The 221,820-nt window shown below is 39.5% G+C and overlaps 3 protein-coding genes and 1 pseudogene across 6 annotated transcripts; 2 read left to right on the top strand and 2 right to left on the bottom strand.

Annotated features, from left to right (window-relative positions):
• Positions 1-19,136: 19,136 nt before the first annotated feature.
• TTC37 (tetratricopeptide repeat domain 37) lies at positions 19,137-195,460 on the bottom strand. Of its 4 annotated transcripts, none has more exons than XM_027545580.1 (42): positions 195,378-195,460; positions 166,955-167,060; positions 113,904-113,994; positions 109,100-109,243; positions 107,950-108,041; positions 107,480-107,555; positions 106,819-106,959; positions 103,283-103,381; positions 103,066-103,174; positions 94,451-94,591; positions 93,535-93,636; positions 92,404-92,543; positions 90,369-90,455; positions 90,182-90,285; positions 89,298-89,424; positions 88,485-88,664; positions 87,967-88,091; positions 86,811-87,064; positions 85,371-85,473; positions 83,019-83,195; positions 82,786-82,930; positions 82,538-82,616; positions 82,396-82,457; positions 82,231-82,287; positions 80,018-80,086; positions 75,394-75,468; positions 74,646-74,787; positions 72,866-72,959; positions 68,616-68,693; positions 66,309-66,433; positions 65,056-65,179; positions 61,140-61,358; positions 58,669-58,741; positions 55,779-55,832; positions 55,487-55,598; positions 52,429-52,557; positions 46,537-46,658; positions 44,300-44,458; positions 34,975-35,127; positions 23,996-24,126; positions 21,825-21,948; positions 19,137-20,170 (listed from the first exon to the last, which is right to left on the bottom strand). In XM_027545580.1, the coding sequence occupies exons 2-42, from the start codon at positions 167,053-167,055 to the stop codon at positions 20,096-20,098; spliced, it is 4,794 nt and encodes a 1,597-aa protein (XP_027401381.1). In that variant the 5' UTR covers positions 167,056-167,060; positions 195,378-195,460; the 3' UTR covers positions 19,137-20,095. The 4 variants fall into 4 exon arrangements, with proteins under 4 accessions (XP_027401381.1, XP_027401383.1, XP_027401382.1 ...); XM_027545582.1 differs by lacking the exons at positions 166,955-167,060; positions 195,378-195,460 and adding exons at positions 119,089-119,159; positions 125,699-125,796 and having other exon boundaries at positions 113,904-114,011; XM_027545581.1 differs by lacking the exons at positions 166,955-167,060; positions 195,378-195,460 and adding exons at positions 119,089-119,159; positions 125,699-125,796.
• On the top strand, positions 125,964-180,801 carry ARSK (arylsulfatase family member K). Its single transcript, XM_027545585.1, has 8 exons — positions 125,964-126,144; positions 134,142-134,271; positions 137,623-137,782; positions 158,779-159,061; positions 164,740-164,911; positions 168,396-168,620; positions 178,154-178,378; positions 180,502-180,801. The coding sequence occupies exons 1-8, from the start codon at positions 126,007-126,009 to the stop codon at positions 180,789-180,791; spliced, it is 1,623 nt and encodes a 540-aa protein (XP_027401386.1). The 5' UTR covers positions 125,964-126,006; the 3' UTR covers positions 180,792-180,801.
• On the bottom strand, positions 160,618-163,955 carry LOC113896510 (annotated as a pseudogene).
• GPR150 (G protein-coupled receptor 150) lies at positions 193,336-196,646 on the top strand. Its single transcript, XM_027545586.1, has one exon. The coding sequence runs from the start codon at positions 195,233-195,235 to the stop codon at positions 196,550-196,552; it is 1,320 nt and encodes a 439-aa protein (XP_027401387.1). The 5' UTR covers positions 193,336-195,232; the 3' UTR covers positions 196,553-196,646.
• The last annotated feature ends 25,174 nt before the right edge of the window (positions 196,647-221,820 follow it).

Genomic DNA, 221,820 nt, shown 5'->3' with positions numbered 1-221,820 from the left:
TATAACAGTTGCCATGAAAAACATCCAACATAATTTTATCCTGGTGCTAAATTTAAAAGCACTGCAAAAATATGAATTAGTTTCCCATAAAATTAAACTATCTCTAACTTTTGTAGATATAAATGTTAAATAGAGAACCTGATATTGGGCAGGAAAATCAGGAAAAATAAAAACAAACTATTCATGTTTTGTACTATGTACAGAACTGCATACTCTTACATTATTGGGGAGTCTACAAATTGGTACAATAATTTAAAGGGTAATTTGGAAACATCTATTAACATTTTAAAGTGTATATAGCCTTTGATCCTGGAATTCTACTGCTGCTGCTACTGCTAAGTCACTTCAGTCGTGTCTGACTCTGTGCGACCCCATAGATGGCAGCCCACAAGGCTCCCCAGTCCCTGGGATTCTCCAGGCAAGAACACTGGAGTGGGTTGCCATTTCCTTCTCCAATGCATGAAAGTGAAAAGTGAAAGTGAAGTCACTCAGTCATGTCAGACCCTTAGCGACCCCATGGACTGCAGCCTACCAGGCTCCTCCGCCCATGGGATTTTTCCAGGCAAGAGTACTGGAGTGGGGTGCCATTGCCTTCTCCAATTCTGCTGCTAGATACTCATATTACAGGAGGAAAAAAACTTCCAAAATATGGAATGATATATGAATAAGGATGCTCATTATAGCACTGTTTCTTATAGAAAAAATGAAAACTACCCAATCAAAAGGAACTGATTGACTAAATTAATATCACCACCAACAAAAAAAGTGCTATCTAGCCCTTAAAAAGAACACAGAAAGAAATCCAAGATACTTTGTTAGGTAAATAAAGCAAATTGCAAAGCTATATGAATGTGTCAAAAAAGTCTTAAAATAAGTTAATATACACATACAGTACACAAAAAAAGTAAGAATTTACAGCAGTCTAGCAGAATTATGAAAAATTTTGTCTTTTACACTGTGGTTATTAATGCTTTTACGTATTACAATAGCTGTTACCAGTAAAAATGTTTTTAAAAAATAACCACAACAACAAACACACGAGGAGGCTCACAGAGTCACTCTTTGTAATGAACCAAATAAGTGGTTGTAGGAAAAGTTAAGTTAGAACTTCACGCAGATTAAGAGCCAAGCCAGATCCACATTTGACTTTACACATTTAGCAGCAAAAACAATGACGACATACAGCAAATAGAAAAAAAAAAAAAGTTGACACATTTTTTTCCTTGTAAGCAAAAATGCTCTAACTTGTAATTCAAATAACAGGGCAAGATCAAGCCAAAAGCTTTCCTAGCATGTGTCTTCTGTATTGGCGTTGACAGGGTAGAACCACATAGAACAGAAGGTAATGCAATCAAGTAGGGATTCAAAGGATCCTCTGCTAGGATTCTTCACTGGGCACCCCAAGTTGGGGTGTTCAGAGATTTGCAGACACTAGATGGCCTGAAAACTATGCCTTATGAGAAGGTGAATCACATTTAGTAGGGCCCTGATACTGGGAAAGATTGAAGGCAGGAGGAGAAGGGGACGACAGAGAACGAGATGGTTGGATGGCATCATCAACTTGATGGACATGAGTTTGAGCAAGCTCTGGGAGTTGGTGATGAACACAGAAGCCTGGCGTGCTGCAGTCCATGGGGTTACAAAGAGTTGGACACGACTGAGCGACTGAACTGAACTGAAAGCCTATACAGCTTTAATTTGTTGTTGATGCCCTGTCCTGATGAGTAGGCTCAGTATTGGAGGAATATTCCTGAAAGCCATTGCTACCTCGGGATAGGAGCAACTTAACTCCAAACAGAAGTGACTGTGAACAACATACACATCACCCTCTGACCCCAACATATCCCCCCGTTCAGCTCTGTTCAGTTCAGTCACTCAGTTGTGTCTGACTCTTTGTGACCCCATGGACTGCAGCACACCAGGCCTCCCTGTCCATCACCAACTCCCAGAGCTTGCTCAAACTCATGTCCATGGAGTCAGTAATGCCATCCAACCATCTCATCCTCTGTTGTCCCCTTCTCCTCCCACCTTCAATCTTTCCCAGCATCAGGGTCTTTTCCAATGAGTCAGTTCTTCACGTCAGGTGACCAAAGTATTGGAGTTTCCGCTTCAGCATCAGTCCTTCCAGTGAATATTCAGGACTGGTTCCTTTAGGATGTACTGGTTGGATCTCCTTGCAGTCCAAGGGACTTTCAAGAGTCTTCTCCAACCCCACACTTCAAAAGCATCCATTCTTCAGTGCTCAGCTTTCTTTATAGTTGAACTCTCACATCCATACATGACTACTGGAAAAACCATAGCTTTGACTAGATGGACCTTTGTTGGCAAAGTCATGTCTCTGCTTTTTAATATGCTGTCTAGGTTGATCACAACTTTTCTTCCAAGGAGCAAGTGCCTTTTAATTTCATGGCTGCAGTCACCATCTGCAGTGATTTTGGAGCCCCCAAAAATAGTCTCTCACTGTTTCCATTGTTTCCCCATCTATTTGCCATGAACTAATGGGACCAGATGCCATGATCTTAGTTTTCTGAATGTTGAGTTTTAATATATCCCCCACTCAACTTTATTTTAGCTGGTTCCGAAGATGTCCATGGCCACTCCAGGGGCATGTGGCATCAGCAGAAGTGGGAGTGGAAAGAGTGGTCTGAATCAATGGACTTATTGTAGTTAAAATGTGAATTTTACAAGAACGTAGTAAACACATTGGTAAAGCTCAGGTAAATGAGGGGCCCTGGAGCTCAAGAGTCAGCATTTCACAGTAGCTTCAACTCTGCTCTGGGAGCCAATGGAGCCCCGAGTTTCCCTCCTTCTACATTATTTTGCCACAGGCCCCAAAAGATAATAAAAATGAATAATCCCCTTAAGAAGCACAATATAGGGCACTTTATTCTTTACCAAACACCAACTCTTAATCCTCTGGAAAATGTCAGACTTCTCTCCACAAATACAGGAGAATGTCTGAGTATGTTCAAAGCATTTTGCTTCCCTATAGAAAATGAAGGACAAATCCCGCACCTTATGTTATTCAAGTAACTTCCTTCTCAGCCCCACTATAAGGTGGATATACTCACACCTGAGTGCCAGGACAACAGTAAAGCTCAAGGTCAAAGAAACAGCATCCCCAGAGTGCTGTGGACACCATCAACTCTCTCCTCTTCTGCAGAAACTTACCAAACATCAGCTCACTTCCATGGTGTCACCAATAATACCAGCAAGAAGCATCCAAAACTAAGAAGGAGAACCTTGATCCATAATATATACGTGTTTACCTTATAAATGGAATCTCCAAACTTTTGTGAGGGAGTACTTGTGTGCTAGTCACTGGGGATACAACACAGAACAAAATAAAAATGGACTCTGCCCTTAGGGAACTTAGAGTCTAGTGGAAAAGACCAACAGTCAAACCTGCAAATACTCGAGCAAAGAAGGGGTATGGTGGAAGCACATGGGAGAGGCATTGAGCATAAACATAGGGAACCAGACACAGGGGCCTACCAGAAGAAGGGAGATCTAAACGGAGACTCTAAAGTATAAACAGATGTTAGCCAAGGAAAACGGGCTTCATTGGTAGAGGTGGGGGTAAGGCAGAGTGACAGCGAAAGTCGCTCAGGCGTGTCCAACTCTTTGCAAGCCCATTGACTATACAGTCCATAGAATTCTCCAGGCCAGAATACTGGAGTGGGTAACCATTCCCTTCTCCAGGGGATCTTCCCAACCCAGGGATCGAACCCAGGTCTCCCGCATTGCAGGAGGATTCTTTAGCGGTTAAGCCACCAGGGAAGCGCAAGAATACTGGAGTGGGTAGCCTATCCCTTCTCCAGGGGATCTTCCTGACCCAGGAATCAAACTGGGGTCTCCTGCATTGCAGATGATTCTTTACCAGCTGGGCTACCAGGGAAGACTTAGGCAGAAGGTGCAGCCTAAGCAAAGGCCTGGAGGCCAAAAAATGCAACCCAGGCCAGGAACTGAAGAAGTTCAACACAGTCAGAACCTAAAGTGTGGGTGGAGGTGGGGGAGGGCTGGGGAAGGCGAGCAGGAAAGAGAAAGTTGGAGAAGTTAGGGGAGTCGGGTGTCTGATCACAAAGGGCCATATAACTCATGTTGAGGAACTTGGGCCTTATCTTTCAAAAAAAGTCCTTTGAAGGATTGTGCATAGCAGAGTGACATGATAAGATTTGCATTTTAGTGAAACCCTTCTGGCTGTAGAGTACAGACTATAGACATAGTGGGAGAAACAAATTTGGGTAAAAAGTAGGGAGATAGGGCAGCAGAGTGACGATGCTGAGCTCAGCTTTAAATTGACTGATTTCTTGAAGATATGATGAGCTGCCCCAAGGGCTTCCCTGATAGCTCAGTTGGTAAAGAATCTACCTGCAAAGCAGGAGACCCCAGTTCAATTCCTGGGTCGGGAAGATCTGCTGGAGAAGGGATAGGCTACCCACTCCAGTATTCTTGGGCTTCCCTTGTGGCTCAACTGGTAAGGCATCCACCTGCAATGCAGAAGACCTGAGTTTGATCCTTGGGTTGGGAAGATCCCCTGAAGACAGGAAAACCTACCCACTCCAGGATTCTGGCCTGGAGAATTCCGTGGACTGTACAGTCCATGGGGTCACAAAGAGTCGGACATGACTTTCACTTTCACTTGAGATATCCCAAAGGAGATGTCCAGTGGTCAGTGAAATGTAAGGACCTGGAGCTTGAGACAAAGAGCAGAACTGAGGAATTAGGACAGAAATGGTTAGTGAAGATATGAGTGAGGAAGGAAGAGATTGCTTAGTCTTGGGAGGGCGGGGTGGGCGTGGGAGACATGAAGATTATGTGAGAAATACAGACCAGGGAAGAACCCGAGAGCACCTAACATTTAAGGAAGAGGCAGAAGAGGAAGCTTGGTGAGTGTAGGGAGCCAGCAGTGAGGTAGGAGAGGAAGCATAATGGTCTGAGGGTTTCAATCTTCCCTGGGAGTTCCTGCTAGCAGATGGCGCCAACCATCAACTTGGGAGTTCTACCAGCAATGCTTCAGATCAGATCTCTCCTTGTCAATGACGTCCCTGTCCTTCGATGTAAATAGAAAGTTGGATGTATCACACAACTCAGTAGAGAAAGGTTATAAATGCTTTCCCGACTGCCCTTCCATATAAAATAAACGTGCTGCATCTTATCAGATGCAGGGTAGGGGGGTGGGGGGGGGTGAACCCTCCCAGATAGAGGAAGGATTATCGTCAGGAAAAAAACAAGAGGTTGTTTCGGGCCCTACGCAGCTCGGCATTTCCCTCTTCAGGAGAGTCACACACATTTGTGGTAAAGTTCTGCTGTTTAAGATCTTCCCTTTAGCATACAGTCGTGAAATTTTCTAACTCCATAGACTAAATTTCCGTAACCCCAGGTTCCTCGGTAGAGCTTTCTTACCTCGTCTTCAGATGGTATTTATGAGATGTGAGGAAAAAATGATTGGTGTGCTCAGCAGGATGTCATAAACCAGGCCCTCCTTTACAATCCCCAGAGATGGAAACAGAAAACAAAACAAAATTCCAAACTCCTAATGCTGGGAAGTCTTGAGGGATCCTGGGCTCTGACACACCTGAGTTTAAAAGCAGGGCCACACGCACTGTATGTGCAACTTTGGCTATGTTCTCTAACCTGGAGTCAGTTCACCCATCTTAACATGGGAACAATGCCACTAAGACTAAAAACAAGAAACTGAGCCGTTACCAGGTATCAGAGACGGTTCCAAGCACTTTACCTGGATGGACTCATTTAATCCTCCAAACAGATATGTGTTACTGAGGCACAGAGAGGTAAAGCAATTTACGTTAAGTATGAAGTGCTAAGTATCAAGTGCTGCCAGTATGAAGTCGAGCCAGAATTTGAACTCATCAGTGCAGAGAATTTGCTCTTAAACATTCTGCTATATTGTTTCTCTAAATATGTGTCTGATCCATTGTAGATATTACACCTGATAAAGGTACTGATTAATAATAATAAACAGAGTTTTAGATCTTTATGGAAAAAAACAAGTTCCATAGTACTCTTTTATGCAACTCGGAATCGAACCGGTGTTGTTCAAAAAGGTCCCTGTACTGTGTATATTGCTTGTGTTCCGTCACATGTCAGACTCTTCTGTGGCCCCATGGGCAGTGGCCTGCCTGGCTCCTCTGTCCATGGGGTTTCCCAGGCAGGAATACTGGGGTGGGTTGCCATGCCCTCCTCCAGGAGATCTTCCTGACCCAGGGGTCAAACTCGCATCTCCTGCATCACCGGTGGATTCTTTACCACTGAGCCACTGGTGAAACCCAGAGCCATACTCTTTGTATATTGGTTTGCAATAAACCAAGCAGTGGGCCAAAGCAGTAATAAGTGCAAACTAGAGATTTCTCCTGGAACAAAACTATACTGAGAAAGTTCCTCTACTTTAAAAGCACTTCTTGTTTCTGGGGACAGAGGCTAACAGCTACAGAAACATTTCGGACTCTGACTAGAGGCGGGTAAGGTGCTGGTACCAGTGAGCTGTGAAGCATATTTCCTCCAGAAGTTCTGGCCATCAAAAGCAAATCCAAGAGCTATAAATGCCAGGTCAAGTCATTAGTATCCAACTAACAGATGCTTCTCCAAAAAATGCTATGTACTGCATTCACAAGAGGGACGTTCAGGGTTGGGCTTCAAGTGCACAAGGCCTACAAGGAAGCATGGGAATGACCTACTGCTTCAGTCCAAAACCACGGAACCTACCTAGTCTTTATTCTTAAGTTCCATTGCTTAGCACTTAAAGGCTTTTACATATTCACAACAGCACAGTCTTCACAACATAAAAGTCCTCAAAAAGAACAAACACACACCCATGAGCCTTCATGGATACTTCTCTGTAAGGACTGGTTAACTAAGTCCTAAGGAGATCAAGGCTTTTCAAAGCCAAGGAGGTGCTAGGCACCTAAGACATAGGAGGGTCAAAAGAAAGTTGATGGGAGAGAGGTTAGAAAAGCCAAAGGGAAAGCCAAGGGCTGGCACCTGGGATGTTATCAAAGATAAACTGAAATAATTAGCTGACCATTGGCCTCAGTTTCTATCAAGTTCAAAATCTGGCAAGAGTGGAGTATCCCTTATCATTGCATAAGTTTGTTTGCCTGTGAAGCTTGAGAGAAAATAAATTTGCCAAGTTAGTCCTTTGGAAGAGGTCCCCTTCATCCTAAGGTTCTTCCTAGAATTCAGACAGTGGTAGCAGGTAAATGATAGCATCAAAATAGACTCTGGAAGGATAACTCAGTCAGTCACAAAGACACACACCTCCGCTTATTTACATATCTTTGTGATGACAGCAAATTATTTTTAAAATGTGATGATAATATTGGAAATGATCTTGGAAGCCAGATTCTGTTTGCTTAAGATTACAGACAACTTCAGAAGAGTGAATCACTTGTGCCCTCTCTGTAAAACAAGGTTAACATTTACTGTAAAAAAATTATGTGAGAATAAAATGAGGTGACTGTATAAAGTGCTTGGTACATAGTAGGCATTCTTTCCACCCCTGAAAGTAAGTCCCTGACAGCTTAGGCCCTTGCGGTAGAGACTACTACCCCATCGACATAAGAAGTTCCTCTGCTGAAGTCAATGGTACAGGACCAGGTCCTCTGCAGAGCTAGATCTTACTTGGGCTTTCTTAGACGCTACTTGACATGTATAAAACCTTATTGCTGCCGACATGTTTCTCAGTGTTCATAGCTATCCACCACTCCTGAATTCGGGTTAAGTGAGTTAATAGGTTATTCTGAATAATAGTTCTTTGACAGAAAAGCCATCCAACCACATGCAGAGCACTAGCTCTGAGGCAATATAGGGCTGACCTCAGGCAGTTTTGAAATATATGTGTTTCCACCTTATTAAAGCTGCTTTATGACAATATGCATTTGATTTCTCAGCAGTGATTTTCTCTTTAATCTTCTTTCTACACAAACTTCTGCTCCATCTGGCTTTTCTCATATGCCTAGAGACCCTTGTGTGTCAAACATAAGGGAAATCAACACTGCCAGGAAAGTACAAAAGCAAAAAAAAAAAAAAGAAATCCCACATAACTCACTCTGCCAACATATAACCTGCAATTGCCTTTTTTCCATACCACCTGACTTCTTTACAGGCTTATTTCCAAACTTTTTTTTTTTTCAGTGTTACAGCTCCATTTTATTTAGAAGATAGCAGGAGAAGCCAAGACTCCGAGAGAGAGAGAGAGAGCGCGTGCGTGCACACGCGGGATAATTTCCAAACTTCTAAGAGCAGGAAATATTTTTAAAACTATTTAGGGCCTCCCTAGTGGTCTAGTGGTTAAGAGTCCACCTGCCAATGCAGGCTGCATGGGTTTGCCCCCTGGTGGGGAAGACCCCACGTGCTGCAGAGAAAACAAGCCCAGGTGCCACAACTACTGAGCCCACACGCAGCAACTACTGACGTCCTCACGCCTAGAGCCTCTGCTCCACAAGAGAAGACGCCACAAGGAGAAGGCCATGCACAGCAGCAAAGAGGAGCTGCCACTCCCACAAATGCAGGAGCAAAGGCCCAGCACAGCCAAGTACAGATCAATAAAGAAAAAATAAACTATTTGTACACTATTTCCCCTTTCTTTTGAGCTATTAAATTGGACAAGACAATTAAGATTAAAACTTTTAAACCAGGTGTGGTGGTTTTCCAAAATAACTTCCGCTCTCCTGATACTAAACTCTGCGGTATTTTTTTTCCCCACAGAGATTAAGCAATGACCATATTTTATATGATCAAAGGGAAGGAAAGAGCATTAAACAGGCACAGTTGTAGGCACTCAAGTTATTTAAGCCATCTGGGAGTCAGATGGACAACATGCATATTCTACTTAATGGGGGTCCACTGGAGTACAGAATGAAGCAGGGAAAAGGCTAACAGAGTTTTGCCAAGAGAACACACTGGCCATAGCAAATACCCCATTCCAACAACAAAAGAGACAACTCTACACATGGACATCACGAGATGGTCAATACCAAAATAAGACTGATTATATTTTTTGCAGCCAAAGATGGAGAAGCTCTATACGGTCAGCAAAAACAGCATCAGGAGCTGACTGTGGTTCAGATCATGACCGTCTTATTGCAAAATTGAGACTTCAATTGAAGAAAGTAGGGAAAACCACTAGACCATTCAGGTATGGCCTAAATCAAATCCCTTATGATTATACAGTGGAAGTGACAAATAGATTCAAGGGATTAGATTTGATAGACAGAGTGCCTGAAGAACTAAGGATGGGGGTTCATGACATTGTACAGGAGGCAGTGGTCAAGACCATCCTCAAGAAAAAAAAATGCAAAAAGGCAAAATGGCTGTCTGAGGAGGCCTTACAAATAGCTGAGAAAAAGAGAGAAGCAAAAGGCAAAGGGGAAAAGGAAAGATAATCCATCTGAATGCAGAGTTGCAAAGAACAGCAAGGAGAGATAGGAAAGCCTTCCTCAGTGATCAATGCAAAAAATAGAGGAAAACAATAGAATGGGAAAGACTAGGGATCTCCAAGAAAATTACAGATAGCAAGTGAACATTTCATGCAAAGATGGGCACAATAAAGGACAGAAATGGTATGGACTTAATAGAAGCAGAAGATGTTAAGAACAGGTGGCAAGAATACACAGAACTATACAAAAAAAGATCTTAATGACCCAGATAACTTGATGGCTTAAAACTCAACATTCAAGAAACAAAGATCATGGCATCTGGTCCCATTACTTCATGGCAAATAGCTGGGGAAACAATGGAAACAGTGACAGACTTCATTTTCTTGGGCTCCAAATTCACTGCACATAGTAACTGTGGCCATGAAATTAAAAGAAGCTTGCTCCTTGGAAGAAAAGCTATGACCAACCTATATAGCATATTAAAAAGCAGAGATATTTCTTTGCTGACAAAGGTCTTTCTAGTCAAAGCTATGGTTTTTCCAGTAGTCATGTATGGATGTGAGAGCTGAGCACCAAAAAAATTGATGCTTTTGAACTGTGGTGTTGGAGAAGACTCTTGAGAGTCCCTTGGACTGCAAGGAGATCCAACCAGTCCATTTCCTAAAGGAAATCAGTCCTGAATATTCATTGGAAGGACTGATGCTGAAGCTGAAACTCCAATATTTTGGCCACCTGATGCGAAGAACTGACTCATTGGAAAAGACTCTGATGCTGGGAAGGATTGAAGGCAGGAAGAGAAAGGGACGAGAGAGGATGAGATGGTTGGATGGCATCACCGACTTGATGGACATGAGTTTGAGCAAGCTCTGGGGGTTGGTGATGGACAGGGAAGCCTGGTGTGCTGCAGTCCATGGGGTCACTAACAGTTGGACATAACTGACTGAGCGACTTAACTGAACTGAACCACGATGGTGTGATCACTCACCTAGAGCCAGACATCCTAGAATGTGAAGTCAAGTGGGCCTTAGGAAGCATTACTGTGAACAAAGCTAGTGGAGGTGATGGAATTCCAGCTGAGTTACTCCAAATCCTCAAAGATGATGCTGTTGATGTGCTGCACTCAATATGACAGCAAATTTGGAAAACTCAGCAGTGGCTACAGGACTAGAAAAGGTCAGTTTTCATTCCAATCCCTAAGAAAGGCAATGCCAAAGAATGTTCAAACTACTGCACAATTGCACTCATTTCACATGCTAGTAAAGTAATGCTGAAAATTCTCCAAGAGAGGCTTTGACAGTATGTGAACCATGAACTTCCAGATGGTCAAGCTGGATTTAGAAAACGCAGAGGAAACAGAGATCAAATTGCCAACATCCATTGGATCACAGAAAAAACAAGAGTTACAGAAAAATATCCACTTCTGCTTTGTTGACTACACTAAAGCCTTTGACAGTGTGGATCACAACAAACTGTGGAAAATTCTTCAACAGATGGGAATACCAGATTACCTTACTTGCCTCCTGAGAAATCTTTATGCAGGTCAAGAAGCAACATTAGAACCAAATATGGAACAATGGACTGGTTCCAAATTGGGAAAGGAATACATCAAGGCTGTATATTGTCACCCTACTTATTTAACTTATATGTAGAGTACATCATGTGAAATGCCAGGCTGGATGAAGCACAACCTGGAATCAAGATTGTGGGGAGAAATATCAATAACCTCAGATATGCAGATGACACCACCCTTATGGCCAAAAGCAAAGAGGAACTAAAGAGCCTCTTGATGAAAGTGAGAGAGTGAAAAAGCTGGCTTAAAACTCAACATTCAAAAAATGAAGATCATGGCATCTGGTCTCATCAATTCATGGCAAATAGATGGGGAGACAATGGAAACAGTGATAGACTATTTTCTTGGGCTCCAAAACCACTGCAGATGGTGACTACAGCCATGAAATCAAAAGATGCTTGCTCCTTCAAAGAAAAGTTATGACCAACCTAGAAGGCATATTAAAAAGCAGAGACATTACTTTGTCAATAAAGGTCCATCTAGTCAAGGCTACGGTTTTTCCAATAGTCATGTATGGATGTGAGAGCTGGACTATAAAGAAAGCTGAGCACCGAAGGATTGATGCTTTTGAACTGTGGTGTTGGAGAAGACTCTTGAGAGTCCCTTGGACTGCAAGGATATCCAACCAGTCCATCCTAAAGGAAATCAGTCCTGAATTTTCATTGGAAGGACTGATTCTGAAACTCCAATACTCTGGCCACCTGACATGAAGAACCGACCCATTAGAAAAGACCCTGATGCTGGGGAAGACTGAAGGCAGGAAGAGAACAGGATGACAGAGCACGAGATGGTTGGATGGCATCGACTCAATGGACATGAGTTTGAGCAAGCTCCAGGAGTTGGTGATAAGACAGGGAAACCTGGCCCATGGGGTGGCAGAGTTGGACATGACTGAGGGACTGAACAACAGAGAGGAATAAAGTATAGCCTTTTTCGCCTGCACACACAATTCCATTCAAGTATTTATAGAGACTGGCTTCTATTAAGTCACTTTCAAAGTAAAGGTCTACTCGTGTACCTAGAACTGATGACCCACGTTCCTACAGTGAGGATCTTTGAAAAGGGCTTCTACCCTAAGAAGGTTTGTAAGCACTGGTGAAGAGGGTTGGGGGGAGGGGCAGCAGGGCTGCTCGCTGAAAACCAGAGTTGCTGCTTTGCTTGTGCTGCATTAGTCAGTTTACATCAGTGTTTTGCTTTAGGTCACTTTGGACTTGGAAAACTTGGGTAGCCTTAGAATAATGGAATGCTTCCATTAGAAATCTAGCTCAAGGCCCTGATTTCACACATTCACATTAAAAATTACAAGGTCAGGGACTTCCTTGGTGGTCCAGTGGTTAAGGCTCCACAGTTCCAGTGCAGGGGGTGTGGGGTCGATCCTTGGATCAGGGAACTAAGATCCCACATGCCAAATGATGTGGCCAAAAATAGAAATAAAATATCACTTATTGCTTAAAAAAAAAAAAAAACCTAAAAGGTACAACTCAAGTTTTTACAACACATGATCAGCCAAAAGTATTTCACTCCTCAAGGTCTGAAAGTAGAATATATAAAGCATTGTCTCAGACTTTCACCTTAAAAATAACAACAAAAACTATCACATGAAATGAATAAGACTGGGTTAGGAAGTTCTGTAGATCTTTTTGGTGCTGAACTATGACATAAGCCTTATAGGTTGTAAAACAGTTGGAACTAATGTACAGAACACCACAGTTCAAAAGCATCAATTCTTCGGCGCTCAGCCTTCTTCACAGTCCAACTCTCACATCCATACATGACCACAGGAAAAACCATAGCCTTGACTAGACGGACCTTTGTTGGCAGTGATGTCTCTGCTTTTGAATATGCTTGAGAGTCCCTTGGACTGCAAGGAGATCCAACCAGTCCATTCTGAAGATCAGTCCTGGGATTTCTTTGGAAGGAACGATGCTAAAGCTGAAACTCCAGTACTTTGGCCACCTCATGCGAAGAGTTGACTCATTGGAAAAGACTCTGATGCTGGGAGGGATTGGGGGCAGGAGGAGAAGGGGACAACAGAGGATGAGATGGCTGGATGGCATCACTGACTCGATGGACGTGAGTCTGAGTGAACTCCGGGAATTAGTGATGGACAGGGAGGCCTGGCGTGCTGCGATTCATGGGGTCTCAAAGAGTCGGACACGACTGAGCGACTGAACTGAACTGAATGTACAGAACTATTTTTTTTATACTTTATTTGCTGCTGAATTCTGTGAAGTTTCAATTATCGAAAATAAACACACAAATATGAGATGTAATGATTCAGATTGCAAGGTAATATGTAATGTAGTGTTTGTAAAATACTCATATCAACTGGTGGTGTTTTGATTTACATAATTTGTTAAAATGACTTCATTTTAACCACCACTGATATAGATTAATAATCTAGTTTCAGATTTAAAGACTGATGGGAAAACGGCACATGCATACTTTTGCAGGTTTTAGGAGTTTGCTGTTTTAAAAAGAGTAACTTAACTTTCGGGGTTTTTAGGAAATGGGTTTTCTCATAGTCCATTGCTGGCAATTGGCAGTTCTAGTAACACCACACAGAGCATTAACTGCACACCTTAGTAACAGTGAGATGAGTAACTCTGGATAAGGTTTTAGAGAAATTAAAAAAAGATATACTTATCCAGGCACATAAGAAATTGAGTGAAAATACACAAAATACATCATTATGCTCTGGAACTGTAAGACATTTTCCTCATGCTATTGTGCAGATAGCAATAGTAAAAACAGCAGCCCAAAGGTAAGGATTCTAATTACCATTATTTAGTATATAGTCCATGAGGTCGCTAAGAGTCGGACAGGACTGAGCGACTTCAGTTTGACTTTTCACTTTCATGCATTGGAGAAGGCAATGGCAACCCACTGCAGTGTTCTTGCCTGGAGAATCCCAGGGACGGGGAGCCTGGTGGGCTGCTGTCTATGGGGTCGCACAGAGTCGACACGACTGAAGCGACCTAGCAGCAGCAGCAGGCACATCCCCATTCAACACTGAAACTGAGTTTGAAATATATCACTTAGGTTTTGTGAGTATAATCCAGTGCAGTTTCTTTTAAAGAGAATTGAGAAGTATAATATGTAATCAGCTAAGTCGGTGATACTGTGTTGTAAGTAGACTGTTGAGAATAGTCCAGACATTTATTACAGAAATAAACAGCCACATATTCCTAAGAGCCAGGTACTTTTCACAGTAACCATTTTTAATAACTCATTATCTTGTATCTGATGACCACCCCCCCTCCCCCACCCTTTTTGGCAACAATTTAGAGGATGATCCTCAACTGTAGTGATCTGGTGAAATTCAGATTCAAAGGTACGAGTATTCATTTTAACAGCTATCACAGTGAGCAATGTACTGATTTTCTATTGCTGCCCTAACAAACTACCACAAACTTGGCGGCTGAAAAATATAAATTTATTATCTTACAGTTCTGTAAGTCAGAAGTCCATCATGGGTCTCACCAGGCTACGATCAAAGTATTAGCCGGGCCGCATCCCTTTCGGGAACTCGGCAGGAGAGCGTGTCCTGCCTTCTCCAGTTCCTGGAGGCTGCCCTTATAGGGGCCCCTTCTTCCATCTTCACAGCCGCCAACACTGAATGTCTCTGACCTCCCGCTGGCACGTCCCTCTGACAGGCTCTCTACTTTTAAGAACTCTTATGAGTAAACTGGATTCACCCAGATAATCTAGGATACTCCCCCCATCTCAAGGTCCAAAACCTTAAGTCACATCTGCAACGTATTCACAAATTTCAGGGGTTGGGACACAGACATCTTAGGGGGCCATTATTCTGCTACCACAAACAGAAATAAGATAAGCATTTTTTTCATTACCTCTCTTCTCTCCAGAATAAATATAACTTAAGTATTTTTGTCATAGAGATTATATATAAGGAAAGTATGTGGTAAATCATGAAGCCCAAATGAACCTGTGTACTGATTCAAACTCATGCAAGATCATGACATACAAATTATTTCAACAGTCCGGTGATACTGTATGTAATCCAACACCTTTTTTTCAGTGGACACTCCAGTTTCAATGATCCCTCTCCTGGCAATATTTCCCTTCACTAAAATAAATAGGTATTTCAATTCTAAGCTTAAAATACAAGAAAAAATTTTTAACTATTTCATAACACTGTTAAGAGATTCTAAATTTCTTCACAACACTGTGAAATTTAAAAATAGCATTTATAAAAAAAAAAACTAAGAGTTGTATAAGGGTATTTGTTCAGGTAATCAGAATTTTAAATAAATACTGTTATTCAAAAAGTTCCTAATCCTCCAAAGAGAGGAAAAACCCATTATTATATAGTATGTGGACAGCTAGACACTGTAAGTGGTCTTTAGGTCCAACAGACCTAAGTGATTACATTTTCTAAACCAGAAGTTCTGTGTATAGCATAAATAAAGGTATTTTCTGATTTTTTACTTTCGTTGCTGTTGTCCAGTCACTCAGTTGTGTCCGACTCTTTGCGACCCCATGGACTGCAGCACACCAGGCCTCCCTGTCCTTCACCATCTCCCAGTTAGCTCAAACTCATGTCCACCGAGTCAGTGATGCCATCCAACTGTCTCATCTGTCATCCCCTTCTCCTCCTGCCTTCAATCTTTCCCAGCATCAGGGTCTTTTCTAATGAAACAGCTCTTTACACCAGGTGGCTAAGATACTGGAGCTTCAGCTTCAGCATCAGTCCTTCCAACAAATATTTAGGACTGATTTCCTTTAGGATAGACTGGTTGGAGTCTTCAACACAACAGTTTGGAAGCATCAATTCTTTGGTGCTCAGCCTTCCTTATGGACTTTCTAGTTTATCTGTATAAAAAGTACCAGGTGGCTTGGTAGTAAAGAACCCACTTGCCAATGCAGGGGACACAGGAGACACGGGTTTGATCCCTGGGTCGGGAAGATCCAGTCGAGAAGAGAATGGCTATCCACTTAGTATTCTTGCCTGGAAAACTCCATAGACAGAGGAGCCTGGCAGGCTACAGTCCGTGGGGTCACCAAGAGTTGGACACGACTGAGCAGACTGAGCACACATGCAAAATAAACACATATCACTTAAACATGAAATGACCACTCTACCTGTATCTGATACATTATCTTTCTAAAGTAAAAAAAAAAACAAAAAACAAAGGCAAAACAAAAAACCTCTCCTGCAAATTGAAGGTCAGTTTATAATCAGCGGCTGAATGCTATGTCTTATAACAAACAGTTTGGGAGTCTGAGAAGTTTTCTATCCAATAAAACTAAAGTGGGAAAAAGGAAGACCTGTCCAGAGACAAGGGTCAACTTTGTCAAAACAAAGTTTCCACATTTTTTAATGCACAAAAATTAAAATGAATCTGCAAGACACACTGATTCATAAATAAAATATGCTTCATTTTTGTGTTCCTATAAAATTTCCCTGAAGCAGGTAACTAATTTTCTGTGGAGAAATCAAATATGTGTTATCTTTTCATATTTGTATATGACTTAATACTAAATATTTATTTACCTAACTTAAAGTTTCATACCAGTTTAAATAACCACATTAATTCCTGTAATATACAACATGAGTATTTTTGACCAATCCTGATTTGTGTAGAGTGTCAGGTTAAATGAAGCTTGTCAACTCATTTTGTAAAGTGAAAAAGGAGCAGAGTAATTTAAAACTAAGGTTGTTTTTTTAATCAACTAAGGTTGTGTGTTTTTAACACAAGGGGCACTTTAAGAACTATGACAAGTGATTCCAAACAGACTGTGCTCCAAAAGTTTACTCATAAGCTAAAGTGACTTTCCAACCAGAAATGACTATTAGATGCCAAGCTAGCCTATGTGCATCTAATCATTAATTAATTATTAATCAAGTTGACTAACAATTGTTAATAATAGCAAATGGTAGTAAGAATTCACAGAAAATGCATTCTACTTCTCAGAGATAAAAATAATGAAACACTTAATATGAAGGCTAAATATTGATATGTCAGGAAATAATTTTAATGTACTCTAATTAAACTTACATATAAACTCTGAAAATTCAGCCACTTCTTAGAATCAGGTAACACTGATTCAACTCATAGTTTCTCTGCTTTAAGTATGCTGTTTAGTATCACTCTTCTTTACCAACTTGGATTAAATAATTATGTTTAAAACACTTCACACAGGTCTGGCATAAAGTCAGTTCTATAAATTATATGGTTAGGAATGATTTGAGGCTCACAGTAACTGAGGAGCAATTTGAAGAGAAGGCAACAAATAGGATGAATATACAGCTATGCAAAGAGAGAGAGAGAATTACCTGAGATAGTATTAACTAGAGTACTTTCTTATTTTCTAAAAAATCTGAGCTTGAAGTTCCTGGAGGCCAGAACTAGGTAATGGAGTCAAAAGGTTACTCCCTGATTACAGGCTTGGAACAAAAGTCAGCCAAGTCCACAGTGTCGGTGAAAGTGACCTTGTGAAGCAGTACCAGCCCAGAAATCAAGTGGAGAACAAGAACTGACTCGTAAACAGTGTTGCGATGAACACTGGGGTACATGTGTCTCTTTCAATTCTGGTTTCCTCAGTGTGTATGCCCAGCAGTGGGATTGCTGAGTTGTATGGCAGTTCTATTTCAAGCTTTTTAAGGAATCTCCACACTGTTCTCCATAGTGGCTGTACTAGTTTGCATTCCCACCAACAGTGTAAGAGGGTTCCCTTTTCTCTGTACCCTCTCCAGCATTTATTGTTTGTAGATTTTTTAATAGCAGCCATTCTGACCGGCATGAGATGGTACCTCATTGTGGTTTTGATTTGCATTTCTCTGATAATGAGTAATGTTGAGCATCTTTTCATGTGTTAGCCATCCGCATGTATGTATGTCTGTATGTCACACTGTTTACAATAGCCAGGACATGGAAGCCACCTAGATGTCCATCAGCAGACAAATGGATAAGAAAGCTGTGATACATATACACAATGGAATATTACTCAGCTATTCAAAGAACGCATTTGAATCAGTTCTAATGAGGTGGATGAAACTGGAGCCTATTTTACAGAGTGAAGTAAGTCAGAGAAAAAAAAAAAAAAAAACCAATACAGTATATTAACGCATATATATGGAATTTAGAAAGATGGTAACAATGACCCTATATGCAAGACAGCACAAGAGACAAAGATTTAAAGAACAGACTTTTGGACTCTGTGGGAGAAGACAAGGGTGGAATGATTTGGGAGAATAGCATTGAATCATGTATATTATCATATGTGAAACAGATTGCCAGTCTAGGTTCGATGCATGAGACAAGGTGCTCAGGGCTGGTGCACTGGGATGACTCTGAGGGATGGGATGGGGAGGGAGATGGGAGGGGAGTTTGGGATGAGGGACACATGTACACCCATGGCTGACTCATGTCAACGTATGGCAAAAACCACTACAATACTGTAAAATAATTAGCCTCCAAATAAAAAAAAAAAAAAAAGAACTGACTCATAAACGTGTAAGCAGATGGATGAGTCCACTGTGGGGGTGAAGGCTAGCATGCCCTCGAGGAAGCAGGAGGGTGTGGGCATGGGGCTGTGTGGGCAGCCTCTTTAGCACAGCCTTGCCAGGTCTAAGGACCAGGCTGTTAAAAGCACAAATCGGTTTGACAGCTGTGAGGACAGGAAGACATGGGCAGAGAATGGCAAGTGCTTGGTCTTATGAAAGAAAGAAGTAAAGGGTAGGGTCATCATTTCATTAATCCAGTGGTTCACGAGGGTCAATGGCCCAAGATTAGAATTTCTTAGGCATGCCTTTAAAATGCAGAGTCCTAGCCCCCATCGTTAAAGATTCAGATTGAATAGGTCTCAATGATGATAATATTCAGCCAAATATAGGCATTCAAAAGATTAACCTGTGGAGTAAAATTTAATTACAGGATATTATCAATTTGTACTATCTCACAAAGTAACACTGTGAAGCTGATGGTTCAGAAAAGCTACATATATAAATTATACCACCCATTTTCACACAATAATTTATGTAAATAGATCAAACACTTTAAAACCAAAGATCCAAAGCAAATGACATACAGCTTCTTCAAACTAATATAAATGGCTTTTTGAAAAAACAAAATAGGAAACTATACTTTCAAATCTTCAAATTTGAAATTCTGAAATTATATCTAAATTGATACTATAAAGAAAACAAGACACCATTTTTGTTTTTATTTAAGAAAAGTTCATCTTTTTAGCATAAATGAAGGAATTGCATGATCAGTTAAATATTGTCAGCATTATTTTTGAAAAATGTTCACGCACTTTTTCAATGCAGCCTTACATTTGAGTGTTTTGAATTCTATAAACATATCCAGTAGTAGTCTGTGTTGTGCTTGGTGGCTCAGTCATGTCCGACTTTGCAGCCCCATGGAGGGCAGCCCACCAGGCTCCTCTGTCTATGGGGATTCTCCAGGCAAGAATACTGGAGTGGGCTGCCATGCCCTCCTCTAGGGGATCTTGCCAACCCAGGGATCAAACCCAGGTCTCCCACATTGCAGGCGGATTCTTTACTGTCTGAACAACCAAGGAAGCCCAATTAGCAGTCTAGGACTCACCTAACATTTACATTATACTTCTTCAACAGAACCCAAGATGAACCACTAATAAAACAGATTATAAGATTATTTGGATATTGGATGAATTGGTCTGCTGAACTCTAAAATTCACAGAAGGAATTTAAACTTTTAATTTGTTTTTTAACAAATAAAATTCTGCACTGTGCTAATCTCATTTTGCATATAATTTAGCAAATGGCTATTAAGGCTTTATTGTAAGGGATTAGAAAAAAAAAGCCCTATTGTGCACCATGCAAGATACAGAAAATAATGATTCGCAAATAACTAACGAACAACTAAGGGAATCATGGTTTTTCCTTTCATTATAGACTTCTCAAAATCAAAAAATGTTTTCAAACTAAAGTTATATTAAGAGTTTATGGAAAATCACATCCCTAGCTTAAGAACTTAAAGGTCTTTCCATTTTAAAAAGGAATGGATGATTATAACTATAGCTTTTTAAAATGTTGCTTTGGGGAAAAGTCTTGATTCTTTGTTTCATTCTTTCTAATAGCTTTTTCTTTGCCTGCTTACTATAAAATAAAGCACTGTTATTCTGAGGACAACTTCTGATTCAGTTCCAATGCTCTTGTATCTCCATGAGTTTTGGCATTATTTACCAGCACCTGTGGGAAATCACAGACAGGAACATCAGTATTCTCTTTATTAACAATACCTATATCTAGATTCTTAGAAATGAAGTAAGCCATAGGGCAGTTGGCAACATCAAACTACACAACAAGAACTGACTCTGTGCAACCTTTCAGTCATTTTGCTGAAATGAATTTCAAAGCTAACATCACATAAGCACCATTTATTCAAATACTCAATAGTAGAGATGTCAACATTCTGATTGTTACCACTGACAGTGGCGCATGAAGTTAAAGGTTTTGATTGGAGGCTTTTTTTACAACACTGTCACCTCTAAACCCATACCCCAAAGACCATTTTATGCACAGGGCTGTCCAAATGACACTGCTCTCCTTTAAAACCACAGCTTAAGATCAAGCCTTGAGGTTCTAAGTTCCATTAAGAACCTTTCCATAATTTTCACCAATTCCACAAACTAGAAGCTTTGATTTCTGTTGCTCATTCGATTACTAACACATTTTTTGGTTGTTCATTTTCAAACACTGAGAAGGTCTCTGAGCTGTTGCTCTATTAGCAAGCTAACAAGTTAGCCTGCCACAGTTTCACAAATATTGCCAGAAGATACGGGACATGTGGGTCAGAGGCAAATATCTTCATCATTCAGGGTGCAGCAAACAACATGAGTATCATTATATCTGCATCCATTCCCCTCACCCTCTAAGTCTCACAGGGTGATGTAGATGGGTGTACATGGCTTCCCCACACACAGTGAGTTGCATGACAAGAAGGGAACCTTGAGCCTAGGAGACTTGACTCTTTTATAATTGGCAGTAAACATGCCTACTCTGTGCTCTAGGGAGACATTTATCTCTTCTCCCAAGGCTGTGGGTGTTAAAAAAAAAAGCTTCTCATTAGTTTTCATTGTTTTTAAAACTGTTGGCTGAAGTTGTAAGAATTTAGACCCAATACATGTCTTACATACTCTTTTTAAAAAGAATCCACACACACCTTAAACAGCTGCCCCTTAAACAGCATGTGGATTGGGGATGAAGACCCTCTATATGCTCAAAAATTCACATACAACTTATAGTCAGCCACCTGTGTAGGCCCTTGGTATCCGTAAATTCAACTAATCAAGGATCATGGAGCACTGTAGTAATTACTACTGAAAAAAATTTGAGTGTAAGGGAACCACACCGTTTAAATATGCATTCAAGAGTCAACTGTATACGTTTACATATTTAGAAACCAGAGCCATCCCATGACACCCGGAGCAGAAACTGTCATGTGCATTTTATAGCAAGGACAACAAGAAGCAAACTGTTCCAAAGATAATATGAACATCCCATTAACTTCTGCTACTTCCAAACCTCTCTATTGCCTCCTCTGCACTGGTTATAAGAAATACTACAACCAGAACCCAGAACCTTCGTCTATCTTTTCTTATGCTACATGTTAAATCAGGGGTTCTCAACTAGCGGTGATGACACCTGAGGTATTATTTGGCAATGTCTAGGACATTTTCAGCTGCTGTAAGCTGGGTGGAGGACACTGCTACCGGCATCCAGTGGTCAGGGATGCTGGTTAGGCAGCCTAACCACTGGATGCAAAGCCCAGGACAAAGCAACACTCAGCCCTCATACAACAAAGGTCCACGGTGAAATACTTTTAATAAAATCAGGGTCTTACATCAATGAGCTCGTAGTCATTTTTGGCATGTAAGTGTCTCAGAAGGTACCAACGTGCTGTTGAAACAATAGATTTGGGATATCCAGGCTGATACACAACTCTCTCCAAAAGTCGTCGTGTCTCTCTAGGAAAAAGATACTCACTTTTAGTCCAAAGCATATAAACTAAGATGCGTCATCTACTAGTCTCACACACACATATTATCTTTCTCATTCTTCTGCAGATGATGTGCTGATTACTTCATAAATTTTTTATACATGTAACAAAAAGGGTAATAATAATGGCTAACATTTATGAAGTATTTATTATGTGCTATGCAGTAGTATGCCAAATGTTTTACACATATGGTCACACTTAACATTTACAACCTTGTAAGGTTGGTTGCTGCTATTACTCTCATTTTGCAGACAAATAAGGCCCTTTCCAAAAAAATTGGGAAAATGACTCGTTTTATGAGCACTTCTGACTGCTCTATTTCTAATCCTTCTTGAAAGCAGGCAGAAAATAAATGATACAAAGATAATATACACTGGAACAATTAGAAATATTTAACATCTACAATAGAGGCTAAGTGTAGAATATCAGACTTTTAGCATATGCTTTTATGTATTAAACCTGTATAGTATGTGAACTTATGTAGTAACAGGCTGATTTAGAGTTGTGTTCTAATTTCTTCTTCCAATTTTACTAATATTTATGACTCCAAAGACTTCTATATGAGTAGAAATAACACAAATTGTGTTAACTTCAGAACTGCTGAATAAGAAGATTTTGTAAGTAGCAACTGGTTAGAAGGAGGAGCTAAAGAACTTGTTTTTAAGATGTGTTTACATAGGAATCAATAGTAAAGCAGTATGTTTATTTGAGCTGAATTTGGCTGCTGCTCACAGAGATTACAGGGGGTTGGGGGTTAAGGCTCTCTAAGTCAGGAGATCCAACCAGTCCATCCTAAAGGAAATCAGTCCTGAATATTCATTTGTAGGACTGATGCTGAAGCTGAAATTCCAATACTCTGGCCACCTGTGTGAACAACTGACTCATTTGAAAAGACCCTGATTCTGGGAAAGATTGAAGGCAGAAGAAGGGGATGACAGAGGACAAGATGGTTGGGTGGCATCACCAATTCAATGGACGTGAGTCTGAGTGAACTCCAGGAGATGGCGATGGACAGGGAGGCCTGGCGTGCTACAGTCCATGGAGTCACAAAGAGTTGGACGTGACTAAGCGACTGAACTGAACTGAACTGAAGTGATGTGTACTGAGCTTCAGGAGAAAGAGTTCATTAGGAACTTCAAATTATAGCCTAAAACATTTCTTGGTAAAATCAGTCATATAAAAAAATGGCAAAATAAATATATAACAGAAATGAAGATGGGACTGCTAATCAGTCATAGGTCTTTAACTCTTCCTTCACTCCTATTTCGTGGTGTTGATGTGACCTTTGCCACATATTTGTGTGTTAAGCTCTATGTCTACAATACCTAATTCTGTTCCAGTAATATATGCTCCTAAACTACTGTTTTACTTATGCTTTGTATTATGTATGATATCCATTAGACTAGATATTATTCTCAGAATTTCAAAATATTCTTGCCTGTTTTTTCATCCATATAACACTTAAGTGATGTTCTTCAAATTTATTTCTGACCTCATCCCCCCCTTCCAAAGATAAGATTTTGGAAGCTAAAATTTCTACATTTAATTCTGTGAAGCTTCTGGATTTTCTAGGTATTAAAAACCACAGTGTTTATAATGTCTCTGCCTTTTCAATATTTATTACTTTTTTCATAGCTTATTGTGCTCTGCAAGAACTTATGTCAATCTAGCTGTGAACTTGAGCCTTTTGGATTTTGCCTGTTACTAGAATCCACATTTATACTGTTATCTCATCCTAAAACACTTAAGACCAAAAATACCAAGGCCTTCTTCACTTGAAAGGCTATCATGCAAATCTCTCATATTCTATATCTGTGTACCAAACTACTTTTTAAAAAAAATTGTTAAGACTTTATTTTCTTCCTTATTGGGTTACTAGAATCAGCCTTTCCAACGTAGAAATATATATATGAATAACATCAAAGTTTGTTAAATTCACTCTAAACTTTTGTTTCCCAGAAGGAATAAAAGTGAAGAAACATTTTAAGACAAAAATGAACAAAGACTCTTTATACCTTGCTCCCATTTTGCGTTTGAATTGTAACAAAGCTTGTAACAGGACAGCCAGTGGACAAAAGCAAAGTTTCAGGGCCTCAGCCGTAGCCTCTTGAACCAAGGATGGCCAGTGAGCATGGGAAACATTAGCCTGTAAAAGTAAACACAAATGGTAAATCATTGCGCTCATTTAACATGCTGGGAAGGGAATGCTCCAAATCCTTCAAGCTAGGCTTCAGCAGTACATCCAGAACTTCCAGATGTAAAAGCTTGGTTTAGAAAAGGCCAGCGATCAAACAGCCACCATCCGCTGGATCACAGAGAAAGCAAGGGAATTCCAGAAAAACATCAACTTCTGCTTCACTGACTACAGTTTTTGACTGGGTGGATCACAACAAACTATGGGAAATTCTTAAAGAGATGGGAATACTAGACCACCTTACCTGCCTCCTGAGAAACCTGTATGCAGGTCAAGAAGCATCAGTTACAACTGGACATGCAGCAATGGACTGGTTCAAAATTGGGAAAGGAGTACATCAAGGCTTGTATATTGTCACCCTGCTTATTAACTTATATGCAGAATACATTATGCGAAATCCCAGGCTGGATGAGTCACAAACTAGAATCAAAATTGACAGGAGAAATATCAATAACCTCAGATATGCAGATGACACGACCCTTATGGCAGAAAGCAAAGAGGAACTAAACAGCCTCTTTATGAAGGTGAAAGAGGAGAGTGAAAAAGCTGGCTTAAAACTCAACATTCAAAAAACTAAGATCATAGCATCCAGTCCCATCATCTCAAGGCAAACAGATGGGGTAAAAGTGGATACAGGGACAGATTTTATTTTCTCGGGCTCCAAAATCCCTGTGGATGGTGACTGCAGTTATGACATTCAAAGACACTTGCTCCTTGAAAAGAAAGCTATCACAAACCTAGACAGCATATTAAAAAGCAGAGACATTACTTTGCCAACAAAGGTCCGTATAGTCACAATTATAGTTTTCCCGGTAGTCATGTATGGATGTGAGGGCCAGACCATAAAGAAGGCTAAGTTCCAAAGAATGGATGCTTTCAAATTGTGGGGCTGGAGAAGACTCTTGAGAGACCCTTGGACAGCAAGGAGATCAAATCAGTCAATCCTAAAGGAAATCAACCCTGGATAGTCATTGGAAGGCCTGATGCTGAAGCTCCAATATTTTGGCCACCTGATGCGAAGAGCTGACTTACTGGAAAAGACCCTGATGCTGGGAAAGACTGAGGACAGGAGAAGAATGGGGCAACAGAGGATGATAAGGTTGGATGGCATCACCAACTCAATGGACATGAGTTTGAGCAAACTCCGGGAGGTAACGAAGGACAGGGATGCATGGCGTCTCAAAGAGTTACACGTGACTTAGAGACTAAACATTAAATCATTAGACATTTGACATGTTTACTTTAAAAATACAATCAGCTCTTACTTGTTGAGTGTCCAAGTTGCCATTTAATGCTATAGGGGGTGAAATTCTACAAAATTACTAAGAACTGATTCCTGACCTTAGGGAACTACAAAACAAGGCTGACAGGGATTAAGGAAAGATTCAAAAAGGAGATACCATTTTTAAAACACTAAAATACTTGCTAAAAGAAAAAACACTATTCTATGGGTGAATGAAATCTATCCATTACTAAGCTCCTGGTCTACCAAATACATACAACTTAATTCTTTACCTGGTAATGATAAAGTTCCACATTTCAAAAATTATCTAAGGAGAGAAGAAAGCCAAAAGTGAAATACGTTAACAAAATCCCAATATAGGAAAAAAGTGCAAAGCCAGTTAGAGATAAATAAGTCTGAAAGAGATGGGAATACCAGACCACCTGACCTGCCTCTTGAGAAACCTGTATGCAGGTCAGGAAGCAACGGTTAGAACTGGACATGGAACAACAGACTGGTTCTAAATAGGAAAAAGAGTACGTCAAGGCTATATATTGTCACCCTGCATATAACTTATATACAGAGTACATCATGAGAAATGCTGGGCTGGTGGAAGCATAAGCTGGAATCAAGATTGCCAGGAGAAATATCAATAACCTCAGATATGCAGATGATACCACCCTTATGGCAGAAAGTGAAGAAGAACTAAAGAGCCTCTTGATGAAAGTGAAAGAGGAGAGTGAAAAAGTTGGCTTAAAGCTCAACATTCAGAAAACTAAGATCATGGCATCTGGTCCCATCACTTTATGGCAAATAGATGGGGAAACAGTGGAAACAGTGGCTGACTTTATTTTTCTGGGCTCCAAAATCACTGCAGATGGTGATTTCAGCCATGAAATTAAAAGATGCTTACTCCTTGGAAGGAAAATTATGACCAATCTAGACAGCATATTAAAAAGCAGAGAATGGGGAACACGTGTACACCCGTGGTGGATTCATGTTATCTATGGCAAAACCAATACAATATTGTAAAGTAATTAACCTCCAATTAAAATAAATAAATTTATATTTAAAAATAAATAAATAAAAATAAAATAAAATAAAAAGCAGAGACATCACTTTGCCAACAAAGGTCCATCTAGTCAAGGCTATGGTTTTTCCAGTGGTCATGTATGGATGTGAGAGTTGGACTATAAAGAAAACTGAGCACCGAAGAATTGATGCTTTTGAAGTATGGTGTTGGAGAAGACTCTTGAGAGTCCCTTGGACTGCAAGGAGATCCAACCAGTCTATCCTAAAGGAGATCAGTCCTGGGTGTTCATCGGTAAGACTGATGTTGAAGCTGAAACTCCAATACTTTGGCCACCTGATGCGAAGAACTGACTCATTTGAAAAGACCTTGATGCTGGGAAAGATTGAGGGTGGGAGGAGAAGGGGACGACAGAGGATGAGATGGTTGGATGGCATCACCGACTCAATGGACATGGGTTTGGGTGGACTCTGGGAGTTGGTGATGGACAGGGAGGCCTGGCGTGCTGCGGTTCATGGGGTAGCAAAGAGTCGGACATGACTGAGTGATTGAACTGAACTGAACTGAAATCAAAGTCAACAATTTTGAAAATTTTATTCAGAATTTCATTATATGGGGAAAAATGTAAGATTACTCAGTTGCAAAGTTTAGTTTCTTATAGTATGTACTGAGTACAAAAATAACATAGATTAAGTATTTCCTAAGAAACAGTAACTAAAAATAAAATGGTGAACACTCTACTGAATTATACAAGAAGAAAAATATGCATTTAAAATCTTTTGTTAAAAACCTCAAATTGTAACCAAGATTTCCTAATAACAGGTGTCTAGAATACACATTTTAATAAAGTCAATATAATAAGTGAATATATTGTTGTAGTTCAGTTGCCCAATCGTATCTGACTTTTTGCAACCCCATGCTCTGTAGTTCCTTTCAAATAATAAAATTATTCTTTTCAAATGTTAGAGCAATGAACTCTGAGTTCAGTACAGCCAACAGTAATTTGTATAATCAAGGAAGAGGAAGTCATAGGGATAATGAATTTGAAAACAGAGACCAGAGGTTGTGAGACATCTTCCATAAAGATGGGAGCAATGAGAACTTGCTCCCACCTGGCAAAGAATGTAAGGCAAAGCCCATACTAATAAAATTATTCCTAGTACATTTTTAAAAAAGCCAATAGTACAAAACTCTCACTGGGTGCTTTTACAATGCACTGTCTAAATTCCAAGAATTCATATAAAGTATTTTGTAAAGTTAGTGCACGTACGGGTTGGCCAAAAAATTCGTTTGAGTTTTTTTATGTTATGAAAAAATCCAAATGAACTTTTGGGTCAACCCAATATTATTATATAATATTTTCTATATGTGCATACTGTGCATGCTTAGTTGCTCAGTTGTGTCCGACTCTTTTTGAGACCCTACAGATTGTAGCCCACCAGGCTCCTCTGTCCGTGGGTTTTCCCAGCAAGGATACTGGAGTGGGTTGCCATTTCCTTCTCCAGGGGATCTTCCTGACTCAGGGATCAAGCCTACATCTCCTGCACTGGCATGCAGATTCTTTACTGCTAAATAACTAGGGAAGCCCTTCTATATGTAACCAGTATATTAAACAATGTGATTGGAATAAACTTAAAAATATATATACATAAATTTATTTCCCTGCACCAGGTCTTAATTGCCGCATGCAGGATCTCCGACCTTGAGTTCTGGCATGTGAACTCTTAGTTGCAGTGTGTGGGATCTAGTTCTCTGACCAGAGATGCAACCCAGATCCCCTGCTGTGGGGGCATGAAACGTTTGCCACCGGACCACCAGGGAAGTCCCTAGGATGCAATTACTTATGTTTCCCCTTATGGTTTTAAACTTACTGTATGAGGGAGACTTTTCCTTATACAATAAGGATGTAAATTACAGTAGGTCCCATGACTCTGAAGAACTATACACAGAAAAGTGAAAGTGAGCGTGAAGTCACTCAATTGTGTCCAACTCTTTTTGACCCCATGGACTGGCTCCTCTGTCCGTGAGGTACATAGAAGAACTATACAAAAAAGGTCTTAATGACCCAGATAACCACGATGGTTTGATCATTCACCTAGAGCCAGACATTGTGGAGTGTGAAGTCAAGTGGGCCTTAGGAAGCATCACAAGGAACAAAGCTAGTGGAGTTGATGGAATTCCAGCTGAGCTATTCCAAATCCTCAAAGATGATGCTGTGAAAGTGCTACATGCAATATGTCAGCAAATTTGGAAAATCAGCAGTGGCTACAGGACTGGAAATGGTCAGTTTTCATTCCAATCCCAAAGATAGGCAATGCCAAAGAATGTTCAAATTACCACACAACTGTACTTGTTTCACACGCTAACAAAGTAATGTTGAAAATTCTCCAGAGAGGCTTCAACAGTATGTGAACCAAGAACTTCCAGATGTTCAAGCTGGATTTAGAAAAGGGAGAGGAACCAGAGATCAAATTGCCAACATCCACTGGGTCATATAAAAAGCAAGAGAATTACAGAAAAATATCTACTCTTGCTTCATTGACTACACTAAAGCCTTTGACTATGTGGATCACAACAAACTGTGGAAAATTCTTAAAGAGATGAGAATATCAGATCACCCTACCTGTCTCCTGAGAAATCTGTATGCAGGTTGAGAAGCAACCAGACATGGAACAATGGACTGGGGTTCCAATTTGGGAAAAAGTACATCAAGGCTGTATATTGTCACCCTGATTATTTAACTTATATGCAGAGCACATCATGAGAAATGCCAGACTGGATGAAGTGCAAGCTAGAATCAAGATTTCAGGGAGAAATATCAATAACTTCAGATATGCAGACACCACCACCCTTATGGCAGAAAGCAAAGAGGAACTAAAGAGCCTCTTGATGAAAGTGAAAGAGCAAAGTGAAAAAGCTGGCTTAAAACTCAACTTTCAAAAAATGAAGATCATGGCACCCAGTCCCATCACTTCATGGCAAATAGATGGGGAAACAATGGAAACAGTGACAGACTTCACTGACTTGGGCTCCAAAATCACTGCAGATGGTGACTTCAGCTATGAAATTAAAAGACACTTGCTCCTTGGAAGAAATGCTATGACAAACCTAGACAGTACGTTAAAAAGCAGAGACATTACTTTGCCAACAAAAGTCTGTCTGGTCAAAGCTATGGTTTTTCCAGGAGTCATTTTCAACTCCATATAGAGTTGGACCATAAAGAAGGCTGGGCACCGAAGAATTGATGCTTTTGAACTGTGGTGTTGGAGAAGACTCTTGAGAGTCCCTTGGACTGCAAGGAGATCCAACCAGTCCATCCTAAAGGAAATCAGTCCTGAATATTCATTGGAAGGACTGATACTGAAACTGAAGCTCTAATACTGTGGCTACCTGATGTGAAGAACTGACTCATTGGAAAAGACCCTGATGCTGCGAACAGCTGAAGGCAGAAGAAGGGGACCACAGAAGACGAGATGGTTGGATGGCAACACCAACTTGATGGACATGAGTTTAAGCAAGCTCCGGGAGATGGTACAGGACAGGGATGCCTGGCATGCTGCAGTTCATGTTGTCGCAAAGAGTTGGACACGACTGAGTGACTGAACAAGAAACATGACTCTGACATCCATTCAGAGTCTTAATTAGAAAGTTCTCTTCTTTTCAAAACTTCAACCTTCATACACAGATAATATTTACACCCTACTCCCATCTCCTCAGCTCCTAGCTAGGGTGTGCTTACAGGCAGCAGCACATGGCTTTTTCCTCTGCCCGGTACTCCCACCTTTTCTTGCTAATTGTAGTTTCCGGCCTCAACTGAAACATTAGAAGTTTGGTGGGTGTCATTGTAAGGTGATGGCTTCCCTGGTGGCTCAGATGGTGAAGAATCTGCCTGCAATGCAGGAGAGCAGGGTTCAATCCCTGGGTTGGGAAGATCCCTTGGAGAAGCAAACAGCAACCCACTCCAGTATTCTTGCCTGGAGAATTCCATGGACAGAGTAGACTGGAAGGCTAAAATGCATGGGATCACAAGAGTTGACACGACTGAGCAACTTTAAGAGTTCCTTCTCAATTGTAAGGTGATGTCTGATTCCTTAGGCCTGATAGAGACTTAAAGATCTTTGTCTCTTCATGTGGATTTTCTTGGTTTTATCAGAGACTCCCAGCTTTGTGGGTAGTCTCTTACTGAAGAATCGGCTTTGAAATCTGTGGGGCTCAATGCAAAATATAAAACATGCAGGGCCCTTTGTTAAAAAATGATTAAACATGTCAACACGGTGACTACAGAGCACTAAACCCAGTGGGAGGCCTGTGCACAGGGCAGGACGCACAATTGCACTAAGCTGGGTGGATGGACTCTGTTCCACTTCCTCTCTTCACATGCTCTGGCAATCTGGAGACCTCCAGCTTCCTTTCTGCTGAGATTCCATCATTCCTCTAGGTGGCTCCGCATGTCAGGACCTAAGATAATGCCAATGCCAGTCCACCAGCTCAGGTGGCATCATCCATTCCTGGATCGAATGAACTCCAGGCGTGCTGGAGCAACTCACACTGCAGCAACTCTTTAGTAAGATGGAGGGCATCTTGTAGCCAAACGTGCATTCCTAACTATCTGGGATTCACCCACTGGGTGAATGACCACTCTCCCAGAAGCAGGCAGTCACTTTCCAAACCATGACCAACTCTCTTCCCAGCAGGTGGAGAGCTGCAGTTTTCAAGGCACGCATCAGACACCTGTCCATATGCTTCTGGACACGCGCCTGCAGGACCTCTGAGGCCACACGTCACAGCCTCCCTCTCTCTGGCGGCACTGCCTTTCTTGCCTGGGGGGCACCTGTGTGTGTGGAAATGTGCCAGGGAGATGATGAGGAGGCAACAGCTTTCTCCAGAAAGATTTCTTCACAGTCCTCCAACTCTACTCTCCTAATCTTTGTATAGCTTCCTTATGGGTTAAGTCTTCCAGCTGCTTCAGAAATCTGTATCTTGATTTGCTATCTCTCTTTGGAATCTAAGATATTTAATATCTTAGCAGAACCTTTCAGTTTAACAATCTATTCATATATTATCACATATAAAACACCCTAATTTTCATATACACGTCCTCCATACACTGCCAGCTATTTACCAGAGAAATACGACATCTCCTTACAAAAACCGCTGGGTATCAAATCTTATAACAAGCAAATCAAATGTGAACAGTGCTTTGAAGTTTACAAATGCATTTGTGTTACTTCATTTGACATTCCTAACAACCCTAGGCAAAGTAGTTATTACCATCTCCACTATTATCAAAAAAGTTAGGAGGGGAGTTCTAGACAGCTTAATTGGCTGAAGTTTTCATAGGCAGAACCAAAGCTCCTAGAGAAAACACTTTTTGTGGTGACAGCAGTGGTGGGGGGATGGAGGCAGGTATACACGGGTACACAGAAGCAGAAGATACTAAGAAGAGATGGCAAGAATACACAGAAGAACTGTACAAAAAAGATCTTCATGATCCAGATAATCATGATGGTGTGATCACTGACCTAGAGCCAGACATCCTGGAATGTGAAGTCAAGTGGGCCTTAGAAAGCATCACTATGAACACGGCTAGTGGAGGTGATGGAATTCCAGTTGAGCTATTCCAAATCCTGAAAGATGATGCTGTGAAAGTGCTGCACTCAATATGCCAGCAAATTTGGAAAACTCAGCAGTGGCCACAGGATTGGAAAAGGTCAGTTTTCATTCCAATCCCAAAGGAAGGCAATGCCAAAGAACGCTCAAACTACTGCACAATTGCACTCATCTCACATGCTAGTAAAGTAATGCTCAAAATTCTCCAAGCCAGGCTTCAGCAATATGTGAACCGTGAACTTTCTGATGTTCAAGCTGGTTTTAGAAAAGGCAGAGGAACCAGACATCAAATTGCCAACATCCGCTGGATCATAGAAAAAGCAAGAGAGTTCCAGAAAAACATCTATTTCTGCTTTATTGATTATGCCAAAGCCTTTGACTGTGTGGATCACAATAAACTGTGGAAAATTCTGAAAGAGATGGGAATACCAGACCACCTGATCTGCCTCTTGAGAAATTTGTATGCAGGTCAAGAAGCAACAGTTAGAACTGGACATGGAACAATAGACCGGTTCCAAATAGGAAAAGGAGTACGTCAAGGCTGTATATTGTCACCCTGCTTATTTAACTTATATGCAGAGTACATCATGAGAAATGCTGGACTGGAAGAAACACAAGCTGGAATCAAGATTGCCAGGAGAAATATAAATAACCTCAGATATCAGATGACACCACCCTTATGGCAGAAAGTGAAGAGGAACTCAAAAGCCTCTTGATGAAAGTGAAAGTGGAGAGTGAAAAAGTTGGCTTAAAGCTCAACATTCAGAAAACGAAGATCATGGCATCCGGTCCCACCACTTCATGGGAAATAGATGGGGAAACAGTGGAAACAGTGTCAGACTTTAGTTTTCTGGGCTCCAAAATCACTGCAGATGGTGACTGCAGCCATGAAATTAAAAGACGCTTACTCCTTGGAAGGAAAGTTATGACCAACCTAGATAGCATATTCAAAAGCAGAGACATTACTTTGCCAACAAAGGTCCATCTAGTCAAGGCTATGGTTTTTCCTGTGGTCATGTATGGATGTGAGAGTTGGACTGTGAAGAAGGCTGAGTACCGAAGAATTGATGCTTTTGAACTGTGGTGTTGGAGAAGACTCTTGAGAGTCCCTTGGACTGCAAGGAGATCCAACCAGTCCATTCTGAAGGAGATCAGCCCTGGGACTTCTTTGGAAGGAATGATGCTAAAGCTGAAACTCCAGTACTTTGGCCACCTCATGCGAAGAGTTGACTCATTGGAAAAGACTCTGATGCTGGGAGGGACTGGGGGCAAGAGGAGAAGGGGACGACAGAGGATGAGATGGCTGGATGGCATCACTGACTCGATGGACGTGAGTCTGAGTGAACTCCAGGAGTTGGTGTTGGACAGGGAGGCCTGGCATGCTGCGATTCATGGGGTTGCAAAGAGTCGGACATGACTGAGCAACTGATCTGATCTGATCTGAATCCAATCTCGTCATCTGAAAAATAGGATTCTTATGAATATTAATAAAGTTAATACATATAAAGCACTAGAACAGAACCTAGCACAGGCTAAATGTTCTGTATGTTTGCTATTATTATTGCTGTTTTTATTTTATTCCAGGTCAGATTTAATTTCCCAGCATGAAGAACAAACAAACAAAAAACACATCACAAAATAATTCTTATTAACGAACATATTAATAAATTAGACTAAAAGGGCTAAATAATAAGTTAGACTAAAAGGCCTAAAAAAGAGTAAAAGGGCTAAAACAAAAATTAAGTTAGACTTCTCCACACATTCAGGAACAGTTATAGATGCCACATGTTGCTTCCACAGCCCACCAGCTACCAGCATCACAGAGACTTTTGTTAAACATAAATATGGGACAAACAAAATAACATCTTCAGTGGCCCACAGTTACCATTAACCACCATTTCTTTCCCGCCAAATTATCTCAAATTTGACTACCACTATTACCCGCCCATTCATTCAAAACTACTGGCGGAGGAGCCCTTAGGTCTTAGGCAGAGCGTAAAGCAAAACACAACCAAGAGCAAAACACGGCCCCAACCTAAGGAGCTCTGAAATGTGCCCCAGAGTAAAGCACCAAAGCTAAACACACTTCCTAAATCTTGTATTTGTTTGCTAAAATGCCCAGTGAAAGCAAGTAAATAAAGTCGGCAATGGACTACCATGGCATAAGCAACAGTTCATTCAGTCCTGTCTAGGAAAATTTTTAAAAAATTACATTTTATCTTTTAATTACAGAAGTAATTTGTTTATGATAAAAAATTAAAACACTAGCCAAGGATAGAAAATGAAAAGTTCTCCTCCACCATTCCTTAAAGACCCCTAATACCATTCTCCAAAGTAACTGCCATTGTTTCTTTTGTGTCTTTCCGTATCTTCTGTGTGTCTTTTAACATGCACATGTACACAGTGTCTTTACAGATAAACCTTCTCGAAACTACATACTACACATAATACACTCAAACACGCTCTTCTGGGGTTTCCTCCTCCAGACACCCACTTAAATATTTATCTAGAAGAGTTTATAACACCTCTAGATTAACACACCTAACTTGGTATCAGAAAATATATCAAGTCAGAAATTACTAGGAATCCCTCTTACAGAACATCAAATTGAACTGAGAAATGACGAAATGCATCTTTGTCACTAACAGGTAGCTGGGTTAATTCTAACAAGTCACCAAGAAACAAAAATATATATTCTGTCATAATTCAACTTTTTAAGTTGTGATCTTTGTTTTTTCCTCCTAAATGATGGCAATGTCCTGCTAGAGATTATGAGTTTATGTTATGTTACTTTATTCCCATCAACGTCTACGAGGAGCCCCAGTAGAAGGTGATGAAACGATACGAACTGAATGGAATATCACTATGTAAAAAGCTTTTATCTTAAAGAAAAATAAAAGAAGCAGTTTCCCACATCATAACTATAACGAGGTCTTACCATGCAGACTTCCAGTGCAAGCAGTGCTAGCCTCAGCAGGCTTGAGAGCTTCCCACTCCAGCTGCCCTGTTGGGATGCTACTTGCAGGCTCTTCCTATAACACATCTCTGCAGCACCCATCATTCCTTGGGACTGATATATGTGTGCCAGCCACTGAGGAGTAGAAAGAGAAAAGGACCCAAACGATTTTAGTTTACTGCACAGTCTACTTCCAACAAATTCAATAAACTTTGGAGTTAAAAATTTTAATTTAATTATTGATGAATTTTGTGCCCCCAAAACAAAAATCACAGGTTAAGAAAGGGGACAGCCCCATATAACCCAGCAATCCTACTACTGGGCATATACCCTGAGAAAACTGTCATTCAAAACAACACATGTACTCCAATGTTCACTGCAGCACAATTTACAGTACCCAGGACATGGAAGCAACCTAGATGTCTATCAGCAGGTGAATGGATAAAGAAGTTGTGGTACATACATACAATGGAATATTACTCAGCCATAAAAGGGAAGGAATTTGAGTCAGTTCTAGTGAGATGGATGAACCTATAGTCTGTTAGATTAAAATAAGTCAGAAAGAGAAAAATAAATACTGTGGAATTGAGAAAAATGGTACTGTTGCACCAATTTTCAGGGCAGGAATAGAGAAGAGACTTATGAACATGGTGGGCAGAGGGAGGGAGAGAGTGGGATGAACCGAGAAAGCAGCACTGCAGCACATATATTACCATATGTAAGCCAGACAGCTAGTGCGCAGTTGCTGTGTAACACAGGAAGCTCAGCCCGGTGCTCTGTGACAGCCTAGAAGGCTGGGATGACTTGGGAAGCGGGAGGGAGGTTAAGAGAGAGAGGACATATGTACCGCCATCTTGCGCATTCCATTAGCAACAGCATACTGGCCACATCTAGTCTGAAGTCTTAAAAAGTCTCTCAAGATAGCAAGTCAGGAACAAAATCAAAACACACAATGATTGTTCATATGTGACAGATATATCATGTAAACACTAACCAAAAGTTAGCATAACTGTATTAATTCCCAACAAAGTAGACTTCAAGACAACAGATGTTAAGAGAGAAACTGGGCTGTTTCATAATGATGAAAGAGTCAGTCAAAGGAAGATATAACATTTCTACATTTTTATATCCCAATCACATAGAATTTATGAAGCAAAAATAGAAATTTAAGAAGAAATAGACAAATCCAGAATCTGAATTGGAGATTTCAACACACCTATCACAGCAATGATAACAGAAACAGACAAATAAATAAATAAGGATATAGAAGATTTAAACATAATTAACCAGCTTGACTTAAACGACATGTTTAAGAAATTGAGATACTCTGTACAAATTTCTTGCAACTCACAAATGCTAAGGAAACAAGAAATCTTAAAAGTCCTATATGTATTAAAGAAATTTAACACAGAATTTAAAAAGATACAAACTTTCCCATAAAGGAAATTCTTGGTCTGAATAGCTTCAATAGTGAATTCTTCCAAACATTAAGGAAATAAATGTCCTTACATTTATTTTTATAATTATACATAATTTCTATAATAATTTATATGTAATAATAAATATATTACTGTATAATAATTATTTATTACATTTATTTATTATTATAACACAAACTCTTTCAGAAAAATGGAATAATAACAGAGATAGCAAAACCTACTAATGACCTTATGAGACTGAAAAATTACAGGCCAATCTCTCTCATGAATATAGGTATTCACATTGTAAACAAACATTTAACAAGCTGACTCTAACAACATATAAAAGGAACAATACATATGACCAAGCAGGGCTTCTTCTAAGAACGAAAGGTTGGTTTAATATTTGAAAATCCATGCAATCTACCATATTAACAGAATAAAGAAAAAGAACCATTCTCACAGATGGCCCCCCAAAATCTACTCATTCATGATAAAAAACAAATCTCTCTTGACAAACTCAGAAAAGCATTTCCTTAATGTGAAAGATAAACTGGACAGCCATTTTAGAATCTGCTGCATGCATGAATGCTGAGTTGCTTCTGTGGTGTCCAACTCTTTGCAATCCTATGGACTGTAGCCTACCAGGCTCCTCTGTGCACGGGATTCTCCAGGCAAGAACACTGGAGTGGGTTGCCATGCCCCTCTCCAGGGGATCTTTCCAACCCCAGGATCGAACCTGCACCTCTTAGAACTTGTGCATTGGCAAGCAGGTTCTTTACTGCTAGCACCACCTGGGAAGCCCTTAGAATCTGTTAAATGCCTATAAAAACCTAAAGCAAATATTGTAGCTGAAATGATAAATGCTTTCTATCTGAGGCAGAGAATAAGACCAGTATGTTCCCTTATCACCACTTCTGTTTAACACTGTATTTGAGACTCTAAATAGTGCAATGAGTCAAGAAAAATTTTAACTTAAAATTATTAGAAAGAAAAAGTAAAAATTATTCACAAAGGAAATATTGGTGTATACAGAAAACCCAAAACTATTTCAAAAGAGTAAGTTAGTAAGGCTGCTAGAAGGTTAAAATATAAAAATCAACTGTATTTCTATGATCTTTTTAAAATTTTAAAACACTGCTGAGACAAATTTAGAACTTAAATAATAAGGACTATAACAGCTCAGTTGGTAAAGAATCCACCTGCAATACAGGAGACCTGGCTTCGATCCCTGGGTTGGGAAGATCCCCTGGAGAAGGAAATGGCAACCCACTCCAGTATTCTTGCCTGGAGAATCCCAGGGACAGAAGAGCCTGGCAGGCTACACGAATTAGCGACTAAACCACCACCCCCATAACACATTTATGAATAGAGAAACTCAACAGTAATACTTTGTTAATTTTCCCAAATTAAACTATAGATTAATTTAAACTAAAAATTTATTATTTATTTAAACTATAGATTGTAATTCCGATCTAGACCTCAGTTGGACTTTTGTTTGGCGGGGAGAGTAAGGGTAACTGACAATTCACAGGTAAATGCAAAAGACCTAAAATGGTTGAGATAAACTTGAAGGAAAACAAAAATGGAGGTCTTAATATTTGGAGGTCCTAATATTTCCTCCACACATCAAAACAAACTATAAAGCTATAAGCAATAATAAACAAATAGATCAATGAAAAAGGAGAAAAAGAATAAAGAGCCCTAAAAACCACACATACCCAGTCACCTGATTTATAACAAAAGCATCATGACAATTCAGTGGAGGACATAATGGTCTTTTCGAAGGATGGTATTAGAACAATTAACATCCATACGGGAAAAAAATGAACCTTGACCCTACAACACTCACAAAAATTAATCCAGGATGGATCATAGACCTGTATATGAAAGACAGAACAACAGTTTCTAAAGAAAAACAGAAAAAAATCTTCATGAACTAAAGTAGAACACCCTGGTAAAACATTAACCATTAAAAAATAATAAATTGGACTTCACTGAGATTAAGAACTACTCATCAAAAAATAACATTACGAAAATATTTGCAATAGAGATATCCAAAAATGTGCTTGTAGCCAGAAAATATAATGAATTTCAACAATTCAGCAAGATAACAGCCCATTAAAAACTACAGTAAAGAAACGCTACTTTAAAAATAAGATATTCAAGATCCAATAAACATATGAAAAGCGGCTCAACAGCATTTTTCATTAGGTAAATTCCACTTAGCTGCCAGGGCTTCCCTGGTAACTCAGCTGGGAAGAATCCACTTGCAATGCAGGAGACCCTGGTTCAATTTCTGGGTCAGGAAGAACCACTGGAGAAGGGATAGGCTACCCACTCCAGTATTCTTGGGCTTCCCTAGTGGCTCAGATGGTAAAGAATCCACCTGGAATGCAGGAGATCTGGATTTGATCCCTGGGTTTGGAAGATGCCCTGGAGGAGGGCATGGCAACCCACTCCAGGATTCTTGCCTGGAGAATCCCCATGGACAGAGGAGCCTGGCAGACTACCATCCCCAGGGTTACAAAGAGTCGGACACAACCGAGCAACTAACCACACAAATTCCACTTAGAACCACTATATGATACTATCCAATCCCAAAGAAAGGCAATGCCAAAGAATGCTCAAACTACCACACAATTGCACTCATCTCACATGCTAGTAAAGTAATGCTCAAAATTCTCCAAGCCAGGCTTCAGCAATATGTGAACCGTGAACTTCCTGATGTTCAAGCTGGTTTTAGAAAAGGCAGAGGAACCAGAGATCAAATTGCCAACATCTGCTGGATCACAGAAAAAGCAAGAGAGTTCCAGAAAAACATCTATTTCTGCTTTATTGACTATGCCAAAGCCTTTGACTGTGTGGATCACAATAAACTATGGAAAATTCTGAAAGAGATGGGAATACCAGACCACCTGATCTGCCTCTTGAGAAATTTGTATGCAGGTCAGGAAGCAACAGTTAGAACTGGACATGGAACAACAGACTGGTTCCAAATAGGAAAAGGAGTACGTCAGGCTGTATATTGTTACCCTGTTTATTTAACTTATATGCAGAGTACATTGTGAGAAACGCTGGACTGGAAGAAACACAAGCTGGAATCAAGATTGCCGGGAGAAATATCAATAACCTCAGATATGCAGATGACACCACCCTTATGGCAGAAAGTGAAGAGGAACTCAAAAGCCTCTTGATGAAAGTGAAAGTGGAGAGTGAAAAAGTTGGCTTAAAGCTCAACATTCAGAAAATGAAGATCATGGCATCTGGTCCCACCACTTTATGGGAAATAGATGGGGAAAGTGTCAGACTTTATTTTTCTGGGCTCCAAAATCACTACAGATGGTGACTGCAGCCATGAAATTAAAAGATGCTTACTCCTTGGAAGGAGGGTTATGACCAATCTAACATTACTTTGCCAACAAAGGTTCGTCTAGTCAAGGCTATGGTTTTTCCTGTGGTCATGTATGGATGTGAGAGTTGGACTGTGAAGAAGGCTGAGTGCCGAAGAATTGATGCTTTTGAACTGTGTTGTTGGAGAAGACTCTTGAGAGTCCCTTGGACTGCAAGGAGATCCAATCAGTCCATTCTGAAGGAGATCAGCCCTGGGTGTTCTTTGGAAGGAATGATGCTAAAGCTGAAACTCCAGTCCTTTGGCCACCTCATGCGAAGAGTTGATTCATTGGAAAAGACCCTGATGCTGGGAGGGATTGGGGGCAGGAGGAGAAAGGGACGACAGAGGATGAGATGGCTGAATGGCATCACTGACTCGATGGAAGTGAGTCTGAGTGAACTCCGGGAGTTGGTGATGGACAGGGAGGCCTGGCATGCTGCGATTCATGGGGTTGCAAAGAGTCGGACACGACTGAGTGACTGATCTGATCTGATCTGATTACCTACATATCCACTGAAAAGAGAAAATAATAACCACCATCTAGCAATATCAGCAATTGGAAGGCTTATAATTTGCAGGTGGAAACATAAATTGACAACCCATTTTAAAGAAACACTGGACAGGATCTACTAAAGTGAATACATTTTCACTACGAAAAGAAAAAGCAGAAGTGCTAGCAGCTCAGTCGTCTGACTCTCTGCAGTCCCGTGGACTATAGCCTGCCAGGCTTCTCTGTTCACGAAATTATCACCCAACAAAGGGCGTATCCCAGCAGTGTTATAACAGCCAAAACCTGGAAACCCAGTTGACCTTTGAACAACATGGATGTAACTTACAGTCAGCCTCTGTACTCATGGTTGCAAGGACTGAACCAACCACGGACTACTGAAAAATAGCCATGTATAACTGGACTCATGCAGTTCAGACCCATGCTGTTCAAGGGTCAACTGTAATCCAAATGTCTATCAACAGTAAAAGGGATATCTTACAGTATATTATTCATAAAAATACGTGAAAAAAAAAACTATGGCTACATGAAACAACTAAATGAACTTCATGGACATGATGTTGAATGAAAGTAACCACATACAAAAAGATATTCCATATATATCAAGTTTAAAAACAGGCAAAATTAGACAGAAGTGATATAAGGCATAATAGTGGTTCTGCTGCCTCCTTTTTTTGACACAGGGGGAGTCACAAAGGGAGAGGCATGGGGGAAGCCGCTAGGTTGCAGGAAGTCACAGAAATTATGATGCCCGAAGATGACAGAGGGCCAAACAGGATAGCAGGTCAGATCTTAAATGGTTTGCAGTTATGGAGAAGTGGTAGCTAGGAGACCATGAACTGGAACTACTTCAATATGGAACAGAAACCTCATCTGAGGTTTCAGTTCTGTTTGGATCTAGCACAGGAGATAGTGGAGGACAGATAAGCCTGGCGTGCTACAGTCCATGGGGTTGCAAGGAGTCGGACACAACTTAGTGACTGAACAACAAAGCACAGATTCTGAAGGCAGCAGTTCATGAGCCATTAGATGTAATAGTTATAGGGAGAGTTTGGCCATGGCATGTGGCATATTCTGTAAAGCAGACACAGAAGTCTAATAGTGTGGAGGTGAACAGTATGTAACGTAAGGACTGTACTTAAAACCAATTAGTGATCTTCAGCATGATCTTATTTCAACAATGTACCACTGCTTATATGGTACTTCCATTAAACTGCTGAACAGTGAATATTTACTGATAATTTTTAAAAGACTTCTACAGTAATTATATTATCTAAAATTCCTCTCTCATGTTTCAGATGAAGACTCTGGAGCTGAAGTGGGTGTACCTGGACTAAAATCACATAACCAGTTAGTAGTATATTCAAGTTGAAAACTTTTTGTTAGCAATTTGTGTTAATACCAGCAACCACATCCAATCTTTCGGCAGTAGAATACACTTAAATGAAGATTCTGCAGATGCAGTTACACACCTGGCCTTCATGCAAGGTACACCAATTCCAAAATGGTAGTATGACTGAGGTGCCTATTCAGTAGGGATGTGGGCAGAATTTTTTTTCTAGAATCCTATTAATTCTTATTGCCTTTTATGGTTTCCTGCAGGGGCTTTATATGTACAGGATTTAATGGCCAGTTAGAAATACCCAACCTTAATTCCAAGGTGTCTTCAGTCCTGTACTGCTAGAGAAAAAGGCTAACACCACATTTATCAAAGTGAAAGTGAAGTCACTCAGTCCTGTCCGACTCTTTGTGACCCCATGGACTGTAGCCTACCAGGCTCCTCTGTCCATGGGATTTTTCCAGGCAAGAGTACTGGAGTAGGGTGCCATTTCCCTCTCCAGGGTACTTTCCCGACCCAGGGATTGAACCTGGGTCTCCCGCATTGTAGGCAGATGCTTTACCGTCTGAGCCACCAGGGATATGTTTATCACATCTTGCAATATTCCTTTTTTCCCTAAAATCATACACAATTGTGAAACTAACACATTTCAGTGCCAGATTAATTCAGAAACCAAGACAATTTGCCTTCAATTGTCAACAGAAGAAAACATCAGAGCATCTTAAGATATAACCTGACACTTGCTTAATATTCCACTATATCTAAAGCTAAGTTATTTCAAACCTTGGTGAGGTAAAATATTTTAAAAGTATAAAGGTAAGGTATAAAGTAGTGGCAGTGAATTCTAACAATTAATCATATGGTTCTCTGTCCTTATCTTTAGTTTATCCTGACAATCATTCTTTCTAGCATTAATTTATTTGGGCTTCCCTGGTGGCTCAGCAGTAAAGAAGCTACATGCCAGTGCAGGAGATGTTGGTTTGATCCCTGGGTAGGGAAGATCCCACGGAGAAGGAAATGGCAACCTACTGCAGTATTCTTGCCTGGGAAATCCCACGTACAGAGGAGACTGGCAGGATACAGTTCATGGGGTCACAAAAAGGTTGGGTACGCTTAGCAACTAAACAACGGAGGAGGAGGCCACTAGGCTGCAGGAACTGCTCTATACCTTGACGTGTGTGTTCAGTCGCTAAGCCGTGTCAACTCTTTGTGACCCTACTGACCGTAGCCTGCCTGGCTCCTCTGTCCATGGGATTTCCCAGGCAAGAATACTACACTGAGTTGTCATTTCCTTCTCCAGGGATATTCCCAACCCAGGAATCAAACCTGAGTCTCCTGTGTCTCCTGCACTGGCAGATTCTTTAGCACTGAGCCACCTGGGAAATCCCTACATCTTGATGTAAGTAATGGTTAAAATTACTTACATATATAGTAAGATTTTTACATTCTATTCTTTGTGAATTATATCATGGTATAAAAGAAAACACATATGCTATCTCTTAAGACTTTATTTACTGCATAATTTATCCTTTAATTTTTCCCTTTTAGTTTGACAAAGTGCTTTTCCCCTTGATAAAGAACATGAGATCATCAATATCCAGTTGACCTTAGAATTAAAGTATGTTAAGTCTCATATGGCAAATTTACTCTGAGAGGGGGAGAAAAGCACCATCCTTCTTCAAGGATTAGAGTAAAAAGGAAGCTTAATGTGCATAATCCAACTATTTTACACCATTAGATAATCTTTTTAAGCAGGACATCAAAACATTCATAGAACAAAAGATCAAATGAAGAACTGTAGTAAAACAAACTTCTGTAAAACCTGTGTCAAAAATTCCCTTTGATACTGTCTCAGGGCATGAAAGAACTGTAACAAGTTGAGCAATATATATGCTTTTTGTATTTTAGTAACAATAAGAATAAAGTAGGTAGTGATCATTATGTACTTGTCATTGTGGTAAGCAGAGCCAGCTAAAAGGGCTGACAGCTTAGGGATTCTGGCATCAATCCTGAAAATAACTATTTCTGAAGGCACTGAAAACCCATTAGAATCTTAGATACAGGTTACCTGTAAAGAAGCTAAGGAAAAGCTACACACATCGCCTCTAAAGGGAGAGTTAAGCACCACTATGGCAAGCTTATTATGTTTGTAACACTTAGCTCTCTTACATCAACTCCTTATAAAAGACATTATTTTCAATACTGTTTTAAATGGAAAGGTTTATAACCAGCGATTTTAAATGCTTTAAAGCCATGCAGCAGCAGATCCTTAATGAATAATCAACTTCTTTAGTTTCTCTAACTATTGTGGTTAATGAGAGATATTAACCACATATTAACTACTATGTGAAAACGAGAGACACAGTGGGTTTAAAGGCAAGACAAAAGTGGGGCATACCCTTGACCTCACTGAACATCACAGAGCATTTTTTTTTATAATAGTTTAAAAAAATTTTTTAATTATTATTATTATTTTTTTTACTTTACAATATTGTATTGGTTTTGCCATACATCAACATGAATCCACCACGGGTGTACACGTGTTCCCAATCCTGAACCACCCCCCCCCACCTCCCTCCCCATAGCATCCCTCTGGGTCATCCCAGTGCACCAGCCCCAGGACTCACATAACAAAAGAGAAAATTTACCTGCCAAGCGGGAACAGAGGTTGAGTTGGACATGACTGTTTTTTGCAGCTCTTCAAGTACAGTGTCTGGGAGAGGTTTTCGTGACTCCAGGAGTGGTTTACATTGAACTTGTCTCAAGAGTAAGATAATAGCTGGTTGATCAGGGTTACTTTTTAAATTCTAAAAATCAAACCCCAAACAGAAATTCGTGAAACAGGTTCTGAAATGTTAAATGTAAAAGGCAATTAAGCTATTCTCCATACTGAAAAAAAAAAACAAACCTGAATTTAACCTTTTCTTATTAAAAAATAACAGCAAAAGTAAAAAAAGAACACTGATCATCTTGGGAATATCAAACTCTATACTTAAATAAACTCTAAAATCAGTAATACTACTACTGTAGTTTATAAATTGTCACTCTTAGATTTAGTACGTTCCTTTGATGGTTTATTCTTAGGTGATAGCCTGAAAAATTTAGAGTCTGCATATAAATAGCTGAACTAAGAAAATATAAAATTAACAGTGAAGGCTAGTATTATCCCTTATTTAGAAGAAACTGTGTTATGTAAGAGGGGCTTCCCTGGTGACTCAGAAGTAGAGTCCGCCTGCAATGCCAGAGATTCAGGAGACACGTGTTTGATCCCTGGGTCAGAAAGGTCCCCTGGAGGAGGGCATGGCAACCTACTCCAGTATTCTTGCCTGGAGAATCCCATGGACAGAGAAGCCTGGAGGGCGATAGTCCATAGGGTTGCAAAGAGTTGGACATGACTGAAGCAACTGGGCATATGCATACTATGTAAGAAGGAAAGAGCTATAATTTTTTCCCTTTCTCAACATCTTAATAAAGATACACATTGTCCTTCCTCCAGGCACAGACTTCTTATACATATTTCCCTAAGCCATTTATTTATACCTTAAAACACATACATAGACATAAAAGTATTGTATGTATGTGTGTGTGTGTGTGTGTGTGTATATATATATATATATTTATAAATGTATATGTTGTTTATATGTATATATGTATTATAATTATATATACAATATGTATATGTATATGTAATATATGTAATATATATCCGCAATATACACATACAAGAAGTTAAGGCTAGTTCTCCAAGCAAATCCTTCCACTATTGTTTTAGACATATCTTTCTTTATTGTCTGTCTCTCAATAACCTAATTCTTTATCTTCTATTAGGTCATAGTTCTAAATGTCCTTATTTCTGAAAGGTATGTGATTGCTTTCTTCTAAGTAAGAGATTAGAACCTTAAAATGATGAGGAAAGGTTCATAAAAGTATCCCTTACTCTGTCAGAGAGAGTAAGAAGCAACTGCCAATTTACGCTCACTAAACAGTCACTGTATTATACTGAACTGTCCTGAACCTAGATGGAATTTCTTAAATAAAAGAGATAATGTATGATTCTGCTTTTCAGAGAATTCAAGGACCAAAGGGATCTTCAAAGATCCATTCCTCTCTCTCTGTAAAATTCATAGTGATCTTTCAAAAACATTTCTAGAAAAACAACACAATCTCCCGGGTAAGTATTTATGGGGAAAAAAAAAGGTGTTTTCAGGAAAAGTGATGTCTAAATCTCTCCTTATTCATTAAGTTATTTCTGAGTAGGTTTATAAAACTGATTTGTTCATTCAATAAATATTTATTGAGCCTCTACTATGGGTCAGGCAAAGTCTAAGAATTTACTCACAGAGACTACAATCCAGGTAGGTAAAAACTGATTACTCAGTAATTTCAGTCACCCACTTAATAGTCCCCACGGTCATTCTATATGGTTCAGAACTTTGGGAAAATGCAGGGATGCTGGAAAACATAGCATTCTAAAGAGAGTAATTAGAAATCAAAGGAAAATACTACTTCCATAAGAAACACCCCAAATAAATTCAACTTTGAGTCTCAAGAGTCAGACACATGTGACCTTAAACAGCAAGTCTGTCAATTTCTACCTGTGAACTCTTATACAAATTAGTTACACTCTTTAAGCCTTAGTTTTCTCTTTTGTATAAATGGGGATAATAATAAATACCTAAATCACAGGATTGTTGTGAAGGTCAAATACAAACTGCTAAATGTATTAACTAGCCTATAGTAAGTACTCAGTTAATACTGGGTATTATCTTCATTATCATCACCACCACCATCACAACCAAATGCTCTCTAAATAATGTGCACTCTATTTTTGAAGTTATTTTCCAAGTAGGATAAGAATTCACGAGTCTCAATTCCATAAAAATACCTTTGTGCAGAGGGCTTCAGCTTTGGATATTCTTCCTGTGTCTATTAGACCAGTGACAGCTTGAGAGAGAGACCACCTTTCAAGAGACTGGTTGTAATTTTCAAAGAATTCTCTGTCTTTAACTACAATAAAACAAGTTAATGTTAAAACTTTTTTCTGCAGTTATAATGTGTTCTCTGAGAAGTAATTAGTTATTAAGTATGACAATTAAACTTACCACGCAATACAACTTTTACACATACCACTGGAATATCACAGACTATCTCAACATGAGACAGATTTCTGAAAAGTTTCATAGTAGGAATATTTGTGGCTGAATAACTTAAGACTTTTTATATTTGTGACTTTCATTAAAAAAAAAAATCAGTCTCCAGTAAAACTGAAAATAATTCAATGAAAAAAGTAAAGATTTATTGCAATATAATTGACATATGATAAACTGTACATATTCAAACTATAAATCTGATAACTTTTGACATAAGCATCTATCTATGAACTATCATGACTATCAAGATAATAAATGCATCCACCATCATGAATAGCTTGTTCTTACTCCTTGGTAATCCTTCCTGTCCCCAACCCTCCTCTCCTCTTTCCCTCTGTCCCCAGACACTCACTCATTATTTTCTCTCACAATAGATCAGTTTGTATTACTTGAATTTCATATAAATGAAACCATAAAGGATAAACTCTTTGGCATGTTTTATAGCATTTAATATGGTAAATTTTACATTCATTTTCAAATATTAAAGCAACCTTGCATTCCTAGAATAAATCCCACTTGATCATGATGTAGTACTATCTTTTTTGTGTGTTACTGGATTTGAATTGTGAAAGTTTTGTTATAAATGTCCGCACCTGTAGTTTTCGTAGTTTGCTTGTAATGCCTTTCTCTAGTTTCGGTATTTATGTAATGGTGACCTCAGAGCAGAAGTTAGGAAATGTCACTACCTTTTCAATTTCCTGGAAGAGTTGTATAGAGCTGGTATTATTTTTTACTTCAGTGTTTGGTAGAATTCTATCTGGCCCTGGAGGTTTCTATATAAGATTTTTAACTATAAATTCAGTCTCTTTAATAGATACAAAGCTATTCAGTTTATTTCTTCTTAAGTAAGCTCTCTGTCTTTTAAGGAATTTATCCATTTCATCAGCATTACCAAATTTAGGGGCATAAAACTGTTCTTAAGATTCTCTTATGAGCCTTTTTGGGCTTCCCTTGTGGCTCAGTTGGTAAAAGAATCCACCTGCAATGTGGGAGACCTGGGTTCAATCCCTGGGTTGGTAAGAACCCCTGGAGAAGGGAAAGGCTATCCACTCCAGTATTCTGGCCTGGAGAATTCCATGGACTACAGTCCATGGGGTTGCAAAGAGTCAGACACAACTGAGCCACTTTCACTTTCACTATGAGCCTTTTAATAGCTATAGAGATGTATCCTCTCTCATTCCTGACAATTTTTTCCTGATGCCTAGCTAGAGATTTATCAATTTCATTGATCTCAAAGAACTAGGTTTTGCTTTTGTTGATTTTCTGTTTTCTATTTCACAGATCTCTACTCTATTTTCTTTTATTCTGCTTACTTTGGTTTAATTTCCCTCTCTATTTTCTACTTTCTCAAGGGAGAAGTTGAGATCATCAATTTGAAGCCCTTCTTATTTCCTGATGTAGACATTTAGTGCTAAAATTTTCTTATAAGCAGTACTTGAGTAGCATCACAGGATTTTATATATTGATTTTTCACTTTCATTCAGTTCAAAATACTTTCTAATTTCCCTCCTGCTTCATTCTTTGACCTGGATTATTTGAAAGTCTATTAAATTTTTGAATATTTGAGAATTTTCCAGATTTATTGTTATTGATTCTTAAATTCAACTGTATTAAGATAACATACTCTGTATGATTTTAAAATTTATTTAGATTTGCTTAATGGCTCATAATACGATGTAGTGGTGAAAGTTGCTCAGTCATGTCTGACTCTTTGCAAACCCATGGACTGCTATACAGTCCCTGGAATTCTCCAGGCCAGAATACTGGAGTGGGTAACCACTGCCTTCTCCAGGGGATCTTCCCAACCCAGGGATCGAACCTAGGTCTCCAGCATTGCAGACGGATTCTTTACTGGCTGAGCCACCAAGGAAGCCTCCATAATATGATACTGCTACTGCTAAGTCACTTCAGTCGTGTCCGACTCTGTGTGACCCCATAGACGGCAGCCCACCAGGCTTCCCCATCCCTGGGATTCTCCAGGCAAGAACACTAGAGTGGGTTGCCATTTCCTTCTCCAATGCATGAAAGTCAAAAGTGAAAGTGAAGTCGCTCAGTCGTGTCCAGCTCTGCGACCCCATGAATTGCACCACTCCAGGCCTCCCTGTCCATCACCAACTCCCAGAGTTCACCCAAACTCACGTCCATCGAGTCAGTGATGCCATCCAGCCATCTCATGCTCTGTCGTCCCCTTCTCCTCCTGCCCCGAATCCCTCCCAGCATCAGAGACTTTTCCAATGAGTCAACTCTTCACATGAGGTGGCCAAAGTATTGGAGTTTCAGCCTCAGCATCAGTCCTTCCAATGAACACCTAGGACTGGTCTCCTTTAGGATGGACTGGTTGGATCTCCTTGCAGTCCAAAGGACTTGCAAGAGTCTTTTACCATTCTCTAATTTGTTAGATCATTTTTGTCTTTTTTAAAATCTTTTTTTAAATAGATATATAGCTGATTTACAATGTTTCAGGTATACAAAGAAGTGATTCAGTTATACATATCTACATATGTGTGTGTATATACACACACACACGTATATATATATAAAACATATATATTCTTTTTCAGATTCTTTTCCATTATAGGTTATTACAAGTTATTAAAGGGCTTCCCTGGTGGCTCAGTGGTAAAGAATCTGCCTGCGATGCAGAAGATGCAGGAGACCCACGTTCAATCCCTGGGTGGGAAAGATCCCCCAGAGGAGGGCATGGCAACCTACTTCAGTATTCTTGCCTGGAGAATCCCATGGACAGAGGAGCTTGGTGAGCTACAGTCCATAGGGTCGCAAAAGGTCAGACACGACTGAAGTGACTAAGCACACATGCCCAAGACATAAATATAGCTCACCTGTGTTATAAGGCAGGTCCTTTTTTACCTATTTTATATATGGCAGGTGCTTGTTGCTTATCTATTTTATAGATAGCATGAGATTACTTTTGTCTTAAAATATAGGTCAATATTTTGCTATGTTTCCTTTAAGCAGTAAAAGCTCTTGCTTTTTTATCCAACCTGTCAATCTGCCTTTTAACTGGGGTACTTAGAGCATTTATACTTAACTTGATTATTGATTTGGTTGGGTTTAAATAGAGAAAAACAACAGAATGGAAAGACTAGAGATCTCTTCAAGAAAATTAGAGATACCAAGGGAACATTTCATGCAAAGATGGGCTCGATAAAGGACAGAAATGGTATGGACCTAACAGAAGCAGAAGATATTAAGAAGAGGTGGCAAGAATGCACAGAAGAACTGTACAAAAAAGATCTTCACGACCCAGATAATCACGATGGTGTGATCACTGACCTAGAGCCAGACATCCTGGAATGTGAAGTCAAGTGGGCCTTAGAAAACATCACTACGAACAAAGCTAGTGGAGGTGACGGAATTCCAGTTGAGCTATTCCAAATCCTGAAAGATGATGCTGTGAAAGTGCTGCACTCAATATGCCAGCAAATTTGGAAAACTCAGCAGTGGCCACAGGACTGGAAAAGGTCAGTTTTCATTCCAATCCCAAAGAAAGGCAATGCCGAAGAATGCTCAAACTACCACACAATTGCACTCATCTCACATGCTAGTAAAGTAATGCTTAAAATTCTCCAAGCCAGGCTTCAGCAATACGTGAACCATGAACTTCCTGATGTTCAAGCTGGTTTTAGAAAAGGCAGAGGAACCAGAGATCAAATTGCCAACATCCGCTGGATCATAGAAAAAGCAAGAGAGTTCCAGAAAAACATCTATTTCTGCTTTATTGACTATGCCAAAGCCTTTGACTGTGTGGATCACAATAAACTGTGGACAATTCTGAAAGAGATGGGAATTCCAGACCATCTGACATGCCTCTTGAGAAATCTGTATGCAGGTCAGGAAGCAACAGTTAGAACTGGACATGGAACAACAGACGGTTCCAAATAGGAAAAGGAGTACGTCAAGGCTGTACATTGTCACCCTGCTTATTTAACTTATATGCAGAGTACATCATGAGAAACGCTGGGCTGGAGGGAGCACAAGCTGGGATCAAGATTGCCGGGAGAAATATCAATAACCTCAGATATGCAGATGACACCACCCTTATGGCAGAAAGTGAAGAGGAACTAAAAAACCTCTTGATGAAAGTGAAAGTGGAGAGTGAAAAACTTGGCTTAAAGCTCAACATTCAGAAAATGAAGATCATGGCATCCGGTCCTATCACTTCATGGGAAATAGATGGGGAAACAGTGTAAACAGTGTCAGACTTTATTTTTGGGGGCTCCAAAATCACTACAGATGGTGACTGCAGCCATGAAATTAAAAGACGCTTACTCCTTGGAAGGAAAGTTACGACCAACCTAGATAGCATATTGAAAAGCAGAGACATTACTTTGCCAACAAAGGTTCGTCTAGTCAAGGCTATGGTTTTTCCTGTGGTCATGTATGGATGTGAGAGTTGGACTGTGAAGAAGGCTGAGCACTGAAGAATTGATGCTTTTGAGCTGTGGTGTTGGAGAAGACTCTTGAGAGTCCCTTGGACTGCAAGGAGATCCAACCAGTCCATTCTGAAGGAGATAAGCCCTGGGATTTCTTTGGAAGGAATGATGCTAAAGCTGAAACTCCAGTACTTTGGCCACCTCATGCGAAGAGTTGACTCATTGGAAAAGACTCTGATGCTGGGAGGGATTGGGGGCAGAAGGAGAAGGGGACGACAGAGGATGAGATGGCTGGATGGCATCACTGACTCGATGGACGTGAGTCTGAGTAAACTCCGGGAGCTGGTGATGGACAGGGAGGCGTGGCGTGCTGCGATTCATGGGGTCGCAGAGAGTCGAACATGACTGAGCGACTGAACTGAACTAGACTCTATTGTGCTGTTGTTCTCTCTTTATTCAATGTTCTCTTTTCTTCCTTTCTTGGATTATTTTTTATACCCCATTTTTTTCTACTTCAGTGGCTTATTGCAAACTTATAACTATTTGTTTTTAGTATCTACTTTAAAGTTTAGCGTATTTATCATCAACCTGTCACCATCTAACTTTAAGTACACTTGGCCCTCTGTATCTGTAGATATGGAACCCACGGACAAGCAGAGTCAACTATTATACATCATTTTATATAAGAGTTGTGCATCAGTGGATTTTGATATCTGAGGGAGGTCATAGAACAAATCCCCCTGAATACTTACAGATGACTGTAATATTTTACCACTTATAGTATAAAACCTTTACAAAAAATACTTCCATTTTCTCCTCCTGGCCTCTGTGCTATTGTCGTATGTGCTTTAAACAGCTAATTACATGTTAAAGAGATTTCTACCTTATGTCTTTTGTCGATCTGTTTCTATTGATTGATTTTCCTCCTCATCATGGGTGGTATTTTTCCACTTGTTTGCATGCTTATCAAGTCTTATCTGGATACCAGACATTGTGAATTTTACCTTGCTGAATGCTGGATAGTTCTGTTCCTATAATGTTCTTAAGGTTTGTTCTGAATGCAGATGAACTCCTTAAAAATGATTTGACCATTTTGTCTTGTTCTTAAGCTTTGTTAGATGAGAATATAATAGCCTTTCATGCACGGCTAATTCTGCCTATTAGCTTTTGGCAATATCCTTCTGAATACTTTATCTTGAATATATCATGTATTAAATGCTTTTTCAAACTTACTTGAAGCAGAAACAGCAGACAACAGTGCCAAGTATAAATCCATCCTCTTTGGCTGAGTGCTGCTCACTAGAGCCAGTATATCATCAGCATGACAAGCTGCCATCAGCCCAGCCCAGACAGCAGGATCACCTAGACATAAGAAATACAATTAGGAGGCTTGTCGATATCAACATGCTGCTGAAAAACTACCAAAACTGAAAGTAAGAGTTTATAAACACCAAAAAATAAAATAAAAAAATGTTATCTACAGAAAAGTTCTATTTTCTTAAAGAAAAACTAACTCATAAGACACAATACTATATCCATCCTTCAAGATTTGCCGTTTTTTCCAAACACATCAGAGGATAAGAAATATCCTATTAAACTCTTCTTCCACTGCTGGTTACATGAGTGGTGCCTAGAGTACTATGCTGTTGTGGAAGGTTAATTACAGTCACATTCACTGAATTCCAAGGACAAGTCTCAGTTGTGTTCATCACTCTGTCCCTATACTAAAGGCTCAGTCACAGGAAAAGCGAGGTAACACAATTTCTCAGTTCTTAAAAAAAGTTTGAAGCAAAGGAAAACCTCAAGACAACTCCATTTTACCTATGTTCTAACAGCCAAACATGAAAGTCACTTTATCATTCCAAGTGAAGCAATTTTGATTATATATCCCTTCATTTATTTGATCTTTTTTTCCTTCCTTCACACCTTGATAGTGGTGAGTTGAGAGGTAATAAAAGAGATTATGAGTACAGACTCTTTTCAAGAGTTAATTGTGAAAACAGAAAGCTGCACTCGGATTTGGAATTTAGGTTTTTTTATTTGCTTGGTCTTGTATTTCACAAATCATATTTTACAGGTTAATATTTTCAGTCCGTTTACCCTTAAAGAAAAAATGGATAATTTTAAAATCCTACAAGAGGTTCCAGTTAACAATACAGTCATTTAAACATACTCCTTAGCTCTAGATTTTAATTTTTTCTTATCTAACTGCCCCATCCAACATATACTGTCTATCAAATGTCTGAAGTAGATCTATTTCATTTACAGATTATACAGGAATCATTAGAAATGTTATGCAGACCAAAAATTTTTACAAAAAATTAAGTAGTTACCTTGATATTACAAAATAGTTTCTGCCCAGATAATGACTACTACTACTAAGTCACTTCAGTCGTGTCCGACTCTGTGCGACCCCATAGATGGCAGCCCATCAGGCTCCCCACCCATGGGATTCTCCAGGCAAGAACACTGGAGTGGGTTGCCATTTCCTTCCCCAATGCATGAAAGTGAAGATAATGACTAGCTTATTTTAAATATCATAGAACATCAAATCCAGAATAAGAGAATGGGGACCATTTCCAAGAATTTATGATGCGATCTGAACACTATATAATGAAAGGCACATGACTGAGTCTTAGGCCTGGGGTTTTAGGTCTAACAATGCCACTAATGAACTGTGCAGCCACCTTCCCTTTGGAACACACACTTTTATAAAACAAGGCATCTAAATTAAATGACAGTTCAGGTGCCCTGAGGTGTAATATTCTGTAATTTCAAATGAAGTGGACTCAATTTCTATATTTCTAAGATTAAATGAACAACTCATTTAAGGCTCTTAGGGTACTGTATAGTTTAGATTTTGGGGGGAGGGATAGACATTAGCTGGAAGCAACTTCTCTTGCCATAAATAGTTCAGAAGAATTGTTGTTTTCTCTTCTAGAAATAACCAGCAACTCAAATTCCTTATGAAACAAAGTGATAATTAGTATACATATATACAAATATGTATACATATACACACATATATACATATATTATACTAGAAATCTAATGTTTTTCATATACTTGGCTTAACATATCTTTTAATATCACAGAATCATTAATCTAACAGACATTGGATTTCTTTCTATTCAACTCTAAATTCTTGGGATTACATTTAAATTTCTGAAAAGATTCCTTGGAGTACCATCTATCAAAACTTTGTTTAACTAAAGATCAATAAAGCCTAGGTATACAGCCACTACACATAACTACAATTACATTCACTTTCCTGGGCAATCTTACCTTTCTTAAGTGTATCTCACTTACATAATCAAAGACTTACATCAATCATTCTAGATCCACAGTAAGAATTCTTGAGAGCAATTCTATACCTAATAACTTGCTTGAGAACACTTTTAAAAATCAGACACTTACCTAACATGTAACACAGACAAAACCAAATATTTACGTTCCTTTTTATTCTATTTCAAAAATGAAAGAAAAAATAAACAAGGACAGGTCTGTCTACTTGTTTTATAAAATAATCTCTGAAGTTTAGTTACAAGCTCTATAATTTATTGTGAGGATGACATCAAATCTGTTCTTTGTACAATGTTTCCCCACAGTCCCTGGCCAAAAGCAATAGCATTCTGATCAAACAAATGTTTGAAGTGCTCTGGTGGAATATATTGTTTAAAGCTTATGTTTTATATTAAAAACAATATTTTGTAAAAATATACCCCATAACCCTACTTTGCCAGACTTTCCAGTTCTCTAAAGCATTTTTCCAGTAGTAGTAATGGAAGAAAGCTGATGCCATTTATAGCAATTCCTCGGGCCTTTGGTGATCAATGGTACACATAATTCTGGTTAGAACTGAGAAGAGGTTAGTTCAGGTGAGGTCAGCACCCTGTCAGTTCTAACAGTTACAACAGAATACATATATCCACTCTTCAAGAAACTAACTATACATAAAAGTAACTAAATATGTTTATTAAATAATTTAGTAGCTATAGATAAACCTCATTAAACCTGACTGATAGGAAAACAGACATAAAACTACTTCTTGAAAGTATATAATTCAGATTTTCAATAATGGTTAATGACCTATCTTTAAAGAGATATTCCTCTGAGCCTAGTCCAGTAACTAATTATCTCTCAAGTATCAGTAGCTGAATGCAGATAATCAAATAATATGCAAGATCTTAAAATATTTTAAAATTCTCTCATTTCATAAAAGTACAAACTTTGCTTCACAAATGTAAGATGAACAGAATCCTATGTATGAAATGGATTATATTATATTCACCTGGAGAAAGGAGAGCTGCCTTCTGAATGGTCTTTAGTGCAGTATTTTTCTCATCTTCTGCTGAATTGCTTCCCATAGCCAACTGATTTACTGCAGTGTACAGTAATGCCTTCTACATAAGAGAAAAGAGAGTGTTAACCAATTCTCTTTACAGCTCCTTGACTTTCAAAGTGATGAAAAATAGTACTATACTGAATATGATGTGACTCCTGAGCTTAAGAAAAAAAATTACTCATTCATCAATAATATTATTTAACAAGTAAAACATTGCCCTGAAGTGGGGCAAACTAACCTTTCCATGATTTGAGTCCAGAATATGAGCCACGTTTCCTGCCACTGCACCTCCCTATAATAGTAAACAAATGATTACTTAGATAAATGCATGAACTTCCATGAAAAAGTAAAAATTAAGACTGATAGAATCTTTACATTAAATCATTTGAAAGGTTCAGTTTTATCACATTTATATTAACTTTTAAACTTCCTGAGAAAGTGAAAGTGTTAGTCACTCAGTCATATCCAACTCTTTGTGACCCCATGGACTGTAGCCCGCCAGGCTCCTCTGTTCATGGGATTCTCCAGTCAAGAATACTGGAGTGGGTTGCCATTTCCTTTTCTAGAGGATCTTTCTGACCCAGGGATCGAACCCAGGTCTCCCTCATTGCAGGCAGACTCTTTTACCCACTGAGCCACCAGGGAAGCCTTTAAGCTCTCTAAGCACCAACTTAATACCACTGTTTCAAAAAACTAGTTTAATATTTTTATAAAAGAAAATCTTTTCTACTATGAGAATTTCAACTCTGCTCTTTTACAATTTTCATTAAAGGTCCAAGAATTACATGATTTCACAGTGGTAACAAACAAACATACAATTTTCTAACAATATACAAGATTGTGAAACAAAGACTCAGTGGAGATTCCACAAAATTTATTTTAAGATAAACTAATATAACTTCACTCCAAGAAAACACAGTATTTTTAAAACATCTATAGACCCTAGCAAAATAGGTAAAGTTCAGAGCATCGTGAAACTCATCACTGCCTCAATAATCTACTCAATACTAAAAATAAGGAAAATCTATGCAGCATCCTAGGTTTCATAAAGTTGGCTTGAAATTCTTAATTTTTAAAAATTCAATTAGATGTTTCACCTGATAAAGTAAGTTGTAAGAATGATCTCATTTTAAATTAGAAGTATACTTCTAATGTATACTTCATTTTACATCATTAAGTGTATCACAAATATTTTTTTAAATATTTAAAAGTTTATTTTTAAACTTAATAAATTTACACTTAATTTAAATTTAAACTTAAAAATTTTACACTTATTTAAAATAAGTGTATCACAGATATTTTAAAAAACATGTCAATATAAAACAAATAGAAGATGAATTTAAAAAAAGAAGGTTCACGAGTAAAGTCTGAAATGATTCATCACCACAACTACTAACTGTGATTTTGCTCAAGTTATTGAATCTTTATGTCTCAAGGACCCTCCTCTACAAAATGAACTTAATTCCAGCTACTTCATAATGCTTTTGAGATTAAATGACAAGACAGATAAAAATGCCAAGCACAGTAGTTGGCATATAAATGCTTCATTCCAGAGTCTAATAATGATGGTCTTTCAGGTTCTTGGAACAAAACATTCACTGAAAATAACAAACTGTAGGATAAAACTTTGCTACTCAAAGTGTGACCTGTATACCACCGGCAGAACTGACATTGTCTGGGAGGCTGTCAGAAATGCAGAATATCAGGCCCCACCCCGCATCTACTGAATTAGGTTTAAACAAAATTATGGGGTAATTTCATTCCATATTAAAGTTTAATAAGCACTGGGATAAAATATAAGAAGCATGTATTCTTAAAAGCACTGGCTAGCTGACAAGATATTTAGGACTTTTCAAGCCAAAACTAAAAGGGAAAACTGAAATCCACAGAGGTATAAGTGAAGGAAGTCAGTTTGCAGTTCCTAAACAATTTTAATTTTCAGTTTGAAGGACTTATAGGTGAGAAATTAGAGCCTAGGATTCACACAAGGAGCAAGTATATAGGAAACCTGCATCAAAATAAGCTGAGATTCCCCCACTCCTGGCCAAGGGGCTATGCACTCAGATTTAAGGTGAATCAGAACTAGACCAGGATTCAAATGACTCTGAAAACCCAGGCACACAGTAGCCTGTATGGTCCAGAAAGCTCAAGCTATAAACCTTCTTTAAGGTGGTTCCAGATTGGTGCAGCTCCGAAGTACTGGCATTAAAAAGTACAACTTCTTTCTACAGAAGCGTACCTTAATACTAGGTAGGCCTTAAATTATTTCCACAAATAATCTTCAAGTTTACACAGTCAATCAACAAACAAGGCCAGTATGAAACCAACAGAAATAACAAACAAAAACAGATGTACTAGACTTCAGATATTGGCATTACTAGATGTAGTAAGTGTTCAAAACATAGTAGTTACTAGTATTATGTTTACTAACTAGTGTAAAGTATAAAAGGCCATATTAACTATAGAAATTAACAAAATACTTTACTGACTCCTGAAAATACCTTGCTCTTAAGAACTAACAACAGTGAAAATCCATTTTATGGAACATCAATGACTTCATATTTAGCCTTATATTTTTAGACATAAGCACTGTTCTAGTTGTTATTTTCTTATCTTTAAGAAACTTAAATAAAATTATTTGGGGGTATTCTGAAACACAATAGCAATGCTTCTGAACTATGAGCTGTGCTTAGTCGATAAGTTGTGTCCAATGCTTCAAGACACCATGGACTGTAGCCCACCAGGCTCCTCAGTCCATTGGGATTCTCCAGGCAAGAATACTGGAGTGGGTTGCCATGCCCTCCTCCAGGGGATCTTCTCAACCTAGGTCTCCTGCATTACAGGCGGATTCTTTACTGTCTGAACCACCAGGAAAGCCCAACTTAATCTATGTATGTTCAAAAAAGCCCACCTCCTTCTTTGTATATTCCATAACACCCCAGCAGCACAACAGTACATGGAAGAAACTCAGTGTACTACTTGCTGAATAACTAATAAACAACTTCATTAAATAACAGAACTCCCTCGCTATATTAATTATTTTCCAGAATGATAACAGCAATACTTTAAAATTACATATTACAAACTAAGCTACTTTACCTTTGGTCAGAAGTTAGAACGTTACTCACCTTTGCATTTCGTTGAGTATACTGGGCAACCACTCGGGACAACAGGGACCAAAGAGCAGGATCAGCTGGGTTACTGCAACAATCATCAAAAGCAGAGGGCTTAGAGATGGGAGTTACTTTAACCACAAAAAGTACACACACACAAAAAAATCAACAATTTATTTAGTACCTAAGTTAAAAATCTTTTTTTTAATTTATTTTAATTAGAGGCTAATTAGTTTACAATATTGTATTGGTTTTGCCATACATCAACATGAATCTGCCACGGGTGTACACGTGTTCCCAATCCTGAACTCCCCTCCCACCTCCTTCCCCATACCATCCCTCTGGGTCATCCCAGTGCACCAGCCCCAAGCATCCTGTATCCTGCATCAAACCTGGACTGGCGATTCGTTTCTTATATGATATTATACATGTTTCAATGCCATTCTCCCAAATCATCCCCCACCCAACAGAGTCCAAAAGACTGTTCTATACATCTGTGTCTCTTTTGCTGTCTCACATACAGGGCTATCATTACCATCTTTCTAAATTCCATATATATGTGTTAGCATACTGTATTGGTGTTTTTCTTTCTGGCTTACTTCACTGTGTATAATTGGCTTCAGTTTCATCCACCCCATTAGAACTGATTTAAATGTATTCTTTTTAATGGCTGATTAATACTCCATTGTGTATATGTACCACAGCTTTCTTATCCATTCATCTGATGGACATCTAGGTTGCTTCCATATCCTGGCTATTATAAACAGTGCTGCGATGAACATTGGGGTACACATGTCTCTTTCAATTCTGGTTTCCTCAGTGTGTATGCCCAGCAGTGGGATTGCTGGGTCGTATGGCAGTTCTATTTCCAGTTTTTTAAGGAATCTCCACACTGTTCTCCATAGTGGCTGTACTAGCTTGCATTTCCACCAACAGTGTAAGAGCGTTCCCTTTTCTCCACATCTTCTCCAGCATTTATTGCTTGTAGACTTTTGGATCGCAGCCATTCTGACTGGCGTGAAATGGTACCTCATTGTGGTTTTGATTTGCATTTCTCTGATAATGAGTGATTTTGAGCATCTTTTCATGTGTTTGTTAGCCATCTGTATGTCTTCTTTGGAAAAATGTCTATTTAGTTCTTTGGCCCATTTTTTGATTGGATCGTTTATTACAAAATAGAAAGTCCAGAGATAAACCCATGCACCTGTGGACACCTTATCTTTGACAAAGGAGGCAAGAATATACAATGGAGAAAAGAGAATCTCTTTAACAAGTGGTGCTGGGAAAACTGGTCAGCCACTTGTAAAAGAATGAAACTGGAACACTTTCTAACACCATACAGAAAAATAAACTCATGGATTAAAGATCTAAACATAAGACCAGAAACTATAAAACTCTTAGAGGAGAACACAGGCAAAACACTCTCCAACATAAATCACAGCAGGATCCTCTATGACGCACCTCCCAGAATATTGGAAATAAAAGCAAAAATAAAAAATGGGATCTAATTAAAACCAAAAGCTTCTGCACAACAAAAGAAACTATAAGCAAGGTGAAAAGACAGCCTTCAGAATGGGAGAAAATAATAGCAAATGAAACAACTGACAAACAACTAATCTCAAAAATATACAAGCAACTCCTGCAGCTCAATTCCAGAAAAATAAATATCTTTTAAACATCTAAAACAAGTTCAAATTAATTGTCCACATGTGGTTGGAAGTGTGTGAATTTTTAGAAAGAATATTTTACCTCTTTATTAAAATAAGAAAGAAAAATCAGCAATGTGATGAATACAGAGCCATGAGATCTAATCAGGAAAGGTTAAAGAAATTTAATATGTCACATTCAAAGAAAACAGAGATCAGAATTATGGAAGGAAAATAAACTACAGATATAACACTTTTCTGTTGAAAATAAAACAAATAACCACTATGACTAATGATAAAAGCTTTCTATTTTCCAAATTTTCAATATATTAATGAATGCTGAGTGGCCAAAAAATTCCTAAAACCATTAAACTGAACAGTATCAAATAACAAACGGACAATATCACCAACTTGAGAGTTTGTAAGGATTTTCATACAAAAAAAGATTTGGGCCTTAATCTGAATAAAGGAAAATTTTCTGTTCTTTATCAACCGAATTTTGTATTTAAATCACTAGACATGAAAAAACTGTCAATTACCTGGTCCAATATACAGTTTCATAAAACCACAACCTGGTTTCCAAATATACTCAATTACCTTGTTGTATAATCTTAATTGGGAAGATCCCCCAGAGGAGGGCATGGCAACCCACTCCAGTATTCTTGCCCAGAGAATCCCATGGACAGAGGAGCCTGGTGGGCTACAGTCCATGGGATCGCAAAGAGTCAGACACGACTGAAGTGACTTAGCACGCACGCAAATAATCTTAGTAAGGTCTAAACAGCAAAGACAATCTCATCAAGGACAACGGGACAGCAAGTTCACAAGTGCAGACTTTACCTGTGAACAGCTTTGGACGCTTGTCTCTGCACTGCCACGCTGCGGCCTTGCAGGGCACAGATGGCTGACGTAAGAAGGCTCCTCTGATAGTCACTGTTCGGTTTGCTGTGCTTCAGTAACTCATTAAGGGCAGCCTTTGACAGTGTAGCATCCTGCATTGCCAATCCGAGAGCACACAGGGCTTGAAGGCTTTCCGTTGTTGGTTCCTTTAAGATAGAGCTGTAAATATATTTTTAATTGCCTATTAGCCATGAGTACAATACTATGTAGCTATTAGAACACACTGAACAGCTGAAAAAAACAGTGTACTTATAGATTCACCAAACTACGGTCCAGCTCTATGATAAATATAAAACTAAGTTCCATGGTTTCTAGGAACCATAACTTCCCTGAATTTCTAAAGCAGTTAGAAGGTACCAAGGGCCTTTATAGAGCATCAGTAGCCAAATTTCTTTTCTGGTCATTTTATTTACATTTAGAAACAAATACACAGCACAGTCTCTTTGGGTCTCACAGTTCTAGGTAAATAATTAAAATAATTTGCTAAAATCTTTTGATTTTAGTAAAATCCTAAAAGGTATGAATAATAAAGAAAAATCCTTAATCTAAGATCTGATTTTTATCATTTGCAAAAACAGTCTGTCTTGCTGCTCTGTGGTATTTGAAACCAGAGCTAGTATATGTAAGTACAAATACAACCTATATCCACCATATTCCAAGCGAGCATATTTATAATTGAAGGAGAATTTAAATTTTGTATGTAAGCATCCAATTTTTCTTTTCCTTCTTCAACTGTGAAATTTTATGGAGGTAAAAGTCACTAATGTTAGGAATCCTTATTAATTTAAATGAAGAAAACAAGCTCTTTACAAACTTAATAGAACTTCTAATAATAATTATGAATGTGTACTGTAACAAAACAAAGGAATTTTTAAAAATCTGTTAAAATTCATTAAAATATAATAGAAATACTTACAACATTACAAAATATCACACACCTACCACTATGCCTTTCTATTGTTGGGGTGGGAGGATAAATTGTTTAGAATCTGACTTTGAAAAATAGGTACAAAATCATGAATTTTCACGGGCAGCTCTGGATTAAACTTAAAAGAATCCACAGGAACTCTTTTTACCATAAAGGTTAATGGAAGCATCCGAATATGGAATGGTATCATTTAGTAAGTCATTTCCATCAATACAAATAACCCAAACTGTAAGTTGGACAACAAGGAGATCAAACCAGTCAATCTTAAAGGAAATCAGTCCTGAATATTCGTTGGAAGGACTGATGCTGAAGCTGAAGCTCCAATACTTTGGCCACCTGATGCAAAGAGCTGACTCATTGGAAAAGACCCTGATGCTGGGGAAGATTGAAGGTGGGAGGAGAAGGGGGCAACAGAGGATGAGATGGTTGGATGGCATCACTGATGCAATGGGCATGAACGTGGGCAAACTCCGGAAGATGGTGAGGGACAGAGAGGACTGGTATGCTGCAGTCCATGGGATTGCAAAGAGCTAGACTCAACCAGGCGACTGAACAACAACTAACAACAAAAGAAGACATTCTAATCTGTGTCTTGGTTCAAAAGGGAAAACCCCTTACTACTCTAATACAAAATCTACATTATTACTGGAATGACCACATCCCATTAGGCTCACATGTGCTGAATGCACAGACCTGCAAGCTGTCCTGTACCACGTGCTATGGATTTTACATGTAATTATTTATATCACAAATTCTATGATGCTGGTAATCGGATTTTTTCCCCTTATATATTGAATTTATGCCTATTCCCCTTAAGCACCTAGGACACTGCTTAGTTCCCAAGATATGAATGCCAAACAAGATCAATAAAGAACTGGAATCTTAATTTTTCACAGAATGTCAGTCAGAGAACAGAATCCAAGGGGCAGGAAAGGGAGCAGTTTGAAAGATGACACACAGAGAACTAAAAAGAAAGAAACACAGATCATATAAACTACTTAGTCGAGGATTCAGTAACACACGAAAAAGGAGGTAAAGGCCTTCCCTCACAAGAGAATGAGAAAAGAATAATATTCTATTATTTTTCTCTACTTCCTTCAATGTTCAAAATTGTTTTTGTTACTGTTTTAAATAGTAACCCAATATTAATCTGAGTGAAAGTCAGTAAGTCATGTCCAGCTCTTTGTGACCCCATGGACTATAAAGTCCATGGAATTCACCAGGCCAAAATACTGGAATGGGTAGCCATTCCCTTCTCCAGGGGATCTTCTTAATCCAGGGTTTGAACCCAGGTCTTTCGCATTGCAGGTGGATTCTTTACCAACTGAGCCACCAGGGAAGCCCAAGATTAATGTAATCATATCTAATTTGGGGTTACTTTTGCTCTTGATAATTTACAGCAATATATTAGCATCTATGATTCTTTTGGGGGCTTCCCAGGTGGCATCAGTGGTAAAGAACACGTTTCCTAACACAGGAGACATAAGAGATGCAGATTTAATCCCTGGGTCATGAAGATCCCCTGGAGGAAGGCATGGCAACCCACTACAGTATTCTTGCCTGGAGAATCCCACGGACAGAGGAGCCTGCAAAGCTACAATCCATGGGGTCTGAAGAGCTGGGCATGACTGAAGCAACTTAGTACACACACAATTCTTTTTCCCAAGCTATTTAAAAATTTGGGTCTTCTGAACATGAGTGTATCCATGTAAAGTGACAAGATTTTTTAAATTCTGACTGGTTTTCTCAAAATAGCTAAGAGAAGGAGAATGAATTGCTCACTTATTATACAGGAAAATTACTTTAATCAGGATGAGACAAAAGTATCACAATGAATAAACAAAAACAAACCTTATCCTATAAGAAGTCATCTTGACCTAGTTACCATCTAATAATCATTTCCCCCTATCTTTGTAGGGGAGCATAATTTGGAGACTCATGAAGGCACTTTTTTGGTTTTCACAATGAATGAAGAAAGCAATTAGTGTGATGGGAAACAGAGATGTGATCTTCCTACAAGGGGTGGAAAATTTCTGTATTATGAAGATCTGTACTAAAAATCTGTACTAAAAATGTCAATAGAGCACTCACTGATAACCACTGGCCAATAGCATACATTAATTATCTACTGCTTTTTAAAGATTAAGGTCAACTTTCTCAAAAAAATTTTCAAAAAGTCAAAAAGTACCTTATAAACCACATATATCAGAGACTACTATTTTATTAAATTATCTCCAAAATACAGAAATAGTTACAAGTTATACTGGTATATATACTTTCTTTAGACGCAACTTTAAATTAACTTTATCAGGTTAACCTGAAAAGGGAAGAGGAAACACAATCTCTTTGGAAACCCACTGGGCTGAAAACAAGCCAGTTATGACTGCCTTCATTAAAATTTTATAATCCTAAGAGAACAGCTTGGAGAAGGTAATGGCATCCCACTCCAGTACTCTTGCCTGGAAAATCCCATGGACGGAGGAGCCTGGTAGGCTGCAGTCCATGGGGTCGCTAAGAGTCGGCATGACTGCGCGACTTCACTTTCACTTTTCAGTTTCATGCATTGGAGAAGGAAATGGCAACCCCCTCCAGTGTTCTTGCCTGGACAATCCCAGGGACGGGGGAGCCTGGTGGGCTGCCGTCTCTGGGGTCGCACAGCATCAGACACGACTGAAGCGACTTAGCAGCAGCAGCAAGAGAACAGCTGATCAATTACTGTTTTAAAAAAATAAATAATACACACAGACTACAGGATGGTTTTGAAGAACTGAATGAAGCCATGATCTCTAGCTAACCAGGTGGGTCTGATCCCTTCTGTTCACCAAAAAGTTCCTAAAACATTAAGAAATTCATTTTACGTTGCTTCCAATTTTAACCCAATATTTTTAAGTATCTGGTCATTTGAGTGTTGATGTCGACTATACATACCATTTGAATAGCAATGTCTTGGCTACGTCCGTTTTTCCTTGTTTATACTCCGCTATTGCTAGAGCTGTCAAGATATGAGCTTTGTCTTGCTCCGATTCAACAATAGTCAAGGCTCTCTCATACGCTGTTACACAGAATTGGAAACAAAAACAAAACAATATAAAAGCAATCCTGAATGACAAATAATGGGATTTTTCCTTTCCTAATCCTATTTTTTAAAACGGTCTAACTAAAATTATATCTTATTATGTCCTTGATCTCAAGTGAATGGAATAAAATTTTGTAATAATCTAACTTGGTTTAACTGTTCCAAGGTGATTCTGGAATATCATTAAGATTATCATGTGATATTCCTCAATTCTCATCTTGGGAATCTATAGGCAAGTCTGAGTCACTATCTTCAAAAGAAGTGGAGGCCTACAGTCATTGAGCTTTCACCCAAATTTCCATGAAGAAACAAGCAACTCCATTAAGCAGTTCTTACAATGAGCTGCACACACACATAGGCTGGGCCCATACACGGGGAAATGCACTCAAAAGCATTTTTGGAGAAACCAAAATATTAATATATTATCACAAACAATGTCTGAGGTCTTTGTTTACCAGAAAAGTACCCGGAAACACTGTGGAGTAGTAAATACTTGCTTTCAGTGAAAGTGAAAGTCGTGTGTATAGTGTAGTGTATAGCTGTGTCCAACTCTTTGCAATCCCATGGACTGTATAGTCCACGGAATTCTCCAGGCCAGAATACTGGAGTGGGGAGCCTTTCCCTTCTCCAGGGGATCTTCCCAACCCAGGAATCGAACCCAGGTCTCCTGTATTGTAGGCGGATTCTTTACTAGTTGAGCCACCAGTGAAGCCCAAGAAAACTGGAGTGGGTAGCCTATCCCTACTTCAGGGGATCTTCCTGACCCAGGAATTGAATCAGGGTCTCCTGCATTGCAGGTGGATTCTTTACCAACTGAGCTATCAGGGAAGGCCATTTGTGATCTTGGGTCTCAGTTTCCTCATCTAAATAATAAAGGTAACATTCAGTTCATAACACTGCTAAAAGAACTATTCATCATCATGTACTAAATGAAGGAACAGATAAAAAGTACCTATTATCATATCTCTTGTCAGATTTTTAATAAACACTACAATCCCAACCAACATCTTAGAATTATACCTTTCTATGTATAAGCTCATTATGATTGAAATTCTCAGCTCTGGAAAAGTAGGATGTATCCTTAAGCTTTACACAACATACTTACCTTTGCTGCTCTCCTTATACAGACCCTTCATAAATAAAGCTAATGCGAAACCTATGATGTCTTCTAACTCCTCAAGGGGTGTTGACTTAAAAGCCTGGATAGCTTTATCATATTCACCAATGGAACTAAGAAGCAAAACATAACTTACTTTTAATATTAAAAATCATTTTGGCTTATATCGTCAAAATACAGAAATATAATTATACTAAGGTTCTTTTAACAACTTAACGTACTTCATCTCTCAGTGTTAAAGCTGCAGAAAAGACTTATATTAAAATAGAAGGCATATCACTTATTTCAAATAGGATATACCAGAGGGATTTAACTTCACACTTTGCTTCTTTTAAATTATATGTGAAAATGAACAGCTCTGCTGAACTGTCTTTTTTTTTTTAATAAACTGCAAAACTAATACAATTATGTAAAGTTTAAAAATAAAATAAAATTTAAAAAAAAAAGAAAAAAAAAATAAACTGGTCTTTTTTTTTAAAAATAAACTTGAATTAAACTCATAAGTTATAAAAATAATTTCCAGTTGACCTTCACAATAATTTTTAAGCTTAATACATTAGCTAAAAATTACCCTGTGACCATGGGTTTAGCATCTTTGAGAAGCTTAGTAAGTCATAATCAAGCCCAGCCTTTGTGTAAACTGCACATCCATTTTTTTTGAAGTGCATATAGATATACTAAAATTCCACAGACAAAATCAAACATTATCTTCTCTGTATTTAATATGAATTAAAGTAAAAACTGCAACATATAATACTAAAGTAGAATGCCTTTTAATAACAACAACAACAAAAAAACCTTTTGTTTCTTTAAAAATAAAGAGATGTTGCCACCACCTGGAATAGACACACTGTACCTTTGAGACTCTTATTTCTGGTACGTGTCACTATATTCAGGAGCTTGCTTCTATTTTTAATGTGTTTTTGGAAATCTTTTTAATCTTGGAAGAGTGGCTGGGAGCTAAAAATATGGGCAATATTTGCTTCTAAAGTTAATTTTATGAAGGTAAAAGAATTTAAAAATCAAACGCAAATTTTGACAAATATTTAATGAAGGGAAGCGAACTACCTTAGGTGTTTATGGATACACACATGTATTTTAAAAATATTTTTTTAATGAACACCATCTTCAAACATTTGATTACTTTTATAGAGAAAAGACTGGAGGACACAAGGGCTTCAACTTTATTTGTAACTTTTTTTCTTTTTAAGGAAACCTGAAGCCTATCAACAGAATTTTAAGATCTGTGCTATCTGAAGCGTAACTATTCACCGAATCATGCTCCATACTCTATTACTGTATTTTGCATGTTTAATATATTTCATAATAAAAACAAGTTAAAAAGAAATCAGAGGACCTATTTTTGATGGGAGGTATAAATTTTCCTCTAAAATAGTTACATTATATGAACCATCTAAGTAAAGCAAACAGATACTTTGTTCCATACAGCTTCTAACAACAAAATCTTGGAAGTGACAGTTCTATCAACTCCTAAACACACAGTTGAAAGGAATTAAAAGGAAAAACAATCAAAACGGGGAAAATTTTCTATCTACAGGTACCAGATATGATTCAGTTAGACGGTTATAAAAGAACTGGCTACCTCTGATTTTTACTGTGTAGCTCCTTAAAAAGATGTAGGTACTAATACCAAAATACCAAACTACAGGTCTAATAAATAAGGTGTTTCAAACAGGAACATTCAGTTTTGGGGGCAGCTCTCAATTTGAGGTGAGTCTCCTTAACTTGAGCCCCAAACCATCCTCCCCTTAACACTCCTATCGTCCAGACCTAGTTCTAACCTCTGAAACAACTGGTTTCCCACCTTTTTTAAAAGTCTTTTTCGAAGTCAGAAGTCACTGAGAATCTAAAGAAAATTATATTGCTCCCTCGCCATCCTCAAAATGCACAGACAAAAATTTTTGTGTACTATCTCAAAAGGGTTTCTGGACCCTTAATCCCACTCCCAGTTTAAGAACAGACATCAAATCAGAATAAATCTAATCCACTTTCAATTAACTAGGCTTCTGCTATCAGAAAGAGGAACTGCCTCTTCTATCTAGTTCACATCCCTCAGTTCTGAACCTGCTCCTCCCAAAGGACACTGAGGCTGGGACTGGAAACTGTTAACACAGCTTGGGACGGTGGGAATGATGTGCCCTGGGCGGATGTCATCACTGTGCTCATTCACACTCGCCCCACTCTTTTAGAGACTGGGCATCACTCAATAGCTCCACAGCCTTCACCAGAAAAACCTAACAGATCCACAAAATCAATGGGGAAAAATACGCTTACCATAACAATCTGCCATAATTTCTTACTGTAACATAATAAGCATCTCGGTCTTCTGCAGTCTGTAACAACAAAATTGCCCTTTAAAAAAAAAAAAGGACAAAGCATTTAAAATTATCTACGTGCAATAGCATTCTTTCACTCTTCCTCCTTAACAATCTACAGATTTTTGTTTTCATTTAATTATTTAACTAGTTCCATAATAGCTTATTTATATTTTATTAAATTGGTACCACAAAAGCACTTAATAGATTTTAGACTGTTAATAATGAAATGGCCTCTTGATATGTGAAATCACTTACCATACTTGAGTTTTAAATATTCCAGAAAATTTAATTCAAATGTGGGAAACAATTGTGTCAATGTTTTAAAGTTTTGACACATTTGAAGTACACAAAATTTGATGTACATAGTACACTCTTAAAATTATTTATATACTAGTAGTTCAAGGTAGGGACTTAGGAAATTGAGTGCTTTCATGTGCCTTTACCTGTTACGTACAGAAAGACATTCAGGCAATCCTGAATTCAGAGAAGGGAATGAGTCATCAGGAGTCCTGAGAGGTTTAGAATAATATAACAACATGCTGACAGCCCATTTACCTTCTCATGCTCAGTCTCCTTTGGGCAAGCAGGAAAGTGTCTCAACAACTAAAGGAGTTGGATATTTAATAATACTTTTTTTTTTTTCTGTTTTTCTGTTTAAAGATTAGCCAGGAAGAAATATCCAAGAAAAGCTTTTAATGCCTTTGACATTACATGAAAAACAAGGCAGTATTATAGACATAGTAATAGTAAACTACCTGTCATAGTAAAAACTATACCTGCAGTTATATTATTACCTAATTTGTAATTTCAAGTCACAAACACTTGTTTAAGGCAGAAAACAAGAGTGGTATAAGTCAAGAATGAGTGGTGTATATCCAGGTGACTGTGAAGTGAAGTGAAAGTCGCTCAGTCATGTCCCACTCTTTGTGATCCAATGGACTATACAGTCCATGGAATTCTCCAGGCCAGAATACAGGAGTGGGTAGCCTTTCCCTTCTCCAGAGGATCTTCCCAACCCAGGGGTTGAACCCAGGCCTCCCACATTGCAGACGGATTCTTTACCAACTGAGCCACAAGGGAAGCCCATGAATACTGGAATGGGTAGCTTATCCCTTCTCTAGTGGATCTTCCTGACCCACGAATCTAACTGGGGTCTCCTGCATTGCAGGCGGATTCTTTACCAACTGAACTATCAGGGAAGCCTAGGTGACTGTGGAGTTGCCATTTTAGCCAAATGTATAACCAATGTTAGACTTGCAATATTTGTGATTAAAACGTATACCAGAAAAAGGAGCAAGCATTCTAAAGCTGTCTAGTTTCTCTGTTTTGGTTTCCCTGGTGGCTCTGATGGTAAAGAATCCACCTGCAATGCAGGAGACCCAGGTTCGATCCCTGGGTCGGGAAGATCCCCTGGAGAAGGGAATGGTTACCCCTCCATTTACAAGGGGCTTCCCAGGCGGCTGAGCGCCAAAGAATTGATGCTTTTGAACTGTGGTGTTGGAGAAGTCTCTTGAGAGTCCCTTGGACTGCAAGGAGATCCAACCAGTCCATTCTGAAGGAGATCAGCCCTGGGATTTCTTTGGAAGGAATGATGCTAAAGCTGAAACTCCAGTACTTTGGCCACCTCATGCGAAGAGTCGACTCATTGGAAAAGACTCTGATGCTGGGAGGGATTGGGGGCAGGAGGAGAAGGGGACGACAGAAGATGAGACGGCTGGATGGCATCACTGACTCAATGGACGTGAGTCTCAGTGAACTCTGGGAGTTGGTGATGGACAGGGAGGCCTGGTGTGCTGCGATTCATGGGGTCGCAAAGAGTGGGACACGACTGAGCGACTAATCTGATCCCAAGCGGCACTGGTGGTAAAGAACTGGGCTGCCAATGCAGGAGACCTAATGGGACGTGAGTTCCATCCCTGGGTCAGGAAAATCCCCTCGAGAAGGGCATGGCAACCCCCTCCAGTATTCTTGCCAGGACAATCCCATGGACAGAGGAGCCTGGTGGGCTTCGGTCCATAGGATGGCAAAGCGTTGGACACGACTGAAGTGACATAGCACTGCATATTTCTCTGTTTAAAAATCCTGTTCCTTGTATTCTATCAAATTTCTACAGTTACTTTATTGGTAACTTTACTGCAGTGGTGAAAGAAATAGTATTGTGGGTTTTCATACACCTCTCCCCCACACACACGCCTCCCCCTACACACACACACACACACACACAGACACACACACACACACACACACGCCTCCCCCACACACACGCCTCCCCCACACACACGCCTCCCCCCACACACACGCCTCCCCCTCACACACACACCTCCCCCCAACACTCACCTCCCGCCCACACACACACCTCCCCCACACACACACACCTCCCCCTCACACACACACCTCCCCCCAACACTCACCTCCCGCCCACACACACACCTCCCCCCCACACACACACCTCCCCACACACACCTCCCCCACACACAAACCTCCCCCCCACACACACCTCTCCGCACACACACTTCCCCACACACACCTCTAAGCACACACACCTCCCCCGCACACACACCTCCCCTCCCCTGCACACACCTCCCCCGCACACACCTCCCCACACACACCTCCCCCGCACACACCTCCCCACATACATCTCCCCTCAACGCATACCTCCCCCCAACACACACCTCCCCACACACACACCTCCCACACACACACCTCCCCCACACACACCTTCCCCGCACACACCACCTCTGCACACACCTCCCCCGCACACACCTCCCCTCAACACACACCTCCCCTCAACACACACCTCCCCACACACACACCTCCCCCGCACACACCTCCCCTGCACACACCTCCCCTCAACACACACCTCCCCACACACACACCTCCCCACACACATACCTCCCCCGCACACACACACCTCCCCCGCACACACACACCCTCCCGCACACACACCCTCCCGCACACACACCTTCCTGCACACACCTCCTCCGCACACACCTCCCCACACACACCTCCCCTCAACACACACCTCCCCACACACACCTCCCCTCAACACACACCTCCCCACACACACACCTCCCCCGCACACACACCTTCCTGCACACACACCTTCCTGCACACACCTGGCAAAATAATTACAGCCTTCAGTACCATCTAGTGACCACTTCTGTGAACTACAGAGAGAGCCACACAAGGACGGCAAAGCATCTGGGATACCATGATTATTTTTTATCTGACAGGTTTCTATTGATTTAGGGCAATGATGTACCTCAGAAGTTAGGCATTCAGGTTTTTTTTTAACTTTTCATCTAGTACCCATGAGATCAGTGTGATTTTCTCATTCACAGATGAGTGAATTTGCAGCGAAGGAAAACCTCAGGTTAATTTCACTTCCCATCACTCTCCGGGCTGGTCGTCTCCCTCGCACACACTGTCCTGGTTTCCCCAACATCCAGGCCGCTCCTGCTTCAGAACACTTGCTCCTGCTGTTCCCTCTGCCTGGAATACTCTCTCCCTGAGGACCAAATGACTTATGGCCACCCTCAACGAGGCCAGACCTCAACTGCCTGCTCAGGAAACCTACCTCTTACACCCACCTCAAATCCACTGCCCCTCCACTGTCTAGCCTTTTACTCTTCTCTGATTTCCTTTCTTAGCAACTGTTACCATCACAGATGTCTATTAGCTTACCATGTACCTCACCCCCACCAGAAATGAGCTCCATGAGAACTGAGCCTACGTTTGTTTTAATTCACTGCTAAATTGCCACAGCCAAGGACACTGCATGACACACAGCAGCAGTTCAACAAATATTTACTGAATGAATTAACACTATGTAGTCAACATTAAAATGATTTAAACAAACACATAATTTCTTTTCATTTCTAAAATCTCACTTCTTATCTGAATAAATCCATGTATTTAATAAAGCAAGACAAACTATAAATGGACAGATTTTTCTAAAACAAATCTGAGAGGGTTTTTTGTTTGGTTTTATTTTTTTTCTTCTCTCTCTCTCAGGTTGAGCAACAGAAACCAAAACACAGTTGAAAATTTAGAACTGTATTTTTTCATCTTCAAAATGTAGTAATAATAAATAATGAAAGGTCAGGAAAGGAATCAGAACATTTTATTTGTACCTTCTTCAAGAAAATGAGGCTCCATTGGCCAACTGACCAAGAAGGACCACGTTTAAATTCAAGGGGCCTTTACCTGTGGTACGCATTTGCTGCTTCCTTCTTCAGCTGTAGATGTTCATTTAAGTAACCCAACATTGTGAAAGCGGGAGCATAATTCTGAATTCTCTCTGGAAATCCAAAAACATCTTTTCTCAATATGTGCGTAATGGTTGTATTTGTAAAAACATTACTTTTGTTTTCAAGTTTTTCGATACTTTAAACAGTAGATTATTTCCTGAGGTCATGCGCATTGCTAAGAATAGAAGTTGAGTTTATCTTGACTATAAAATACCAGTAATCATTCTATAACTCTTTTAAATTATTGAATAATATCTATAGTTACATATGGCTTCTATTCATGTTTCAAAGTTTAAATACATTTTTATTCCCAAAGGTATAACAATTTAAAATCAGAGTTCATGTTAAAACTAGTCATCTAAATTATAAGGAAATTCAGTTCTTTGGCTAATCACATAAACCTTCCTTGATTAGATTTAGCAACAATTTATCTTGGTGATTCTGTTCCAGTTTCTATGCACTTTTTTTCAAAAAAAAAAACAACAATCAGTGTTGTGCACTAGAAAGAGAAGATGATTTGGGCACTTTAAATGCAGTATTTTAAATTCTAATGTCAAAAAACATCATAAAACTATAAAGGAAATATACAAAGGAAAAAGAAATGCACCTGAATTATGAACTACTTAACTTAATTTGTGCTGGGAAGCAAGCCTTCAAATCTCTTATTGAGCTGTTTAACAAAGTGGAGCACAATTCCATCTTATGTAATAGTTAGGTTCACAGTATAAGATGAAAATCACACAAAGTGATTCTTGAAAAATTTTTAAGTCATCTCACAAGGAGAAGGTAACCAAACTGAGTCAAAGTGAATGAGGAGATTCAGGCCCTGGACTCACACTGAAGCCAACAGTCAGTGACAGATGTTATCTCCATTTTTCTTATCCTCGCTTTCTCACCTTTCTGCTTCTAAATTAATATAGTTTTTGGCCAAGCACATATAGTTGAATTTGCTAAATAAGTATATGACACAGCTCCCTCAGAGACTCAAAAACCTAGCTATGTACAACTGTCAGAGAAAGTTCGTTGTTCTAGGCATTTCAATTTTGCAGAAAGCTAAATGTTTCAGTTCAGTTCAGTCACTCAGTCGTGTCCAACTCTGTGACTCCATGGACTGCAGCACACCAGGCCTCCCTGTCCATCACCAACTTCCGGAGTTTACTCAAACTCATGTCCATTGAATCAGTGATGCCATCCAACCATCTCATCCTCTGTCCATCCCCTTCTCCACCCGTCTTCAATCTTTCCCAGCATCAGGGTCTTTTCAAATGAGTCAGTTCTTTGCATCAGGTGGCCAAAGTTTTGGAGTTTCAGCTTCAGCATCAGTTTACCTCTATGTAAAATCCTTCACAAATGTTTCCCATTCTGTAAGGAAACCTATCAGTAAAATCTCTGATCCTACATTTTCTCAGCAAGGCTCTAGGAGGTATTCATTCAAGTCACTCATTTGGGCACACTGCATAACACGTTAATGTCTCAAAGTGCTGACATTTACAAAGGACCGCCTTATCCTCAAGTGTCCCAGGCTCAGTGCAGGCAGAGTATTACCAGCCTGCAGATTACAATGATGCTGCATTTCTCTTCTGGTTTTCAGTTTACCTGATTTCTTCATACTTGTTCATGGGAGAAAAGGGCAAATTCATGTCTTAAGAACTAATATTTAATTTGGAATTAACTTTAAATTCTTTAAATTATCTCAACAATTATTCATATATCTTGCTATATAACAGGTGCCGTACCCACGTATTTACTCAAGACCACTTGTGCTGCTGGAATTGCATTCATCTGGAGGATGTTATACCGGTACAGCTCTGTGTCTCTGTTGCTCTTATCTTGCAACGTTGTACAGACCCAATACGCATAACCTATTGCTCCCTCAGTCTGTAAGAAAAGCCAAATAAGCAGACACAGAGTAATAAATCTGCCAAGAAAAATTAAGAAACAAAACAATGTATTTCAATACAATAAATATCAGATCTTCGTCTTCTAAGTCAGCTATTAAGTGCCTTTAAATAAAAGGTCACTATGATACAACACAACTAAGAATATATTTAAATCACTTGCCTCAAACCTAAGTAGAGGAATAAGTGGGATAAATAAAGAGGAGAAAACAGAGACTGTCCTGATGGTTTGGTATGATTCTCAACATCATTCCCCTAGGTCAAACAAATAATGACCAATCAAAAGATTTCTAAACACTTTCATAAATAATCTAAAAATGTCAACTAAGTCTAGTGTTTGTCTCAGTTTACTTTTTTTTTAATCTGTTTCTATTCTGCATGACTACTGCATCTATTAGATTCCAAAGTCATTTCTTCATCAGCTCTTTAAGTTCTTTAATGAGAGTTTATCTATTTTTCAAGAAAGAACAAAGAGTAGAAACAACTGCTGTCATCAGCATCTGACATCACCATGTATTTGTTTTCTCAACAAGGGTAATTAAAAGTTTATTCATTAACGAATTCTGAAGAAAGCTCAAATTCTTACGTGCATACTGAGTTCTGTAGTGTGCCTGAACAGATCCATGGTGTCGTAACTTCCAACTGTCTCTGCAATTAGAGCCTATAAAAGGAAAAAAGAGGATCTTAATATGTTCAAAAGGAATACTACTACTACTACTAACAATAAGCAAGTTTTTGGAGGAACCAAAGGTTTTTCTAACTGTGCTTAAAAGCAAAGTTAATTTCTTTTTCAATCTTGACTACCATATTCCATGGCTCAGAGGACCAGAATGACTTGTTAAATGAGCCTTTAAGCTGACAGACACCTGAAGAACTCCACTGCAATCAGACACTGGTGGAATAATCCACATGAAATTCTTCAGAATCCTGATAAAGCTATGCTACCTTCTCCCTTCACTACCCAGCGTGCCCCCGCACCGGCCCATCAATTCATACAGGTACTTGGTTAATCACAGGGTCACCTAAGATTCAACTGGAAAACTTTTTAAAAAGGAGATCTCACCCCTAGAAATCTAGCTTCCATAGATCTGGGTAGAGTCTCAACATGTTTATTTTTAAAACTGCCTCAGGATTTCAAATAGTAAGACTTTATGATAGTTAAAATTAATTTCAAGCTCATCTATCTTTTATAAGAAAGCAGGGTTTTTTTCATTATCATGCACTACTAATTAAGAAATTAATATTAAGCTTCACTCTATCATTATCATTTTAATTAAATCTACTAGTTACCTCCTGAAACAAATTATTTGTAAGGCCAAAAATAATTTAAAGATAAAAAAAAAAATACTTAAGTGACTCTGAGGAGCACCTACGATCTACTGACCTCCATCAGTGCTACTCAGAGTAAAGTCCCTGGACCAGCAGCATTGTCCTCACTTGGGAGTAGTTAGAAATGCAAATTCTTGGGCCCCCAGGGCCCAAAACCTTACACAGAGATTACTGTGGTAACGCCACTGTTCTCAAATGCTACCACAGCTAATGGGAACAGGAGTTTGCCTTTTCTAACTCTGGGAGCTTCACCCATTCAATTAACTAGAATCAGACCCAAAAGCCAAAATACAACAGAAGATACCTAATCACTGACTACGAATCACTGATATGAATGAATATAAAATTAAAGACATACATGCGTTAAAGTACTCAGAATGTTCACCTCACGCTCTTCCTTGGGTTTTGAGTTTTAGTAAAATGAGGCACAATAAAGGGCAGAAATGGTATGGACCTAACAGAAGCAGACAAAATGTGGTCCACTGGAGAAGGGAATGGAAAATCACTTCAGTATTCTTGCCTTGAGAATCCCATGAACAGTATGAAAAGGCAAAAAGATAGGACACTGAAAGATGAACTCCCCAGTTCAGTAGGTGCCCTATATGCTACTGGAGATCAGTGGAGAAATCAGAAAGAATGAAGAGACAGAGCCAAAACAAAAACAACACCCAGTTGTGGGTGTGACTAGTGATAGAAGCAAAGTCAGACGCTGTAAAGAGCAATATTTCATAGGAACCTGGAATATTAGGTTCATGAATCAAGGCAAATTGGAAGTGGTCAAACAGGAGATGGCAAGAGTGAACGTCGACATTCTAGGAATCAGCGAACTAAAATGGATGGGAATGGGTGAATTTAACTGAGATGACCATTATATCTACTACTGTGGGCAGGAATCCCTTAGAAGAAATGAAGTAGCCATCATGGTCAACAGAAGAGTCTGAAATGCAGTACTTGGATGCAATCTCAAAAACGACAGAATGATCTCTGTTCGTTTCCAAGGCAAACCATTCAATATCACAGTAATCCAAGTCTATGTCCCAACCAGTAAAGCTGAAGAAGCTGAAGTTGAACAGTTCTATGAAGACCTACAAGACCTTTGAGAATTAACACCCAAAAAAGATGTCCTTCTCATTATAGGGGACTGGAATGCAAAAGTAGGAAGTCAAGAAACACCTGCAGTGACAGGCAAATTTGGCCGTGGAGTAGAGAATGAAGTAGGGCAAAGGCTAATAGATTTGCCAAGAGAATGCACTGGTCATAGCAAACACCCTCTTCCAACAAAACAAGAGAAGACTCTACACATGGACATCACCAGATGGTCGACACCAAAATCAGATTTATTATATCCTTTGCAGCCAAAGATGGAGAGGCTCTATACAGTCAGCAAAAATAAGACCGGGAGCTGACTGTGGCTAAGATCATGAATTCCTAATTGCCAAATTTAGGCTTAAATTGAAGAAAATAGGGAAAACCACTAGACCACGCAGGTATGACCTAAATCAAATCCCTTACGATTATACAGTGGAAGTGAGAAATAGATTTAAGGGACTATATCTGATAGACAGAGTGCCTGATGAACTATGGACGGAGGTTCATGACATTATACAGGAAACAGGGAGCAAGACCATCCCCAACAAAAAGAAATGCAGAAAAGCAAAATGGCTGCCTGACGAGGCCTGACAAATATCTGTGAAAAAAAGAGAAGCGAAAAGCAAAGGAGAAAAGGAAAGATATACCCATATGAATGCAAAGTTCCAAAGACTAGCAAGGAGAGATAAGAAAGCCTTCCTCAGTGATCAGTGCAAAGAAATAGAGGAAAACAATAGAATGGGAAAGACTAGAGATCTCTTCAAGAAAATTAGAGATACCAAGGGAACATTTTATGCAAAGATGGGCTAAATAAAGGACAGAAATGGACCTAACAGAGTAGACGATATTAAGAAGAGGTGGCAAGAATACACAGAAGAACTGTACAAAAAAGATCTTCATGACCAAGATAATCATGATGGTGTGATCACTCACCTAGAGCCAGACATCCTGGAATCTGAAGTCAAGTGGGCCTTAGGAAGCATCACTACGAACAAAGCTAGTGGAGGTGATAGAATTCCAGTTGAACTATTCTAAATCCTGAAAGATGATGCTGTGAAAGTGCTGCAATCAATATGCTAGCAAATTTGGAAAACTCAGCAGTGGCCACAGGACTGGAAAAGGTCAGTTTTCATTCCAAGACCCTAAGAAAGGCAATGCCAAAGAATGCTCAAACTACTCTACAATGGCACTCATCGCACATGGTAGTAAAGTAATGCTCAAAATTCTCCAAGCCAGGCTTCAAAAGTACATGAAACATGAACTTCCAGATGTTCAAGCTGGTCTTAGAAAAGGCAGAGGAACCAGAGATCAAATTGCCAACATCCGCTGGATCATAGAAAAAGCAAGACAGTTCCAGAAAAACATCTACTTCTGCTTTACTGACTAGCCAAAGCCTTTGACTGTGTGGATCACAATAAACTGTGAAAAATTCTGATAGAGATGGGAATACCAGACCACCTGACCTGCCTCTTGAGAAACCTATATGCAGGTCAGGAAGCAACAGTTAGAACTGGACATGGAACAACAGACTGGTTCCAAATAGGAAACGGAGTACGTCAAGGCTGTATATTGTCACCCTGCTTATTTAGCTTATATGCAGAGTACATCACGAGAAACGCTGGGCAGGAAGAAGCACAAGCCGGAATCAAGATTGCTGGGAGAAATATCAATAACCTCAAATATGCAGATGACACCACCCTTATGGCAGAAAGTGAAGAGGAACTCAAAAGCCTCTTGATGAAAGTGAAAGAGGAGAGTGAAAAAGCTGGCTTAAAGCTCAACATTCAGAAAACGAAGCTCATGGCATCCGGTCCCATCACTTCATGGCAAATAGATGGGGAAACAGTGGAAACAGTGGCTGACTATTTTGGGGGGCTCCAAAATCACTGTAGATGGTGACTGGGGCCATGAAATTAAAAGACGCTTACTCCTTGAAAGAAAGTTATGACCAACCTAGACAGCATATTAAAAAGCAGAGACATTACTTTGCCAACAAAGGTCCATCTAGCCAAGGTAATGGTTTTCCCAGTAGTCATGTATGGATGTCAGAGTTGGACTGTGAAGAAAGCTGAGCGCCAAAGAATTGATGCTTTTGAAGTGTGGTGCTGGAGAAGACTCTTGAGAGTCCCTTGGACTGCAAGAAGATCCAACCAGTCAATCCTAAAGGAGATCAGTCAGTCCTGATTGTTCACTGGAAGGACTGATGCTGAAACTCCAATACTTTGGTCACCTGATGCGAAGAGCTGACTCATGTGAAAAGACCCTGATGCTGGAAAAGACTGAAGGCGGGAGGAAAAGGGGACAACAGAGGATTTGATGGTTGGATGGCATCACTGACTCAATGGACATGAGGTTGAGTGAACTCCGGGAGTTGGTGATGGACTGGGAGGCCTGGCATGCTGTGGTCCACTGGGTCACAGAGAGTCAGACATGACTAAGCGACTGAACTGTACTGAACTGAATCACTGATTACTGATTTTCTAATATGGGTGATGCTCCCACTATTCTCTGAACTGAAAGACTCAAAACCCAGGAGGCCACTCAGACCAATCCCCTTCTTCTCCAGGTGTGCAAAGTGAAATCCAGCAGTTGATAAGTTAAAACAATTAGTCTATGACAGACTCAGACTAGTAACTTGATTCCTATTTGGCAGTACAAAATCTAAACTTTTTGGGTCTATGGGGTCACAAAGAGTCGGACATGACTGAGTGACTGAACTGAACTGATACCACTTTCTATTAATAGGTTATTTGTATCACAGGTTATTAATAACCATATGCTATGTATCTTACTTGTCCAATCCAGCACATTAAATAAGATGGATCAAGGGACTGAGCCATTTTGAAAGCTTCATGAGCTTGCTAGGAAAAAAAGACAAAAAATAGTCAGTTTATAAATCTAATATTAAATCGCTTATATTAAAAAAGCATAAGAGATTAAGAAAAATCAGACTTGTAAACATGAATAGAAATGAAACAGAGAACTAATACTCCACTGTTTAAGCACAATTCGTACGTGCACGTGTAGCAACACTAAAACAAGTCTTAAATGCCTACTCCTAAAAAGAGTTCTGCAGGCTTCCCAGGAGGCTCAGTGGTAAAGAATCTGGCTGATAATGCAAGATACATGGGTTTGATCCCTGGGTCAGGAAGATCCCCTGGAAGAGGAAATGGCAACACACTCCAGTGTTCTTGTCTGGAGAATTACATGGACAGCAGTCTGGCACTCTGCAGCTATGGGGTTGTAAAGACTTGGACACGATTCAGCGACTGAGCATGTGCAAAAGAGTTCTGGATACAACGGATTTCTCTACAGGCTTGGGAGTTCCGCAGGTGTCTACCTCTTGTCTGCAAAATTTTCAGTCAATCACCCGGATATTTGCTAATCCACAGGTTTAATGGAGGGCCTCCTAGATGGCTTAGACGATAAAGCGTCTGCCTGCAGTGCAGGAGACCTGGATTCAGTCCCTGGGTTGGGAAGATCCCCTGGAGAAGGAAATGGCAACCCACTGCAGTATTCTTGGTTAAAGAATCCCATGGACAGAGGAGCCTGGAGGGCTACAGTCCATGGGTCACAAAGACTCAGACATGACTGAGCGACTACCACAACACAGGTTTAGTGGAAATCCTTAGAGAAGACTGTATCTATTCCCCTTGCCTTGACTTAACTGGGAACATAAAACTATTAATAACAACCAGTGCGGTCTGAGAACTGCTAGTGGGTGTAAATGGCCAACATAAATCTGCACTAAGCATTTAGGAAACTTTCAAGACACCTCACTTAGACACTTAAAATCACATGTTTTTTTCCTTTTTTCTGCTACGAAGAATAGCTTATTGTATGTTACTTTACACTGTTTTCCCAATAATCTCTGCATGGCTGATATTGTCTTTTCTTCCTTACGAGAACGTAGGCTCACAGGCAACACTAACCATAAAACCATAGTCATAGCTTATTAATAGGACTTGGCTTTGCTTAAATTTTTAAAAAATATTTTCACATATTTTAAGATCCAAATTAGTATTTTTCTTCACTTTATTTATAGTCTTCCAAAGCAGTCTTTGCAGAGACTTCATGTATCCCTGAGAATATCACTGAGCTATTTTTAAAGGATGGTATTCAATATACTGGCTGAAACACAAAACAGTATAGATTGCTATTATCTACAGATCCATGGAAACTTCTGATAGTGAAAGTCGCTCAGTTGTGTCCCACTCTTTGCGACCCCATGGACTGTACAGCCCATGGAATTCTCCAGGCCAGAACACTGGAGTGGGTAGCCTTTCCCTTCTCCAGGGGATCTTCTCAATGTGGGGATCAAACCCAGGCCTCCCACACTGCAGGCAGATTCTTTACCAGTTGAGCCACCAGGAAAGCCCAAGAACACTGGAGTGAATAGCCTATCCCTTCTCAAGCGATCTTCCTGACCCAGGAATCAAACCAAGCTCTCCTGCATTGCAGGTGGATTCTCTACCAACTGAGCCATCAGAGAAGCAAACAAGACCCACAAACAGGCTCCCCATTAATGTACTCCAATTCTCTAACATACACCTGTTCGAGTATGACAAAGTACACCGTACATATAAAGGGATTAGTATCTGTTAAAGGTGAATCTAAATCACCAAAGCAAGGGTTAAATTTAAGTTTCTAAAGCGTACTAATCATTGCCCTTACTTCATCATCCCGCCCAAGACATGTATGAAAGATAAAAAGAAAAACACCCAAATAATTCATAATAAAATTGTTTTAACCTCTAAATGAAAATACAATGTAATTATAAAACCAGAAATTTCTCGGGACATGGAAAGGAAAACAAATCTTACACATTCAATGTTCAATATAGTAAAGTAAATGCTATCCAACATCTAGCATATCAGCGAGAACACTAGATAAATTAACAATGTGCAAAGTATTTCTCCACAAGAAGCTTAATTATTATGAAGAGATCATACACAGAAAATGTTCTTTACTTAGACTACAACAAAGCAGACAATATAGTATTTACCTCAATTTTTTCATTTGCAAGGTATAACACTCCCAAGTTGGTCCATGCAACAGCATTCTAAAAAAACAAATAAAATTAGGCCCCTTGTCTACATGGCAGTCTCAGAAAATTATTAACACAACATTTCGATGTTCTTTTTCATAGACAGAGACACAGAACACTCACAATTTGTTCTGACTGGATTGATTTGATGAAACAGTGCTGAGCAAGGGCATAATTTCCAATACCTGAAAAATACCGACTTTCATAAAACTCAACTATTGTTTAAAACAATCTAAAAATATTGAAGTGTTAACTCAATTCTTACCACTATAACAGGAAACTACACCAAGAGCATTCCAGTATAAGTGATTATTACTGTCAAGTCTCACAGCTTTTTTCAGACACTGAAAAGTAAAATTAGATACATTTTTATTTCTCGGAATATCAGCATTTATATACAGATAACTGTGAGTTTATGTGAAAACACTCTAGTATTTACTTTATCAAAAGCATCTTTTAGAAAATAACTTAGTTTTTTTTTTAAAGTTTATAAAAAATTTCTCAAAATCATACATGCATAGATTTCTCCAGTAACTCTTGAAGGTCATCTGAGTTGCTGCCTATGTCTGCTAGATGTTGCGCTTGGCGATAATAATTAATTCCAAGGTCACACCACGTATTAGATGTAGACATCAGTTTTAATGCACGACCGTAACATCTATGGAAATATAAAAGTGAATGTTATATTTTTTTATGACGTTCTAATTTAATTTGAATGTCATCAAATGACCATCTTTGTAAATTACCTTCCTCCAAGATGGAGGAGCTCATTTTTCTTTAATACTTGTTTTCCTTCTTTCTGACCTAGAAGGACTCCTAAGACACTGACATTCACTTTAGATGGTGAGACAGCAGACAGAGAGGTACAAGCATCCCCAACTAGCTTCCAAAGGCAAGACACATCAGCTCGATGCTGCAGAGCCCTAAAAAAAGAAATTGCGATGCTTAAAAATTATTTCCAAAAAGCATGGCATTTATCTCCCTCACTACTACATACAATTAAAACAGGAAAGTGTACATATATACAGTCTTTAGTTCCTTAATTAAATGCAGCAAATGCTTTACTGAATTTACTAACCATCTTAAATCTTATTACCTCCTTTTTAAGAAGAAAGGAAGAGGGGAAGGAGAAGGAATTGTTTTAAGTGACAGAAACTGTGCAAACGTTTCTTTGGTACTCTTTATCATTTTTCTTAGAAGCAGCAGAAATCCCATAAATAAATCAATAAATTATCCAGGACCATTAAAATTTACCTTTAATATTGGATCTTTTAAATTATGCTTTTTGTGTTTGTCTATTTAAACAAAAACCAAACCATTAAAGTCAGTAAATCTCTCTTAGTTGATTACCATAAATTAGGGTTTTGCTTGATCTCCCTCAAATTTAAAAAAAAGAACTAGCAAATGTGTAACATAGCAAATATATCTGGTAATCCAAAGGAGTTTTACTTTCTGAGTTCAAGGATACCAAAAATCTAAATATGAAAGCGTGAAAAATCCCTATTTATTGAAGGAAGTAAGACTCAGTGGACAAGCTCAAAAAATAAATAAAAATATTAACTATGGTGGCAAAGGGCACTTTTTTTTAGAATAAGAAAATCTCAGCTATTCATTTCTCTTCACTTTTCTCAAAATCTTATAAATAAAACACAGCAATTGCACAATTAAGCCAAGTATTGGTAATCAGCCATCACAAACAGCTATGTTACTGGCAGATGGACAAGCAGATGGAACATTGTTCATAGCCTTTTCTACTCATGGAGTCCAGCCAAAAATCATTTTCCAATGTCTTTCTGAGAAACAAGATTAATTATTGAAGTCATCACTGAAAGCCCAATGTGAGGATCAGGAGGAAGGGCAACACTATTTGTTGCTCCTTTGCCTAAGTATCTCAGTGCAGTTTCCAAAATTGACAGCATGAAAGATGAAAACAGAGAGGAAAAAAAGAAGAGAATCACTGGCAGTTTTAACAACCCAAACTCTTATCTCCTTTTAAGTTCAGTAAAAAATAAAATATCTGTAAAGTGAAATAACTTCGATTGCCCTCACACAAGAATTGAAGTTATGTGAACATTCAAGTATAGAATTAAATACAAACTTGGGGCTATCACGTTAAAAGTTCTATATAACTGCTTGTAATTAGTTGTGAGTGCTACATGGTATCCAGAACAAAATTCTCCACTCAGAAAGGCAGTATTTGGAGCTGAAGCATCATCAATCAGAGGCTCACATTTACCTTTAAACGCTAGTTCAAACAAATTACACCCTCTTCACAATACCATCCTCTATGGAAAGAGTTCTAAGTGTTATGAAAGACTTGAAAAGAAACTACACAAATCAGAGGGAGAAAAAAGAATGAAGCTTTCACTTCAAATTTGGTTCATATTCAAAGCAAATCAATTCGAGAGCAAGGAAATCAATCAGACACAGAGGAGAAGGCAAGTAGGAAAAGAAAGGAAGTAAAGCACAATAAAGATGTTTAAGAGCAAAAAAATTAATTCTGCACCTAACTTGTGTACCTTTTATAGCCATCTATCACAAATAACATTCCACTTAAATAATGAATATAGTTCCATAAAATAACCAGAGTTGCTGAAACGTTTCTGTCTTCTTTCTTGGTATTAGATACCACTTTTTTTCCTACACAAATTCTCTCCAGGAACAATCAGACTGCTACTTCACCTTTAGTCCTACCCTTAAGTCTAACACAGGCTCTAATTACTGAATGTAAAGCCAGTTGTACACCTAAAGTGCCATTTACCAACCAGTTCCAACTAGGTGCTCGTACCTCTAGGTCTCCTAAAAGAGAACACGGAAACAGTGGTACCCAAGCTGCTGCTACACTAGCTACTTCTTCCTTCCCACTCTTCTCTATGCATCCAGCATTTCAGCTGCTAAAAGCAAGAAACTATATTTGTTCCCCAGTGTAAAATCAATACAAATGTATGTTGCAGAATTAATTGGTTAGTCTGTCATTGTTTACGTTTGCAAGTCTGAATAATGACTGCTGTAGCTAATAGGATAAACAGAGAATGATTTTCTAAATTTGACTTTATTATAATACTAAGAAAATAAACACAATAAATAATAATACTAACCGAGTAAAATATTCCAGTGCTTTCTCTATGTAGTCTACAGCTTTCCCATCAAGATAATCGACTAGAGCTGCTTTTGCCAACAGGAGGTGGCATTCACCCAAACCTAAAAACAGGTAAGTTTGCAGATGTTAAAATATGTAAAAGAAACACTGAAAATGAACATCAAATAAATTTATTGGTGTACTATTACAGACAAAATTTAATGGTATTTTATAAAAAGTATCTTTAAGCATGGTCTTGCATACATTTATTGAAGAATTCAAATGGCAGAGTTCTGTTGGAGTAAACATGTATTGAAAGATAATATCTATGGAACCTACGAATTTTCATGATTTTCAACAAATTACTTACCTCTTAAAATCTTCTTTGAAAATGGGGATATTACTTAATAAATACCTAATATGATGCTACCTGCTATCACAGTATTATCATCTGGTGTCGTGAAACAAGATTTGATCTCTCTACATTCAAAACATTCATTGGACTTCCCTTGTGGCTCGACTGGTAAAGAATCCACCTGCAATGCGGGAGACCTGGGTTCAATCCCTGGGTTGGGAAGATCCCATGGAGAAGGGAAAGGCTACTCACTCCAGTATTCTGGCCTGGAGAACTCCATGGACTGTACAGTCCGTGGGGTTGCAAAAAGTCAGACATGACTGAGCGACTTTCATGTTCATACTATAAAAATTAAAAGAAATAGCAATTTCCTAAATTGCCTAGTAAACGTTTAATAAATGTGAATTCTTCTTCTGTTAAGAAATTTCATAAAATATTTTTTTAAAGGGTTTCATGGTCTAAGTTACATGTCACTTATGACATACAACACTTCTGAATTAAACTCCCCACTGATTCTTTAAAAAGGAAAAGGAAATGGAGGAAAGCAAATACAATGAACTCCAGTGTTTTTTTTAATGGTTAGAAATAATCATTTAAAAAGTAATAAAATATGGGTGGTGGTGTTTTACTTTAAATTACAAAAATAAGAAGGAATAGATACCTATAAAGGAACTAAAATTAGATGATTACAAACAATGAAAGTTGCCTCTAAAGTTCAAAAATGGAAAAAAATGAGGTTTTATAACTTACAAAGTAACTAAAACCTATTAAGATATTCTGAGGATATAGTGAATTAATTATCAAAATACAAGAGTAGGAAAATTCCTGTTTTAGAGATCTAATTTTTAGATCCAGTACCTATCATGCTATTTATCTAAAAGCTGTATCTCTATCACATTATTATTTATTAACTGTCACAAAACAAAATCTGACCTTTCTAGATTCAGACCTATGTAACAAGCTATACTATAAAAGGTTCTTACTGGACACATGTGATTAACTAAAGAAGTTCTTTTCAAGTTACTCAATACATTTAGAAATTTATTCAAGGATTTTATACTTTGGCATCACAAAAAGTCAAAGGAGCTATTAAAAAGCAATTACCTTTCAGAGCAGGCACATAATCTTCTTTCTTTTTAATGATCAGCTGGTACTGAGCTACCGCCTCTTTGTATTTGCCGAGGGTTTGCTGTATTGCCGCCACCTTAAACACACTGTATGTGGATTCTGGGTTCAGCTCGCTGGCTTTTGTGAAGGATTTCAAGGCTGTTGTATAGCCACCTCTGCTTAAATATGCCTCTCCTAATGACTCCCAACAATTGAAGTCCTTCGGGTCTGCCCTTAATGCTGCCTGTAAACTAAGAATTTCAAGAAAGAGAAAGAAAAGTAAAAGTGATAAAACTACTTCCACACCTGAAAGGAAAATACAAAGTAATGTAACTGAATCACACATATCCATGGTTTCCCTTATGGATAAAAGGGAAAACCCATATTTATTTAAAGCAGGTATACCTGTCCCTCTTATGATGTGAATTTTTTAATAGTAAGAAATGTCATTGTAGTTTTGGAATGAATAATAATAAGATCTTTTTTGAAGCAATGCCCACCAAAATTTCTTTTCCTTGACTGTGTGGGAGAACTCCAATTTCCTATCCTACCAGAACAGGTATACATCTGAACATCAGTCTATAAGCCCTCACCAAGAAATATGAGAGTTGAAAAATGGGAATAACAGGCATACTTTTAATTTCAGATAAAATTCCATATCCATGAAAATTTTAAATGCCTGTATTCTATGTATTAACATAAATAAGAAACAACTTTGAATCAAATACATTTTCTTTACACGGTTCAAGCCAAACTACTAAAAATGAGCTGCCCCAAATGCCCTTCAAGCTACTAATATCTCTCCTGCCCCAAAACAATGCTTGTCGGTGCAAGAAAAACAAAGATACTGACCTTGGCTTATTATCACTCCTTAAGTATATTCTAAGAACCAACTATATACATGATATTATTAAGACTTTACTTGACTGGATGTCTCTCTCTCTCCTTAACACAAGGACATCAGTTAATCCAGTTTTGTAATTCTAGTGCATGCAGATAATAACAGCCAATAAACCATAAATAAATTTTGCTACTTCTTCGATTAAAATACAATCTGGTGGGCGGCAACTTGTGAGTTCATTTTGGATATAAATGGTGTTTAATTTAAGGAAGCATTAGGCTAACAGAAGTTAAATACAGAAAGGCGCCTTACTCAGCCACTGCTTGGGAATGCTGACCAGCTTTCAGATAGTATAGGCCTCGCCTAAGCCAGGCCCACTTTGCCGTCCCAGCACTTGCCTTTTGAGTGACTGTTGTCAGGATAGCTAAGGCAGTTTCCTAACAAAAAGAAAAGACTAATATTAGAGATATTAAATATTATAAAAAATACTGAACATTTATGTAAACAGATATATTTTCATTTACCACTTCTGATTTTTTAAACTGGTATATACTGAACCACACTTTCAACATTAAGCAACTCAGTATCTGCCAATAAAAATGTACTCAATTTATAAGCAGTGGCACAAATACTTCTATAGCATCTAAAAATAAGGGGAACATGTGTATACCTGTGGCGGATTCATGTTGATATATGGCAAAACCAATACAATATTGTAAAGTTAAAAAATTAAATTAAATTAAAAAAAAAAAGAATAACAAAAAAATATATCTCTACTTCTATACTCAGAATAAAATAAAAGACAAAAGTGTTTAAATTATTAGACATACCATCTCTTCAAGCTCGACACTTAAGTCAACTGCTGCAGCTCCAGATTCAGCATCGGTGTCATCCAATTCAAAAGCTTTCCTATAACATCCACGGGCCCTGTTTTTATCACCTACTACATCTTTGTAATAATGACCTAAATAGCAGAAAACTTTGCCCATGTATGTATCCAGTTTGGCAGCCTTTGAAAAAAAAAAATTTATAATTACAGAATATTAAAGTTTGTTAGGATGGGTCCCTTTAAAAACATACACACACAAATACACAGATTAGAGAAAAAAATTAAATATACAATATACCAAAACATCCTTTAACATAAGATTAAAAGCAGACATGAAAGCTAGCCATCACTACTTACATAAAAGTAAGCATAAAAATACTATTTCTTTGCTTTAAAAAATGTGAAACTGACTTATTATTTCATCAGTTTGACTATATGAATCAAGATAGGGATGCAAAACTTATAGATGTTACACACCTAAAATGTATGTTAAACATGGAGAAGTATATAAGACTCATACACTGATAAAAGCAGAGTAGAATTACCTAAAAGCAATATTGTTTTCCAAAGGTAATTATGTTTCATTTTCTATAACATATGTTTCTTAAATCAGTAACTTTTACAATTTTATGGTTTAATTTTCTCCTAGAAAACCCATACAACATTCTCACAAAACCTTAGGCGTGAGAGATGAAACACAAAACAAACAATTCAGTAAAGAGTAATCTGAAGTACCTAACTTATTTGGTTATCAATATTTATTATTTTATAACAAATCCATTCCAACTAAGAACTAAATGATAGAATGTGTCACCTTTAAAAAGTGGGTCAGAGCCTTTGTTTTATCTTTTCTTGTTTCTTCACCCATGGACCAATATGTTAACCCAAGTTGGTAATGATATTCAGCAACTTCAGGATCTTTTTCAAGAGCTTGCTGAAAACTAAGTCACAAAAGGGAAGGATGGCATATTTAGATAGGGAGGTAGGTAGGTAGATAGATTAAAAAAATTAGAAGACCCCTAACTGGAACACTAAAAGTTTGAGTAATTCAAAGACGCCAAATTAGAAACAAGCTGTGGCTTCCTTGGTGGCTCAGTCGGTAAAGAATCTGCTGCAGTGCCAGAAACCCAGGTTTGATCCCTGGGTCCAAAAGATCCTCTGGAGAAGAGAATGGCTACCCACTCCAGTATTCTTGCCTGGAAAATTCAATGGACAGAGGAGCCTGGTGGGCTACAGTCCATGGGGTTGCAATGAGTCAGACATGACTAAGCAATTAATACTGGGACTTAGGATTTAGGTCATGAAGGGAAAAAAAAAAAAGATTTAAAGAAGAACTTAAAACCAAACAGTTACACATACTTATTGACCATATGATTAGCTAATGAGATTTCAAAAATCCACCATGAAATTTTCCATATTTACTGTGCTATATAAAAAAAATATATTTTTAAAAAATAGTAAAGCTTACAAAGAGCAAACTTATGCAAAACTAGATCTTTATCTGGACATGAATTTGAGCAAACTCCAGAAGAGAGTGGAGAAAAGAGGAGCCAACAATCCATGGGGTGACAGAGTTGGACACAACTTAGCAACAACAAAAACAATGAAAATCTTTATCAGATTCCTTCAGTTCGAATTTTCAAGAAATAATAAATTAAGACATGTCTAGATTTATGAGCAATCTAAATATATCCTCACCATTTTTCTGCTTGTAGATAGTCCTTTTTGGTAAAATGAATCAAAGCCTCCAGGGCATGCACTTCAGTTAGGTCAGGGTAAGAAGAGAGAAGGTCTTCCATAATCTATAAAGTATACATCTATCAATTCCATATCCAGACAAATATAATTTTTAACTTAAAAACCCAGCTTAAATGAAAACACCAACCTTTGAAGCTTCATCTAATGAGCCCTTGTTCAGATAGGCCAAGCCTTTGAGAACCAAAAGTCCTGGGATATTATTTGCATCAGAAACCTAGAAAATAATTTAAAGAATTGTTATAAATCTCCCACAACACAGTGCAGCAGAGTTTACTTTAACTAAATAATAACCAAAGTATAAAGACTCAGATAGAGGTCCTGATTTCTATCACTATTAACACTTTCATTCTTTGTAATCTTTTCATTAAAGAAAATTTCAAATATATCAGAAAGTTAGAGAATAGCATAATAAACCCACATCTACTTATCATTCAGTTTCAAAATTATTAACTCAAAGCCAATCTTTTACCATCTGTATTTCTACCCATTTCATCAAATTCCTGCTTAGATTACCCCCAAATTATAAATTTTCACTTGACAGTTCAGTATCTATATTTAATAAATTTGTTTTTAATAACATAATACACTACCATCATAAACACGTATGCAAAAGCAATAATACATCCTTAACATCATCAAATAATTAGCCAGTATTCAAATTTATCATTTGTCTCATAAAATATTTAAACAATTTGTTTTAATCAAATCTAAATAAGGGGCATAATTTCCACTGGTTGATATGTCTCTTAAGTTTCTTTTAATTTATAGACTTCTCTTCCATCTCTTTTTTTTTTTTGATCCCTTACTATCGAAAATACAGGCTACTGTCATCATTTCTCAGAGTCTGGCATTTGATAAATGTGTTCTCATGGTACTGACATGTTACCTGATCCCCTGTATCTTCTATAAATCAGTAGGTCTAGAAGTTTGGTCTGATTAGGTTTGATGCTCTGGCAAGAATACCTCGTGTGTACCTGCTCCAGGTTTCGTCTAGTTGTTTCTTTTCTCTTGATGTTTTAATCCATTTCAGACTGGAAAATAGTGATTTTCCGATTCTATCATTCCTTCTTTCCTTACTCAGTGGCATAATTCAACAAAGAGAAGATTCTTCTCTCAGTATCTATTTGATTATTCTGAGGAACAGTTCATAAAAGACACAAAAGGTACTTTTTTCTTTCTAACTGGTCCCTTAGCATCCTTCAAAGATTCACTTTATTAAGCATGTTTCATTGATTTTTTTGGTATCAACATTAACATGAGGATTTAAGTATAAATGATGTATTTTAATCTAATGCAGTTACTAGTTCCCAAAGCATCCCCTTTTTAGTCTGCAAAAATCAATTCATGCTAGCTCCTGAACCCTTCTGAGATAATTCTATAGCCATTTATAATTTTTTTGATTTCTTGCATTATAAGATGTTCTGGACTCTTGTACATTTTCTGTCTCAGACTTGGATTCCACCAGTTCTTCCAGAAACTCATCTTTTCTTTTTTTGTAAAAAAAGAAAACTATGGAAAGACCTCTCCAAAGCATCTACACAAAACACACTGTTGATGAAGACAAGAAGACAAGTAGAAACAAGAAAATAAGATACTAGGTTTTGAAGGATTCTGACAGCTGTTCTAATTTTAAAGAAATACTATGAAATGCAAAGCCCTTTGAAATATATAAAACAAGGACTTTTTTTCTAAAAATTAAAAACTCTGCAATATACTGAGTGATATAATTTCAGTTTTACCAAAAAATAGCCTTTATGTGAAAAATATCTCTAAAGGCACCATGAAACTACTAGTGTCTTCAATAATTCTTGTCAATAATCTATGAAATATTATCTGAAGGGCAAAATTTAGAATTTCAAATTAATAATAATCAAGTAGTTATAACCCCAGAGGGCAAACAGTGAAAAGGAGGATAAGAGCAAGAATAAGAAAGAAACTGCATCATATGAAAAACATTGTAAGCACTTAACCAAGAAGCAAACAAATAACTTGAGGAGTTTCCAAGTGTGTAAATAACTTACAGAAGTGCAGATTTAGTGAATTCATACCTCTAACACAAAGTTTTCCTAAGTAACTATTTGTGGCAAGGAGAGAATGGTTGATGCCCGGTTGACCAGAAACTAAATATTAATAACGAAGGGAAAATTCAATGATAAGACTACCTGATCAAGAGTACGAATTGCTTCCTCTGAAGATTCATAATCTGAGAGTTTAATCAAAGCCTCTGCTTTCAAACGAAGACAAAGATTCTTCTGATGCAGACTGCCACCAGACACACCAAGATTATCTATATTCTTCAGAGCTGACAAGAGGAAGGACAGCCAAATGAAGACAACCAAAACACTTCACTTTCATTTCTTAAGGGTAACATAACAAAGTACAGATATATAAACTGTTGAAACAATATACATGAAGAACAATTCAAAGCTAAATATAAATTTTTCCCTGAACTCTTTATGAAAATACCTGAATTTAAAACAGATCAAAATTTAAAATTGCTATCTTCACATAACATATAATAAAACTGAACATCCTGAAACACAACAATGGCTGTCTATATCTGCTATATAGCAGAGGTTAACCCTTAGCCAAAGCATCTATCACAGAAATAGCCCATTAAAGATAAGGGAAGGGTAAAGAAGCTGAATTAGGATGAACCATAGTAAATTATTTCTCAGCTGCAGAAGTAAGGTCACCAACTAGGTCAAGAGCAGTGAATCGCTTTCCTGATTTCTGACACCCACACCTGACCCATGTGAACATATTCAAATAAGCTCTAAGATACCTTTCCTTGTCTATTATCTACATTAGAGGAATCAAGAATCTACACTGGAGTGAAGGTTGTAGAACACACCAGAAACTTCCCGATTATACACAGCATCACCACGCAAGCCTAAAGTGGCTTTATCAAAATTCCAACTATAAGTAACCTTGGAAAAATACTCACTGTTGGTTTAAAAATAAATATAGTAGTAGACATGCATACAGACTTGATGGGCTTTTTTTTTCACTTCTACTTTTATTTCTTTTTTAATTTTTTAAATTAAACTTATTTATTTTAATTAGAAGCTAATTACTTTACAATATTGTATTGGTTTTGCCATACATCAACATGAATCTGCCACGGGTGTACACGTGTTCCCAATCCTGAACCCCTCTCCTGATGGGTTTTTAATCTCCCCAGTAAAATTTAAATTAGCTGTCAACTTAGAATACAAAATAAAGCACCACCATCGTTCTTCCTTAAGACGAGAAGCAGTAGGGTTGACCACCCTTAAAGATGTCAGGAATACCTTGATTGCATGAAAGAACAGCTTCCTTAGGTTTATGCATTCTTACTTGGGCTTCTGCTAGATGATACCATCCAGCTGTGCAGAGGGGGCTTTCCTTTATCCCTAAGAAGATAACAGCAATCACAAAGTCCAAGGTTTCCATCACTACTGAGGTGAACAGCCCCGCCACCCACTCCCCAAATCAGTCTCCTCCCCTCTCCCTTGTCACCCATCTGACCAGTCACAAAGTCACACTGATTCCATGCCCATCACTTCAGTTGGGATCTCCATCACCCATCCCAGATCAGTGCAAGTGCTTGCCCTCTACTCAAATTCATTCTCTACACTGTAGTCAGAATATTTCTAAAAATACATATGGGATTATGAAATCCCTATACTTAAGACCTTCCAATGGTTCCCAGTTGGATAACACACAAACTCCTTAATGAGGTTTGCAAGGCCCCTCTCCAGCCTCAATCGTTCTCATACTTCCTTTTCCAATCTCCCTGAATGGCCAGGAGTGCCACGAATGCCAGCTTTTCTCTCGCCTCAGGCCATCTCAACTCTCAGCCCACAGCACCCTCCCCAGCACCAGGCTTTCTATCTGTCACTCAGATCTCAATCTGAATCAAAGTTCATCCAGAAACATCATACTGGGTAAGACTAAACTAAAGCCTCCTAAGGATGGAGACATTATCTTTATTTTACAGATAAAAACAATAAGACATAAAGAGTTTAATGAACTTTCCTAAGGTCTTGAAATTTGTGAATGGCAGAGTTGGAATTCAAACTTAAGCAGACTCCAGAATATGTATGTACTTTTTTTTTTTTTTGCTTCTATCCTAAATATATACATTCCTTAAAGAAAGGCCCAAAGATAAATAACTGCTGACTGACACCTATACCTCATGTTATACTCTGCACCCCACACACTTACCTTCTGTTAAGTTCCTAACAGCATCTTCGTACTTTTTGTCTTGTAATGCTTTAATGCCTAAACCTATGAGACCTGTACCACTTTGGGGATCCATTTCCACTAGTCTACAACAATACTGTTCTCCCTCATCAGTAAGACTTCCTGGAATTAAAAGAAAAAGTTATTAGCATACATATACCAATATGTGCCAAAACCTACGCACCATAAATCTTTTTAAGATGTAAGTTTTTGAAAAATTAAATCTCAAAAGCTGGCTTCTTACAAACACCTCCACATTCTGATTCCAGGAATTCAAAACTTAAATAGATCAACAACAAATCTAGAAAATATTAACATTTCATTTAAAAAAAATCATGTTCCTTCTTGTTCTTAAATACCAGAAGTAGAAACCACTTTATTCACAGCAGTATCAGTACACCAAACCTGCTGTCATACTCAAGGGTTTCACACAAGAAACCTATGGCTACTTGTCATAATGCTAAGACTCAGCCACCGCTTGCCACCAGGTCTCCCTTTTCTATTCAGCAGTACAATTTTGGTTGTTTTATGAAGGAACTCTTGTCAAAGGACAGAATCTTCGCTAATTTCTCCCTGGACAACAAGGTACTGCCAGAGATGAGACACCCAAGGTGCCAGATGCAGTGGACTCGTCCAGCACACGGCACCCTGTACAAAGACTGAGTCACGTTCTTCTCAGGCTTACAAGTTCAGCACTACATTTTTGCATTCTTTCAAAACTTCCTTTTCCTATGTAAGTTAACAGTTAAGCTTACATAGTAATCATTCAATGTCTGCATTTTGAATTTATTTTGGTAAAAATAATTAGCTTAGAAAACATTGTAGGTTCTGTTGTATTTCCATTTTCTCAAACCACAATCAATCCCAAGATTCCTGTTCCCAGGAAAGCAGAAAAACAGGTGGAAAAGAAGGCTTCTGTTTTGAGAATAAACTGCGAATACCATTCACCACTTTAATAAATTATTTAATCACATAAGAAAATTCTTAAAAAGTAATTTAGACAGTAATTTACAACTTGAAGCAATAAACAAGGGAATAAATAAAAACAGGTTAACTGAAAAAAGACCTGATGCTTATGTATTTATGTAAAACAGTCACAAACCATATATGGAACCACTGTTTCAGCAACAGATATTAAAGGTGAATTCTTTGCATGATACCATTTAGCTTACATATTTACACAAAATTTTCAAAACCAAACATACAACAATGCATAATCCCTAAATAATATTTTACATATTAACTTAGAAGTCCAAGTTGGAGCCAAAGATTCACAGAATTCATAATGGCTAAAGAATTAAAACTTCAATACTGTTTGGTGAAATGTGAGAATCAATTGGAAGAAATATTACTTTGGTTAATAAGCCAGAAAGAAGAAGCCTGATTCTACACAAGAATTCTCCTTCTGTCAACATGTTCTATCGCTTCTATAAATATGAATTCCAAGAATAGACATGCCTAGTTTCATACACCCTGCATCCTCCAAAAGCAAACCAATGGGGTCCCCCCCTCTATTTTATCCAGTGGTATTGTCTAAACTATCAGATATCAGAATAACCTGGAAGACTTTTTAAAACCAAAAATGCTGAGCTCCACTCTCAAAGTTTCTGATTCAGTAGGTCTGCTATTAGCCCTGAGAATCTGCATTTCTAACAAGTTCTCAGGCGATACTCCTGGTCCAGAGATCATACTTTAAGAACCACCAGTCTACAGTATTTGCCAATACCATATGCCCACTCTATTACTAGCTTTATGACAGGTATACCCTGCCTTTGCTGTCTCTGTAACTAAACAGTCATTTCTGAAAGATAGGGGCTAGTATAGTATCTTACACATGGCAGACATTCATTAAATATTGTAATGATCTTTTAAAAATACCATTACGAGGCTTTACTATTGGCTCAGCGGTGAGGAATCCCCGCCAGTGCAAGAGACATGAGTTCAGTCCTTGGGCTGGGAAGATCCCACGTGCTGTGGAGCAGAGGGCCTATGAGTCACAACAACTGAGCCTCTGCTCCAGAGCCCGGGAGATGTGACCACTAAGCCCACATGCCATAACTGCTGAAGCCCAGGTGTCCTGGGGCCCATACTCCACAAGAGACACCACCACCATGAGAGGCCCTCACACCGCGGCCGGGAAGTGGCCCCCACTCGCTGCAACCAGGGAAAAGCCCACACAGCAGCGAAAACCCAGCACAGCTAAAGGGAAAAACTTTAAAAAAATTAATACTGTAATAACAGATGTCCCAAAAGGCTGAGTCTATGAATAGGCAAATGGCTGAGAATTACTATGGAGAATTAAAAACAGTCACCATTCTAAAAAAGAAAATAAAATGGCTACTAAAATTTTATCTTCAATTTCTACTCAACTGAGTCAAAACTCTCTTACTCCATAAAAACACAATTCATGACAGGCTATCCTGGCTATCACAACTGCCCTGATTACAGAAAACACACCTAAGATGAAAAGAAGACAAGCCAGTCAGGCATCTTTCCAATGAACATCCACACTGAGCGCAAGCAAAGTGTGACTAAGAGATGAAAACGGTTTCCAAAAGGTCCAGGAACAACATGAAAACCTTTTAAAAGAAGGTAAATTTTTCTAACATACTCCCTTTGTTAACATCTGGGAGCACAATTATAGAAACAAAATGAGATTTGAGGAAACTATATTCATGTCAAGCCCTTAAGAACATACTCTCTACATATGATCAAGTGGCACTTAGAGGATTTCTCTACAGTGTTCACAAAAACCATCAACAGTAATAACGACACAAGGAATGTTCCAGCTTCAACTCTCAATCCACTTCTCCATACTAATTCTTATTGAAAATACTACCTATACAAATGTTGGAGACAAAACCAGAGAGGAAACAGACTTCATTAATCTGAACAGAAAATCATTTACTTATCTGCTCTTTTTAACATTTAAAAGATTCCAAGATTCCAGATTCAGTGACTTTAAAACAGTTTGGCCATATTACCTTTATTTATCAATAAGGCAAGTAAGAGGCACTTCCCTAGTGGTCCAGTGGTTAAGGCTCTGTGCTCCCAGTGCAGGAGACCCGGGTTTGATCCCTGGTCAGGGATCTAGATTCCACATGCCACAACTAAAGATCCCAAACATTGCAACAAAGACCCCACACAGCCAAATAAAAAAATAAACAGGGCAAGCTAGACATGGAGCTGATAAAAGATGTTCTGAAAAGGTTCAGAGCAGGTGCTAAGTAATAGCTGTAAGAATTCTGTTTTCTAAAGTTTATCACAAAAGAAGGCAAGAGGTGTTTTTTTTTAATAACTATTTTATTTCTGACATCCCAAAGGAATCCATCAGTGCTATAGAACTTTTTTTTTTTTTTTTTAAATAGCCTAGCTTGGGAGGGAGAAAAACAGCATGTACTCATTTCTTTATTTCCACCTGGATTTTCTAATATTTCTAGAACACAAAACCTTACACTCTTTTCTGTTTGAAGAACCAAGTCCTTTTTTATCTTCCCCCATTTCAGCAATAAAGCAAAACAAAATAAATCAAAAAAGGTCATTAAGCATGAAATAACATTTCATCAGGCGAAAGCTATTCACTACTTGTTATGTGAAGCTTTATAAACAGAGTCATTTTGAAAACACATCTTCAAGCCTCAACATGCAAAGGAGGACAAAGGAGAACGGATCTATTTGTCCTCAGTGGAAAAGAACCCAGTGATTAACTGCTGTTGAAGTAGCAAATTCTGCAGGCACTGAAGTACTCTGGGGGAGGATAGATCAGCCTTTAGGAGGCCTTCCAGATTTTCAAAAGTTCTTAATATACAGAAAGTTCAGCTTCAAGGAGCAACAAAAATATGAAAAAGAAAGAAACCATTAAGCACAGCTTCCTACTGTCCTGCCTTAACAATTAAGCTCTCACCCCAGAATAATGCTGCTGCTGCTGCTGCTAAGTCACTTCAGTCATGTCCAACTCTGTGCAACCCCATAGACCGCAGCCCACCAGGCTCCCCTGTCCCTGGGATTCTCCAGGCAAGAACACTGGAGTGGGTTGCCAGCTACACCTCCTGTATTTAACGTGTCCAAGTCTGCACTGCTCCATTCTGCAAACCCTCACAACTAACATTCCAGCAGGGAAAGAAGCTGTCCCACATGGATAAATATCCACCAACCCACTCCCCTTTGCCAGGATATAGAGCTCTCTTTCAACTCTGCAAATTACCCATCCTCAAAACCTCTTTGAGAATGATTTTTTTTTTTTTCACATAAACCAACACCCTCTCTAATCAAACGGCATAACCCCTTTGCTATCTCTTTACTAAAATATTTTGTCAAGTATTGAATTTATAGGCAAAAGTCTGCAGACTACTTTTTTTTTCTTTGGTTTTGTTTTTTAGTTCATTTTTAATTAAAGGATAAGTATTTTACATGCAAACTATTTGTTGATCCCACTTCTACAATTTTGTAGGCTTTTGGGGATATGAAGGCATATTTACTCGACAAATTCACATTACAGGGTTATATGTGCCTCTTAAGAAAACGTTTAATTAGTTTTCAAAAAGAAATGTCAGAGTATCTTCATGTGAGCAGGTCAAGAATGAGAGAATGGCACAAGCCATTAATAGCTGAACAGGAACAGAAACAAAAGGGTAAACTCCAGCCATTAATTTATCAATCACAATTGTAAACACAGAAAAATGGCTGGAAGATGGATACCAGGGGCTACACGATAAAGAAAACCAGTCCGCTTATCTTGGGAACACACTGGCCTCAAGTTAAAGTTTGAAGAAACTGAGTGATTTAGAACTAAGCTTCCTATTAGAGCAAAACAAAATAAAAACCATACATACAAGCTCTAAGCATGCTTCTGGTACTGAAAGTCTCTCAGTAGGCATCCTCCTCCTTGACCGCAAGGCAACGCCCATAATGTTAACTAGCTCTTTCTTCTTGAAAGTCTCCTTCCAGGTGACACCACTGCAATTCCCCTTCTCCTCTAAAAGTCTATTATCCCCTTTCACGCTTCCTCCTCCCGTCCCTTAAATGAAGTAAGTCTGTCCCTGGATTGCTTCCCTTTATACCTGCTCTCCACTTCTTCCTCCTCTTTTCTCATCATGTATTCTAAGTTTCAATTCACTCACTTTGATTAAAAAAGACAGCCCTACTAAAGGCCTCTTAATCAAAAAACTAGTTGCTCAATCTCTCACGACAGCTCTCCCTTGTGAAATGCTTTCCTTGCCTTCTGTCTTGCTTTTTATCGAGGTCCCCCTCTTTCCTCTCTGACCTCTTCACTTCTCTGTCCTCCATTTCCTTCTTCCCCCTCTTCCTCCCTTTCCACACAAGGCACATTATACATGTTTCTGCTCTTCAGGCATCCTCTGAAGTCGTCCACTCCATTCCCTTTCACCTACACGCAAATGGTGTCCAAGCCTTAAAACTAGCCTTTGTACTGCTCTCTCGAGAGTAAACCCTGATGAGCATTCTCCTCTGAACACCCGTTAACACCTCCTCTCAACAACTTACCTTTGTACAAACCATCATTCCATATTAGTGCAACTTTTCAGGAAAGCCCAAAATTAAAATTGATTTCTCCCTCCTTTCACCTCTAAAAAAATCTCTATTGTCTTCATTTACCTGTTACTTTCAGTTGCTATCATATTCCCAGTTCATTCGTTCCTACAGTTCATTTGTTCTTAGTATCACTTATTCTATCCAATCTAGTCTATTTTCTGTACAATATATCCTGCAAACCAAGTTAGAGACTTTATACTTCATAAGCTACTCACTACGACACTTCTGTGCTTCCTGAGTGGCATTAGCGGCAAAGAATCCACCTACCAATGCAGGAGACTCGAGAGATGTAGGTTCGATCCCTAGGTCAGGAAGATCCCCTGGAGGAAATGGCAACCCACTCCAGTATTCTTGCCTGAAAAATTCCCTGGACAGAGGAGTCTAGCAGGCTACAGTCCAAGGGGTCACAAAGAATCGGCCACAACTGAGCGTGCACAACACTTACAATGTTTGCTTTTCTCACGTTAGAGCAAAGTGCTCTTCCACGTCTATCTTGGACTCAGTTAAAGTAAGGAGAAGGGGATCCATTTACTGCTCACCATAAAAAAATCACAGACTGAAGGTAAGAGTTCAGGACTTCAACTCAGGCACGAGAGGGGAAAAAATACAAGTTGGACTTAGAAGGGGAAGTCAGAGTAGGCAGAGTCAAGATTGGTGTAATGAGATTTCTGTAATAGGAATTTTCACTCAATTATCTTTAGCGGTAATTTTCGACCATTTTTCAATTATGGAATATGTGACGGTCAGTAACAAACAAAGCATTCCCAAGTGTATACTCATTTAGCAACAAAGTGAAAAAACTTAGCTTAGGAAAGCTCTGCACCAACTCACAATCACTACCACACTGGTACTGGTACTGTTAATTCCATCCCAATGACTGACTTCAATGAACTTTATTTGTATCAGGTGAATACACACATGGACAGGAGTGATATTCAAGTTATTTTTAAAGCACCTGTTCAGCACAGACCCTGGCAAAAAAGGACAGCAGCTGCTATGAAAACCAATATAGTCAACATTCTGTAAACTGACAGGCATAAGACATCTACAGCTGCAAGTTGTGGCAACTCCCAGCAGGCTAGCTGTCATCACCTCTCTCTCTTCCCCCAGAGAAAGCACACAACGAAGCAAGAGCACTGAGCACACACTAAGACACACTATCTGACTTGAATTCTGCTCTGTTTTATTGAAAAAGCAGATCATTCACAAACTTCATTACTTTATCATATTTAACAATGTACTTGTGTGACAATGACATACGACATAACATCAACACTGAGAATGCTTATCATTAACAAAATCTTCTCCAGGACATTTATATCCCTATGTAATACAGTCTAAACTACTTAAATAAAACAGATCTTAGTCTTTCTACTACAGCAAATAAAACTATTCTACTATTCCCCCAAACTGCACCTAGCTCCATACCTCTGCTCATGCCATGGGGAGTATCTTTCACCTCCTCCTGTTCATCTAATTTCTATGGAAAATTCAAGACCTTCTCCAATTCCCACCTTCCAAAAGACCTTACTAATCAACAATGAATTCAGTTCAGTTCTGTTCAGTCGCTCAGTCGTGTCCAACTCTTTGCGACCCCATGAATCGCAGCAAGCCAGGCCTCCCTGTCCATCACCATCTCCTGGAGTTTACTCAAACTCACGTCCATCGAGTTGGTGATGCCATCCAGCCATCTCATCCTCCATCTGCCCCTTTTCCTCCTGCCCCCAACCCCTCCCAGCATCAGAGTCTTTTCCAATGAGTCAACTCTTCACATGAGGTGGCCAAAGTACTGGAGTTTCAGCTTTAGCATCATTCCTTCCAAAGAACACCCAGGGCTGATCTCCTTCAGAATGAACTTGTTGGATCTCCTTGCAGTCCAAGGGACTCTCAAGAGTCTTCTCCAACACCACACTTCAAAAGCATCGATTCTTTAGCACTCAGCTTTCTTTACAGTCCAACTCTCACATCCATACATGACCACTGGAAAAACCATAGCCTTGACTAGACAGACCTTTGTTGGCAAAGTAATGTCTCTGCTTTTGAATATGCTATCTAGGTTGGTCATAACTTTTCTTCCAAGGATTGAGCATCTTTTAATTTCATGGCTGCAGTCATCATCTGCAGTGATTTTGGAGCCCAAAAAGATAAAGTCTGACACTGTTTCCAGTTTTCCCATCTATTTCCCATGAAGTGATGGGACCAGATGTCATGATCTTCGTTTTCTGAATATTAAGCTTTAAGCCAACTTTTTCACTCTCCTCTTGCACTTTCATCAAGAGGCTTTTTAGTTCCTCTTCACTTTCTGCCATAAGAGTGGTGTCATCTGCATATCTGAGGTTATTGATATTTCTCCCGGCAATCTTGATTCCAGCTTGTGCTTCTTCCAGCCCAGCGTTTCTCATGATGTACTCTGCACAGAAGTTAAATAAGCAGGGTGACAATATACAGTCTTGACGTACTCCTTTTCCTATTTGGAACCAGTCTGTTGTTCCATGTCCAGTTCTAACTGTTGCTTCCTGACCTGCATACAGGTTTCTCAAGAGGCAGGTCAGGTGGTCTGGTATTTCCATCTCTTTCAGAATTTTCCACAGTTTATTGTGATCCACACAGTCAAAGGCTTTGGCATAGTCAATAAAGCAGAAGTAGATGTTTTTCTGGAACTCTCTTGCTTTTTCAACGATCCAGTGGATGTTGGCAATTTGATCTCTGGTTCCTCTGCCTTTTCTAAAACCAGCTTGAACATCTGGAAGTTCACGATTCACGTATTGCTGAAGCTTGGCGTGGAGAATTTTGAGCATTACTTTACTAGCATGTGAGACGAGTGCAATTGTACAATGAACTCGGTGGCTCACAATTCCCTGTGTCACTATACTTTCCTGTATTTCTTAGCCTTTTCATGTGCATAAAGACTAACTATCATACCTCCTCTCATGTCCAGAAATACTGAAATAATACTTTACAAGCAATAGGCAATAAAGCAATTTTTGACTGACATCAACATTACTCTCAGATCTCTAGGACACACAATATAATAAAGAAGAAATTACCTGATTCAATTAAATGTAAACAAAGCACTTCTAATGGATATTGTACAGTGGGATAGATGTTTATCATTCCTTCACAGGCCTTCTTCAACCTAGCAGTCTCATGAGGAAACTTGAAAAAAAAAAAGTAAAATAAACTGAGTAGCAGTAAAATATATTTATGAATACGTTCCTCATTAGAATAGAAAAGTCATATTAGAAATTTTAAAAATCAACTTACTTTGGATAAACACTGAATGAAATGTTTATAAAGCACTTGGTGATCTTCGCTAGGAATCTTATCTGATAAGCCCAATGCATTCTCAAAAGCAGTTAAAAGCTGAAACAAAGAAACAAAAAAACTATCATCTGTAGTTTACTTAAGTGACAAATGTAACAAACAGTTGAACACAGAAGACTCACTTATACAAAGGACACCCTCAACTAGTAACTGCAAATATGTTTATTGTCTGGCCCTGACAATTTCAATGAGGGGAAAAAATGTATAAGCTTGGAATACATCCCAATTCCAACTGGCCAGCAGACTGCACTGAACTGAGGGACAACTATAAACTGCTTAACAACAGTAATGAAACGTTCCCTTAAGTGCTTGCTGCTCTCTACTAAGGAGTTAAGAGGTGTAGTCTCATATGTCAGTGTAGCTTCTATTGCCCAGATCACTTTTAAAACATCCCTTCTGAAATCACCAGTACAGTCTTTGGAACATCTTCATAATAGCAAATCTTCAATCTCAAAAACAAAATGTTTCTGAAGTCATACTTTTGATAAAAGAAAATCAGAGATATGACTGAACTGTAATGAGATCATTTCCTTTATACAGTACTATTAACTGACTTTGAGGAAAATTCCAAAAGAAGCCTTCTAAATGTTTCCTCAGCAAAAACAGCAATACCTGAATCCAAGGCAAGCACTTTTAAAGAGTACCATTCATTTGGTTACATAAGTTCCGCATTTTTCACAATGAATTTCCATGACTGTATAATGAAAATTCATAATACAGTTCACCATCTCAAATTCTTTTTGTAAAGGATGACATGAAGTCTGTATAAGTAAGTAAAATTTTACTGCTCTGATAAAGTTAATGATCTTGAAGAAAATAAAAAAAGAAGCCTAACAAAGTCAAGCATGCACAATAGGTTCAAAAACATAATAAAGAAATTAATCCATATGTAAAATATATGACAAATTTTTTTCTCTGAACACAAATGAAGCACAGTATCACTAGCATTCAGCTTGAAAATAACTGCCCCCCAATACTTTTATCCTATTTTTAACAGCTAGAAATTAATTCTTAAAATGACAAGTATAATTAATTCTCTTCCATGAAGTAGTACAGTATGGATTTTTTAAAAATTTTACTTATTTCAGCATGTCTCTGATACTCCGGTAACCTATACTATTTTAAAGAAATAATGAAGTCAAATATGAAGATGTGATTTAAGAGAAATCAATAAATCACCTAATTTTGTCACCATTCAATTTCTTTCTACAAGTGAATCTATATACCAGTAAATCAATATATACAATGGAGATAAGATAGTCCCTTCAACAAGTGGTGCTGGGAAAACTGGACAGCTATGTGCAAAATAATGAAATTAGAGTACTTCCTACAAACATATAGAGTACATATACAAAAATAAACTCAAAAGGGATTAAAGACCTTAATGTAAGACCAGAAACTATAAAACTCTTAGAGGAAAACAAAGGCAGAAGACTCTCTGACATAAACCACAGCAAAATCCTTTATGACCCAACTCCTAGAGTAATGGAAATAAAAATAAACAAATTGGATGTAATTAAACTTAAAAGCTTTTGCACAGCAAAGGGAATTATAAACAAGGTGAAAAGACAACCCTCAGAATGGGAGAAAATAATAGCAAATGAAACAACTGACAAAGGATTAATTCTCCAATATACAAATGAATGAAAACCTTATTCTCATATTTTCATTCCTAGCACTTAGGACATTGCCTGACATACAGTAATAGTTTCCCCATACTTTCTGATTAAAGGAACAAATGAGTGAGTGAACAAATGAAGAAAGAGCTTCCAATCTTACGCAGAATCTATAATTGTTAACATTTTAAAATTCTATTCAATTTAACAAGTGTACATTGAGTGCTTATTTACTATAATAAGAAATTAAGTTTACCTTTAAACTTATAAAAAATATAATGATGAAAATATTTTTCATTTACAGTTCAAAACCAGTGGTTTTTTAATAGTCTTTTAAAAATTCTTTTCAATTACTTGAAAAGCTGCAGTTTAAAAAGGAATACTGCTAGGAATAAGCAATCCAGATACTAAATATAAACACTCTAAATATAATAGTCTACTACTGACAAGGGATTAATCTCCAAAATACATTTAATACAAATACTTTATGCAGCTCAACAACAACAAAAAGAAAAACCAAATAACCCCAGCAAAAACCGAGTGCAAGATCTAAACAGACATTCCTCCAAAGAAGACATACAAAGAAGATGGCCGAGAGGCACATGGAAAGATGTTCAACATCACTAATTATTAGAAAAATGTAAGCCAAAACCACAATGAGGTATCACCTCACACCGGTCAGAACAGTCATCATCTAAAAGACTACAAACAACAAACGCTGGAGATGGTGTGGAGGAAAAGAAACCCTCGTACACTGTTGGTGGGAATGTAAAATGGTGCAACCATATGGCAAACAGCATGGAGGGTCCTTCAAAAAACTAAATACAGAACTATCATGTGATCCAGCAATCCCACTCCTGGGCATATATCTGGAGAAAACCATAATTCAAAAAGACACATGCACCCCAATGCTCAATGCAGCACTGTTTACAATAGCCAAGACACAGAAGCAACCTAAATGTCTATCGACAGAGGCGTGGACAAAGACGATGCAGGCATACATGCAATGGACTATCACGCAGCCATAAAAAGAATGACATAACCCATCTGCGACAACACGGACGGACCCAGAGATCGTCGTACTGAGGAAAGTCAGATGCAGAAAGACAAACATCATATGATATCACTTACATGCTGAATCTATTAAAAAATGGTACAGAAAAAGAGACATGTAGAAAACAACCTTACAGTTACCAGGGGGGCAAGTAGCAGGGGAGGGATAAATTGGGAAACTGGGATTGACATATACACAGTACTACATGTAAAATACATAACTAACAAGGACCTACTGTGTCTCGCACAGGGAACTCTACTGAATACTCTTTAATGACCTACATGGGGAAAGAATCTAAAGAGTAGATGTATGTACATGAATAACTGATTCACTTTGCTGTACACCTGAAACGAACACAACACTGTAAACCATAATACTTTAATAAAAATTAAATACATACATAAATAAAATACTCTAATTGTTAAACCTGAAAGCAATTTAATACTCTTAGTTCAGAAATATGAAGAAACATACCTTTAAGGTACAATTTTTTAGAAACAGCAGTTTTGTAAAAGTCAATTTCATAGTTTCTTTTTCACAGTTATTAAGTAACTGATATAGTGTGAATTCTTGTGAATACAGGGATGTAAAATTTTGATACCCTGAATACCATTTCCACTCTGTCCAGACTTAGTTTGAAACTGCAGGCCTGTAACTCTGACTTTATCAGGAAGAGCATCTATGAATTTAAAATATCTAGTCTGACATACAGTGTTTTTCTATATTATATCATGTTTCCATTTTCTAAACTCAACTGAATGATCAACTTTCGTGATACAAACTGTGGGCAGTACACGGCTCAGTACCAATTGCTGGGTCTCATTATTCTGGTCCTCAGTGCACTCAGCCAGCAACTGAGTCAATTTCCTCCACAGCTGATGAAGCTCCTGGTTGTCTGCACCTTCTTCCTGTCGTGTCTTTATCAATTTGTGCCATGTTCGGGCCACCTATCAAGGAGATTTAAAATGGTTACTATATGTAAAATACTGAAATGCTATTAAAAACATTTAAATCTATAAATAAAAACATCTTTATTTACTAATACATAAAAACTGCAAAAGCAGAGAGCTCCATCTATTATGAATTCCATAAAAAAAATAGGATGACTGGGCAAACCCACATAGTCCTTATATGAGAACTATGACTGAGATACCAGAGTGCATACAGGAATGACTATATGCCCCAGTCTTCATAACTTACAGCATCAGCAGTGGGACACCACAAATGAGTCACTGAATTCTACAGATGATACACTTTTACTTATTTTATTTATCCCTGCCCAGTTTCAAAAAAGTTTGGAAGTTATGATAGCTGAATTCCAAGTTACAGTTTTCAAAGCACTGTAATTTGTTTTGATGCTGTATCATATGTTCATTTTTTAAATGTGTCCTTAAGCTAAATGAAAGCTTCCTTTTACTAATGGTTTTATTAAAAGAAATTTACTACCCAAGCAAATCATTAACCGACCTCTACGTGTTTCTTTTCTTGGTAATACAGATCCACCAGTTTCTTACAGACATCACACCACTTCTGTTTGTCAACACTTAGAATAGAAAAAGAGGATTTTGAATTTGATTAATGAAAAAAACTAAGGACTTAAGACACAAAAATTAAAATATCACCAAAATAATACTACTGGAACATATCCTCTATCACACTACAGAAAAATTTCATAAAATGAGCCTCTCATAAAAAATAAAGGTTTAAGAAACATTATCTTCTATTACATTGACTAAAAATAATATCAAAGTTCTCAAATTAGTCAACCCGCCTACTATTACTGTTTCAATCACAATTAAGAGATTCTGTAACAATAGTTTGAAAGGAAAATGATTTCCAATTCCCAGTAAATGTTTGAAGTACTTGTATATAATTTTAACCAGTTTCTTCTACTTCAAGCCTTTACAGAAACGAGCCTTTCGCCACGTACTGATTACCTTTCATACAGATCCAGGAGCTTTTGGTAAACACCAGGTAAGTCATCCTTAGCATTTATGTGATTACATTTCTCATACAAACTTGCTAACCCCTAGAAGAGGAAACAGCAATGATTACTCTTCCAAAGACATCCAGTGTGCTCACATTTGTTTTGCTAAGTAAAGTGACAATCTGTAAAGATTATTTATGACAGAGATTATTATAGTTTACAGATGAAATAAAACACCTGGGATTTGCCTCCAAATAATTGGGGGTAGGAGGGAGTGGGTGAAAGTACAGATGAAAAAACACTGGCCGTGAGTAGGTTTTTATTGAAACTGGATGATGGGCACAGAGTGGTTCATTTCATCATTCTCTTTACTTTTGAAAATGTATTTCACAATAATAAATACTTCTTAAATAATTCTTGTGCAATTTTAACTCTTAAGATGTTACCATACAACACTATTTTCACATGGTCAAAAGAAAGAAATCCAAGTACTCTGTGGAAATTATCATTTTTGCTTCAAATAAAGATAGATATCCTAAACCAATCAGTACACAATAAAAGCTGGCATCAGAGAGATGTTACCAGACAACCTACTCATGTTCTTGTTCATGTGAACCTGAGACAAACAGGTTCACGTTCTCCAGAGTCTTCTACCTCCTATTAATCACAGTTTCTAAGATGTGATTGAGATACGAAACAAAGTCATTAAACATGAAAAAGCTGGAGAAGCCAAGTAAAAAACAGAGACCATTAAATAAGAAAAAAGAATGTAACTCATACTCAGATAGGAATTTCAAATTTTTTCATATTATTTTTTAAAAAACACATTAATATACCATCTTTTCCCTCAGATAAGCATAAAGAATATTATTCATAAGTCTCTCATATGCATACATAATTAAGTTGGAGATTTATATAATCATGTTTCAATTTCTGTCCTAACATTTGGAAATAATCCTTTGGATTAGATGTTAAATAGTAGCAAACAGCATCCTTGGCACCAACTAACTTTCAAGTTTACGAGATCAATAAATTTAATTTCTTCTCTCTCATACTGGGGAAATGGAGGTCTAAATGCTTATTGTAAAGCTGTCACCTGTATTTTGAAAAACGTTCTTTCCTATAACATAGTCAAAAAAAAAAAAAGAATGTATACATACCTGCCAAGCTAGTAGCTGGTCTGGCTCTAATTCAGCAGCTTTCTTGTAGGCACCCTGGGCCTGATCAGGCTGTTCTAGCTCAGCTGCAGCAACGCCAATAAAAACCCAGGCATTATAGTTATTCTTCTCTTGTTTTAACACTGTCTGGTTAAAAAAATTAAAAGAGACGTTCGTTACATTTTAGAAACTTGTGGACAAACAACAATCAAAGACAGTCTACCTAACAGTCAGGAAATCTGGATCTACCACTAACTTGGTGATCTTAGAATACCACTCAACCTCTCTGGTCCCCGGTTTCCTCAAGGACAGGGGGAGCTGGACTGGACCAGTGACTGTGGGGGGCCTGAAATATGAGGCATATTTTACAGAGATGCCCAAGTAATCCTCATGCCTCAGCCAAATGCTTCCCTCTGCCCCTTGAGAATAACACTAAGTATAAAGAGCACAATTAAGACTATTCTTACCACCCTCCACGGCACACTGCTACTAGTCACTTACAAAACTATTTTCCATATTGTATCCAACTCCCTTATCCAACTCCAGTATTTTCTTTCCCCTATGATAGCATCTCCCCATATTAAACAGATAGATCTTTTTTTTTTTTTTTTTAGTTTTTTTTTCCTTTTCTTTTTTTTTTTCTAATTTTATTTTATTTTTAAACTTTACATAATTGTATTAGTTTTGCCAAATATCAAAATGAATCCGCCACAGGTATACATGTGTTCTCCATCCCGAACCCTCCTCCTTCCTCCCTCCCCATACCATCCCTCTGGGTCGTCCCAGTGCACCAGCCCCAAGCATCCAGCATCGTGCATCGAACCTGGACTGGCAACTGGTTTCCTACATGATATTTTACATGTTTCATTGCCATTCTCCCAAATCTTCCCACCCTCTCCCTCTCCCTCAGAGTCCATAAGACTGTTCTATACATCAGTGTCTCTTTTGCTGTCTCGTACACCGGGTTATTGTTACCATCTTTCTAAATTCCATATATATGCGTTAGTATACTGTATTTATGTTTTTCCTTCTGGCTTACTTCACTCTGTATAATAGGCTCCAGTTTCATCCACCTCATTAGAACTGATTCAAATGTATTCTTTTTAATGGCTGAGTAATACTCCATTGTGTATATGTACCACAGCTTTCTTATCCATTCATCTGCTGATGGACATCTAGGTTGCTTCCATGTCCTGGCTATTATAAACAGTGCTGCGATGAACACTGGGGTACACGTGTCTCTTTCAATTCTGGTTTCCTCCGTGTGTATGCCCAGCAGTGGGATTGCTGGGTCATAAGGCAGTTCTATTTCCAGTTTTTTAAGGAATCTCCACACTGTTCTCCATAGTGGCTGTACTAGTTTGCATTCCCACCAACAGTTTAAGAGGGTTCCCTTTTCTCCACACCCTCTCCAGCATTTATTATTTGTAGACTTTTGGATCGCAGCCATTCTGACTGGTGTGAAATGGTACCTCATTGTGGTTTTGATTTGCATTTCTCTGATAATGAGTGATGTTGAGCATCTTTTCATGTGTTTGTTAGCCATCTGTATGTCTTCTTTGGAGAAATGTCTATTTAGTTCTTTGGCCCATTTTTGATTGGGTCGTTTATTTTTCTGGAGTTGAGCTGTAGGAGTTGCTTGTATATTTTTGAGATTAGTTGTTTGTCGGTTGCTTCATTTGCTATTATTTTCTCCCATTCTGAAGGCTGTCTTTTCACCTTGCTAATAGTTTCCTTTGATGTGCAGAAGCTTTTAAGGTTAATTAGGTCCCATTTGTTTATTTTTGCTTTTATTTCCAATATTCTGGGAGGTGGGTCATAGAGGATCCTGCTGTGATGTATGTCGGAGAGTGTTTTGCCTATGTTCTCCTCTAGGAGTTTTATAGTTTCTGGTCTTACGTTTAGATCTTTAATCCATTTTGAGTTTATTTTTGTGTATGGTGTTAGAAAGTGGTCCAGTTTCATTCTTTTACAAGTGGTTGACCAGATTTCCCAGCACCACTTGTTAAAGAGATTGTCTTTAATCCATTAAACAGATAGATATTTTCATTGAAATTATATGCTAGGAAAGTATTTTGACTTCACTGTGACTGTACCAAATATGTTCAAAAGAAATAGTGGCAATGAATGTTTAAACAACACCTGTCAACTAGAACAAAAATTATACAGAGAGCTACTGCTTACAGAAGTAACAGCTACTTGCTAAGGTAAAACAGTTTGAAATGGAAAGCAAAGATGCTCCAGTGAAAGGAACACAAAACTACTAGCTAAAATGAAATTAGCTCTTAAGGTTTTACATATTCTAGAGAAAAGGAAGAACACTTCTGAGTTGAAGCAGGAAGATTATTAGTCTTACGTGTGGCCACATGACACTTCTAGCAATGTCACCAATATTCTATCCCATAAAGTTACCTCCCAAAAAACCGGCACCCATGAGGTAAGCACCAAAGCTAAGCTCCAAACACTGAAGTCTTATTAACGTTTGTGTTCCCAACACCAAGGGCAATGACTGGCATACGACTGCAGAGCAAACGATAAATGCCACAATCAACCCACAGTCAGTAAGGACCTGTTGTCTGCCTAATCACTGGGTTTTCAAGATTGGAAACAGACTTTTTAAAGAAATACTTATAACAGTGCAGTGAAAGCAGGTATGGCATTCTGAGATAAGGAAAAAAGTACCTGACTCCCAACTCCATCCGAACAAGTCAGACAAGGCTGCCTAAAGGCATGCTTATACTGAGTTACAGATGCACCAGCAGAGGAGGTGATAAATCAGACCAGACACAGCAAATACACTAAGGAGCAACTTCTCTTAAAATGTCAACATTCTAGGTTACTACACGTTAAGTCGTCACACATTTGCCACTGACTAGTTTCCCATCTTTGGCTTTCTAGCTGAGTCTCTCAGGTATAAATTATAAACTGCTTGGTGGCATTCATACGTGAATCAGAAAGAAGACGGCTGCGGTACTTCTGTATATATTAACAGAAACAGATTCACACGTGTATTAGTCTAGTGCTGAAGGAAACAACCCCTCCCAGCTCCCCTGCCACCTCCTCCTTCTTACTGTGAGTCTAAAGAGCCCATCCACCTTCTTCTGTATGAGGGTTAGTTCTGTCATGGCCTCCACCCCTGCTGGGCTCACTAGAAACCTAACCTCTCAAGGGCATCCTTCACCCCTTTAGACTCTCATTCTATACTGCTATCTATTTCCCCCAGGCTTACTCCGTTCTCTCCCTCCCACTGTCCTGAACTCTTTAGTGCAACTGCTGACACTCCTGATGTGAACAGCCAAGGTCCCTAGGTTCAATCTTTCTTTGAACTGCACCAAGTTCTGTTGCAATGAAACTGGGCTGTGGCCCTACAGATCTTACATGCTGCAGCCGATTTCTTTTCACATTCATCCCACATATCACAGGCCAGGAGCTAAGACAAGGGTTTCCGTTGCTCACACTTGTCACTTGTAATATATTCTTCTTCTGCTCCCCCTCCTCCTTTAAAAACCCCAGCACCTTTGAAGATCAAACCACCAGCTATACTCTAGAAAATATCCTTCTTGTTGCTACCATCTACCAACCTCCTAGGAATCCCCTTTCCTTCAGTGAAAATAGGGTATCCCTCCTCTCCACTTCAATTCCAGTAATCATTCTATCAATCATGCAGACGACCCAATGAATGTCAAGGCCTCTCAGTTACTTACCCTCAGTACTCAGCCATCCAAAACCTGGGTTTCCAGCATGCACCTCTCCTAGCCTCCCAGTTCAATTACTGCAGTGGTAACAGTTCTTTAACCTCTATTATGACCAACTTTTTTCTAATCTCACCTCCCTCCAACTATCACCCTACTTCTCAATTCTCATCTCTCATGTCCCAGCTTATACCAGCTTACATCACTGTCATCATTCCCTTGCAAACATCCTCAACTCCTTTGCCTCTCTTTCCCCTCAGCTTTCTTACTACCTATATATTGAATTCATCTTGTCCATCTCCAAGCCTGAGAAGGGTGACATGAAGAAGACACTACACAGCTGAATACACCGATCTCCCTTTAGTAACATGAAATTTTCAAAAGGACATTGACTACAGTCCGGTAATCCTGCTAATCCTTACTAATAAATTTCTTCTCTCGTGGTGAATGACAACTATATCATACCTTCTTTTGTCTCCAGCCTCCTACACAACTCCTCTTTCAGCCTCAGCTTATCCCTAAGAAGACAGGAGCCATCAGAGGGGGACGTTTATCTTCCCACCACCACCACCCAATCTACAAACCTGATGGCTATGGATCTGTATCTATCTTCCCTGCTGTTTAGACAGAACAAGTGTCAAAGGCCCTCCTCTCAAGCTCTGGACCCCATCCTCACTCACCCTCCCAGGGACTGCTCTCCTACTACCAGCCTGCATCTCTCCTGCACCTTCAGTTCCTCCTTCTGGACACGAACATTTCCCTCAGCACAGAAAGGACCTTTAGAATCCTAACGCTCACAACCACACACCAAGCGGATTCTCCCGACGACATACCATTAAAGAAGGAAAACTTAAGTGTTCCATAGTACAATCCATCAAAAGACAGCTAAGACACATTCGGGTTTTGGGAACTTGGCTTTGACAAGTTACCAACAGAGAGAAAGACAAAAGTAAGTGGTAGAAGTAACTTATCCTGGCACAACCACGCTAATGGTTCTACTAACAGGCCTGACCACTTTTGTTGTATTTAGACACAAATGATTCACATATTACAAATCAGTGATGCTTACAGCTGTGACCATTTCTGTCCTGGAAGGAAAAAAAAATATTAGTTACCTTACAATGTTTCAAAGCTTCTTTGTATTCTTTGTTTCTGATTGCATCTCTAGCACTTTTCAGAGCAGTCTTTACTTCCTTGCTGGACATTCTGTCAAAACAAAAAGCCTGTTTATACTTAAATAAAGGCAAAGGACTATTCAAGAGGACTATATACTAATTTCAGCCTGAATGAAACTACAATGATACCTGCCTAACTGTAACAGTTCCAACAAATTGAACAAACTTAACCTGTGAAAAAGGCACACATAATTCCTTCCACATGGAGCATTCTTTCCCCTTAAAATAAACATATTTTATTATGTTTAAAAAACAGAAAGTCAGATCATCCCTTCAGATTTTTACTCAAACGTCACTTCCTCAATGAAACCTTCCCTGGCCATGCTATTTAAAATTTTAACACTTTCTTCTTCCAATTCCCAACCACTAAATATTCCCTAACTATCTCTTTAACACTGCATTTATTTCTCTTCAGAGCACTTAACACCATCTAATATATTATATACTTATTTATTATCTGTTTCCCAACCCCACCAGAATATAAGCTCCATGTAGGCAGGGATTTTTAATCTGTTGTTGGGTTGTTGCTGTTGCTTAACTGCTGTATCCTCAATCCTTAGTATCTGACAAACTGTATATATTAATAAATATTTGCTGAAATTGCATTGTATTTGAATTATATGCATTCTCCGTATAGTAGGCTAAAACACAGATGATCTTATGGGCCAGGACCCAAAGCACACACCAATCTCAATAGAATTCTATACAAAGCAAGTACTAAAATAAATCCAAGTCACAGAGTAAAAACATTAACACAAATAAATTTCGGTAACTATGATGTAAGTTTAAGAAAGCATTCTGTTTTGATGTTAGTTTCTATAAAATATAAATCAGGATTTTAACTTTTTTCACCGTAAGGATTTCTTTAGGATGACAGTAGTCTAGTATTCCTTGTAATATAATATTCTTTGAAGAGAAGTAAACGTAATGTTTATACTTAAATAAAGGAAAGGAATATTCAAGAAGACTGTATACTAATTTTAGCCATAGATATTTCAATTTGTACACAAAATATTCACTGAAGATATATTAGTATAATATTAAATAAACTAACATATTTTAAGATGTCACAACTTATTGCATTTACCAGTAAACCAGCCAAATTCAATCACAACTTGATCTTGAAAAAAGAAACATTTGTATTTTTTTTGCCAACTCCATTGAACTCTAACCTCAAGAATGTAAAACAAAGCTATGTACATATTAGGTAATTATAGATCACTGATGCTCAAGGTAGCAAAATGAACAAAGAAGATGGCTCACGGACATGGTAGCTGACAGTTCTTTACATCCAAACAGGCTGAGGCACAAGCGTAAGATGAAAGAAATTTAAGAAGCCAGAGAATTAAAAAAAATCCTTTTGACTTAAAGAATTTTAGATTCAAATAATACAAAAATTAAAATATTAAAATATCAATTTATCTATAGCCAAAATGAGACTTCCTAAATAGACAGAAAAGGGATTTTTTTGCTTAGTTACAATAATTAGACAATTAAAGCAACATATCTCATGTGCTCTTATTTTGGACACTGCTCTGTTAGCTGAAATGATATTGGCATAAATTTACAATGTAAAACATCAGAAGGATTTTTATACAATCTGCAAATCTTGCTTGAAGCAACCAAGTCTCTATGCTGATGCAACATTATATTTCTCACACCTAAGTTATCTTTGGTAGATAAACTTGCAGACTGAAAGAAGAGAATGACAGTGATGATGACAACTAATCTGGACCAACAGAAAGGGATAAAAAGAGACATCCAAGAAGAAAAAAAAAAATCAAGAGATACCCAAGTTAAAAAAGAACAAAAAAAGTTTCAAGATAAGACCAAGCAAAAGCAATCAGAAGAATGCAACTTTTCCAGGACAAAGATCACCATCTTTTCTATCACCCAACATACAAGTAAAAGCACTTCTGAACAAAGCAGAACCAAGCAGCACTAACACAGCACGCAGCTCCCAAGCTATATGTTGCCTTTGACAGAAGACACAGAAAGGAAGGCCTCTGCTCTGAAGAATATAATCTCAATCCAGAGAAAGACCTCAGGCACATGAGTCACTGAAGAATCAAACTCTAAACTAAGGCTAACGAGTGCAAGTGCGAAAGGAGTATAGAAGACAGAAGTGTGATGTGAAATAATCAAGGGTTACGAGGTAGAGAAAGGATCTGAGAATGGAGGGAAGAAGGACAATTACTCCAGCCAGAAGCACTGCATTAGCAAAATCGGAGAGAGAAGAATGAGTGTGGAATGTGTAGGAAACAATAAGGAAGCCAGACTGAATGGAAGAGGAAGGACTTGTTGAAGAACAGAAGAAAATTAGGCTGGGTAGGTAGAGCACCAGTTTACATAAGACTTTGAAAATGAGACAGACAAATCTGGACTTAAATGGAGCAGCCAACATGGATCTGTCAAATGCCTCGAAGTGGGTTATTTTTAAAGACCATACGAGACAAATTCTATTCTTCTCTTGGGGGCCAATTTGAATGTTCGATACCCTTCTATAGCCTGACATGTCTTCACCGGTAATTACATCTACTCTTGCTATACAAAAAAGGTCTTAATGACCCAGATAACCATGACAGTGTGATAACTCACCTAGAGCCAGACATCCTAGAGTATGAAGTCAAGTGGGGCTTAGGAAGAAGCAGTACCACAAACAAAGCTAGTGGAGGTGATGGAATTCCAGTTGAGCTATTTCAAATCCTAAAAGATGATGTTGTGAAAGTGCTGCACTCAATATGCCAGCAAATTTGGAAAATTCAGCAGTGGCCACAGGACTGGAAAAGGTCAGTTTTCATTCCAATCCCAAAGAAGGGCAATGCCAAAGAATGTTCAAACTACCGCAGAATTGCACTCATTTCACACGCTAGCAAAGTAATGCTCAAAATTCTCCGAGCCAGGCTTCAACAGTACGTGAGCTGTGAGCTTCCAGATGTTTAAGCTGGATTTAGAAAAGGGAGAAAACAGAGATCAAGTTGCCAAAATCTGTTGATCACAGAAAAAACAAGGAAATTCCAGAAAAACACCTACTTCAGCTTCACTAACTATGCTAAATCCTTTGACTGTGTGGATCACAACAAACAATGGAAAATTCCTAAAAAGATGAGAATACCAGACCACCCTACCTGCCTCCTGAGAAACCTGTAGGCAAGTCAAGAAGCATCAGTTACAACTGGACATGCAACAATGAACTGGTTCCAAACTGGGAAAAGAGTACATCAAGGCTGTATATTGTCAACCTGCTTATTGAACTTACATGCAAAGTACATCATGCGAAATGCCAGGCTGGATGAAGCTCAAGCTGGAATCAAGATTGCCGGGAGAAATATCAATAACCTCAGATATGCAGATAACACCACCCTTATGGCAGAAAGTGAAGACAAACTAAAGAGCCTATTGATGAAGGTAAAAGAGGAGAGTGAAAAATCTGGCTTAAAACTCAACATTCAAAAAATGAAGATCATGGCATCTGGTCCCATCACTTCATGGCAAATGATGGGGCAACAATGGAGACAGTGACAGACTTTATTTTCTTGAGCTCCAAAATCACTATGGGCAGTAACTGCAGCCATGAAATTAAAAGACTCCTGGTCCTTGGAAGAAAAGCTATGATGAATCTAGACAGTGTTTTCAAAAGCACAGACATCACTTTGCCGACAAAGGTCCATATAGTCAAAGCTATGGTTTTTCCAGTAGTCATGTACGATGTGAGAGTTGGACCATAAAGAAGGCTGAGCACCAAAGAATTGATGCTTTCAGACTGTGGTGTTGGAGAAGACTCTTGGACAGCAAGGAGATCAAACTAGTCAATCCTAAAGGAAATCAATCCTGAATACTCACTGGAAGGACTGATGCTGAAGTTGAAGCTCCAATACTTTGGCCACCTGATGTGAAGACCTGGCTCACTGGAAAATACCCTGATGCTGGGAAAGACTGAAGGCAGGAGGAGAAGGGGATGACAGAGGATGAGATGGTTGGATGGCATCATCGACTCAAAGAACGTGAGTCTGCGCAAACTCTGGGAGACAGTCAAAGACCGGGAAGCCTGGTGTGCTGCAGTGCATGGGGTCACAAAGTGTTGGACACAACTGAGCGACTGAACAACGAACTTGCTGCAGTGGAATCCTCTGTTCTCCTCCTATCTCTTGTTCATTTGATTTGGCATTTAGCATAACAAGACAGCACTAACACCTTCTCTCTTCACCAAAATATAATGCGTATATATAAATAAATTTTAGTTTCAGGGGATTATATTTTTCTGAAAAACAAAATAATCTGCCTTTCTAGCCCTCTTTCTGGCCCTGAAAATGTTTTCCTCTTTTTTAGGAAGTGTTATGGAGAACGAGGAGGCTCATTCACTCATTTTCTTCACAAAGCTTTATAGAGCACTAATCATCTACCCATTTTGCAGAGTAAAAACCTACTACTCACAAGGATTCCACATAACCTCATATTCCTCTGTTTGGGATACCTCCCTCTATTCCAAGCATTTCCAACACTTCAAAGAAAACCCCAGCCCTTTTACAAGTGTCTTTAGTATTCTTCCATAGCCCCACAGACTTTATCCTTATACCTCTCCTCCCATTTTTTATTCTCAATCTCAAGAAAAGTGTATATTTAGCACATTCTCACTCAATGAAGGGTGTTTTTTTTTTTTTTTACTACCACTAAAAGGGTTTTGATTCAACATATCAAGCATAAAAAGCAACAACTGCACCTAATAAAAAGTTGCAAAGTGACAACCATGCCACAAGACAATGATATACCTCAAAACTAACATTTAGATGACAGGTAGATGAACTGATATGTCCTACACACCCCAGCTAAAGCTATGGAAATTGAAGCCACATTCAGCAGTGCCAGAAACAAACATTCCACAAAGCACAAATAAGAAGAAGAAAAAAAAATTGCAACGATAACAACAATGGAAATTAATTACAGAAAAGCAAAAAAATGACACCTTTAAATCTAATTACAAAAGTCTAAAGGTGCTTTGTGATGACCTATAGTCTGGGATAATAACCCACACCATTTAACCATCCTTCTCAAAAGAACTGGTAATATCAGTCATTGAGTAAAAGCAGAGTCTAACTGCCTAAGATTTAGCACTCTAGACACCTACCTTTTACCTATTATCACAAACTATCTTCTTTGTCAACTGAGTTTCAGATTGTTCCTTAAATGTTTATCCATCTAGATTAAGTAAAACACAGGATAGTTAGGCACATGAAAAAGGTAACATACACCACCCAAAACATGTTGAATTTTTAACACATCAGATTCAGGTTCAATTTTCATAATTTATAATTTAAAACATGAGAAATAATTATGTACAATTTTCCAATTTCTTTCTTTCCCAAAAAGATACTAATTATAATTTCCAAATTTCTGAGTTGGTCTAAACTGTGTCCCCATGGCCTCGAGGTGACAAAAGAAACTTCCATAAGCAATCACATTTGGAAAAACTTACAGAAACTCAAAATATACTGACTTCAATGTAAAAAACTGAGCCAGAAGAAAATATTATCTACTTCTACACTTCATTTTAAATCTAGAACAATTAAGGGCACTTGTGTGTGGGCTAGTCGCTCAGTCGTGCCTGACTCTTTGCAACCCCATGGACTACAGCCCACCAGGCTCCTCTGTCCATGGGATTCTCCAGGCAAGGACACCAGAGTGGTTTGCCATTTCCTTCTCCATTAAGGGCACTTACTTACTTCCAATTTGCAACCTAATTACACTGAAGTGAATCTTGTTCTAAGCCACATAAAGAATTTTAAATATGAAAAACAGCTGCCCACATCAGGCAACTAGTTTGTAAATTTAATTAAACAGACCAAACTTTTTTTTTTATATTAATAATCCATCTAACTAGCCATTTGAAATACTAACACAAATTCTACATGACTACAAATTCTAAGTATCTTTTGATACTATCTCTGGAATGGATTTTGTCAAACAAAATTAACCTAGAATGCTTCCTGGAGAGAATACAGGTGGTTTTAAAAAACGGAATAAAGGAAAAAAAAATGCTTCTTTAGACTAGGAAATAAACAAAACTTAGGTGAAGCAGGTGGAGATGAATAAGAAATAGTAAGTTTGATAAACCATGCACTAGTGATGCTGCTGCTGCTGCTAAATTGCTTCAGTCGTGTCCGACTCTGTGCGACCCCAGAGACGGCAGCCCACGAGGCTCCCCCGTCCCTGGGATTCTCCAGGCAAGAACACTGGAGTGGGTTGCCATTTCCTTCTCTGATGCAGGAAAGTGAAAAATGAAAGTAAAGTCGTTCAGTCATCCAACTCCTAGTGACCCCATGGACTGCAGCCTACCAGGCTCCTCCATCCATGGGATTTTCCAGGCAAGAGTACTGGAGTAGGGTGCCATTGCTATTTAAATAGAAGGGTTAGTTCCACAGAAGAGGGTCTTACTGGTAAGAAAAGCAAGTATTGTGAACCTCACAATGTCTAGGAAAGTAAAATACAAGTTAAACAAGAAGCGGGGAGGTAAAATAAATGTTAAAACCTGACTCTCCGTGTCACTAACTTCCTTAAGCCCCTATTCAGCTACAAATGATTACCCTCCTCACTCAACTTGATTTTACTGATTAACTCAGTCATTCCAACTCTGTTCTCAGAAAATATCCAACATTTTGTCAGCCCCTTCATTCTGCCACATGCACCCACCAAGTCAACAAAGACAGATCTGGATTCAAGCCTCCACAGATCCTGGGCACCTTACTTCACCTCCAAGTCTGTTTCCTCATTGGTAAAGTGAGGACATCGCTTACCTGATATGTATGTAGATGGGAGTAGCTGAACACAGTACCTGCCAGTTCTGCAGGCCTTAGCCCCTACCACCCTCTCAATCAACTTCACCACTTTCCTCCCATTCCTAACTCACAGTGGTTATTATACACTTTTTACACACATTTAAAACCCCCAATCCTATCTTCCTTGATCCCTCAAGAAGTAACCTTCTTGTCTATGTTTCTCAAAAAATGGCTATCACCAAACACAAGTATCCTCTTTAAATTAGTTACTACACAAATACTAAAGACTACAACTTGACAAATGCTCTATGTTCTGTAGCAGAAAATGGCAACCCACTCCAGTATTCTGCCTGGAAAATTCCATGGACAGAGGAGCCTGACGGGCTGCAGTCCTTGGGATCTCAGATATGCACATGCATGTATGTTCTAAATAAATGTATTCTGTCTCTCAGGTCAAAAAATCCCTATATAAAGGTAACATATTTCTGGAGTTCCTTATGTATCCAACATCTATCTAGTATTATGACCTTTTAGGTTCCAAACTCTACTCAACTACAGTTTGTTTTTAGTTTCCCTACATTCAAAATGCAGTAATTTTCAATTAGCTAAAGTGAGAAAGGAAGAATCCCCTTTTCAGCATTACCTCATATTTACTTTTTCCACCACTCCCCAACACTTTTCACATCTCTGTCTTTACTTCTCCCATTCAGCCTGTTCACATTTGCCTCTGTCTACTCAAATGCTATGTGTAATTAAAGTCCAAATTCAAATGTCAAGCAGAAAGTCTTCTCAGACAAATCTCACACAGGTCTGAAATTATAACACTTACTGTCTAGACTAACATTTCCACAAATACATTTGGAACATTAACATGCTTAAAGGTGTTACCATATCTAGCAATTTTGTGAATACTGCACACTATGGAGAAGGTGATGGCACCCCACTCCAGTACTCTTGCCTGGAAAATCCCATGGACGGAGGAGCCTGGTGGGCTGCAGTCCATGGGGTCCCACAGAGTCAGACACGACTGAAGCGACTTAGCAGCAGCAGCAGGCCTCCCTGTCCATTACCAACTTCCAGAGTTCACTCAAACTCACATCCATCGAGTCGGTGATGCCATCCAGCCATCTCATCCTCTGTCATCCCCTACTCCTCCTGCCCCTAATCCCTCCCAGCATCAGAGTCTTTTCCAATGAGTCAACTCTCACGTGAGGTGGCCAAAGTACTGGAGTTTCAGCTTTAGCATCATTCCTTCCAAAGAACACCCAGGACTGATCTCCTTTAGAATGGACTGGTTGGATCTCCTTGCTGTCCAAGAGGCTCTCAAGAGTCTTCTCCAACACCACAGTTCAAAAGCATCAATTCTTTGGCGCTCAGCTTTCTTCACAGTCCAACTCTCACAGCCATACATGACTACTGGAAAAACCATAGCCTTTACTAGACAGACCTTTGTTGGCAAAGTAATGTCTCTGCTTTTGAATATGCTATCCAGGTTGGTCATAACTTTCCTTCCAAGGAGTTAAGCGTCTTTTAATTTCATGGCTGAAATCACCATCTGCAGTGATTTTGGAGCCCCAAAAAATAAAGTCTGACACTGTTTCCACTGTTTCCCCATCTATTTCCCGTGAACTGATGGGATCAGATGCCATGATCTTAGTATCAGTTCAGTCGCTCAGTCATGTCCGACTCTTAGCGACCCCATGAATCGCAGCACGCCGGGCCTCCCTGTCCATCACCAACTCCTGGAGTTCACTCAGACTCACGTCCACCGAGTCAGTGATGCCATCCAGCCATCTCATCCTCTGTCGTCCCCTTCTCTTCTTGCCCCCAATCCCTCCCAGCATCAGAGTCTTTTCCAATGAATCAACTCTTCGCATGAGGTGGCCAAAGGACTGGAGTTTCAGCTTTAGCATCATTCCTTCCAAAGAACACCCAGGGCTGATCTCCTTCAGAATGGACTGGTTGGATCTCCTTGCAGTCCAAGGGACTCTCAAGAGTCTTCTCCAACACCACACTTCAAAAGCATCAATTCTTCAGCGCTCAGCTTTCTTCACAGTCCAATTCTCACATCCATACATGACCACTGGAAAAACCATAGCCTTGACTAGACAGACCTTTGTTGGCAAAGTAATGTCTCTGCTTTTCAACATGCTGTCTAGTATGCTGGACACTAAAAGACTATGAAGAACCAAAACCTACACCCAAACTTTAAAGTGAACAATTTTCTGAACTGCGAAGTTAAGTATTTCACTAAACCAATTAGCCCTTAACACAGGATCTTTAACTGATGACTTAAACATACACATAATGGAGCCCTTCCCTCAGTGCAACACACTATACATACACAAGTACACACAGAGAGATGTGCACACAGAGTGGTATACACACACAACTCAAAAGTACCTCTTCTGATATGGTAAGTTGCTGCTGCTGCTGCTAAGTCGCTTCAGTCGTGTCTGACTCTGTGCGACCCCATAGATGGCAGCCCACCAGGCTCCCCCGTTTCTGGGATTCTCCAGGCAAGAACACTGGAGTGGGTTGCCATTTCCTTCTCCAATGCATGAAAGTGAAAAGTTAAAGTGAAGTCACTCAGTCCTGTCCGACTCTTAGCGACCCCATGGACTGCAGCCCACCAGGCTCATCTGTCCATGGGATTTTCCAGGCAAGAGTACTGGAGTGGGGTCCCATTGCCTTGTCCCGACATGCTAAGTTACTGGTTAGCAAATATGCTTTATTTCCAGAATAGAGTGTTCAAAATCAAACTGAAATTATAAGATAATTACCCAAAGGAACTGGGAAGGCCTGGGCGGGAGGCGAAACCTGGTGGGGAAGGTGAGAAGGGTAGCTGAAAAGGAGCGATTACTCATGTAAAAGTGAAGATAACTGGACTAATGAATGGTCAAAGGTATACAGAGACTGACTTCAGCTCAGAACATGAGCTTTTAATAATTACACCAATAAAAATATGGAATGGGCTCCTCAAAGAAGTGTTTCCCGTCACTGGAGATGAAAAGGCACAGACTGCACAATCCACTTGGGAGGGATACTGTAGACAAACCGAATGTCGGAGAAGGAAGACGAGACGTCTTCCAGAGCTATATATCCGAGGGCCTAAAATATCCATCTTGCTCCAAACTACTATAGCACCTGCTCCCACTAACACTGCCAAAAGGAGAGCCAGGAAGAAAAAGATGTGATTCACTCACCCTGACCGTCAACTCTGAATACACGTCCTGAGAAAACAAGGCCACAGAGACTGAAGAGTTCACAAAATCAATACTATCCCACAGATAAAGTTAAATATATTTTTAATGACTCTAAATGTCAGTCAACATTGTTTCTCTGACAAAATATGTTCTATATTCCAAATTAACTCAAAACAAATATTTGAAACAGATCCTGTTTGTGAGGGAGCCTATGTGTATTACCTCTCACGCTGTACTATTATTTCAGTTTTTCCCTAAGGTGTAAGTTCCTTACAGTCAAGGACCATTGTTTCTGTATCTGTCTGCTCCCACAGATGTTTAGCATGCTGCCTGACCAACAGCGCTGCTTCACTAACTAACATAGTAAATTCATGGGAACGCCGTGACATCCTACAGTTAATTAGAGACAGCAACGCAATGAGTCAGGACAGACTACTCAAATTCAAGTCCTACTCAGACTGATTCCCTCTGTAACCTTGGGCAAGTCATTCAATTTGTCCAAGTCTCAGCTTTCCTATCTGAAAAAAACGGTGAAAGTGGGGATAACAGAAAATCCTCCACGTAAAAGTACTTGGCACACAACAGGTGCTCTACAAATGCACAGTATAATGCTCAGAGCATAATAAGCACCCTGCGAGTATTAAATAAGTCAAGTCTGACTCCTTCTGTAATTATTTTCTGCAAAAAGCACTGTCGGATATTAGTATGAAAAGTTGATTTCACAGAAAGAAACACTACAACTCTTCCTTTTTCGTATCAAAAGATTAAAGCGACTAATATGATGCACAAATTATACACCTGAAACTATAATAACCACATCAGGAACTTGGCTATGGGACCAAAAATCTGCTTCCTCCCCTCCCCCCCCCCCCCCCCCCCCCCCGATTTCTCCAAAGGAGTTCAACAGTCAAGAGAACCAGAGATCTTTTAAAAACCACTGCAGCGGAACAATGGTATTCTAAACCTATGTCGGTTATTCGAACAAGCCACACAGCCCAGCCTTTCTTCCTCTGAGGGCCCGTCCAGCTCTTCTTTCCTTCACACTCTGGAGGCAAAGGGCGCCTAAGCTCATCCTCACCCCAAAAGATGAAACTTGTTTTGCTGCTGCTGCTGCCAAGTCGCTTCAGTCGTGTCCGACTCTGTGCGACCCCATGGACAGCAGCCCACCAGGCTCCCCTGTCCCTGGGATTCTCCAGTCAAGAACACTGGAGTGGGTTGCCATTTCCTTCTCCAATGCATGAAAGTGAAAAGTGAAAGTGAAGTCGCTCTGTCGCGTTCGACTCCTAGCGACCCCATGCACTGCAGCCTTCCAGGCTCCTCCGTCCATGGGATTTTCCAGGCAAGAGTACTGGAGTGGGGTGCCACTGCCTTCTCCGGAAACTTGTCTTAGTAGGCCGCAACCCTCACCCCGCCGGAGCACATCACTGCACGGGAAAAGCGGGGAACAGGACAAGGCAGGCTAGAAATACTTTTCGGGAGAAGGTGTTAGAGGCGCCCCACGGGACCCGCATCCCGCGTGAGGCGGTCCAGACAGACAGACAGACGTCCCACAAGGAACCGCCCGGTTCAGCTTCAGTGACAGACAGGCTGCCACCTCACCGTCTCCCGGTCTCGCCTGACACTCTGCCAAGCTCGTCCGGCGCCAAACCGGCAGCCCCCGGCACCCTGTCCTTTCTCGCTCTAGGTAACAATTCCACAGGCCGACCGGCTTCAACTTCTGCAAAAGGCGACAGCAACCAAAAAAAAAAAAACCCACCTGAGAAAGGAGATGCTCCTCTACTACAAAACGCCCAAGCTCAAAGCACAGCGCATGCGCATTTCACCCCCAGGCATCGATCACATGACTGGAAGTGGCTGGGGGAAGTTTAGTTCTCTCGGTATTTGATTAAAAGGTCTTAACGAGAGTTGAGAGACGGGCGCTCCTCCTGTGTGCATGCGCTCCCCTCGAGCCTCATGGGAGTTGTAGTTCTGAGGGTAAAAGGAATCCCCGCCTTCCTGTTCTCCCGAGGAACTTCCTAGAGGGAGGGGGAGCGGGCTCAGCGCCCGGAGGCCCAGTAAGCGGAGATGCTGCTGCTGTGGGTGTCGGTGGTTGCAGCCTCGGCGCTGGCAGCACCAGCTCCCGGGGCAGATGGGCAGAGGCGGGGAGCAATTCAGGCTTGGCCCGATGCTCCTAACGTGTTGCTAGTCGTGAGCGACTCCTTCGTAAGTATGGAAAGGCAGGGGAGGGGGCGCCCTGCTGCACAGCCGCGATTGGCCCAGCCCTTCCCCTGCTTGCAGGCTTCCGGGAGCAGAATCTGAGACTTCCAAACACGTTTTATCCTGATGCAAAGCAAGAAATGCATTTTACCTTGACGGCCCGTACAGACCTACGTGCACCACATAGATATGCATGTAACACACATAAAAACATGCTTTAGTAAGACGCACTCCGATTCGCATCTTAGCAAATTTTTTTTTTCTTTGCTGGCCCATTAAATTACTAATAAATTTTCAGTCCATATCCCCGCTTGATTCACTTGTGGGGCAAAATAACATTCTGCATCAACGTAAAAGCCTGGTAGCTTTCCAGCGATCAAGGTACTTTTATTACCCAGTTGTCTGATAATCCTGTTAGTGTTGATTTATGTTCATTAGTTGACATAATTTGACCCATTCTCCTATATTCCGGATAAACTGTATGCGTATATGTGTTGTTGTTGTTTAATCCCAAACTTAAACATTTTTTGTAACTTTCCCAAACCATCAACTAAAAAGAATACAAATATTAACATTACCTGATATTTTTAGTATTATCCATGATATTAAAACTACTGCTTGGACAAATGTTTGGTTACTAAATATAATGTTAGTTTATTATGACAGGGTGTCACTGTGGTCAGGTAGATTGTTGGTGTTAAGTATGTCTGGCAGCAAAGAGCACTTTTAATCATTACGTTGTATTGCCTTCCTCATAAAATAACCCAGGATGATTAAAGTTACATAATCTGGATATACCCCTAGAATTTATTGAGAATATTACTTAAAGTAATCTTTATGATTATCTAAACTTAGGATCCTAACAGGCAATCTTGGAGAGTAACAAGAATGAGTTTATTATCAGTGCTCTTGAGATTAAAGGGAAAGGAAGGAAGCAGGATCCTGCAAAAAGAGAACTGACTGTTGCCTCAGCTGATCTTGTGCGTAGTTCTCAAACTAGCATGATGCTTCAGAGCTGTTTCCAGTTTGGGGGAGGAGACCAGGCCTTTCATGTTGGATGGCCATTATTTGTGGAATGCACCCAGAATGGGGCACCATTTGGAGCAAGACAAACTACCGTCAGCAGAGGCAATCTTTCACTCTAAAGGGAATCTTCGTGGTGTGTCACAACATCCTAGAAACTTCCGAAGATGACTGAAATATTTGGAGTTTGTTTTTAGTATAGTATAAGCACATAGATTTTTCTATATGTGTGTATGTAAATTTTGATGCAGATTAATATCTCTTATGAATATAGAAGAAAAAGTCCTGAAAATACTAGCAAGTCAAATTCAAATATATATAGAAAGGGTTATACACCATGGCTAAATGTGATTTATCCCTGAAATGTAAGGTGGGTTTAATGTCTGAAAACTAGTCAATGTGATAGACCATGTTAATTGAATAAAGGACAGATAACAGGTGATCATTTCAATAGATGCAGAAAGAGCATCTGACAGAATTCAATAACCCTTCATGATAAAAGCACTCAACCAAGTAGAAATAGAATTTTTTCAACCTGATTAAGAACACCTGCAGAAAATCCACAGTTAATGTTATTGTTAACTATAAAAGACTGAATGTTTTCTCCCAAAGACCAAGAACAAGACAAGGCTGTCCATTCTTACTGTGTTTATTCAGCAGTTAAGCTGGCAGTTTTCTAGGAAGGGAATTAGACAAGAAAATGAAATAGAGGTCATCTAGATTAGAAAGGAAAAATGTCTCTATTTGCAGATAACATAACCTTGTATAAAGAAAATCCTAGGGAATCTACTGCAAAACTTTTAGAACTAATAAGTTAGTCTACACGGCTGTAGGATGTAAGATCAATACATAAAAATCAATTGTATTTTTATACCTTTGATTGATGAACAAACGAAAAATAAAATTAAGAAAATAATTCTATTTAAAATAGTATCCAAAATATAAAATACTTAGGATTAAATATAACCAAAGAAGTTCAATTCTTATACTCTGAATCAAACTATAAAACATTGTTGAAAGAAATTAATGAACACCTAGATAAGCATGTTTATGAAATTGATTTAATATTGTTAATATAGTAATAATCATCAAATTGATCTACAAATTCTATGCAGTCTCTTCAGAAATCACTATGACATTTTTGCAGAAACAGAAAAAAACCATCCTGAAATTCATATGGAAATTCAAGGGACCCAGAATACCCAAGGCAGTCTTGTAAAAGAACTACAAAATTGGAGTACTTAAAGTTTCTAACTTCAAAACTTACCTTCACTTCAAAACTGTAGTAATCAAGATAGTGTGTCACTGGTATAAAGATAGACATATAAATCGATGGAATAGAATTGAAAGTAGAGAAATAAACTCTCAAACTCTCATTTGATTTTTCAATAAAGATGCAAAGACCATTTAATGGGGGAAAGAATAGTGTTTTCAACAGATAATGTTGGGAATACTGATTATCCACATGCAAAATGTCTCACTCCATTTTTAAAAAGTAGCTCAAAGTGAACTGATGAATTAAACATAAAAGCTAAAACTATTAAACCCTTAGAAAAAAACATGGGTGCGAATCTGTGACTTTGGATTAGATAGTTTGCATGCATGCAAAGTCGCTTCAGTCATGTCTGACTCTTTGCAACCCTGCCAGGCTTCTCTGTCTATGGGATTCTCAAGGCAGTGGTTTGCCATTTCCTGCTCCAGGGGATCTTCCTGACCCAGGAATGGAATCCGAGTCTCTTATGTCTCCTGCATTGTCAGGCCAGTTCTTTACCACAAGCACCACCTGGCAAGCCCTTGCTGCTAAGTCACTTCAGTCGTGTCCGACTCTGTGCAACCCCATAGACAGCAGCCCACCAGGCTTCCCCATCCCTGGGATTCTCCAGGCAAGAACACTGGAGTGGGTTGCCATTTCCTTCTCCAATGCATGAAAGTGAAAAGTGAAAGTGAGTCGCTCAGTCGTGTCCGACTCTGTGCGACCCCATGGACTGCCGCCTACCAGGCTCCTCCGTCCATGGGATTTTCCAGGCAAGAGTACTGGAGTGGGGTGCCATTGCCTTCTCCTGGCAAGCTCTTAGGCAATTTAAAAATGGGCAAAAGATCTGAACAGACAGTCCTCCAAAGAAGATATGCAAATAGTCAATAAACATATGAAAAGATACTCAATATTGTTAATCATACGGAAATGCAAATCAAAACCACAATGAGACACCAGTTCACATCCACAAAGATGACTATAATCAGAGACACACTAGAGCCATGAGAATATGAGAGAAATGCAACCTTCATATGCTGCTGGTGGGAGTGTAAAATGGCGTAGCTACTTTTGAAAACAATCTAGCAATTCCAAAAATGTTTAACATGAGTTTCACATTGATCCAGCAATTCTACTTCAAGGTATATATCCAAAAGAAATAAAAAACATATGTCAACACACATATGTCCACACAAAAACTTTTACGTAAATATTAATACTTCCAAAAAGTGAAAACAACTCAAATATATATCAGGTGATAAATGGGCAAATAAAATTTAGTAATATTTTTCAACAATAAAAAAGAAATGCAGTATTGATACATGCTGCGACATGGATGAACCTAAAGTCATTACGCTAAGTGAGAGAAGCTACTCAGAAGGGACAACATACTGTATGATTCCATTTGTCCAAAGAAAGCAAATCTACAGAGACAAAAATTAGAGACAGACCAACAGTTACCTAGATTCGGGAGAACAGGAGGATTAACGCGTGACAGTTAAGGAATACTAGATTTCTTTTGGACATGATGAGAATGTTCTAAAATCGATAGTGATGATGCTTACACAATTCCCTAAATATACTAAAAAAAACCACTGAATTGTATAAATTAAATGGGTTAGTTGCATGATGTGTGAATTATATCTTAATAAACCCATTTTTTCAAAGAGAAAATAAACACCTCAGCCTGAGTCTTAAGGGCATAAGGGCATAAGCATCCTCTCTGCCCCCCTCCTTCACCCCTGCACCTCTGCTGTTTGTAGTTTTCATGAGGTTTCGGGAGTGCTATACACAGGACTGTGTAGTAGTGTCTAGTGAGGCTCTCATTCAGTCTGATGAACAGATCTGAAAAGAATGCTCTAAACAGTCTTGCTTGATAATAAGTCAGACAGTTAAGATTACTATTATATTCTTTCATTAGATTGATGTCTTGAAATCTAAACATCACTGGTTTTCCCTGGCCCAGAATAAGGAGTTGCATACCAAGTCATGAATATTCTTTGGAAGGACTGATGCTGAAGCTGAAGCTCCAATACTTTGGCCACCTGATGCAAAGAACTGACTCAATGGAAAAGACCCTGATGCTGGGAAAGATTGAAGGTGGGAGAAGGGGATGACAGAGGATGAGATGATTGGATCTAGGACATGAGTTTGAGCAAACTCCAGAAGTTGGTGATGGACAGGGAAGCCTGGTGAGCTGCAGTCCATGAGGTTGCAAAGAGTCATACACGACTGAGCAACTGAACTGAACTGAACCAAGTCGTGGCTCTAGAAGGAGCAATCCAGATCACAGAATTATATCTACCAAAAAGCTTATCCATCCCAAGGCAGGAAATGCCTGCCTCCCAGGAGAGTCAAGAATAATAGCAGAATTCAAAAACTAAGGCAAAAGGCAATTGGTATCATTTCTGGCACTTTTATGCAGAAAGCCAATTCAGTTCAGTTCATCCTCTGTCATCCCCTTCTCCTCCTGCCTTCAGTCTTTCCAAGCATCAGGGTCAGTTCTTCTCATCAGGTGGCCAAAGTACTGAAGTTTCAGCTTCAGCATCAATCAGTCTTTCCAATGAAAACTCAGCACTGGTTTCCTTTAGGATGGACTGGTTGGATCTCCTTGCAGTCCAACGGACTCTCAAGAGTCTTCTCCAACACCACAGTTCAAAAGTATCAATTCTTTGGTGCTCAGAAAGCCAATTAGTGGGTCTCTTTTTCTTTTTTAAATGCCCAGTTTTAGGGTACTCGATTTGTTTAAACAGTAGGAATGGCCTTAAGATAATGAAAGTTATTCTGAAAACCATTCTGGAAGATTTTCTCTCCCAACTAAAATGTGCTAGAACTGTACTAAGACCTGACTATTCATTGTGAACTACAGTACCACACGATGGAAAACTTACTTTCTCTGTGGTTTTCATCAGCTAACCATGTTAAGATCCATTTCAGTTCAGATTGAATTACTATGTGAACCACCTCCCATCGATACCATGAGCAATGGTACCACTTTAGCCTTTTTTTAAAAGTATTTGCTAGTGTGTAAAAACTACATGAAGCTAAAAAGCCAAAACTTCTAGAAATGTTCAATATCTTCTCTAATAATACAGTTTTGATCTTCATTTAAAGTATTAGTATGCTTTTGACCTTGAGAATATGTGTAGCATAATTTAAATATTTTCTCAGAACCTAGTCAAATATAAATCATCCCATTGATGCACATAATCCAGGTTTATTAAGTTTTACAAAAATGCAGTGTTGAATTTTGAACATATTGAATTTGTCTTTTGTAACTTATACAGCTCTGAATTAAAGACTTGTTTCATTTCACTCACTGAATATTTATTGAGTGCCTTTATATCGTAGGCAGTAATCTTTACATGGACCACCTTTTACATATTCTGTGCTAGAAACTTCCCGAAGTGAGGTAGTTATCCCCTCCCCCATTTGCCATCCTTGCTATTCTGCTATTTAAAGATACCTGCTTTCTCGTCTGCTTTCCATGGAAATGAGTCAAGAAATTGCTAACATGAATTACAGACATACTGCTGTATCCATTCAGTGGTCATTATACCCGTCTAAATCTAGTTGCAGGACTTGGAGTCCAAGCCTCACTGTCTGAATTGTATGGCATCCCAGTGCTTCTGCTACAAGACCTGCTCCATCCCTCCAAAAGGATGAACCTGGGTGGCTGGGTTGTCTAGAATCCACCCAGTGGCCACAAATGGTTATTGTCCCCCATGTCCAAAAGATTGAAGGAATAAGACCTGTAGGCATTTGGGTTTTATCAAGATAAGTTTCCGAGAGTTTGAATTTATGGACTTAGTGAAATTCTTACAAGGGTAGAGTGTGCACTTTTGTCCTGGGCTCCCTTGCTTATCATTGAGGAAATAAGGAGTTACTTGCTTAGTATTCAGTGATTACTTCTGCTAGAAGTGGTATTTATTTCAACATATAAGCATGCTCTAACTTTACCCATCTTTTAAAAAATCCTGACCTTAATCCCACATTTCTCCTATATCTAACCCTCTATTAGCTAACATCCATCCCATTTTTTTTTGTTTTGTTTTGTTTTCCTTTGCAAAAAAATACTTAGAAGTGGTTTCTCCACCTGCCATCTCACCTCCCATTCTCTCTTCCCTTTCTGTTTTAGGTGTCCATTCTTACGACTCCATTGGAAGTGCTCCTGTCAACGTCACCAGCCACCAATTCCAATGTGCATTTTCTGACCTTATTTACATACCCTCTCAACACAGCTATTCCATCTCTCTTGACACACTGTCTTCCCTCAGCTTTCATGAGACTCAGTCTCCTGATACCTTCCTCCCTCACTAGTCATTCTTTCTCAGTTTCCCACTCTGCCTTCTCTTCTTACCTGGGACTCCTCAGGGCTTCTTTCTTTCTTTTCTCTCTCTCCCTAAAAGATTTTACTGTCTCACAGTTTTCAATGCCATGGATATATTAAAGCCTTGTTTCACTAGGATAGACTTCTCTGAGCTCCAGATTCCTATCTGTACCCTAATTTATATCTCCATTTGGAAATCTCAGACATCTCAAAGATGTATGTATGTCCTGTATTTTGGATTAGCTCACTTTTAAACTGTATTTTATTTACAAAACTACACTGAAAACATACAATAGATATAACTCCAGGACTGGAACATTCTTTTTTCTCTTTTTTGCTCTTTACCAAGAAGAGTTCTTCAATTCCCAATTCAATTCCAAAATAGGTATCTCCAACCTAAACATCTCTTCCAGTCTTCCAGCTCATCTCTCCAGCTGCCTAGTTGTTATCTCCACCACGTCCTGCAGGCATCTCTATTTGAATGGGTGACCCTCCTCATTCTTCAGCTCTCACTTCCCAGAGAAGCCTTCCCTGTTCACTCTTACCAAGAAGGTTTCCTTTGTTGTTCTGTATCTTTAGATTTTTTTTCAAGGCCATATAACAGTAATGGTATTGTAATTATTCTTGGTTTATTCTTGGTTTCCCTGATGCTGGGAAAGATTGAAGGCAGGAAGAAAAGGGGACGACAGAGGATGAGATGGCTGGATGGCATCACTGACTCAATGGACATGAGTTTGGGTAAACTCTGGGAGTTGGTGATAGACAGGGAAGCCTGACGTGCTGCAGTCCATGGGGTCACAAAGAGTCAGACACGACTGAGTGACTGAACTGATGTTTTTTGCCTCTCCCACTAGTCTATAAGCTTCATGAGGCCAGGGACTCTATTTTTATTCACCATTGTATCTCCAGATCTTTCATAGTGCCTGGCACATACCAAATACTCAACAAACATTGGTTCAGTCAGTCCATCCAACTTTCCATTAATTTCTTTCATTTATTTTCTGTATTCAAATGGATCTAAGTCTCACACAACATGAATTTACACTATTATGAGCCAGAGAATGATAACACTTTGTCTACTTGTTTTCATTATTTGAAGGTTCTTAGGATCATATTGAAGTTTTTTGCTACTTGTGAATTTTTTTTTAATATTTATTTATTTGGCTATACCAGGTCTTAGTTGCAGCAGGCAAACTCTTAGTTGCGGCATGTGAGGTCTAGTTCCCAGCACAGGGATCAAACCTGGGCCCTCTGCATTGGGAGTATGGAGTCTTAGCCTCTGGACCACCAGGGAAGTCCCAACTACTTGGGAACTTTATGGTTAAAATTAAAGGAAATTATTTTCTTCTTTTGCGATGTAATCAGTGCTTCATAAACAATTAAATTTCTTTATTCCAGGATGGAAGGCTAACATTTTATCCAGGAAGTCAGGTAGTGAAACTTCCTTTTATCAACTTCATGAAGGCACATGGCACTTCCTTTCTAAATGCCTACACAAACTCTCCAATCTGCTGTCCATCGCGTGCAGGTACGAACATGCTTAATTTTACTGGAAGTAGCCCCACCCTGAAAATGTTTTCACACTTTAAAAGATTATACTCCAAAATAGGATAGTAAATCATATTTGGCATCTAATAAAAATTTTTGAATATATGTGAGATGTGTTTCAGGGTATGTAATGGGTATTGGGGGTTTCCCTCATGGCTCAGCGGTAAAGAATCGGCCTCCTAATGCAGAAAACATGAGTTTGATCCCTGGCTTGGGAAGATTTCCTGGTGAAGGAAAAGGCAGCCCCTCCGGTATTCTTGCCTGGGAAATCACATGGACAGAGGAGCATGCAACTCCATGGGGTTGCAAAGGGTGAGGCATGAGTTAGTGACTAAACAACAACATTGGGTATTGGGCTTTTGTAAGAGTAGAAATTTTATCACCTAAAATGGTGTTTAGTTAAAGTCTGTTGTTTCATTTCCTTATGACTGGTGACTAAGAATCTCAACTCTCCAGGCAAATTCAGAAATGCTTATATTTCCTAGAGGAGTTCCATTTAAATTTTTCAGTAAGAGATAAGTAGTTGGGAGGGGATTGTAAAGTATACTAAGGAACTGAACTGAAGGAGTGTTAGTCACTCACTTGTGTCTGACTCTTTGCGACTGCATGGACTGTAGCCCGCCAGGCTCCTCTGTCCTTGGGATTCTCCAGACAAGAATACTGGAGTAGGTTGCCATTCCGTTTTCCAGGGGATCTTCCCAACCTGGGGATCGAAGCCAGGTCTCCTGTATTGCAGGCAGATTCTTTAGCATCTGAGCTACAAAGTAGTAAAACTTCTCAGGTATACCTGGAATTTTCCGTATTATTGCAGATTAGGTATTTTTTCCTTCGGTCTCAATTAACTTCTATCCCAAATCTACCTGTTTACTTTTATTATAGTAATTTATGAAATAGGCAGTTAAGTCATGACTAACTGAAAAAAAGAAGAAATCAACATTTTTATAAATTCTGTTCTCTGATAGAGTTGTCTTTCTCTTCCACTTTATGATGGTTTGCACTGGAACTCACAAATAGCAGCCAATGATTTTCTTTTGTCCGTTAAGTTCCTGACATCATATTCTGCATGATTTGAGCCACATGTTTTTATTTTGTGACTACGTTTTCAGCACTACCAACTATATAATCACTGATGATTAAAAGAAACCTGAAGTGTATTATAAACGATGTTTCCATGATGAAGGACCAGGTGTATTACAAACACTTTTGTTCACTTTTTGTTCTTTTTTGAGCAAGTGGAATGAGAGCTGTCCTGGGGTGAGGTGAGGACTGGGTTCCGGTCCTCAATGGACTATGTCAGGCGCGCCCCTCCGTTTCCTAATCGCAGAATGCTGTATGCGCTGTGTCCCTCACAGGGCTGTTCTAGCATCAAGTGAGATAATGGATTTTAAAAGTGCTCAAGGAACGCTAAAGATTTCAGAAATGTTAGGTGATCCTTTTCCTGGAAGAAGTCTATTTTGAACAGTTAGAACAAAGAGAAGGGAATAATCGTAATAAAAACTCACATATATTGCATTCTTACTGCGTGCCTGGCCATATTCTAACTGCCTTTGCGGGTCTTAATTTATATAATTATCCACATTGTCACAAAGTGGAAATTGTTGTTATAAACATTTTGCAGATGAAAACTAAAGTACTGGAAGGTTATATAACTTATCAAAGGGCTAGCAGTGTTGGGATTCAATGCCAGGTGATACCCTATTCCACTTCTCATGAAGAAAGCATTTTGTTAGATGAGAAAAGGATTCAACCCTACTACATGTGTACACAGAAAAGGGAAAAGGCTTTTTTTCCCTGCTTTACTGAGATACAATTGACATAAAACACTGTGTTAGTTTAAGGTATACACCATATTCTAGAGAGAATAAGAACATTTTCATGAGCTGAATCAGTCAGATCAGGTTTATGTGCATCACACAGCACTTACAGCAACATATAGCCATAGTGCTACCTCCCACAAAAGCAGCAACAATGAGGTAACTACCAAAGCTAAGCCCCACACACTGGGGCCTTACTAACATTGTGTCCCCAGGACCAAGGTCAATGACTGGAACATAGCTGCAGAGCAAGTGATTTTTTAAAAAGTACAAACTAAGCCCAAAGTTAGTAGAAGAAAGAAAACAAACAAAGATCAAAGTGGAAATAAATGAAGTAGAGACTAAAAGCTCAACAGAAAAGATAATAAAACTAAGGTTTTTTTTTTTTAATGGACAAATCCTTAGCTATACTTTCCAAAAAAAAGAAAGGACTAAGAAATTAAAGAGGAAACATTACTACTGATACCACAGAAAGGTATTTATAGCTATGACCTTCCCTCTTAGAAATGCTTTTTGCTGCATGCCATTTGTGTTGCTGTGCTGTATTTTCATTTTCATTTGTCTCGAAATTGTTTTTTCTCTTTTCTTCTTTGACCCATTGGTTGTTTAGGAGCATGTTGCTTAATCTCCACATATTTGTGAGTTTTCCATTTTTCTTCTTGTAATTGGTTCTAGTTTCATATCATTGTGGTCAGAAAAGATGCTTGATTGATTTTTAAATTTCTTAAATTCTTAAGAATTTAAGTCTTAGTAAATTTAATTACTCAGTCTTGTTGTATGACCTAACATGATATTCCTGGCGAATATTTCATTTGCACTTGAAAAGAATGTACTTTCTGTGTGTTTGGATGGAATGTTCTGAAAATGTTAAGTCCATCTGTTCTAACAGGTAGTCTAGTGTTTCCTTTTTGATTTTCTGTCTGAAAGATCTATTTGCTGTTGAAAGTGGGGGTATTGAAGTCCCCTAGTATTTGTGTCTATTTCTCCGTTTAGTCCTGTTAATATTTGGGAAAAGATTTATTGACTAAACAATCATAGCTGTAGAAAATAAGAGAGAAGACATAACTAAAAAGTACACTTAACTTTTTTGTGGCAAGCCGGTAACAAGACAAGAAACAAGGAAAATCCTTGGGAATTTTGGGAAAATGAGATCTGTACTTCATTTGACCAACGTGGAAAGTTGACCAATAAATACATAGTGATTATTTTTATGATTGAAAGAAACTCAAGTAAGATAGGCTTTATATTTAATTGCATCTATTTACCTTAAACAACCTGACCTGTAAGCCTTAGAGATTCACCTGTAAAGCGGAAATAGGAACTCATTTCAGTTTTCCCCTGAATAAAACGAGGTAGCAATCAAAAATGTTAGGTAAAACACCTAATGCAGGTATATCTTATTGCAGAGCCTGAGCTCTGAACTAGTCATCTCTTTTCTCTCTTGGTATAATTGTCTCAGTCATCAAAATAAATTGTTAAGCTTTGTTTACACTGATCCCATTTTTTTTTTCCACCAGCAATGTGGAGTGGGCTCTTCACTCACTTAACAGAATCTTGGAATAACTTTAAGGGCTTAGATCCAAATTATACAACATGGATGGATGTCATGGAGAAGCATGGCTACAGAACACAAAAATTTGGAAAACTGGACTATACTTCAGGACATCACTCCATCAGGTAAAAAATAAAATAAAAGTGATTCTCTGGCAGAGAATGAATATGTATACATATGACTGATCGCCTTTGCCGTCCACCTTAAACTATCTTTACATTGCTGATCAGCTAAAAGTTAATCTAAAATTAAAAGTTTTAAAAAATGATTTTCATAGACATCCCACTACTGTAATACATACATGTACCCTTTTTGACTTCTGTTATTTCTCTGCAAAGCTGAAAGTAAATCTCTTAACCTCTAGATTGTGTTAATTTGGCTAAATCTTTAGCTTTCTTTAACCTTCTTAAAATATTGAAATTACTTATATGCTAGTAATTTTGTTTTCTTTAAACATTAAAGGTCTATAAAATTGTGTAGTCCATGAGTTATTTTGATTTATATATACAATGGCTGCTTTATTTACTTTAAAATTTGTTTCATAGACTATAATCTTCTTGTTACTTGCTTTGGTCAGTTCTCTCCAACTTTAGTTTTCTATTGTAATTTTTTTCTTTCATTTTACTCAGTCCTCAAAATTAGGCAACCAAGCATAGGCGGTAAGAGTAGAAATCTAGAATCAGATTGCCTACTTTTGAATCCTAGTTTCTTGGTTTACTACTAACCAGCAGTATAATCTTAGGGCTATTATTTAAGCTAACTTCCTTAAATTTAAGTAATTTTTTAAATAAAATTTAAATATTAAATAATGTTATTTAAATTTCTTTGTGGTGAATTCTAAATGAAATACTATGTGCTCATTTCATGGAGTTTTACCAGTTTCTCTTTAAAATCCTTCTACTTTTTAGAAAGTAAGGTTAATCCAAAGTCAGATACACCCATTCATATTATCATATTTGAAATTTTTTTTTGTTTTTGTTGTTTCCTCAGTCAGTCCAATAATGAAAAAGAATCTAAGATTGAACGCCACGTACTCCGTATCACTGTCGCACTCTGTGTGAGATGGTTAAACTTTGATCTAAGTGTTATTCCTCAGTGGGATAATCTTTCTTGGCGTGCACAGATCCTGTTTCTCCTTTGTACTACTTTATTCCCACTGCCATCATAGTGCCTGTACATTGTAGACACACAGTTAAATGTTTTGGTTAATGAATAAATGAATGGAATAAAAAGTTATAGCTTATTATTTGATAAACAATGATATTCTATTTTACCTAGGGTTAAAATCAATAAAAGGAAAAGAGCTACTTAAACATTGATATTTGGGAAATCAAAGATGGTTTTCAGTGTAATAATTGCTTATAGCATATTTTCATTTACTGATCCTCTCACCAGAGCTTCAGTTCAGTTCAGTTCAGTTGCTCAGTTATGTCCGACTCTTTGCAACCCCATGAATCGCAGCACGCCAGGCCTCCCTGTCCATCACCAACTCCTGGAACTTGCTCAAACTCATGTCCATCGAGTCGGTGATGCCATCCAGCCATCTCATCCTCTGTCATCCCCTTCTCCTGCCCCCAATCCCTTCCAGCATCAGAGTCCTCTCCAATGAGTCAACTCTTCCCATGAGGTGGCCAAAGTACTGGAGTTTCAACTTTAGCATCAGTCCTTCTAAAGAACACCCAGGACTGATCTCCTTTAGAATGGACTGGTTGGATCTCCTTGCAGTCCAAGGGACTCTCAAGAGTCTTCTCCAACACCACAGTTCAAAAGCATCAATTGTTCCGTGCTCAGCTTTCTTCATAGTCCAACTCTCACATCCACACATGACCACTGGAAAAACCATAGCCTTGACTAGACGGACCTTTGTTGGCAAAGTAATGTCTCTGCTTTTTAACATGCTATCTAGGTTCAGTTCAGTTCAGTTCAGTCTCAGTCGTGTCCGACTCTTTGCGACCCTTAGGAAACTTAAATAAACTGTCAAGACTGTATTCCTGCTGTATGTGCCCACATATGGCACTTGACTGACACATAGGTTAAGGCTGCTGTGAATGGCATGTCTGCATGAGTTACAGCACAGTATCTTTCAGATTTTTCTGTACAAGTTTAAAGACGAGTTTCAGGGAGGGAAAACATATCTCATGTTGATGTTTGGTAGAAAGCAACACAGTACTGTGAAGCAATTATGCTTCAATTAAAAATAAATTAAAAAAAAGGTCTCTCACTATAAAACATCATAAATAGGTGCATTCAGTGTTTTTTGATAGACTGACTCTCAAAACTAGTTTTTATAACATTGTGCTACCTTTACCACTGAAAGTGGTAAAGCAATTTTTGAACCTGTTTGTATTTTCAGCCAGGTTTACAAGTCCCTTTAGTTTATTGCTCCAATTCTCTTTCTTTTCTCGACATCATGTGATGCTTTCTTCTTGTACCAGTTTAGGGACACTAATCCAGCTATGTGTCCCTTCCTGTATATACTACACTACATCAGACTGGGAACTTTAAAGGCTACATGCTTGTTTCTTCCAGACAACTGTTAAACACGTGTTGGTGGTACCATTCGTTAAGATGACACTTACTAACTATAAGACCAGGGCAAGTTATTTATCTACTCAGGATGCCAGTTTCACTGAATGAGTGTACACTGCTGCTAAGCTGCTGCTAAGTCACTCTGTGTGACCCCATAGACAGCAGCCCACCAGGCTTCCCCATCCCTGGGATTCTCCAGGCAAGAACACTGGAGTGGGTTGCCATTTCCTTCTCCAATGCATGAAAGTGAAAAGTGAAAGGGAAGTCGCTCAGTCGTGTCCGACTCTTCACGACCCCATGGACTGCAACCTACCAGGCTCCTTCGTCCATGGGATTTTCCAGGCAAGAGTACTGGAGTGGGGTGCCATCGAGTGTATACTAGATGACTCTAAAAATTCTTTCTTTCTGAAGTTCTATGACCTCACTGGAGTACGGTTACATGGTTTATAAAATCCTGATATTAATCTGCCCTCTCACATTATAGGTGTTGTGCTCATAATAAGTCTAATTAGGTTCAAATTTTCTGTATCTTCTTAGCAATTGAAAGGAAATGTGTACTTAATTCTTAAGGTGTTTTGATCACTTTCTCTATGGGGTAAAACTTTTGTCATCACATCCCCAAAGTCTCAAACAGTGGTCTCAATCAAGGGCAATTTTTGACACCCCCACAAGACTTTTGACAGTGTCTGCAGACACTTTTGGTTGACAGCACAGGGGGAATGCTGCTGCCATCTAGATGGTAGAGGCCAAGGCTGCTGCCAAACAACCCACAATGCACTGGACAGCACCCACTTCTCCAAACAAAAAACGAACAAGCTGAAAACGTCAGTAGTGCAAAGGGCGAGGAACCATGATCTCAAGCTAAATACTTTATACTCATCATCATGGCCTTAGGAATGTCACACTGCAAGGCATCACTGGCATTTTCAGTTCAGTTTAGTCGCTCAGTCATGTCCAACTCTTTGCCCGCCCTTGGACTGCAGCGTGCCGGGCCTCCCTGTCCATCACCAGCTCCCAGAGCTTGCTCAGGCTCATGTCTGTCAAGTCAGTGATGCCATCCAACTGTCTCATTCTCTGTCATCCCCTTCTCCTCCCGCCTTCAATCTTTCCTAGCATCAGGGTCTTTTCCAACGAGTCCGTTCTTTGTATCAAGTGACCAAAGTATTGGAGCTTCTGCTTCAGCATCAGTCCTTCTGATGAATATTCAGGACTGATTTCCTTTAGGATGGACTGGTTGGATCTCCTTGAGTTCAAGGGACTCTCAAGAGTCTTCAACACCACAGTTCAAAAGCATCAATTCTTCAGCATTCAGCTTTCTTTATAGTCCAACTCTCAAATCCATGTATGACTACTGGAAAAATCATAGCTTTGACTAGATGGACCTCAGTAAAGCAATGTCTCTGCTTTTTAATATGCTGTCTAGGTTGAGCATAACTTTTTTTCCAAGAAGCAAGCATCTTTTAAGTTCATGATTGCAGTCACCAACTTGCATTTTGAATTTTATTTATTGTCCCATATTCTAAGGGTTAAGATCCACTTAACAGTAGTATTTCAGTTTTTTTTAGAATCAACAAAATCAAAGAAAATGTTAATTTGGAAGTGTATAGAATTAGAAGGTCTTGAGTAATTGATTTTTATAGATATTTTAAAAACTAGATTTCTAAGATCAGTACATTAAAGACGGTAAACATTAAGTAACATTCCTTAAAATACTAAGACTAAGATGATCCTTACTAAAGTTACAAGGGTAAAATCATGTATGGAACACCCGTTCAGAAAATATTTATTAACCCACCTACAGAGTCCCAGATGCTATTTTTAAGTGATGGGAATACTGTAGTGATCAAAACACAAAAATCTCTAACCTCATGGAACTTACACTCTAGTGGCAAATTTAAGCAAATCAGGAGCAAATATAAGCAAAACACTGTCCTATCTTTCCTAGCTAAAAGTTTAAAACCTAAAATCAGATGCCCTGGCACTTTGTCTTATTCCTGTTGTTCTCATCTTACTGCATAAATGTTCTCAATTCATATGTCTTAATGTGTTTCTGAAACCTGTCACAATAGGCCATACTTAATCCCATGAGACAAATTAAAAATTAGAAGCCTACTTCCTAAGTGAGAGAATTGCTATGGCAAACTTTTTAGCTTGAGCTTGACAACCGGCAAAAGGCGGCAAACCATGGACTGCTCTCACATCTTCTTGTTCCCTTGGCCTCCAGACCAGAAGCACAGGCTTTCTAACTAGAACCTAAGTGGCCAAGAGGGAAGCAGCAGAACTCGAACAGCAACCATAGGGTCCCTTTCAATTCTGCAGCCCAATAAATAAGTCTGTGTTTATCTCATCCATTTCTACTTTTATTTTAACTGTATAATCTAAGATCGTACGTGGGGCTTCCCAGGTGGCTCAGTGGTAAAGAATCTCCCTGCCAATGTAGGAGACCTGCATTTGATCCCAGGTCAGGAAGATCTCCTGGAGAAGGAAATGGCAACCCACTCCTATATTCTTGCCTGAAAAATCCCATGGACAGAGGAGCCTGGTAGGCTACAGTCCATGGGGTCGCAGAGTCGGACACAACTTAGGAACTGAACAATAACAACAGGCTCCTACCTGCCTTAGATCAGATTTATCCATACTAAAGAGGAGTGTATTTTATTCTTTTCCTTATAATGGAAAAAGATATCCATTTCTCTGGTCATTTTTGAAGCATTTTTAGAACCCCACAACTACATACCTTGTTGTTTTTAATGAAATTCAGTATCTAAAACAGCTTGCATTATTCTGAGTACATTGCCAGAATGACTGCTGATAGTGAAAAAGCCTGCTATTATTTTATTTTATTGCTCCAGAACCCTCGCTTCTGATATCTAGCAAATTCTGGCTGAAGCAGCTACTGGGGCTATCTTCAGAATGCTGTCTACCATAACTCCTATGTCAGTTTCTTGGAATACCAGTGATAGTTCTAAGTCTACAATTTCATTACGATTCTTAGATTTTTTCCCATTTAATTACTCAAGTTTAAGGTCCTGTGTATAACTGCTCTCAGTGAAGTGTAAAAGGAGGGGCCCTTTTGCCAGTGCTGACCATTCGTGGAATTTATTCCAATCTACTTTTCGAAGAACCTGAAGATATCTAATAAGGTGGAGATTTCACTTTTTAATTTAACATTAGCATTAGCCAGATATGACCTGGCTAAAGTGACTTACGGTTTAAAACATGAGATTTTTTTTTTAAAAGTCTAAAAAAATTACAGTATAGGACAAAATATGGTGAGTTATGTTTAAAGGAAGAAGCAAACACATCCAGATTTTTTTTCAAGGGGTGGGAGAAAAAGCTGTAAAGTACTACATTTTGTCTATTCTACGGTGCACATTTTTTTCCCCACAATTTAACATATCTGAAGTTGCAATGCATCTTACAATTGATGACTACAAAATTCTGTTATAGTCTTCTTGGGAGTGTTTTCTCTTAATAGTATATATTTTTCAAAAGAGTACATTTCATATTACTAGCCTTTTAGATTTGATAAACTTGCAAAAGTAGAACATCAATAGGCTTAGGTGGAGGACAGGAAGAAGACTTCTGAACAAATGCAACCAAGTAGGAAACTGAAAACCCTTTGGAAGACACTGGATAAGCCCGAATTCCTGTAAGGAAGCCATGAAAGGTAAAACTTTAATATGTGAGAAGGACTTGAACAAGCTGAGGCACTGGCAGAAAACAGCCTGCCTGTTTCAGCAGAGAAGCTGAATATGAGAATCTCCATACAATTTTTGTTCTGTAAAAAAAAAAAAAATTAACCTTGGAGTAGTTCTGTTCTATTCTTTTCATCCTTGAACATATTTCTTGCCCTCCAATCAAGTCCCGTGGTGATTTTAGATCAGATTTTGGCGTTCGTGTAATTACTTGATTGATCCAACTTGTCTCCTTTCACGTTTCACTTGTTTTCTAAGCAGTCTTTCCATCCTGCCACTTGGCTCTTTCACTGACTACATCCTATTCCAGTTAGCCAGGAAGCATCTGGCTCTTCTTCTAACATGATGCCAGAATGCAGAATTTCAAAAGTAAGGTATAAAAAAAAAATAGAAAAAGCAAGATACTTACTCTCTAAGGAATATATTAAAAATTTAACTCATCCTACAGTTTCTAAAGAAGAATATTAAAATGTCTGGAAGTACATAGGTAAAGCAGCAGTCTTAATATTAAAAATAAAGCAACAACCACAGTATCTACTGTATTCTTTAGACTCAAGCAAGACAAGAATGTGCTTTAAAAAAATTATGTGCAAGAATATTGCTTAAGCAGATGAGGAATTAAAAGTTGGTATCTGTCAACACAGGAAGAACAAAACTCATTAATGGCAGACAAAAGAACTAAAAAAAAATTGAGATCTAATTTAGTCTAAGGGCAAATATTATAAACCAGAATAATAGCTTGTTTTCATCATGACAATCCTTAGTTATTAAAGTAGTTAGGGAGCAAAGCACAGTGGTAACCCAAATTATTAACTATGTGAGGGAGTTTGTGTGTTTTTTAAAGAAACTAAGCTGCAGGAAAATTCAGCTTTCTAAAAATGACTGGCCCTACATGACCTCCATAGAACTAATTTTATAATCAGTGGCAAAGGATATTTATTTCTGTCATATGCTTTTATAAAACATTTTGAAGAAATGTATTTATTTTCAAAAATTACTTATTATTTTCATTATTTCATTAAAAGTACCCAAATCTTAAGTGTCAAATACTTAACACATGTTTAAAAAATTGAGCAGGGAATTCATTAAATAAACTGAGGTAGATATATACACAGTAAAATATTAGAAAGCAATTAAAAACTGATAGAGAATGGCATTTGACACAAAGGTATTCCAAAAACATATAATTTAATTTAAAAATTATGAAACAGTATGTTGCATGTCCTTTTTTGAAATATATATTGTACATACACACACTAGATAAAACTGGGAAGGTACATGCCAAAATATTACAGTGGTTGTCCATCTGTAGTAGAATTAGTGATTTTTATTTGCTTTTTGTTAATCAGTTTTTTTTTCTAAATTTCCTAATGAACTTTTACAAAAAATTATTGCAGAAAGAGATCTGGGAGAAGATTATGGGAATTTAATAAATTCTCTCAAATCTGATTGAGAAATATCCTACCATGACCTTATAGATAGATCTGGCTTGGAAAGTTGGAAGAATTAGAGGATGCACTTAGACTTATAGAACTGGACTGAAAATAAACCAAAAAGTAACTGTTTCAAGGACAAATTTTTGTAATCAAACCTTGGAGATATTTGAATTTCGAGAGAATCACAACAGATATTATTTACCATCTTTGTAAAATTCACAAAGTAATAAAGAGTTGTGGTTAATAAATGCCAAAGTGAGAAAGCTGAATATTGAGAAACTGAATATTTAGCATATGAAATATCCATGTTTGAATTACTAAAAATTAAAATTTCTTTACTTGCAAAAAAAAAAAAAAACGCCTTCAAGCAGCAATTCCTGTAATGTGTTTCAGTCTGAGATCACTTGTAGCTTTTTTCTATAAGAATTCTCAGAATTCTCATTGTTATATGCAGTACTTTTTCTTTTCTTTTTTTTTTGCATACAAAAGCTCCAATTAGAATCTAGTCTTTTCAAGCTCTGAAAGTATGCCTTTAAGAGGACAGTATGTCCAGTCCTTCCCCTGACATTTCTTACAGACTCTTAAAAGTACCTTTTGCACTAGAGAAAATGTCAATCCTATTTTGTAATAGTTTTGTAAAGTTATTTATGGGTATCAAGCCTCAAAAGAAGTGGAGGATTACGACAGCAAAACTGTCTCAGAATATCTACACAAAGTTGCTGGATCCTCCGAAGTTTAGCGCCTATTTCTATATTGAGCTTGACTGTTGTTTCTATAAATTGATTTTTTAAGCAGTTTTGGGTGTGTGTGTGTGTATATATATACATATATATATATATAGGTAGATGCAAAGATAAAAATACTGATCCACTTTAAAGTATAAAACTATGAACTTTTGAGACTTCCCTGGTGGTCCAGTGGCTAGCACTCTGCACTCCTAATGCAAGGGGCCCAGGTTCCATCCCTGGTCAGGGAACCAGATCTTACATGCCAGAGCTAAGACCTGGAAGACCCAAATAAACAAAGTAATTTAAAGAAAAAAAAAAACTACTTTTTTGAATGAGTTTTGTGCTGACACTTAACCCAAATGACAAGATTTCTAAGGTAGTATTCATGTTAGAAACTGCCCACTAAAATCTTAGGTTACCCTCTACTGAGTCTTGAGCAAGAAATAAAAAAAAAAACAAAAACAAAAAATCCTTAGGTCACTCAACTCGATCCTTAGAATCAACCAAGCTGGAGACCTAGACTCAGAAAACCGGAATCAGAAAAGGCTCCAGGTCTGAGAGCACCCCAAAGTCACGCCCAGAAACAGGCCAGTCAGATCACTGCAGCTATGGCACTGCTGCTGTCACGCATCTCTAGCTGATCCTATGTCTTTGTCACTCTCAAGATTCAGAATCCCAGGACCTGGGTGTCAAATGGGCAACCCAGGTCACTAGCCTACTCCCCAGGTGCCTGGGGTCATAGCCAGAGGGCTTATCACCCACACTTCAGCTTCTGTAATGGACAAGGGCATTTTCCCTTTCATTAGAACCCACATAATAGGAAATTCTGTCCACACAAGGGCAGGTGGTCTGGAAAACATCACAGCAACAACTTGGCTGTCTTAGTATACCATGTCCAGCAACTCACTGAGCTAATCTGCCAAGTTTTAGTTACCCAGGAGATTTTAAATAATTCCCACAGTGATGTCATTCATACCCCCATTACCATGAAAGTTACCCAGTTTAAATGAATTTATTTGATCAGAGTGACCTAGAGGATAATGATATCAATCATGATTAAGCTCTTCCTACCTTCTAGGCCCTGCGTTAGGTTTAAGATAAAATATTTCCAAAAAAGTCACTGTGTATCTTCATAGGCTTGGTAAATCATATATTCAGAAACATAGATTGAAGATTTGCAAATGGATCAAAAGATTAATTATGCAGTGAAAAGGAATTTGGACTATCAGCCTAAGAACAGGGACTGTTGTTAACACTGATCTCAAGAGATGGAATAAATGAATGTGTTAGTCACTCAGTCATGTCCGACTCTTTGGGAACCCATGGACTGTAGCCCACCAGGCTCCTCTGTCCATGGAATTCTCCAGGAAAGAATACTGGAGTGGGTTGCCATTTCCTTTTCCAGGGAATCTTCCTGACCCAGGGATCGAACCCAGGCGTTCTGCATTGCAGGCGGACTCTTTACTATCTGAGCTACCAGGGAAGCTTCAAAAGATGGAACTGGGAATAATTCTGATTCTAATACAGCTTTAAGGACCTCAATAAGCAGGAGTCAGGAGAACTTTATCCTGGTTCTCTGTTGTTAACTTATGACTTGTTTGTCTCCTCAGCTCTGGGTCTTTTCTCAGCTACATTACTTCCAGCTAGAACTCTGACTTGCACGATGCTTTTTGACTCAAGATCCATCTCCTTTTACTGACTTTCTCAACCTCATAGCTGCATTCTAGAGAATCACCAGTTACCTGTTTTTCTTTCCGAATTCAAATTCTATAAACAAGGATGATGGGCTCAACACATGTTTCATCCCAGACTCCATCATAATCACTGACCAGATTAAGGACCCAAGGGTCTGGTCCTCAGGTCAGGTGCCCACCCCTGGCCAGTTGACAAGATAGGAGAAACCTTAAATCCTACACAGTGTAGTCATCTGGGTCACCTCTTCAGTAAGGGTTGTGGACATGGTAACATGTTCAGTGCAGAGACTACTTAGTTAATTATTAATGAAAGATTTACTGGGGGATAATCCACCCACTTTATCTTTCGTATATGATGACATTTTGTCCAGGTTGTATTTTCTGTATAATACTGAAAGGCAACAGCTTACAAAAAATTTTAAATGTTAGTCACTTAAGTTGAGATGTTAAATTACTCTAAAAGTGTAATGAAAATCTCCTCCTTATCTGATGTAAGTAGTCAATGTGATCTAAACCATTAGAGGTATAATCAAAACCAAACTATTTTATCCCAGTTGCTTTTTCTGCAAGGTAGCAAATCGTCTTTTAATTTTGTGAAGTATAGTAGTAGAAGGAGTTTATGCTTGAGGAGAGTGAGGTGGTAGTATTATTTTGACTGCTAAGGGAGTTACCTCAAGTTCCAGCCTAGCACAATGCCTTGCACGTGGTAGACATTCAGTAACTATTTCTTGAATTAAATCGAAAAGCCTGTCTTTATTTGAAACCAAACTGCAGCAAATATTCTGTTAAGGGCTACAGTCACTGTCACCTAGGTATTCAAAGTTCTAAAAATTGATGCTTCCACAGTGATGAATTCACTAACAGACTAGAAAATGGTTACAAAAAAGTTCACAACCTCAAGTCCATGAAACCCCTGAGTACCCCCCAACATCAAGAGAAACAAACCTTTTGTTTCAAATTTATTTACTATTATACAATTGTATAATAATGTATAATTGCATAAATGTATTTACAATAAATATATAATAAAATAACACAGAATTAATAACTATCATTATTCATTCAACTAAAACAGACTGTTTTGTGAATGATCATGAATATATGCAAAGATAGATGACAGCCTTGTGAGTCCCTTTAAAAAAAATGGTGTGTTTCTCAACTTTGAGAGAAGAACATTTAATGGGAATGAATATGAATTGCATTTTCTCTCATTGAATTTATTAGATTGATAGTGAAATTTGCAAGGACATGATTCAGAATTGTAATTTTTCCATGCAAGAGACTTACTCAAGACACATTAGCTGTTAATGTCCTGTCAAGAACAATGATTCTTTGTGTGAGAGAAAGAGATCCATTTCCATATAATTCTTAAAGTTTGAGACACTTTAATTATTTAGTAATCTTAGGAAGCTGAAGATTTATGCCTAGCCTCCTAATTCATTTTGAAAGAAAACTGGTATTTTCTCATCAATTTTAATGTGTGATATTTTTTCAAAGGTTATTGTTGCTATGTAAATTCACCCAGTGCTACCTGTGGGCTGACTGTATCCAATACTGCAGTGGCAGAATTTGGCACATTGGCACAGAAAACCCACACAACAATGGCATAGATACAGAGTTATGCAATAATTGCTAATATGTTAGTTTTATTTTCCATCCATATTAGGAGATTTTGCTGTTAAAAAAGAATTAATAAAATTGCTGATCATTGGACAGTGCGTTTAGCCATCACCTTGTTTTTTGGAATAGATCCAGTTCTTATTCATGGGCTACTATGGAAACTATTTTAATTATCTCATCTAAAAATTGAGGCTCTTAAGCATAAAAATTAGTACACTCTTATGTGGAGCAGTGCATCTCAAAATGTGACATACATGCAGATCCGCTGGGCATCTCATTAAATGCCCTTTCCAGTTCAATGGGTCTGGGACGGGGCTTGAAATTCTGCTTATTTAACAAGGTGATGCTGATGCTGCTTGAAATAGCAAAGATGTAAGGAACTGGACCTCAGAGGGAGGTAAGCCAAGGTATAGTCAATTGTGAATGCCTTTATCAGAAACACGTGGTTACTTTTGTATCTCTTTAAGAAGCCTCACTTGCATTTCCTCAAAGAGGTAAAATAAACTTTGGACCACTTAGGAGAGGCGCTTGGTATATATGTGCAAAATGACGCATTGAAGCCTAAGTTTATAGAGAACAGTTTCCTTTGAGATAGGTGTATTCCACATCCACGCTCCCACATGAGGCTTCATTACAGTTGTCTCTACTACTGTACACCCGGGAGAGTGAAAAAAAGCAACCAAAAAAAAGTCTTACTACCATTATGACAATAGTTTTGACCTCGTGGACCTCCTGAAAGCTTCTCTGGGACCTCCCAGAGATGGCTGGGCCACACTCTAAGAAATGCTGGCATGTAGGAAACTGTACATTGTATGTTCGTGCCTATTTTCAAGTTCAGTTCAGTTCAGTCACTCAGTCGTGTCCAACTCTTTGCGACCCCATGACCCGCAGCACGCCAGGCCTCCCTGTCCATCACCAACTCCCGGAGTCCACCCAAACCCATGTCCATCGAGTCAGTGATGCCATCCAAATATCTCATCCTCTGTCGTCCCCTTCTCCTCCTGCCCTCAATCTTTCCCAGCATCAGGGTCTTTGCAAATGAGTCAGCTCATCAGGTGGCCAAAGTAAGAGTGTAAATTTATAATGAGAGGAGTCAATGAATCAAAGTCTCTAAACCAGGGATCCCCAAGCTCCCCCAGTACCTCCTGTCAGATCAGCGGCAGCATGAGATCAGAAATAAAGTGCAAACTGTAACGTGCTTGAATCATCCTGAAACCATCCCCCCGCCCCCACCCCTGGTCTGTATAAAAACTGTCTTCTGTGAAATCAGTCCCTGGTGCCAAAAAAAGTTTAGGGACTGCTGATCTAAACCACAGGTAGTTTTCATTCCTCACCATAAATACAAGCCTTTTTATTATTATTATTATTGTCCTGATTGAAAGCACACTCTTAATATTCCAGACCAAGTACACAGAAATGCAATGAAAAGAAATTTGTCCCAAATACCCCCAGTGAGCAACTAATGAGAAAGTTTTCTATTTCGAGGAGGTTATAGCAAGTCACGGAGAGTAGGAGGTCAGGGGAGGCAATGCTGAGCAGTAAGACAAAGCAGGTCTAAGCACATGGTCAAAAGATAATGTTTCCTGGTGCAACAGTTTGACCTGGTTAAAGAGGAATGAAAACATTGGTTGTTTAGTAGAGAAAATTATAACTTTAAGAGTTATCTTTCTGTCACAGTGAAAAAGTGAAAGTCGGGTCTGACTCTTTGCAACCTTATAGACTCTACAGTCCATGGAATTCTCCAGGCCAGAATACTGGAGTGGTAGCCTTTCCTTTCTCCAGGGGATCTTCCCAACCCAGGGATCGAACCCAGGTCTCCCGCATTGCAGGTGGATTATTCACCAGCCGAGCCACCAGGGAAACCCAAGAATACTGGAGTGGGTAGCCTATCCCTTCTCCAGTGGATCTTCCCAACCCAGGAATCAACCCGGGGTCTCCTGCATTGCAGGTGGATTCTTTCCCTACTGAGCTCTCAGGTGCTGCTGGCAGTTCTGTCACAGTCATTGCCGTCAATGGATGCGGTTGTATATTCACATTGTCTTTCCCTATTTTCCTCATTAGTATTACTTGCCAAGGGAACTTTGGGCTGGGGAAAGGGACTCTGAACTGAGAGGTGCAGCTCCTGGAGCACGTACTGCTTATACTGCATCCGCGTAACAAGGGCCCAGGCTGGCCCAGGGAGCAGTGAGAGTGAACAGTGAATCAACACTGATTATAACTGTTAATATGTACTGGGCTTCCCTGGTGGCTCAGGGGTGAAGAATCCGCCTGCAGGAGGCAACAGGTTCGATCCCTGGGCCGAGAAGATTCCCCTGGAGAAGGAAATGGCAACCCACTCCAGTATTCTTGCCTAGGAAATCCCATGGATAGAGGAGACTAGTGGGTTACAGTCCATAGGGTCGCAAAGAGTTGGACGCAACTGAAGTGACTTAGCATGTACACATGCATTAATATGTATTGAATATATAAAAAGTGCTAAATGTTTTTTAAGTTATAAAAAAAGTTGTTACTTTATACTTAGGCACAATGCTTGAACATGGGTCAACTAATCAATCAAAGTATTACCCTCTTGATCAGCTAGGTTATTCAGGAGTCTTGGCATAGCCAGAAAGAGGCAAAAGGGAAAATTAGGAGAGAGGAACCTTTACCTTCAACCATAATCCTGTCTCTGCTGCCCTAGTAATGATGAAAGCATTGTTATACTCCACTTCCAGCAGTTACAGGAATCATGCCGAAAGCCCACACATTCAGAAACAGACAAAAGAAGATGCCACTAAGATAGGAGGGTAAATCACATGTTATTTAGAAAAAATGGCAAAAATGGAGCTAAGTTTGAAATTAGTTGTAATAGTAAGACTGGGCGAAAATTAAGTTGATTTAAGCCTTTTTATCCTCAAGGGGACCAACCTGGGCCAAAAAAGAACCTTAGAAACAAAGAACTATTAAAAGGGAAAAAAAAGGAAAGGGGCATAACTTTGCCAGAAGGATTAAATGAAATCACACTTACTCATTGCTGTGGCAAAAGATGGCAATCTGAGTTCAATATAGCCATCTTTCAAGCACGATCTTTCCTTGAGACGTTCTAGGCTCACTCATGACTGAGGAGGCTGGTTAGCCCAACCAGAGCAACAGTCTACACCTGTGTCAATCCAGAGCCTAGTAAAAGCTCTGATCACCATTCAGGGCTCTGCCCCCAACTCCAGAGTGTCCTAAAATTTAGCTCAGTTCCGCAAGGTGAGGGTTCAGTATATGAGACGGCCCCCACTACCTCACTTCAAATGCAAATCACGTGTCCAGGTCTGCCACCTATGCTTGTGACTTGACCAACTGTAAAATCAGAGGGTCCCATGACCTCTTCCTTGGGTCAATTTGCTACAGTGGCTCACAGAACTCAGAGAAACATTTTACTTACTAGATTACCAGTTTATTATGAACCAGTGAACCAGTGAAGTTGTTCAGTCATGTCTGACTCTTTGCAATTTCATGGACCGTAGCCTACCAGGCTCCTCCATCATGGAATTTTCTGGGCAAGAGTACTGGAGTGGGTTGCCATTTTGTTCTCCAGGGGATCTTTCCAACCCAGAGATCGAACCCAGGTCTCCTGCATTGCAGGCAGATGCTTTACCGTCTGAGCCACCAGGGAAGCCCAGTTTATTATAAAAGGATATAATTCAGAAACAGCCAAATGTAAAAGATGCCTGGGGAAAGGGCATGATGCTTTCATGCCTTCTTCTAAGCCCACCCCTCTTCCACCCCTCCCTCCACCCTCTCATTTTTTGGATTTTATAGGGAGGTGTGTGTGCATGCTAAGTCACTTCGGTCATGTCCAACTCTTTGCGATGCTATGGACTGTGGCCTGCCAGGCTCCTCTGTCCATGGGATTCTCTAACCAAAATGGAGGTTGCCATACCCTCCTCCCAGGGGATCTTCCCAGCCCAGGGACTAAACTAGTGTCTCTTACATCTCCTGCATTGCCAAGCAGGCTCTTTACCCCAGCGCCACCTGGCAAGCCCTTATAGGGAGACGTGATTGATGAGATCACTGACCACTGGTGATTGAAATCAATTTCGATTCCCTCTCCAATCTCCTCCCTCCCTGGAGGTCAGAGGCAGGCAATAGGACTAAAAATGTCAACCCTCTAATCTCTTTGTTGTTTAGGGCAAACAGGCCCCAACCCAGGTAAGGTGCAAAAGTAACCCCATTAACATAACAGAAGACACTTTGGTTGGTTTCATCTCTTAGAAAATTCTGAGGGTTTTAGGAAATTGTATCAGAATCAGTGATGGAAACCAAATATATACTTTTCATTATAAATCACAATATCACACTGGACAACTAATTAGGTTGCATTAGAAGGTTTGCTGTAATTTCCTTGTTCCCTGTAATCATTTCTCAGCCATTTGTTCCCATATAATACTCCTTGGTTGAAAAGAAAGCACTTTGGTTCCTAAACAGCTTGTATGAATCTCAGTGAGCTATTTCTGCTTACCACAAAATCGTAGAGCTCTACCACAAGTATTGCTGGTGTGATAAACCCCTAGCATCCCACTCTTCTGCAATAATAATGATCACACAGGGTTTTCTCATTCAGCAATGATATAAATGAAAGATTGAGAAACTGTTACATTGTTTGGTAGTGTGATAACTTTTACCATACTTACTGTTTTAGGGATTTCCATTTGCTATACAGAATTAACTAGAATCTCTTAGATGTAATTCTGCTGAGATTCTGGTTTTCATTACTTTTATCAAACTATATTGAATATCTGCTTCCCTGGTGGCTCAGTAATAAAGAATCCACCTGCCAGGGCAAGAGACATGAGTTCAGTCCCCGGGTAGGGAAGATCCCCTGGAGAAGGAAATGGCAACCCACTAGCATATTCTTGCCTGGAGAATTTCATAGCCTGGCGAGCTACAGTCCATGGGGTCACAAAGAGTTGGACACGACTGAGTGACTAAGTATGATACTGAGTATCTACTGTGAAAAATTGTTTTTATTACAGTTGCTTAAACTTATTTATCTGTCTTCAAGAGGCAGATAAAAGTTCTATTTAGTTCACCTATGAACCATTAGCTACTTTGTGTGGTTTGAAGTTTCCATTATGTGGAGTGTTATGTTTTAATATTAAAAAGCCTTTATTTCTATGTTGGTGTTTGAATTTTTTGAGCTCTTTTCTTAATTGATAATGTATTTCAGAGGTGTTTGCCTTAACAAAACTCATAAAAAACAGGCTTCTTAGAAATTGCTTCCTGAACAGTTACGCCACTCAATATCACAGTAATCCAGGTCTATGCCCCAACAAGTAATGCTGAAGAAGCTGAAGTCGAACGGTTCTATGATGACTTACAAGACCTTCTGGAAATAACACCCAAAAAAGATGTCCTTTTCATCATAGGGGACTGGAATGCAAAAGTAGGAAGTCACGAGATACCTGGAGTAACAGGCAAATCTAGCCTTGGAGTACAGAATGAAGCAGGACAAAGGCCAACAGAATTTTTCCAGAACAACTGGTCATAGCAAACACCCTCTTCCAGCAACACAAGAGAAGACTCTACACATGGACATCACCAGATGGTCGACACCAAAATCAGATTGATCATAGTCTTTGCATCCAAAGATGGAGATGCTCTATACAGTCAGCAAAAACAAGACCAGGAGCTGACTGTGGCTCAGATCATGAACTCCTTATTGCCAAATTCAGACTTAAATTGAAGAAAGCAGGGAAAACCATTAGACCATTCAGGAATGACCTAAATCAAATCCCTTATGATTATACAATGGAAGTGAGAAATAGATTCAAGGGATTAGATCTGATAGACAGAGTGCCTGAAGAACTATGATTGGAGGTTTGTGACATTGTATAGGAGGCAGTGACCAAGACCATCCTCAAGAAAAAGAAATGCAGAAAAGCAGGATGGTTGTCTGAGGAGGCCTTACAAATAACTGAGGAAAGAAGAGAAGCTAAAGGCAAAGGAGAAAAGGAAAGATATATCCATTTGAATGCAGAGTTCCAAAGAATAGCAAGGAGAGATAAGAAAGTCTTCCTCAGTAAGCAGTGCAAAGAAATAGAGGAAAACAATAGAATGGGAAAGACTAGAGATCTCTCCAAGAAAATCAGAGATACCAAGGGAACATTTCAGGCAAAGATGGACACAATAAAGGACAGAAATGGTATGGACCTAACAGAAGCAGAAGATGTTAAGAAGAGGTGGCAAGAATACACAGAAGAACTGTACAAAAAAAAGATCTTACCAGATAACCACGATGGTGTGATCACTCACCTAGAGCCAGATATCCTGGAATGTAAAGTCAAGTGGGCCTTAGGAAGAATCACTACTAACAAAGCTAGTGGAGGTGATGGAATTCCAGTTGAGCTATTTCCAATCCTAAATGATGATGCTGTGAAGAGCTGCACTCTATATGCCAGCAAATCTGGAAAACTCCGCAGTGGCCACAGGACTGGAAAAGGTCAGTTTTCATTCCAATCCCAAAGAAAGGCAATGCCAAAGAATGCTCAAACTACTGCACAATTGCACTCAGTTCACACGCTAGTAAAGTAATGCTCAAAATTCTCCAAATGATGCTTCAACAGTACGTGAACCATGAACTTCCAGATGTTCAAGCTGGATTTAGAAAAGGCAGAGGAACTGGAGATCAAATTACCTACATCTGCTGGATCATCAAAACAGCAAGAAAATTCCAGAGAAATATCTACATCTGCTTTACTGACTACACCAAAGCCTTTGACTGTGTGGATCACAATAAACTGTGGAAAATTCTTCAAGAGATGGGAATACCAGACCACCTGACTTGCCTCCTGAGAAATCTGTATGCAGGTCAAGAAGCAACAGTTAGAACTGGACATGGAACAACAGACTGGTTCCAAATAGGAAAAGGAGTATGTCAAGGCTGTATATTGTCACCCTGCTTATTTAACTTATATGCAGAGTATATCATGTGAAACGCCAGGCTGGATGAAGCTCAAGCTGGAATCAAGACTGTTGGGATAAATATCAATAACCTCAGATATGCAGATGACACCACCCTAAGCAGAAAGTGAAGAAGAACTAAAGAGCCTCTTGATTAAAGTGAAAGAGGAGAGTGAAAACCTTGACTTAAAACTCAACATTCAAAAAACTAAGATCATGGCATCTGGTCCCATCACTTCATGGCAAATTGATGGGAAAACAAACAATGGAAACAGTGAGAGACTTTATTTTCTGGGCTTCAAAATCACTGCAGATGGTGACAGCAGCCATGAAATAAAATGATGTTTGCTCCTTGGAAGAAAAGCTTTGAAAAAAGCAGAGATATTACTTTGCCAACAAAGGTCAAACTAGTCAAAGCTATAGTCAAAGCTATAGTTTTTCCAGTGGTCATGTATGGATCTGAGAGTTGGACCATAAAGAAAGTTGAGCACCGAAGAATTGATGGTTTTGAACTGTGGTGTTGGAGAAGACTCTTGAGAGTCCCTTGGACTGCAAGGAGATCCAACCAGTCAATCCTAAAGGAAATCAGTCCTAAATATTCATTGGAAGGACTGATGCTGAAGCTGAAGCTCCAATACTTTGACCACCTGATTCAAAGAACTGACTCATTGGAAAAGACTCTGATGCTGGGAAAGATAGAGGGCAGGAGGAGAAGGGGATGACAGAAGATGAAATGGTTGGATGGCATCACTGACTTGATGGACATGAGTTTGCGCAAGCTCTGGGAGCTGGTGCTGGACAGGGAAGCCTAGCGTGATGCAGTCCATGGGGTCGAAAAGAGTTGGACACGACTGAGTGACTTAACTGAGGTAAGTGCTCTTTGGAAGAAAAGCTATGACCAACCTAGATAGCATATTAAAAAACAGAAACATTACTTTGCCAACAAAGGTCCATCTAGTCAAGCTATGGTTTTTCTAGTAGTCATGTATGGAATTGAGAGTTGGACTATAAAGAAAGCTGAGTGCTAAAGAATTGATGCTTTTGAACTGTCGTGTTGGAGAAGACTCTTGAGAGTCCCTTGGACTGCAAAGAGATCCAACCAGTCCATTCTAAAGGAGATCAGTCCTGCGTGTTCATTGGAAGAACTGATTCTGAAGTTGAAACTTTAATGCTTTGGCCACATGATGTGAAGAACCGACTCATTGGAAAAGTCCCTGATGCTGGGAAGGATTGAAAGCAGGAGGAGAAGGGGATGACAGAGGATGAGATGATTGGATAGTATCACCGACTGGATGGACAAGAGTTTGAGTAAACTCCAGGAATTGGTGACAGACAGGGAAGCCTGGCGTGCTGCAGTCCATGGGGTCCCAAAGAGTCAGACACGACTGAGTGACTGAACTGAACTGAAACAGTTATGCCAACTAAAAATCTATATTGATTGAGAAATAGTAGTAGTACTACTACTTACTTATCAAGTGATAAGATAAAATGTTTGAAGAAATTTAATTGATCGTATCATTTAGCTTTTAAACTACCAGGTAAAGAAAACATATCTAGTTGATCATGGACAGGAAATCTACATGACATTTTGGCTTAGTTAGCTTTGTTGTTGTTTAGTCACTAAGTCATGTCCGACACTTTGCGACCCCATGGACTGTAGCCCCCCAGCTCCTCTGTCCATGGGATTCTCCAGGCAAGAATACTGGAGTGGGCTGCCATTAGTCATATTCAAAATTGTTCTCATAGTAAGAAAAGGTAGGGCTGGAAACAATGTAGAACATGAGAGTTGAGAAACACATAAGGTACCCGTGGGAGGTAAGAATTTTATAAATATAAGGATTTGGTGATAGGAGGAAATTATAGTAGCTTTGGTTAGAAATACTACTTTTCTTATTCTAACAAGAAAAAAATGTTAAAATTCAGAAGCAATACTAGGAGTTTGAAGTATTTTGTTATTTTACTAAATATTATGTTAAGAGAAAAAGTAACCTTCATAAATAATCTGTCTTAATTTTGAAGAATATATAAGGTAATATTTGATTCTTGTTATTTTTTTCTTGGTTTTTGAATTTGCAGTGCTCAGCATCTTTCTTAATGAGACCTCATACAATCAGTCCAAACATTTATATGACCGAGTCTAAAAATTCTTTTCCACATTGCTCTCTTATATTTATGCTTGCTGCTGCTCCTGCTAAGTTGCTTCAGTCGTGTCCGACTCTGTGCGACCCCAGAGACGGCAGCCCACCAGGCTCCCCCGTCCCTGCGATTCTCCAGGCAAGAACACTGGAGTGGGTTGCCATTTCCTTCTCCAGTGCATGAGAGTGAAAAGTGAAAGTGAAGTCACTCAGTCGTGTCTGACTCTTCGCAACCCCATGGACTGCAGCCTACCAGGCTCCTCCGTCCATGGGATTTTCCAGGCAAGAGTACTTAGTTTTAAAAACTTTTCAAACACCTTACAATGTATCTGTCCTCTTTTGGCCCCTCAGCAATCGTGTGGAAGCCTGGACAAGAGATGTTGCTTTCTTACTCAGACAGGAAGGCAGGCCTATGGTTAATCTTGCCCCTAAAAAGACTAAAGTAAGAGTGATGCAAGTGGACTGGAAGAATACAGACAGAGCGGTAAACTGGTTACGAAAGGAGGCAAGTAATTCCACTCAACCATTTGTTCTGTACTTGGGATTAAATTTACCACACCCGTATCCTTCACCATCTTCAGGAGAAAATTTTGGATCTTCAACTTTTCACACATCTCGTTATTGGCTTAAAAAGGTAGGTGTATACTGCATGTCCTCAAAAGTATAAGCTAACGTTTTATCTATATGTTATTGTTACTTGCCCACTGTTTCTTTTATTATCATTTTACAGAAAATTTTGAAAATTGTATAATCACCTTGAATCTAACTTGACAAAAACTAAAGGGACCATTTTACAAAAATGTGATTTGTTAAAACTCAGAAACTGCTTCTGAGTTGAACACATTGAATATAATACGTCTGTTATATGCATTGCAGGTATATGTTTAAAAGACATTCTCTAGGAAGTCCAGGCAGTCTTCGCGTTGCACAGCTAAGGAGCGTAATAATGACTGTGCAAGCTGAAATTGTACAAAGAGCTCTTAATAGTCATTTGGGAAAACAACCATTTTTCTAGGACACTAAAAAACATTTGTCAAAACATTTAAAACTCTTCTTTTGGATTATAAATGTATAGGGAAATGACAACATAGTAAAACTGATGTTTATTTAATGCACTGCAATTGAAAACACTGGAAACATTAAGAATTAAAATGTTTTTGTTTTTGTAAAAAAAATCCAAATCAAGAGTAGTTTGAACAGTGCTTGCCTTCGCATTGTGTAACTTAATATATAGAGCAAGCACCTTCTCTGTGTCTCGGGAATTTGTCATATTTCTTTCTAAATCTGGGTCACCCTCCAACATTTGACCCTTGTACTTTCATATTTCGGAGAGCTCCTTTAATGTGAAGATTTCTGCTAGTGTCACTTCCTCAAGGTCATGTTCATCCTTTTCTCCATAAACACCTTCCTCATTGATGTCAATGTTTTCACTGAATTCCTCTGGCTGTGTATCTTGAGTGCACTGAATGGTGGCAAGGTCAGCATTTCCAGCTATTTTGTCTATAACTCCAGTTAATGTTTGATTAGAATTTCACTTCCAGTGTTATTGCTTATCTCTTTACTATATATTCATCTTTGTTGACCAATTTCCTCTTTTGATTATCCATTTTAATGTCACATGGATGTATCAGTGGGAGACGAGGAAGCAGGCCACCTACATACTTTGCAGTCTGTTTATGTACGGAATAAAAGATATGCAGTAACCAATCACTGACAAATGCAGAAAGAAATGACATGATTAATCACTGATACACAGATGTAATCTACATCATGATTTGTAGACTAAAGAACTAGCAGGATATGAATGTGAAAGTTTCTTCTTTATGAGGCAACTCACAGTCAATACACCTTGGTAATGCTGCTGCTGCTGCTGCTGCTGCTGCAGTTGTGTCCAACTCTTAGCAACCCCATGGACTGCAGCCTATCAGGCTCCTCTGTCCATGGGATTTGCCAGGCAAGAGCACTGGAGTGGGGTGCCATTGCCTTCTCTATGGTAATGATGACAAATTGATATTGTAATAGAGTAGTCAAATCAGAGTCAGGCATACAAACTGGAGTCAAGCAGCCACTGAGAATCTGGTCTCAGACATGTCTCTGCACCACTGAAAACTTGAACTGTCTTTGAACTGTGGAGAAGGAAATGGCAACCCACTCCAGTGTTCTTGCCTGGAGAATCCCAGGGACGGGGGAGCCTGATGGGCTGCCGTTTATGGGGTCACACAGAGTCGGACACGACTAAAGCGACTTAGCAGCAGCAGCAGACCAGCTGTATTCAGAACAACACGGGCCAGCTGCAGCCTTCTGCTCCCAAGGTCTCCGCTTGTAACTATGCAGTCATTTCAAACCCCAAACAACCTAAGCATCCTTACTGCTCACCAAATCCAATTACAATTCTTGATAAACAACTCATGGAACTGACCGTGGCCTTGCAGCTTTTTGCCTTTATAAGCCTCTCCCATTTTGTAATCCTGTGAAACTCTGGAAAGTGCAAACCCCAAATAAACACATTTTTATTTCAATCAGGTTTCCATTTCTGAAATTTTGGTTCACAGTAGCTGAAATTTGAACCTTGCTATAGGGGAACTGATGTTATTAATATTTAAACTGTGGTAACTAATATATGTGCATACCTGAGTTATGCAAAGTGAGGACTGCCTGTGTTTTGAAATGTGTCACCTTAAATCAAATTTAAGTTACTTTAAAACCTCTATCCAGAAACTATGTTTTAAAGGAAATAATGTCAAAGTTTGTGTCTTAAAAAGTTCCAGCTGGCTCTATGTTGAAAAACTTGTCAGGAGTCAGTACTAGCCTAATGAAATGAGTCAAATAGTTTTTAAGTAAACAGTTAAGTATATATTTGAATTTTTTAAAGCTATCTGACTAGAAGATATATATGACTTAAGTCTAGTCTTAATGATTTTTCACCCAAACTGTAAGCATTTACATATATTAAAAAGTTGTATTTGTTCTTAACCAATATTTGGCTATCTCACTGGATATTGGCATTTTTACTAGTGAACTACTGGAAAAAAGAGTTTGGATTCTTAGGTTATTGATTCTGAAGTTTTGAATTGATCACACAACTATAGCAAAGTGATTGACGCTTATTATGGATTAGAATACTGTCTAATATAGCTCATGTTTTTCACTGATACATATAATTTTTTTTAACTGCTACAAAATTACTTTAAATAGGTCAGAGGTAGGGGTATGGCTTCATTCTGCTGTATCTCAATCACATCTGGCAGTTTTGCTTACCTAATTCTGTTTCTGAAATAAGCAACGTCAAAACAGACAAGAGGCAGGAATGTGCCGATGTCTCCAACGTTTCCAGGCGCTCCCTGATATCAGCCCTTCTTCCTGGCATCACTGAGTTTTCTCTCCCTGATATTCCCACCATTAGGTGGGCCAGTTCCTTTCTCTGAATTGATACAGGGGTCATCAATCATATGTACCCAAAGTCTTCAGTCTTAAGAATGATTTTAGAAGAGGGTACAGGGCTGTTCACCCTGACACCACCTCCATGGGGGGCAGGAGTGAGAAAGTCACCCCTCCTCAGGAAGCAAGCAAGGCTGACATAGAGGGCATGATGCTCTGTAAGTTCTGATCAGAATCAGACTACAAAAATTATCCTTCTGGTCTCAGAAAACCAGTCTGAAGTCAAGGTGATCAGCTTAAGTCAGGTTTAAATCCCTTATGAGTTTACCGATGGCTTTTTGTTGATGCTGATAAACACAGTTCTTCCACTGAACTGCCATACTACAATGCCCTGTAATTTAAAAAATAGAAGAGGGATATTTAAAAATGGACTAATTTGTTTTTTTAAGATAATTCCACATAATGCTACCAGTGAGCTAATGATGGAATTCAGCTTGCCACCCCACAGGCCACACTCCAAAGCAAGCTGCCTTATAGAACTTTCCAACTGTGCAAAAATTTTGGAGTTAACTAGCAACAAGCCTGAAAATTTGATTACGTATATAAGTACAAAGCTGGTTCATCAAATCCCTGTCCTGGCCCTGGACCCAATGCATTTCAACTAAGGCATCATCTACCTCCTCCTTAACGTTTGTCAGACACTTGAATAGGTAATGTCCAGCCATTCCTTGGAGATGGTTCTCCTTTTCAGACCCTGGGTTGCTGAACTGCTCAGAAGCCTTGTGGTTCTGGGCTCCATTGCTAGAGCCTTTACGCCTTTCCAGAACCTCGGTCTCTCCCTTTTCCTCACTCCTTTCACCCTCCATGGGTTCTGGGTTTTCCTCCAGGGAGAGTCTGCCGCGGCCCTCCACAGTGGTAGTCTCACCTCCCGTGGAACAAGCTCTCCCAGCGCACTGTCCTGGGGCCCCGAGTCACATGTTGGCTACTGCTGGACTTTTTGAAGGGGGACTTTTTCTCTTCCAAGGCTTCAGTGATGTTCTTGGGAGCAGGGGGAACCTCTCAGTTGTCTTACTCAGTCTCTTTTCTTCCTCCTTTAGTGAATCCAGGAGTTATCTCTATGGCTGTTAGAAGAAAAGGGCTAACTTCCTCCTTTTCACGGGGAACTCATTTATTCTAGACCTTCAGATCGGTGAGAAGTTTTTTTTCAATCCATGTCATCACACCACTATGCCTTCCACTGTCTCAGAGCCCAGAGATGATGCTTGAGGGCTAGTTCTTTCATCACAGACTCCAGTACAACGAACGTAATGGGCTTCCTTGGCTTCTCTTATGTTCTTTGCTTACTTGGTGGTGATGGTACTGTTACATCATCATAAAAACTCCAAGCCAAAGCCCATCTCATTGTCTGACCTTGGCAGACAATGACCTTGGCAGAGTAAGTGACTTTAGGAACCCCTTATATGCAAAATTCTTCCTTCAGAGGAGCCAGGCAGCATTTCTTTCTCAGCATACAGTTATACCACCTTAATCTTTCTTTAAGTTGTAAACTGTCATGGATGATCCTTCTAACAAACTCTAATTCACCTCCTTCTGCCACGATCTCTGTGATACCTCCTGTATTTACAGAACTTGGTAGGGGTCTTCAAGGATTCCAGGCGTTTACTCCCTGAGAATAGACACAACCAAGGGCCAGGTCAGAGCCAAGGGGAACCTGGAAAAAACAGTCTCAGCCTTGATACTATGATGAACTCCTTGATCAAACTGTTCCTGAAGTCCATGCTATTGCTGGGTTTCTCAAATACATAAACCAGTAAACTTTCTTGTGAAGTCAATCTGGAATTGGATTTTCAGGTGCTTGATACCAGAAGCACACTAACTGATACAACTTCCAAAATAAAAGCTGCTCTTATTTTTGCAAACAAGGAAAACTTAAATATTCAACTACTTTAAAGGAGAAGATATTTTACCTTGGCCTCCAACTGACTGGCAAAAAAGAGAGGGTTGCACATGCAAAAGTCACAGATTATCTCAGATTCTTCCTTAAGAGCATCCATCAGGAGTGTCTTCTGTGGTACTTTTACCACCTTTATAAAATCAGATAAGTTATTCCATTCCACATTCTTCTTTGCATACTTGATATCGCATATCATCTACTTCTGTTGCATGAAATACCAGCCATTTAAAGTTGTTCCAAGTAAAGGATAGATGCAGGATGTCCCAGTACAGATGTCAGTTCCTCTTCAGAGAGTACTTTTGTAGAGTTCTGATGACCGACCAGATCCTCTACCCAGTGAATATACTTGAGTCTCAAGGAAACTGAAGGAATTATTCTCTCCAGCAGAATATCAGTAGAAAGTCCAAAATCTTCCCTTAGGAGAGTACAAGTCAGAGCTCTCACTGCTTTAGGGTCTTTAAAGTTAAGACTCACTCTTCCATAAAGATTTATCTGAATGTACTGCTTAAAATCCGGATATTTGGTGCCCGATATGCAAAGTCAGGAGGTTTGTCTTTGTATCTATTTCTTGCATACATGGATTTACTCAGAGCTACCTCTGAGGTCAAAGTTCCTGCCAGACGACTAGTCTATGGGGTTCTACAACTGCCGGGTCTTAAGCCATCTGCACTGGGAAGACTCTAGAAACGCAGATGTTGCGCTCCCAGCGTGCCGCCATCTTGGGCCTCCATTCAGCCTCCACACATATAATCCTTAAAATAATTTCACAGCTGTCTTACCATGTATACAAATTGATGTACTGATATTTGTTGTTAGTGGGAATATTAAAAATCTGTTCCTAATTTAGGCATTTGATTTGCTGTTTTCTTTACATAATTCATAACCATTCTTTTCTGCTAACCTAATTAAAGAAACGTCTGGTGTAGCTTACATTCTAGTTGGAAGGAAGGATTATTACAACTTGTTTTCTCCCCCTTTAGGTGTCGTATGATGCCATCAAAATCCCAAAGTGGTCACCTCTGTCAGAAATGCACCCGGTAGATTATTACTCTTCATATACCAAAAACTGCACCGGGAAGTTTACAGAAAAGGAAATTAAGAATATTAGAGCATTTTATTATGCTATGTGTGCTGAGACAGATGCTATGCTTGGTAAGTAGTACAATTAAAATGCAATTAGATGAGGAAAAAGTATAATATTTTCCCAACAAACTGTGATCATGCTGGTTAGTGACCTGTATGAATATCCTCAGATAATTTCTTACAACAGTTGCTGAGATACTTCAGACTTAGAATTATAAGATTCCTGATACCTATAAAAATTGGGTAATTTGTATTATTAATAGAATAAAAGTCTTTTCTATTTTAATTATTCATAAATTCACAGATGCTTAGATTTGTTCATATATTTTTAAAAGATCATAAAAAATTATAATCTGCTGGAAACAAGACATATTCCTGAATTAAGGCATCTTCAGTTCTAGGAGATGAAACAGATTAGACATAGAATCTGGTGAGTTCTCCCAGGCTTGTAATAATTGCAAATCTTGTGAGTTCTCCCAGACTTGTAATAATTGCAAAATACATCCATTCTTCCTTGGCCAGTGAGAGCAAGACTTAAACTGAAATCCGTTTCCCTGTGTACATTATGGTCCAGAATTATATTCAATTTCCTTCCCTAACTCAGCTCAAAACCAAACCTGCCTCCATGAGATAACCATCAAGATAATGTTTTACTTGTCCACTTATAGACTTATGGCAATTTCCCATTCAGATGTGGAAAAACCCTGTTTTAAAATATCTCCATTTTAGGACAAATTATTTTTATAAAACCATATCATTTATTTTGCTGCACTTTGGAGTGGAGAATTATAATTAGTGAAGTGTGGGTAGCACTTCTTCTGAACAAAGTAAACCTTGGGAATGAACAAATAAATGGCTATTTCTTAAAAAGCAAAAATAGAAAGTATAAAAAAGAAAGCCAAAAAAGCCCTATAGATAAACTATAATAAAGCAAGTATAATATGTTTTAAAAGTCCTAAGAACTTTCCAAGTACTCAATCTTAAATACAAATAAGATTTTAAATGAATTTCTTCAATCATAAATCCGTACAGTTACTGAAATGTACTTTAATATTTTCTATTATTAATGAATATTCACTCATTTGCACACTGGAAATCACTTTTGAAAGTTTGCAGCTATCCATTCATCCAGATCAACAAAAATGAAATATTATATGTACATAAAATATTGCTGCAGGCAGTGTGGGAATACCTCTTTAAGTCTCTTAAGAGAAAAAAGATGCAACAGTTCACTTCATGTTACAAAATTCATGGACTATATTGTGTCTCTTTGTTACACCTATACTAGTCTGGTCCCTGAATAGTATTCATTACCATTCACATTGCGCTTCCCAGGTGGCACTAGTGGCAAAGAACACGCCTGCCAATGCAGGAGACACAAGAGACATGGGTTCAGTCCCTGGGTTGGGAGGATCTCCTGGAGGAGGGCATGGCAACCCATTCCAGTACTCTTGCCTGGAGAATTCCATGGACAGAGGCGCCTGGCGGGCTGCAGTCCATGGGGTTGCAAAGAGTTGGACACAACTGAAGTGACTTAGCATGTACTGTTCACATTACTTTGGGCACTGGTAGTACTAAGCTGAATATTATTAAGAAATTAAAAGCACTCTTACCCCACCTCAGGCTTTTATATTTGCTGCTCCTTCTGCCTGGGATTGGAGAAGGAAATGGCAACCTACTTTAGTATTCTTGCCTGGAAAATTCCATGGACAGAGGAGCCTGGTGGGCTATAATCCATGAGGTTGCAGAGTCGGCCATGACTGAGCATCTGAGCACTGCCTGGGATGCCCTTCCCTTTGCTTTTTTACATGGCTGGCTTTTTTTTTTTTTTTTTTTTTGGCCCCACAAAACTGTTGGCAGGATCTTAGTTTCCTGACCAGAGACTGAACCCAGGCCCCTGGCAGTGGAAGTGTGGAGTCCTAAGGACTGGATCACCAGGGAGTTCCTTAAGTATTCTCAATTTTTAGCTGTCAGCCCAGATATTACCTTCTCGGGGCTATCCTATCTTCCCAGCCACTCTAAATTAGTATAACAGCTCCATCATCTTACTTACTCTATCCCATATCATCTTGTTTGTTGACATCATAATCTTTAATGATTTTGTCTACTCACTTCTTTACTGTCCATTTCCCTTGAAGAATGTGGACTTCATGAGGGGAGAGACATTCCTTCTCATTCATCATTGCATCCGAGGTGCCCAGTTTTGCATCCATGGTGCCTGGCACATAGGTAAAAAGGCAGTAAACATTTATGGAATGAGTATAAACATCAGCAGTTATAACATGGTGGTGTAACTACAGCAGTAAACAAGTTATAGGGTCCTGGGGACAGAGGACTTCATTCTACCTGGAGGAACAGGGAATGCTTCACCAGGGAGGTGATGCTTGAGCTGAGTCATAAAGGAAGAATGGGGATTTGCCATGTAGACATGGACGAAAGGGCATCCAACACGGAAGGCAGAGAGTGTATACAAAGGCAAGGAAGTACAAGCTGATTATTATTCATTCAGGGAGTTGTCAGTCATTCAGGATTGTGAAAAGTAAAGGCTTAAGGGGCAGCTAGCTGAAGGTGCTAAACTTATACAAGAGTGAGACAGTGGGAAGCTACGGAAAAGTTTTAAGCTGGGGTGACATGATCAGATATTTTAGAAAGATTATTATGAAGGGGAAAAATGAGTGGAGGCAAGCAAACCAATTAGGAAGCAAGTACAGTTGTCCAGTTGAAAGATTCTGATGGTCTGCACCCCATAAATAACTCCTCAGAGACTGGGTCTCAGATCCAACTGGACCTCAGAATTGCCTATGGTTTTTTTGTTTTTTGTTTTTTGTTTTTTTTTAAATAATACAGACCCCTGCAGGCCAGATTCAGGAGCTGCCAAAATAGAAATGATGCTTCTCTCTAGACTTGTGTCTTACTGTGTTTTCTTAATTAAAATGAGGAAGTTTCATGTCCCTTAGAGACAGGACTGGTCAGAGGAATTTTAGTGTCCAAGAATTGCCAAATCACATTCATATATCGTCTGTACTTCTTCCAGCCTTTTTTTTAAAGGTGGGATTTCTGTAAGACTCAGCCGGCTTCATGGGCATGATCTAGTCATGGGGAATTTGAGAGAAAGGGTATCAGGAGGAGGAGTTCTGACCCCTTTTTTCTCCTCCCATTGGGCAGCAGTTGTGGGTGGATGGTGACACCAATCCTTTCCTGAGACATGCACAGTGCAAATACCCACTCAGGCCTTTCTTTTCTCATTCAAGTCCCTGGAGGTAATGTTTTCCCCTACTCCCTGACAGAAACACAGAAAGCAAGCCACGATGACCTCCAAATAAAGGAACTTATCCTTAGGTACTGCATTTTCTCCTTGCTCTCTCTAGTCCATTCACTGAGAAGCAGATACATGAAATCTGGCATAAGTTATTTATTGAAAAACAGTAGATAACATTCAGATGTTAAAAAACATCCTGACAAATTCTTAGAGGGTAGAATCATTATGAGCTTATTATGATAGAAAAAAAGTGAGCTAAAAGCTAATTAAGATTTACTTCTATATATATTGCAGGTGAAATCATTTTGGCTCTGCGCCAGTTAGGTCTTCTCCAGAAGACTATCGTCATATACACCTCAGACCATGGGGAGCTGGCCATGGAACACCGACAGTTTTATAAGATGAGTATGTACGAAGCTAGCTCCCATGTCCCACTCTTGATCATGGGGCCGGGAATTCAGGCCAACCTACAAGTATCAAGTGTGGTTTCTCTTGTGGATATTTACCCTACTATGCTCGGTAAGTAATGCCATTCTGTGAATATTTATTTGTAATAATGCTGGGAAATGAATAAACAAGATAGGTTAGGGGCCCCTGCTGACTTGTTCATAACTTTGAGCAACTGATTTAACTGTGAGTCAAATCTGTATCTGAAAAATGAGGATAATATTCCTCAGGTTCCTTTGGCCTTCACTTCCTCTAGTCCTTCTTCCTCCAAAAGATTCACAACCAGGATATGACAATAAAGTAAGCCAATAAGATTTCATTTCTATAACTTTATAGATATGATTTGTGTATCATTTGATTCTCTACCATCCCCTACCTAAAATGTAAGCATTTCCCTTCTGGATTATTCCATCCACTTTGAAACTACTAATTTTTCACAATGTTACATGTCCCTTAATGTTGATGCTCTGTGCATATTTCTCCTCAGAACCTTTAGATTGTTCTGTATGACTTATTTTACTAGCTTCTCAATGTCTATAAGCGTAACCATAGGTCTCGAACAGCAACATTTGGATGTGGGTATTGAGCAATTTTTGTTAAACATACTAGAATAAAGCCATCATAAATTTAGAAGAAGTTATATAGAACTGTTAGCTTCTAATTTAGCTGCTAAGTTGCTTCAGTCATGTCCAACTCTGTGTGACCCCATAGACGGCAGCCCACCAGGCTCCCCTGTCCCTAGGATTCTCCAGGCAGGAATATTAGAGTGGGTTGCCATTTCCTTCTCCAATGCATGAAAGCGAAAAGTGAAAGTGAAGTCGTTCAGTCGTGTCCAACTCGTAGCGACTCCATGGACTGCAGCCTACCAGGCTTCTCTGTCCATGGGATTTTCCAGGCAAGAGTACTGGAGTGGGGTGCCATTGCCTTCTCCGATTAGGGGCCCTTAAATTCAGTAACATCAAATACCCTGGTCTAAGGCACCATCGATTGCAAAAAGTACCATCAATTTATAAATAGATTTTGGTGAAAGAAAAATGTGCATAGCATAAGATATATGTGTTTAATATGTATAAATTAAAATGTGAAACAAACATCTGGAAATTAAATAAGAAAAATCTTATTATCTCCTTTTTTTTTCTGCTACAAAATCTTCACCTTTATTTAATTAAAGACTGTTACGGGGTCTTAAATTTCTTTACTGTGCATTTAAATCAGTGCCAGGAATTCCCTGGTGGTCCAGTGGTTAGGATTCTGCACTCCCTGTCACTGCCAAGGTCCCAGGTTGAATCCTCAGCTGGGGAACTAAAATCCCACAAGCCTCACGATCAAATTAAAAAAAAAAAAAAAATCAGTGCCCTTCTTTTCTCTTTCACATCACTTGCGTATTTGACCACACTTCTTTGTTGTTCTTTTGCCTGGTGTGTATTTTTAATCTCTTCAGTTTCTTACTCATCATTTTCTGGTTCCCTTTTGTCCCAAAGCAATTATCACACAGTCATATCTTTGCCACTTTCTGGCTCCATCAATTTCCGGGCAATACCTATTACTTTTCCTCACTTCTGTTTTTCATCCAAAAATGTGTGTGTGTGATTATGTATATTTGAAGTGTCTCCCTTATTATCGTCTTTGTAGCTGTATGAAGATGTAGCTATGTGAATGATTCTTTACAGTGGCATTTCCTTAGTTTCCTCCCCTAGTTTTTTCTCATATGGAACTTTCCCCACCCAAATTTGCTGAACTTTTACCCTTGTTCTGCTTTCTTGAGGTACAGTGATCAGAACTGCAAAAGACTGTTAAAGGCTGGGATGATTCTTTCTGTTTTCCCTCAATGTATTTCATAGTGATATTTGGCATTTTGTCTTTTTTGACTTAGCAGCTAAATAGTCCAGTATCTGTAGGAAGCCGTCTGTGATGAGTTCTCATCTCTTTCTAGTCATTCTATCACTTTATGTGTTAGTTAATTAATAGGCACTGTTTAAATCATTTTTATTTGAATATTGTTTTATATTTGCCTATAATGCAAATTTTCTCTACAAGTCTGATACACCATTATCACTACTTGCCAGCCTCATAAAAGTTAAAAATCATCTGCAAACTGTAAGATTTCACAATGTATGTATCTTAACAGTTTATTTAAGAAAATACTAAATAAAGTTGTTTGGAATGAGGGAATTGTCTTTTATCCACCTACGGGGACACCTTCCTATCCCTGCCTATTTTATGTTACATGACAATGAGCATTTCTTTAGCCAAACAAAACATTCCCAGAAACCCCTTTGCATTTCTTCCATACCCTTCTGGAAATTATGATAAGTTCCCTGAAATTGTAGATTTTTTTCTATAATTGGTCAGTTATTACAGTTTTAAAAAAACTCATAGGTCTGCATAGGTTTTTGTTGTTTTTAACTTTGGAGTTTGTTAATAGACTCCTTCTGAGTCACATTCCCAGCAGAATATATTGTATTAACAGCATTTACATCGTGTGTTGATCAGACCTGCCCAACTCAAGTAAGTAAAGCCAAAGATCAGTGTCTCTCCAGTTTTAAACAGAAAATTAACATCTTCAAGGCTTAATGTGTTTCATAACGAATATTTTTATTATGAAAAGGGAAAAAATTACAGTTATATGGTTGGCGGAGGAGAATGAAGAGAATATCTAGGCATGGAACTTTATGTAAAACACTGAAGCATCCTATTAACCAGATGTTAATCAGAGATAAGGTAGAAACAGAAAGATGCAAGGGGGAGCCTTAGGGGACTTCCTAGAGGTCCACTGATTAAGACTCTGTGCTTCCACTGCAGGGGATGAAGGTTTGATCCCTGGTCCGGGAATTAAGATCCCACACGTGCCACACATCAAGGCCAAAAAATAAAAAACCAAGAACCTTTGCTGGAGCTGGGAAACAACATGTAACATTATTTATCTAAAATTAACCTTTTTATAAGTGATAAAAGGTTAATATTAATAGAACTCTCACAAGTCTATGAAAAAGAGACATACCCTATAAGCAAATTGACCAGAATATATAAATAAGCAATTCACAATAGAAGACATATAAATGGCCAATATATTTTTAGAGCTTCAAACTCAGTAGTCAGAAAAATATTAAAACAAGAAGACACCATTTTTCTTTCACACATAGAGTTTGCAAAGATTCTTTTAAAAAGCAGAAAAGCTCATATTGGAAATATGCCTTCTCATGTTCTGCTGCTGGGAGTATAAACTGGCACAGATTTCCTGGAGGCAAATGTGGCATTATGTTCCAAATTACTTAGAAATATGCATATATTTTGACCTAGAAGATTCCAATTTTAGGAATTAACCTATTCAGTTCAGCTCAGTTGCTCAGTAGTATCTGACTCTTTGAGACCCCATGAACCACAGCACGCCAGGCCTCCCTGTCCATCGCCAACTCCCGGAGTTTACCCAAACTCATGTCCATTGAGTCAGTGATGCCATCCAATTATCTCATCCTCTGTCATCCCCTTCTCCTCCTGCCTTCGATCTTTCCCACCATCAGGGTCTTTTCCAATGAGTCACTTCTTCACATCAGGTGGCCAATGTATTGGAATTTCAGCTTCAGCCTCAGTCCTTCCAATGAATATTCAGGACTGATTTCCTTTAGGATGGACTGGTTGGATCCCCTTGCAGTCCAAGAGACTCTCAAGAGTCTTCTCCAACACCACAGTTCAAAAACATCAGTTCTTTGGTGCTCAGCTTTCTTTGTGGTCCAACTCTCACATCCAAACATGACTACTGGAAAAACCATGGCTTTGACTAGACAGACCTTTGTTGGCAAAGTAATGTTTCTGCTTTTTAATATGCTGTCTAGGTTGGTCATAACTTTTCTTCCAAGGAGCAAATGTCTTTTAATTTCATGGCTGCAGTCACCACCTGCAGTGATTTTGGAGCCCAAAAATATAAAGTCTCTTACTGTTTCCACTGTTTCCCCATCTATGTGCCATGAAGTGATGGGACCAGATGCCATGATCTTAGTTTTCTGAATGTTGATTTTTAAGCCAACTTTTTCACTTTCCTCTTTCATTTTCATCAAGAGTCTTTTTAGTTCTTCTTTGCTTTCTGCCGTAAGGGTGGTGTCACCTACATATCTGAGGTTATTGATATTTCTCCTGGAAACCTTGACTCCAGCTTGTGCTTCATCCAGTCCAGCATTTCTCATGATGTACTCTGCATATAAGTTAAATAAGCAGGGTGACAATATACAGCCTTGACGTACTCCTTTCCTGATTTGGAACCAGACTATTGTTCCATGTCCAAATTAACTTATAGATGCACACAAAGATTTATCTCCATGGATAATATTACATTATATTAAAGAATTAGAAACAGTATGAATATCTAGTAGTGATGAACTGGGTAAAAAATAGTCAATTTTATTTTAAAAAGTGAAATGATAAATGACAATGGCCCCCTTGTATTATTGAAAAGAAAACTGTAGGCTTTTAAAGTATATAAATAATTTTTTGTTTTGGTGTGGTTTGTTGGTTATTGAGATAAAGTATCAACCTAATTTATTGTCCAAATCAGCACATTTTTTTAGAGTAAAAGAATACTATTAACAATTAAACCAGGATTAGCATAAACTGAATCTGTTGCCTTGTTTAAACAGCCTTTCCAGTCAACAAGGCAAAGATAATTCTGATGGTCTGGGTTTAATCTGATGTTTAATTCAGCCTTTTAAAATGAAAGTACTTAGAGTTTAAAGCTACTTTTAGTAGTGATTAATAACTCTAAATTTAGACCTATGAGACAGTGTATTCTATCTAAGCTTAATAAACATACAGATTTTGATAAAGTGTCTATAAAGAGTTTTTAAAGATATTTTGGAAGAGTGATTATTTTCTATGAAATGATGTTTGATGATAAAGTAGGAAGAGTTCTTTTAGTCTAAGTATCATTGTAGGCCCTATCCCATTGTCATTTTCTAGGACTGGCAGAAAAGTGCCATCTCTCTGAACAGGAATTCTTTATACTGTAATAAAGTTAATATCATTAATTCAGAGATTATGCTTTAAAAAGTACTCCCAAACCTGTGATAAACCATAATGGAAAGGAATATGAAAAAGAATGTGTATGTATATGTATTAGAGAATCACTTTGCTATACAGCAGAAATTAACACAACATTGTAAGTCAGCTATACTTCAATAAAATAGTTTTTTAAAATAATTACTCCCCAAAATATTTTCTTCTGAAATAATCTAATATCAGCATCCTTTAGCTCAGTTAGAAATAATATCATTTTTAAATTAAAATTGTCTTGACATTCTCTTTTAAACTTATTTTCATGTGAATTTTTTTCATTTAATAGTTGGCCTTTTTTTAAATACCTGCCTTCTTTTCACATAAAGGATAAATTCGGGATATGTTTAAACTGTGAAAATGTAATTGTATAAAAATGCAGTTGTGTTTAAAAGAATGCTTCAATACTAATGATTTAAATTGCAAAATCTTCCTTGTTACAGGATCTTAGTGGAGGTTTGGGAGGGTCATTTTACATAGATTATTTTGTTTTTAATTGGCTGAAAAATACTGTAAAGTTGAATAACTACAGTAGATCCAGGCTTGTGGAGCAGTATTGAAGACTCCAGAGATCCTAGAGTCAGACTGCCTAAATTCAAATACCTCCTTCAGCATTTACCAACTGTATACCCTTGAGAAAGAAACTTAACATGTCTGGTCTTCAGTTTTCTTATCAATAAAATGGAAATAACAGTGACTGTTCCATAGCCTAGAACAATGACTGGAAAATGGTAAATGGTTAAATGTGAGATATTATTAACATTAATATTTTTATATTATTTAATATTTTATGTTTTTTAATATTTTTATATTAATGTCACCAAGCTGTGTCTGACTCTTTGTGACCCCATGGGCTGCAGCCCGCCAGGCTCCTCTGTCTATGGGATTCTCCAGGTGAGAATACTGGAGTGAGTTTGCCATTTCCTCCTCCAGGGGATCTTCCTGACCCAGGGGTCGAACCCACATCTCCTGCATCACCATGCAGTAGTTACCATCTAAACCATGACATGATTCTGTTCAAAATCATTTAGAGTAAAATCCAGAATCTTTGATTAGACCTGTGAGTCCAGCGTGATTTCTTCCTCCCCCAACTCATCTCAAACAACTCTACCGTCACGTACTCTGCTCCAGCCATGCTGGACTCCTTAGTGTTTGGGGAGCAGATGGAATGAAGCAGCTTCCTGCCTCAGTGTTTACAAGTGCTGTTCCCTGGGTGAATGCCCTTCCTCTCCACTTCCAGAGATCTGCTGGGCTCTCCGCAGCCCTTTCTCCTCATCAGAGAGGCCTCCCCTGACCATCCTGTATAACACGGTGCGCACACACATTCCTGCCATCACTCTCTAGCCCTTGTACACTGCTTTATTTTTCTTCGTTGCACTGATTACCACCTAGCAGATTTATCTGTCTCCCTACATTAGAATGTAAGCTCTTAGAGTCTGAGAGAGCTTACCTGTCTTGTCCACTGTTGTTTCCCTACATCTGGAATAGCAATTAGCCTGTTAGATGAATGGGAAAAAAAAAAAAATATATATATATATATATATATATATATATACTTAAATGGATTCTTATCCCAGCTTAACACAAATAAACACAAGAGCATTATTTAAATTTTCTTTAGTCTAACAAGTTTCTTTAGTAAATTAGGCTAAGATTAGACCTGAAATAAGGCATTTCTAAGTATAAAGTTGACTAAGATGCTAAATACAGGAAACTCCCCAGTCATGGGTGTATACCAGTTGGCCCCTGCTTTCCAGCCGTCTCCAAAGCCCTCCTCTCCCTTCCTCTGCCTCCCAGTGGTGCCCGCTGATGGCTGGCACACTGACCAGCCTGACCCAGCCTGTTCCCGGGCCACTTTCTTCTTACAGTGAAAGTGAGGTCACTCAGTCGTGTCCGACTCTTTGTGACCCCATGGACAGTAGCCCCCCAGGCTCCTCCGTCCATGGGATTTTCCAGGCAAGAATCCTGGAGTGGGGTGCCATTTCCTTCTCCCCTTCTTACAGTAACCCTTACAGGAAGTGGCCTACTGTCTTGCAGCTCAGTTAGTTTCATCTTGGGCCATCCTGTTAGTTTTTAAATTATTATTATTTTTTTAATGATTTAATTAAGTTTGGCCTCACTGGGTCTTCGTTGCTGTGCAGGGCCTTCTCTGGTTGCGGCGAGCAGGGGCTACTCTCTAGTTGCAGTGAGCACGTGGGTTTCTCATTGCCTTGGCTTCTCTTGTTGTGGAGAACAGACTCTAGAATGCGGGCTTAGTAGTTGTGGCACAGGGGCTCAGTTGCCACGTGGCACATGGAATCTTCCCCTACCCGGGAAGCAATGCAGATCCCCTGGTTGGCAGACAGATTTTTAACCGTGGGACCTCCGGGGAAGTCCTGGGCTATCTTTTCTCTTGTGCATCTTGTGCATTTTCTCTCTTTAACATCTTTGCTCTTTCTTCTTCTTTTGTTATTAACCAGTTATCTCAAATATTTCTCTTCCTTTCTTTACTTGTCATTCTTTCTCAAAAAAGTCCCTGATGATGGATGGTTGGCAGAAGATTAGGACTTGTAATATGCCCCTTCCAAGGAAATGAAAGATACAGTTTTTTTAATTAAGTTATAGTGGCTCAGACGGTAAAGCGTCTGTCTACAATGCGGGAGACCCGGGTTCGAGCCCTGGGTTGGGAAGATCCCCTGGGAGAAGGAAATGGCAGCCCACTACAGTATTCTTGCCTGGAAAATCCCATGGACTGCAGAGCTTGGTAGGCTACCGTCCATGGGGTCGCAAAGAGTCGGACACAACTGAGCGACTTCACTTTCATATGTAAAACAAGTCCCTTTAGAAGATTTATATTAGAGGCCTTTGTCTACTTCCTTATTCTCTTTTAATTAATCTGTTTCCTCACATACCTTTATGTGTGGGCTCAGTTGTGGCCAACTCTTTGCAACCCCATGGACTGTGGCCCACCAGGCTCCTCTGTCCATGGAATTTTCCACCCAAGAATACTGGATTGGCTTGCCATTTCCCTCTCCAGGAGATTTTCCCAACCCAGGGATCAAACCTGGGTCTCCTGCATTGACAGGTGAATTCCTTACCACTGAGCCATCTGGGAAGCTCGCTTAAATATGTACAGTCAAGCTAAAATAATTTTATTATTCAATTTTGTTTAATTTCTAGCATTGCAGATATATTACTTTCTATTTTTCATTGGAAATTATTTCTAAATTAATGTTTCTAAAAACATGGAACATTGAAACCAGAGAAACTGTGGGGGAGGCAACTGCAGATTCCTTTTGGAACTACCCCAAGTCCCCAGCCATAATTAACAGTATTTTTTTTTTTTTCTCATGGCTTGCAAGATCTTAGTTTTCCTTCCAGGGATTGAACCTGGGTACATGGCAGTGAAATCACAGGAGTCCTAACCACTGGACTGCCAGTGAATTCCCTATTTTTCTATAGGAAAAAGATAGCTTGAATTCCAAGCAAATGGAAAATCCCATGGATGGAGGAGCCTGCAAGGCTGCAGTCCGTGGTGTCGCTGAGGGTTGGACACAACTGAGCGACTTCACTTTCACTTTTCACTTTCATGCATTGGAGAAGGAAATGGCAACCCACTCCAGTGTTCTTGCCTGGAGAATCCCAGGGACAGTGGAGCCTGGTGGGCTGTCGTCTGTGGGGTCGCACAGAGTCGGACACAACTGAAGTGACTCAGCAGCAGCAGCAGCAGCCTCTTTTTTAAGTTAGACATTTCTTATGCTTTGTTTTTTGTATCTATATTTGATACGGAAAAAATAGATTATTTTTCTCTAAATCAGTATGATCCAGGATTTCCCAACATATGTTCTGCAAAATATTAGTCCCTCAAGATGCTACTTAGGAATAAACAGAAATTCTGTCATCAGATAACTTTGGGATACATGGCACACTATATACCTTGAAGATTTATGATACATATCAGCAATAAATTTACATCTACAAAAAAATTATATATTTAATTTTAACCATTGTTGGCAAACATATGTAACTACTAGACTCCTTTCTTATATACATTTTGTTAATATTCTGTGGAACAAATCTGAGAGATACCTGTGATCTCTTAATCATTCAGAAATGAAGGACTTATGATATTAACTAATATTTATTGAGGGTTTCCTATGTGTCAGGCACTATTCTCAGAATTTTACGTAAGTTATCAGATTTAAACCTAAAATAGATCTGTGAAATACAGGCACTATTATTATTTCCCTTTTACAGATGAAGAAACTGAGGTTCAAATGGTTAACAACATGCCCAAAGTCACAAGGCTGGGAAGTAAGCATTTGAGTCTAGGCAATTTACAAAATCTATATATAATCTCTAGTCTCTGTGACCTTTAATGATGTCATTTATCAACGTTCAACGAATGAAAGAATGACTTATTTTAAAATCCTGTGTTATTTTGTGACTTCCCTGGCAGCCCAGTGGTTAAGACTCCATGACTCCAATGCAGGGGACACAGGTTCCACCCCCTGGTCAGGGATCATCCCGCATGCTACGGGATGCAATTTAAAAAAAAAAAAAGTCTTATTTTTGTCATGTAGATATTGCTGGAATTCCTCTGCCTCAGAACCTGAGCGGATACTCTCTGCTGCCATCATCGTCAGAAATGTTTAAGAATGAACAAAAATTTAAAAACCTACACCCACCATGGATTCTGAGTGAATTCCATGGATGCAATGTAAATGCTTCCACCTACATGCTTCGAACTAACCAATGGAAGTATATAGCCTACTCTGATGGTGCTTCAGTATTGCCTCAACTCTTCGGTAAGTTTGCTATTATTTTTTAGGTAGAGATTATTTTTAATGAGTTGACCTATACAGTATTTGCTCAAGGGAGCCAATAATCTTTTTTCAGATGGTTGGATGGCATCACCGACTTGATGGACATGAATTTGAGTAAGCTCCGGGAGTTGGTGATGGGCAGGGAAGTCTGGCGTGCTGCAGTCCATGGGGTCTCAAAGAGTCTGACTTGACTGAGCAACTGAACCAAATCTTTGTTAAAGTAAATAAATACCTGCAGTTTCTCACACTGGGTCAATTTACAAAATGTTGCCCTGGAGAGAAGCCGCTTCTTTGAAAATCAGCATCTGAATTCCAAAGCAAGTGCCCTAAGGCTTTTGATCTGGGTCTCAAGACTGACACGGCTGTATTCTCTGATCAAGGTGTCTTCTGATATTCATGGTTATCTTCCCCAATCAGTAGTCAGCGCCCTCTCATTGTACCTCAGATTTAGTTGTTCTGGAAGATTAACTCCTATCTTATGGAGGCTGACATCCTACATTTATTATTTAACATTCCCCTCAGCCCTGCAAGATGATGTGCTGTGTGCTCAGTCGCTTCAATTGTGTCTGACTCTTTGCAACCCATGCACCGTAGCCAGCCAGGCTCATCTGTCCAGGGGATTTTCCCGACAAGAATACTGCAGTGGGTTACCATGACCTCTTCTGGGGGATCTTCCCAACCCAGGAATTGAACCTGCATCTCCTGCATCGCAGATGGATTCTTTACCTGCTGAGCCATTGGGGAATCCCCTCCAAGATGATATTATCATCCTTATTTTATAGAGAAGACTAGGGTTCAGATACCTATGCAAAGTCTCATAGCTAAGAAGTGGAAAAGCTTGGGATTTCAACCCACGTCTGACTCCAAAATTTATGCTCCTTCTCCCCTACAAAAACGTGGTAGAATCACTATTCTGAATTTGTTTTCAAGCAGCATTATTAGATTTATGGTTTTACTTATTCTTTGACACCTTTTTGCACATAAAATGTGCTAAAGCTATTTTTAATATTCCTTTCTCCCTAAGTTTTTTCCCAGTTATAAATGCCAAAATTATTAATTCAAAATAATTCTTTATAGGCTGAATTGATCGACCCGTCCTTAACTCTAAAAGGAGGAGATTCTTGGCTTCAAAAATGTACTTAGGTTTTCATTCTGTTGAGTAATGGGCATCTCTTGTTCATTCATTGTTTATGTTCTGCAAAAAGCAGATGTGACTGAAAAGAATCAGTGAGGGAGCCTGCCTTTCCTATATTCTCTAGGGTTTATTCACTGGCTTCCCTTTCTCAGAGAGGTGCCATCTGAAATCACCCAGCAAAATCATGCGTGTCATCAGCAATCTTCTGGTTAATGCACTCAAATAAGCCTGGAGGGATTTTTCCCTCACTGTGCACTCATTGTTCATTTACTGTCTCAGGCAAATTGTCATAAGAGCTTCAATTTGCTATTTTTCCAACTAGGTTGGCATTCTAGTTATATCCTCTGTCTTCCTACATTGTAGGTCAAAGGAGTGTTTATGTTATCTGAAATGTTTATCATTATTTTCTCGATGGTAGTGATTGAGAGTTCTTATTTCCATGCCTATTTGCTCAAATAGTATCACTGAATGTAATTTTCAAAAATCCAAGCACGGGTTGCAAATGTATTTAAAAGCAAACAGAAAACCTAGGAGTAAGGGAAGTTGCAAGAAAATGACTTGGCTATATAAAGAATTCTACAGCTGGAACATTTGGGCCTGTTGAAATGTAACAATATAAGCATTAATATATATATTTTTTGCACGTCAAAGTAAGCAAAGTATCAAAAACAGAAAGCACTGAGGCTAAGCCAGCCTACTAGTTTGACTGTTTCTGCCATCTAAGAATAGATAAAGGGGAAAATGTGATAGAAGGATAATGATAAGAAGGAAGAGACCTACGTTTAGAAAGGTGTTTAACTCTTGGTATATTAAGTTTCCATTTATACCACCCTTCAGCTTACTACACTAAGAAGAACTGAAAAGAAAAATAAACTATACTGCATTATCCGTTACAGAGTAATGACATTCTAAAAAATGTTTTTTAAGCAGGTAACTGTTTTGACAGTTATTCAATTTTTTTTTCTTTCAGATCTTTCTTCAGATCCAGATGAATTAACAAATATTGCTGCAAAGTTTCCAGAAGTTACTTCTTCGTTGGATCAGAAGCTTCGTTCCATTATTAACTACCCTAAGGTTTCTGCTTCTGTCCACCAGTACAATAAAGAGCAGTTTATCAAGTGGAAACAAAGTATAGGGCAAAACTATTCAAATGTCATAGCAAACCTTAGGTGGCACCAGGACTGGCTGAAAAAACCAAAGAAGTATGAAAATGCCATCGATCAGTGGCTTAAATCCCACTCTGATGCAAAAACAATTTGAAAAAAAAAAAGAAAAGAATGTTTTAGAGCTATATAGAAATATGTTATAAAATCATGATTCATTATGCATTTTAAATGTCAGTTTTAATAATTACTGATTTTAAATTAAAGAATGTACTCTTTTAAAATAAGATACCAATCATTATAAAATAATATATTTTCAAAACGATTACTTCTACTGCTGCTGCTAACTCGCTTCAGTCGTGTCCAACTCTGTGCGACCCCATAGATGGCAGCCCACCAGGCTCCCCCGTCCCTGGGATTCTCCAGGCAAGAACACTGGAGTGGGTTGCCATTTCCTTCTCCAAGGCATGAAAGTGAAAAGTGAAAGTGAAGTCGCTCAGTTGCGTCCGACTCTTAGCGACCCCATGGACTGCAGCCCACCAGGCTCCTCCGTCCATGGAATTTTCCAGGCAAGAGTACTGGAGTGGGGTGCCAAATGATTACTATCAAGACCTTATTCTTAGCAACTTCTAACAACTTAATGGGAGTATTAAAAGGATGGAAACAAATATTAGAACATAAAGTTGTGTTCCTCTGAATATTATGGAATATAGAATATTGTAACAATTATTAAAATTATTACTTATGAACCATAAAATAGTTACTTTTGAGTATCTGATGGTGTCTGATGAGTTATTTTTATCTGATTGGACATAGGTCATTTGAATGTATTTGATGGGAGAATTTGGAGTATTTTATGGGACACAGACCATGGATATGGCTGATTTTATTTTTTTAAATAGGCAAAATATATGCACAAGGTATAAATTTCAAAAAGGTACTAAAGGGTTAACAATGAGTGTGAAGCCTCTTTTCTTTTCCAATCCCTCAACCATCCAGTTCCCCTTTTTGGAGACAACTGCTGTAACAACCTTCCTATGTATCCTTTGAGAGACAGCACTCCTCCACCCCCAACAAATGGCAGCATACCATGCAAAATGTTCCACAGCTTGCTCTCTTTTTCTTCACTTTAACAAAGACACCTAGAAGTGAAATCGCTGGGGCAAGACTGTATCTAGCAAAATCACTCTAGACACTACTATATTATCCCTACAAACATTATATCAATTTATACTCCTACTAGAAACATGTGTCCTCACATTTATTGCCAATTGGGCAGATAGAAGATATCTTATTGTTATTTTCCTCACTATGTGTAAAGTAGATCATATTTTCATATGTTTAATAGCCATTGGAATTTTCTTTACTATGACCTTTTCTATTTCTATACTTTGCCTAGTTTCTGTTGGGTATTTGTCTTTTTTATTACATACTTTAGATATTAGCTCTCTGTCTGTTAGAGAAGCTGCAAATATCTTTTTCCTTTTCATAATTTGTATTTTGACTAGTGCCCTAGTGTTTGTTGACATGTAGAAATTGGTATTTTCATGCAGTCCGATTTATGAATCCTTGCTTTTATGGCTTTGGGATTTTGTGTCATATTTAGACTGGCTTTTCCTACCTATCTTCATTTAGAGTTTTATTTTTCACTCTTAGGTTTTTAACCCATAGGAATGTATTACATATTAGAGATCTAACTTTAGCTTGTGTTTTTTAAGATGACCACCCAATTGACCTCTTACTGAGAAAAGTAATATTTATTCCATCAGTTAGAAAATGCCACTTTGCTATATAACAACTTTTATTGAATAAATGATCTTTTCGTCTATTGATCTGAAATGACATTTTTATTATATTCAAGTCACACTGACATTTGGGTCCTTTCAAAACATTTCTTACTTTGCAGTGGACCATTCTATTTTGTTTATAAGTGGGGTAGGCAATATCTGGTAGGACTGTTTCCTGTGAATCAGTTTTCTTTTTCAGAATTGTCCGGGCTATTCTTACTTATTTATTTTTCTCATATAAATCTAGAATCAACCTGTCTAGTTCCAAAAATGAAAATCTTGGTAGTCTTTTTATGATATCATATTAAGTGTATAGCCTAAATTAGAACTGAATTTTTTATGATATTCAGTTATTCTAAAGAATATAGTATACTTTCCCCTTTAAGATTTCTTTATATCACTCAATAGTATTCTAAGTTTTCTTCATGTAATCAGTTTCTTCATAGACATTTTTAGAAAGTAAGGACCTTTAAAAAATGCCACCTAGGCCTCATCCCTGTGCTTCCCAGGTGGCACTACTAGTAGAGACCCTGCCTGCCAACGCAGGAGACATAAGAGACATGGGTTCAATCCCTGGGTTGGGAAGTTCCCCTGGAGAAGGACGTGGCAACCCACTCCAGTATTCTTGCATGGAGAATCCCATGGACAGAGGAACCTGGCTGGCTATAGTCCATGGAGCCGCAAAGAGTCAGACATGACTGAAACGGCTTCACTCAGACCCCATCCCACAGCAGTGGGATTAGAATTCCAGGATGGCACCTGGGTGGTTTTGTTCTTGCTGCTGTTTTGTCTGTTAAGCCGCCCAGCAGATGACCCTAATGTGTAGCCAGAGGTGACTTTATTCCTAGCTATTTTATCATTTGATGGTATTTTATCATCTGTGATATTTTAAATAGATGCTTCTAACCAGTTATTTATATATGCAAACTCTATGTCTATATATTTACTTTATGCCAACAATACAATATATTTTTGTACCAGTAGTTTTCCAGTTGGTATCGTATATTCTTCAGGTAAAAAGTCTATCTGCAAATAACAATTTTACCTAATTTCTTTTTATTTTTAACCTAACTTCCCTTTTCAAACTGTCTTAGAAGTTTTCTTCATGAGCCAGTTCATCTCCTTTGTTTATTGTTCTTCAGTGAATTTGTATGAGCTTATCTTTGCATTTATGTATGAATTTCTCAGAAATAAATTTCACTTCAGATGTATTCTGAAGTAAAACTATTAAGAGAAAGATTTCAGTACTAGATTATTGAGGTTAAAATTAAAATATACAAATCTACCTCCTATCTCCTAATGGAACCTAAGGGATATAAAAATATCTAACGTGTAGTATATATGTTATTATAGGGAAAAATAAAGCAATAATAGTAGAAATGTGATTCTGAAAACATGGGCATATAAAGATAAATATAATCCACCTCATTCTATTCAAACCCTTTAAGATGCATTCACTGTTAGAATTTACCAAGCATCTACAATGTTATAATCATATTCAATACAGCTTCTCTGGTGGCTCAGTTGGTAAAGAATCTGCTTTCAATGCAGGAAACTGCCTGCAATGTAGGAGACCCAAGTTCGACCCCTGGGTTGGGAAGATCCCAGAGAAGAAAATGGCAACCACTCCAGTATTCTTGCCTGAGAAATCCCACGCACAGAGGGACCTGATGAACTACATGGGGTCACAAGGGTCAGACACAACTTAGTGACTAAACCACCACCAACATAGGATCATAATTAGGTAAAATTATGTTTTAGGACTGTATCTAATCCAAAATGGTATCTTACCAACCAAGAAAGCAAAAAAAGAAAAAGAAAAACTTGCAAAACCAAGACAAATCATCTAGTGCCAGAGTCTGAGAGGACCTGACACTCATCAATAGCTGGATTGAGGACAATCTTCTGGCTTCATCTTTTACTGCTACCACCCTCTTCTGGTTCACCACCATCTGTTGTTTTGGAGTTTTGCAATAGCCTCCTAGGAGGTCTCCCTGAGCCTGCCCTTGGCTTTCCTCAGTCTCTTCTCAACATAGCAGTCAGAGTGATTCTGTTAAGATAGAGCAGATCACACTGATGGATACTCAAACCTTCCACTGGTTTCTCACTTTGTAAAGACCTGTTTACTGGGAAAAAAAAAAAAAAAAGCACAGCCTAGAAGTTGAGAATTATATTTTATTGGCAGACTTGCTGAGGACCTAAGCCCAGCAAGCAGCCTCTCAGATAGCTCTGAAGGAGAGACTGCCCCAAAGAGATAAGGGAAGAGCCAGGTTATATAGGAGTTTTTGCAACAAAAAAGCAGGCAGTAGGAACATGTTAATTAGAGAAAAACAACATTCTAAGTTAATAAATTTAGCACTTGTCTATGTACTGTTGTTGTTGTTCAGTTGCTCAGTCGTGTCCAACTCTGCAACCCCACTGATTACAGCACACCAGGCTTCCCTGTCTGTCACTATCTCCCAGAGGTTGCTCAAACTCATGTCCATTGAATCGGTGATGCCATCCAACCATATCATCCTCTGTCACCCCCTTCTCCTCCTGCCCTCAGTCTTTCCCAGCATCAAGGACTTTTCAAATGAGTCAATTATTCATATCAAGTGGCCAAAGTATTGGAGCTTCAGTTTCAGCATCAGTCCTTCCAACGAATATTCAGAGTGGATGTCCTTTAGGATGGACTGGTTTGATCTCCTTGCAGTCCCAGGGACTCTCAAGAGTCTTCTCCAGCATCACAATTCGAAAGCATCACTTCTTTGGCACTCAGCCTTCTTTATGGTCCAACTCTCACATCTGTACATGACTACTGGAAAAACCATAGCTTTGACTATATGGACCTTTGTCTACTTTTTAAAATGCTATCTAGGTTTGTCATAACTTTTCTTCTAAGGAGCAAGCATCTTTTAATTTCATGGGTGCAGTCACTATCCCCAATGATTTTGGAGCCCAAGAAAATAAAGTCTGTCACTGTTTCTTTTTCCTCATCCATTGGCCTTGAAGTGATGGAACCAGATACCATGATCTTCATTTTTTGAATGCTGAGTTTTAAACCAGCTTTTTCACTCTCCTCTTTCACATTCATCAAGAGGCTCTTTTAATTTCTCTTTGTTTTCTGCCACTAGAGTGGTATCATCTGCATATCTGAGGTTGTTAATATTTCTCCTGGCAACCTTGATTCTAGCTTGTGCATCAACCAGCCCAGCATTTCACATGGTGTACTCCGCATATAAGTAAATAAGGAGGGTGACAATATACAGCCTTGACACACTCCTTTCCCAATTTTGAACCAGTTTGTTGTTTCATGTTTGATTCTAACCATTGCTTCTTGACCTGCATACAGGTTTCTCAGGAGACAGGTGAGGTGGCCTATGTATGGGGAGATGCAAGAACCTGGGCTTAATGACATCATTCCTTTGATACGTACTTGAACTATCTAGGGCCCGTATCCTATTTTTCTAGATCCTGAATACCTTCAGGATGCACAGGGAGTGGGGGCAACTATGGTGGCTGATGGCTTGATGGTCATAACATCCTTTGTTTATTGATACGTCAGGTGACATTCTGGGTCACAAGCTCAAGTCATTACAGTGGCCTCAGTTCAGTTCAGTCGCTCAGTCACGTCCGACTCTTTGCAACCCCATGGACTGCAGCACGCCAGGCCTCCCTGTCCATCACCAACTCCCGGAGTTTACTCAAACTCTTGTCCATTGAGTCAGTGATGCCATCCAACCATCTCATCCTCTGTTGTCCCCTTCTCCTCCCACCCTCAATCTTTCCCAGCATCAGGGTCTTTTCAAATGAGTCAGCTCTTCGCATCAGGTGGCCAAAGTATTGGAGTTTCAGCTTCAGCATCAGTCCTTCCAGTGAATATTCAGGACTGATCTCCTTTAGGATGGACTGGTTGGCTACAGAGCCCTAAGTGATCTGGCCTCTCGCTGTACCTGTGCTCCCGCACTCCACTTTGCTCACTCTGCTCCAGCCCCACTGGCCTCCCTGTCCTTTCCCAGGCATGTCAGACAAGCATGAACTCAAGCCCTTTGTGCCTGTCAGCTCTCTTGGCCTAGAATGCAGTTCTTCTCTCAGATGTCAAAAGGGCTCACTTTGTTATCTCCTCCAGGTCATTGCTAAAATGTTAACCTCATCACGAGGGCTTACCTGCTTTATTGTTCTGCATATAAACCATTACCCTCCAGCTTAGTGTATGTTTTGCAGACCATTTGTTGACTCTGTCTCCCACCCCTCCTACCCCACTAGAATGGAGGCTCTGCACAGGAATGGCCTTTGGTCCTTTTTTGTTTCCTAAAGTACCCCAAGGACCTTACATGTAGTAGAAATTCAGTAAATATTTGTTCAATTGATATGCTAGGAATTTGAGTTTTTCGGATATTACATTGTATTAGAAAACCAACCCATCTGTCCATGGCCGGGCAAGGGGTGAAAAGGAGTAGACGGCTCAAAAAAGCTGAGCCTTCTAGAAAGAGTAAATTCTGGCAAAAGCCTGCAGAGGAGAGTTTGACGAAGGAACTCTACCCCTCTTTATTTTTCCTTTTTCTATGAAAAAGGCAGATACTAAGTATTTTACGCTTTGTGAGCCATATGGATCTCTTTCACAACTGCTCAATCCTGCCGTAGCAGCATGAAAGCAGACAATACGTGAACAAATGAGCCTGGCTATATTCCAGTGAAGCCTTGTTTACAAAAACACAGGATCTGACCTGTGGGCTACAGATTGCTAACTGCTAGTCTAGAACAAGGATTCACAGCTTGCTGCAATTTGCATGTTTAAAAACTATTAATGCCTGGCTCCCACCTCCAATTGTTGAGATTTTTTAAAGCTCTCCAGGTGATTCTAATGTGCAGCAAAATGCAAGAACCATGGGTCTGGAACCTTGTTATCCGAACTATGGTCTTGGACCAGAAGCATCCACATCAATTGGAAGCTTTATATGTTTTTATTTCTCTTTGTAAAAAGGAAAAAAAAAAAAAAGTAGATCTGTATTCTTTCTACTGTTTGTGGTTTTCCATTTCATAAAACCCAGGGGATCTTACTAAAAACTACTATAATTGATGAGATCTGTTAAATAGCTGAGGTGAGATTTGTTAAACAAATACAAAAATCAATACCTATCTGTAAGAATGTTATCTGTAAGAACAATCACTAGATAAAAATGGAAATTAGGAAAAATATTCCACTCACAATATGACATTCTACAAAACAGTTTAAAGTTTAACAGGAGGCATGAACCTAGATGAAAAAAGTTATAAAGTTCTATTAAGTTTACAAACAAGAAATAGATACGGAATGAGAGCATGTTCTGGGATGCTGCTGCTGCTGCTGCTAAGTCGCTTCAGGATAGTAGGATCTAATACTAAAATGCTCTTTTCCAGAATTAATGCATACATTTCACACAATACAGCTTTTAATCCCAATAAGGTTTTTCTTTCATTGGACTAAATGATCTTAAGGTTTTCAAGGAACATTGAATGTCTGAAGTATCTAATAAATTATTGAGAGAGAATATTGAGATCGGACAATCCTTGCTGCTGCTGCTGCTGCTGCTGCTGCTAAGTCGCTTCAGTCGTGTCCAACTCTGTGCTATCCCATAGATGGCAGCCCACCAGGCTCCCCTGTCCCTGGGATTCTCCAGGCAAGAACACTGGAGTGGGTTGCCATTTCCTTCTCCAAGGCATGAAAGCAAAAAGTGAAAGTGAAATCGATCAGTCGTGTCCGATTCTTAGCGACCCCATGGACTGCAGCCCACCAGGCTCCTCCGTCCATGGGATTTTCCAGGCAAGAGTACTGGAGTGGGGTGCCATTGCCTTCTCCACGGACAATCCTTACTGGCTATTAAAGCATACTGTAAATCACTGAATCAAACTAGAATTTGGTGATGAGGGGCCATGAGCAAAAAAGAGAGATAATTACAAAGTAGGTGAAAGAAGCTCAATGTGGAAAACAGATTGATCCCTTCTACACTGGTTAGATTGTCTGCGTTTGTGTGTGTGATGCTTACAATTATATGCATTAAACTCTCAGTAAAGAGACTCTCAAGATTCTTCTCCAACACCACAGTTCAAAAGCATCAATTCTTCGGTGCTCAGCTTTCTTTATGGTCCAACTCTCACATCCATACATGACTACAGGAAAAACCATAGCTTTGACTAGATGGACCTTTGTTGGCAAAGTAATGTCCCTGCTTTTTACTATGCTGTCTAGGTGTCACTACTTCTGAGAGAAGGGTAAGAAACATGGAGAGAGAAACCCCCCATCCCGCCCCGCATGGCCATGGTGTGCTGAAAGGTAGGGGTGAAGCAGGAACACTGAGAAAAAACTTTGAGCGTTCCAGACCTCTCACTAAAGCAGAACAGCCCCAGGATGGAGGGGTCTGAGGTCTGTAGTAGAATAACGATAACTTCAGCAACATCAAAACCCAAACTTAGCTCAGCTACTGCCTACATTTAGTCAAGCCCCACCCTAAGCCTGACGGCTGAAGAGGCATGCCCATTGGAGTAAATACTCTTTACCTCCGTAACTTATGTCTGGCATGTGTTCAAACTGACATGGCAAAGAAGCAACAAAAAACCCATTCTGAAGACATAGTCAGAACCAGACTGAGAGATGGCCCAGAAATTGGATCTATGAGAAAAGTCACTTGAAAATACTATGATTAATCTATTGAAGGATCTGGAGCAAAATGTGGGTAACATGCATGAACAGATAGGGAATTTCAGCAGTGAAGTGGAAACTATTTTTTTTTTTTTAAAAGGAATAAAATTGATTTACCAGGAATGAAAAATATGCTATCATGGATGAAGAAGTCCTTCAAATAACTTAGCAACCACCCAAACACAAAACAAAAAATTAGTAAACTTGAAAAAAAGAATTAGTAAACTTAAATACAGGCCAAAAGAAATTGTTCAGAATAAATTTCTGAATTTCATAGGGTAACAAACTCCTCTGAGGAGACATGGGATAGGAAAAAAAGAAAAGAATGGGAAAAAAAAGAAAGAAAAAATGAGGGAAAATAGAGCAGAGCATCCAAGAACTGTGGGACAATATGAAAAGATATGAGTGCAACTGAAATAACAGAAGGTGAGTAGAGGGAAAATGTCACAAGAAATAGAAAAGATAATTTCTGAGGATTTTCTGAAACTAATGAAAGATAACAAATCAACCTAAATGTTTACAGAAGCCCAAAAAGAATATAGACAAAAATACACATAAGCACATCCTACTCAAACTGCTGAAAAACAGACAAGGAGAAAAATCTTGGAGGCAACCAGAGGGGGAGAAAAAAACATTCTGTACGAGGGAACAAAGATAAGAAAGCAGATTTCTCACCAAAACCTGAAAACTAGTAGACAATGGTGCAGCTTCTTCAAAGACAAACTGTCATCCTAGAATTTTGTATACGTAGTAAAAATTTTTCAAAAATGAAGAAAAAGCTGAGAGAATTTGTTGCCAGCAGATCTGAACTATTTAGAAACATTAAAGGACCTTGTTTAAGCAGAAGGAATATGGCATCATTTGGAAATCTGTATCTACACAAGCAAGAAATAGAAACACTCATATATTACTGGTGGGAATATAAAGTGGTATGCTCTGGAAAATGGTTTGGAATTTCCTCAAAAAGTTAAACACAGAATTACCATATTACCCAGCAATTCCACCCCTGGGTGTTTATCCTGGAAAATGGAAGCGAGATGTTCACAGAAAAAGCTGTACACAAATATTCACACTAGCATTGTGCACAATATTCAACAAGTGGAAACAATCCAACAGCTGCTAAGAGATAAATGGTTTTGTGTAGTTCAAAATGTATCATCTGTACAATGGGATAGTACTTAGTCATCAAGAGGAATGAAGTACTGTTACATGCTACAATATGGATGAACCTTAAAAACATGTTGGTAAGTGAAAAAAGCCAGACACAAAGACCACATACTATTATTACTGAATTTATATGAAATGTCCAGAATAAACAACTCCATAGAGACAGAAAGTAGATTAGTGATTGCCAGGAGATCTGGGATGAAGGCAATGTGTGAAGGGTTTCTTTTGGGAATGGTGAAAATGTTCTAGAATTAGATAGTACTTCGGACTGCAAGGAGCTCCAACCAGTCCATTCTAAAGGAGATCAGTCCTGGGTGTTCTTTGGAAGGAATGATGTTAAAGCTGAAACTCCAGTACTTTGGCCACCTCATGAGAAGAGTTGACTCATTGGAAAAGACTCTGATGCTGGGGAGGGATTGGGGGCAGTAGGAGAAGGGGATGACAGAGGATGAGATGGCTGGATGGCATCACTGACTCGATGGACGTGAGTCTGAGTGAACTCCGGGAGCTGGTGATGGACAGGGAGGCCTGGCATGCTGCGATTCATGGGGTTGCAAAGAGTTGGACACGACTGAGCGACTGAACTGAACTGATAGTTGCACAAACTTCTGACTATGTAATACTAAAAAGCACCAAACTGTACACTTTTAAAAGCTGAATTTTACGGTTTGTGAATTGTATCTGAAGTTTAAAATGATGAACTAACTGTGAAACATTTTTTCATCCAGGAGAATGACAAAAATTTAAAACAATAACTAGGCTTATTTTTGCAAAGACTATGGGGAAGAAGTTTAGGCATTAAAAGACTATCCATTGCTTGTGCCCTCTGTCAAGGGCATTTCAGCACCATGTATTAAAATGCTTCAAAAGTGCACATGCTTTGCCTTAGCAATTCCAATCCTAGGATTTTACCTTAAGGCAATAATTGAATATGTGTGCAAGGATGTACGTGAAGAGATGTTCTTCACAGAATTATTTATAAAGTGAAAACTGGAAAACCTTTGTCCCAAAATAAGGGTTTATTTAAATAATTGTAATTCACTTCATGTTAAACAGATAGTTATATCACATTTTTTACTGACGGCCATGGGAAACTGTCCAAATACAATGTTAACTGGAAAAAGAAGCATGATATAAAATACTGTATATAGTATGACATATTTCTGTAAATAAACAGACCTGGTCACTATAGTCTGAAGGATTTATATCTAAGTATTATATGTGGATGATATTTAGTGATTGTTATTGTCTAATTTTTATGCAATATGTGCTATTTATATAATAAAAATATTTTATTTTAAAAAGATGTCAAGTTTAACATCACCACTATTAAGACAAACTAAAACCGCGTGCCCCACAAACAATGCACTGATGACACAGTACTACACATGTCTTATTTCAGCCCCAGAAGTCTAATCAAGATTTAATTTTATGGAAACAAATACAACTTTACAGACATTCTGCAAAACATCTGTCATGGGCCCTTCAGACCCCTGTGTGTCATAAAATGAAAAAGAAAGTCTGGGAAAAACTGTTCTGGATAAACGACCACTAGAGCAATATTACAATCAAATATAATTCATGATTTTTGGCTGTGTCAAGCACAGAGAATGAAAATAAACTCATTGCAAACCACATCTTTGTGAAATTCATCAGCAACAAAGAGAAGAATCAAGAAGCTTCTAGAATGGAAAAACATCCAAACCAAGAGTCAGAATGACTTTAGGCTTTTACACACAAACACTTAGAAGAGAGAAGGCAATTGAGAAATGCCATCAAAATTTAGAAAGAAAATATTTCCAGTATAAAATTGCAAACACATCCAAGTCATCAGCGAAGCATGAAGGTTAAAGGCAGAAATTTTCAGACATGCGAGGTCCCAAAAAGTTACCCTTTTTCAGGAAGCCACTGAGGGATGCTTTCTACCCAAGAAAAGAAATAAACCAATAAAGAAGAAAACACATGAAGTTAGAAAGCAGGAGAAGTAACCAAACCTAAGTGAGTCTCTAGGGTGATGGTGAAGGAGGTGCCCAGACGCATCTGGACCAGAAGGCAACCTGTCCAGATTGAATCCACGTGACTCAAGTAACAGGTACATTGAGGGCTCTCTCTGCTCTCTCCTCAGCCTCTGTCCAGTCTTTTAACTTTATGACATATTGGATGCTGTGTTCTACCAAAGGGGAAGAAATCAAGGAAAAAGAAAGGAGATCCAAGAAACAGGAACTCCAACTGAAGAGAAAGGCAGAGAGTTTCTCTGATGACAATGAAGGGACATTTCTGGGATGATCATTAGGCGGCAGGCCTAGAGAGAAACCAGCCCATGCTGGGAGGAATGGAGGTCTTTGGTAAGAAGGTTTCCAAGAAAAAACGGGGAGGTGCTATATCATGTTAGGAAACTCACCTTGTGGAAATTATACACAAGGGACTAGCTTGTGAGGGAATCCTTAAGGTACAGGAAGACCTACCTATTGTAATAAAGAAATTTAAGAAAAAGTAATTATTAATGTAAAGGGAAAATGATGATACTCATAGTACATTACAACATTCATTATTTTCATTTCAAAATAATGTGAAAACTGAATATAGATCTAACCTAAAATTACAATACTACTGTATTAACAGTATGGGAAAAGAGAAACCATGGGGAAAGGGTGTGAGAGCTAAATCTGTGTCCTTACCTAATGAGAAACCAACAGATAATGTCTAAAATCAATGAAGCAATAAATAGTACTGTACATTTACTATTTAGAATCATGAAATTAAGTAAATGCCAGAACAGAAATAGAACTAAATTGGCTCCTCTCTAGAAGAAGGGAAGGAGACGTGAGGATGTGTGGATGGGAAACTTCACATTGTTACCAGCCATCTAGTTCTAGCTGATTTTCCAATTATGTGCAGGTATTACTTTGAGAAGAATCTATGTTTTTAATTTTTCTTTAAAAGCTTTTGGCCATGCCACATGGCTTGCAGGACCTTAGTTCCCTGACCAGGGATTGAACCCAGGTCCTCAGCAGTGAAAGCGTAAAGTCCTAACCACTGGACCACCAGGGAATTCCCTGAAGAATTTCCTGAAGAATTGGGTTTTTTTATATCAATATTTTATCAGGTCTTAGCAAAGTTCTGTAAAATGTAATTTTTCTGGTAGAGTCTTCTTTTGCTGTATGAAAGCATTTCAACAAATTTGAGACAAACTATAGAATTATCTTGAGAAATATTAAGGTGATATTGGCTAGAAGAATCACTGAGTTATGAGTATTGCTCAGAGACAGCTCCCTGGAAGAAGTGGTTCATAAGCTAATATGATGTATGTGATACAGACAGAGGTCATGGGCAAACTCCTCTGAGGGGAGAATGTGAAATTAAACCAGTAGTTTCATTTCCCAAGCCTATCACCCTACCTCCTAAATGTTCCAACAATAATGGCTATTCCTATACCTCCCCAGAGCTTCCCTGAGCTCTTCTGGATCATACTGGCATAGGAATAACAGGCAATTTTCCCCTTAGGTTGACGGATTTATAATCAAGGTAGAAACATTGCTCAAATTTTTCTGAAATGCATCACATGTCCATTAATTCATCAACTCAAAAAAAAATTACTGATACCTACCATATGTCAGGTCCAGTGATAGGCACTGGGGATATAATAAAAATGGCAAAGTTCTCTGGTCAAAGGACAACGGCTTGGGAAATGAGATTCCCATTGCAACTGGCAGAGACATCCGCAGCACCCACCAAATCCACCTATCCTGCACATCTCAGCCTGGAAACATGAACCCCAACAGACACCCAGACCAGGAAGCACAGGAAGTCTACTGTCACCCTAATTAATGTGGAGGGTGCATAAAAGACAAATTGATGCTTCCAACAGGAAAACTAAAATTTGTGAGGAGGTAGGGCTGAAATAAAAAGAGATAGCATTTAATCTAAACCATTTCCTGTGAGTTGGATGTCTTTTTAAAAAATTGGCCGCCTTATCATTTTCTTAGTCACCTTTTCTCTAGTCTTATTGGAGGCGTACTCATTCCTAGCAACCTCCCATCTGCTGAAAAACAGAATCAAGAGAATGAAGAGCCATGATGAGATATCCAGCACTGAGTGAAAATATTAGGAGAAAAGCAATAAATGTACTACTCCATTTGCATAAAACCTATTAATGCCCTCTTCAGACTAATGACATGAATTTTACATCAAGGAGAACAGCTGTAATCTGCTGTTTCTAGTAATGGGGAGTATTTGAAACAATCTGCAAACCACTGCTACTCCTAATTGCCAGCCAATACCCTTGACTTGAGCTCTCTCCAAATAAAACACTCTGGCTGTTGGCCAGAGGAAGATTTATTTGTTGGACTCCTGAGCTCAAAACGCTGTTCGGTTTCTTGTGTTCCTGTTTTTCCCACGCTAGTGCAGATCCATTGCATTTCAAATCTTTCTCTTTTTATTTTAATCAAAACCAGTGCCTTTTCTACTTTTTTTCCTGCTGCCAATCTAATACCATTTTGTGGGGTATAGCCTCAATTAGGACCTTCCTCCCCAGGGTGCTGGTCCAGGTTAACGATGGCCGGGCAAAGCGACCTTCTGTCTGGCTGTTCGTTGTTCGGTCTCTAAGTCGTGTCTGGCTGAGTTCTATGTAAACAGCCAACAGGAGAGGTTCCTAGAGCCCAGGGTTTTGCGACTCCCGCGAGGGCAGCGCGGGGCTGCGGCAGAGACTGGAAGGAGATCTACCCGGATTGGGAGGGGAGACGCGCAGAGGAAGGTGGAGAAGAGGGATCATGTGTGTTCCTCCAGTGTACAACCCCCATTTGAGTGACAAATGACGAGGACAACCTATAAAAACAACTAAGCGCAAAGCTGCCCGCATCCATCTCCCTCTTCGCGCGTGTGCGTTTTCAACTAACTTTGGGAACTCCGCGCAGCCTCTACTCCACCTCGGTTTCCCGCGCCCTGCCTGCCCTTTTTGGTACCTCCTCTTCCTCCAGGCAAAGGATGGAGGCTCCCTTCAGCCCCTCAACTCCGTCGCCGGCGCCCAACCTCTCCGTACCCATCTCGCTGGGCTGGGGTCTCAACCTGACTTCCGGACAGGGAGCCCCCGGACAAGAAGCCCCCATCCCAGGACCCCCGCCTCCATCACCTCCGCCGCCGTCCGGGCTGCCCAGCCGCCGCGTCCGCCTGGTCTTCCTGGGGGTTATCCTGGTGGTGACTGTGGCCGGCAACGCCACGGTGCTGTGTCGCCTGTGCGGCGGCGGCGGGCCCTGGGCGGGTCCCAAGCGTCGCAAGATGGACTTCCTGCTGGTGCAGCTGGCCCTGGCCGACCTGTACGCGGGCGGGGGCACCGCGCTGTCGCAGCTGGCTTGGGAACTCCTGGGCGAGCCGCGCCGGGCCGCGGGAGACCTGGCGTGCCGCTGCGTGCACCTCCTGCGGGCGTCCGGCCGCGCCGCCTCGGCCCACCTCGTGGCGCTCATAGCCCTCGAGCGCCAGCGCGCAGTGCGCCGTCCGCAGGGCCCGCCGCTGCCCGCGCGCGCCCTTGCCGCCCTGGGCTGGCTGCTGGCGCTGCTGCTGGCGCTGCCCGCCGCCTTCGTGGTGCGCGGGGGCGCCCCCTCGCCGCCGCCGCCCGCCCGCGCCTGGCCCGGGGAGCGCCGCTGCCACGACATCTTCACGCTACTGCCGCGCTGGCACCTGATGATCTACGCGCTCTACGAGGCCTTGGCGGGCTTCGCGGCGCCAGCCGCGGTCATGAGCGTCGCGGGCGGCCGCCTGCTCCGCACCTGGTGGCCGCGCCAGCCCCGAGCCCCATCCGCGGCGGCGGCGGCGGCACCCAGGTCGGCCAGTCCGGTCCAGGCCTCCGCGCCCAACGTGCTGCCGCGCGCCAAGGTGCAGAGCCTCAAGATGAGCCTGGTGCTGGCGCTGCTGTTCGTGGGGTGCCAGCTGCCCTACTTCGCGGCCCGGCTGGCGGCCACGTGGTCGTCTGGACCGGTGGGGGACTGGGAGACCGACGACCTGGCGGTGGCGCTGCGCCTCATGGGGGTGGCCAACAGCGCCCTCGATCCCTTCGTCTACCTGTTCTTCCAGGCGGGCGGCTGTCGGCTCCGGCGGCGCCTGCGGAGGCGCCTGGGCGCGCTGTGCTGCCCGCCGGAGGGAGTCGCGGAGGACGAGGAGGGGACCCGGGGCCACCAGGCGCTCCACCGCCACCGCTGGCCCCACCCGCATTACCACCACGCCCGGCGGGAGCAGCCCGAACAGGGTTACCTGCGCCCACCGCCGCCGCGCCCCCGGCCGCCGCCCTGCTCCTGCGAAAGCGTCTTCTAGGCTGTTCGATGGCCTGGGACGGGTCATCTGTTGCTGCGCCGCCGCCTCCGCGCAACAGGAGGCCGGCCCGGGTCTTTCTAGCTCACAGCCAGCAGGAGGGTCTCTGAGAGCCTCACCCTGAAGCTGCCCCTGCCCTCCACTCCCCTATTGTAATTTCTTTATGTATTGTTTACATTTTACACTTTTCCAGGTTTTCTCCTTTCCTTGTCACATGTCCCCCATTTGGAGACGAGAGAGTGACCCGTTGGGAATTTGAAAAATTGAAGTTAAGAGTTATTTTTGCAGTTCTTTTTTGCTCCCATAGTCTTCTGGCTAAGATCACTGGTTTTAGCTCAAGTGCCGAGCTCTCATTCTTTTATGTGCCACCCCCTGTTTTCACTTATTTGGGATAGTGTTTAACTGTACCTTCGGGACCAGAGAAGGCGCCTCTAGTTCCGGGAGGAATAGCCTCACATTGTTCTCCCTGGGGAGCCTGGAAACTGTACCGGTGATTCTATCAGAAATGTAATCTTGCTGTCACTTCAGAGCCACAGAGTATTTGTGAAATAAAAACATTTCCCACCAAGCAATTAGGACTTAAAAAAAAAAAAAAAAAAAAAAAAAACCATGGTACTGTGTTTTCTCAGGAGAAAAAAAAAAAATCAGCGTGGTCTTTGTTTTTAGTCTAGCTTCCACTTAGGAGAAGCTGGGATTGTAGGAGGGAGACATAAAAGCTTCCCTTGGAATCTTTCAAAGACGCCCAGTTTCTATAGGAAATGGTTCCTGTGTCCAGACCAGCCTCTACAGCTGCGATGCTGTGAACAGGTGGAGACTCTCAGCACAAAAACCCTAGCAGACTAGAGAAGGGAAGTACCTGGGTGCTGCATAGGGGAGAGGCTCAGTCCCAGGTGGAGCTTTAGGGAGACTGGCAGCTAGAAAGAAAGCTGCAACCTCCCAATGCTGCACGGATATATAAAACTCTCTCTCTCTCTCTCTTTTTTTTTTTTTTAACAAAGGCAGTGTCTACTAATGTGGACTGCTGAGGACAAAGTCAAGGAGCAGATTTAGTCAGTGACCTCCTTCTCCTCCTAACTGTCCTTGGTTCTAGAGAGAAGTAGCAGCGCTGATGAACAAATATCCATGTGTTTACCAGTGTCTTTCATCTGAGAATCTGCAAGCTTTCCATTACAGTGTTTCGGGTTCCTGCACAAAGGCAGGACTAAGATTCAGAAAGAGGAAATGACTGGTAAAGTTCACTGGCGGAGCTAATGCTCTTTGAGGTCCTTCTTTGTTTTGATCATTGATGAATCTCACACTCTTAGACAATGTTTGATATATAGTACGCACCCAAAACACATTTGTTGATTAATCATCATATGAGTCAGGCATAGATAGACTGGAATAAAAGATTTACAAAAAGATATGTTCATTAAACTTGGCTTACCTCCCTCCAAAATCATGTCCAAAAATGTTATAGAGTTACAGATTTTCCTTCCCCTCTTTAATCCTTCTTATCCTGCTGAGGCATGCAATATACCAAGAATAAGACACCTAAAGAGAAAAGAACACAATTGTCTTCATGAACCTAAATCTAGGTTATAGCATTACTTTTATTCATTAATAAACACTTACTACTTATTTGTGCCAAGCAACCTGCTAGGCATTGGAGACGCTAAGGTGAATAAGACACATCTTTCCCTTAAAGACTTTGTAATCATATGTAGAAGACAATCTGACAAGTTCAGCACAAATACAGTCAGATGGAATTTAACAGGGGTTCCAGGCAGGGTGCCAGGGCACTGAGGAACATCTAACAACTTTGAGAGCCTGGAGAATAGGGGGGTGGCCCATCAGATGTGCATGCTAAGTTGCTTCAGTCCTGTCTGACTCTTTGTGACCCTATGGACTGCAGCCCAGCAGGATCCTCTGAACATGGGATCCTCCAGGCAAGAATACCGGAGTGGGTCACCATGCCCTCCTCCAGGGGATCTTCCCAACCCAGGGATCATTTCCTGCAGCCCCTGCATTGCAGGCAGATTCTTTATCATAGAGCCACTGGGGAATACTGAAAAGTATTCTATGCAGTTAAAAAGAGCTAGCCACACAGTAACATACAGCTAAAATAAGTAAACAAGACCTGTTACATAATTTGAAGCAGAAAGTATGTAGCAAACAGCCAGGAGTATAACTAAAACCACTGCTGCTGCTAAGTCGCTTCAGTCGTGCCCAACTCTGTGCGACCCCATAGACGGCAGCCCACTAGGCTCCTCCATCCATGGGATTTTCCAGGCAAGAGTACTGGAGTGGGGTGCCAGTGCCTTCTCCAAACAACTGGCTATAAATCATTTACTAAAAATACAACAGTCTAGCTCATTTGTGAAAGAGAAAATAGATTTAAAACATGTTTTTATCTAAGCCACTTCCTAGGAAACACTAAAGGAAGTAGAAAATTTGAGGAGTTTCTCTCTCATTCCTAAAATGTTCTGACTCAATTAAAGGGAAGATATTAATAAAATACAAATACAAATGAATAGTTTAATTAAGTGAAACATGTTTTGCAAAGTTGAGAGGCAATGTAACATGATGAAAAGGGCAGAGTCTTTGGAGTCTAAAGATGTGGACTTGTTTCATCTCTACAACATAGCAGCTTGTGACTTTGGTCTGTTTGCTGAATATTTTTGAGTCTTAGTTTTCTCATCAATACAATGATATTTTCATTACCCTACTTCTTAGGACTCATGTATGTAAAATACTTGATTGATGGGTAGGGGGATTGTCCTGCCAGCTTGTCTCTTTAGATTCACCCTAGTATTCAATATACCATAGCTATTGTTATTCTCCAGCTCTGGGCTGTGAGGAATAAAAGCCAGTTGAGTAATATTACCTGGAAGGAAGCAAGAGATCTTGGAGAATCTATGTAAGATGAATGCACTCAATGGTGCTACACGGTAATAGAGAAATCAGGCCTTTCAGCTGGTAGTATGCCCACAGTAATTGTCAGTTGCCTTCCTTGAATCCATTTTTTTCTTTTCTAGCTGTGCTCAGGTTCTTATTATCTATGCCTCTTATGAACAGTCATGTTTTTAGGGAAGCTGATTCCTCTCCCACTCCAAGACTGGGCCTTAATGAATCTAAGCACATCAAAATAAGTCCACCCCCACTTACCACCATGTCCTGCTCAGAAATGGTCATGTGATCCAGTTAAGATCAACGAGACTTGGGGGAAGGGTTGTTGAGGGACATCTAGGAAGGGGGTCCTTAACTCTTCTGAGAGAGCCATGGGAGCCAGCAAGCTCTCTCCATCTCTCTCCCACTGACATTAAATGAGGGAGCATGATGTGTGGCTGGTGGCTGGCAGTCCACCTCTCACCATGAGGGGCACCAGCTGTAAGATGAAGCCAATACAGGATACAGCAGGGTGACGAGATGAAAAGAACTTAAGATTCTTAATGACTTCACTGAGTTGTCATGTTAAACACCACTGAGGCACACCTTCTGCAGGTCCTGTTAAATAAACCTGTACATTTTCTTATTGCTCAAGGCAGTTAAACTAAATTTTCTGTTATTTGTAGCAGCAGGCAGCCTCTAAGTGAAGAAGTCTGGCAAGAAGAAGTATCTCATTTGATTCTCTTACTGTGTGTTATCAAAGAAATAGGAACATTCCAAGTGTAATTTTATATAGTTCATTAGCCAATAGGTATTGAGGGACTCATATTGGGCATAGTGGGACAGATGGAAGAAAATCAAAGATGTAACTCTTGTATTTTAAGAATTCATATTCTATGAAGAAATATAATTTTTATGTTAAGAACTTTATTGAGACATCTCAACCTGTAACTATTAATGTTAGAAAATTTGCAAATTCTTGCCATTGGTAATTTTACTGATTTATTTGTTCATTCATTCATCTTGGTATTTACTAATTAAAGATCTATCTTGTGCAAGATACTGTATCACTTATCACAGACATATATGTCATTTAAAGTTTAGGTTTTGGGTGGGAACTTAGGCCAACTATTACTATATTTTCTTTGACCAGATCTGGAAGTGACGACCCTAAATGTGCTGAGGTAGGGCTTCCCAGGTGGCTCAAGTGGTAAAGAATCCACCTGCCAATGCAGGAGATATGACTTTGATTCCCGGGTCCAGAAGATCCCCTGAAGTAAGAACCTGCTCCAGTATTCTTGCCTGAAAAATTACATGGACAGAGGGGTGTCAAAGAGTCAGACATGACTGAGTGACTGAGCGTGCACACATACGCACACACAGAGACACATATTACTGTACATTGGCCCCTAGAGAGTCACTGTTCTTGATATCCATCCCTTGTGTAATCTTTTCCCACAGAGTCTGGGTTTGGCCATGTGTCCTTGTTTGGCAATGGACATCAGCAGATGTTTCACAGACAAGCTCTTGATAAGCATTTATGCACAGGGCTTGCCTTCTCAGAAAAGCTGCATTGAGACAACCATGCCATGAAACAGCCAAGAATGAAAGATTACAGGGAGAGTAAAAGCCAGCTACTCAGCCATTCTAACGGGGCCCAGTTCCAGCTAACTGCACTCACATTAGTAAGCCCAGGGGAGAGCAAAGGGAGAGCTGCCATGCTAACCCACAGACTTGTGAGAAATAACAAATCATAGTGTTAGGGTGGTGTGCTTCACAGCAATTGATAACTAAAACCTGGGTGGAGTAGTAAAGTAGTGTTGAATGCATTAAAAATGAAAGTCAAAAGGCCCAGATATCATAAGACCTGGATTCTAGTCTCCTACCACGTGTCAAATTGGGATATTCAACTGCTTACCATATAATCTGATGAGGCTTCACACAAGCTTGAAGTGAGAGAACTCCAAGCTCAGGGAACAGAATTAGAGCCCCAGCTCTAATCCTTTTTCCAAAAGGTGAAATCTTCTATGGCCAAACCCTGGCAGTTCTGGGTATGGTTTTACTATCAAGGGACTATTGCCTGCCTTCAAAATGGTCATAGATAAACAATGGGGACTGCAACAATAATAACAGCTAAAATTTATTAAATAATTTCCATGAAGCTTGGCACTTTACAGGCATCAATTCATTTAACCCTCATAACAACTAAAAGAAAAGTATCATAACCACCTTCAATTTACAGATAAGGAAATGGGGGCTAAAAAGGATAACATGCCCAAGATCAAAAAGCTAGTAAGTGGCAGAGCTGTGGGGGTTTGTTTGTTTGGTTGGTTTTTTTTTCCTCATCATCTGCAAGCGGGGGACAGGGGTGATGGATGTGGGGTAAAAAAAATGGCTACCAGAAGAGTGAAATGTGTTTTAGAAAAACCAGTATATGATTATTTCAGAGAGTTTCATCATTTCAGCCTCTGAACTATCCAAGTGAAGAACTCACTTGCTAGGCATGGAGGAGACTGTCAGCTTTTCACTAAAATCTATTCTCCCCTTCTTAAGTGGCTATCCTGCCAGAGACTCCATTTCCCAGTCTCCCTTGCAGCTAGGTACATCTATGTAACATGTTGTTGGGAATGAAACGTGAGCAAAAGTGGCATGTGTGGCTTCCAGACTTGGGCCTTGAGACATAGGGCTTGTGCTCCTGCATGCTCTCTTCCCTCTTCCTATTGGTTGGAAGACGAGGTGACAGTCACATGAAGCGACAATGATCAGGTTCATCCATTTGGATGAGAACAACATCCTAGAGATTCCTTCAGGATCTTGTGGGGCGCAGACAACCTAAACTGGCCAGGGAGTTATGTGAGAGAAATATGTTTCTGTCTTCTTTAAGCCACTGAAATGTTTATTACAGCAACTAATATTTTGAGCTAAATTAGACAGAAATTAATATATTGATCTTGTACTAAATGAGACTAGGTTGGTTTTGCTCATTAGTTTTCTGTTCCCTAGGCCCCGTGTTTCCAGGGGAGTTTGGTGTGAATTTAAGCAGAACCAAGTCTAGAATGTGAAATCCTCAGAGATCTAAGATGGCTGAGCCAAATCATGCCTGTGGGATACATCTTATATTTTCTCCAAAAGAAGTCCCTAACCTCAGGAAACACTTCTTTTTTTCTAATCTAAAAGTTGAAAGTGTCAGAGAAACCTCATGTCTCTGGACATCAGTCCAGAAGCAGGGGTCCACAATGCGGCAGGCCTTCTGGGTGCCCACATTAACATTTCTTATTCTCTTTCCTACTAGAAGAATCTTGATTGTGTTCACAGGGCTGGAAATCATCTGAGTGCTTCCTCTTTACTTATATGTCTGATGCCTTGGCTGGGATGTTCAAAACTGGACTCATCAGGAACATCAGCCAAAGTGCCTGCATATTGCTCTCCATGTGGCTTTGGCTTTCCCATTGCATGATGGCCATAGAGTAGTCAAACTTCTCCATAGGCAGCTCAAGTCTCCAAGAGCAAGTGTTCTAGTGAATAAGCCCCATGGCTCTGTGCAGTCTTGTCTCAAAAGTCTCACAGAAGCATATCATCTGTGAAGCAGCCCCAAATCTGCCCAGATTCAAAGGCAGAGAACAGAAACCCTACCTTCTAAGGAATGAGGTGTCAAAGAATTTTTAGTTACATTTGAAAATTGCCACGCCATCCACCAGGATAATGTTATCCCTAGCTCTGGGATATATATCCAAGAGAACCAAGGTAATTCCAGTCTTCCTACTAGTTGATTGGTTTTGGACAATGAAACTAGAGGTAAGAGCTTCTGGGGGCCACTGGACAATCTGCTGTACTCTACCAATTCAAATGCTAATCTCATCCAGAAATATCCTCACAGGCACACAAAGAAATATTTAACCAAATATCTAGGCAGTCACAAGAAACTATGGGGTCTCCTTATAACTTAATCCCTACTAAGAATCATCAATTATGATGCGTATTTGTTTCTCTTCCTTAAGGTGCTCTAATGGATCTATCACTTCATCTAATTCTTTAAGCACAGAAGGATACAGACGATTGACAATTTAGCCTGTGCTATCATCATTAAGGTTACCCTAAGACAAAGGATTTGAGTAACACATACTGGATATTAAAGAATCACTGTGCAAGTTGTAACCTTCATTTCTCTGGCCAGTGAAGTCATACCATTGCTAAGAGCATTGGAACGGCCCCATTGTAAGTGATATAGCAAGCATTTCATCAGCTAGCTGGATGGAGCTTTTAACACATATTTTGAAATTTTTACTCTTTACTGAGCATTTATCAGAGTATATTTTTAAAATGAGAGCCTGCTCGAGGCCAACGTGTCCAAGTGTACTTTGTGAAGCACCAGATGCTTCCATATTAATCTATTTTAAAGGAAAAAAGAGTTTCCTAGTTAAACGTTTGGAACACTAGGTTAAATAGGTTTCCCTCTTCTTCTTTTTTTAAAAATTTTTATTATAAAGTAGATAGAAAACTTGAAAAATAACACAAAAGAACACCCACATATGCACCACTGAGATTCAGTAGTTGTTAACATTTTGCCTTCTTTGCTTTGATACATATTTTTTGTTGTTGATTTTGAATAACTTGAGACTTAGTTGCAGACATTATGACACCATTACACCTCACCTTTGAATACTTGAGTGTGCACCTCCTAAGACATTCTTGTATAACCATAAAGGCATCACCAAAAAATTAACCATAATTCCCTAGTATCACCTAATTACCCAGTCCAGATTCAAAACTTCCCTTTTGCCCTCAATATACTTGAACAGATTTTTTTCTTTTGAAGCAAAATAGAATTACATTTGACCATTATGTTTCTTTAGTCTCTTTTATTCTAAAATATTCTCACTGACCTGTAAAAAAAAAAAAAGATACTGTGCTTTTGAAGAGACCAAGCCAGTTGACTCACGAGATATCACGCATTCTTAATTTTTCTGAGTATTTCCTCACAATACCTTCTAATTTGTTCCTCTCTTCCCAACCAGGTTTCTTTACTGTGGTACCTTTCAGAGTCCTCAACATGTTAATGGGCACCTTTTCTGAGCCTCTGTCATCACAATATCTCTTTGTCTGGGAAATGGCCCCACCTCCAACACACACATACACACACACACACTCAGTCCTCCAGCAGTCACATCTGGACTTCATAACTCCATCTTCAGGGCTACTACATCAAAATCACCTCCTAAAAGACTAGGGCAGGTATGACAAGAAGTTACAGAAATTTTGACAGATTTAAGAGGGGAAACTAGGAAAATTAGGGTGTATTAATGGTGAGTTTGAAAGAATTATAGTTGTTGTAGCGGTTCAGTCCAGTCACTCAGTCGTGCCCGACTCTTCACAATCCCATAGACAGCAGCATGCCAGGCCTCCCTGTCCATCACCAACTCCCAGAGCTTACTCAAACTCATGTCCATTGAGTTGGTAAGGGCATCCAACTATCTCATCCTCTGTCTTCCCCTTCTCCTCCCACCTTCAATCTTTCCCAGCATCAGGGTCTTTTCAAATGAGTCTTTTCTTCACATCAGGTGGCCAAATATTGGAGTTTCAGCTTCAGCATCAGTCCTTCCAATGAATATTCAGGATTGATTTCCCTTTAGGATGGACTGGTTGGATCTCCTTGCAGTCCTAGGGACTCTCAAGAGTCTTCTCCAACACCACAGTTCAAAAGCACCAATTCTTCGAGGCTCAGCTTTCTTTTTAGTCCAACTCTCACATCCATACATGACTATTGGAAAATCCATAGCCTTGACTAGATGGACTTTTGTTGGCAATGTAATGTCTCTGCGTTTTAATATGCTATCTAGGTTGGTCATAACTTTTCTTCCAATGAGTTACCATCTGCAGTGATTTTGGAGCCCCCCAAAAATAAAATCTGTCACTGTTTCCACAGTTTCCCCATCTATTTGCCATGAAGTGATGGGACCAGATGCCATGATCTTAAGTTTTCTGAATGTTGAGCTTTAAGCCAACTTTTCATTCTCCTCCTTCATTCTCCTCAAGAGACTCTTTAGTTCTTCTTTGCTTTCTGCCATCAGGGTGGTGTCATCTGCATATCTGAGGTTATTGATATTTCTCCTGGCAATCTTGATTCCAGCTTGTGCTTCCTCCAGCCCAGCATTTCTCATGATGTACTCTGCATATAAGTTAAATAAGCAGGGTGATGATATACAGCCTTGACGATCTCCTTTCCCTATTTGGAACCAGTCTGTTGTTCCATGTCCAGTTCTAACTGTTGCTTCCTGACCTGCATACAGATTTCTCAAGAGGCAGGTCAGGTGGTCTGGTATTCCCATCTCTTTCAGAATTTTCCACAGTTTATTGTGATCCACACAGTCAAAGGCTTTTGTGTAGTCAATAAAGCAGATATAGATATTTCTCTGGAATTCTCTTGCTGTTTTGATGATCCAGCAGATGTAGGCAATTTAATTTCTGGTTCCTCTGCCTTTTCTAAATCCAGCTTGAACATCTGGAAGTTCGCAGTTCATGTACTGCTGAAGCCTGGCTTGGAGAATTTTAAGCATTAGTTTCCTAGCATGTGAGATGAGTGTAATTGTGCGGTAGTTTGAGCATTCTTTGGCATTGCCTTTCTTTGGGATTGGGATGAAAACTGACCTTTTCCAGTCCTGTGGCCACTGCTGAGTTTTCCAAATTTGCTGGCATATTGAGTGCACCACTTTCACAGCATCATCATTTAGGATTTGAAATAGCTCAGCTGGAATTTCATCACCTCTGCTAGCTTTGTTCGTAGTGATTCTTCCTAAGGCCCACTTGACTTTGCATTCCAGGATGTCTGGCTCTAGGTGAGTGATCACACCATCGTGATTATCTGGGTTGTGAAGCTCTTTTTTGTACAGTTGTTCTGTGTATTCTTGCCACTTTGCCGGGAGCCAGCGTGAGGAACTCCGCCCGTAGCAAAGGTCATAAGGAAGGAGGCTCGGCATATGCAAAGGCGGGATCAAGCCTCAGGAGTCCCCCTGGAAATTCTCGAGCATCTACCCCCAAACCAGAGTCTGCCTACTTTACTGCTTTGTGCTCTCACCTACACCTCTGACTTTACGGGGGGCTGTCCCCCACCACCTCTTTCTGAACAAGAGTTAACTTACAGCTCCAGTTAATAAAGTTCCTGGGCGTAACAAGAGTGTTTCAACCTACAAACTCCTTTGGAAGTCCTCTAGCCTGCCTGAATAGGTTCTTCTGGCCACATGTGATTGTTCAGAGCCTCCCAACTGTGAGAGACATGAGATGTTCTAAACTGTCTAAATACAGATTCCTTTGAGCAGTTAAAAGATTGATTATAAATTGTGTTGGTGAAGGGTTTTTCACTTTTTGGGCCAATGTTTGCTGCTAAGTTTCAATATCCCTTACCTACTGTGTCCCTGGGAGTGTATTGATTAATATAATTGGTGTATAGGAATGTAAGTAGTAGCTTTAATGTTTGTAACCTTGGACCCTTGTAACAAGGGACCCTTGTAACCTTGGACCCCTAATTCTTTTCTTGTTATAGCCCACCACACCTTTGCCCTATAGGAATGCAACTTTATCTAATGCTTTCAGAGGGTGGCGCCTGACTTTAGAATAATCACCTTTAGAGAAAAATAAGTTTTCTGAAGAAAGGATCTTAAAATGTTGACAAGCCCCCTGGCCAGAAGATGATGTAAATCATCTAAACTTTTGCATATGATAAGTTTGAAAGCCTGGCTTTGATAGGGATCAAGGACTGCTGTCCTTGCATGACTCTACCCCTTCCCCCATTATCCTCTATGCACAACTCAAGGTATAAAAACTACTTTGGAAAATAAAGTGTGGGCCTTGTTCACCGAAACTTGGTCTCCTCATGTCATTCTTTCTCTCACCTTCTGGCTGAATTCTCATCTGGGATGTGGAGGCTCATCAAGCCTACTAATTATGCCTGGGCTTCTAAGATCTGACCGGGGAGGCCTTAGTGTCTCCTCTTCTTCAGGAGAATGGGAGGATGCCTGTGGCCTATGTAGGTGACGCAAATTCCTTATTTTGGAATTTTATTAGCTTTCCATGTAAACCAAGTTATTCAGCCTCTTTCTTCACTGAATTTTCTCACTGAGCTATCCTTATTTAACCACTCTTTATATCTTTAATTCTATCGTATCCTGATCGCCAAAGCCGTCTCCCCTTCGAATTCCCTGGATCTACCGGGGCTGGATCTCGGTACCACCTCTTCTTAATATCTTCTGCTTCTGTTAGGTCCATGCCATTTCTGTTCTTTATTGAGCCCATCTTTGCATGATATGTTCCCTTGGTATCTCTAATTTTCTTGAAGAGATTTCTAGTCTTTCCCATTCTATTGTTTTCCTCTATTACTTTGCACTGATTGGTGAGGAAGTCTTTCTTATCTCTCCTTGCTATTCTTTGGAACTCTGCATTCAAATGGGTGTGTATCAAATGGGTATATATTTCCTATTCGCCTTTGCTTTTCGTTTCTCTTCTTTTCACAGCTATTTGTAAGGCCTCCTCAGGCAGCCAGTTTGCTGTTTTTCATTTCTTTTTGTTGGGGATGATCTTGATCCCTGTCTCCCTGTCTCTTGATCCCTGATTCATGTACAATGACATGAACCTCCATCTATAGTTCTTCAGTCATTCTGTCTATCAGATCTAATCCCTTGAATCTATTTCTCACTTCCACTGAGAAAGGGATTTGATTTAGGTCATCCCTGAACGGTCTAGTGGTTTTCCCTACTTTCTTCAATTTAAGTCTGAATTTGGCAATAAGGAGTTGATGATCTGAGCCACAGTCAGCTTCCGGTCTTGTTTTTGCTGACTGTATAGAGCTTCTCCATCTTTGTCTGCAAAGAATATAATCAATCTGATTTCAGTGTTGACCATCTGGTGATGTTCATGTGTAGAATCTTCTCTTGTGTTGTTGGAAGAGGCTGTTTGATATGACCAGTGCATTCTCTTGGCAAAACTCTATTAGCCTTTGCCCTGCTTCGTTCTGTACTCCAAGGCCAGATTTGCCTGTTATTCCAGTGTTTCTTGACTTCCTACTTTTGCATTCCAGTCCCCTATAATGAAAAGGACATCCTTTTTGGGGTGTTAGTTCTAGAAGGTCTTGTAGGTCTTCATAGAACCATTCAACTTCAGCTTATTCAGCATTACTGATCGGGGCATAGACTTGGATTAGTATGACACTGAATGGTTTGCCTTGGAAACGAACAGAGCTCATTCTGTCATTTTTTGAGACTGCACCCAAGTACTTCATTTCAGACTCTTTTGCTAACTGTGTTAGCTACTCCATTTCTTCTAAGGGATTCTTGCCCACAGTAGTAGATATAATGGTCATCTGAGTTAAATTCACCCATTCCAATCCATTTCAGCTTGCTGATTCCTAAAATGTTGACATTCACTCTTGCCATCTCATGTTTCACCACTTCTAATTTGCCTCGATTCATGGACCTAACATTCCAGGTTCCTATGCAATATTGCTCTTTACAGCATTGGACTTTATTTCTATCACCAGTCATATCCACAATGGGTGTTTTGTTTTGTTTTGTTTTTGTTTATTTTGCTTTGGCTCCATCTTTTCATTCTTTCTGGAGTTATTTCTCCACTGATCTCCAGTAGCATATTGGGCACCTGCCAACCTGGGGAGTTCATCTTTCAGTGTCCTATCTTTTTGCCTTTTCATACTGTTGATGGGTTCTCAAGGCCAAAATACTAAAGTGGTTTGCCCTTCCCTTCTCCAGTGGACCACATTTTGTCAGAACTCTTCACCATGACCCGTCCATCTTGGGTGGCCCTATACAGCATGGTTCATAGTTTCATTGAGTTAGACAAGGCTGTGGTCCAGTTGTAGCTGTAGATATTGGTAATGGCCACACCTTAAGGAAACAGGTAAGAGAAATGTGCTGAGTTAGAGCCCTAGAGAAGACACGACCAAGATGCCACAAACAAAGATAAAGCCAGGCTGAACACAGCAGGACAAGTACAGGTCTGGCTTATATGTTGATCTGATGGAAAGTTATTTCCTGTGGGGATCAGTCAGCTAAAGAAAAGTTTGTTTTTGCACAGAGGATCATTATTTGTATGGACTCAGAAAAAAAAGTCTGGGCTAGAAAACAGAAGAAAGTAAAAGGAAGCAAGGAAGGCACTCAGTTTGGCAGACACATGGCAAAGAGAAAGAAAGAGGTTAATGTAAGAAGGAAGCTAAACTGTCAGAAAGTCAACCAAGCCTTCCTAGAAGGAATAGGACACAGCAGAGGGGACCAAAGTACTGAAGACATATCCTGCCATGCAAAGCCCAGGACCCTGCATACCTGAGGATGGCAGTGTCTTAAAAAGCAGATGGCAGAGGCAGTCTGGCTCCCAAAGACCTGGGGAAGCCAGATTCAGAAGCAACAGCAAAGTCAGAAACGTGGACAAGTGATATTCCAGGTGGAAAGAAGGAGAGAAATACTGGGTTATCCTGGAAGCAAGTTGCATAAACCTAACCAATTCCCTAACAAGAAAGGGCGAAGTCAGCCACTGTGTTCAAGATTTAAAATGTTGTTCACAAGTGATGTGGAGACCTTGACACTATACAGAGCCCCCACCACCACCACCACGCAGCATATGCATGACAGGAACTGTGGGCTTGACAGGGTGTTAGTAGGGAACACACAGCCCCTAAGCTATGGGTCTCATGTGAAGGGATTTCAATTAGACTAACACTATTGGACTTTCTCCCCTGTTGGAGTTGTGTGAGCGTGTGTATGTGTGTGTGTGTGCGCGCACACATACAGTCACGTCTGGCTCTTTGGAACCCCATGTACTGTAGCCCACCAGGCTCCTGTGTCCATGGAATTTTCCAGGCAAGAATATTGGAGTGGGTTGCCATTTCCTTCTCCAGGGAATCTTCCTGACCCAGGGGTAGAGCCCACGTTTCTTGCATCTCCTACACTGGCAGGCGGATTCTTTAGCACTAGTGCCATGTGGGGAGCCTGCTGGGGTTAGAGGGACCCAACTGACAACAAACAAACAAAAAGCCTTTTCCATATCTGTGTTCTAAACCAATATTTTGGGAGAAAATGAAATTCAGGGATGAAACCCTCTGATAAAGCCCAAAGATAACAAAATCCAAAGAATTAAAGTGCACATGCCTTGCCCTTGTTTGAAAAAAATTAAAAGACATCCTTGAATGTCAACTCCGTGTAGTCTCTTCTGGGGGTGTTCCCAAGCCAGGGAGAGCTGTATGTCCCTCAGCAGAGTCAGCTGCAGCTCCTCTCTTCCTGGAATAAGTCAATTCTTTAGGATCTCTTTGGTTCCATCTGTTCAGTTCCCATATTTTGATGAGTCTCATTCTTTTAAAGAGTTTGAAGTGTTAAGAGGAAGCAGAATATTATTGTAGCATGGCCCCTCATATACTTATCAAAATTAGGAAACAAAGCACTTCCTACCCATAGAATAATAGCTAAACAAAATGGTTTTCCCAGAATCAAGTACTTGGTGTCCTCAGAGATTTCCAGCAGAGACTTAGGATCTGAGAGAAGGAAAGATCTTGGTCTCAGCTTCCCAGACTGGCTGTCAGTTTGTCAATGCAGATGGTCCAACTGTGAAGGTAAACTCAATTAGGAGAAATCTTTTCATTAGAGGTTTACTTGGCATCATGTTTAAAAAACCTCAGATGAGAGGAAGATCCATCTATGCATTTATGCGGTTATCTGAGACAGACGGAACTGAATCACTCCTGCCTTCTTGCAAGTTTAGAAATGTACAAAAGTACTGTAGAGGCCTCAGTCTCCCTCTTAGTGATTAAAGATCTCTTCAAGGCGATTTCCACTCTGAGCCCTCCTACTGGATTGAGCAGGGCCTCCATCATGTCATGGGGCTCTCTTAGAACATATGTTTTCAGTCCTTTGCCTCAGCAGCTGTTTTCAGTGACTTTGGCGAAGCAATCTGCTTCTAGGCAGGCTTTCTCCAGAGGCATCTTGACTCTGCATGGTGCAGAGTGACTGAGCATGTGACATCCTACAGGAATCCAAGAAATCCCTTCATGCTTCCCTCTCTGGGCCAGAATGCAAAATGGAATTTGGAGCAGCCCATGTAGTGCCACCTTACGCATGCCTGTCATGGCCAATTTCCTGTTAAAAGGCCCTTTGGTGGTCTTTAGCAGGTGAAGGGCCAGATGCCTTCTAGATTAAATGCAGTTAAAGAAAGATCCATATCATAACTGGGTACACAAAATAATTAAAAATCAGGTATGAAAGTGAATATTTATTTAGAGTTGGCAGATAATCATAAAAATATAAAATTAAAACATGAAAATAGCAAACATTCATTAATCAATTGCCAGAAATACCTCTAAAATACTTTTATCCTACATTTTCTGTCTACCTATTCTTTAGCCATTGCTTCACATTTTATGATAATATTTTCTATAAAAAGGAATAGATAACTAAATTTTTCTTATAGTGCAGTTAGTCTTTAAAAACTATTTTAGTTGAAATATAGTTGACTTACAATATTATATTAGTTTCAGGTGTTCAGTTCAGTTCAGTTCAGTCGCTCAGTCGTGTCCAACTCTTTGCGACCCCTTGAATCGCAGCACGCCAGGTCTCCCTGTCCATCACCAACTCCTGGAGTTCACTCAAACTCACGTCCATCAAGTCAGTGATGCCATCCAGCCATCTCATCCTCTGTCGTCCCCTTTTCTTCCTGCCCCCAATCCCTCCCAGCATCAGGGTCTTTTCCAATGAGTCAATTCTTCCCATGAGATGGCCAAAGTACTGGAGTTTCAGCTTCAGCATCAGTCCTTCCAATGTACACCCAGGACTGATCTCCTTTAGAATGTACTGGTTGGATATCCTTGCAGTCCAAGGGACTCTCAAGAGTCTTCTCCAACACCACAGTTCAAAAGCATCAATTCTTTGGCACTCAGCTTTCTTCACAGTCCAACTCTCACATCCATTCATGACCACTGGAAAAACCATAGCCTTGACTAGATGGACCTTTGTTGGCAAAGTAATGTCTCTGCTTTTCAATATGCTATCTAGGTTGGTCATAACTTTTCTTCCAAGGAGTAAGCGTCTTTTAATTTCATGGCTGAAGTCACCATCTGCAGTGATTTTGGAGCCCCCAAAAATAAAAGTCTGACACCGTTTCCACTGTTTCCCCATCTATTCCCATGAAGTGATGGGACCAGATGCCATGATCTTCATTTTCTGAATGTTGAGCTTTAGGCCAACTTTTTCACTCTCCTCTTTCACTTTCATCAAGAGGCTTTTTAGTTCCTCTTCACTTTCTGCCATAAGGGTGGTGTCATCTGCATAGCTGAGGTTATTGATATTTCTCCCGGCAATCTTGATTCCAGCTTGTGCTTCTTCCAGCCCAGCATTTCTCATGATGTACTCTGCATATAAGGTAAATAAACAGGGTGACAATATATAGCCTTGACATACTCCTTTTCCTATTTGGAACCAGTCTGTTGTTCCATGTCCAGTTCTAACTGTTGCTTCCTGACCTGCATATAGGTTTCTCAAAAGGCAGGTCAGGTGGTCTGGTATGCCCATCTATTTCAGAATTTTCCACAGTTTATTGTGATCCACACAGTCAAAGGCTTGGCATAGTCAATAAAGCAGAAATAGATGTTTTTCTGGAACTCTCTTGCTTTTTCCATGATCCAGCGGATGTTGGCAATTTGATCTCTGGTTCCTCTGCCTTTTCTAAAACTAGCTTGAACATCAGGAAGTTCATGGTTCACGTATTGCTGAAGTATGTACAACATAGTAATTCAAAATTTTTATAGATTATACTCCATTTAAAATCATTACAAAACATTGGCTGTATTTCCTGTGCTGTACAACTTATCCTTGTAGCTTATTTATTTTATACATAGTTATTTGTGCTTCCTAATCCCCTACCACCAACTTGGCTCTCTTCCCTTCCCTCTCTTCACTAGTAACCACTAGTTTGTTCTCTGTATCTGTGAACCTGTTTCTGTTCTGTTATATTCATTCATTGTTTTCTTCCACATATAAGAGATAACATACAGTATTCGTCTTCCTCTGTCATTTCACTAAGCATAATACCCTCTAGATTCATCCATGTTGTTGCAAGACAATTTCATTCTTTTTTATGACCGAGTAGTATACCACTGTGTGTGGGGTATACCATTCTTTATCCATTCATCTGTCAATGGGACCCTGGTTGCTTCCATGTTTTGGCTATTGTAAATAACACAATTATGAACACTGGGATGCATGTATCTATTCAAATTAGTGTTTTCATTTTTCTTCAGATATATACCCAGGAGTGGAACTGCTAGATCATATGGTAATTCTATTTTTGAGCTTTTTGAGGAACCTCCATGTTGTTTTACATAATGGCTGCACCAGTTTGTATTTCTACCAATGGTGCACAAGGGTTCCCTTTTCTCCACATCTTCGCCAACACTTGTTACTTGTAGAGTTTCTGATGATAGCCATTCTGACAGGTATAAGGTGACAGTACACTGTGGTCCTGATTCGCATTAAGCATTTTTCAATTGACAGGAAGCATAAAACAGTTTGTAGTGCTAATGCAGGTTTGTATATTCATAGGAATTCTGATAAATTCTGTTTCCTATGATTCCCATCAAGAGAGGTGTATGGTGAAAATTCACAATTTAAATGCTGTATTATTGAGCATATCCCATGTGTACTCTGTCTATGAGAAAAGAACACTGTGCTGATGACAGAATTTTCCTTAGAGTAGTTTCTGGCTCTATCATTTCAAGTCAATTTTTTTCCTCCAGGATTCCCATGCTTTCTGAGCCAGACAGTACAGCACATACTCACATTTTGATAGAACCTTACCCCTGACCTCCATGTCAGCAAAGATGACAGAAGAGTCATCACAGTGGACTGTGAGAGCCACTTTTGGAGTCATTTCTACACTAGGACAACCAGCAAAAACATAGCTATACACAGAATTGGATGCAAATCATATAAATAGATCCAAGACAAATCCCTGAAATGCCTGAGTGATTGAAGGGAAAGAGACAATGGCCTCAATCCACTGAGATCACCTTACTTTTGTACATTTTTACAGAAGCACATGACCACTATTCCTTTCCCTCTTCTCTTCCCTTCTTGAACAGCTTTTTCCTAAAGCCAGCAAGTAGGGCAGTGCAGAGACATGCTAGTTGGCTGGAGGAGTGGGGTGATGCTTCGTGGCTCAGAGTGCTGTAGATAGTGACATGGTGGTGGAGTGAGTCTCGCTTGTGCTGAGAGAGAAGGGGGTGGATGGGAGGCCCTACAGTGGCTTAGAGCTCGGTCTCTCTGATGTTCCTGCCTCAAATGCATGATCTGAATCTAATCACGAGGAAACACCAGACAAACCTCAACTGAGAGACATTCCATAGAATAAATGTCAATGTCATGAACATTAAGGGAAGCCTGGGGAACTACCCCAGACAAAGAAGCGAAAGAGACAGGACAACTAAACATAACATTGTAAAGCGACTACACTCCAATAAAAATTAAAAAAAAAGAGATAAGACAACTAAGGCCAACTTGATTCTGAACTAGATTTGAGGAGATTTGAGGCTTAGTAATTGAAGTTAGAGAGTGTTTACTTCCTGATTTTGAGGGCTGTGTTGTGGTTCTGTAGAAAAGTATCCTCTTTTGGAAGAAACACACACTAAAGCAGTAGGAGCTGATGGAGCATCAGATTGGCAGCATAACCTCAGTTGTTGTTGGGGAACAGAATTCCCTGTATTACTTTCCTGTAACTTTGTATGTTTCCAAATTACATTAAAATGATACAGAGGATGACCATGTGAACTCATTACCAGGGTCCCTTAGGACCTTGGCAATGGCCCACAAATGTGAGGGGATCTGAAAGTTAAGTTTCATTAACTTTACTGCCTCCAACTGCAGGCAATATTCTATCTAGTGTTGTCTGAAAAGCTAATGAAGCAAGATAGTTTTCCTATAATTTAGTCCTTAAGTAAGGATTTCTGAGGTCTCTGCAGCCTCCCTACCTCTGCTGAGACCCAGTGCAGTGGAATGAATGTGTTCTGAACAAGGTTCAAAGTCAAGGAGCAACAGTCTGCATTCTAAGGCCCTCTGGGTTGTGCCTTTGCTGGGCCCACATAGCTCTACATATACTTGCTAAGCCCAACATGTGTGTGTTAGTCACTCAGTCATGCCTGACTCATTAGACAACATGGACTGTAGCCCACCAGGCTCTTCTATCCATGAAATTGTCTAGGCAAGAATACTGGAGTGGGTTACCATCCCCTTCTCCAGGGGATCTTCCTGACTCAGGGATAGAACCCAGATCTCCTGCATTGCAGGCAGTCTCTTTAACATCTGAGTCACCAGGGAAGCCTCTTAAAAAAATATGGGACGCTTCACAAATTTGCTAAGTCTGGCTTGGTACTTACGGCCAGTGTTTTGCTTGAGGCTCAGGGCAGACTATCTGATATTCAGTGACCAAACTCCTTTCTCTACCCACCACTTACAGCTGGCTTACATATCATTTGCTTCATGCCCAGGACTTGGCGTTCTACCTGGAAGACAGAAGTCAGAAGTGAACAAGAAACCTTCTAATTTTTTCTTAATCACCACCCTTCACTCCCTTTTTGGTATGCTCAGCTCAGCCCCCTCCTCCTTTCTACAGATCTGTATGTCTGCAGAGTACAATCTCATCTGTCCTCTCAAGGCAGCACCTTGAAGGCAGAAGGCAGTGGTTTGGGTATGTAAATTAAATCCAGAAGACTGTGAGCAAGTCCATTTGGCTGCACATTTAAGCCACTCAAATCTGCATGGTAAGTCACATGTCTGACTCTTTGCAACCTCATGGATGGTAGCCCTCCAGGCTTCTCTGTCCCTGGGATTTCCCAGGCAAGAATACTGGAGTGGGTTGCCATTCCCTTCTCCCAACCCAGGGATCAAACTCAGGTCTCCTGCATTTCAGGCAGATTCTTAACTGACTGACCTACCACAGAAGCCCAAGAAGACTGGAGTAGATAGCTTATCTCTTCCCCAGGGGATCTTCCCAAGCCAGGGATTGAACCAGGGTCTCCAGCATTGCAGGCAGATTCTTTACCAGCTGAGCTACCAGGGAAGCCCAGGTCATGGTTAGCATAAAGCATATTGTCTGTACAATTTAGGCACAGTGAGTCACCTTTATTTCTTAGGGAAATTTTTACATAAGTGTAGGAGATGTTTACCAGCCAAGTTACCAGACACCAGCCAAGGATCAATCTTGCAAGCAGAGCTTTTTAAGGATAGTAGTCTCAGGTCAGATATGTTAACTGTTCTGCACAGGAGAAGTGAGGAGAAGGGAGATCTCAAGTATGGTATTTAAGTTTTTACCTTAAGCATGTCAACATACAGTGTTGTCACAGAGATGGAGGAGACAAAGGAAGCACAGATTTATGGGAGAATTTTAATATTTCAATTTTGAACATATAAAATTGGAGACAACTGATTATGGGATATCAGGTTAAACTATGCTGTTGCAGTTATAAACAACCTTAAAATGTCAGTGCCTTAACATAACAAAAGTTCACCTCTCATGTAAGTTACATGTCTTTTATGGCTTGATGAGAGTGTGTTGGGGTGGTGACTGATGGAGACTCCACCATCTAGAAATTCAGTTGTTATATAAAAAGACACACCTGCTTTCCTATGCTTCGGTCTGGGAGCGACACTCTGCATTTTCACCCACAGCACACTGGCCGAAACTAGTCACACAGCCTCAACTGACTGTAAGGGGGCTGGGCATTGCGGGCTAGGAGATGGGATGTCTGAGGGACACCACTGTTTCTGGCACAATATCCAGGTGGGGAAAGTATGCAGACATCCGCAGAAATGAATGTTGTGTAAACTTTCATTTTGGAGTTGTAAGCAGATAGGTGGTATATAAAGTCATCGTCACTATCAAGTCATCGTCACTATCTCATGATCATAATCCCAATGGCCAAATACAGGCTGTGTTATCACCCTTTTCTGGTTTGAAGAAAGTAGCAAATTCCAATTGGTGGGTACTCTTCAAATTTTCCTGTAGTGATACTGCTGCTGCTGCTGCTAGCAACATACAAAGTTCTCACTAGCTTGCAAGACGAACTTTGGATTATTACTGAAGGCAGTTTTTGAACCTCTCAGAAAGAAAGGTTTGGTCTCAGAAAAACTTGCCTACAAACAGCTTGATCCTAAGAGCAAGAGTAGGGGATGAGTTCCCTGGTGGTCCAGTGGTTAAGACCCTGTGTTTCCAATGCAAGGGGTGGGGATAGGGTGGGGGGCACCAGGTTCGATCCCTGGTCAGGGAACTGGATCCCATGTGTCACAACCAAGAGCCTGCATGGCCCAACTGAGGAAAAAAAGATCCTACATGCCACAATGCTGGGAAAGATTGAAGGCGGGAGGAGAAGGGGACGACAGAGGATGAGATGGCTGGATGGCGTCACTGACTCAATGGACGTGAGTTTGAGTGAACTCCAGGAGTTGGTGATGGACAGGGAGGCCTGGCGTGCTCCAATTCATGGGGTCGCAAAGAGTCGGACACGACTGAGCTACTGAACTGAACTGACATGCCACAATGAAGATGGAAGACCCAATGTGCCGCAAATAAGACCCAGCAGCGCCAAATAAATTATTATTTTTTTTTTAAAAAAAGCAGGGGGTTCACAAAGGTGGGAAGGGACATTTGAAAGTATTTATAGACAAAGATATTGAGGGGCAAGATGACAGAGAAATAGGTGTTTGTGGTGATTGGGAACAAAACTCCTTGCCAGGGCTACCACTAGGTGTCACTAGTAGGAAAGGGAAAGCTGAAAGAACAAATGGAGGAAGGCACAGACACCAAAATTAGTTCCAAGGAGAGAAGTAGAAACTACCCTCAAATGTTCTCAGGTAGAACTTTGTGGAAGTGTTGCCCACACTGACTGGAACTGTTCTATTGCAACAAAAGGAAGGCAGGGGGAAGGAAGGGGAGAGGGAGGGAGAGAAAGAGAGAGGAAGGAAAGGAGGAAGTGAGGAAAGGAAAAGTAGGAAAGGACAGAAGGAATCATGAATTTTATTCTGAATGTAATGACTCTGGGGCTTCCCTCGTGGCTCAGATGGTAAAGAATCTGCCTGCAATGCAGGAGACCCAGGTTGGATCCCTGGGTTGGGAAGATCCCCTGGAGAAGTGAATGGCTACCCACTCCAGTATTCTTGTCTGGAGAATTCCATGGACAGAGATGCCTGGCGGGGTACAGTTCGTGGAGTTACAAAGAGACACAACTCAGAGACTAGCACATTTTCATAATGACTTTCAAATGGATTTTATGGGTTCCTGCTGTTAGCTCATGCCCTGTGCTAGGTAGGCTGGGCACATAGCTTTGTGCGTGTCTCACAAGTTGAGAGAGGTAGTTTATTCTGCCACCCACTACAGTTTTCTAAGCATTTCATATCTTCACATGACCAACCATATTAATACTTTAGGTAAAGGTATAAGAAACTTTTTCACGTCTTTCACTTTTCTTCTGTACCCGTGAGTACGTATCTGCTGTGATCCCAACCTGACCACATATCTGCTGAGGTCTTCAATTAATTCAAAATCAGATTTAAGATCAGTGGATCTAAGATGTGTCTTATTTTAATGCCCCTGTGTGCACGCATGCATGCTAAGTTGCTTCAGTCACGTGCAACTCTTTTCGACTCCATGGATGGTAGTCTTCCAGGCTCCTCTGAGGTCCATGGGATTCTCCAGGCAAGAATACTGGAGTGGGTTGCCATTCCCTTCACCAGAGGATCTTCCAAACTCAGGAATCAAACCTGTGGTTCTTATGTCTCCTGCATTGGCAGGAGGGTTCTTTACCACTAGAGCCACCTGGGAAGCTCCTTAATGCCCAAATAGTAACAAAGCAAAAAAGAATTTTTCATTAAAAGTTCTTATATACTTCTTCAATGATACAAGCTGAGTACTGCTAACACACTCCATGTGCTGGTAAAGTAATTTGAGACAGTTAACAGATAATTTAAATGATAATAAACCCAAATATATTTTATTATCACTTTGGTAAAGCAATTCATCAAAATTAGATGGTTAGGAAGTTCCCTAGTGGTCCAGTGGCTAAGACTTTGCATTCCCAAAGCAGGGGGACCTCATTTGATCCCTGGTCAGGGAGCTAGCACCCCAGTGCTTCAGGGTGTGGCCCCCTAAAAAAAAAAGCTAGGTACACAAATTCATTATTCTGAGCTTCTCAACCTTTTACACATTTTAGCTTATAGAGGGGGGAAAAGGCATTTATATGGCATACTGGGGTCAATGAACGAGGTCCCGGGGTTTCAGCTGCCCCTGACCCATTGGGCCTCTCTAGGATCTGTGATCAGTATGTCAGCATGTGAAATGCAGACTGTGGCTTCCAACCTTAAAGTTGCACTGGAATCACTGAGGAACTTAGAAAAAAATATGTTGATTCCCTCTCCTCCCATGACCCCTCGAGATTTATTTCATTGGTCTAGAATCATGACTCCCAGGTGACTAAAGTGTGACCAAAGAACTACTGCATTAGAAGATAGTCAAGGAAACTTTAAAATCCTATCAGACTCACACATGTACCCCAATATTCACAGCAGTATTAATGTGAGAGTTGGACTATAAAGAAAATTGAGCACTGAAGAATTGATACTTTTGAGCTGTGGTGTTGGAGAAGACTCTAGAGTCCCTTGGACTGCAAGGAGATCCAACCAGTCCATTCTCAAGGAAATCAGTCCTGAATGTTCATTGGAAGGACTGATGTTGAAGCTGAAACTCCAATATTTTGGCCACCTGATGGGAAGAGCTGACTCATTTGAAAAGACACTGATGCTAGGAAAGACTGAAGGCAGGAGAAGAAGGGGACAACAGAAGATGAAATGGCTGGATGGCATCACCGACTCAATGGACATGAGTTTGAGCAAGCTCCATGAGTTGGTCATGGACAGGGAAGCCTGGTGTGCTGTATGTAGTCCACGGGGCCACAGAGTCAGACACAACTGAGCGACTGACCTGAGGACATGGAAGCAACCTAGATGTCCATCAACAGATGAATGGATAAAGAAGATGTGGTACACATATACAATGGAATATTAGCGATAAAAAAGAACAGATTTGAGTCAGTTCTAGTGAGGGCGATGAACCTAGAGCCTGTCATACTGAGTGAGGTAATTCAGAAAGAGAAAAACAAATATAGTATATTAACGCATACACATGGAATTTAGAAAAATAATACTGATGAACCTATTCACAGGGAAGGAATGGAGACACAGGTATACAGAAGGGACTTAAGGACACAGTGGAAGGAAAGACTGGAACAAAAGGAGAAAGTTACACCCACGTGTAAAAGAGATAACTGGTGAAAAATTGCTATATACCACCAGCCCAGCTTGATGCCCTGTGAAGACCTAGAGGGGTGGGAAGCTCTCTAGGATGGGTGGGATGCTCAAGAAGGCCGGGATATACATATAATATGGCTGATTCTTATAAAGCAATTTTCCTCCAGTTAAAAAAATAAAAACCTATCAGACTCATCTAGCTTCCAACTTTGAACACATGCATGTGTGGGGGTTTTTTGTTTTGTTTTGTTTTTTTTCCTCACAGAAATATAAATAGAAAAAAACAAAGTTGCAAAGTTCAAAAGATGAGAGTGAAACCCATCTCCCAACCCACCCCCGCCAAGTTTAAAGACCCAATTGTTTAAGCTTATGTGCATATATCTACATTATTTGTATCTATAAAATAACTTTTATTTACCACAAAAAAAGCATACTACACAGTATTCCACACTTTGTAACAAATTCATTCATTACATCATGAATCGTGCCGGTGAGTATGTGGTTAGAAAGTAATTCACATGTCTACATTGTATTTAACCACTTCCCAGCTGATGCTCATTTGAGTTATTGTCACTTTTCTGGCAATAAACACCATTATACATTATATGCTGGAGAAGGCAATGGCAACCCACTCCAGTACTATTGCCTGGAAAATCCCACGGACGCAGGAGCCTGGTGGGCTGCAGTCCATGGGGACGCTAAGAGTCGGACACGACTGAGCGACTTCACTTTCACTTTCACGCATTGGAGAAGGAAACGGCAACCCACTGTAGTGTTCCTGCCTGGAGAATCCCAGGGACGGGGGAGCCTGGTGGGCTGCCGTCTATGCGGTCGCACAGAGTAGAACACGACTGAAGCGACGTAGCAGCAGCAGTATACATTATATGCATTGTGACGAACTCTAGTAAATATTTTTATGAGGTAAATTTCTGGAAGACACACTCCGGGTGAGTTCAATAAACACCACTATACATTGATTATATGCATCATGACAAACTCTAAATATTTTTATGAGGTACATTTCTAGAAGACAGACCCCTGAGTGAGTTCAATAAACACCATTATACATAG

Source organism: Bos indicus x Bos taurus, chromosome 7 (assembly GCF_003369695.1).
Source record: "Bos indicus x Bos taurus breed Angus x Brahman F1 hybrid chromosome 7, Bos_hybrid_MaternalHap_v2.0, whole genome shotgun sequence".
NCBI classification, from domain to species: domain Eukaryota; kingdom Metazoa; phylum Chordata; class Mammalia; order Artiodactyla; family Bovidae; genus Bos; species Bos indicus x Bos taurus.
The sequence above is the reverse complement of the archived record's forward strand: the minus strand, read 5'-3'. Positions and strand labels throughout refer to the sequence as shown.

Bases quoted from the DNA above. Each gene is read 5' to 3' on its own strand.
- ARSK (XM_027545585.1), top strand. From the start codon at position 126,007: ATGCTGCTGCTGTGGGTGTCGGTGGTTGCAGCCTCGGCGCTGGCAGCA. The intron at 164,912-168,395 runs GTAAGTAGTACA...TATATATTGCAG, and splicing joins TGAGACAGATGCTATGCTTG to GTGAAATCATTTTGGCTCTG. The intron at 168,621-178,153 runs GTAAGTAATGCC...TTTGTCATGTAG, and splicing joins TATTTACCCTACTATGCTCG to ATATTGCTGGAATTCCTCTG.
- TTC37 (XM_027545580.1), bottom strand. From the start codon at position 167,055: ATGGATGCAAAACTGGGCACCTCGGATGCAATGATGAATGAGAAGGAA. The intron at 82,931-83,018 runs GTAATTTACAAA...ATATTTCCATAG, and splicing joins CTCCTCCATCTTGGAGGAAG to ATGTTACGGTCGTGCATTAA. The intron at 74,788-75,393 runs GTAAGAATTTGA...CTTTTCTTACAG, and splicing joins CTACAGAACTCAGTATGCAC to ACTGAGGGAGCAATAGGTTA.
- GPR150 (XM_027545586.1), top strand. From the start codon at position 195,233: ATGGAGGCTCCCTTCAGCCCCTCAACTCCGTCGCCGGCGCCCAACCTC.